This window comes from Bos javanicus, chromosome X (assembly GCF_032452875.1).
Source record: "Bos javanicus breed banteng chromosome X, ARS-OSU_banteng_1.0, whole genome shotgun sequence".
Lineage (NCBI taxonomy): Eukaryota > Metazoa > Chordata > Mammalia > Artiodactyla > Bovidae > Bos > Bos javanicus.
Window position 1 is genome coordinate 60806087 of NC_083897.1, and position 262247 is coordinate 61068333.

At 40.7% G+C, this 262247-nt stretch overlaps 1 protein-coding gene and 1 non-coding gene across 15 annotated transcripts; both read right to left on the reverse strand.

Annotated features, from left to right (window-relative positions):
• Positions 1–107284: 107284 nt before the first annotated feature.
• CHRDL1 (chordin like 1) lies at positions 107285–242317 on the reverse strand. 14 transcript variants are annotated; one of them, XM_061409474.1, is made up of 14 exons: positions 241198–242317; positions 240534–240629; positions 239322–239464; positions 236809–236966; positions 201776–201888; positions 199148–199241; positions 156516–156661; positions 155595–155691; positions 132996–133063; positions 125247–125415; positions 121625–121834; positions 115813–115980; positions 113700–113789; positions 107285–109566 (listed from the first exon to the last, which is right to left on the reverse strand). In XM_061409474.1, exons 3-14 carry the CDS (start codon positions 239348–239350, stop codon positions 109436–109438), a joined length of 1473 nt encoding a protein of 490 aa, XP_061265458.1. In that variant the 5' UTR covers positions 239351–239464; positions 240534–240629; positions 241198–242317; the 3' UTR covers positions 107285–109435. The 14 variants fall into 14 exon arrangements, with proteins under 14 accessions (XP_061265458.1, XP_061265459.1, XP_061265457.1 ...); XM_061409475.1 differs by lacking the exons at positions 240534–240629; positions 241198–242317 and adding an exon at positions 240360–240445; XM_061409473.1 differs by lacking the exons at positions 239322–239464; positions 241198–242317 and having other exon boundaries at positions 121640–121834; positions 155595–155688; positions 156516–156658; positions 240534–241191.
• A 4488-nt stretch (positions 242318–246805) lies between these two features.
• Positions 246806–246878, reverse strand: TRNAW-CCA (transfer RNA tryptophan (anticodon CCA)). Its single transcript has one exon. It is a non-coding gene; the product is annotated as a tRNA-Trp (tRNA).
• Between the last annotated feature and the right edge of the window lie 15369 nt (positions 246879–262247).

A 262247-nucleotide genomic window follows, 5' to 3' on the forward strand; every position in this document is an offset into this window, starting at 1 on the left:
TATATAGAGACATATATCAACCAAGAGATCGACATTTGCCTGCTTTTTCTACCTATATGTTACAGGTCACAGCCAATTCTGACCCTAAGCTAATCTGACAAAGTGAAATCACAACTCTTAACATAATTTCCACTAATGAACTAGACTACTCTTTGATAAAAACACAGTTTGGTAATTGGTATCAAAATTGTTAATTTATCAACATTAGTGTTTAAAAAACTGCTTAGCCATTCAAGTTTGTTAGTTTTTTTTTTTTTTTGGGCAGGGAAAAGAGGAAGAAGAAGAAGGAAAGGACGTGTGTTTTGGTTTAGATGCAGACCCTATAGTAAATTGTTGCTATTATCATTGAATACATTTTCATTTAGGTCAATTAAATGTGGAAACAGTACTACTAGTTCAATCTCACCTAGCAGGTAGAACAGATTGAAATTGTTTCTGGTTAATTCAACCAAAATAGTCGACTATTTCTGTGGACATGGTCTTGGTATAAGGAGAGCCATATTTGAATGAAACCTGGTTCATAACATATACAAGCATGACTCTAACTGTGCAAACAAGTTTACAATAGATGGAGTCTCTTTCAACTCAGGCCACATCTACAGACACATGATTGAACTGAGTGTATTTGAAAGAGGCTCAGTGTTTCTAAGTTGTCTTAGCTTATTCCGATGGCCTATAAACCAAGAGAGTAGAATTTCTATTTCTCTGCCATTGTGAGGTCACGGTCCTGGGTTAATGAATTGGAGTCACTGATTTTCCATCATGTCTGATTCATGAGCTCTGTCTAGATTCTGTTTAAAGCCTTTCTTATTCACCAGGGAGACTGTCTTCTGCTCACACAACAAAAGAGAGAAAACTTAATGAGAACTAAGTGGAAAATGAAGAGTTGTTTCTTCTTCAGATTCATTTTGGCTCCAGAGTGAACACACATGCTTGAGGGTGTGTTTTTGTAAACCTTCCTTCCCCATCCTCCTAAGTTACTTAGTTGGCTTACCCCATAGTTGTGACTAAGTTGGAACAGTCCTCCTGGGTGTGCCTTTCTCATTCTGGAGAGAGTTCAGAAGAAGCAGGATCAGATAGTTTTGACTTGGAGCAGACTAAAGTTGGGGTTGTTATTCCATTGTAACCCTCTGTCCTTGGGATAGCAAAACTTTTGTCTCTTAAGTGTCCTCACCTTTGAGTGTCTGTTGAAATGTCAGAAGACATAGTGTGAAACAGAAGTTTTTGTCCCCATGGGGGCTATTGTTGGATTCTACAAAATTTGGCTATGTGTATAGGATCCAGTTGTTATTTGCAGGGCACGGTTGAGAAAAATGTCCCAATAGACTATCTTGAAGCATATGTACATGTTGCTTCACCCGAGTAAATCTATTTTGCATTTTAAGTGTAGTTTGGAGTTGGTTTGCACACTTATTAGTTCTGGAGAGCCCTGGAGGACAAAGTGTAGCATTTGTACACTAAAGGCAATGAGTGTGCAAGAAACCCAACAGTCCAATTCAGACCTCAAGTAGATTGACTGCTAGCTCCTCCTTTACCTGCTATAGCTATGACCTGAGTTTTCAAATCTCCACACAGATCTCATGGCTCTATGCCAGGGTCCTAGACACTCTCAGACTTTTTCTTGCCCAAGTTGTTTCAATAAGAAGAAGTCAGGCTTCTTTTTTCCCAAGCTCCCTTGAGTTTATTTTCCTCCTTCACTTTTCTTTCACCTATATTTTGTCCATTCCAGAACTGGCCACGTGGACAAACAGAGGAGGCAGTTGTGTACTGTGACTTCAGAGACATCACCAGAGAGCACCACACAAGAATCTCCACTGCTTAAACTCAGTGTCTCTTTTAAGATTTTTGTCAGACCTGAAATCCTTTCTTTCCTTGTAGCAGCAGGACCTGAAGTCTCTGTTTATTTCCCTTTCTTCCATAGCTGCCCAACTTGTTTGCCCATAAACCTTGTTGCAGAGTTGATGTCAATCACCCTGGCCTCTCACCTCTGCTGATGCTTCTAATGATAAGCTTATAGGCCATTTGAGGGTCTAGAGCTGTGGTTGGCAAGTATAGTCCTCTGTCCAAATCTGAGCATTCTGTAGATAAAGTTTTATTGGAACACAACCATGTCCATTAGTTTCTGTATTGGCTATGACTGCTTCTGCACTACAATGAGCTCTGTGAAAAGTTGTGAGAAGAGAGTAACAAGAGACTACATGTGGACTACAAGGCCTGAGCTATTTACTATCTGATAATTTACAGAAAAAGTTTGCTGCTTGACAGGTTTGAAGGCTAATCACTACAGGAGAACAAGCACAAATAGCAAACATGGAGCCAAGTTGTAAAATTTGCAAGTTCTTATGTAATAGTTTCCGGTCAACTGTTTCTGACTCCTAAAATGGAAAACCCAAGTCCAGATGGATGGCAGGTGGTTGCTTTCAATTCTGTGGGTGGACCTTACCCTTGGCTCCATGCCTTCTTTTTTTCTTGGATGTAGGAATGGGCAAGTGGACTCAACTCTATAAAGGTCCATGTTCCTGGCATACAGTCTCAAGATGCAATCGAGGCAAAAAATTCAGATGCCTCCTTATAGAAAATAGGCAATTTGTATCTCTGGGACACCTAGACCATGTGATATTTAGGTACACTAGGTTTCTTCCTGCACACTACACTCTCTACCACCAACTCTGTCCAGAACTATATTTACAAGGGCACTCTAAGTTACTTCTTATCTTGGATTAAAATATAAATGTGCTCTGGAAGAGGATGACACAGTTAGCCAATAAACCTTGGTTGGATTCTTTTTATTGCTTCCTATCAGATGGCAGGACTCTGAGTATCAAAAGTTCCCTGCTTTGGAGACTCTGTAGTCTCCTTTTCCCAGAGCTGGGGCTACTTGATTTCCTTTTGTAGACTTAGGCTCCATCTATGCTCAACGACCAAGCCCAGCCTTGGTCAGGAAAGATTAATAGCCTCCTGCTCTGGTACTATGGGAAAGGGCATTAGATTAACCTTGTTTTAGGTGAGACCTGACTCCATGTCCCAGCTCTAACTGCCCTGTAGCCTTATTTACTGATTACTCATTTTGTCTTGTTTAACTATCTAGTACTTCCAGTTCTACTCTGTCTGTGTGTTCTTGGAACAGGAATCCTGTCATAAACCCCTAACCCAGTGGTTGGAGCCCAACATATTTTCTGGATATTGATTTTCAACCTGGATTTCCAAGTGCCCCTCACCTCTGGCGTGTGCATGCATGCTGAGTCACTTCAGTTGTGTTTGACTTTTTGCAATCCCATGGACCATAACCCACTAGGCTCCTCTATCCATGGGATTCTCCAGGCATACTGGAGTGGGTTGCCATGCCCTCCTCCAGGGTATCTTCCCCATCCAGGGATTGAAGCCACATCTCATATCTCCTGCATTGGTGGGCAGGTTCTTTACCACTAGCACCACCTTGGAAGCCCCACCTCTGGATAACCAGTTTTTAATATTCTTTCCAGCTGTGGGGCACCCATGATCTCATTTTAGATCCCCAAGTGCCTGTAACTGGGCCCTTAAACAAGTGATTACCTAGTCCCTGCAGAAGATTCTTTCTCCTGTTTTTAGAGACTAACATTGATTCAATTTAGGGGTTTCCAGGTCCCTAATGGTTACTTCTGGGCCTTCCCAAAATGGATTAAAGCCTTAGCGGTCCAAGAACGCCAGCTTTGGCTGAGGAAAGACATATCATATAGTCTATGAAAGTTCATGGAAAATTTCACTCATCTGACCTTAAAGCTGACTAATCTGATTTTCATGCTAGTTTTTGTTCCCCATTTACATTCCCAGTATCATTTTTGCTTGCTTTTCTTACTTCCTTTTTAATGTGTCTCATTTTAATATTTCTGCACCTTGCCTCTGATGGCTGAGAAAGCTGAGGAAGACTGCAGTGTGAAGGTTTACCCTCTAGAATGGCTTACCCTCTAGGATGACTTCCCCTAGTGTGAGATGTGGGGTTTTGACTTAGTGGTCCAAGGAAGTCAAACTACAGCCCTAATCTCCCCAGCATCTTAACCACGACATCAAGGAGAGGCAGTCAGAATGGGAGACAGAATTCTGGATGGAGAAAGAGAACCCCACTTTGTCTTTTCCTGAAGCAGCACGTAGCACAATTCTTGACAGAATATTTACTCATGAAAATGTTTGTTAAATGAACAGCTGTGTGAATTATTTTAAATGCTGGCTTAACCCACTCATTCTTTTAACATTATCTGTAAGTTGTTAGTAGTGTCTTTTTTTGCCTCAATACTCTTGTCCAACCAAGTAATTGATCTTTATCCCTCTGTTCCTCCAATAAACAGTGATAAAGCACAGCCTGCATAATTGAAGAGCAGTTGGACTTCTCCCTAAAAAAGAAGTGTTTTAAGCAACACCAAACCTGAGAACTTTGAGGTGGGGTGACAGCTTATTATTTATGGCATTCAGTAAATTTTCTTGCTTGAAAAGAACATCCCCTTCCATGAGAGACTTGGATGACAGGCGGGTGAACTGAGATTGTGATAAGCTCAGCACTGTCTTGGGTTTCAACACAGCCTGAGTTCATAAGGCAGAGCAGGCCTGGCCTTGTCTGGTGGATGAGCTATACAGCAGCAGACTGTCCCTCATGCCTATCAGCTATACCTAGTGGGCTGCAGCCCAGAAACGGTAAAGAAAGTGTCCTATTGTCTGTCCAGACCTTGTTTCAGCCAGCTTTAAGATGCAGTAACTCTTTTATCTTCTAACTGTCCTTTGGAGCTGTCATTTTTTTTATAGATGAGGAAACTCAAAGAGGTAAAAGACCACTCCATAAAGCACCCAGCTAAATGCAGAACTAAACTCTAACTTGGCTTTTCTGATTCCCTGGTTCAGGTTTCTTTTGATGTCCCAATGCTGCCATCCTGGTGGTGGTGACATTGCTCATTCTCACTGGGCTAGATGGGCTCTATGACTCTCACCATTGAGATTATATCTATCTGATATTTTAGCCATTCACTGAAAAGTAGAAAATAATAGTTCACGAACCCCAGTCACTTAACTTATTATTCAACCAAAATGACTACATGTACATGTAGAAAAACAGAAGTTGTCACTCTTCCTCCAAGTAGCCACTGCTTCATAAATTTTCCATGTAGGGCAAATCAACTTAGCTAATTGGGTTGGAATATGATATATAAGCCAGGGAAACAATCTGACATGTTTTGCTTCTTTAAATTTGCTTCAGAACAATTCTGAGGACTTTGCTTTCACTAAAAGACTTACTCAAGACTCTTTATTGACCTCCCACTGACACACAGATAATTAACTAATATTTATTGTTTGTTTCATCCAAGATGCTCTTATAGACACTGTGCATATGTAGAAAGATAGCATTTAGTGAGCAACATAGCATATATAGTTCCTGCTTTTAGGATCTTAGACTTCATTTAGGGAGAAAGGGCTAATACTTATGAAACAGGTACATAATAAAATACAAGAGGTACACAGCCAAGTGCTAGCGTGGGTGTTACTGATTATGAAAAGGGAGAGAGGTCCTTAGTCTGGGAACATTCAAGGAAGACTTTTCAGAAGATATGGGATTTGATCTAGGCTTCAAAAACCTATTAAGGTTTTAATAGGCAAAGGAACCAGAGAAAAGTATTTCCAGGTAGAGAAACAGCATAAGAAGTATAGGAGCAAGAAACATAGAGGTTAGGATGACAATGAGATAATCAGTATAAATGGAATAGAGAGCACTCTGGGAGGGATAAAGTGAAAGTTGCTCAGTCATGTCTGACTCTTTGCAACTCTGTGGACTATACAGTCCATGGAATTCTCCAGGCCAGAATACTGGAGTGGGTAGCCTTTCCCTTCTCCAGGGGATCTTCCCAACCCAGGGATCAAACCCAGGTCTTCCACATTGCAGGCAGATTCTTTTTACCAGCTGAGCCACAAGGGAAGCCCATGGGAAAGCTCAGCCCAAACTCCCCTGCTTAGTATTCAAACCCAACACTATCTGTCCTTGTGTAATCAAGTTACAATCCAATGACTTTTCTTCTTTCCAAAGGACAGGCTAGAGGATCATTATCCTGATAAAATCTAATGTCTTGGTGGTGTCACCTTCCTCCACACCCAACTGGGACCAAAACCAATTGCATTTCAAAAATTAAGAGGTAATTCCACCAAAGCCTATTAAATCAGTGTGAGCATCCAAAAAGCAAATGTAGAACACTGCTGCTTAAATGAATGTTTTGTCCTAAAATGAGCACTGTTGTTAGGGATCATAGGGAAGGTCATGGAAACAGTTTTGGAAATGTTGGATGCTGGAATTAATTGCCTTCAGTTTCAAAAAAGCCTATTTATCCTTCTCATTTACAGTTAAGATTTGGTGAAAGAGAAAAGTTGCTCTTAAATAACAGCAGGAAAAGACCTAATTTTTAGAGAATTGAGCTGGCTCTTGATGGAATTGATCTACATCTTGGGCAAGCTGTGTGTGGTGTGAGGTCTGAGACATTCTTTCCCCCGGTGCGCCCCTTACTGCTTCAGATTCCTCGTTAAGCCAACAGTTTGGGAGTTTTCTTCAAACAATGTATTCACAAAGCAGCCCCAACTCAGTTGCCTGGCCTTTCATCTGAAGAAGACCCATCTCACATGTTTTGAATACATTTCCCATAATTACCCCAACAGCTGCATTTTGAGGATCTGCCTGGGGAATAACTGTAAATGGATAAAATACAGTCAGCTCATCTCATCAGTGAATAATGTGCTCTCTGGTTCCACCAAATGAAAATGAACCTTTCAGATCCTTTTTGTCTGGAATGATTTCCAGGGAAGCATGAGTGACTGAGACTGCTGACACTTTGTAGAACAAGCCTTGGTATCTTTGACAGTTGCTCCAAAAGGCTTGTTTTAGGACAGGCTTATATACCATCTAAAGTGCCTGATTCCACAGTCATCCAACTATTGTTCCCTCATCCTCCTGATTACACACATCAGTGTTGTTGGTGTTTGGAAATTCCTAGCAGGCAAGAAACTTGCTCTTCAGACTTCTCTTCAAGAGTTCCCAAGATAAGAACAAAGAATCTTTTCTCACTGTCAAAATGGCCACAGAGTTGGTACAAGATAGATTTGGGGCAATGTGGTTGGTTCTGTCAATCTCCCAATTCCAGATACAACTGCAGTGGGTTAGCTAAATAAGAGATGAGGTTAAAAAGAATAGTAAATGTCCAGATATTTTATTGGCTTATTTGCAAAATTCTATCCATTACCAATGAGGAAAATGGCAACTTTTCTTTTGTTATGTTAATAGAGGCAGATTTGGAGAGTAGTTGAGTTTTAAACAGAAGTAGTGCTTACATCCAATGGCAAAATGGTGTTCATGTATTTAGGGATAGAAATTAAGGTTACTTTTCTTCTAAAATAAGGATTCTCCACCTCTCCCAGAGGAGGAATTGTCATGGCTAGAATCCCTGATTTCTTTCTTGGTGTGTGCCCTGTGGGAGTATTGGAGATGTCCTGATCAGGGTTCTCACCATGTAGAGATTTAAGGAACAAGTCACACATGGGACAGGTCCTTGGAGAGCCCATGTCTGAAACTGAAGAAGTTCCTTCTTGACTGGTTGACACAATCTGGAGAGAATCCTTCTTTGGTTACGTAATCCTCATTACGAATTGGTTATCTATTCAATTGATGCATTCATCACAGCCATTCTCTTCCATTTCTCCAATTTACTGTTGGACATTGTGGTATAGTAAAGGCCCCAATTTGTTCATATCTCCCTGTTCCATGCCCTTGTATAGTCTCCTTCGGCTCTCACTCTGGGGTTGGTTGTGTGACTTGTTTTGGCCATTGGAACAAGTAGCACATGCAATGCAGGCAGAGACTTGAAAGTTGCTCACATATTGAGACTTGCCCTCCTTCACGGCTTACAGGAATCTGTAAAGGACAGCAGAAGTGTACGCTAGCTAGCCTGTTGAATGGGGAGAGATATGGGGCCCAGTCACCCTTATTGCCCCTGTCAATAGTCTACCAAGTGCCAGACATGTGAGTGAAGCTGTTTTAGATCACCTAGCTCTTAGCTGACTCACAACCTGACCACTATTCCACAGCATAAAAGAACCTAGCAGAGATCACCCTAGCTGGCTTAAATCAGAGGAATCATCAGGGTCAGGCACTGGGGTGAGGCAAGTAAAGTGCCTAGAGCACAAATTTTAAGTAGGCACTCACTCTCAGGATGATGCAAGTACAGAGTTGACAATTGCACGCCCCTACGAGTGGGTACCTCCTTAAATGTTGTGCCCGAGGCATTTCCCTTGCTTCCCTCTAGTCCCAGCCCAGTGAACCACCCAGGGGGCCCAGAATACTATCAACCAAAGAAGTAATTTCTGTTTTAAATCATTTTTGGGGTGATTTGTTACACAACAATAGATAATTGCTTTATGTTGGCTATTTCCAACGTTATTTCTCTCTCTTTCTGGGCAGAAACCACCCTGAAGGATTGATCTGCAAGTCCAATCAAGTTACTGAGTTCCTTGAAAGAAGATCTCCTGATCCAGTGGATGAACAGAAAGCTTTCCACATGAGCTATGGATTTCAAGTCATCACTTGTTCTTGGTCAATATACCTTATTCTGCTGCTAAGTGCTTCTAAGTCGCTTTAGTCATGTCCAACTCTGTGTGACCCCATAGACGGCAGTCCACCAGGCTCCGTCATCCCTGGGATCCTCCAGGCAAGAACACTGGAGTGGGTTGCCATTTCCTTCTCCAATGCATGAAAGTGAAAAGTGAAAGTGAAGTCGCTCAGTCGTGTCCGACTCTCAGCGACCCCACGGACTGCAGCCCACCAGGCTCCTCCATCCATGAGATATTCCAGGCAAGCGTACTGAAGTGGGATGCCATTGCCTTCTCCGATGCCTTATTCCAAAGGTCTTTTATTTCATGGCTTATTTACAGTGTTTCAGAAACAATCATTCCAAAGCATGAATGCTTAGTATGATTTTTTTTCCTTTACCTTCACTGTGCTCAGTCATGTCCAACTCTTTGTGACCCCACGGACTGTAGCCCACTAGGCTCCTCTGTCCATGGGATTCTCCAGGCACGAATACTGTAGTGGGTTGCCATTTCCTTCTCCAGGAGATCTTCCCCACTCAGGAATCGAACTGGGGTCTCCTGCGTTTGCAGGTGGATTCTTTACCAGCTGAGTTACCAGGGAAGTCCCTATTCTAGAGGTTGATAGCACACTATTCTTCACAAAGCTGGTGTTCACTGACATTGCTGGCAGAATGTAGCTGTTTCCTTTTTCTTTTTCTTCTACACATGGCTCAATCTAATGAGCCCATGCTCACATCCTTGGTCTCCTCCATAGCACTCAACCTCCTGAACAAACTTGACCCCTTTGTCTGCTTAGATACATGGTAATGACAAGATTTTTTGGCCTAGATGAACATTTGGGTCTTGTCTGCCAACTCCCATGGTTATTTTCTTATGTGAAAATAGGAGAAGCTAGATTAACATAACCCAATACTTCTTTATCCTATGAAAAAAACCCTCTTATTAAAATAACAGCATCAATTATTAACTCTAAATATTCTTTTTAAGAAAAAATATAAAATAATTTTTAAAAACATAAATTCTGACATATGCCTAGTTCCCTTTCTCAAAATAAAGTTCAAATAATCTATCCCAGATAGTACTTACTCTCATGGAGAATCTTCCTCACACACATTAGATGTCAGAAAGTTGACCCACAGTTACCTGTTTGTGTATTTCAAGCAGTTCAAGCAACTTTCATGCTCTAATAACTTTGCTCTGTTTGCAATTCATCAAGAGCTTTGCCTTTTTTTTAAACTGAAGGATAACTACTTAACAGAATTTTATGGTTTTCTGTCATACATAAACAAGAATCAGCCATAGGTACACCCATGTCCCCACCCTCCCATCTCCCTCCCCACCCCACCCTTCTAGATTGTCATAGAGCCCTTGTTTGAGTTCCCTGAGTCATACGGCAAATTCCCATTGGCTATCTAGTTTACATATGGCATTTAAAATTTCTTTGTTACTCTCTCCATACATCTCCCCTTCTCCCTTCTCCCTTCCCCTCATGTCCATAGGTCTGTTCTCTATGTCTGTTTCTCCACTGCTGCCCTGAAAATAAGTTTATCAGTGCCATCTCTTTAGATTCCATATATATGTGTCAGTATATGATATTTCGGAGAAGGCAATGGCACCCCACTCCAGTACTCTTGCCTGGAAAATCCCATGGATGGAGGAGCGTGGTAGGCTGCAGTCCATGGGGTCGCTAAGAGTCCACGACATGACTGAGCGACTTCACTTTGACTTTTCACTTTCATGCATTGGAGAAGGAAATGGCAACCCACTCCAGTGTTTTTGACTGGAGAATCCCAGGGACAGGGGAGCCTGGTGGGCTGCCATCTGTGGGGTCGCACGGAGTCGGACACGACTAAAGTGACTTAGCAGTAGCGTACGATATCTATATTTCTCTTTCTGACTTACTTCACTCTGTATAATAGGCTTTGGATTCAGCCACCTCATTAGAATGGATTCAAATTCAATCAGAATGGATTGCCTTTGTTTTTAACTGTGTTAGGGAAAGTAATGAGTAACCACATCATACTAGTTTCAGGTGCTTCAATGTTTCTCAACTTTTTTTAAAGGTAAGATTGGGTTCTTTTCACATAGGTCTTTCTACCTTTTCTTTTTTAGATGCTTTCTTATACCTTATAATTTAGACTAAAGTCAGGATCCATGACTTGACCTTTATACATGTTGAAGTGATCTCTTTCCAATCAAGCCTTTTCTGGACCTAAAACAGTTATCTTCCCCAGGCAGGACTGGGGGCTCCTCATAAATGCTCCTTGGCACTTTTGGCTCCTGATGTATATTACATTGTCACACTACATTATACTATGGCCATTTACTTACATCCTCCACCAGAATGCAAGTTTTGCAAGAGTGGAAATGATATCTTAGTTTTCTGTATATTCCCAGCACAGTGGCTTACATATAGTAGATGCTTAGTAAATTTGGTAGAATTATTCAGTGAATGAATGACTGAATAGGACTAAAAGCTGAAGCTGGAGAACCCCTGTGATCCTTTAAGGCATATAATGAAGAGCATGAGGGCAAAGGGCTTTTGAATCAGACTGGTTTCATTCTCTAGCTCCAAGTTATACTAGCTGTGTGGGCTTAGGTAAGTTACTTAACACCCCTGGTGACTCAGTTTCTTTGTCACTTGACAGAATGCCTGGCGCATGGTAAATAGGCACTCAAAAATGGTAGCTTCTCCAATGTTATACTCTTCCTCCAAAATAAAAATTAAAGAATATTCTTTTAGCTTTTTTTTAGGGTCATCTAGTAAGAGATTTATGCTATGTAATTGAAGAATAACTCTCTCTCTTAAAAAAATGGAAACCTCTCTCAAAAGTGGTAGTTGTAGAAGTAGTAACCATCACAACCTTTGGGTTTTCCACTTGAGGTAGGCTTTCACTGTGCAGGGCCCAGGATCCTGAGGGTGCGGTGACAACAGAATAGCTCTGATATGTCATGTGAAACTAGTGAAGCAATTCCCACAAAGGTTGAATTAAGTGGTGCATATATCCAGGGTTAGGTAGGTATTGCACTTAGCAGAATTGGTGGAGCCACCAAACAAGACTGCCCTTTTGTGTTATTATTATTATTATGTTTTTAATCAACAAACCAGAACATTTTATGCTAACAAGTGAGGATCACTTTGAAGTGGTTGAGTGCTGTCCTTCCAAATATTTTGGACTTCTTTTTGGGGTAATGCCTTTAGAACTGCTCTATGAGGGTTTTTCATATTTTAGTTGTAATCACACACCCTGTGCAATGACCATACACTCTGTCGTCTGACATCGGGCGTCAGCACTGGCCTCTGGCTCTTATCCCACAACATAGTTTCCCAAGAGCCCAGCTTCCACTGTGACAGACCTTCTAATCAGTGGGGAGAAAGGATTCTTTCTCTTGGATTTTCACAGAATGGATTTCACTCCATTCATAGGAGTGGGAAAGTCATCTGTTGTTTCCTACTAGACCTTGGAGTATTGGGATAAAGTAATTGAAAAATCACAAATGCCCTAAGTATTTTCACTTTAAATTTTGCTAACTAAAAAAGGTGATATTTCCTCCGTATTAAATACAAATGCTAATATTTTCTTCTTAAAAAAATGTAATATATTCCACTGTAACAAAAAGTGAAGCAGTGTATGAGGGGGAAAAATATGTTTCCTCTCTTCTTTCTCCAGTTCTATCTTCCTAGTGAAATATGTATTATCGGTTTAATGTGTGTATTTCCATACTTTTCTGTATGTAAGGCACACATAAATACATAGGCTTCTCCCCTTTTTTGGTTTGCAAAAATAAAACCACACTATATATTAATCATTATTCTTTTTAAAAAAATTTTAATTGAAGGATAATTGCTTTACAGAATTTTGTGGTTTTCTGTCATACATCAACAAGAATCAGCCATAGGTACACTCATGTCCCCTCCCTCCCAGACCACCATCCCATTTCCATCCCCATCTCAACCTTCAGCCTGTCACAGAACCCCTGTTTGAGTTCCCTGAGTCATACAGCAAATTCCCATTGGCTATCTGTTTTACACATGGTGTTGTAAATTTCTATGTTACTCCCTCCATAAATCTCCCCTTCTCCCTCTTCTCCTTCCCCAATGTCCATAGGTCTTTTCTCTATGTATGTTTCTCCATTAATGCCCTGAAAATAAATTTATCAGTGCCATCTCTTCAGATTCCACATGTGTGTCAGTATACAATATTTATATTTCTCTGTCTGACTTCCTTCACTCTGTATAATGGGCTCTAGTTTCATCCACCTCATTAGAACAGATTCAAATGCATTCCTTTTTATGGCTGAGTAGTATTCCATTGTGGAGAAGGCAATGGCACCCCACTCCAGTACTCTTGCCTGGAAAATCACATGGACAGAGGAGCCTGGTAGGCTGCAGTCCATGGGGTCGCTAAGAGTCGGGAACGACTGAGCGACTTCACTTTCCCTTTCCACTTTCATGCATTGGAGAAGGAAATGGCAACCCACTCCATTGTTCTTGCCTGGAGAATCCCAGGGACAGCGGAGCCTGGTGGGCTGCCGTCTATGGGGTCGCACAGAGTCGGACACGACTGAAGCGACTTAGCAGTAGCAGCAGCAGCAGCAGTATTTCATTGTATATATGTACCACTGCTTCTTCTTTTTTTTTAATTAATGAATTAATTTAAATTAGAGACTAATTTATAATATTGTAGTGGTTTTTGCCATACATTGACATGAATCAGCCACAGGCATACATGTGTCCCCCCTTCTACCTCCCTCCCCATCCCATCCCTCTGGGTCATCCCAGTGCACTGGCCCTGAACATCCTGCATTGAACCTGGACTGGTGATCTATTTCACATATGGTAATATACATGTTTCAATGCTATTCTCTCAAATCATCCCACCCTCGCCTTCTCCCACAGAGTCCAAAAATCTGTTCTTTACATCTGTGTCTCTTTTGCTGTCTTGCATATAGGGTCATCATTACCATCTTTCTAAATTCCATATATATGCGTTAGTATACTGCATTGGTGTTTTTCTTTCTGACTTACTTCACTCTGTATAATAGGCTCCAGTTTAATCCACCTCATTATAACTGATTCAAACACATTTTTTAATAGCTGAGTAATAGTCTATTGTGTATATGTACCACAGCTTTCTTATCCAGTCATCTGCTGATGGACATCTAGGTTGCTTCCATGTCCTGGCTGTTGTAAACAGTGCTGTGATGAATATTGGGGTACACGTGTCTCTTTCAATTCTGGTTTCCTTGGTGAGTATGCCCAGCAGGTACAACAGCTTCTTTATCCATCCATCTGTCGATGGACATTTAGGTTGCTTCCATGTTCTAGCGATTGTAAATAGTGCTGCAGTGAACATTGGGGTACATGTGTCTTTTTCAGTTTTCATTTCCTCAGGGTATATGCCTAGGAGTGGGATTGCTGGGTCATATGGTGGTTTTATTCCTAGCTTTTTAAGGAGTCTCCATATCGTCTTCCATAGTGGCTGTATCAGTTTACATTCCCACCAGCAATGCAAGAGTATTCCCTTTTCTCCACACCCTCTCCAGCATTTATTGTTTGTAGACTTTTTGATGATGGCCATTCTGACTGGTGTGAGGTGGTATCTCACTGCAGTTTTGATTTGCATTTCTCTGATAATGAGTGATGTTGAACATCTTTTCATGTGCTTGTTAGCCATCTGTATGACCTGAAGAAATGTCTCTTCAGGTCCCTTTCCCACTTTTTGATTGGGTTGTTTGCTTTTCTGTTATTGAGTTGTATAAGCTGCTTGTATATTTTGGAAATTAATTCTTTATCAGTTGTTTCCCTTGCTATTATTTTCTCCCATTCTGAGGGTTGTCTTTTCACTTTGTTTGTAGTTTCCTTTGCTGTGCAAAAGCTTTTAAGTTTAATTAGGTTCCACTTGTTTATTTTTGTTTTTATTTCCATTACTCTAGGAGGTGGGTCATAGAAAATCTTGCCTTGATTTGCACCATCGAGTGTTCTGCCAATGTTCTCCTCTAAGAGTTTAATAGTTTCTGGTCTTACATTTAGGTATTTAATCCATTTTGAGTTTATCTTTGTGTATGGTTTTAAGTAGTGATCTAATTTCATTCTTTTGCATGTAGCTGTCCAGTTTTCCCGCACCATTTATTGAAGAGGCTATCTTTGCCCCATTGTATATTCTTGCCTCCTTTGTTAAAAATAAGGTACCCATAGGTATGTGGGTTTATCTTTGGGTTCTCTATCTTGTTCCATTGGTCTATATTTCCGTTTTTGTGTCAGTACCATACTATCTTGATGACTGGAGCTTTGTAGTATAGTCTGAAGTCAGGAAGGTTGATTCCTTCAGCTCCATTCTTCTTTCTCAAGACTGCTTTGGCTATTCAGGGTCTTTTGTATTTCCATATGAATTGTGAATTTTTTTGTTCTAGTTCTGTGAAAAAAAAAGCCATTGGTAATTTGATAAGGATCACATTGAATCTGTAGATTGCATTTGGTAGTATAGTCATTTTCACAATATTGATTCTTCCCACCCAGGAACATGGAATATCTCTCTCCATCTGTTTATGTTGTCTTTGATGTCTTTCATCAGTGTCTTATAGTTTTCTGTATACAGGTCTTTTGTTTCCTTAGGTAGGATTATTCCTAGATATTTAACTATTTTTGTTGCAATGGTGAATGGCATTGATTCCTTAATTTTTCTTTCTGATTTTTCATTGTTAGTATATAGGAATGCAAGTGATTTCTGTGTATTGACTTTGTATCCTCAGACTTAGCTGAATTTGCTGATTAGCTCTAGTAATTTTCTGATAGTTTCTTTTGGGTTTTCTATTTATAGTATCATGTCATCTGCAGTGAGAGTTTTGCTTCTTCTTTTCTGATCTGGATTTCTTTTATTTCTTTTTCTTCCCTAACTGCTGTAGCTAGGGCTTCCAAAACTATGTTGAATAATAGTGGTGAGAGTGGACACCCTCGTCTTGTTCCTGACCTTAGAGGGAAAGCTTTTAGCTTTTCACCATTGAGAACAATGTTTGCTGTGGGCTTTTCATATATGTCCTTTACTATGTTGAGGTAGTTCCCTTCTATGCCCATTTTTTGAAGTTTTTTTTTTTTATCATAAATGGATGTTGGATTTTGTCAAAGGCTTTTCCTGCATCTATTGAGATGATCATATGGTTTTTATCTTTAAATTTGTTGATATGGTGTATCACATTGATTGATTTGCATATATTGAAGAATCCTTGCATCCCTGGAATAAACCCAACTTGATCATGATACATGAGCTTTTTAATGCTTTGTTGGATTCTCTTTGCCAGAATTTTGTTGAGGATTTTTGCATCTATGTTCATCAGTGATATTGACTTGTAATTTTCTTTTTTCATATTGTCTTTCCCTGGTTTTGGTATCAGGGTGATTGTGGCCTCGTAGAATGAGTTTGGAAGTGTTCTTTCCTCTGCAATTTTTTGGAAGAGCTTCAGAAAAATAAGCATTAGCTCTTCTCTACATGTTTGATAGAATTCCCCTGTGAAGCCATCTGGCCCTGGACTTTTGTTTTTGGGGAGATTTTTTTTTTTTAGGAAAGAAGAATTTGGTGTTTGATTTTATTTATTTTTTTTCCTTTTTTTTTTTTATTCTTCCAATTTTATTTTATTTTTAAACTTTACATAATTGTATTAGTTTTGCCAAATATCAAAATGAATCCGCCACAGGTATACATGTGTTCCCCATCCCGAACCCTCCTCCCTCCTCCCTCCCCATACCATCCCTCTGGGCCGTCCCAGTGCACCAGCCCCAAGCATCCAGCATCATGCATCGAACCTGGACTGGCAACTCGTTTCCTACATGATATTTTACATGTTTCATTGCCATTCTCCCAAATCTTCCCACCCTCTCCCTCTCCCACCCACTATGGAGAACAGTGTGGAGATTCCTTAAAAAACTGGAAATAGAACTGCCTTATGATCCAGCAACCCCACTGCTGGGCATACACACTGAGGAAACCAGAAGGGAAAGAGACACGTGTACCCCAATGTTCATCGCAGCACTGTTTATAATAGCCAAGACATGGAAGCAACCTAGATGTCCATCAGCAGATGAATGGATAAGAAAGCTGTGGTACATATACACAATGGAGTATTACTCAGCCATTAAAAAGAATACATTTGAATCAGTTCTAATGAGGTGGATGAAACTGGAGCCTATTATACAGAGTGAAGTAAGCCAGAAGGAAAAACATAAATACAGTATTCTAACGCATATATATGGAATTTAGAAAGATGGTAACAATAACCCGGTGTACGAGACAGCAAAGAGACACTGATGTATAGAACAGTCTTGGGGAGATTTTTGATCACTGTTTCAATTTCAGTGTTTGTAATTGGGTTGTTAATAATTTCTATTTCTTCCTAGTTATTCTTTTGTAAATTTAATAAGAAAAATTTAAATAGACATATAGTTGATTTGCAATGTTGTGCTAGTTTCAGGTGTACAACAGTGATTCAGTTATATATATAATATATACACATTATCATATATATTAATACATATGATATATATATGTATATAAAATATTGAGTATAGTTCTCTGTGCTATACAATAGGTCGTTGTTTATCTATTTTATATATAATAGTATGTAATATACATTATTCTATAAACTACTTTTATTTATGAACATGTCATGGGGATTCCTCCAGGTCAGTATTATAGATCTAATTGGTTAAAAAATACCCAAAGAATATTCTGTTAAATGGATTTACCTTAATTTAGTTTACCATCCCATTATTGATGGATATTGTGTTGTTTCAATTTTTTTGTGCTATTGGATATATGTATATATAATGCTGCTTTACATTCCATGTGTACTTATGCTTTTAATTCTACAGAATATATTTCCCAAAGTGAGAATGCTGGATCAAAGTGTTTGTGTCTTTAAGACTTTTATAACTACTGCCAGAACACAAAATAGCTGAAATAATTCACATTCTCACCATTCTCACCATTAAAAAGCTTTTGTAGGAAAGTACTCACCAATATCAAATACTAACGATCTTTTAATTCTTCATTTTTGCAATCTGAAGGGTAAAAGGTATTTCCTTGTTATATTAATGTGCATTACCCTGACTATTAGTAAGCTTGAGTATTTTATATTATCAAATGGCTTTACCATTTGCATTCTGAGACACTGCTGTGATTCTGAGTTAGCAGGTAGATTTTCAGCAACGGTTCACTTGTTCATCATCTTTGTTGTTTTTCTATTGCATGGGTTGTCTTTTTCATATTAGATTGTAAGAGCCTTTTAAAATATGAGGGATATCAACTCTTAATCTGTCTTACTGTAGTAAATATTTCCTACTGCTTTGTTTATCCATTGAAAGTTTTCCATTGTTTTTTTGCTAGTGAAATTGCTTTCAAAGGAGCTGTTTAGACATTCCTTTACTGTCAGAAAACTTTCTCTGACCTTTAACCTAAATTCTTTGTGTTGCAATTCACCTCTCTTTTCCTGGGTCCTGGGCCTTAATATTGCTTTCTACTACAACCCTTAAGACTATCGAGCTGTGTCTATTGGAGCTTTTCTATGGACTGAGTGACTAGATTGAATTGACTGACCAGTTAAGTCAAGCATTTCCTTTGACTTACTTTTTTCCCCCTCTCCATTAAAGTGACTGGTTGTTTGACTGAATTGACCTCATTAGTCAATCTTTTGGCACGGTACATCTGTGTGTGTACACATGTGTGTGCATGCACACCCAGTGGCAGAACCACTACCCAGTGGTTTCAAATACTTCTTTCAGTTAAACTGACCCAATTGGGTCCATTTATCTGGCATTGCAATCAGCAGCAGCCCCACAGTGGATATATATCACTCCAGTTGCCCTGTTGGCTAGAAAGAAGACAAGTTTGTTTGATTCAAGTGACAGTTCTGTTCTGATTCTGCCTCTGAGTGTGTAGACCAAAGTGTGAAACAGGCCTGTGTGGTTGGTGATGTCTCATCTTTCTGGTCACCTTCCTGGCACAGTGCTGATATTCTCTACATCTTTCTCTCTCCTCCTGTGGCCAAGTATCTGTCTTATCTTTCAACATGTAAGTTCCTTGCTCAGTGGTTGAAAGTAACCCTTTTTCTGGATGATTCAGGGTGTTGAAAGATGAATCAGTGAGAACAAGGCAAGTTTATTCTTAAGAGGTTGGTGGTCCAGTGGTTAGGAATCCACCTTCCAATGCAGGGGATGCAGATTTGATCCTTTGTTGGGAAATTAGATCCTATATGCCAGGGGAGGGGCAACTAAGTCTGCAGCTACTGAGCTTGTATGCTCTAGAGCCCAAGCTCCACAGCAAGAGAACCCTGTGCGCTGCAACTAGAGAGCTCGTGAACTAGAAGGAAGAGCCTGAACTGCAAGGGCAGCCAAAAAAATAAATAAATAAAGAAGTTGGTGAATGGGGGAACTATTTGGTTGGCCAAAACATTGCTTCTGGTTTTTCCATAACAGCTTTCAGAAAAACCCACATGAGCTTTTTGGCCAACACAATACTTTCCCAAAATTGATTCTATGAGAGGCTGATTCTGTGGGATATAAAGAGGGTTTTGTGGGCAGAAAATTTTTTGTGGCCAAATATTGGATGGAATTGGCTGGCTCAGTTTAAGAACCTTCCTGGTCATGCTCCTACTCTGTGAACTTGGGCAAGTCACCTTATCTCTTTGGGCCTTGGTTTCATCATTGGCAAAATGAAAATAAGCACAGCACAAAGATCATAAAAATGTTCGGTGGGTAGAATAAGCTACTATTTTACATAATAAGCCATGTAAAATCCTTAGCACAGGCCTGGAACAGTATTCAATTAATGCGAACTCTTCTCATTCATAAATACTTTTTGGAAACTCTGAATTATACAGGTTACATCTCAGAGCCTCTAGTATGTTTATGTGCTTAGTGTATCACCACAAGGAGAGTAGTAAAAGAAGAAAGTGTATGTCAGACCATGGAACTCCTCTTTCTACCGTGATGCTCAATGAACTTGTGCTTTGTGAAGGACACTTTGGGAAATACCAAGATAGAGAAGGAAGACAGGGTTTGGAGACAGAGTCCTTGGATTTCAGTTTGATTTGACAATTACTTCTATTGTTTTTGTAACTTTGGGCAAGTCACTTTATCTTTTTGGGCCACAGGTTTTCTACTTATAAAATGAGAAGCATAAAACTCTTCTACATGTCTTACAAGGTACAGGGAGAGAGCTTTGTAAGCTGTATCCCACTATTCTAACTTCGGGGACAAGGAGCAGGATTAATTGCTGTGAATCCAGGTGCAGAAAGAGGTAAAGAGAGTACTCTTTGAGTGACAGTTTCAAGGGAATGACCAATGAGACCTCTGGATGGCAGTGATTAGGATTAAAGCATGCACACACCAGAGCTCCCTGGAGCTTGTAGTACGATGCAGGGTTTTTATGCCCCACCCAGGTCTCTAGGCCATTTTCTTACTGCAGTTAATCTCCAAAATGGGTACTTTCTATCGACAGGAGAATTCTAAAGAAGTCCAGATGGTCCCTGGTTTACATTATTTGCTGTTTTCTGCAATGTGAATTGATAAAATCTCCAGAAATCAAATATAAGCCTAATTCATACTAAGATTTTAGTAACTGGAAACAGTTTTTAGTATTTTCTCTCCAAGTGTCTTTTAAAGGCAACCTTCAAGAAAGGTAATTCTTACCTGGAATAGCAGGTTGATGGGGAAGATCACCCGGGGCAGGAGAGCCTCTCCAGCACTCCTCAAACCAGATCACAGTGATGACTGTCTCCTTCCTCCTCAAAGTGGACCAGACAGAGGCTCAACTTAATTTTTCCTCTATTATTTCCAGATACATGCAACCCAATGGAAAGACTATACAAAGGAAAGTGTGTGACTGACCCTTGACTGTAACATTTTGGTCAGATGTTAGGCTTCACTGTCTTGGAACCACCCACCATTTCCTTCATCGGTAACTTTCAGCATGCTTCTTCCAACTGGTCTAGATGCTTGATGAGTGCAATTAAATGAACACTGCACTGGGAGTTGAGACCTAGAAGTCCTGTCTGTGCTACTGACTCACTCTGTGACGTAAGGCAAATGATGACCCCTCCTTGAAACTGTTTTCTCATCTGTGGCACAAAGCATTTGAACTGGGTGATCTAAAAGTTCCCTTCCTATTCGGTCTATAGCTTTACTTGTTTTTCTACACCCTCAGATCAGAGTCACCCTCATTCCCTCTTCATGTGTGGAAAGTATCCATTTATGGCTAATTTCAGGATGTTGGAGAGCTGTCCAAAAACATATGAAGCATTGTAATATTTGTTTGAAATTAATCAGATACAACAAAACATGCAGGTGGTTGCTCTTTCCCTTCAACTCCTAGCTCTTGGGATCTTGCCTCCTGGAAGGTGTTCACAGGCTGCAGCTGCAGAACACAGCCTGTGGATTATTTGTAAAAGAGTAACTTCTGGCGTGCTGCAGTTCATGGGGTCGCAAAGAGTCGGACACGACTCAGCGACTGAACTGAACTCAACTGAACTTCTGCGAGTGGGGGTGGGGGTGGTGAGGAGAAGACCAATCATTGGGCTATTTTTTGCCCTAGTGGGTAGTGGTGAGGATGTTGAGGGCTGGGGTACAGGATAGGAGTCAGAGAATCCAGACTTACAAGCAGCAAGCACTGAGGTCACAATCCTCAGTTTCTGGCCCCCGGTCTTGTCTGGGAACTGGCTTGGATTGACATCGTGAAGGAGACTGTCTCATGCTAATCCACCCCAAACCTCCATATGTTTCCAAATATACTGATGCCTGAGAACACATAGACACAGACTGGCTTGGCAGTTTTTTCATTTCTCATCAGTGCTTGAATCCCCATGGACCTCCCTCTATCCCATTGCCCTCTACTCTTCAGCCATACTCAAATTGAGTTCTCTCATTGTGGTGTTAGTCACTCAGTCATGTCTGACTCTTCGCTACCTCATGGGCTGTAGCCTGCCAGGATCCTCTGTCTACAGAAGTCTCCAGGAAGAATACTGGAGTGGGTTGCATTTCTTTCTGCAGGGGATCTTCCTGACCCAGGGATCTACTCAGGTCTCCTGCCTTGCAGGCAGACTCTTTACTGTCTGAGCCACCAGGGAAGCCCTCTCATTGTGGGGGCCTTAGCATATGTTGCCCTCAACTTGATTCTTTGTTTTCTGGCAGAATCTCCTTTAAGACTCATCTCAAATGTTACAGTCTAGGAAGTCTTCTGCTATTGCCCTTAACCAAGTTGGTCATTCCCTCCTCTATGTTTGATACATTCCTCCACTAGGTTGCAAGCTCAGTGGACCTCTGATTTTGGTACTGATTTAATGCAAACTTCAATAAGAGATAAACCCCAAGATCTTAATCTCAATGGCACAACAAAGTAGAAGTTATTTCTCACTCCTATAAAGTCCATTTAGTGATGGCAAGTTGGTTGCTAGTGTTATGTATTTTGTCCCATGAAGTCAGTCAAGATGTAGGCTGATGGAGGTGCTAGTATCTTTAACGTGTCACTTCTAATGTCCTCTTGGAAATCCATATCTATTCCATTAATGGGAAAGGATAAAGATTATACACCCAAAGTGGTTTTTATGGGCCAGGTCTGTTACATGCCACACATCACTTCTGTTCACTTTCTATTTGCTGAAACTCAGGAACATAACCACATCTAACTGTAAGGAAGGTTGAGAAATATATTATAGTTATGGAAATGGGAAGAAGAGAGAAACAATTTTGGTAATCACATAGCTGTCTCTAGAGGTCATATTGCTTTATTCACTGCTGAGTCCCTAGGACTGAGCACAGTGACTGGGAGGTGGTTACTATACTGGACTGTGATTAAAAGTCCACCACTGGATTGTCACCTCATGATCTAGTATCTTAGTACTCCAATCAAGTGTGGACACATAATAGAAGCCTATTAAACGTGGGGTGGTCATTATTGGAATTGTATCTAGGGACTTCAAGATGAACATTTGGTGTAACTTACTTCCTAAGGAAAATTTATTCTCTAGGAGATAGCTCCCGATCAGGATTACTCTTCTACCATTGGTCTTCAACCCAGATTTTTCCAATCACCAGATTTATCTGCTCCTCAGACTTCTTGGAACCTAGATGTCAATCCCTGTCTAGCTAGAGAGTTTCTGAAGCCCTGAGCCCCTTTCTATGTGATGGCCTGTCTTATTCCTTCTCTTTCCCCCTGTTTCCAACAAGCATGCACTCCATTTCTGCAATCTTCATTTTTTCTTTGCCAGCTACAAGTGTGTTTAGCTACTTCCTGCCCCCAGTATTTCCATAATTGGAGGGATGGAGGTGAGTAGGATGGAGGAGATGCTGATATCTTAACCAACCCTAGTGTCATGAATACTTCATAATGCTTGTCTCTGCTCTAGCCTTTGTCTAGTCCATCTCAGGCCAGACTGGCTATTGTGGTTTAACCAATAAGCATATTTAGTGACTTGAAGATATGTTTCTGGAGCCATAAAGAAGACATTGACTAATGGTGACTGGGAAATGTGTTCTTGTCTTATAGAATGTCCTATCAGCTAAAGGTTTACTCAGCCACATGTGCTGTTCCTTAGGGACCTCTTTGCTGTACTTCTTAATACTTCTCAATACTTCTCAACAGGTATGTAGAAACACCTGGATATGACAGAGATAAGTATTTGGTCAAGGCAGGCATGAGATTTGGGATTAGAGTCTTCCTAGAGTGAGTCTGGAACAATTTTGTAATATAGTCACAGTAGTGTGTAGCAGCCTCAATTCTCACCCACCCCTTACAGGGACCCAAAGCCCTGTGCCCCTAGGTGCTCTCCCCTGCTACTCTTGGCTACACCTATTCAGGTTATTTCCGTCCCTAGGAAAGGTACAGTGGACATGTATACACTATCATGTGTAAAACTATACATACCCCCCCTCTTTCTCCATAGTCTCCTTGTCATGATCTTGTGATTGGGAAAGAAAGGGATATAAAAGTCTGACTGAGTAGAAGAGGAAGTGGTTATTAGTGCTTGGAAGGCAGCTCTTCGTTGTATGGCAGCTCTGGCCTGACCCAATTATTTTCTAGAAAGGAGTCCCTTCACCTCCACAAAATTTGTATCACAGACAACTGGACATAGGACCCTGATTTATTTATTTTTCTTACTTCTGCTTTAGAGGAATGTGTAAGATTTTGTTTAGCTGACCCAGGCTCTCAGATACACAGGTGAATGCAAATTGAGGAGATAGCTCAAGGGAGCCCAAGAAATCAAATAAAGGAAATATCTCAGGCTTTGGAGGAAAGGCATTGGAGGAAAAAGCCAAGAAATGACCCCCTTATCTTTTACCTTGTGGAGCAAATAGCCTCATACTGCTACAGATTGGTTGGAGGTGGTGGTCATAGGTTTTGAGGGGAACAGAGATAAGTACAAAACTTGACTCTACTGAGCAAGATAGCACAAGGTATAGTCAGTGGAGCCATTTTTGGAGAAATAAGAGCTAGAGAATATGGAACACGTGTCTCTCCCTGAAGTTTCTATTTTTATTTATTTATTTTAATTAGAGGATAATTGCTTTAAAATGTTGTGTTAGTTTCTCCTGTACAACAACATGAATCATCTGTAAGTATACATATATCCCCTCCCTCTTGAGCCTCCCTCCCACCACCACCCCCATCCTAACCCCTCTAGGTCATCACAGAGCACCGAGCAGAGCTCCCTCTGTTATACAGCAGCTTCCCATTAGCTATTTATTTTAAACATGATAGTGTAATGTATGTCTATGCTTGAAATTTCTATTTGAAAGTAAAAACAAAGCAAAACAAAAACAGCACTGAGTTAGGGGAGCTTGTGGAGGAAGAGATATCATGAGGTAGATGCAGGAGGTAAGGATCAAGGGTTTGGGAGGAGAGAAAGAGGAAATCTGAAAAAGTTGGCCCCAGATACTTTTTTCCTTTAAAATAGGAGGGAAATGTTTATTTGGATTAACCTATAAAACAAAGGGAAATCTAATCAACACTAAATTCTACTCCCAGAGTGTTTGTGTCAAAGGTCTCCCTTGTCTGTGGTATAGTAATAAGGAGACCAGAGAATAAAAAAGTCCTGGGACTGTTTATTTTAAAAAGTGAAAAAGGAACTCAACAACAGGAAAAGATATTGAATCATTTGTGGAAAACATTTGGATGAAGTGGCTTTTCCTACTCTGCTGTGAAAGACCCTTCTGAGTCACCAGAGAGTCCATGATTCCAGTGTGTTACTAAAGGAGAATGTTAGGTGGATTTCACACACATGAGTCCTTTTCAGGACAGCTTGATGGGCAGTATCATTTCTGGGACAATAGGCTCTGACAGCCACCCTTAGAATGTTGATTTTAGAACTTAGAATAATAGGGATTGATTATTACACCTTCTGCTACCTCCACCCACCAAATGGTTTCCAAGGCATTTTCAAGAGCTTTGGCCCTGATTCAACAATCAAATTCCAGGAAAGGACTGTTGTTCAAGTACAAGGACAGGAGAGAGAATCCTAATCTTTGTTAAAAGTCTACTTGTTATAGTCAAGTTCCCCTATTTATTTATACAATGATAGAAGTTCCTATGCTAAGGAATTTCTGGTTAGCACTTGAAGGGAGGGTAGGAGACTGAAAAGACATGAGAAATGGTGTGAAGCAGTCCAAGCTTCAATTCTCAAATTTGCCCCATACAGACTGTGACTTTAGGCAAGTCACTTAATCTCTCTGAGCTTGTTCTTTTTCTTTGTACAATCAGGCTGATAATAACAATATACATTTAACGTGGATTTTGAAAGAATTAAACGAGAGACGAATGTAAGTGTCCAGTAGCCATTAGATATAATAATTATAAAATAAATAAATTCAAAAATCAATCTATATAATCTGTCATGCCAACAGAAGAAAATCATATGATCATATCAATGCAAAAAAAGCATTTGACAAAATCCAACATTAATTCTTAGTAAAAGCTCTCAGTAAGGTAGGAATAAAAGAAAGTTGCCTCAAACTGAAAAGGAGCATATATATATATAAAACCATATCTCCCAAACCCCAGCTAACATTATACTTAATAGTGAAAAATTGAATTATTTTCCCCTAAGATTGGGAACAAAGATTTCTATACCCATCACTCTTATTCATTGTTATAATAGAAGTACTAGCTTCTGTAACAAAAAAAGAAAAAGAAATAAAAGGCATACATATTGGAAAGAAGGGGCTTCCCAGGTGGTGCTAGTTGTAAAGAACCTGCCTGCCAGTGCAAGAGATATGACAGATGCAGGTTTGATCCCTGGGTCAGGAAGATCTTTTGGAGGAGGGCATAGCAACCACTCCAGTATTCTTGCCTGGAGAATCCCATGGACAGAGGAGCCTGGTGGCTACAGTCCATAGGGTCACAAAGAATCAGACATGACTGAAGCAACCAAGTATGCACATAGCACGCATGGTATATGTTGGGGTTTCCCAGGTGGCTCAGGAGTAAAGGATCCACCTGATATGCAGGAGACATGGGTTTGATCCCTGGGTCGGGAAGATCCCCTGGAGAAGATCATGGCATCCCACTCCAGTATTCTTGCTTGGAGAATCTCATGTACAGAGGAGCCTGGCAGGCTACAGTCCATAAGGTCATACAGAGTTGGACACACTGAAGCAAATTAGCATACACATTGGAAAGAAATAAAATTGCTTTGATTTACAGATGACAGAAGTAATTTACAAAGAACTCCTTAGAACTAATAAGTGAATTTGGTGAGATTACAGGAAACAAAATAAACACCCACAAATCAGTTGCATTTCTATATATTAATACTAACAAATGAACACAGAGAAAATGAAATTTAAAAGTACAAGCTATTTATAATCATTCTAAAGAAAATGAAATGCTAAGGCATAGATTTACTAAAACACGCACAGGATCTGTATGCTGAAATTATAAGACACTGATGAAAGAAAAAAGAAGACCTAAATAGATGGAGAGACACTCTGTGTTCATGGGTTGCTGCTGCTGCTGCTGCTGCTGCTAAGTCGCTTCAGTCGTGTCCGACTCTGTGCGACCCCAGAGACGGCAGCCCACCAGGCTCCCTCGTCCCTGGGATTCTCCAGGCAAGAACACTGGAGTGGGTTGCCATTTCCTTCTCCAATGCAGGAAAGTGAAAAATCAAAGTGAATTCGCTCAGTAATGTCCAACTCTTAGCAAGCCCATGGACTGCAGCCTACCAGGCTCCTCCATCCATGGGGTTTTCCAGGCAAGAGAACTGGAGCGGGGTGCCATTGCCTTCTCCGGTGTTCATGGGTTAGAAGACAACAAAGTAAATATGCCAACTCTCCTCAAATGTGTGCATAGATTAACACAATTCTTATCAAAATTCCAGCAAGAGTTTTTTTGTAGACACAGACAAATTTATCTTAAAATTTTTATGGAAAGGCAAAGGCCCTGGAATAGTTAAAACAATTTTGAAAAAGACAAAAAAATGGGAGGAATTACTCTAACCAATATTAAGGCCTTCTATTTGGCTATAGTAATCAAAACAGTGTAGTGTTGATACATAGATAGGTGGAATATGGATAAAAGGAACATAAAAGGCAACCTACACAATTATGCTCAATATACTGTTCACAAATGTTCAAAAGCAATTCAATGCAAGAAGGATAATCTCTTCAACAAATGGTGCCAGAGCAACTGGGCATTCAGGCCAGTTCTCAGAGATCCATTTGCATGGGCTCAGTTTCACTAGGACCCTAATTGTGGGAATGAAGGGGTAATTTCATGTCAGTCTGACACAAGCCTAGCCACCCTGTGAGATATAAGAGGACGGCAAAGGGAAGACTATTTCTCCTATGCATTTTATAGACTACATGGCTAAGGATTGCAGGGCTACACAGAACTCTTCACCACATTATTGAGTTAATGTATTCATTGCAGGTATAGTCAACTCTGTTATCCTCAGGTGAAGTTTCCAAATTACAGAAAATAATTAGACACATTAGTAGACAACAAAGCACTTCATGAGTCCTGTTTACTAGTTTCTCCCTCTTTTTAGTCCCTCATTAGGCCTGCAATCTAGCCAAAATTATTATTTATCTCTTTCAAACCAGAGAAAATGTATACTAGAAATTCTATAGGTTGAAGGAAAGAAAGAGGGCTTTTAAAGAGATCCCTGCCCCAGTCAACCCAACCTCTCTCTCCTTGTAACCTCAGATGCTATCAAACTTCTTGGCTGCTCTGCAGGAAAGGAAATATATCTAAGTGTACAACAAATATATTTCCAAAATCACTCTGAAGCTCCTCCTCTTCCTACTCTTCCTCTCCATCTCTGCTGTGTCCACCCTAACCCAAGTCACCAATCTTTATCTTACCTTGACCATTAAAAGCCTCTGAACAGGTAAACTAGTACTTTGCTCAGTGCCTTTTGTTGTTGTTTAGCATTCCGATTGGAACTTTATTATGATTGTCTAGTATTTGTGGTTTTTCAAATTGCAAAGCCCAACAAAGTATAGATAATAAGAGGTTAAGATTGAGGAAATCTTTAAGGAATATTCTGGACAGTTAAGATGCATTACTTATCTGTACACACACAGTTGCCATTAAGATGTTTTGTTGCATTAATAGCTGAAGCTCCCTTTTATATCTTCTGTATACTACTCATTGGCTTAGAAATATCTGTGATTCTTGGATGGGAAAGGTTAACCTATAATTCTTTCAAAAAGTTAGTGTTTCTTATTTCTTTTCTCTTTGTGACAGAGCATCTTTTAAGAATACAAATGCAGAGAGGGATCCAAGATGGCATCATAGGAAGACCCTAAGCTCACCTTTTCACATGGACACATTGAATCTAACCTACATATAGAACAATTCCTCCTGAAGAAGACATGAGGGCTGATTGAACAGCTACTATACATAGAAGGACCATATAGAAATGATTAAGAAAGATGGAGACATGATATACATGGCCAGCTTACCCCTGACTCAGTGACCTGCAATAAGAATAGATATTGCTGAGGGGCCTGAGTGCAGACTTGCCTGTCCTGGGACACAGCAATAAAACCCCCAGAAGTTTAAAGGGTACCGATACTACATGGGAAAGAAGCCCATTTACTAATGCTGGTTGTTGTTCAGTCACTCAATCATGTCTGACCCCATGGACTGCAGCATGTCAGGCTTCCCTGTCCTTCAACCGTCTCCTGGAGCTCACTCAAACTCAGGTCCAATGAGTCAGTAATGCCATCCAACCATCTCATCTTCTGTCTTCCTCTTCTCTTTCTGCCTTCAATCTTTCCTAGCATCAGGGTATTTTCTAATGAATCAGCTCTTCACATCAGGTGGCCAAAGTATTGGAGCTTCAACTTCACCACTAGTCCTTCCAGTGAATATTCAGGGTTGATCTCCTTTAGGACTGACTGGTTTGATCTCCTTGCTATCAAAGGGACTCTCAAGAGTCTTCTCTAATACCACAGTTCAAAAGCATCAATTCTTCTGTTCTCAGCCTTCTTTATGGTTCAACTCTCATATCCATACATGACTAATGGAAGAACAATAGCCTTGACTAGATGGACCTTTGCCGGCAAAGTAATGTCTCTGCTTTTTAATATGCTGTCTAGGTTTGTCAAAGCTTTTCTTCCAAGGAGCAAGCATCTTTTAATTTCACGGCTGCAGTCACCATCTGCAGTGATTTTGGAGCCCAATAAAACAAAGTCTGTCACTGTTTCCATTGTTTTCCCATCTATTTGCCATGAAGTGATGCTAGAGCTTCTGCTAAAAGGACAGGGAACTGTTGGAGTTCTCACCAAGGTTGGAGGCACTCTGCCCCCTCCCCCTGGCCCCTGCTTCTTCCAGTTCCAGCCATTCCACCAAAGTGGCTTAAGGTGCAGTGCTCCCCATGGACTTCCCCGGCATGAATCCACTTCAGCTTCAGCCAGCTTGCCAAAGACACCAAGCCTAAACAGTCTATACAGGAAATAGTTCACAGGATGCCACTCCTCCAAAGAACCAGGAAAGGTAGCAATTACACCTAATTCATAGAAACAAAAACTCAAAGTAAAATAAAATGAGGAGGCAGAGGACTATGCACCAAATGAAAGAACAAAATAAAACCCCAGAGAAAAACTCCTAATGAAATGGATACTTATATTCATTTATATCCAAGTAATTTACCTGATAGAATGCAAAGAAATGGTCACGAAGTTCCACACTGAACCAGGGTGAAGAATGAAAAAACACAGTGAGAACTTCAACAAAGGCTTAGAAAATTTAAGAAAGACCAAATCAGAGCTGAAGAATATAGTAATTGAAGTAAAAAATACACTAGAGGGTGTCAACAGCGGATTAGATGATACAGGAGAATGGATAAATGATCTGAATAGTGGAAAATCACTCAATTAGAAGAGCAAAAAGAAGAAAGAAAGTTTTTAAAATTCAAGAGAGTTTAAGCAGCCTCTGGGACAATATCAAGTATACTAACAGTTGCATTACGGGGGTCCCAGAAGGAGAAAAGAGAGAGAAAGGGGAAAAACTTATTTTAAGAAATAATGGATGAAAAACCTTCCTAACCTGGGGAAGGAAACAGACATTCAAGTCCAGGAAGCAGACTCTCAAGGAAGAAGAACCCAAGAAGATTCACATCAAGACATATTATAATTAAAGTAGCAAAGTTTAAGAGAATCTTAAATGCAACAAAAGAAAAAGAACTGGTCACACACAAGGAAAACTCCATATACAATCAGTTGATTAAGTGGCAAGCCAGAAGGGAGTGGCAAGATATATACAGAGGATTGAAAGGGAAAAATTTATAACCTATAATACGTTTCCCATCTAGGTTATAATTCAGTATTGAAAGAGAGGTAAACATTTTTCCAGGTAAGAAAAAACTAAAGGAGTTTATCACCATTAAACTGGCCTTGCAAGAAACGTCAAAGGGTAGTTAAATGGAAAAGAAAAGGCCACAACTAGAAATAAGAAAATATATGAAAGAAAAATCCCACTGGTAAAGGCAAATGTATAGTAAAGTGGATCATCCACTTAAGAGCTAGTACAAAGCTACTGCTAAAGTAGCATAATCAACCATAGCCACAGTAAGTGGTTAAGAGATACAAAAAATAAAAAGATGTAAAATATGATGTCAGAAAAAGTGCTAGAGCACTGGGACGACCCAGAGGGATGGTATGGGGAGGGAGGAGGGAGGAGGGTTCAGGATGGGGAACACATGTATACCGGTGGCGGATTCATTTTGATATTTGGCAAAACTAATACAATTATGTAAAGTTTAAAAATAAAATAAAATTAAAAAAAAAAAAGTGGATGGGGAGAGTAAGCATACTAATTACCAATCATAGTAACACTTGCATTATAAGGGTCCCAGAAGGAGAAAAGAAAGAGAAAGGGACAAGAAACTTATTTGTGAATTTAGAATGCCTTCAAACTTACGCAATGTGGGAGACCTGGGTTTGATCCCTGGGTTGGGAAGATCCCCTGGAGAAGGGAAAAGCTACCCACTCCAGTATTCTGTCCTGGAGAATTCCATGGACTGTATAGTCCACAGGGTCACAAAGAGTCGGACAGGACTAAGCGACTTTCACTTTCACTTTCAAACTTAAGTTACTTTCAGCTTAAATTTATGAGATATATATAAAGAGAGATCCATATATATGAACCTTATGGTAACTAACAAACCAAAAATCTCTAATGGATATACAAAAAATAAAAAGAAAAGAATCCAAACATAACACTAAAGGAATCCATCAAACCACAAGGGAAAAAGTCAAAAGATGAAAACAGGAACGGAGACTAACTACAAAAACAAGAGAAATGCAAATCAAAACCACTATGAGGCACCATTTCACACCAGTCAGAATGGCTGCGATCCAAAAGTCTACAAGCAATAAATGCTGGAGAGGGTGTGGAGAAAAGGGAACCCTCTTACACTGTTGGTGGGAATGCAAACTAGTACAGCCACTATGGAGAACAGTGTGGAGATTCCTTAAAAAACTGGAAATAGAACTGCCTTATGATCCAGCAATCCCACTGCTGGGCATTCACACTGAGGAAACCAGAAGGGAAAGAGACACGTGTATCCCAATGTTCATCACAGCACTGTTTATAATAGCCAGGACATGGAAGCAACCTAGATGCCCATCAGCAGATGAATGGATAAGAAAGCAGTGGTACATATACACAATGGAGTATTACTCAGCCATTAAAAAGAATACATTTGAATCAGTTCTAATGAGATGGATGAAACTGGAACCTATTATACAGAGTGAAGTAAGCCAGAAAGAAAAACACCAATACAGTATACTAATGCATATATATGGAATTTAGAAAGATGGTAACAATAACCCTGTGTACGAGACAGCAAAAGAGACACTGATGTGTAGATCAGTCTTATGGACTCTGTGGGAGAGGGGGGGGGAGATTTGGGAGAATGGCATTGAAACATGTATAATATCATGTATGAAACGAGTCGCCAGTCCAGGTTCGATGCACGATGCTGGATGCTTGGGGCTGGTGCACTGGGACGACCCAGAGGGAGGGTATGGGGAGGGAGGAGGGAGGAGGGTTCAGGATGGGGAACACAGGTATACCTGTGGCGGATTCATTTCGATATTTGGCAAAACTAATACAATATTGTAAAGTTAAAAAAAAAAAAAACCAGAAAACAATTAACAAAATGTCAATGAGTATACATCAAGCTGGTTTTAGAAAAGGCAGAAGAACCAGAGGTCAAATTGCCAACATCCGCTGGATCATCAAAAAAGCAAGAGAGTTCTAGAAAAGCATCTATTTCTGCTTTATTGAATATGGCAAAGGCTTTTGACTGTGTGGATCACCACAAACTGTGGGAAATTCTTCAAGAGATGGGAATACCAGACCACCTGACCTGCCTCTTGAGAAATCTGTATGCAGGTTGGGAAGCAACAGTGAGACCTGGACATGGAACAACAGATTGGTTCCAAATAGGAAAAGGAGTACTTCAAAGCTGTATATTGTCACCCTGCTTATTTAACTTATACGCAGAGTACATCATGAGAAATACTGGGCTGGATGAAGCACAAGCTGGAATCAAGATTGCCAGGGGAAATATCAATAACCTCAGATATGCAGATGACACCACCTTTATGGCAGAGAGTGAAGAGGAACTAAAGAGCCTCTTGATGAAAGTGAAAGAGGAGAGTGAAAATGTTGGCTTAAAACTCAACATTCAGAAAACGAAGATCATGGCATCTGGTCCCATCACTTTATGGCAAATAGATGGGGAAACAGTGGAAAACAGTGTCAGACTTTATTTTTGGGGGCTCCAAAATCACTGCAGATGGTGACTGGAGACATGAAATTGAAAGATGCTTACTCCTTGGAAGAAAAGCTATGACCAACCCATACAGCATATAAAAAGCAGAGGCATTACCTTGCCAACAAAGGTCCATCTACTCAAGGCTGTGGCTTTTCCCGTAGCCATGTATGGATGTGAGAGTTGGGCTATAAAGAAAGCTGAGCACTGAAGAATTGATGCTTTTGACCTGTAGTGTTGGAGAAGACTCTTGAGAGTCCCTTGGACTGCAAGGAGATCAAACCAGTCAATCCTAAAGGAAATCAACCCTGAATATTTATTGGAAGGACTGATGTTGAAGATGAAACTCCAATACTTTGGCCACCTGATGTGAAGAATTGACTCATTGGAAAAGACCCTGATGCTGGGAAAGATTTGAAGGCAGGAGGAGAAGAGGACGTCAGAGGATGAGATGGTTGGATGGCATCATCAACTCAATGGACATGATTTTGAGTAAACTCCGGGAGTTAGTGATGGACAGGGAAACCTGGCATGCTGCAGTCCATGGGGTCACAAAGAGCTGGACACGACTGAGTGACTGAACTGATGCTGATACACCTGTCAATAATTACTTTAAATGAAAATGGATTAAATGCTCCAATCAAAATACATAGAGTGGGGAATGGATAAATAAACAAGATTCATCTATCTGCTGCCTACAAGAGATTCTCCACAGATCTGAAGACACACAGACTAAAAGTGAAGGGATAGAAAGAGGTACTCCATGCAAAAGAAAAGAGTTGGGGTAGCAATACACATAACAGACAGAATGGATTTTAAAATGAAGACTGTAACAAAAGGCATAAAAGGGCATTACATAATAATAAAGGAGTCAGTTCAATAAGAGGATATAATATTTATAAACATACACCCAATATAAGACCACCTAAATATGTAAAGCAAATATTAATAGACAAAAGGGAGAAATAAACAGCAATGCAATAGTATCAGGGGACTTTAATACTTCACTTACATCAATGGATAGATTATCTAGAGACAAAATTAATAAGGAAATATTGGCTTTGAATGACATATTAGACCAGATGAACTAATGTTATATATAGAACGTTTCATCCCAAAGTAGCAGGATATACATTCTTTACAAGTGCACATAGAACATTTTCTAAAATAGATTACATATAAGACTACAAAACAAGTCCCAAGAAATTTAAGAAGACTGAAATTATATTAAGCATCTTTTCCAACTGAAATGGTATGAAACTTGGAAGAAGAAAATTGGAAAAAGCACAAACATGTGGAGACTAAACAACATGTTACTAAATGTTTAAACAATGGATAATCAAAGAAATCAAAGAGGAAATAAAAAATACTCTGAGGCAAATGAAAACGGAAATACAATGTAGCAAAATCTATGGGATGCAGCAAAAGCAGTTCATAGTGATACAGGTCTACATCAAGAAATAAGAACAATCTAAAATAATCTAAATGTACATTGAAAGGAAATAGAAAAGGAAGAACAAGCAAAGCTCAAAATTAGTACAAGGAGGGAAATAATAAAGATCAGAGTGGAAATAGAGACTAAAAAAGAGATGGATCAATGAAGTTAATAGCTACTTCTTTGAAAAGATAAACAAGTGGACAAACCTTAACCAGACTCATCAAGAAAAAAAAGAGAGAAAGCCCAAATTAGTAAAATTCAGAAATGAAAGAGGTGAAATTACAACCAACACCACAGGAATACAAAAGATTTTAAGAGGATACTGTGAATAATTGTATGCTGACAAATTAGAAAATATAGAATAAATAGATAAATTCCTAGAAACATGCAATCTTCTAAGACTGAATCATGAAGAAATAGAAAATCTGAATACCAATTACTAGTAATAAAACTGAGTCAAACAAACAAACAAAAAAACAACCCAAAAGTCCAGGTCCAGGTGACTTCACAGGTGAAATCTATCAAATATTTAAAGAAGAATTAATATCTATCTTTCTCAAATTATTCCAAAAATAGAAGATGAAGGAACACGTCCAAACTTGTTTTATGAGACCAGCATTACTGTGATCTCAAAATCGGACACCACAAAAACAGAAATTAAAGGTCAATATCATAAATATTAACATAATATTAACATAAATAAAAAAATACAAAAATCCTCAACAAAATATTAACAAACCACATTCAACAATACATTAGAAGGATCATACACCATGATCCCCTTGGATTCATTCCAAGGATGAAGAATGGTTTAACATCTATAAATCAATTGATGTGATACACTACATTAACAAAAGGATAAAAATCATTTGAAGATCTCAGTAGATGCAGGAAAATCATTTGACAATATTCAACATCCATTTATGACAAAAACTCTGAACAAAGTAGGTATAGAGAGAACATGCTGTGCAGTGTTAAGTCACTCAGTCTTGTCCGACTCTTTGCGACCCCATGGACTGTAGCCTGCCAGACACCTCTGTCCATGCGGATTCTCCAGGCAGGAATACTGGAGTGAGTTGCCATGCCCTCCTTCAGGGGCTCTTCCCAACCCAGGGATAAAACCCAAGAGTGGGAATGTACCTTTGTGTAATAAAGACCATGTATGACAAACCCACAGCTAACATCATAATCAATAATGAAAAGCTGAAAGCTTTTCTTGTAGATCAGGAATAAGACAAGGATGTCTAGTCTCACCTCTTTTATTCAACATAGCATTAGTCCTAGCCACAGAAACCAGATAATAAAAAGAAATAAAAGACATCCAAATTCAAAAGGAAGAAGTAAAACTATTTGCAGATAACATCATACTATATATGAAAACCCAAAGACTCCAACAAAAAACTATTAGAAATAATGATTCAGTAAAGTTATAGGATACAAAATTAATATACATAAAGCAATTGCATTTCTATGCACTAATAATAGAGAAATAGAAAGAGAAATGAAAAAAATCCCATTTAAATTTCATCAAAAAGAATGAAATAATTTAAACCAAGGAGGTTGAAAGACATGTAATGTAAAAACTATAAGATATATACTACCCATTATGGCTTTCAAATATCATTTTCCTGTTGAGTTATCCACTATTCAGCAGATTGAGCTAAAAGTCAGTGTAATCTATCCTGGTACATTTAATTCATTAATCCCATAATCAGACAAGGGTACAAGTAGCCATCAGCAGAAGCCTGATTGATTGGCAGGTCAGATTCCACTAATGGGTGTTTTCTAGGAGAAATTTCTCCAAGTCCTTGGAGATGACTCTGGGTAATCAGATTGGTTTTCTCCCTCATTTAAAAGAACACCATCCAATCCCAGGTGCAGATTAAGAGAGTTGGCTCTGGGCAAGCCTGTTGTTGGGATTTCCTCTAGGCTGATTTCTTCTGCCTCCTGGGATGCAAATCATTTCCCTACCCTTAATTGCTTTCTCCAGTTGGTACCCTAAATCCTGGACTTCTCCCTGGCATTCATTATGACTTCCTGGACTAGGTGTGAGACCAAGGGCAATTTATGACCTTTTGCATTATCTTTAAACTGCAATAGACACAGGGAGAAAGTGTTATATAGTATGTAAAAGAGCCTAACATAGTGCCTGGTATATACTAGGTATTAAATAAAATATCAGGGTTGTGCTCCCTGCTTCTGATAATATTAGCCTGCTGTAGGACAACTACTCTGAATACTATATTTATTTGGTATAGTTTAGTGTACTCTCTCACCTGAGGCTTTTTCTCTTTGGCAACCAATGACTTCTGGTAGTTTTTATTCTTTTAACTCCATGGCAGAAATCTTCAATGGTGGATTCTGAAACAGTAGCCAGATAGTTGGCAGTGAATAGTCTCATAACCACTACCTAGATTTTTGTGTTCAGAGAGTACCTATTATGTAATGTATTCAAGGTCTAACATATATTTTTGTGTCTTTTCTGGTAGACTATATATTTTTCAATCACATTTGGTGTCCCTCCCTGTACTACCTCTACTTATAGAAAGATGATGCTTTTTCACCCTTCTAAAATCAGGCTGTAACATATGACTTGCTTTGGCCAGTGAAATATGAATAGAAGTGGCATGTGTCATTTCTAGGCGGAAGCTGAAAGAAGGAGTGCTTGCCTTTCTGCTTTCCCTTTTCCATATCATGTGTTACCTGGCAACATCCCATATGGCTCCTTACCTATTAGCCAGGATCCTAAAGTGAGGACAACTAAGATCTACTTAAGAATAGAGCTCTCCCCACTGCCCTCCCACCAACCTATTTTGGACATACAGTACGAGCAAGAAATACATGTTTATTATAAGTCACTAGAATTTTGAGATTGCTCCTTATTGCAGCATAACCTAGCTTATACTAGCTTGTATAACATTCAAGGATGTCAGAAGAATGAATATAAACAAGTCATTTGCCATTGGTACACGACAAATGTTGCTTGAACTTGGACTGAGGAGCCAACTTCTTGCTACAATTCTAGTATAAATATTGAAAAAGGCCAGGTGTTAGAGGTGGCCCTTTTAAAGACAAAGCCTGTTCTGTGACTTAGCACTTTGACCTCTCTCCCTGCATAATGAAGTAGAACCTCTAGGCAGTCCCAGAGGTCCCAGTTCAATGGCTGTCATGACTTTATAGAAAGCGTATTATAAATCTTCACTTTCTCTCATCATAAACCAGTGTAAGAATGGGCATCTGTGTTGCAAGTGGAATTTTCTGCTTTTAGTGACTTGACACTTTGGCTCTTTTGTTACAAACCCAGTTTTAATTTTCTTAACATAGTCCAGGCACAGCACATAAACCTCTGCACCCTGGGGAGGCCTATATGATAAGTTCCATTAGGACACTAAGCTTTTGGGGTTTTTTTCCTTTGCTTGAATTGATTCCAAGTGTTCCAACAAGTAGCCAGGTGATTTCCTTGTCTGGGCAGCTCAGGGGCAAGGGGGAAAACAAGGTGTTGGAGCAAACAAAGTAATTGGTGAACTTGAAGAAGGTGTATTAGTGACCAGATGGGTGGAAAACAAGGCACTGACTTTCAGTGCCTTTTCAAGCTTTCAAGTTTGGTATTTTTAGAGTCCTTTGTGCCCAGAAAATTGCAAGTGAAAATCAAGTAAATATTCAATAAATATTCAATGAGCATTTGTCTTCTTTACTAAAAATTACTTGATCTCTCAACCTTTAGCATTTCACACAGTTGAACTCTCCTCCTTGAAATATCCTCTTCTTTTGGCTTCTATGACACTTATTATATCTCTCTAGTTCCTCATTGATCTCTTTTGCTGGACCTCTACTTCTGGTAGTCACTAAATGTCAGTATTCACCATGGCTCTGTCTTAGCACCTATTCTTATTCTACACACTGTTCCTGAGAAATTTCACCTATTTCCTTTACTTCAGCAGCCATCTCTATATCACCAACTAAATTCTCTTTCTAGAACATCATATTCATACATTCAAATGCTACTGAACATCTTTATTTGGATGTCCCATGGGTATCTGAAAATCAGCATGTCCAAAGGACCATATGATCTCTTACCGCCTATGCTTCTCCTCTTATATGTTCTTTATATTAATGAAGGTACCATTGTCTACCAAGCTGTGCAAACAAGAAACACAAATGTTATTCAAGATCACTCTCTCTCCCTCATCATATATAGCAAATACTTATATAGTGATGATTTCTGAATCTCTCAATATCTATGTTCCCAGAATTGATGCTTTTGAACTGTGGTGTTGGAGAAGACTCTTGAGAGTCCCTTGGACTGCAAGGAGATCCAACCAGTCCATTCTAAAGGAGATCAGCCCTGGATTTCTTTGGAAGGAATGATGCTGAAGCTGAAACTCCAGTACTTTGGCCACCTCATGCGAAGAGTTGACTCATTGGAAAAGACTCTGATGCTGGGAGGGATTGGGGGCAGGAGGAAGAGGGGACGACAGAGGATGAGATGGCTGGATGGCATCACCGACTCGATGGACATGAGTTTGGGTGAACTCTGGGAGTTGGTGATGGACAGGGAGGCCTGGTGTGCTGTGATTCATGGGGTTGCAAAGAGTCGGACATGACTGAGCGACTGCAACTGAACTGATTGGTTTATAAAATCCAGATGCAGGTTCCATCAGCATCTTAAAGTCAACATTTTCCAAATTCACTACCTAGTATATTTCATTTGCTTTATTTCACCATGTATAAATATCATCCTCACCATGCCATGCCATGTGATTTTATGCCTCTATGAATTTACTTGTGCTGTTCCCTCTGCCTAAAATTCTCTCCTTTTCTCCATCTGAAAATTTCCTATTTATCCTTCAAAGTTCAGCGATAATGCCACCTTCTCTGTGAAGCCTTTCATAGCATCATTTGGAATAAATCTTATATTCATCTATATTACCATAGCATCTATCTATATCTGTCCCAAAATGGTTAGCATGCTATAACACATTTATTTTTCATGTTTTTCTCTTTATTAGACTTTAAGCTTCTTGGTAACAAGGAAAATGTTAAAACCCCATGAACAGTATGAAAAAGCAAAAAGATAGGATACTGAAAGATGAACTCCCCAGGTCAGTAGGTGCCCAATATGCTACTGGAGATCAGTGGAGAAATAACTCCAGAAAGAATGAAGGGATGGAGCCAAAGCAAAACCAATATCCAGTTGTGGATGTGACTGGTGATAGAAGCAAGGTCCAATGCTGTAAAAAGCAATATTGCATAGGAACCTGGAACGTCAGGTCCATGAATCAAGGCAAATTGGAAGAAGTCAAACAGGAGATGGCAAGAGTGAACATTGACATTCTAGGAATCAGCAAACTAAAATGGACTGGAATGGGTGAATTTAACTCAGATGACCATTATATCCACTATGTGGGCAGGAATCCCTTAGAAGATATGGAGTAGCCATCAAGGTCAACAAAAGTCTGAAATGCAGTACTTGAACGCAATCTCAAAAACGACAGAATTATCTCTGTTTGTTTCCAAGGCAAACCATTCAATATCACAGTAATCCAAGTCTATGCCCCAACCAGTAACGCTGAAGAAGCTGAAGTTGAATGGTTCTATGAAGACCTACAAGACCTTTTAGAACTAACACCCCCAAAAGATGTCTTTTTCATTATAGGGGACTGGAATGCAAAAGTAGTAAGTCAAAAAACACCTGGGGTAACAGGCAAATTTGGCCTTGGAATACGGAATGAAGCAGGGCAAAGGCTAATAGAGTTTTGCCAAGAGAACACACTGATCATAGCAAACACCCTCTTCCAACAACACAAGAGAAGACTCTTCACATGGACATCACTAGATGGTCAACACTGAAATCAGATTGATTATATTCTTTGCAGCCAAAGAGGGAGAAGCTCTATACAGTCAGTGAAAACAATCCCAGGAGCTGACTGTGGCTCAGATCATGAACTCCTTATTGCCAAATTCAGACTTAAATTGAAGAAAATAGGGAAAACCACTAGACCATTCAGGTATGACCTAAATCAAATTCCTTATGATTATACAGTGGAAATGAGAAATAGATTTAAGGGACTAGATTTGATAGATAGAGTACCTGATGAACTATGGACTGAGGTTTGTGACATTGTACGGGAGACAGGGATCAAGACCATCCCCATGGAAAAGAAATGCAAAAGAAAAATGGTTGTCTGGGGAGACCTTACAAATAGCTGTGTGAAGAAGAGAAGTGAAAAGCAAAGGATAAAAGGAAAGATATAAGCATCTGAATGCAGAGTTCCAAAGAATAGCAAGGAGAGATAAGAAGCCTTCCTCAGCAATCAATGCAAAGAAATAGAGGAAAACAGCAGAATGGGAAAGACTAGAGATCTCTTCAAGAAAATTAGAGATACCAAGGGAACATTTCATGCAAAGATGTACTCGATAAAGGACAGAAATGGTATGGACCTAACAGAAGCAGAAGATATTAAGAAGAAGTGGCAAGAATATACAGAAGAACTGTACAAAAAAGATCTTCACAACCCAGATAATCATGATGGTGTGATCGCTGACCTAGAGCCAGACATCCTGGAATGTGAAGTCAAGTGGGCCTTAGAAAGCATCACTATGAACAAAGCTAGTGGAGGTGATGGAATTCCAGTTGAGCTATTTCAAATCCTGAAAGATGATGCTGTGAAAGTGCTGCACTCAATATGCCAGCAAATTTGGAAAACTCAGCAGTGGCCACAGGACTGGAAAAGGTCAGTTTTCATTTCAATCCCAAAGAAAGGCAATGCCAAAGAATGCTCAAACTACCACACAATTGCACTCATCTCACATGCTAGTCGACTGAGCGACTTTACTTTCACTTTTCATTTTCATGCATTGGAGAAGGAAATCACAACCCACTCCAGTGTACTTGCCTGGAGAATCCCAGGGACAGGGGAGCCTGGTGGGCTGCCGTCTATGGGGTCGCACAGAGTCAGACATGACTGAAGCGACTTAGCAGCAGCAGCAGTTTGAAAATAAGAGCATAAATGGGAGTTGAGATGTAAAGGAGCAGAACATTTGTGTATGTTTGTATACTATTGAAATCAAGTTGGTATTGAATCAAACTTGATTGTTATAGTGCTATCAGTTGAAATGCTGATAATAGCCGCTGTGTGTGTATTAGTTGCTCAGTCATGTCCGACTCTTTGTGATCCCATGGACTGTTGGCCGCCAAGCTCCTCTGTCCATGGAATTCTCCAGGCAAGAATACTGGAGTGGGTTGCCATTACCCTTCTCCAGGGGATCTTTTCGAACCCAGGTCTCCCTCTTTGTAAGTGGATTCTTTCCATCTGAGCCACCAGGGAAGCCCAATAATAACCACTAAAAATAACTAAAAAATATACAGGAAAAAATTGAGAAGGAAATAAAAAAGACTTCTGGAGAAAAATCAATCACTAAAGAAGGCATTAAGGAAAAATTGAGGGGGGAAAGACATGAAATATAGAAAACAAATAGTAATATAGCAGAACTAAGTCCCTTCATATTAGTAACTACTTTGAATGTGAATAGTGAAAAATTTCTAATTTTAGACAGGTGGATAGAGAGGATTAAAACACATGATCAAACTATATACACTGTTTACCAAGCTCGGTTTGCATCCCAAGAAACAAATAGGTTGAAAGAGAAAAGATGGAAAAAGATATTTTATGCAAATAGTAACCAAAAGGATGTTGTAGTGGTTATACTATTATCAGACAAGATAGATTTAAAAACAAAAAATGTTACAAAAAACAAAAAGATCGTTATATATTGAAAAGAGTGTCAATCCTTCTAGAAGATTTAAACATTATAAACATATGTGTACCTAATGACAAAGTCTCAAAATATGTAAGGCAAAAACTAACAAAATTGGAGGGAGAAATGGACAGTTCCACAATAATAACTGGAGACTTCAGTCTCCAGTAGGTAACTTAAGCAATGGGAAAGAACTACATAGAAGATAAGTAAAGCAATAGGAGATTTAAAGAAAACACCTAGTGTACACCAACCAGACCTAACAAACAATTATAGACCATTCCACTCAACAATAGTAGAATATACATTTTTCAAGTGCACATGTGGTATTCTTCAGCAGATACCATATGTTAAGCTACAAAACAAGTCTTAAATAAGTTCAAAAAGATTGAAATCATACAAAGTACTTACTCTGACCATAGTGGAATGAAATTTGACATTAAGAAAAACAGAAGAAAACCGGGAAAATTTTTCAAATATGTAGAAATTTAACAGCCCACTTTTAAACAGTCAATGAGTCAATGAAGAGATTACAAGGAAAATTAGAAAGTCCTTAAAATGAATGAAAATAAGAATACAACATACAAAACCTAACATGATGCAATGAAAGTCATGCTTAGAGGTAAATTTACATGTGTAAATGCATATATTTAAAAAGAATAAAAATAATAAAGATCTCAAGTCAATAACCTAACTTTATATCTTAAAGAACTAGGAAAAGAGTGACTTAATCTCAAAGGGAGCAGAAGGAAGGAAATGCTAAAAATTAGAAGAGAAGTAAACAAAATAGAGAATAGGAAAACAAAACAGAGAACCAACCAAAAGTTTGCTAGAATGAATAAGAAAAAATAAGAAAACTAATTACTAATATCAGAAATGAAAATGAAATGGGAGACAAAATTACAGGCCTTACAAAAATGTTAAAAATGATTATAAAAGAACATTATGCACAAATATATGTTAGCAAATGAGGTGGACTAGAGGAAATGGACAAATTATTAGAAACACAAAACTTCCAAACTGCATGGAAGAAGAAATAGAAAATATGAGCAGACATAAAACAGGTAGAAGGATTGAATCAATAATTTAAAACCTCCCTAGAAAGAAAAACCTAGAACCACATGGCTTCACTAATGAATTCTGTCAAACTTTTAAAGAAAAATTAACACCAGTCACTCTCAAAACTTTCCAAAAATAGAATAGGGAGTGCCAAATAACCCATTTATGAGGCCAGCATTAGCTTGATATCAAAATCAGATAAAGATATCACAAGAAAAGAAAATTACAGATCAATATCCTTTATGATTATGGGTGCAAAAATCTGCAATGAAGTATTAGCAAACCAAATCTAGCATCCTATTAAGAACACTATTCATTAACATTGAGTGAAATATATCCAAGGAAGGTAAAAGTGGTTCAGCATATGAAAAAAAAATTAATGTAATATACCATATTAATAGAATGAAGGGGGGAAACTGCAAATCATCATTTTCATTGATGCAGAAAAAGCATTTGACAGAATCCAAAACCTGTTCATTGTAGAAACACTAAAAACTTGGGATAAAAAGAAACTTCCTCAACCTGATGAAGGACATTTATGAAAATTGCACATCTAACATCATACTCATGCTTTTGAACTGTGGTGTTGGAGAAGACTCTTGAGAGTTCCTTGGACTGCAAGGAGATCCAACCAATCCATCCTAAAGGAAATCAACCCTGAATGTTCATTGGAAGGACTGATGCTGAAGCTGAAGCTCCAATACTTTGGCCACCTGCTGCAAAGAGCTAACTCATTAGAAAAGACCCTGATGCTGGGAAAGATTGAAGGCAGGAGGAGAAGGGGACGACAGAGGATGAGATGGTTGGATGGCATCACCAACTCAATGGACATGAGTTTGAGCAAGCTTTGGGAAATGATGAAGAACAGGGAAGCCTGGTGTGCTCCAGTCAATGGGGTCGCTAAGAGTCGGACACGACTGAGTGACTGAACAACATCATACTCAATAGGGAAAGAATGAAAGCTTTTTCTTAAAGATCTGTATGTCGCTTTGTCAAATTGGTCAGTGTTCTTTACATATATATTTATTAACTCAATTTTATTGTTTCTTTTTTTTTAATTTTATTTTATTTTTAAACTTTACATAATTGTATTAGCTTTGCCAAATATCAAAATGAATCCATCACAGGTATACATGTGCTCCCCATCCTGAACCCTCCTCCCTCCTCCCTCCCCATACCATCCCTCTGGGTCGTCCCAGTGCACTAGCCCCAAGCATCCAGTATCGTGCATTGAACCTGGACTGGCATCTCATTTCATACATGATATTTTACATTCATATCTTATGTATTCCTAGTAAATTTGTCTACTCATCCATCCATTCCTGAATCAGATGTGTTAAAATATCTCATTATGATTATGGATTTGATTATCCTTCATTTTAACTCTGTCAACTTTTACTTTTTATACATTTGAAGCTATATTTTTACACACGTACAATTTTTAAGTAGATGCCCATTTATTAATCACTCTAATGTGTATCTTTGTCTTTATTAATGCCTTCAACCTTCAATTCCATTTTGCCCATTCTACCTTTTCCACCTTATTTTTCTTTTAAATGATTTCATTCATTTTATCTTAGGTATGGTTTCTATAGACAGTATTCGGTTGAATTTTTATATTTAATATGAGTGTCTCTGTTTTCAAATAGGTGTTTCTAACCCTTTTACATTTATTGTGACTATTGATATATTATTATAATTTTGGTAAGTTATTGTTATTTTTTCCCCTTTTCTTGTCATGTCACATTGTCTAGGGGCATGGGTTTTTTCCAGAGTGCATTTTTTTCCACCTATGACTTGAGTCAGGGACCACATAATTGTTGTCTTCAGGCCATTGATTAGATTTTTTTCAAAGAAAACAGCCTTTTCATTTTGCTGCTTTCTTTCTTCACCAGGTATACCAGTTTTAACTCTGACATACATGGAACTTGCAGCCCTGAGTCTAATTCTATTAAAATTCCAAATCCTAAGAACTATATCTGGTTCACTTATTCTTTGAGCCACAAGTCTTCAAATCCTACTCACCATTTTGGGTATTTTCTTTGTTTTTGGCACCTGGATATTTCTTTTCTTCCTTTCAAGATCAAGTTTACATTTACACTTTAAAATATGGCACTTCTATACATCTGGAATGTATGAGTTTGTGGTGTGTGTGTGTGTGTGTGTGTGTGTGTGTTAGTGGGATTTTGGATTACTTCCTACATTAACCTAGGCTTTGATGTTGTCTAAAAACAAGCCTGTGCTTTTAACCACTAGGCTCTACTGCCTCCCAGTGTTGTTTTTCCCCTTAGGCTGTCAATATTACCCTTGATGCTTCTGTGCATTTTATAAATAAGGAGACAGAATTTGTGACATGCACTTTCTTTATACAATATAAATAGACATATCTGTCACAGTTGAGTTTATCAAGCACAGAAAACAAGTTAGCAAATTAATTATCCGTTGTTTACCTTCCACATGAACCAATTATTCCCTTCATTAGCTAACAGTTTAGCTTTGACTCAGGACCTTAATAAATGAAAACCTTATTAGCCTGTTTTCTTCTGTACACCAGGGAACCAACTTCAGATAGATAGTTCCTTCTTGTGAAAGCAAGGTCTAAAGTTTAATGAAGAAACTAAAAATTGGTTCATGGAACTGAGGTGTATGCTGACTGTTTTTTTCCCATTGCACACATTCTGCTTTGACTAATATATTTAGAAGATTGAAGATCAACACCTGTTCCTCCAGTAGTTCTCTCTTGTACAGTGACATTTGCCTCACCCGGTATAAATACCCAGGGTGATTAAGCTGTCAGATATCATGGGACTTTTTCAGGGGTGAGGACAATGAATCACTCCTGGAATTTCTCACTGATGGCCCCCCAGATGTCTGCCATCCACCTTACCTGTTATTTCATTGCCCACTTCTTAAAATTAAGCCAGGGTCTCCAAATGTTGTGGCATTTGAGGACTCTCTATCGTTATAGGGCTAGATGATCTATTACTAACAGCCCTCCCAATTCTGGCATTTTATGGGCTCAAATTTCATTGCCAACTACCATGATTGAGAACAGATATCACATGACATTAAGTTTGTGCTTTAGAAAGTGTCAATGCTCATGTTTATTGCTAAAACAGGACTTAACACAAAGCTATTTGTAGTAGAGAACTCTCCAGAGTCCCAGGGATTTTCTAACAATGGGGAAAAAGGAAAGGAAACTAACATTTATTGAGTTATCACATAGCATGTTTTATTTTAGTTAAAACTTACTGCCTATGAAGAAGGTTCTATTTCACCCATTTTATAAGAAGTTTGAGAAAATTTAATCAACTTGTTCAACGTTGCATACATAATGATTAGCAGAAGTGAGATTTGAATCCAAGTTCTAGTTTCAAAGTCTTTCCACAACTCATGTTTCCTGTCTATCCATTAATTTAATCATTTATCATATATTTATTGAGTACCTATTATGTGCCAGATAGGCACCGTGAATACAGTAGAGAATAAGACAAGGTTCTTGCTCTCTATCAGAGTTCATTTACAGCATGAAATTATTTTGAATACAGTAGACCACAGGACAGTGACCATCTCCATGGCTACAGAAACATTCAAAACAGATGACTTGATTGCAAAGATCCTGGCGGGCCATGGTGAGATTTGGTTAACACTGGTGAGAAGAGGGACCAATTTTGATCTGATCATCCTCTTACTGGAACCCCTGAAACACCCCATCACATTTGACCAAAACAGATGTCAAGTGGTATGAAGGGAACTTAATCCTTCTTATGTATACAAGCCTCTGAAAAAAAAAATCAACTATATATATATATATAATTCACCCATTTTAAGTATATAATCCAATGGTTTTTAGTATATTTACAGAATTACACAGCTATCACCACAATCTAATTTTAGAACACTTTCATCACCTCAAAAAAGAAATCACATAAACATTACCAATCATCTCCCATTCCTGCTGTTCCTCCCTCTCTGCTCCAGCTTCAGGAAACCACTAATCTACTTTCTGTCTCTATGGATTTTCCTATTTTGGACATTTCACATAAATGGAGTTATGTAATATATGATGCTTTATGACTGGCTTCTTTTACTTAGCATAATGTTTTCAAGGTTTATCCATGTTTTAGCTGTATTAGTATTTCATTCTGTTCTTTGGACAAATAAAATACTATTGTTAGGTTATACTACATTTTATTTATCCATTCATTAGTTGATTGACATTTGGTTGTTTACACCTAGTAAACTGCTCCTGTCAATATTTGTGTACAAATTTTGTTTAGGCATCCATTTTCAGTTCTTTTGAGCATATGTTAGGAGTGGAATTGCTGAGTTCTATGATAATTTTTGGGCTTCCCCAGTGGCTCAGCAGTGAAGAATCTGCCTGTAGTGCAGGAGACCCAGGCTCCATCCCTGGGTCGGGAAGACTCCCTGGGGAAGCGTATGGCTACCTGCTCCACAATTCTTGCCCAGAGAATCCCATGGACAGAAGATACTGGCGGGCACAGTCCATAGGGTCAGAAAGAGTCAGACAAGACTGAAGCAACTGAGCACACACACACACACATGGTAATTTTTAATGCTTAAAATATTGAGGAACTAACAAAAAATTTTTAACAGAGGCTGCATCATTTTACATTCCCATCAACAATGTTCCTGTTTCTCTGAATCCCTGTCAGTGTTTTAAAAACCTCTTTAAAGTAGACCATGTAGCACTTTGATATTCATATGGGAGAGTTGGACTATAAAGAAAGCTAAGCGCCAAAGAATTGATGCTTTTGAACTGTGTGGTGTTGGAGAAGACTCTTGAGAATCCCTTAGACTGCAAGAAGATCAAACCAATCAATCCTAAAGGAAATCAGTCCTGAATATTCATTGGAAGGACTGATGCTGAAGCTGAAACTCCAATACTTTGGCCACATGATGCAAAGAACTGACTCATTGGAAAAGACCCTGAGGCTGGGAAAGATTGAAGGCAGGAAGAGAAGGGGACGACAGAGGATGAGATGGTTGGATGTTATCACCAACTCAATGGACATGAGTTTGAGCAAGCTCCGGGAGTTGGTGATAGACAGGGAGGCCTGGTGTGCTGCAGTCAATGTGGTTGCAAAAAGTCAGACATGACTGAGCAATTGAACTGAACTGATTAATATTAATACTAACAATATTAATAGCCAACCCTTACTTTGTGTCAGGTACTTTCCTAAGCACTTTACATAAATTAACTCATTGAATCCTCATGAGAACCTTATGATATAGGTACTGTCTTTTCAGATGAGGCACAGAGAAGATTCAATGATTCAACATTAAGTTGCCCAAGTTCACAAAACTAAAACGTTTCAGGGCCAATATCTGAATTTAGGAAGTCTGACTTTAAAATCTGTGCTTTTGACAAATAAGTAATACTGTTTCTCTAACAAAAATATTCGCATTCTAAGTATTTTATACACATTTTCTCATCTCACCTCACAAAATGCAATTGTATCACCACCATCTTATACATGAAGTGTCTACATCATAGAGAGGTTACTCAAGGTCACATGGCTTGTATGTGTGAAATGAAGATACAAACCCAGGTCAGGCATGCTTAGCCCTTCTGCTCTTTGGAACAAGGCTAGAGCTCAAAGACTTTCAGTGGCAAGAGTGGAAGGGAAAACAATGCCTATCAGCAGTTCCCACTATTAGGGGTAAAAACTACAAGAAACAGAATCACTTCAATCCTACTGAATTTTCAAGAGACCTGTTTGCAAATATTTGCAACTAAAAAGTGAATGGAAAATTAACTGAGAGGTTCAGGTGAAACTCTGTGACATGGGAACTTTTTGTGGTAAGGAAGAGGAACATTGTTCAAATAAGAATGCATTCCCACTGGATTGTCATGAGCAATTATCACTGGTGACAAAGGCGAAGCACTAGCTATCTTTTAGAATGGTTTTCAATTGCACTTTTCTTTTAAAAAAGTTAACAGTTTCACATTTAGCTTTTTGTCTTTCCAGGCAAGAAATCAGTGGCAGACTCCTTGGATTAAGGTACTTATTTTGATGAATGAAAGGTGGGGGATGTCTTGGTGAGGAAAAATTTGGAAAACAATGGGAAATACCTGTAACTCCAGGTGTGAGCTAGAACTTAAAAGCCTCAGTAATATGGCTTAAAGCTCAACATTCAGAAAACTAAGATCATGGCATCTGGACCCATCACTTCATGACAAATAGATGGGGAAACAGTGGAAACAGTGTCAGACTTTATTTCTTGGGGCTCCAAAATCACTGCAGATGGTGACTGCAGCCATGAAATTAAAAGACGCTTACTCCTTGGAAGGAAAGTTATGACCAACCTAGATAGCATATTCAAAAGCAGAGACATTACTTTGCCAACAAAGATCCGTCTAGTCAAGGCTATAGTTTTTCCTATGGTCATGTATGGATGTGAGAGTTGGACTGTGAAGAAAGCTGAGTGCCTAAGAACTGATGCTTTTGAAGTGTGGTATTGGAGAAGACTCTTGAGAGTCCCTTGGACTGCTAGGAGATCCAACCAGTCCATTCTGAAGGAGATCAGCCCTGGGATTTCTTTGGAAGGAATGATGCTAAAGCTGAAACTCCAGTACTTTGGCCACCTCATGCGAAGAGTTGACTCATTGGAAAAGACTCTGATGCTGGGAGGGATTGGGGGCAAGAGGAGAAGGGGATGACAGAGGATGAGATGGCTGGATGGTATCACTGACTCGATGGAGGTGAGTCTGAGTGAACTCCAGGAGTTGGTGATGGACAGGGAGGTCTGGCATGCTGCAATTCATGGGGTCGCAAAGAGTTGGACACGACTGAGCGACTGAACTGAACTGAGCTGAATGTTGACTGCTTTATCGAATTGACAAAGGCTGTGTGGCCGTGAGGATTATAGCCTACCGTCCTTCTGAGTTCTATTCTGGACCCTGGCAGTTGCCTCACATGTAAGTTTAATCAAATTACTTAACTTCTCTCTCCCTTGCTTTCCCCACCTGTGAAATGGGCATCATAGCCCCTATCACATAGAATTATGAGGAGGATTAAATGGGTTAATACATGTAAAATGCTTAGAACAGTTTCAGGCATACAGTAAGATCTCATTAAGTGTTTTTGTTTAGGTTTTAGTTGCTAAGTCATGTCTGACTCTTTTGCGACCTCATGGACTGTAGCCCACCAGGCTCCTCTGTCCATGAGACTTCCCAGGCAAGAAAAATGGAGTGGGTTGCCATTTCTTTCTCCACATTAAGTGTTTATTGCTTATATAATAGTGATAATAATAATAATTACAATTGTTGTATTTTGTCAGGAAAAGGTAATATAAACCTTAAAATATAAAAACCCTGAGATCTCAGTTTTAGAAGATTATCCTAGATAAATAATTGCATATTCAATTGAAAGTATGTTCACCAGAAACATGTTTATGTAGTGGAAACCTGGAAATCATCTATTAATAATGTAGACCTTCATGCCTTAACAAGGAATAATCTTTACAAGATATTAATAAATGAAAAAAATCAGTCCATAAAATAGTACATTATAATTCCTTATTTTGAAAAATATGTATATACATATGCTTGGAGAAAGGTCTGAATATCAATACATTAAACAGTAGCTATCCTTGGGTGGTTGGCCATTTCTGTGTCCTCCTGGCTATTTATACTTTATTCATTTTTTCCTCAATGAACAGGTATTTCTGTAATTTTAAACAACCATCTTAAAGAGTCGAAATCTGCAGTGTCTGACCTGCCTCACCCAGCCATGGGTTTGGTCAGTTAATAGATGCAGCCCAGGCTGCATAGGAGATACTTTACATTCTCCACAGCCTTCGGGAACAGAATCTCAATTAGAACATCAAGGTCTGGCTTCTGCGGCCCCTTGCTGTGTCAATTCCACCTAGGAGTTGCTGTGGATTTGCATAAATTAAACGCCCGCTGGATTGCTGCCATTGTCTTGAAAAATGGAATGTGACCGGCATGGGGGAGGGAAGGAAAGGGAAATTCGCCTTTGTTTCATGGCACCCTCTTCTTGTTAATGCTCATTCAAGACTGCTTTAACCGCAACTCAGTTGTGGTTTGGTAATTTCCATGTTTTCTTTTTTTTTTTTTAAACGAGGAAAACAATTTGAGCAGCATTTTCTTTCGTGAGAGGTACTCCTTAGGGAAGAGATCTTGTACAGCCAGATCACATGCCATGGGATGTGCATGGGCTTAGAATCATAGAATTTTCAAAAGAGAGGTGCCCTGGGGACTGTCAGTTCAGTGCTGCCCGCAACCAACTTATGTCCATGCTGACCTTATATGAAACAAAAGGCTCATGTTCTTTTTGTATTTTGTATCATGAAAGCAATTTTGCTTTTGAAAATATTTTCTCTTTGTAATTTTTAACAATTCATAAATAATTTTTAAACTTGAACTGCATATGATAAGTGCTTTTTAAGAGATTCTGATTTTGATATTCTACCCGGGGTTGGGGAAAGATGAGTTTGTCCATAATGCCCTCACACATAGCAAGAATCATCGGTTTAAGCCAAGCCTCCCTCCCCATAGCCATCTTGCTCTTTCATTCAGTTATTATTGAGTCACTACCATGTTCCAGGGAATGTGCAAGGTCATGTTATATACCTTCTCGTGAAAAGAGAAGCTCCACAGATTTCATGAATAAGTCTGTCATTCAGTAGTATGAATTAGATTCATTCATCCATCCTTCTCGGAGAAGGCAATGGCACCCCACTCCAGTACTCTTGCCTGGAAAATCCCATGGACAGAGGAGCCTGGAAGGCTGCAGTCCATGGAGTCACTGAGGGTCGGACACGACTGAGCGACTTCACTTTCACTTTTCACTTTCCTGCATTGGAGAAGGAAATGGCAACCCACTCCAGTGTTCTTGCCTGGAGAATCCCAGGGACGGGGAGCCTGGTGGGCTGCCGTCTATGGGGTCGCACAGAGTTGGACACGACTGAAGCGACTTAGCAGCAGCAGCAGCATCCATCCTTCTATCCATCCATTGAACAAGTATTTATTGATCATCTATTACATCCCAGGCAATGGTCTAGATTCTTCAGGTAATGATAGTGAGCTGCAACTTACATTCTAGTGGGGAGAGAGGCAATAAATAAATAATATAAAGTCAGGCAATGGTAAGTGCCATGAAGAAAAGAAAGGATATGGGAGTGCTGTTTTAGATGGGATGGTCAGGGAAGGCTTCTCTGAGGAGGTGACATTTGAGCAGATAGTTGAATGGAAGAGACTAGAGCATGATCAGAGGTATTCCTAGGGTTGAAATCTATTTTAAACAGTTATCTACTGTCTATTTCCAGAATTTGTTGAGACTTGGGGCAGAAAGTTTCCCCTGACTCCAGAATAAGAGATGATCAGGTTCAGGGAAGCAGTGGGAAGCATTCTACAGCCCATATGGGAATCCAAGAGTCCTAGCATTAATCAGGCCATAGTTCGCAGAGAAGGACTCAGAATGCCCATCAGGATCGCCTGTATCAGGAACAAAAATCAGCTGTTGGAATGGTCAGCTCCTCAGGCTCTCAGGCTCTCTGTTTCCATGATGGATAAATCACTGGTCTCCGCTAACCTCCTCTACTCTTCCTCTGTACCCTCACCCCATCCATCCAGTAGGGTAACTGAAAGGTATGGATGAGCTCCTGGTTCCACAGAGCAAAGTTTTAAAACCACTGGGATTGACATGTACACGCTGCTATATTTAAAATAGATAACCAATAAGGACCTCCTATATAGCACAGGGAACTCTGCTCAATACTCTGTAATAACTAAATGGGAAAAGAATTTGAAAAAGAATAGATACATGTATATGTATCACTGAATCACATTGCTGTCCACCTGAAACTAACACATTGTTAATCAACTATATTTCAATATAAAACTTTAAAAATAAGAACTTCGGAGCACCAAAAGAAAAAAAAAAAATGTAAGTGTAGATGCTCTGAAAGCCTACCCCAGGAAGGAACGAAGCTGGTTGTCACAGCATCCAGGCAGCATTTAACTGACAGCATGAGAGGAGCAAACCAGAAAGCCATTTCTGTTCTTGGGGGCAGGATCACAAGCAACGGTGGGGAGAAAGGGAGAGAAAGCAGATACACACAGATGAGCTTCAGGGAAGACAATGTACCAAGCCAATACCAAGGCAGTTAAGCAGTACTAACTCTGAGTGAACAAGGATGCCAGCAGTGGCTGTGACTGTAACCTTCTGTCTTTCCTTTTGATACCACCTCTCTGTTTCCAGTACCTCTGATTCGGCTCCCATCCAGATGCTGAGTTTGTTCTCAATTAACTGCCCACTAATCTCCCTAGAAAGAGTAACTTGGAACATCTCTAAGCACTGGGTTATAAACTAAGTATCCCAGAGCCCCAGGGTTCTGAGATGGTGCTTTGGGGGCTACTGTGGGAAATGAGCAGGAGTTGACTGAGCATGTAGGCTTTGGGGTCCCCAGTCCCCAAACAAATATTTGTATCTGTTATACACACAGGCTGGTATTAAAAGGTCTAAAATTTTTTTTTAAATCCCCCAAACAAAAGCTGTCACCTTAAGGCGTTACTTCTTCTGGGCGGCAAGTAGAGTTTAATAATTAAGAGTTAGGGTCCAGGTTAAGGCAACCTGCATTCGATCTGATTTCAGTCATTCTCAAATTACTGGAAGCTGTTAGTTTCATCATAAGGTTGTCAGGAGGATCAAAGAGAGTGTAAGGAGGGCATTGCACAATACCCCATCATAAGGACATGGTAAATGTTAACAATTCTTAGCTATATTTATTAAGGTGATCTGGGCCAACACTACCAGCATCTCCTGAGAGCATGTTAGGAATGCAGAATCTCAGGCCCCACTGCAGACCTACAGTACCAGAATCTGCAGCTTAACAATATCTGCTGGTGATTCATATGTGCATTACAGCTTGAGAAGCACTGGTTCAAATGACATTCAAGACCAAAAGACTGATCTTTAATGGTGGCATTCTAGGAGCTATTTGGGGGCCATGAGAGGCCCTTCCTGGTGTCCTTCAAATCATACCATGTAGACTGTTACTTTCTCCACAAGCAAAGTTGATTTTTCAAGTGAAGTGTCTGATGGCGCATCTTTTAAGGCAAAGCTCAAGCGTTCTCTTCTCAGCATAACCTTTCCTGACCCACCTATCCCACCATGCACACCCTCAGGGAGCTAAACACTTCTTCCTTTGTCCTCTTCTCAACTCTGATTTCTATGTTATGTTGCCAAAACACATACAGGACAGTTGGAATGTATACCCAGCAACTCAGATGTGCAAAAATGTTCTCTAGAATTGAACTAAACTAACCCCCAGGAACTTCCCATCCTGCTGGGCAGTTGGGGGAGGAAATGCAGACACACAGTTCATGGTGCCAATGGAAAGAGATCTGCCTCTTTGGATAAATGCTGAGTCTTGCATGTTTTAACTTCGTTTCCCCTCCCCTTACATGGGAGGTGTCTAGGAGCTGTCAGGTTGTAGACAATAGAGCCTTGGATCTGTCTGTGCTAATTCTCCGAGTGCTCACTACTTTCTGCTAAGGAGTGGCTGGCCTGGAATAATCCCTCCACTTCTGTGTTGCTGGATGTTGAAGTGCAGTGGGTCCCTTCTGGTCTTTTAAGGACCTCATTGGTTGCACCTGTTGCTGGGAGCCATAGTCCTAGCTTTTTTTTTTTTTTTTTTTCTGGTTGCAAAGCCCGCCCCCCCCCACCCCCGATTTTGTATCCTCGTCAATCTAAACAACAGGTCTCTGGTGGTCCACTGGTCCTCTCTACCCCTTCATTTTAGATTTTCTGCATGCCAGGCCAGTTGTGAAGAAACAGAAGTGCTACATTAGATTCATAAGCTTTGAGATCTCCCTCCCCTATCACCTGGATGTCAGATTGTTCCAGCAACAAGGTGAATGCAGGTTTTCTCCTAGGGGGCTTCATATCTTCCCATTCTGTTCTGGGCGAGGAAGAGCCCTCACTGTTTTGGTAGTGTCTACCAGGCTCCTATGTTATCTGTCCACTTGCTCCTCTCCTTGATGGGAACATTCTTTATATCCTAGACTGAGTTCGTTTTACTCATGGCCCATGGTAAAACCGCATGTTTTGCTTTGAATATATAAAAGGAGCTTCTGGTGTTTGAAAATGCTTTCTTCTCTGATAAAGCCTCATTTCTATGAATTTTAATTTTTTAATTGAATTTTTATTTTATATTGGAGTATAGTTGATTTAGGGCTTCCCTCATAGCTCAGTCAATAAAGAATTGAGACCCGGGTTCAATTCCTAGGTTGGGAAGTTCCCCTGGAGAAGGAAATGGCAGCCCGTTCCAGTATTCTTGCCTGGAGAATCCCATGGACAAAGGAGCCTGGTGGGCTACAGTCCATGGGTTTGCAAGAGTCAGACATGACGTAGCAACTAAATAGTTGATTTACAATATTATGTTAATTTCAGATGTATGGGAAAGTAATTCAGTGATACATATACATATATCCATTATTTTTCAGATTCTTTTCCCATGTAGGTTATTATAGAATATTGAGTAGAGTTCTCTGTACTATACAGTAGGCCCTTATTGATTATCTATTTTGTATATCATAGCATATTTATATGTTAATCTTAAACACCTAATTTGCCTCTCTCCCACCTTTCTCCTTTGATAACCCTAAATTTGTTTTTGAAATCTGTGAGTCTGCTTCTGTTTTGTAAATAAGTTCATTTGTAACGTTTTTTAGATTCCACATAAAAATGGTATCTTATGATATTTGTCTTTCTCTCTCTGACTTCACTTAGTACGATGATCTCTAGGCTCATCCATTTTTCTGCAAATAACATTCTTTCATTTTTCAATGGCTGGTAATATTCCATTTTATATATGTACCACATCATTTTTTAATCCACTACTCTGTCAATGGACATTTAGGCTGTAAAGAGGACTGTTGTCTAACAAGGGTTCTTAATCATTTTCTCACATGGTGGCCTTCTGTAGCAATCTGATGGTGCCTATGTGTTCCCTTCTCAGAATAATATGTTTAAATAGGTTAAATAAATTACACAGGATTACCAAAGAAGCCAATTATATTGAAACGTGGTTATAAAAAATTAGAAAATCATGATAGAGTGATATTTGTGCTTCTTTATCAATGCATTAAACAATAAGATCTAATTACAGGTCTAGAAACCACCACAATTTTGAAGTCATGATGAGGGAAAATATATCTTTGAGATAGCTACAGCAATATTAATTTGACATGAAAATGTGATTTCTGTTGATGACAATGTCATAGATGTGGCTAAAATTACTGTGGTTTGTTGCCTACTGTCAAAATGGAAGTAAATGCTGATTTTTGGTGAGAGATGAATGAAAGTTAAGATGCATTTTGTCTTTTGTGTAGTTTTCTTAACTGTGAATCCCATGTTTTTTTTTTAAATACACATACACATACAACTCATATATAGACTAAAAAAATAAAATAAAAAAATAAAATGTAATCTGACAGCCAAAGCTCAGCAATGACTTCCAGTACTATTGTAGCTGCATACACTCTCCCATGAAGAGTGGAAACCTACAGATTATGTGAACCCCAAGGCATCAGGATTTACAGGGAAAGAAAGATCCATTCACATAATAGTTTAAAAGTGCTTATAGCCATTACATTATTTATTGGCACTGATTTGTTTTCTTATCTGTCTCTTTCATTAGACAGGACACTAGTCCTTGAGGACAGGGACTGTGTCATCTTTGTCTCTTAGGAGCTAGCCTGATACATGGCAGGAGGTCAATAACTATCTAATATATGAATGAACAAATCAACCAGCTTTGCCAGCAAATCAGCAGGACCTAGCAGCGTGTTGAGCCATTCATTATTTACCATTCAGCTCCTCTTCACAATCCAACTGTTGCAAGCTCACCATCAGTCTTTCTCCCTCATCTCAATTCCAATGCACTCCAACCTTCAGCTTTTAGTCCCCCTTCCCTTCAAGACACATACACAAGTGCACACACACACACACACACACACACACACACAACACAGGAGGATGAATCACTTAACCAACATCAACCACCACAAAACACTGGTACTTCCTATTCATTCAATACATGATTATGATGCTGTTACTGTGTGCCAAGCTCAGAATAAGAGCTGAGGATACAGAGGCAAGTAAGCCAGACATGGTCCACACTCCTCCATCTTGGAGTTTACAGTCAATGGCAATGACATTTGAATTGTGTTCTGTACCTCCTTGGCTTCATGGAGTGTCCTCAGAGGATGATACTGGGAGACAAAACTGTCAGAGGTCTAGGTCCCCTTCCCTACTTCATCCAGAGTAGTTACACATTTTGTCTATTTTATATAACGAGTTTCATTTTTTGAAAGAGTTTCATAGCTAAGAAATGTTTGAAAACCACTGCCCTAGTGGAAGACCTTGGCACTAGCAGAGATTTGAGGCTCAACCTCTGAAAAGCTACCTTATTGAAATGATAAAAGAAGAGCTTGTGGTTTACAGAATTTAACCCAAACAAAGAAAAGCTCCTCTCATCCTAAAAGTCTTCAGGGAAGGAGATTCTAGAAGACAACGTCCCTGTCCCCTTGGATACGTAGGCATCGGAACCTATCTGCCTTTGACAAGGGTAGAGGAAGGGGCTGAAAGGAGAGCAACTATATGGCCTCTGTCCCTAGTTGTGGGCCCCAGCCACAGGACCTGCAGGCAGGAGATGTGGATTTTGCAGAGAATGGAATTTCCAGAGTGGTCATGCCACAGACGCCAAGCTGATGCCTTCTTCCTGGCACCCCTCTTCACTTCTCTGCCTTTACAAGTGAGATGGCAGAAAGAATCAGGAATGCAACCTCACTAAGGCCAAAATGTAGTTAATTCCATTGATGGCTGGAAGTCAAGACCAAAAATTTTAATGCAGGATAGTGTCCTTTTGAGATTGTGTTCTTTAGATGGGGAGTACAAATTGGCAGAAAAAAAGAAAAGGAGCCTGTGGAGACTGTGTTTGGAAACATGAGGCACGTGGTGGGAAAATTTTTTCTCCAAAACTGCCTTCTCAAAGCCTGCATTACTTCATTTGTTCTTAAGGGGAAATGTGGAAACAAAGAATCTGAATTTGATTGGTTAAGCAACTGCCTTCTTCCATGACCATCTCACCCTAAGCCTTGGAAAAAGTCAGACAGTGATGATGGCCCAGTCTGAATGGTGAGAGATAAATATGGGTAAGGATATAATAGGACTGAGGCACAATGGTTAGCACATAGTAGAAAAACAAGTGTCCGACTCTTTGCGACCCCATGGACCCTATCAGGACCCTATCAGGCTCCTCTGTCCATGGGATTTTCCAGGCAAGAGTGCTGGAGTGGATTGCCATTTCCTTCTCCAGGGGATCTTCCCGACCCAGGAATCAAACCCTGGTCTCCCGCATTGCAGGCAGACGCTTTACCATCTGAGCCACCAGGGAAGCCCAGAAAAAGAAGTAATTGCTTGATCATTCATTCAACTATTTCCTGAGAATCAATTATGTGTCAGGTACTGTGTAAGGTGCTGGAAATAAAAAGTTTGAACGTGTCACATTCAGATGGAGGTTTTAACAACCAGTGTGAGGTTTGCCATATTCCCTTTTCCTTCTGCTACATCAGCTGCAGTGTTCCAGATAGTGGCTGATCTATTAGCCCAGACCCTGGAGTGAAGATAATATGGACTAGAGGTTCAACCAAGCCATGATGTACACATAGTATGAGTGGAAAATAGTCCTTTGTGGTTCACAAGTAGAGATTTTGGAATTATTTGTTACTGCAACATAACCTCACCTATTCTGACTGATATAACAAGGGCTGAGTAAATGTTAATTTTTCTTCTTAAGCAGAATCTCCCTCTCTCATTTACATGAAATCCCAATTCATCATGATAGCGAAGATTATCAACTGGTAATTCAACTGGTTGCTTTATCTCTACCAATAGTTTTCTGCTTATTAATGAAGCCCATTTTTCAATTAAAGTTCTATGTAGGACTTCAATATATAAAACAGATAAAAGCTATAGTTTATTAATATAAATTTGATAACCCAAATGTGCTAAGTCACTTCAGTCATGTCCGACTCTTTGTGACCCTATGGACCATAGTCTGCCAGGCTCCTATGTCCATGAGATTCTCCAGACAAGAATACTGAAGTGCATTGCCATGCCCTCCTCCAGTGGATCTTCCCAACCCAAGCATCGAAACCACGTCTCTTACGTCTCCTGCATTGGCAGGTGGGTTCTTTACCACTAGCACCACCTGGGAAGCCTGATAACCCAAATACATATTCACTTATCATAAAGAAAAAGTAATAAATATGACTATTTTGATAAATACAAACATTTGAAATAGGAAATTATGATGCAGTTGTATCAATTCGTTCATACAAATGAATTTGTTTTGGTTGTACGGTAGTAAGAATAGTCTGACCCTTTAAGATGAATATTTGCAAATGGTAGTTTGTATTCCCTCATTCAAAATCATGCTATGAATTTATACTCTTTGATTAAATTAGATGGTAAATGAAGTCTGTTTTGAGCTCTGCACAAAAATGAATCTACCCAGCAGTTCAAGTTAAGGCACTATGGGTCTCAACATCTTAACATTTAGTATATATAACATTTTTAATGTGTGCATTGTTTTTAGTTAGTTTTTTAGATATAAATTTTAAGCTGTTTATAAATATCTTTAAATGATATTCAGATTGATTTTAGAATTCCTGGGTTATTTATTCAGAATCCTTGGAAGGAATCAAAAATATTTACTTGTTAATCAGTTCAGTTCAGTCACTCAGTCATGTCTGACTCTTTGTGACCCCATGGACTGCAGCACACCAGGCTTCCCTGTCCATCACCAACTCCTGGAGTTTGCTCAAACTTATATCCATTGAGTCAGTGATGCCATCCAACCATCTCATCATCTGTCATCTCCTCTCCTCCTGCCTTCAATCTTTCCCAGCATCAGGGTCTTTTCCAGTGAGTCAGTTCTTTGCATCAGGTAGCCAAAGTATTGGAGCTTTAGCTTCAGCATCAGTCCTTCCAATGGATATTCAGGGCTGATTTCCTTTAGGATTAACTAATTTGATCGCCTTGCAGTCCAAGGGACTCTCAAGAATCTTCTCCAACACCACAGTTCAAAAGCATCAATTTTTTGGTGCTCAGCTTTCTTTATGGTCCAGCTCTCACATCCATACATAACTACTGGAAAAACTATAGCTTTGACTAGACAGACCTTTGTTGGCAAAGTAATGTCTCTGCTTTTTAATGTGCTGTCAAGGTTGGTAATAGCTTTTCTTACCTATTAATACATCAGTATTTTCCAAGGATCACTCATTTATTGGGTTGGACAAAAAGTTCGCTTGGATTTTTCCATACCATTTTACAGAAAAGCCCAAACGATCTTTTTGGCCAACCAATTATACACCACCTTCACTATTTTTGCTATATCCATAAACCACTTGTCCCATTATTTACTTAATATCTTTCATGAAATTGACTCACTTTTTAAAAAGCATGGCCTCATCTGAAGCAATAATATTTCTGAAATAGAGAGTCTGATATAATGTTTTTATTTTTCAAACATATATAAGAAAATATACAAATTTGAAATAAGTGAGTCTGTTTACCCACTTTCATGTTGCATTAGCTATTGACAATAAATACTACACTTACAGAAATATTAACCACAATCTAAAGCAATTTATTTGACTGTGTTCTTTCCATATGATTTTGTGATAATTTTTAAAAATCAGATCAGATCAGTTGCTCAGTCGTGTCCGACTCTTTGCGACCCCATGAATCGCAGCACGCCAGGCCTCCCTGTCCATCACCAACTCCTGGAGTTCACTGAGACTCACGTCCATCGAGTCAGTGATGCCATCCAGCCATCTCATCCTCTGTCGTCCCCTTCTCCTCCTGCCCCCAATCCCTCCCAGCATCAGGGTCTTTTCCAATGAATCAACTCTTCGCATGAGGTGGCCAAAGTACTGGAGTTTCAGCTTTAGCATCATTCCTTCCAAAGAAATCCCAGGGCTGATCTCCTTCAGAATGGACTGGTTGGATCTCCTAGCAGTCCAAGGGACTCTCAAGAGTCTTCTCCAACACCACACTTCAAAAGCATCAATTCTTCGATGCTCAGCCTTCTTCACAGTCCAACTCTCATATTTTTAAAATTAATTTTTTAAAAATTAAATTTAAAATTAATTTTTAAAAAAATTTAAAAATAATTCTGAATTATTCTGATTTACATTTTGATATATTATCACATACAAACAACCTATGTTATATTTCATTTGAAATTTTCCTGAAAAAAGAATTAGAGTGCAGAACCAGTTTTCACCAGAGTGTAAAAAGAACCAGGGAAACAGATTTTGTGTGTGGAATGGAGCATAATAATTGTTAGGGTAACAGAAGGATGCTTACTTATATTTAGGCTACACATCTAAAAGAAACTCACAGACAAAGTATGTAGTAGCAGTAAAGGACTTAATCTAAGAAAGTAAACATGTCTGTAAGAATTTTTACTATAGTTTTTTTTTTTTTTTTTCAGACTAGCCACAATGCATGGATTCCGCATGTAGATAAAAGAGTTGCATTGGTTCCTTGGGTTTTTAAGGACAGTAGCATCAGATACTTTTGAAATAGAGGATGTAATGAATAGAGGCCAAAAGTAGAAAGTATCTCTGTTACAAATTGACTTCACTGATGATATGTAATTATGCTTCAAGACTTTTTTTGCCTGCTTCAAACCATGACCATTAACAGTATTGAAGGGCAGCTCTATAAAGAGGGCAAATGTGAACACACTGAGAAACAGAAAATCTCTGGGAAATGTTCTGAGAGAAAATAAAAACAAACAAAATGGTCCACATTAATGTCCAAACTGGCAAGTTTCTCACTGAGTCCTCCACAGTAGAAACTCATAAACATCAGATGCTCTTGTGTCCAGCTCTGCAACAGAGCAACAGCAGGAAACACCTGGAAAACAACTTGGAAATCCATGGGTTGGTAGCTCTTTGATTACCTTCTTTTGCACTGTAAGACAGCCTGGCTTTGACTCCACCATCTGGAAGTCTCCTGCTGCATGTGATACTTGATGGAATGACACTGCAATCTTTTAGTGTTTTGGTCACTGGGTCTTCTAGGAGGGGACTTTGTTTTTCTACATGTGCCTTTCTTATATAGAGTGGAGTTCCATGAACATTGGCCTAGAAGGTCAGCAAAATAGCAGTATTAAATCTCTCACACATAGCACCAGGAGAATGAAATAATACTGTTTGAAACAGTGTAAAATTGGAATCAGCCTAAGAAATTATTAATTGGTTAATGGATAAATAAAGTGTGGTATATTCTTACAATGAAGCGAAAGTGTTAGTTGCTCAACTGTGTCTGACTCTTTGCAACCCCATGGACTATAGCCCGACAGGCTCCTCTGTCCATGGAATTCTCTAGGGCAGAATACTGGAGAGGGTAGCCATTCCCTTCTTCAGGGGATCTTCCCAACCCAGGGATTGAATCCGGGTCTCCCGCATTGCGGGCAGATTCTTTACCCTCTGAGTCACCAGAGAAACCCAATGGAAGAATATAAATAGAGCAAATGAATGAACTTGCAGTACATGTGTCAACTATGGATTCAACTTGAAAAAAATTATCATATTATATCTTTGATACAAAGGATATCAACATGCAAAGCAATGTTATATATTGTTTAGGAATATGTTCATAAAAATACATTCATATGTAGTGAAAGTACAAAGAACACATCATCTTCAAGATAAAGATTATTTTGGGGAAGAAAGGGAAGAAAATGAGATCCAGAAAGTGTATACAAAGGGCTTTGAATAGATCTATAATATTTTGTTTATTAAGCTAGGTGGTGAGTAAATAGGGTGTTCATTACATTTTCAATGCTTTAAAAAATATATCTAATGTTTTCATAAACAAAAACCATCTTTCATGTATGCTCATTGCAACAGCGTGTCTGAGAGGTCCACCAAGGTCTAAGGACCACTCATGTGAGCTGAACTGTTCTATGCACTTAGAGCTGGAAAACTATGCCAACAAACTTGTGCAGATCCCAGAAAAGACAGGCCATTTGGTGCTGCTTTCTTAAAAGTGGGCTTTGGACTGTAACTTTCTGGGAGGTGGAAGCCATCAAAATGGACTAAGCAGTCACCTGGCAGGGCCCCATGTGGGATAAGACCTGAGATATGCTGGTTGGCTTAGAGAAGACAGAGAGAGGTCTAGAGAAGTGACCAGTAGATTTTTTTTTTTTTAATGAGAGTAAATTCAGGAAAATTTAAAATGTGATGGGCCACCACTGTTTCCCCTTATTTGAAACAAGAAGAACTTTATTGAGTTTGACTTGAATTATTCACTTTGTAGAGTAAAACAATGCCAATGAGAGCACTGGTTCTGCCACAAGAATATTAATATCCAGCCATGTTGAGGAAAAACTACCTACAGATCCCTTTCTAATATTTTACCTTGCGGTTAGATTGTGTGTTACAAGGTTGGGTGGCTGTGTGAGGCCTGTGTTCCTGTGGATAGTTCATCACAAGTCTGGAACAGGGGATGACAAACTGCAGCTCATGGGCCAAATCAGGTCAAAGTCCACTTTTCTGATTTATTTATTTTTTTAATTTATTTTTTTTATTGAAGGATAATTGCTTTATAGAATTTTGTTGTTTTCTGTCAAACCTCAACATGAATCAGCCATAGGTGTACATATATCCCCTCCCTCTTGAACCTCCCTCCCATCTCCCTCCCCATCCCACCCTTCTAGGTTGATACAGAGCCCCTGTTTGACTTTTCTGAGCCACACAGCAAATTCCCATTGGCTATCTATTTTACATATGGTAATGTAAGTTCCATGTTACTCTTTCCATGCATCTCACCCTCTCCTCCCCTCTCCCCATGTCCATATGTCTATTCTCTATGTCTGTTTCTCCATTGCTGCCCTGAAAATAAATTCTTCAGTACCATTTTACTAGATTCCATGTATGTGCATTAGAATATGAGATTTATCTTTCTCTTTCTGACTCACTTCACTCTGTATAATAGTTTCTAGGTTCATACACCTCATCAGAACTGACTCAACTCTATTCCTTTTTATGGCTGAGTAATATTCCATTGTGTATATGTACCACTACTTCTTTATCCATTCATCTGTCAATGGACATCTAGGTTGCTTCCATGTTCTAGCTATTGTAAATAGTGCTGCAGTGAACAATGGGAAACATGTGTCTCTTTTAATTTTGGTTTCCTCAGGGTATAATTTGGCCACCTGATTAGAAGAACTGACTCATTAGAAAAGACCCTGATGCTGGGAAAGATTGAAGGCGGGAGGAGAAGGGGACGCCAGAGGATGAGATGGTTGGATGGCATCACTGACTCAATGGACATGAGTTTGAGTAAGCTCTGGGAGTTGGTGATGGACAGGGAGGCTTGGCGTGCTGCAGTCCACGGGGTCTCAAAGAGTCATACATGACTGAGTGACTGAACTGAACTGAACTGAACTGAACTGAACTGAACAGGGTATATGCCTAGGAGTGGGATTTCTGGGTCATATGGTAGTTTTATTCCTGTTTTTTTTAAGGAATCTCCATACTGTCTTCCATAGTGGTTGTATCAATTTACATTCTCACCAACAGTGCAAGGATGTTCCCTTTTCTCCCCACCCTCTCCAGCATTTATTGTTTGTAGACTTTTTGATGATGGCCATTCTGACTGGTGTGATGTGACATCTCATTGTGGTTTTGATTTGCATTTCTCTAATAATGAGCAATGTTGAGCATCTTTTCATGTGTTTCTTAGCCATCTGTATGTCTTCTTTGGAGAGATGTCTGTTTAGGTCTTTTCCCCACTTTTTGATTGGGTTGTTTGTTTTTCTGGCATTGAGTTGTATAAGCTGCTTGTATATTTTGGAAATGAATCCTTTGTATGTTATTTCATTTGCTATTATTTTCTCCCAGTCTGAGGGTTGTCTTTTCACCTTGCTTATAGTTTCCCTTGCTGTACAAAGCTTTTAAGTTTAATCAGGTCCCACTTGTTTACTTTTGTTTTTATTTCCATTACTCTAGGAGGTCATAGAGGATCTTGCTTTGATTTATGTCATCAAGTATCCTGCCTAATGTTTTCCTTTAAGAGTTTTATAGTTTCTGGTCTTATATTTAGGTCTTTAATCTGTTTTGAGTTCAACTTTGTGTATGGTGTTAGGAAGTGTTCTCATTTCATTCTTTTACATGTAGCTGTCCAGTTTTCCCAGCACCATTTATTGAAGAGGCTATCTTTGCCCCATTGTATATTCTTGCCTCTTTTGTCAAAAATAAGGTACCTATAGATTCATGGGCTTATTTCTGGGCTTTCTATCTTGTACCATGTGTCTATATTTCTATTTTTGTGCCAGTACCATACTGTCTTGATGACTGTAGCTTTGCAGTATAATCTGAAGTCAGGAAGGTTGATTGCTCCAGCTCCATTCTTCTTTCTCAAGACTGCTTTGGCTATTCGGGGCCTTTTGTGTTGCCTTATGAATTGTGAAAATTTTTTTCTAGTTCTGTGAAAAATGCCATTGGTAATTTGAAAGGGATTGCATTAAATCTATAGATTGTGTTTGCTAGTATAGTCATTTTCACAATATTGATTCTTCCTACCCAGGAACATGGAATATCTCTCCATCTGTTTATGTTGTCTTTCATTTCTTTCATTAGTATCTTATAATTTTCTGTGTACAGTTCTTTTGTCTCCTTAGGTAAGTTTATTCCTAGATATTTAATTATTTTTGTTGCAATGGTGAATGGCATTGATTCCTTAATTTCTCTTTCTGATTTTTCATTGTTTGTATATAGAAATGCAAGTGATCTCTGTGTATTGATTTTGTATCCTGAAACTTTGCTAAATTCACTGATTAACTCTAGTACTTTTCTGATACTATCTTTAGGGTTTTCTATGAATAGTATCATATCATCTGCAAACAGTGAGAGCTTTACTTCTTTTCCGATCTGAATTCCTTTATTTCTTTTTTTCTCTGATTGCTGTAGCTAGGACTTCCAAAGCAATGTTGAGTAATAGTGGTGAAAGTGATACACTTGTCTTGTTTCTGATCTTAGGGGGAATGCTTTCATTTTTTCACCATTGAGAATAATGTTTGCTGTAGTCTTATCATATATAGCCTTTACTATGTTGAGTTAGATTCCTTCTATACCAATTTTTTGAAGAGTTTTAATCATAAATGGGTGCTGAATTTTGTCAAAGACTTTTTCTGCATCTATTGAGATGATCATATGGTTTTTATCTTTCAATTTGTTAATATGGTGTATCACATTGATTGACTTGCCTATATTGAAGAATCCTTGCATTCCTGGAATAAACCCAACTTGATAATGTATGAGGTTTCTCATGTGTTGCTGAATTCTGTTTGCTAAAATTTTCTTGAGGATTTTTGCATCTATGTTCATTAGTGATATTGGCCTGTAGTTTTCTTTTTTTGTGTTGCCTTTGTCTGGTTTTGGTACCAGGATGATGGTGGCTTCGTGGAATGAGTTTGGAAGTGTTCCTTCCTCTGCAATTTTTTGAAAGAGTTTTAGAAGGATAGGCATTAGCTCTTTTCTAAATGTTTGATAGAATTCTCCTGTGAAGCCATCTGGTCCTGGGCTTTTGTTTTTTGGGAGATTTTTGAGCACAGCTTTAATTTCAGTGCTTGTAATTGGGTTGTTCATAATTTCTATTTCTTCCTGGTCCAGTCTTGGAAGATTGAACTTTTCTAAGAATCTGTCCATTTCTTCCAGGTTATCCATTTTATTGCCATATAGATGCTCATAATAGTCTCTTATAATCCTTTGTATTTCTGCATTGTCTGCTGTAACCTCTCCTTTTTCATTCCTAATTTTGTTGATTTGATTCTTCTCTCTTTTTTTCTTGATGAGTCTGGCTAAAGGTGTCTCCATTTTGTTTATCTTCTCAAAGAACCAACTTTTAGTTTTATTAATCTTTACTATTGTTTCTTTCATTTCTTTTTCATTTATTTCTGTTCAGATCTTTATGATTTCTTTTTTTTTTTTCTTCCAATTTTATTTTATTTTTAAACTTTACATAATTGTATTAGTTTTGCCAAATATCAAAATGAATCCGCCACAGGTATACATGTGTTCCCCATCCCGAACCCTCCTCCCTCCTCCCTCCCCATACCATCCCTCTGGGCCGTCCCAGTGCACCAGCCCCAAGCATCCAGCATCATGCATTGAACCTGGAATGGCAACTCGTTTCCTACATGATACTTTACATGTTTCATTGCCATTCTCCCACATCTTCCCACCCTCTCCCTCTCCCACAGAGTCCATAAGACTGTTCTATACATCACTGTCTCTTTTGCTGTCTCGTACACCGGGTTATTGTTACCATCTTTCTAAATTCCATATATATGCGTTAGTATACTGTATTTATGTTTTTCCTTCTGGCTTACTTCACTCTGTATAATAGGCTCCAATTTCATCCACCTCATTAGAACTGATTCAAATGTATTCTTTTTAATGGCTGAGTAATACTCCATTGTGTATATGTACCACAGCTTTCTTATCCATTCATCTGCTGATGGACATCTAGGTTGCTTCCACGTCTTGGCTATTATAAACAGTGCTGCGATGAACATTGGGGTACACGTGTCTCTTTCCCTTCTGGTTTCCTCAGTGTGTATGCCCAGCAGTGGGGTTGCTGGATCATAAGGCAGTTCTATTTCCAGTTTTTTAAGGAATCTCCACACTGTTCTCCATAGTGGCTGTACTAGTTTGCATTCCCACCAACAGTGTAAGAGGGTTCCCTTTCCTCCACACCCTCTCCAGCATTTATTATTTGTAGACTTTTGGATCGCAGCCATTCTGACTGGTGTGAAATGGTACCTCATAGTGGTTTTGATTTGCATTTCTCTGATAATGAGTGATGTTGAGCATCTTTTCATGTGTTTGTTAGCCATCTGTATGTCTTTTTTGGAGAAATGTCTATTTAGTTCTTTGGCCCATTTTTTGATTGGGTCGTTTATTTTTCTGGAGTTGAGCTGTAGGAGTTGCTTGTATATTTTTGAGATTAGTTGTTTGTCGGTTGCTTCATTTGCTATTATTTTCTCCCATTCTGAAGGCTGTCTTTTCACCTTGCTAATAGTTTCCTTTGATGTGCAGAAGCTTTTAAGGTTAATTAGGTCCCATTTGTTTATTTTTGCTTTTATTTCCAATATTCTGGGAGGTGGGTCATAGAGGATCCTGCTGTGATGTATGTCGGAGAGTGTTTTGCCTATGTTCTCCTCTAGGAGTTTTATAGTTTCTGGTCTTACGTTTAGATCTTTAATCCATTTTGAGTTTATTTTTGTGTATGGTGTTAGAAAGTGGTCCAGTTTCATTCTTTTACAAGTGGTTGACCAGATTTCCCAGCACCACTTGTTAAAGAGATTGTCTTTAATCCATTGTATATTCTTGCCTCCTTTGTCGAAGATAAGGTGTCCATATGTGCGTGGATTTATCTCTGGACTTTCTATTTTATTCCATTGATCAATATTTCTGTCTTTGTGCCAGTACCATACTGTCTTGATAACTGTGGCTTTGTAGTAGAGCCTGAAGTCAGGTAAGTTGATTCCTCCAGTTCCATTCTTCTTACTCAAGATCGCTTTGGCTATTCGAGGTTTTTTGTATTTCCATACAAATTGTGAAATTATTTGTTCTAGCTCTGTGAAGAATACTGTTGGTAGCTTGATAGGGATTGCGTTGAATCTATAAATTGCTTTGGGTAGTATACTCATTTTCACTATATTGATTCTTCCAATCCATGAACATGGTATATTTCTCCATCTATTAGTGTCCTCTTTGATTTCTTTCACCAGTGTTTTATAGTTTTCTATATATAGGTCTTTAGTTTCTTTAGGTAGATACATTCCTAAGTATTTTATTCTTTCCGTTGCAATGGTGAATGGAATTGTTTCCTTAATTTCTCTTTCTGTTTTCTCATTATTAGTGTATAGGAATGCAAGGGATTTCTGTGTGTTGATTTTATATCCTGCAACTTTACTGTAGTCATTGATTATTTCTAGTAATTTTCTGGTGGACTCTTTAGGGTTTTCTATGTAGAGGATCATGTCATCTGCAAATAGTGAGAGTTTTACTTCTTCTTTTCCAATTTGGATTCCTTTTATTTCTTTTTCTGCTCTGATTGCTGTGGCCAAAACTTCCAAAACTATGTTGAATAGTAATGGTGAAAGTGGGCACCCTTGTCTTGTTCCTGACTTTAGAGGAAATGCTTTCAATTTTTCACCATTGAGGATAATGTTTGCAGTGGGTTTGTCATATATAGCTTTTATTATGTTGAGGTATGTTCCTTCTATTCCTGCTTTCTGGAGAGTTTTTATCATAAATGGATGTTGAATTTTGTCAAAGGCTTTCTCTGCATCTATTGAGATAATCATATGGTTTTTATTTTTCAATTTGTTAATGTGGTGTATTACATTGATTGATTTGCGGATATTGAAGAATCCTTGCATCCCTGGGATAAAGCCCACTTGATCATGGTGTATGATCTTTTTAATGTGTTGTTGGATTCTGATTGCTAGAATTTTGTTAAGGATTTTTGCATCTATGTTCATCAGTGATATTGGCCTGTAGTTTTCTTTTTTTGTGGCATCTTTGTCAGGTTTTGGTATTAGGGTGATGGTGGCCTCATAGAATGAGTTTGGAAGTTTACCTTCCTCTGCAATTTTCTGGAAGAGTCTGAGCAGGATAGGTGTTAGCTCTTCTCTAAATTTTTGGTAGAATTCAGCTGTGAAGCCGTCTGGACCGGGGCTTTTGTTTGCTGGAAGATTTTTGATTACAGTTTCAATTTCCGTGCTTGTGATGGGTCTGTTAAGATTTTCTATTTCTTCCTGGTCCAGTTTTGGAAAGTTGTACTTTTCTAAGAATTTGTCCATTTCTTCCACGTTGTCCATTTTATTGGCATATAATTGTTGATAGTAGTCTCTTATGATCCTTTGTATTTCTGTGTTGTCTGTTGTGATCTCTCCATTTTCGTTTCTAATTTTGTTGATTTGATTTTTCTCCCTTTGTTTCTTGATGAGTCTGGCTAATGGTTTGTCAATTTTATTTATCCTTTCAAAGAACCAGCTTTTGGTTTTGTTGATTTTTGCTATGGTCTCTTTTGTTTCTTTTGCATTTATTTCTGCTCTAATTTTTAAGATTTCTTTCCTTCTACTAACCCTGGGGTTCTTCATTTCTTCCTTTTCTAGTTGCTTTAGGTGTAGAGTTAGGTTATTTATTTGACTTTTTTCTTGTTTCTTGAGGTGTGCCTGTATTGCTATGAACTTTCCCCTTAGGACTGCTTTTACCGTGTCCCACAGGTTTTGGGTTGTTGTGTTTTCATTTTCATTCGTTTCTATGCAAATTTTGATTTCTTTTTTGATTTCTTCTGTGATTTGTTGGTTATTCAGCAGCGTGTTGTTCAGCCTCCATATGTTGGAATTTTTAATAGTTTTTCTCCTGTAATTGAGATCTAATCTTACTGCATTGTGGTCAGAAAAAATGCTTGGAATGATTTCTATTTTTTTGAATTTACCAAGGCTAGCTTTATGGCCCAGGATGTGATCTATCCTGGAGAAGGTTCCATGTGCGCTTGAGAAAAAGGTGAAATTCATTGTTTTGGGATGAAATGACCTATAGATATCAATTAGGTCTAACTGGTCTATTGTATCGTTTAAAGTTTGTGTTTCCTTGTTAATTTTCTGTTTAGTTGATCTATCCATAGGTGTAAGTGGGGTATTAAAGTCTCCCACTATTATTGTGTTATTGTTAATTTCTCCTTTCATACTTGTTAGCATTTGTCTTACGTACTGTGGTGCTCCCGTGTTGGGTGCATATATGTTTATAATTGTTATATCTTCTTCTTGGATTGATCCTTTGATCATTATGTAGTGACCTTCTTTGTCTCTTTTCACCGCCTTTGTTTTAAAGTCTATTTTATCTGATATGAGTATTGCTACTCCTGCTTTCTTTTGGTCCCTATTTGCATGGAAAATCTTTTTCCAGCCCTTCACTTTCAGTCTGTATGTGTCCCCTGTTTTGAGGTGGGTCTCTTGTAGACAACATATGTAGGGGTCTTGTTTTTGTATCCATTCAGCCAGTCTTTGTCTTTTGGTTGGGGCATTCAACCCATTTACATTTAAGGTAATTACTGATAAGTATGTTCCCGTTGCCATTTACTTTATTGTTTTGGGTTCGAGTTTATACACCGTTTTTGTGTTTCCTGTCTAGAGAATATCCTTTAGTATTTGTTGGAGAGCTGGTTTGGTGGTGCTGAATTCTCTCAGCTTTTGCTTGTCTGAAAAGCTTTTGATTTCTCCTTCATACTTGAATGAGATCCTTGCTGGGTACAATAATCTGGGCTGTAGGTTATTTTCTTTCATCATTTTAAGTATGTCTTGCCATTCCCTCCTGGCTTGAAGAGTTTCTATTGAAAGATCAGCTGTTATCCTTATGGGAATTCCCTTGTGTGTTATTTGTTGTTTTTCCCTTGCTGCTTTTAATATTTGTTCTTTGTGTTTGATCTTTGTTAATTTGATTAATATGTGTCTTGGGGTGTTTCTCCTTGGGTTTATCCTGTTTGGGACTCTCTGGGTTTCTTGGACTTGGGTGATTATTTCCTTCCCCATTTTAGGGAAGTTTTCCACTATTATCTCCTCAAGTATTTTCTCATGGTCTTTCTTTTTGTCTTCTTCTTCTGGAACCCCTATGATTCGAATGTTGTAGCGTTTAATATTGTCCTGGAGGTCTCTGAGATTGTCCTCATTTCTTTTAATTCGTTTTTCTTTTATCCTCTCTGATTCATTTATTTCTACCATTCTGTCTTCTAATTCACTAATCCTGTCTTCTGCCTCTGTTATTCTACTATTTGTTGCCTCCAGAGTGTTTTTAATTTCACTTATTGCATTATTCATTATATATTGACTCTTTTTTATTTCTTCTAGGTCCTTGTTAAACCTTTCTTGCATCTTCTCAATCCTTGTCTCCAGGCTATTTATCTGTGATTCCATTTTAGTTTCAAGATTTTGGATCAATTTCACTATCATTATTCGGAATTCTTTATCAGGTAGATTCCCTATCTCTTCCTCTTTTGTTTGGTTTGGTGGGCATTTATCCTGTTCCTTTATCTGCTGAATATTCCTCTGTCTCTTCATCTTGTTTAAATTGCTGAGTTTGGGGTGTCCTTTCTGTATTCTGGCAGTTTGTCGAGTTCTCTTTATTATGGCGTTTCCTCACTGTGTGTGGGTTTGTACAGGTGGCTTGTCAAGGTTTCCTGGTTAGGGAGGCTTGTGTCGGTGTTCTGGTGGGTGGAGCTGTATTTCTTCTCTCTGGAGTGCAATGAAATGTCCAGCAATGAGTTATGAGATGTCTATAGTTTTGGGGTGACTTTGGGCAGCCTGTATCTTGAAGCTCAGGACTGTGTTCCTTTGTTGCTGGAGAATTTGCTTGGTATGTCTTGCCCTGGAACTTATTGGCCCTTGTGTGGTGCTTGGTTTCAGTGTCGGTATGGAGGCATTTGATGAGCTCCTGTCAATGAATATTCCTTGGAGTCAGGAGTTCCCTGGAGTCAGGGTTTGGACTTAAGTCTCCTGCTTCTGATTATCGGTCTTATTTTTACAGTAGTTTCAAAACTTCTCCTTCTATACAGCACCATTGATAAAACATCTACATTAAAGATGATAAGTTTCTCTACAGTGAGGGTCACTCAGAGAGGTTCACAGGGTTACATGGAGAAGAGAAGAGGGAGGAGGGAGTTAGAGGTGACCCAAATAAGATGAGGTGAATCAATAGTGGAGAGAGTGGGCTAGCCAGTAGTCACTTCCTTATGTGCACTCCACAACTGGACCACTCAGAGATGTTCACGGGGTTATACAGAGAAGAGAAGAAGGAGGAAGGTAACAGAGGTGGCCAGAAGGATAAAAGGGGGGAATGAAAAGGAGGGAGACAGATCCAGCCAGTAATCAGTTCCCTAAGTGTTCTCCACCGTCTGGAACACACAGAAATTCACAGAGTTGGGTAGAGTAGAGAGGGGTTAGGGAGGAGACACAGGCGACCTGGTGGAGGAAAAGGAGGGTCCAAAGGGAGAGAGAGCAGTCAAGCCAGTAATCTCACTCCCTAGTGAAAAATGGGTCCTGAAGATTGGGTCCTTAAAGGTACAAAATTGGTAACAAATACATAAAAGCAAAAATTAAAAATCTAGAGTAGAGTTTGGAATTTCAAAAATACGATGTTAAAGAAAAGAAGAAGGAAAAGAAAGAGAGAAAGAACGAACAAACAAAAACAAACAAGGTCGCGAAAATTATAAAGAAAGTACAGGTACAAAATTGATAACTAATACCAGATAGCGAAAATTAAAAATCTAGAGTATAGTTTGGAATTTCAAAAATACGATGTTAAAGAAAAGAAGAAGGAAAAGAAAGAGAGAAAAATGAACAAACAAAAACAAACAAGGTCGCGAAAATTATAAAGAAAGTACAGGTACAAAATTGATAACTAATACCAGAAAGCAAAAATTAAAAATCTAGAGTAGAGTTTGGAATTTCAAAAATACAATGTTAAAGAAAAGAAGAAAAAAACAAAAACCAACAACAACAACAAAAAAAAACAACAAGGTCAAAAAATTATAAAATATATATATATGAAGTTTGCTGAAGAAGAAAAAAATAGGGTCTTTTTTTTTTTTTTTTGCAAAGTAATAGGTTATAAAAGTGAAAATTAAAGGAACAATAGAGGACTTAAAATTTTTTTTTTTAATTAAAAAAAAAAAAGAAAGAATGATCGTAAAAATAATAAAAATATATCTAGGACTTTTTTGTTTCTTTTTTTGTGGGTGTTGTGGGTTCAGTTCATTTTTGGCTAGTTCCTTGGTCAGATTTATATTTCTCAAGATCTATAGGCCCCTTCCTATGTAGTCCGTAGTAACCACAGGGTTTTGATCTATTGCCTGTAGCTTCCAAGGCGTTTCCCTCTGTTATATCTTCTTCTGTTTGCTAGTCTCTTCAGTATCTGGTTTCCGCCCTGACTCAAAGGGCACGGTGGAGGACACTTTTTTTTTTTTTTTTTAGGCTTACTTGTTCAGTCGCGCTGTGGGGAGGGAGGGAGGGTGCAAACAAACAACACTGGCGTGGGCTCGCAGTGCCTCAGCCACCCTGGGTCTGCCCCCGCTCACGGCGCGTGCAGCCCCCCTGTCCACACTGCCCGGACTCCAGGTTGTTCCGCCGGGAACAATCCGAGGCTGGCCCTGGGCTGCATGCACCTCCCAGGTCCAAGCCGCCCAGGTTCAGGCACTCGGGTAGTCCTCAGAGGCGCAGACTCAGCCGGGCCTGCGCCCTGTACTCTTCCCAGGTCCGAGCGCCAATTTGCTCTTCCCAGGCGAGCGCCAATGCTGCGACTTATCGCCTCCCCGCCACTCGGTTATCTGGATGTAAAACCGGCGCACCTTCTCAGGCAGATGTTGACCGTCCAGACCCCCAAGAAGTTTTAGTTAGCAAAGAAGCCTGCTTACAATTTTATAGATAATGTCTCTCTGGGGCTGCGATTGCCCCCTTCCGGCTCTGGCTGCCTGTCACCGGAGGGGGAAGATCTGCAGCCGGCTATCTCTGTTCAGTCCTTTGTTCCGTGCGCGGGCCTGGCGGTCTTAGGTTAGGGCTGGCTTTTCGCGTGGTAGGTATCCCACAGTCTGGTTTGCTAGCCCAAATTATTTCGCTCAGATAGCGCTCAGGGTATTCAGGCCAGATTCTTACTCTCAGCGATGCAGCCCACGCCGCGCCTCCCTGCCCAGCCCCGATTCGCTAATGGCGGATGCAGGCGTCTGCGCTGCTTCTCTGCTGGGGGAGTTACCGTAGGGCTCGCAATCTGCGAGTTTTAAATTGTTTATTTATTTTTTCTCCCTGTTATGTTGCCCTCTGTGCTTCCAAAGCTCGGCACAGATTCGGCAGTGAGAAGGTTTCCTGATGTTTGGAAACTTCTCTCTTTTTAAGATTCCCTTCCCGGGACGGAACTCCGTCCCTCCCTCTTTTGTCTCTTTTTTTTTTTTGTTTTTAATATTTTTTCCTACCTCCTTTTGAAGAGTTGGGTTGCTTTTCTGGGTGCCTGATGTCCTCTGCCGGCATTCAGAAGTTGTTTTGTGGAATTTACTCGACGTTTAAATGCTCTTTTGATGAATTTGTGGGGGAGAAAGTGTTCTCCCCGTCCTACTCCTCCGCCATCTTGGCTCCTCCCCTCCTATGATTTCTTTCCTTCTACTAATTTTGGGTTTTTTTGTTCTTCTTTTTCCAGTTGTTTTATGTGTAAAGTTAGGTTGTCCATTTGATATTTTTCTTTTTTCTTGAGGTAGGATTGTATTTCTATAAACTTCCCTCTTAGAACTGCTTTTGCTGCATCCCATAGCCTTTGAGTTGTCGTGTTTCCATTGCCATTTGTTTCTAGAAATGTTTTTATTTCCCTTTTGATTTCTTTAGTAACTTGTTGGTTATTTAGAAATGTGTTGCTTAATCTCCATATGTTTGTGTTTTTTACAGTTCTTTTCTTGTAATTGATATCTAGTCTCACATCATTGTGGTCAGAGAAGATGCTTGATATGATTTCAATTTTCTTAAATTTACTGAGGTTTGATTTGTGACTCAAGATGTGGTCTATCCTGGAGAATGTTCCATGTGCACTTGAGAAGGTGTATTCTTCTGTATTTTGATGGAATGTCCTGAAGATATCAATGAGATCCATCTCATCTAATGCATTAAGACTTGTGTTTCCTTATTAACTTTCTGTTTTTATGATCTGTCCATTGGTTTGAGTCGGGTGTTAAAGTCTCCTACTATTATTGTGTTACTGTCAATTTCTCCTTACATGTCTGTTAGTGTTTGTCTTATGTATTGTGGTGCTCCTATGTTGGATGCAGTTGTTACATCTTCCTCTTGGATTGATTCCTTGATCATTATGTTGTGTTTTTCCTTATTTCTTGTAATCTTTTTTATTTTAATATCGATTTTGTCTGATATGAGGATTGCTACTCCAGCTTTCTTTTGCTTCCCATTTGCATAAAATATATTTTTCCATCCTCTCACTTTCAGTCTATATGTGTCTTTAGGTCCGAAGTGGGTTTCTTCTAGACAGCATATATATGTTTTTGTATCCATTCAACCAGTCTGTGTCTTTTGATTGGAGCATTTAATCCATTTACATTTAAAGTAATTATTGATATATATGTTCGTACTGCCATTTTAAAAAATGTTTGGAGTTGACTTTGTAGATCTTTTTTCTTCTCTTGTATTTCTTGACTATGTAAGTCCCTTTAACATTTGTTGTAAAGCTGGTTTGGTGGTACTGAATTATCTTAACTTTTGCTTGTCTGAAAAACTTTCTATTTCTCCATCAATTTTGAATGAGGTCCTTGCCAGGTACAGTAATCTTGATTGTAGATTTTTCCCTTTCAGTACTTTAAATTCCCTTATGGCCTGTAGAGTTTCTGCTCAAAGATCAGCTGTTAAGCATATGGAGTTTCCCTTGTATGTTGCTTGTCTCCTCTCCCTTGCTGCTCTTAATATTCTTTCCTTGTGTTTAGTCTTTGTTAGTTTGATTAGTATGTGTCTTGGCGTGTTTCTCCTTGGGTTTATCCTGTATGGGACTCTTTGTGCCTCTTGGACTTAATTGACTATTTCCTTTTCCATGTTGTGAAAATTTTCAATTATAATCTCTTCAAAAAAATTTCTCATGTCCTTTCTTTTTCTCTTCTTCTTCTGGAACCCCTATAATTCAAATGTTGGTGTGTTTGATATTGTCCCAGAGATCTCTGAGACTATCCTCAGTCTTTTCATTCTTTTTACTTTATTCTGCTCTTCAGAAGTTATTTCCACCATTTTATCTTCCAGCTCACTGATACATTCTTCTGCTTCAGATACTCTGCTATTGATTCCTTCTAGAGTATTTTTAATTTCACTAATTGTGTTGTTTGTTTCTGTATGTTTATTGTTTAATTCTTCTAGGCCTTTGTTAATTGATTCTTGCATTTTCTCCATTTTGTTTTCAAGGTTTTTGATCATCTTTACTCTCATTATTCTAAATTCTTTTCCAGGTACTTTGGCTATTTCCTCTTCATTTATTTGAACTCTGTGTTTCTAGTCTGTTCCTTCATTTCTGTAGGAATTCTCTGCCTTTTCATTATTTTTTTAACTTATGTTTGAGGTCTCCTTTTCCCAAGCTTCAGGGTTGAATTCTTTCTTCTTTTTGGTTTCTACCCTATTAAGGTTGGTCCAGTGGTTTGTGTAAGCTTGTATAGGGTGAGATTTGTGCTGAGTTTTTGTTTGTTTGTTTTTCCTCTGAAGGGCAAGGCTGAGTGAGATGGTAATCCTGTCTGCTTTTGACTTGTTTGTATTTTTGTTTTGTTTGTTGTTTAGATGAGGCATCCTGCACAGTTAGGTGATGCTGGGTCTTGTATTCAAGTGGTTTCTTTCGTATGAGTTCTCACTATTTGATACTCCCTAGGGTTAGTTCTCTGGTAGTCTAGGGTCTTGGAGTCAGTACTTTCACTCCAAAGGCTCAGGGCTTGATCTCTGATCAGAAACAAAGATTCCAGAAGTGGTTTGTTATGGCATTAAGTGAGATTAAAACAAATACCCAAAAACAAGAAACCAAAGAAAAACCCCAGACAAGTGGCAGTTACAAAATCAGGCTAATAATAATTAAAATAATGGAATGTACACATATACATATATACCCATGAGCAAAATCAAAACAGTCCAACAAAAATAAAATACAGTTGATCGACCTGGTGAACAAAGGAAATCAAAAATCATATTTACCAGTTAAGAACAAAACTAACAAAAAGACAAACTGGAAAACAGAACTAAAGCAAGGTGCCAAGTGTGGAATAAAGCAGTGAAGACAAAATTAGCAAATATGTTGAGAAGAAAGGAGAGAAAGAAAAGAGAGAAAGAATAGATACGCAAAGATAAGTAGAGGTAGATGAAGAAGATTTTTATACATTAAAGATATACTGCATGGGGAAAAGAACAGTAGAAAAATCAAACAAAGGAATAAATGTAGAAAAATATAATATGTTTAAAAAATTAAAAATTAAAATGATGAAGAGAAAATAAGCAAAACAGAAAAAAGAAAAAAAGAAAAAATAAGGAAAACTGTACAGAACTGTAAAAGCCCAACATAGAGGCAAGGTTTATAACAACAATAAAAAGTGTGACTGAATATAAACATATACATATACACCCATAAACAAAATCAAAACAGTCCAACAAAAATAAGTACAATAGCCTGACCTGGCGAACCATGGAAACCAAAAATTATATCTACCAGAACGAAACTAACTAAAGCACAAAGTGGAAAACAAAACTAAAGCAAGGTGTCAATTGGGGAATAAAGCAATGAAAATAAAACTAACAAATATGTTGAGAGGAAAGGAGAGAAAGAAAAGAAAGAATAAATATGCAAAGTTAAATAGAGGTAGATAAAGAAGATTTATATACATTAAAGACTAACTGCAAGGGGGAAAGAACAGTAGGAAAAGAAAACAAGGGGATAAATGAAGAAAAAATAATAATAAGTTTAAAAAATTAAAATTAAAAAAAGAGAAAAGGAAAAAAAAAAAGAAAACTCCACAGAACTGCAAAAGCCCAACGTAGAGGCAGAGGTTTATAACAACAGTAAAAAATGTGACTGAGAAAAAAGAAAAAGCTCAAAAGCTTAATTGGATTTCTTAGTGCCAATAAAGTCAACAACTAAAACAGAGGGGGAAAAAAGAAAAGAAAACCCCAAAGAATCTACAGACCAAGTCAAAAAATAAGAATAATAAATGTTTTTCTTGAGTCACAGCTGTCAGAGTCTTTTCTCTCACTGGGAGTCAGTCCATCTTACCTTCCTAGGATGCCCTCTAACACTGTGTTATCTCTGGACCTGCTGTGGGGGCAGCTCAGATTCTAATTTGGTCCTACTCCTATGTGTTCTTGCCTCCAATGTCCACAGCTATCAGATCTAGTGCGTCTTCTTTTGTGGGAACTCTCAATGGCCTTTTATATATTCCTTAGATACAGAGTCTGCCTAGTTGATCATGTGGATTTAATCTGAAGCTTGTACAGCTGGTGGGAAGGTTTTGGGTCCTCTTCCTTAGACACACTTCCCCTGGGTTTCAATTGTGGTTTTATTTCCACCTCTGCATGTGGGTCGTCCACCGGGGTTTGCTCCTGAGGCTGCCCTGGAGGACTTGGGTTTGCCTCCACACCTCCAGGTGTGGAGGTGGTGCAGCTACTTGGGTCGCAGGGGTTCTGGCAGCACCAGGTATTCAGGGGAGTTCACGGCTAGGGAAGCAGGAAATATAGTGATCTAGCAGAGTATGGCAACAAGTATTGACCAATATGCCCCAGTATTCTTGCTTGGAGAATCCCCTCCCTGACAGAGAAGCCAGGCAGGCCACAGTCTACAGGGTCACAAAGAGTTGTACACGATGGAAGTGACCCCATACGCATAGACACAAGACTTTTTTTGCCTGTGGCAGCTCTGCCCCAGTGAGAATTGAGTGTAAAGGTGGCGCAGCTGCTTTGCTTGCGGGGACCCTGGTGACACCAAGTGTGCAGGGACACGGGTTGTCTCTGCCACAAGAGTTATGGCCCTATCAGAGTCTTTTTTAGAGCTTGTTGTAGCTGGCAATCAGAAGGCCTCTTTGGCCAGTCTTTCTCCATACCTCTGCCTGTTCAGGCACTTAGAGGGCTCCCTTGCTTGGGGTCCTTCTCTGTTGTTCCGGTGCATCAGGCACATAGAGGGGCCCCCTGGCTGGGGTCCTACTCTGTATATCAGGGCATCAGGCACTTAAAGGGGCACCATGGGTGGGGTCCTACTCTGTAGTTCAGTGCATCAGGCATTTGATGGGCCAGCCTCTACTGTTCAGCTGCTGATGCTGGCATGTGGGGAGAGAGAAGCTATGACGATGGCTCCACACTCTACGTGTGACTCAGCAGTATTGCCTTGCTTCCGTGTCTGCCTGGCTTTCCTCCACTGGCATTTCCCACCATGATCTCCTCCCTTACATCCCCTCAATCCCTCTCTTTGCAGTCAACAGCAGCTCTCATCCTGGAGTTGCTTCACAATCCCTAAACTCCAGCTTCCAGCTGCTGTGCCTTCCAGGGGACCAGTGTTCCTGTCTGGGATATGTATGGCTGTGGCAAGGACTGTCTGATTCTCATTCCATTTAGGCTGCCACAGATCAGTTGTTTCACTCTTAGCCTTAAATGTTTTTCCTCTGACTCAGACAATTGCCCTGTTGTGGGGATCGGACCCCTGCAGGTCCAGTCCTACTAACACTCCGCTTTTCCCTGTAGTTCCTTTGCCCTACTGAGTTTTGCGTGGGTTTATATATTCTTTTCCTCTGGTCAGGTACTCCTGTCTGCTCTCAGCTGGTGTTCTGCATGCACTTCTGTGTCTGAAGGTGTATTCCTGATGTATCCATGGAGAGAAATGTACTCCATGTCCACCTACTCCTCCACCACCTTCGTATGCTCTCCCCTCATTTGACTTTTAAAGGAATGTCTTGGTTCCTGTTAACCGGTCTGATCCAGGGTTAGCAGATCTGACCTTTGTGTTAATAGCCATTTTAACAGGTCTGAGATGATATCTCATTGTCATTATGACTTGCTTTGCGATGATTAGTGATGTTGAGCTCATTTGCATGTACTTGTTGGCCATTGAATATCCTCTTTGGAAAATGTCTATTCAAGTCCTTTGCCCACTTTTAATTGGATTTTTTGGCTTTTTGCTATTGAACTGTATCTGGTCTTTATATATTTCGTGTATTAACACCTTATCATATATGTGATTTGCAATCAAAACCACAATTAAGTATCATCTCACACCAGTCAGAATGGCCATCATCAAAAAGTCTACAAACAATAAATGCTGGAGAGGGTGTGGAGAAAACCTTCTTCCACTGTTAGTGGGAATGCAAACTGGTACAGCCATTATGGAGAACGATGCAGAGATTCCTTAAAAAACTGGAAATAGAACTGCAATATGACCCAACAATCACACTGCTGGGCATATACACCAAGGAAACCAGAATTGAAAGAGGCACATGTACCCCAATGTTCATTGTAGCACTATTTACAATAGCTAGGACATGGAAGCAACCTAGATGTCCATCAGCAGACGAATGGATAAGGAAGTTGTGGTACATACAAACAATGGAATATTACTCAGCTATAAAAAGGAACACATTTGAGTCAGTTCTAATGAGGTGGATGAAACTGGAACCTATTATACAGAGTGAAGTAAGTCAGAAAGAGAAACACCAGTATAGTACAGTAATGCATATATATGGAATTTAGAAAGACAGTAATGATGATCTTATATGCAAAGCAGCAAAAGAGACACAGATGTAAAGAACAGATTTTTGGACTATATAGGAGAAGGCAAGGGTGTGATGATTTGAGAGAATAGCATTGAAACATGTATATTACCATATGTAAAATAGGTGACCAGTGCAAGTTTGATGAAGCAGGGCACTCAAAACCAGTGCTCTGGGACAACCCAGAGGGATGGGATGGGGAGGGAGGTTGGAGGGGGGTTCAGGATAGGGGGACACATGTGCACCTGTGGCTGATTCATGTCGATGTATGGCAAAAACCACCACAATTTTGTAAAGTAATTATCCTCCAATTAAAATAAATAAATTAATTTTAAAAATATGTGATTTATAAATATTTTCTCCCACTCCTTGGGTTGACTTTTCATTTTGTTGATCGTTTCTTTTGCTATGCAGCTTTTTAGTTCGATGTAATTCCACTTGTTTAGTTTTGCTTTTGCTTTAATCATATTAAAAAATATCATTGCCAAGACCAATGTCAAGGAGATTTTCTCCATGTTTTCTAGGAGTTTTATTGTTTCATGTCTTACACTTAAGTCTTTAATATATCTCAAGTTAATTTTTGTGAGTAGTGTAAGAGAAGGATCTAGTTTCAGTCTTTTGCATGTGAGTATCCAATTTTCCCAACACTACTTATTAAGAAGAGATTATCTTTATTCCATTGAGTATTCTTGACTCCCTTGTTAAATATTAGTTGACAGTATATTCATGAATTTATTTCTGGGCTCTTGATTCTGTTGCATCGGTCTAAGTGTAAATATCTTATCTAAAAGCCTGAACTCTGAACACTGTTGGATGATAATCAGAACCTTGAGATGACTGCAATTCCTACTAGCATCTTGATTGCAGCCTCAGGAGAGAACTTTAACCAGAACCACACAGATAAGATTCTCTCTTGGATTTCTAACCCCCAGGAGTTATAAGGTAATAAGTTTGTTGTTTATAGCCATAAAGCTTTGAGGTAATTTGTTATCTAGCAATGAATTACTAATTCAGGAGTTGAACAAGTAAGGCGTTATAGGTAACAATAAGGACAAATTTTCTAGATGTGAGGTTATAGATACTGCCTCTTGTTCAGTAGGAAAGATACAAACTTGGCTGATAGTAGGATGGGGGTATCATCAGCCTTCTGACTCCATTTGACTGTAGGTTGATGTTATAAATGTTCATAGTACCACTAGGAAGTAATATGGTCAAGAGGAGATCACTTCAGGCTCTGGAAGTTTGGAATTAGTGTGTTGGGTTTTGGGGGGCAGCAGCATCACCAACTCAATGGATATGAACTCAAACAAACTCCAGGAGATAGTGAAGAGTAGGGAAGCCTGACGTGCTACAGTCCATGGGGTCACAAAGAGTCAGACATAACTGAGCAACTGAACAACAAAACGTATTTTTTCTAAGTTCTTCTCAGTCTTCTAAACTATTAATATTCCTTCTGGATAGTCCTCAAGACTTTGTAGATTACTTCATCAGATAAGGCAGACATAGCATCATGTCAATAAATATATGATCATTTTATTTCCTTTGGTTTCAGTTAAATAGAATGATTGACTTAACAAAAATTATGAGCCATTAATAAAGCTTTTTTATGAAGTCTCTTCTTATAGCTGTATAAATCTATATCTAATATCAAAATTGCTGATTTTCAGGCCATTTTGAGGTAATTCAAGTCTTTTGGTCACAGAGCAGATGGAAACCAAGTCACAGTACATGTAAATAACTACAAAAGGACACAGGCTGCAACCATAACTATACAGCAGGGGCCAAGATCTCTGACTCCCTGACCAGAGCATTGTTCTTTAGATTTTTATCATTATTATCTTTGCTTCTTCTAAATTCTTTACTCAAGAGTTTATCTTTTATCAAAAGCACATATAATACAAGCTTGTTTAACAATACAAAATTACCTATTAAAATGATTTTTTAAAAATGCTTTCTCTCAAAGCAATCTATGGCTTCAATGCAATCCCAAAAATGGTTTTTTTTTTTTTTTTTTTGCAGAAATAGAGAAATTCATCCTAAAGGTTCATTTGGAGTCTCAAGAGACTCCAGTCAAAATAATATTGAAAAAGATCACAGTTGGATGTCCTATACTTCCTTATTTCAAAGTTTGTTACAAAATAGTGTGGTACTGGTACAAAAAAAGATGTATAAACCAATGGCATATTATAGAGAACCCCAAAATAAACCCTAGTATTTATGATTAAATGATATTTGAAAAAGGTGCTGAGACCATTTAATGGAGAAAGGACAATCTCTTTAACTAGTGGTGCTAGGAAAACTGGATACTCACATGCAAAAGAATGAAGATGGAGTCTTACCACATAAAATATACAAAAATTAACTTAAAAAAGATAAAAGACCTAACATACAAGCTAAAAATATAAAGCTCTTGGAAGAAAACATAAGAGAAGCTTCATGACATTGGATTTGGCAATATTTTCTTAAATATAGCAGCAAAAGCACAGGAAACAAATTAAAAAATGAATTTGACTTCATCAAAATCAAAATTTTTTTTACTACATAGAAAAAGTGAAAGGGCAGCCCACGAAATAGAAAATATTTGCAAATCATATATCTGATAAAGGGCTGAGAATATATAAAGATCTTCTACAACTTAACAATAAAAACAACCCATTTCAAAAATGAGCAAAGAATTACAATGGATATTTCTCTAAAGAAGTTATAAAGATGGCCAATGAACACATGAAAAGTTGCACAATGTCCCTAATTATTAGAGTAATGGAAACTAAATCATGACTTTACACTTCACACTGATTAGAGTGGTTCTTTAAAAAGAAAGAAAAATAGAAAAAAAAAAAAAAACAGGTGTTTTCAAGTATGTGAAGAAATTGGAACCACTGTGCCTTGCTGATAGGGATACAAAATGGTACAGCCATTGTGGAAAATAGTATAGTGGCTCCTCAAAAACTTAAATCTAGAATTACCATATGATTACACTTCTAAGTATATACCTAAAATAATTGAAAGCAAGGACTCGGACAGATATTTGTACGTTAATGTTCTTAGCAGCATTATGCACAATAGCCAAAATGTAGAAACTGCCTAAATGTCCATCAGTAGGTGAATGGCTAAACAAAATGTAGTATATACATACAATGAAGTATTATTCAACCTTAAAAAGGAATGAAAGCCTGATAATGCTACAACATGGATGAACCTTGAACACATTTTGTAAGTGAAATAAACCAAGCACCAGAGAACAAATGTGTGATTTCACTTTTATAGGATTCCTAAAATAGTCAAATTCATAGAGACAGAAAGTAGAATACTGGGTGCCAGGGGCTAGGGGGAGGGATAATGAGGAGTTATTGTTTAATGGATACAGAGTTTCAGTTTAGGATGAAGTCGTTCTGGAGATGGCTATTGGTGATGGTTCCATAGCAATGTGAGTGTACTTAATGCCACTCAACTGTGCATTTAAAATGCTTAAAATGGTAAATTTTATGTTATATATCTTTCTACCACAATAAAAAAAAAACAATTTAAAAATGCTTTCTGTCTACAAAAATGTTTCCCAGCCTGCTACATTTACATTGGCTTCATCCCAATTTCCCACTGCCTAGGATTAAGCAGTCTTCCTCCAAATCCCCCACCCCTGGCCCAAATCAGCTAAATTGCCATGACACCAACACACTGGAAATAATTTCTTTGTTGGGCTAAGTTTCCCAGAGATTGGAATGTCCCTAGTGATGCCACCGTGAATCAGACAGAGCTCTGTAGTTGTTCTGCAGGCCAAATAAATCCTCAGTGTCCCTGGACAAATCTCCCCTTGTCCCTACATACATTTTGTTCCCCATGAAAATATTCATTATTACTATTTATGTGGCATTTTAAAATTTATATTCTCCCTTCTCACATAAACTTACATTTGATAAATCCATCTTGACTTGTTCAAATTCTCATAGCTACTAAGTGGTAGAACTGGGTTCTACCAGTTCTTGAACCCACACCTCTCTCATGAGACTCCTCTCTCTTTGACTGTCTTACAGGCATGTGGCAACATGGTCAAAACCGAGTTCATCAGCTCTTCCTCCAGCCTGCTTCTCCTCTTGTGCTTCCCATCTTAGTGAATGGCACCACCACTCTGTCCAAGTCATCATTGATATCTTCCTTTACCTTACCCCACAGTCAATCTGCCCCAAGTCTGTGAGTTCTATCTCCTAAACAATTTTTAAAAATGTATTTACTCTCCCCCCACCCCACTGTCACCTCCCTAGTTCATTTCACCATCTTTCATCTGGACTCCTGCAATAGCTTCCTAAATGAACTCCTTGCCTTCAGCCTTGCCTCTTTACAATGAGAGTATCCAGAGCAATCTTTCTCAAATCAAGTTTGATTGTGATTCATCTGGACTTTTTGTTATTGCTGGCAGCTAAGCCTTTTAAAAAAGAAATATTTAAATAAACCTATATGTTTGTGTGTGTGTGTATCTTATTAAAATGAAGGTCAAAGGTCTGGATCCCAGAACATTTTATGTCTCTTACCTTCCCTGAGGCACCAAGAATTCTGCTGAGAAGGAGATAACAACAACAAAGCTGCTAATTCTATGGAATAAAGAAGTTCATCAGATGAAGTCATTGTTTACCTAGTCAATGACAACTAGTCATTGTCTAGTTTCATTCCTCATTCCTGCTACTCTTTCCTTATGTATTAGTTAGGATAAGTTAGGTTATGTGGCAGTAACAAACCCCAAATGTTAATGGTATAAAATAACAAAAGTTTCTCTTCTCACTCATGCTACTTATCTGTTGCAAGTCATCAGGGCCTCTGTTGCAAGTCATCAGGGTCTCTGTTCCACTTCATCTTTTATTCTGGGACAAAGGCTGATGAAGACTCCACTACCTCTTCTTTCCTGAAGAGGGAAGATAGATTGGCAATGAAATGCTCAGCCTGGAAATGGCAGGCATCACTTCTGCTCACAATTCATTGGCTATCCCTGGACACAAGGAGGGCTAGGAAGTGCTATCTTACCATGTACTCATGGCAATAGGGTAGGATACAACTGTATTATTTGGCAAAAAGCACCAATATCTATCACACCTTCATACTCTTACTTTAAGTCACAGTGGGATAATTTGTTTTTAGAATGTGCACATGTTGTTCTTTTTGACCTCCTCCCTCAATACTTCTGGGAAGATTCAACTTGATTTGTAGTTTCAGTTGAAGCAATATGCCTCTGGAGAGTCATCTTTCTGTCTTATCTGCTTCTGTTTCTCCCTTCCCAGTCCAGGTCAAGTGCCCTTTTGTTGTGCTCTCCAACTCTCTTTGTTTCCTTCCAGCATAAATTTTATCATATCCTCTGAATGTGATTGCTTATGTAATGTTTCTCTTTTACCCACAAGACTGTATTCCCTGGTGTCAAGGACTGTATCCCCAGTGCCTAGAGTGCTTTCTGGCACATTGTAGGTTCACAATAAAGGTGGAATGAATTAATGTTTAGAGCTTTATCTCCTTGATCCTAAGCTTTTGCCCTTTTGTCACATCAAGCTGCGTGGGTCAGAGGAGGAGATGAAGCCGAAATCTGCTTTCCACTCTTGAGCTGAGAGAATCTGGAACAGGCTTAGAAAGTAAGAGTACGTCATTTGAAATTTGAGCTTCATTGATGAGCTAATCCTGGGACACATACTTTCTTGGGTGTGTTAACTGGGGTTAATGAGGAAAAAATGGCTATTCAGACAATTTTATGTTCACTAAGTGAAGAGTACCATGGAATTTAGACTTCTTCCACAACAGGCTCTGTTAAGGAGTTTCTAATAGCATGATTTGGGGGATAGAGTTGAAGCTCATGTGCTGAACTCTTGTTGTGTGGGTTTTAATGTTTTCTTTGCAAATTAAACATTAGACATCCTGACTGTGCTTGCTCTTAGCTAGGGATATGGGTGTGTAGCTCAGGTCATTTGTTTGACAATCTTTACTAGAACTTGATTGGTCTCTTTAGTAACAAAGAGATCATCTCCAAGGGCAGCACTTAGATAAAATAAAATCCTTGAAGAAGTGCTCAAGCTCATTTGTAATTACAGAAAAACAAGTTTAACTAAGCAGCTCTCAGACTGGCAAAAATTTAAAAGGTGATAATGTGCTGATGAAGATATGGGGATATAAGAATCTTTACATCCTACATAATGTAGATTGGTTTGGCTATTCCGGAGAACAATTTGGCACTACTCTACTTGCTCCATGAATTATTTATTGAGCACCATCCTTGTGTCAAGTACTGTTCCAGGTGCTTGGGATATTAGCAGTGAACAAAACTGACAAAATCTATTAAAATTTTATGATATCATTTATTATAATAAGATAATACATTAATACATACATTTTATTTATTAGATAGTTGCAAGTGCTAAGTAGAGAAGGTAAAGCAGGAAAGAGGGATACGAAATGCTATATGGGGTTGAAATCAAAGAAAAAGTGGCCAATAAAGGCCTCATTGATTTGGGGGATTATATAGCTAACTTAGTCATATTAGATATACATGTATAGTATTACCCAGAAATTCTGCTTCTGAATATATATATCTATATATCTATATCTATCTAGGAATATCCCCACACAAAGCCATAGCAGGATATATATGAAGATATTTGTGGAAGTGTTATTTGTGGTGGTGGAAGTTTAGCAGAATCCTAATGGAAGACTCTTGAGAGTCCCTTGGACTGCAAGGAGATCCAACCAGTCCATTCTGAAGGAGATCAGCCCTGGGATTTCTTTGGAAGGACTGATGCTAAAGCTGAAACTCCAGTACTTTGGCCACCTCATGCGAAGAGTTGACTCACTGGAAAAGACTCTGATGCTGGGAGGGATTGGGGGCAGGAGGAGGAGATGACAGAGGATGAGATGGCTGGATGGCATCACTGACTCGATGGACGTGAGTCTGAGTGAACTCCAGGAGTTGGTGATGGACAGGGAGGCCTGGCGTGCTGCGATTCATGGGGTCGCAAAGAGTCGGACATGACTGAGCGACTGAACTGACTGAACTGAATGGAAGCCTTTGACTGAGAGAGTGGCTAGGTTAGAATATGGTGGGGGCATGCCATGGAGTATTATGCAGCAGTTTAAGTAACAAGATGAATACACATGGCAACGTGCATGCATGCATGCTAAGTCACTTCGGTTGTGTGACCCTATGGATGGGGACCCTCCAGGCTCCTCTGTCCATGGGATTCTCTAGGCAAGAATACTGGAGTGGGTTGCTGGGCATGCCCTCCTCCAAGGACACAAAGATTGATCTAAAACATGATACTGAATGAAAAACAGTAAGAAACAGGATGAGATATGTAACATAGAACCACTTATGTATATTAAGATCCATGCACACAATACACAGTTTGAAAGAACACATTCAAACAAAAAAAGTTACATGTTAAACACCTTAGAATGGCCATGGGGATGAGGAAAAAAAGGAAATGGAAAAGGGAATGGATTATAGGGTTTAAAATAAGATAAAATGGACATAACAACACATTGATTTGGTGTTTAGAAAACCTAGGTTTCTGCAACCTGAGAGTCAAGTGTCTAATTCACTTGCCTCATCTGAGCTTTCATTTCCTCAGCTATATGGGAATACTATTACCAGTCTAAGTTAACTTTCAGGGTTGTCACAAGATTACTTTGTTAATGGACAGGAAGGGACTTAAAGAAGTTTAAAGTGAACAAACACACTTAGCTAACACAAACGATAATCATTGTTGCACAGAACGAGCATTTGCTGTTTGCTTTCCTACCAGGCATTTCTACTTTGTTCCTTCCCACCAATTCTGATTCCTATTTGGGGATACATGTAGTTTTGAGGCAGCTGACTCTATTCTCAGGTGGAACACATGGCTGTTATAAGCAGTGGCTCATTCCATCCCCTGGTCTCAGTGATTGATTTGGGATGGGCATTTGACCCAAGCTATTGAAATCCAATAGAATCTGAAGACTTTGGGAATACTGGGTGTCTTCCTTGTTTGACATGAATGGGGTAGTATGTGGCTCTGGAAGTAGCAGCTTGGGGATGAAACTTCTTAAAATACTGCAAAGCACAAAGTAAAATGGGTGGTTCCTGAGATTGGATTGATACATATCTCTACACCAGATGGAAATGTTCTCCAGAAAGTGCCCTGAAATGGATTGTTCAAGGTTTTCAGCAGTTCCACACTGCAAATGATGTCAGCTGCTCCTACTTTGAATGAGGAAAAAAGATATCCGCTTTCCTACATTTGTTTGCTGATCTGTTGTTGACAAGAGAAAGAATCCTGGAAATAAAATTGTTGCAGGTGCCTGATGATTCCAATCCTTTCACCACATGTGATGAAATGGAGATCTTGGTTTGTAAAGGATGTCCCTCTAGAGGATCGTGGACTTCAGAATTGAACTTCACAAGGGAGCACGAGGAGCCTCAGTCCAGAGTGTCCTCTGCTCAGCACAGCTCTTTAGATTCTCAAGGCTGAGTCTGCAGAGCAAATGCTGTTGAAATGATACAGCAGCCAAAATGCTAACAAAGAGTGTTACATTCATCATTCAAACTGCTTCTTCCCTTCAGTAGCCTTGCCTTCTAGATAGAGGATTTTAACACCCCCTAAGCATTCTTTGTACAGTTGGTTTCTCAGATTTGGGGTAGCCAGGCAGGAAAAGGGAAGAATGAGCCTTCAGAATGGTAGCTCTTGCTTGTCACACATATCATCAGACTTGTCCAGGAGGCCTATCGTGCTTACTGGGCATGATGGAGAATATGGAAGTTTGATACCCGGATCATACCCTTATTCAACAGAGTGCTTAGTTAGCAAGACAGGAAATACAGAGTCACTCACTAATCATCAGAGAAGGCAATGGCACCTCACTCCAGTACTCTTGCCTGGAAAATCCCATGGACGGAGGAGCCTGGTAGGCTGCAGTCCATGGGGTCGCTAAGAGTCCAGGACACGACTGAGCGACTTCACTTTCACTTTTCACTTTCATGCATTGGAGAAGGAAATGGCAACCCACTCCAGTGTTCTTGCCTGGAGAATCCCAGGGATGGTGGAGCCTGATGGGCTGCCGTCTATGGGGTCACACAGAGTCGGACACGACTGAAGTGACTTAGCATAGCACTAATCATGCTCCTTCTAAAAACACAGTTTTTTTTTTTTTTTGCCTAATTTACTCCTAACTTATCCTCAGCTCAAATATCACTTCCTCAGAGATGTTTTCTCTGGTCAAATCCCTATAATACAAACTCTCATGAAAGTGAAAAGTGAAAGTTGCTCAGTTGTGTCCGACTCTTTGTGATTCCATGTACTATACAGTCCATAGAATTCTCCAGGCCAGAATACTAGAGTGGGTAGTCTTTCCCTTCTCCAGGGGATTCTCCCAACCCAGGGATCGAACCCAGGTCTCCCACATTGCAGGTGGATTCTTTACTAGCTGAGCCACAAGGGAAGCCCACTAACTCTCAGAGCTGGATATAAATCTCATTTGTCACACCAATTACACTCACATTTTACAATTACTGGTTTTTACATTTGCTTTTTTTAGATTAAATTCAGTCTCTCTCACTAGACTCTAAGTTCCTTGATGGCAGAGATGGTCTAAGTCTTGGTTGCTTAACAAGCACATATGAAACTTCTACGATATGTCAGGCAATTCTCTCGATAATTTACAAATATTAATTTACTTAATTCTCATATTAACTCCATGAATCATTATTATTGTTATACATACAGAGGAAACTGAGATCCAGAGAGGCAGCAGAGCTTGTCAAAGCTCAGAAAACTAAGAAATGCACAGAGCCAGGATTCAAACCTAGGGAGGCAGGTTCTTCTGGAGTCAGTGTTGTTAACCATTATGCTATAGCTATTTTGGTCATTTCCAGTACTTAGTGCACTGCTTGACTCATATAGCTCGATGAACATTTGTTGGATGAATCAATGGATCTTGTCCGTTGTAGTCCTAAGTCAGACATCCCCCAAAATTGGCCTAATAATCACATGTTGATCTACAACTCATATATATTAAACTTACATTTCACTTATGACAAGATGATATAGCCCTCTTTGTGACTTTTGATGTTCTTTTAAGTTTTAAATTTTTTTTATTCTTTAACTTTTATTAATTTAAAGGCCTGGTTCTCAGGCCTTCAAGATCAGATTGAATTATATCACCAGCTTTCCTGGATCTTCAGTTTGCAGATGCAGACTGTGGGAATTCTTAGTCTCCATAATTTTTTGTTGCAATCTTTTAAAATTAATTTGAGTCTCCATAATTTCATGAGCTAATTTCTCATGAGCCAATTCCATAATTTTATGAGCCAATAATTCCATATGCCTCATAATTTCATGAGCCAATTCCAGGGGATCAGGTATCCAATTCCAGGACTCAGGTATCCAACCTGGGTCTCCTGCATTGCAGGCAAATTCTTTACCATCTGAGACACCAGGGAAGCTCAGTTCTTCCAAATAAATATATATTATTTTATATAATAAAGGCCTATCTATCATCTCTATATCCATTTGGTTCGACTTCTCTAGAGAAGCCTGACGAATACATCAATTATATGCTATCTATATGAAACCCACTTTAAGTATAAAGACACACATAGGTTAAAGAGTTAAAGGATGGGAAATGGTATGCCATGAAAACACTAAATAAAAGAAAGCTGGAATAGCTATATTAATATCAGATAAAGTAGACTTCAGAGCAAGGAAATTACCGGAGATACTGAAAGACATTCCATAATTATAAAGGAGTCAATTCTCCCTAAATATATTAAATTTTAAAATATGAAAAAAAAAATATGTATGCATCTAACAACAGAGCTTCAAATATCTGAGTAAAAATTGATAGAAGTAATGAGAAAAAGATGAACCAACAATTATTGTTGGAGACTGCAATGCTTTTCTGTCAGCAACAGATAGAACAAGTTTATAGACAACCATTAAGGACACAGAAGACCAGAATAATGTTGTCAACAACTTGACCTAATTTCCATTTATAAAACACTTAACCCAACAACAGGGGAATAAACATTATTTTCAAATGCAGAAAGAACATACACCTAAAGAGAGCATATTCTGGGCTACAACACACACCTTAAGACTTTTAAAAGAATAGAAATAATGCAATGATCCTAACAGGACCAATCTAAAATTCAATACAAAGATATCTGGAAAATCTCCAAATATTTGGCTCAGACAGTAAAGCGGCTGCCTGCAATGAGGAAGACCTGGGTTCGATCCCTGGGTTGGGAAGATACCCTGGAGAAGGAAATGGCAACACACTCCAGTACTCTTGCCTGGAAAATTCCATGGACTGAGGAGCCTGGTAGGCTACAGTCCATGGGGTCACAAAGAGTCGGACACGACTGAGCAACTTCACTTCACTTCTACATAACCCATGGGTCAAAAAGATAGTTTCTAGGGAAAATTTTTAAAATATTCTGAATTGAATGAAAGAAAATAAAACACATCATGGCACAGTTGTGGGATGAAATTAGAGCAACACTTAGAAGGAAATCTATAGCAATTAATGCTTATATTAGAAATAGATCGATCTAAAATCAGTAATCTAAATTTCTTTGTGAAACTAGAGAAAGAAGAGCAAATTAAACCAAAACAAGCAGAAGGAAAAAATGAAAACAAGAGCATAAATCAGTGAAATTAAAACTAGAAAAGCAAGAAAAAGTCAGTGAAGCCAAAAGTTGGTTCTTTTAAAAGATCAATAAAATTGACAAAACTTTGTACAGGCTGACCAATACCAAAGAAGATATAAAGTACCAATATCAGTAATGAGAGAGTGGATATCACTACAGAACCCACAGACATGAAACAGAAATAAAAGAATACCACAAAGAACTCTGCCCATAATTCTGTGATATAGAGATAATGGATCCTGAAGGGTTCTATTTGCATTAAATAATTGTCAGACACAACTTGGCGACTGAACAACAACAACATACAGTTAAGAGTGGATAGACCAGGGTGGCCATAGATAATTTATTAGAAAGAATTACACTACAGAGGTGGCAGCTCTAAATCCTTCTGCTATTGATAGATATATCACTCAAGAACTGACATTTTCCTAACTAGCAGGGCATGTGTGCTTGCTAGGTCACTTCAGTCATGTCCGACTCTGTGGTCCTATGGACTGTAGCCACCAGGCTCCTCTGTCCATGGGATTCTCCAGGCAAGAACACTGGAGTGGGTTGCTGTGCCCTCCTCCAGAGTATCTTCCCTCTTAACTAGCAGATTGCATGAAACGAATGTCCTAGTACAATGAATGTTAGAAATGGGCTCTTCTTTGTAGAATGAAAGGTATTCAATATATCTGGATTAGCTATAGTAAATTGAAGACACTCCTTATCTTTGCACAAACAGAATATAAGAATCCACCAGGGCTTTTACCCTATCAAAACCTCTATAGGCTGACACGAATGACTTGATCTCAAATGGGTCCTGTGCTCAGCCATTAATCGAGGAGGATTTCTAACTGCATGATGTCAGCTAGAGGATATGCGCTGTGTCTTTCAAAAGGATGTTCTTAGAGCACTTAAAAGGACAGAGATCTGGGGCTTCATCAAGTTTATGGAACAGGTTTCATGATGTGTTGGTCATAGTGTGCTAATAAATAATGTCTTTATTAGTGTGCTAATAAATAATGTCTTTATGAGGAGGAGATTTATCTAAGCCCTTGTTTTATTATAATCCTTTATGGAGAGCAAAGAGGAGTAATTAGACTTCCCTGCATCAAACTTCTTTGCTGGCCATTATTATTTACCATATAATAGTTGTGCATTACCAAGTGATGTAGGTCACTCTGCATCAGCTAGGTAGTATGCTAACCATTTTGTGTTCATGAACTCATTTATTTCTCAAAGCAATGTTAGGAGACAGAAGCAAATGATATGATAAAACAGTAAGATGAGATTCAGAAAGATGAAATTATTTACCTAAGCAACTCTAGGGACCAGGTTCTCTGATTTTAGTGCTAGTGTTTTAAGCTCTTCATTCCCTTTAACCACCTGATTTTTTTATCATCATCTTTTAAGAATATACAGAATCAGATAAATGATATCAGTAGAAGTCAGCCTTCTATAGAGCTGAGGACAGTTTAAATTCATAGGTTCTGGGTATTAGAGATACAAGGGGCTCAGATATGAGAAGGTTAGTATGGCAACTATATTGACCTCAATTTTCCTGATGACACTTGTGGTTGAGTTTTTTCCAAGATAACACCTTTACTGAAACATAATTCACATACCATAAAATTCACCCTCTTAAAGTATACAATTAAATAGTTTCTAGTATATCCTGAGTTGTGTGGCTCTTGTCTATTAGCTCTGTTTGGGGAATTTAATATTTTGGTGTTTGTGACAATAGTCAAACTTTGACTGGTAGCCTATTGTTGGGCCATCTTTGCTCCCAAAAGACAAACCTTGAGTGTTCCACCGGGTTCCTCAAGCTTTAGTCTTTGCAGAAATCATCCAAATGAGCATTTAGGGTGACTCCCTGAAATATGAGCATTTAAAAATTTTTTCTTTTGTAAGCAATTAACTAGACCTACCCAGACCTCCAACGGAAAATACATCTGTGAGGTAGATGGGAGAAGCACCACCCTACCCTACTGGCACTTGGGATGAAACTTTCAAAGCAATTAAACTTACTGTTTCAATCATTTCTTCTGGTTCATACACTGGTTCTTAATCTGAGGCCACAACTGTTAACTGAACCAGGGAGTTATGAAGGACCTGCAAATCCACCTGTGGATGAGGCATTGTTTTTATTTTGGATGAATATGCCTTACATATATATTTACTACTTCTTTATAAACCATACAGGTTTGCTGTTGTGATTAATCAAGTATGTGCATGCGTGTATGCTCAGCGGCTTCAGTTGTGCCCCACTCTGTGTGATGCTATGGACTGTAGCCTGTGAGGCTCCTCTGTCCATGGCATTCTCCAGGCAAGAATACTGGAGTGAGTTGCCATGCCCTTCTCCAGGGGATCTTCCCAACCCAGGGATTGAAACTGCATCGCCCACATTGCAGGTGAACTCTTTACCACTGAGCCACCGGGGAAGCACAAAAACCTTCTAAACATGTAGCTGAATTCCCAGTAACTTTTCATTATATAGTTTCTCAATCAGCAGATATGAAAGCACAACTTCCATCATGGGATAATCAGAGACTTTTGAGTCACAAAAGAAGTCATGTGAACTCGAAAGAGTTGAGGAATAGCCAAGTTAAATAATGACCCTACTTCATTGGGTACAAAATTTTCATTTAGTAGGGCATCAACTTGTCTGCAGTCATTAATACAGTAGTGTGAATTCATTGGCTTGCTTCAGAGTAGGCAACTGAACATTTCTACCCTGGAAGCAGGGAGGGGATCAAAAATGGCCCCAAGCAATTCTAGTGTGCTAACAAGGTCAGCTTTTCAGGAGCCATGTGTGCTTGAGGAAATTTATTCTTTTTGTATTTATGACAGTAACTTTGATGGATTATTGTTTAGCTGGTATAACTCCAAATGTTCTCCAGCTTCTTCCAGTGTTGGAAGACACACAGATGTAAACAAGAGAATGCTGAGCACCAAGGGTGTATGCTAAAAGGGAGGAGGGAGCCGTGACCAAGACCAAATCTGCCCACTTAGTTTGTTGGAAGGGCAAGGAGAGAATTGTGTCTACCCTGAAACTTTTGCAGGCTACCTGAGACTTCTTTTGAGCTTCTTTCCATTTTCTTTCAGAATCTCCTTCCCCTATACTTGCTTGCAAATCTTTCCCACCCCATCCAACCCAGAGTCCCACTTTCTATCCAAAGCTATTTAATCAGCTCAAATTGTCTTGTGTTTTTCTGGAGGGGTTCCCTCTTCAGCATTGCCAGAATGTCTCAATATTCTTGGAGTGTGTCCTCAGTTTTCCAAAACTTCGGGGCGTCCCATAGCCACAGCTCTGACTTCAAATACCCACTGACCTTTTCCTTTCAAGCAAACATCCTCCTCCTTCCCCATCACATTGCATCAGAGCTTCCTCAAGCCTGTTGTCCTGCTTCAGGCATCCCTCTGCCTGTGCCTTGGGGTTAATATCTGGCCCTTTCCAATCCCATCCCATGTGACTGTGTCTTTGTTTCAGATCCAGGAGAGTAATCACACTCAGGCTGGGTCTCCACTAGCCAAAGCAAAAGAGACATTTGGGGGAAACAGTTGGCCAGTCCCTGCAGGAGGGTTTTTTGGGTTGCCTGACAACCAACTGATTGCCTCAATTCTCCTTTCACATCAATAACCTCGGAGCCATAAGTGGTACTTTCATTGGCATTAGCAAAGCAAGTGTACGATGATGTTAGTTGCTTGAGAGGAGACCATATCCCAAGAGGTACTCCAGAGAATTTATTTTCTTAGAATTGCAGAGTAAAAGGCTCCTGAGAACTGGGTTGAAAACTTTGTGTTTGCCTTACTCCAACCTCTGTCTGACTGCCACCTAGTGGCATGGGAAGGCGGGGTGGGGTTGGGAGTGGGAGTGGTCCATGGGGTGCAGTCAATAAGTGGGTGTGTTGTCTGGAGAATTGGAAAATAAAAATAGAATTGACTAAAAATTAGACTTGTTATCACTGTGCACCAGCAATCCTAAATAATGTCAGGGATAAAATACTTCTCACTTTGTTATGTCACTTTCCCTACTCCAGAACCTAAGCAGTCCCCTCCTCCCCCGTGGAGAGGCATACTTAATGCTGACTTTTCAGGTAATACTTCGGATTTACATCTATTCCTTTCAAAATTTCCCTGTCTTGTGTTCCATCCCTCTAGGGCTCTGCTATTTTCCTTGGTGGAATTTCTTTATAGGGGAGGACTTGCAGTGGCTACCCCACTCACCCTACTGTAAGGAGCACCTACTTGTAACAGGAGTCACCACAAGAATCAATGCTGAAGTCCAATGCTTGTTGAAATTCTTTGAAAGCAGTGAAACCTTGTCTGCAAATGAAAACAGTGTGTAACTCCAACTCCTAAGTCTTCATTAAGCTTGTCCTTTAATGTCATTTCTTCTTTGCTCCTCCATGATGAGGGCAAACCACCATGACCTGCACTCTCATAGCGTGCCTTGGACTGATTCTTTCATCCCACCCATCACACTTGGAATTACGTGTTCAGTGCCTGTATTCTCTGGTAGACCGCAACCTTGGTGTGTACAAATGCCAGGTTTCTCTTGTTCACTGTTGAGAGCTCAGAAACAAGCATACTACCTGGTCTTCTGCAGAGTCTTTGATATGAGGTGACTATCTTGATCGCTGGACTGAAAATGGCCAAAGGCCCTTCTGCAGTGTTTCATCAGGCAGACATTCAGACTGGAAAGGTAGGAATGGCTTGCTTACTTGGTGCTGTCTACTTCCTCCAGCCCCCCAAATATCAGCCTCCACACCCAACACACACAACCCCTTGTTCCTATGGCCTCTATTGCTAAAAAGTTTTCAGCCACCCCGACCCTCTGCCTGTCATTTTGTAATGGAAAAAATTCATTTCGAGGGTAATAAAGGTAAAAATCTTTAAAACTGAAAAGGTATCTGAGGATTGAGCAGTTCTCCTTCACTTCACCGAACCTGCTTCCTTCTGAAGGCCTAGGCAGCTGTGCTGAAGGAACTTCTGCCCTGAAGGAACTCAGGTTCTGCTTTTTGAGTGAGGTCATTAATGGTGGAACCCAAAGTGTCTTTGAGGAGCAAAGTAGGTCTGGTATGGGACAGTGGAATGTGAAGAGGGGATGACAGCACGGGGACCCAGAAAGAGAGAGGAGGCTGGCAAGCACAACCTTCGCCTTCTTTGAGATTTTGCCTGGAGCCTGCTCTTCACCCCTTTCTCACGGGCCCCACCCTGAAAAGTGAAAGGAAACCCCCCACTTGCTCCTCTCTCATACCCCCTGCCCTTGCCCCTAGGACTGAGTTTAAGCAGGTACTAATTAGTGCTCTATATAATTTGGCTCCATTCAAGGTTCAAGAGGCTTGTGTTGACTGGCCTGGAGATATGAGCATCAAACAGAATAATGTTTCTAAAAGAAAATGCATGCTGGAGTCTAATTTTGGGGCCAATATTTCATTCTTAGTTTTGGGACTGCTTGTAATCGGAGCTGACTTGGAACTCCTATTGTCTACGTTAACTTTAAGCAAGAGCTTAGGTCTGTTGTACTCTCCATTTTGTGAAGGCTTCATATATACCATGTGGGAGTCTATTCACAGAGAGTTTTGTTCAGTTCAGTTCAGTCGCTCAGTCATGTCCAACTCTTTGCGACCCCATGAATTGCAGCACGCCAGGCCTCCCTGTCCATCATCAACTCCCAGAGTTCACCCAAACTCACGTCCATCGAGTCGGTGATGCCATCCAGCCATCTCATCCTCTGTCGTCCCCTTCTCCTCCTCCTCCTAATCCCTCCCAGCATCAGAGTTTTTTCCAATGAGTCAACTCTTCACATGAGGTGGCCAAAGTACTGGAGTTTCAGCTTTAGCATCAGTCCTTCCAATGAACACCCAGGACTGATCTCCTTTAGGATGGACTGGTTGGATCTCCTTGCAGTCCAAAGGACTCTTAAGAGTCTTCTCCAACACCACAGTTCAAAAGCATCAATTCTTCAGGGCTCAGCTTTCTTCATAGTCCAACTCTCACATCCATACATGACCACTGGAAAAACCATAGCCTTGACTAGATGGACCTTTGTTGGCAAAGTAATGTCTCTGCTTTTCAATACGCTATCTAGGTTAGTCATAACTTTCCTTCCAAGGAGTAAGTGTCTTTTAATTTCATGGCTGCAGTCACCATCTGCAGTGATTTTGGAGCCCCCAAAAATAAAGTCTGACACTGTTTCCACTGTTTCCCCATCTATTTCCCATGAAGTGATGGGACCAGATGCCATGATCTTAGTTTTCTGCATATTGAGCTTTAAGCCAACTTTTTCACTCTCCTCTTTCACTTCATCAAGAGGCTTTTTAGTTCCTCTTCACTTGCTGCTATAAGGGTGATGTCATATGCATATCTGAGCTGATTGATATTTCTGCTGGCAATCTTGATTCCAGCTTGTGCTTCATCAGCCCAGTGTTTCTCATGATGTACTCTGCATATAAGTTAAATAAGCAGGGTGACAATATACAGCCTTGACGTACTCCTATTCCTATTTGCCTATAGTTTGTCTAAATCTTATATTACTCTATAGATAGTATATATAGAAATATACCACTTATCATCTACAATATTGAAGTCTAAGAATCCTTCACAGCTGTGAGGCTGATACCAAAAATGCAAGGACATCTTGCTTTAAGCACTAAAAAAAAATTATGTGTAAATCTAATATATATCAGTGATTTTAAAAGATACCTTATACCATAATGGAAGAGAATATTAAAACTAATATGTGTGTGTATGTGTGTGTATAACTAGATCACTTTGCTGTACTACAGAAACTGGCACAACATTGTAAATCAACTTAACAAAAATATACATGTTGATAAAATAAATAAAAGAAAAGGTACCTATGGCAAATCATTTTGCAAGGCAAACACTTTTTCATTTGTATTTGTTAACCCAGATTTTATTCATTTTCTTTCAGTTCAGTCCCTCAGACCCATCCAACTCTTTGCGATCCCATGGATTGCAGCACAACAGGGCTCCCTGTCCATCGCTAACTCCCAGAGTCTACTCAAACTAATGTCCGTTGAGTTGGTGATGCCACCCAACTGTCTCATCCCATGTTGCCCCTTCTCCTCTTGCCTTCAACCTTTCCCAGCATCAGGGTCTTTTCTAATGAGTCAGTTCTTTGCATCAAGTGGCCAAAGTATTGGAGTTTCAGCTTCAGCATCAGTCCTTGCAATGAATATTCAGGACTGATCTCCTTTAGGATGGACTGGTTGGATCTTCTTGCTGTCCAAGGGACTCTCAAGAGTCTTTTCCAACACCACAGTTCAAAAGCATCATTTCTTCGGTGCTCAGCTTTCTTTATAGTCCAACTCTCACATCCATACATGTCTCCTGGGAAAACCATAGTTTTGACTAGATGGACCTTTGTTGGCAAAGTAATGTCTCTGCTTTTTAATATGTTGTCTAGGTTCGTCATAGCTTTTCTTCCAAGGAGCAAGAATCTTTTAATTTCATGACTCCAGTCACCATCTGCAGTGATTTTTGAGCCCCCCAAAATAGAGTCTATCACTGTTTCCACTGTTCCCCCATTTATTTGCCATGAAGTGATGGGATGGGATGCCATGATCTTAGTTTTCTGAATGTTGAGTTTTTAGGCCAATTTTTTCACTCTCCTCTTTCACTTTCATCAAGAGGCTCTTTAGTTCTTTGCTTTCTGCCATAAGGGTGGTGTCATCTGCATATCTGAGGTTATTGATATTTCTCCTGGCAATCTTGATTCTAGTTTGTGCTTCATCCAGTCCAGCATTTCTCACGATGTACTCTGCATATAAATTAAATAAGCAGGGTGACAATACACAGCCTTGACGTACTCCTTTCGAGATTTGGAACCAGTCTGTTGTTCCATGTCCAGTTCTAACTGTTGCCTCCTAACCTGTATACATATTTCTCAAGAGGCAGGTCAGCTGGTCTGGTATTCCCATCTCTTTCAGAATTTTCCACAGTTTGTTGTGATTCACACTGTCAAAGGCTTTGGCATAGTCAATAAGCAGAAGTAGATATTTTTCTGAAACTCTCTTGCTTTTTCTATGATCCAGCAGATGTTGGCAATTTGATCTCTGGTTCCTCTGCCTTTTCTAAATACAACTTGAACATCTGGAAGTTCACGGTTCATGTACTGTTGAAGCCTGGCTTGGAGAATTTTGAGCATTACTTTACTAGTGTGTGAGATGAGTGGAATTGTGTGGTAGTTTGAGCATTCTTTGGCATTGCTTTTCTTTGGGATTGGAATGAAAACTGACTTTTTACAGTCCTATGGCCACTGCTGCCTTTTTCAAATTTGCTGGCATATTGAGTGCAGCACTTTATCAGCATCATCTTTCAGGATTTGAAATAGCTCAACTGGAATTCCATCACCTCCACTAGCTTTGTTTGTAGTGATGCTTCCTAAGGCCCACTTGATTTTTGCATTCCAGGATGTCTGGCTCTATGTTGGTGATCACACTATCGTATTTATCTGGGTCATGAACATCTTTTTTTGTATAGTTCTTCTGTGTATTCTTGCCACCTCTTCTTAATATCTTCTGCTTTTGTTAGGTCCACACCATTTCTGCCCTTTATTGTGCCCATCTTTGCATGAAATGTTCCCTTGGTGTCTCTAATTTTCTTGAAGAGATCTCTAGACTTTTCCATTCTATTGTTTTCCTCTATTTTTTTGCACTGATCACTGAGGAAGGCTTTCTTATCTCTCCTTGCTATTCTTTGGAACTCTGCATTCAAATGGGTATATTTTTCCTTTTATCCTTTGCCTTTTGCTTCTCTTCTATTCACAGCTATTTGTAAGGCCTCCTCAGACAACCATTTTACCTTTTTGCATTTCTTTTTCTTGGGGATGGTCTTGATTCCTGTCTCCTGTACAATGTCACAAACCTCTATCCATAGTTCTTCAGGTACTCTAACAGATCTAGTTCCTTAAATCTATTTCTCACTTCCACTGTATAATTGTAAGGGATTTGATTTAGGTCTTACCTGAATGGTCTAGTGGTTTTCCCTACTTTCTTCAATTTAAGTCTGAGTTTGTCAATATGGAGTTCATCGTCTGTGCCACAGTCAGCTCCTGGTCTTGTTTTCACTGACTGTATAGAACTTCTCCATCTTTGGCTGCACAAAATATAATCAATTTGATTTCAGTATTGATCATCTGGTGATGTCCATGTGTAGAGTCTTTTCTTGTGTTGTTGGAAGAGGGTGTTTGCTCTGACCAGGGCATTCTCTTGGCAAAACTCTATTAGCCTTTGTCCTGCTTCCTTCTGTACTCTAAGGCCAAATTTGCCTGTTACTCCAGGTGTTTCTTGACTTCCTACATTTGCATTCCAGTCCCCTATAATGAAAAGGACATCTTTTTTGGGGTATCAGTTCTAGAAGGTGTTGTAGGTCTTCTTAGAACCGTTCAGCTTCTTTGAATTAGTGGTTGGGGGATAGACTTGGATTACTGTTATATTCAATGGTTTGCCTGTAGAATACAGATCACTCTGTCATTTTTGAGATTATACCCAAGTAGTGCATTTTGGACTCTTTTGTTGACTATGATGGCTACTCCATTTCTTCTAAGGGATTCTTGCCCACAGTAGTAGATATAATGGTCATCTGAGTTAAATTCACCCATTCCAGTCCATTTTAGTTCGCTGATTCCTAAAATGTTGATGTTCACTCTTGCCATCTTCTGTTTGACCACTTCCAATTTTCCTTGATTCATGGACCTAACATTCCATGTTCCTATGTAATGTTGTTCTTCACAACATTGGACTTTACTTCCATCATTTTCCCTAGGTACAGAGAAAATGTCCTGAAGGCTGGCCTTGCCCCTGGATATTTAATCTCCAGACTGCTTTCTTTCCCAACTGGAGAAAGTATCTCATCACATTGACTATTCACTTGGCAAATATTTATTGAATGTTTTGAAGTGCTGGGCACTGGGTCCCTACCCTCTTGGAGTTCTCCAGACTCATCAGGGAGACTGCAGCTGGGCAAATGCTTCACATTTTAACACATGAAGGCATGCAAAAGGTGAAGGCACTCATTGTCCTTATCTCTAAAATAAGGTCAGTAATAGTAACTATTACATAAGGCTGTGCTGAGGATTAACTGGGAAAACATGCATGTCAGTTGATGACTACAGTGGCTGGTAAGTGTTTTGGTTGTTATTTCCTGGGGCAACAATTATCTGTGCCTGAAAGAGGTGGACAAGATCAGAGATGAGCAATAGGAGTTTTAAAAAATGAGTAGGTGTTTGTGAAGTAGAAGTATCAGAGGATGAATGTTCCAGGAAAATGGAGCTGTGTGTGAAGACACAGAAGTAGTAAGGACCCAGTAAGTATCTGGAAAATGGATCTGGCATGTTGGAGGATAGAGTGCATAGGGAGAAATGGAAAACGGTGGTAAACTACTCGGGGGCAAGCAAGACTCCAGGGAGGAGGTGACATTTGGACTGGGTCTTGAAGGATGAGTAGGATGCCAGGCAAAGAAGAAGAAAGAATATACTAGTGGTGGGAACACATATACAAAGGCACAAAGTTGTAAATGCATATGAACTATTTGGGAGACTGCATGCTATGGCCAGGGCTCTGCATTCAAGGACTTCTCTCCTCTGCTTAGAGGATTCAGAGATATCAGACCTTGTTTGGCAGATTGGTGGGATGGGCCCCCTGAAGTCAGTTTGCATGATGGATTCATTGGGGAATAAAAGCAGTGCATGTGCACCAAAGGAAAGAGGGATGAAGGGAACAGATTCACATCTGTCTTACATGCTTACACAGGCAGACCTCAGAGACATTGCAGGTTCGGTTCCAGACTACCACAATAAAGCAAATATGCAAATAAAGCAAAGCACATAAATTGTTTTGGTTCCAGAGTACACATAAAAGTTTTGTTTACACTGTAGAGTATTCTCTTAAGTGTACAACAGCATTATGTCTAAAAAAACAATGTGCATACCTTAATTTTAAAAAAAAGGCCTTATTGGTAAAAACGTCTAACGACCATCTGAGCCTTTGGTGAGTTGTAACCATTTTACAATGGGCTTCCCTGGTGGCACACTGGTAAAGAATCCACCTGCCTGTGCAGGTGATACAGGAGATGTGGGTTCCATGCCTGGGTCAGGAAGATACCCTAGAGAAAGAAATGGCAACCCACTCCAGTATTCTTGCTTGGGAAATCCCATGGACAGAAAAGCCTGACAGGCTACAGTGCACAGGGTCGCAAAAGATTCGGACATGACTGAGCGCACACACATGCAATCTTTTTACAATGGTAACATCAAAGATCACTGACCACAGATCACCATCACAAATGTAAGAATAATGAAACGGCTTGAAATATCATGACAATTACCAAAATGTGACTCAAAGACAAGGCATGAACAAATGCTGTTGGAAAAATGGCACTGAGAGACATGCTGGAGGCAGGGTGGCCACAAACCCTTAATTTATAAAGTATGCCATAGCCTTGCAGCCTGATAGAATGAGGGTGCCTGTATTCAGCAGAACCTCTCCATATTGGCAACTGAGCCCTGAGGAAAGCTGAAAGTAGAAACTAGAGGGCTTATTAAAGGCTTGTTTCCTTAAAAACTCCAGGAGACTCGAGCACAAGCAGACTGTGCTTTGGTCTACACAAGACATACTCACCAACTCGGTGTAAACTGTTTTAGCATAAGGTGACAAGGTATAACAGAGCGGGGGGAGGGAGGAGAGTCTTCTCCCCACTTGTGCACAGGATACTGTGGCACTGCAGAACACTGAGGGCTCCAGAACACCACCAATATGGTGGCACCTCCAGGCCAGCAGAAGGCACACCCACCTGTAATGTTACAGCTGGTGGCCATGGTGATTGTCAGGACAGATGTGCTGATGGAGGCAGTAGACAGCCATCTTTTTTTCCAGTAGTGCCCCTCGCAGAGGAGTGCCAAAGCAAGAAAAAACTAAAAGGGTGGGTAATGTGGTGGCAGGCAGGACTTGTCCTTGAACCCATATGAGAGGATCTTAGGAGATTCCTGGGACTCCCTTGGAGGAGGGGAGTAAAAACTATAGGAAGGAAAAGACCCTGCAAGAGGAAGATAAGGGCAAAAGGTAACAAACGTGGGCTATATTTAGGGGATCAAATGGGTAGGACTTGGTGAAATTTGGATGTGGGTGATCAGGGAAATGATAGTGTGCCAGGTGAAACCAAGGTGTCTGGTTTATGTGGTTCCCCCAATGGAGGCGTTTATTGGGATTTACAGCCCATCATTCCAGAAGAAAGTATGTCAGGTATAAAGTGGGACCAAGCTAAGAGAGATGATGGGAACTAGGTGTAGCTAATTCACAGTAAGGGATTGGAAACCAAAGGCCAAAAATTTGTCTGGGTTATGGGCAAGGGCTCTGTGTGGGGTTGTGGCTTCTCATCTCATGCAACCCAAACAGCAAGTTAACCTGACTTTCCCATCACTTTCCATCTTTTCTTCTCTATAGGATCCCTCCCTTCAATATTCAGACATGGCCAAGCATCTCCCATGTTTAAGACAAAAATTTTCCCTTGACCTCATATCCTTCTTCTGCTACTTCTTTTACCTTCTGATGGCTCAGTGAGTAAAAAAAAAAAAAAAAAAATCTGCCTGCAATGCAGAAGACACAGGTTTAATCCCTGTGTCAGGAAGATCCTCTGGAGGAGGGCATGGCAACCCACTCCAGTATTCTTGCCTGGAAAATCCAATGGACTGAGGAGCCTGGCCGGCTACTGCCCATAGGGTTGGAAAGAGTCAGACACGATTGAGTGACTAAACACAGCATACCAAGGGTTGCCTCAAGCTGCTGCTTCCAATTGCTTATCTCCCTACTCACTTCTGGCCTCTACTCCTATCACTTCCCCAGTATTTCACCACCACTGACCTCTGTGTTGCTAACACCAGTGTGTCCTTTACTGTTGCTGCTGTTCAGTCACTAAGTCATGTCCAACTCTTTTGACCCCATGGACTGCAGCACACCAGGCTCCTCTGTCCTCCACTATCTCCTGGAGTTTACTCAAATTCATGTCCATTGATGCTATCTAACCATGTCACACATACCCTTTTTAAGGGGCTTCCCCAATAGATCAGAGGGTAAAGAATCTGCCTGCAATGCAGGAGACACAGGAGATGGGGGTTTGATCCCTGGGTTGGGAAGATCCTCTGGAGAAGGAAATGGCAACCTACTCAAGTGTTCTTGCCTGGAAAATTTCAAGGACAGAAGAACCTGTTAGGCTACAGCCCAAAGACTTGCAAAGAGTCAGACAGGACTGAGCAACTAAACACAGTCTCCTTTTCTGACCTTACATAATTTTACATTGCAGATCTCTTGTATGTTGACTTCTGTGATAGCATTAATTTAGCTGGTATTAAGAGTTTGAGGGAATTTAGTCTGGATGGAGTCTTCCCTGGTGGCTCAGATGGTAAAAGCGTCTGCCTACAATGCGGGAGACCCGGGTTCAATCCCTGTGTTGGGAAGATCCCCTGGAGAAGGAAATGGCAACCCACTCCAGTACTCTTGCCTGGAAAATCCCATGGACAGAGGAGCCTGGTAGGTACAGTCCATGGGGTTGCAAAGAGTCAGACATGACTGAGTGACTTCACTAGTCTGGATGGAAATATGTGACAATACTTTTACTTTGTTCCCTATGCAAATTTGCCACTGAGCAGCAGATCAAAATTAAGGCCCTCTTGAAACCCATGTCAATGGCCTTCTGTCCCCAGGCTCTTAAATGTCTTGGCCTAAATAGAAGCCATATATCAATGGCCCTTTTCAGTGCCATGCCATTTTTGAACATTCATGGCCATGAGTAAATGCTCACTATGTACCAGACACTAGTTTAATCACCTAACATGAACTGACGGAATTAAATTTCACTGCAAGATTGCAGGCAAAGGTCGATGGTACCACTATCATCCCCATTTTATAGCTGGGGTGACTGACACAGCTGCTAAGTGTGGAACTGGGATTAAAAACCCAGGTCATCTGACTGCAAAGTTCTCACTCCTAACCATGAGGCTGTAGTGTGAGAGGGGTGTCAGGCTGAGTGTGCAAAAGCCAGGCCCTTCCATCACCAGTTACCCAGCCCAAGGTCTGTGCTGCCCAGAGTCATTCAGTCACATGACATTCCTGCACAGGATTTTTCCAAATGAACTTTTTATTAATTTAAAAATCCAGAAATACAGTGACTACATAAATAAGTACCCTATTTAGGTACATGTCCTGTGAGAAGAGTGAAAGGGTAATACTGTTATGTTATTCTTACTTGTTTACATGAGTTAACTAGAAAATGGCTACAGCTGCTAAGTGGTACTTATGGGCTTTGCTTGTTCCAAGTGTTTATGGTACAAATAAATACACAAGAAGAACCACATCCATTCCTCTCTACTAAGTACAGGCGGCTCGGCCTCTTCTCTCTCTCTGCAACACTCAACATTGGAGGGTTTCTACATTGGCCTCGCCCAGCACCCCAGCTCCTGCTTCACACGGCGCCTGGCCAAGGTGTGTCCCGGCGCCTGCAGGCAACAGTCTATCTAGGGAAGCTCCCTGGGTGTTCCCTTCAGGTTGAGCTTTCAGAGAACACCTGGGTGGGAAGGTTTTGGGGCTGAGTCATCAGAAGGGGAATCACCACTGACTTAGGATCCAATGACTTGTTTCCATGCTATGGAAATACTGCCACCTCTGGGTGGGAGACAGCAGCTGCTTAATGTTCAACCCCCCCCCACCCCCACCACTAATACTCTGAATGTCCTCCTTCCTTCCCCTCCCCTCCTCGAGAACAATGTGTCTGAGAGGCTGGTCCCCTGAAGGCCTGGCCACCAGGCCTCTGTGTCTCTTTGATGAGAACAGACTCCTTTATGCCAGGTTGCCATAAAGACTGGACCTTTTACATTTTTCCCTATTGGTGTCAAATAACAAAAAAATGTTCATCTTACCTATGGTCACAGAGTAGGAAAAATGGGATTTCTTGGTCCTTAATATTTAAGTATTCACTAGAGTTCATCCAGGCCCCCCTGAGGAGATAAACCTAGAGAGCAGGTTTGAGATTCCTACTGTGGAGAATTTATAGTTTTCCCTCAGAATGGATCACTTGGGCTCTGGTATTAGGCTGCAAAGAGACATTTTTGGAGCAGCCCTCACTGGGATCCATGATTCAGGTTCATGCTTGGTGCATGAGAGGAGAATGGTAGGAGGGCTTAGGATAAGGATTGGTATCAGAATCCCCATTTCCCCCAGTGAGCGATAATTCTCCTAACTGAAGCTTGGGAGGACGGAGTCCCTTTGCCAAGTAAAAACCAACTCCTGTAATTGGAGAAGAGAAACTGCCCTTTTAAGAAGCTTCTAGAATTTCATCATTTAACCAAAATTTTTGGACTAGAGAACTATGACTTCAGGACAGTAAATGAGGATTGAGCTGTTAATTGGTGAGTTTTGTCAACTTGAAAACACATGGCTGACCTTGCTGACTTCTAGCAACTCTTTCCTTAAATAATTATTTTCTTTTATGTAGACTCAGTTTCTAAAAGTTTTACTCAATTCTAACTTCTTTATGGAGGTTTAGGGTGAAAAGAGAAGTGGTGCCATAAGGTAAAAGTTCTTTTCCACCTCAGAGTGAAGGCAGCCATGAAATGGTGTTCTTATTCTTTCCCAGAATCGGTGCCATCAACAACCACATCATAGACCCAGGGCACAGCCTTCTGCTCACAACTGCTTATTTATCCTCCTGGGTGCCAACTGCCTCCAAGTTACTTAGGAGTCAGGCAAGGGAAAGAAGGGGAGAGTCTACACTAGTCGTGCCTCAGAATGAAGGCTGTAGTTCAGTATGTGTGCGCGCATGCACATGTGTATGTGTACCTGTGTGTGTGTGAATATGGGAAGTCATTCTAAATTTTAAAGAGAAGAATTTCATACTAATATTTTCTCTGTACTAAAGAACTCCTACTAAGAAATTCCCTTCTCTTTCTTTCACTGGAATAGCTTTCTAGAGGTTTTGTTTACTCTTTAACCTGTAAAGAAATGTGATTCTCCCAGACACTAGAGCAGTGTTGTGGCGTCCTAGCCCTCTTCCTCCCACAGAGAATTCAAAACTCTTCTAGTCTCTTTGGAGGAGATGTTTAAGGGCTGACATACCACTCCAATAAAGGAGCAAGTTATACTGTGCACGGCGTGAATAATTGACTGCATTTGAGTTTGGGGTTTTAGGACACTGTTGACTTAAGCAAAGTAAGCCTGCAGTCCAGCTGCAGCTTAAGTTTTCTTGCTTTCCTCTATCCAATACTGTTTGTCTTGTCTAACAGTGGCCCTTTTCAGACCTTTCCAGGTACAAAACTTTGACCAAATCTTCAAGCTCCGTTCGGCACACACGACTGGAACACATCTGGCTGATCTGGGCTTCTCCTTCAGTGAAGATCTTCCACTGGCCTAAAAGGCAAACACAAAGTGGCCCAGAGACGTGAGAGGAGGGCAGAGCCAACGAGGAACAGAGTTGACACCCCCATGCCTTCCCTGAATGCTCACGGATCCGCCAGGGGAGCTCGAAGACAGGCCTCACGAACTTTCAGCAAAGCAGACCCTGAAACACTTTCCTGGGGACAGATATGGAACATGGGTCACAGGGTCTTCATTTCAACACACAGCATTTGTCAGAGTCCCAAGAGTAAAACTTAAGTGTTATTCTTGGGATTTTTACAGTCTATTTAGTTAGCATTTAGGACTTGCTTCACCATCAGGTCATTAGCTCTTAGGTGGCAGTAGGTCAAATAAGGCACTTTGGGGACCTGTACCTGGTGCATTCCTGGGGCTTGGCTTACTCTCTGAGGCCTGAATATTAGTTTGGGTTACTTGATTGTTTACTGCTTGTTTCTTTATTCCTGCCACCCTTTGTCAAAAACTCTCCCCTCTCAGTTCCAGTGAAGTGGATGAACCTAGAGCCTGTTATACAAAGTGATGTAAGTCAGAAAGAGAAAAACCAAGAGCATATATTAACATGTATATACATATATATATATATATATATATAATCTAGAAAGATGGTACTGATGAACCCATTTGCAATGAAGGAATGAAGATGCAGACGGAACAGACTTATGGACACAGTGACAGAAGGAGAGAGTGGGACAAATGGAGAAGGTAGCATCGACATACATACACTACGATGTGTAAAATGCATAGCTGGTGAGAAGCTGCTGTATAACACAGGGAGCCCATCCTGGCGCTCGTGATGACCTAGGGGGGTGAGAGCAGGGGAAGGGAGGGAGGCTCAAGAGGGAGGAGACATATGTATAATTATGACTGATTTGCATTGTTATATGGCAGAAACCATCACAACATTGTAAAGCAATTTTCCTCCAAGTAAAAAATACATTAAATTACAATAAAAGCACTCTAGATATATTTAAATGGATACTAAATGCTAAGAATGAGAACATAAAAACTTGAAGGCCCTTCGCAAAGAACTGGTAAAATAGTGCTTGCTTTGTCTACTGATATATTTTAGACTGAGTCAATCTTTTTTTTTTTAATTGACTTGTCATTAAACTTGATTAGTATATACAAAACAAACAAACAAACAACTCTCCCCTCTGCTTTGTCTTATGCCCACATGCTGGCCTCATCCCGCCCTTAGCAAGCCTCCCCTGCTCCTATGGCTCTGCAGAGAGTTCCAGTATCACATCCACCAGGGGACCCCTCTCTGCTCTGGGTGAACACAACTGCATCCCTAACCCCTTCCAGTCCCTGTTTTCTCCCCCCTCCCCCAGAACTGTCCACATTTCCAATGTGTCCCTACCAACTTCTCCATCCTCCCTCCAGTCATGCTAACCGAGCAAGCGGTTTTGAGCGTGTACCGTGTGCTGAGCGCTGGAAACCACTGGATGTCTCTGAACCATCCCTTTTCTAACTTTCCCGGTCCCTCCGGGGCATGATTTTCCTTCCCCTGCTATTATCCTGCTCTGGCAAATAGGCTTCCTAACAAAATGCCCACCTGCATACCCTCGTCAGTCTTCCTTTCATCCCCATAATGTTGCCACTTGGAGAACCTCTTGTCCAAGGTCAGCAAGCTCGTCTTAATCCAGAACTGACATTGAACCTCTTTTCTTTCTCTCACCACAGGAGATCATGTCCCCCCTTCCTTATAGCCTCCCATCTTGCTGCTCCTCTCTCACTTGGATTCTTCACTTCTCCCTAGTCTCTCAGATTTGATGGGAAAGGGGAGATGGGTCATGTAAGAAAGCAGCTTCCATCGAAGCCCTGCAGTGCACCAGAATCTGACAGGCACATTATACACAGGGTCAGGCTTGCACTTCTCTGTCCCCAGGTGACCCTGCAGGATCATCTCATCACTCACTGCCTTCAGCTGCACACAGAGGAACACATCATCTACCTCCATTATACACCCCCAGTGCTAACTGTGATGGGAAGAGTTTGCTTAAATCATCTTCCAAGTGCCCCAGTGCCTAGCACAATGCCTGGCTCACAGTATGAACAAAAATATGTTCTCTGAAATTAATTGATAATTTCAAAAGTCACATTATTGATCATGGGATCCTAGACTCTGCCTCCTTTATTCCCGACTCACAGGAACTTCCAACTCCATTTGCATTCTCCTACCGTCCAGTTAGTTGTCTACTCATCTCCCGCAGAATAAACACTTGACCTTACCAATCCTATGTCCAGCTGCCTACTGGAAAACTCTCCTCAGATGGACTTCAAACATGTTCCAAATAAAACTCATTTTTTTTTTTTTTTTACCAATTTTCATTCTCCAGTTTCCTACTGGTGAATGGTATTACTCTACATTCAATCTATAAAGTTGCTAATATTGGAGTCATTCTAAACTCATTTCTCTCTTTGCTCCTGATCTTGATGGTGTAACTTCCACCCCTCACAGGGACACCTCCTCCTCTGTCTAACTGACTTAATACAGTCTAACAGCTTCCTACAGACAATCACCAGCTCTCTCGCTAGAAACCCACTTTCCACCCTATATAGCAAGTACCACTTTCTGAAATCCAGATATGAATGCATCATTCACTTGCTTAAAAACCCCTACTGGGGTTCTCTGGTCTGGAGATCAAGTACAACTTCTTAGTGTGGCATATATATCAATTTGCCAACAAAGATCCATCTAGTCAAAGCTATGGTTTTTCCAGTAGTCCTGTATGGATGTGAGAGTTGGACCATAAAGAAGGCTGAGCACCAAAGAATTAACGCTTTTGAACTGTGGTGCTGGAAAAGACTCTTGACAGTCCCTTGGACTCTAAGGAGATAAAACCAGTCAATCCTAAAGGAAATCAATCCTGAATATTTATTGAAAGGACTGATGCTGAAGCTGAAGCTCCAGTCCTTTGGCCACCTGCTGTGAAGAGCTGACTCATTGGAAAAGACCCTGATGCTGGGAAAGACTGAGGGCAGGAGAAGGGGGCGACAGAGGATGAGATGGTTGGGTGGCATCACTGACTCAACGGCCATGAATCTAAGCAAGCAAAGACAGGGAAGCCTGGTGTCCTGCAGTCAATGGGTTCATGAAGAGTCGGATGTGACTGAGCAATGGAACAACAACAACTGGCTTCTTTAGAATATGGCTTCTCAAAGTCATACATGCTTAATAAATGCATCTGAGAGCCAAGAAACATCTTTCTAAGGCACCATCTTCATACACTTGATACACTGTGTATAAGTTTGCAGCAAGTACCCATGCTCCTTGCCTGCTATCTCAACTCACTGGCTTCTTCCAGGCCCTCTACTTCCTGCCTCCAGCTTGTCTCACCTTTCTGTGCAACCCATGTGGCCTTTGTGATTCTTCATCACCCACACCCACATTTCTTGTTTGCTCCTGTCTGAATCTTCTCTTAGGATGTACCCTCTCCTTGGACTGATTTCCTGACCTGTTGCCCAGTCACACCCTTCTCTTTCAAAACCCACCTCTTCCCTGAATAAGCACACCTGGCTCTCATCTCATTGTTTTTCACAGTTTCCCCTGAACACTTAGGTATTTAACTCTTCAGAAGTATACTAATTCATAATGAACGCACTTGCATGTTCTGTCTCACCCATTAGAATTCCCAATGGATAGAAATTCTGTGCCTTTTATTCCTTTAGAAGGCCTCTCACCCCTCCCCCCACCTCCCACCCTCCCCGTGCCTAGCAGGATCTAGTTCCAGGCTCCACCTAGCCTAGAAAGCCTAGGGAGAATCGCTAGTAGGCTTGAGTGCTTTTAAAGACACATGACCACCCAGGGCAGTTCCAAGGAGTCAAACAGAACTTTGAGACAACCCAAGAATCGATATGCAGTCATCTTCTCTCTCTCTCTCAGCCCCACCAGTGAGGTCATAGCTTTCCAGATGTGAGGTCTCCACATCTGGATAGGCCAGACCTCGGAACCTCTCAAGACGCTGGGTTTCATAACCCAGAGGAGAGAGAGAGAACAGTCTCTCTAAAGTTGATGTGGAGCATTGCTCCTGTTCAGTGAGAACACAGCCGGTACTTCAGCTGGGGAGACAAGACGTGGAACACTAGATGTGTTTTCCAAGGAGGTGAAGACAGTTGTCACTTACTCAGCGTTGTCCTGGTCACCAGCTTGAAATGATGGAGTTCCTCAAACATCCTCTTGGAGATCTTCTCAATATGGAAGTGCTGGAGGATGCCTGAGGCCAAGCGAAAAATCAGGCAAGTGGTCAGGTGCTATCTGGAATCAGCAATGCTGTTTTCTGCTTGAGCTAAGCATATCATCTCATTACTGGGGCTTAGGAGTCTCGAGCTGGGCTGTGTAATGTGCTTAACCAGGAACTTGGTTGACTCGAGGGTTATCATTGACTGCTTTTGTTTTCTTGGCTCACTGACCTTCCCCCTGGTTCTCCAGAGGATGGAGATAAGGGAGACAGAGCTGCTGACCGTGGGACCCTTTCCTGGGGAAAGCCACGGGGAATCAAGCATGGGTGCTGGTTGGAGTTTCTGTAGCCCAAGGCAGTATTAGATATTCTGCCCTTGACCCCAGTCTGAGTTGGCTATGTCCCTGCCAAGCCACTGGGCGGCCCCCCTGGCTCAGCAGTGAGAACTTGAAGCGGGCTTTGCACATGGGTCATTTGTGTAAATGGAGAAGCCATCCCACTTCCTAAACTCCCCAGAAAGCATATTTTCCTTTGGGAAACAATCATAGCTCCTTTCGCTTTCCCTTATAAAAATGGGCAGAGTGAAAATAACCGGGCTTCCACAGTCTCAACCTTGCCCAAATAGCTTTCATCAGAATAACATGTGAACAATAGAAAACTGCCTTGCAGTTAAGAAGCAATGTTACCAGTCCACTTAAATAATCCTCCAGAGGTCTACAGGGAGCAGTGGACATGGAACCTGGGTTTTCCTCTGTCCAGCATGCACAGATCTTTGATGACCCAGTGTTGTGTACAACAGGCTCTTTAGAGGTGATAGTAACCAGTTGAAAAGCATCCACACCTCTCTGTAGGGCAATGCCAGTAGGGGAGCCAACAGAACAGTGCTTAGTCCTGGTGACTAAGGAGCTAAAGAGTTAAGAGATGGCAAACCAACATTCCTAGGTCAAAAGCAAAAATAAACAGTGCTGAGCCTTATATGTGTGTTCTAGCATATTTTTAAAGGGGTACAGAGAAGCTCCTGTTCTTTTGAGAAAGAAGGGAGACAAAAATGGTCCACAAATACTAGAGCAGTTGTTCCTTAAAAGATGGGTCCAAGTACTGCCTGTAGCAGCAGCATCCGACTATTTGTTAGAAACACAAGTGTTTAGATACTCCCCTTGGCTGACTGCACTCAAATTTCTTGGATGGGGCAAGGTAGCTGTGTCTCACTCTAGCACCCTGCGTGATGCTGAAACTTACTCGAGTTTGAGCACTCTTGAGCCTTAGGTGGGATCCAGTTGCAAAAGGATGTGCATTATTTCCAAATTGAAATGTCACCTCTACACTTGGATTCCTTGAAAACTTGACCAGACTAGATCAGCCTTAGTCTTGTAGCTATGGGATGATTTGAATAGATGTAGGTTCACAATGAACAGAACGTAGCTTTCTTGGGTAGTCAATGGGAGTAATCAGGAAAGGAATGGGACCTCATGCCTGGGATTGCCACTCCAGTGAGACTATAATTTTCTTGAGGCAAGAGGTCTCAGTATGATTCGAGACTCTGCTTGGCACTGAATGAATGCATTTTCATGTTTGTTGAGCTTCATCTTGGAAACAATAGTAGATTACATTTGGGAAGTTTACAATCCCGGCTGTATACCAGAATCACCTGTGGAGCTTTCTGAACAAACCCTTAAGCCCATCCCTACTCCTGGACAATTAGTCAGACTCTCTGTGGGTAGGATCAGGCATTTGGTATATAAAAACCTTCCCAGATGAGTCTGATGTGCAGCCAGGGTTAAGAACCACTCCTCCAGCCTTGGTTGTGTGAGAAAGACAACAAACCCCTATGGTCAATACTTACTTTTTAGCCCAGGACACAGTTAAAGGGCACAATAGCAACTGTGTGAGTCATGTGTTCATTTCTAAGCAAATGGGAAATCTTCTGACTGAAACAGGGGAACAGGTTGAAGAAACCGAAGATGAAAAACGAAGATGACCCTTCCTCTCCTTCCCTGTGTCCCCCTTACAAAAAAAAATAATAAAAATAATAACAAGAGATTAATGTCGTCTGGCTCACCTTTTCGAATGGTCCAAACGTGGACCTCTACCTGAGGTGGTCTCTCTGTCTCCAGTGCTATTTTTCTGGTGGTCTCCCCGTCCTCCATGAACACAGACTCATATACAGGCATTGTTTCTTCTCCACAAAAGTAGCCTTTGCTGTCAAAGCTTTGGCCCGGAAGTTCTTCTGGAATCAGGAAGTGAGTAGAGATTTGTCATGGTTTTCCAAAAGTCAGAGCAAACCTCTGCATTTATGTAGTCTCAGCATTCACGGCGCTGCACAAGCATCAAAAGTGGACAATCTACAAGGACATTCCTACAGGGATAGAAATCCCACCAACATTTCACTGCCCCTGTAACAGTCACTAGATCACAAAAGAGCACATGACCTTTAAGTCCACGTGATGACAGAACACTGGCCCCAAACCCACAATGGATCCACCATCACTTGAAAAGTGGAGCTTCATGAAGAGCAAGAATGTGACCAGATACAAAAGTGCTGGGCACTTAAGGGAACAGAGGATTTTCCATGCTTGGTCAGGATCATGGTTGGCCTTGCTCAGTGTTGCCAACAGAGACCCAAGGAATGGGCTGATGGAAGGCCTCAATTAACTTCCCTAACATCATTTAGGTATACTTGGAAAACATTTATGACACTCATTTATGAGCATATACTTGCCCAAAGGATCTATCCAAATAGGGCTGACATTTCTGAATGCTCTTTGATTTGTTTTCAAGGGGAATGCTAATACCGGATCAACACCGGTGCCAAAACCTAGATGTCAGATTAGTCATATGTGCGCTATGCCAAATGAACGGTTGGAAGACACAAAAAAGTTGGTCAAATCCCTCAACTGTGGATCATTTAAAGTATAAACTAAATTGTTGGATTTCAACTTCCAGGCATAGGGATACCAGCCCCCTCACTCCTCCTGCTCTATGCTCCCCTTTCCTCAGCCCCCTACCAAAAGAAGTTGCCCTTGGTTGGTTATCAGTGAGTTAAGTTCTTACTGGCCTTGCAATGAACACCCTCCTTGGCTCTGTATTTAAAGTGTAACGCTCAAATCAGGAACAACAAAGAAAAGCTGAGGACACCCTGACAGATTTTGAATATGTGCAGAAGCCATCTGTAAGAATATCTGATGAAACCATTGGGTGTTGAGTGCTTTGGACCCGTGACTCTAATTAGGGGGATTCACTCTTACCCAATCAGACGCATCTGGACTAGAGTTTGTATTCAAATTGCTATTGCATGTCTCTTGCTGACTTGATTACCTCTCCCATTCCCACCACCATTTGGGCACTATAAGGACAAAATCCTAGTCTTCTCTGGGTGATTCCAGGTTGTACTACACAATTTGCAGATTATCCTAGAGTCAAGCTTACTTTCCCCTTTTGTCTTTCTTTTCAGTAATTTAATTACTTGGTGGGCTGGTCTTTTTTGGTGAAATGCTAGGTAATTAAGGGATGTGTGCTAGCACTTTCCAAATGAGTGGAGGGGGGAAGAGGTCACGGAGTATACAGGAACCTCTGTATATCAATTACCAGCTTTAGAATGAGAGCCTGGTTCATGTGTTAAATCCTGCTCACCAGCTATAGCTATAACTGCCCTAAGAAATCCATGAAGGGACTGCAAGTACCTACAATATGCTAAAAATTTCTCCCAGTGTCCTGAAAAGTCAGCCTGTCCCACAACCCCTCCCCTCCAAGAGCTTAATTTACTCACTACAAGGGATTGACAAACAAAAAAATCCATTAGTGATTCATCCAGGCTGGCACATGAAAATATTAAGAGTAAATAAACAGACTGTATCTTTTGAACTACCTGCTTGGCAACCTCTTCATTCCACACCCTTCACTTCAAGGTGCTTCCTGATCACTGCGTGTTCACCTACTTTCATTTCTTTCCAGGGAAGCATGACATGCCTGAATTCATTTCTGGCCGTTACCACTTTCCACGAGAATGTTCATGTCCTGAGCTCTCCAGAACTAAGAAACCATTCCTTATGGAAGTGGGGATGACTGACACAGGAGATGTATCAGTATTATCCCAGCCCAAGAAACATGCTTGAAGTTTTAAGCTTTTCCTGCTATAACCCAAAAGGAATGTGTCATTATGGGAATTTTGGGTACTGGGGTGGTATGGCGGAGTTGAGAGTGAGTTGGGGAAACTTCAGGCAGTAGAAGTCCAATACAACTCCGAAGATGGCCACTGATACATAAAGCAAGGCTAGCCTCCACCAGAGCAAAGAGAGAGAGAGGTGAAACTCACATCCTACATTTTGGCCTTGCTTTGTTACTGGAGGGCCCTGCAATTGTTTGTTCTAAGAACATTTTTGACTGAATCATTTGCAAATTTTCTCTCTTTTCTGTTCTCAGCATGAATAACTGAATTTACTCTTCTTTCTTCTGTCAATCTCTTCCCTGCTCACTCCTTTATTCCTTTTCTTCTGTGTTCTGTGTCATTGTCTAAGAGGCTGAGGATGTCATGACCTTGCCTTTTTCACCCCTTCACATCATTCAGGACTCTACTCAACATCATTCTTCATAGAAGCTGACCCTTACCAGTCTTTTGAAAATGCTCCACCCTGCCAGTCCCATTCACCTGATCTTTGTGTTTTTTTTTCTTCCCAGTACTCAGCACCACAGAAAATTACCTTATTGTTTTGTGTTCATTCTTTCGTCTCCTGCCAGGATGTAAGGAGCATTGCTGGCAAGTAGCCTGCATCTGTCTGCTTTATCTCCCTATTCTCAGTGCCTGGAACCATGTCTTGCACACAGTAGGCACTGAATATGTGTTTCCAGATTGCATGCTGCATGACCAAGTGCATGCCCCTCGAGGCTCTGAAGTCACCTCTGTGGCTAGAGACTCTTGGAGGGATACATGACTATCAGAGGAAACTTAAAATTCACAGACACCTGTGTGTGGCCCACTGAGGGCAGGTGGCAGAATGGGACAAGACACTCTCTCCTCCATGTTGCCCAGTAAGTCTGCCATCTCTACATGTCTGAGCAGTGCAGGAAAGTGGGAAAAGCCACGCTTTCAGAGAAACAGGTTTAGTCAATAAGACTCTTTAAGATATTGTCAATTGGGATTCTGAGAGCAGTTTTAAAAAATAAAAGCCTTTATTTCTTTTTCTAGTTATAAAAGTCATACACATTTACTGCTGAAAATTTAGAAAATGCAGATAAACAAAAAGAAGAAAATAAGAATTGCCCCTCATCCAGTCACCCTAAGATGGCCACTGCTACATTCTGCCATATGTCCTTCCAGTTTTTTTTTTTTTTTTCGTCTAAGAATATTATCAATGCTATTCATTAACACAAGTAGTGGGATCATAACTACATATTCTTTTGTAGCTTGTTCTTTGTACTTAATAGATGTATTGTAAGGATATTTCTGTGCCATTAAATCTTGTTCTATGGTAATTTTTAATGGCTCTATAATACACCACAGTGCAGATGTACTGCAATTTATTTAACCATTTTCATACTGGTGGACTTTCAGGTTGTTTCTAATATTTCACTATGGTAAACAGCACTGCAGTAAAAATCCTTGTTTGTATATATCTGTATGTCTCTGATCACTTTCTTTGAATTTCTAGTAGAACTGCTTAGCCAGAGAGTGTAAGGTGGGACACATGTACACCCATGGCTGATTCATGTTGATGTATGGCAAAAACCACCACAATATTGTAAAGTAATTAGCCTCCAATTAAAATAAATAATTTTTTTTTAGAAAAAGATAAGCATAAAGATTTGAATAAATGCCGCTAATCTGAAACGCAACACTTGTTCTGTGTCCTGTGCTCACATCCTTTTGACTCCTTCCCTCTTATTTGAATCACCTACACCCATCCAATCCTAACCATACAAAGAAATGGGATTTGGTTTGAAGGTGTGAGATTCAAATTGGAATATTATATAGCGGGAGGGTTTAACTTACCTGGGTAGTCTAGGTAACTATTAATTTGTGTCTGAAATTATCTTGTTCTATTACTTTTACAATTCTAGGTGTTAGATCCTTGACAGGAGAGAACACTGTATTGGTGGACCTACTTCTAAGTGACACTAAAAGGCTTGGGGTTCCAGTTAGATCGTAAACTTGGAAGTTATAAGGTCATAGTGGCTGGGTGGCCGCCACGTTCCTATCCGCAGAATGTGCTCTCTCCCTGTCCCTACTAAGTATCTCTCATCATCAACCTTAATGCTCCAATCCTCCACTTCATATCAGATAGCTCCTGGCCTTCCTATCCACACATTGCCCCCTGTTCACTTTGGAAGATGAAGGTTGTTACATTAAGAAAGATTTTGTTTGTGCTATAAATCAGTGCTCCTCAAACTTTAATGAGCATTGGAATCACCTGGGCAACCTTGTTAAAGTGCAGTTGGTCTGGGGTGGGACTTGAGAACCTGCCTTTCTAACTAGCTCCCAGGCACTGCTGGTCCAGAAATCATACTTTGATTAGCAAGACCATAAACCAACCGGAGCCTCCAGCAGTGGTTCCCAAAGTTGTCTGCAAATTACAGACAAGAAGGCCTGGGGGTCTTCTAAAATTCCAAACCCCAAGCTACACCTCAAATGACTTAAATCATAATCACTGGGGATGAGACATAGGTATTTTTAGAAGCTCTCTGGGGGATTCCAAGGGGCAGAGAAGTTTGGGAACCATTGGCCTACATGAAGATGCTCAAAATACATATATACATTGACTAAGTTCGTGTTTACCTGCTACTCATGAGGAATTGCCTAAATTGAATAAATGATTTAACTCTTTGCCTACATTTTAAAACATTTGTTCTTTTTTTTTTTTTTTTTTGAATCTATGTTTACAATAATGCTTTGCAGGTAAACATAAGAAATGACAAATTCATGTGCCTGGAAGTGACTAATTCATTCAGTCCTAGAATGTTAGAGCTGGGAAAGCCATAAGAAATCTTTTCTAACTCTCTCACTTTATAGAGAAAGAAACTGAGGCTCAGAGAGGTGAAGTGACTCATTCTAGGTACACAGGAAACCAGTGGCAGAGCCAGGGCCAGAATGCTTGATTACCAATCCAGTACTCTGTCAACCCCAATACTATGGACTGTGTTTTCCTCTAGCTCATGTGTCAAAACCACCATTTAACTAATCGATTGCCTTTATTAAAACAAACAAACAAACAAACACTTCACATCTTCTACTGGCCTGGAAAAAACAATGGGCTGGAAGCGACCTGGGTTCCAACCTTGGTTTTATTATCTATTTCTGTGACTGTGGGCAAGTCACTTCACTTTATACACCTTAATTTTCTTTTCTTTAATAGAGAAATGATAATATCATAGGATTTTAGTACTGGTAGGAAGCTTGGATATCAACTGATCTGGCACATTTCCAAAGTCACACAGCAGCTTAGGACCAGAACCCACTCTCCTTCCACTGTACCTCATCCATTTCTAGTCCTGTCTGCAAAAGAAAATGGAGGTAATTGTGCTTTGACAAGTTAAATGGTGATATTAACGGAGGTGGCTATTGTCCTTCCTAATAATCACAACAACCTAACTTCTCTAGGATTTAGAAAAGCAAGGTTTAAGTTCAGTCCTTATGGCTACATGGGTTCAGAGGTGTGGTAGACACAAGCAAATCCCCAGCCAATTTCTGGTAAGTCAGTGTCTTCCAAGCACCCACCTTATCAGCTCTTCAAAAGGGGAGCGAATGTAGCTCCTTATTAGCAATTAGTAGCACTATTACTGTTACAATTACATGGCAGGTTTCTGATGCTCAAAGAACATTGAGGATGACTATGTGGGGAATCTTGGTCAACCAAAGGCAGGGCTTCCAACCAACGCACCTTTTGCCTTTTTACCTGGACACACCTTGCAGCACTTTCCGTCTATTTTTTGAGGATACTTGCAGGGGTATCGATTGGGGCAGTGGATTTTCTTGCACTCTTGCTTGGTGACATTACAAGTGCACAGCACACACTCCACAATGCCAAATGCCCGGAGGTTTGGGTGCCAGGACTCGCCATGGGAATAGGTCTTTCCATTGGAAACACACACTGGAAGAGAACGCAGGACTGGAAATTAAAGGCTAGGGAGCTGAAATGGGCCCCTGTACTCAGAACCCAAGCCCTGAACCCCTTAAGACATCAAGCATCCTTCATTCTTGTTGTGGCCATAGAGATAGGTTCACAGAGCAGCTTCTGTAACCAAAAAGAGCGTGGGCCTTGTTCCACTGTCAGCAATTATTCCAGATCTTCAACAGGTCTCTGGATGCCCACAAGTGCCTGACACACAGTAGGCCATCAATAAATATCTTCTAAATGGAGGAATGAATGGATGCATGAAAGCAGAGTTCTGTGTGTCCTGGGTGTCTGATAAGGAACCTCCTAGAATGCTGCATTCAGACCTGCAGTTCCATAGAGGACTGGGATGGCCCAAGTGGATGTGCTTCTAGGGATGAAAATCTCCCAGGAAGGTTTGTTGCCCGGGGAGGCTAGAAGCAAACACTACTGCTCTTCTCAAAGTGCCGAGTTTTTCCAGATCCTGAAGCAAATCCCTTCAGGTCAAATGCTATGAGAATCTGATCTAGTAACACAGGTGGGTATGGAGAGTAATAGTGCTAGCTTACTCACTGACATGGGAAAGAAAGTGCTGAGACAAGATTGAGAGGGAAAGGACCCACCCCTCCTGGGTAAATGGTGGAAGGTAGCTTTTTTTGCCTCTAATCTTCTGGTAACATCCCATCTCTTCATAGTGGCTGTAGAGATTTGGCTACAGTGAATCACTGCCTGCCCTCCAGCTACCTTTTGGTGATCTCACATTTATTGAGTGGAAGAGAAGTCACCAGCTCCATGTTATTTTTTTGGGGGGTGGGGCTTGTAAGAACAAGCATTTGGGCTGCAGGCCGTGGGGCCTATGAAGGGAAAGCGTCAGAGGAACAACCTTCAGTGCAAACCAACCAAAACATATCTGACTCCTAAGGTAAGGCACAGAGCTAGGCTCTGATGTAAGACCTGCCCATGCTGCAAACAGAGAGGTCTGAGAATGAGTTCTCTCCTTTTGGAAAGTGCTGAGACATTCTGGAGATTTCCAGCCATGACGGGGACCGGGTGTGTTTCTCATTATTCCCATCACCTCATCATACCCGGGGAGACCTGTAGGCACTGAAATCAACAACATCTCTAGGGTGGGTCCTATCACTTAAGGCGGGGCAAGGGTGGGAGAAGGAGCCCCACTTGGGGCGTTTCTAGGAACTGACTGATTTGGCTGCAAGACAATGGCCTCAGAAGGATGACTCACTGGGCTATTTCTTTCTCTTCAAGTCCACTGGGTCACATTAGGAAATATGGATGATGTTGGCTGCCTTTTCCTATCCTCTGTAAGAGCTGTTCTAGTACTAGGCACTCTAACAGGTCAATCTATGTAAAGATTTCAAAGACCCTAAACCAGAGAGGAACCGAATTACAGAAAGATAAAGTGAGGATGGAATCACAGGACAGGATGGACCAGATGTGTTGTTCTCTCTCCTGTCCATCCCTCTTCTCTCTCCTCTCCAGAGAGTGGCATTCCCTTCTGGACAATGTGATCACATGGGTGCAGACTCTGCTTCAGGAAAACTTAGGCTGGACCCAAGAATGATGGGGTCTTATTGTTTCTCCTCTTGGGGTCTAGCAAGGGACAGAGGAGATGTATCTCAGAGGAGTATGCTGTCAGCAGGAAGGACAGAAGCACGGCAGGCAGGACCCACAGTGATGGAGAGCCAGGTTACCTCTCCCCTAAACATTTGGACTAGGGGAATCATCCAGACCAGGTGAGAGCCTACACACTGAAAGTAATACAGTGAGATCGATTCTCTAAGGTAAAACACAGCCTTCTCCTCACCAACAAATTCTCAAGATGATTTTGAGTCATCCAGCTGGGGTGTTGGGAGTTGGAGGTGGGCACAAGTGACTCTCCAATGAACTATAATAGAAAAAGGTCAGGAGAGAACGGCTGAGTCCAAATTAATGGCGGTAACGAATAAATGTAAACCAGCTGGGGCTTTTGTAGGACATGGAGAAATGAAGGGATGAGCCTCTGCCCTGAAAATGAAGAGGTCTGTGGAAATTATGGGATTTAGGATTTTTCAAAGTCCATTTCCCCTCCTGTTTTTTTAAGACTTTGAAATTCTTTCAGAGCAAATGGAATCTATTCAAGGCAATTTAAGATTGAAAATCAAACTGCATCTTTACCTAAACTCCTCCTTTAGTAAATTCATATCAGAATGCCTTGGAATTTCAAAATAATAAATTTCAAATCAAACCCAGATCAATAGTAAATATTTCCAATTCTGCTAATAGATCACCATTTTTTATTAAGAGTTTTATTTTGAATGTTCTTCTTTTAAGCCTCTTAGTTTCAAAAGCAATTAATTTTTTTTAAAATCTGTAATCTGAAATTTACATCTAACTAGTAACAGATGTGATCAACTAGCTTTGGCCTGACTAGCTTTGTTGAAATTTATAGTAGGGGTTCTTTTAACGGATTGTTTTTCACCCATGTTATTCAATCATTCGGTTTAATAATTTATTACTTTTAACCCATTCAGAGAACTGTCTTTGATTTTTCTTTTAAAGGAAACAAAACATGTTTGTGGTTTCATAATAAGGAACCAGCTGAGCTTGTGCTCTGATGAACTGGTTGACAGGATGCCTAGAAAAGTAAGAAGCAGTCAATTATTTGATTGAATTTCTCTCCCCACCCCACTACTGGTGGGGTAGGGAGGTGCGGTGCAGGGTCTCAGTGGAGAACTATGTGCAGGAGGGAATGGGGCTGTGGATTCGTGTGGGTGCCTGCTATAGTCAGCTGGTCATCTGAGTGGGCTACACAGTGGTACTAACCTAATAAGTCTGCCTGTGGCTCAGCCAGGAGGTTTCTGGATTTCTCAATGGATTACTCATTTCTAAGCATAATCTCCTCCTATGAATTAGAATCCCTGCATGTGGAGCCTGGAATAAGTACCTTCAACAAGAGTCCCAGGAGAAGCTGGGGCAACGAGGGGTAAGAATTGCTATTTCTAAGGTTCGGATGAGAAATTTAGAAGCGTTTAGAGCTGAGTACCTTTGAAGATTGGGTGTTCGGGTGGAAAACCAACCACTTTTCATCTTGTTAAAGCACCAGTGAACTTTCCCAAATGACTTTCAACCCCCAGGGGCATGGGATAAAATGCTGGATGGTGCATTAGATTCACAGCTTTCTCACCTTTTGTCCTTAAGGACAGATATGCCTGAAATATAAACTATGGCCTTTGGACTGACAGTCCCCTGGAGCTGCTTGTCCACGCTGGCATGGTAGACTGGATGGTAAGTGATCCATGTGGGAATGTCTGATATGCACGGGATAAAGGGTCCTTTCCTAGCTCCAGCCCTCCAAAGACTGGGGCCGCTGAGGCCCCGACTGGGTGTGGTACCAAAGGAGCCTGTCCCTTACCTTGTCCATGCTTGTGTTTGTTATTGATGACGATCTGCACGATGGTCCCTGAGGCTTGCTGCGAATCCATGAGTGCTCCCCGGTGACTTCTGGCCCCGGGAAAGCGGGGCAGACCTCCAGCCTGTCGGCTCGGTGGAGGATCATAGTGTGAGCGGTGGTAAGAATGCCTCTGTGAAATGACAAAAGGACAAACTCAGCCCCCTCCGATTCTGCCCATGAGGAGACCAAGACCAATCTAGCTACCTTAGAGGTTGTTTGATGAGTTTTGGTGATGAGCTCTAATCTTAACTCCATGTCCACCCAAACCCAATAGAGACATTGGGATGTGTAGGATGAACAGCACGGGGAGCTGAGATGTCTCTCTCCTTGTAGGAGACTGGACTAGATTCACAGACTAGCCTCAAGGGAGAACATAATCCCCCAGGGTAAAGTATCTTTCCTGTTCCCAAGAATCTCACCTTTGGGTTTAAGAAGTTAGACTGTTGCCTGCAATACAAGGCAGAGTGTGATAGAGGCCAAAGGATAAGGATAAAATGCTGTGTAAATTAAGACCAAGACAGAGAACTTGTAGTCGCGGAGAGTTTGTGACCTGGGCCATGAAGGGTAAGCAGACTTTTTACAGGCAGACTTGGTGAGGAATATTTCAGGCAGAGATTTCCAAGTTGAGAAGGTGTAGCAGAGAACATAGAATCCATAAAAGGGAACAGTTGGAGGATAACGTTCCAAAAGTGGGTTAGAGCCAGATCATGGAGGACTTGAAATGACAGGCTAAGGGGCGAGGACTTTATTTGGTAGGCAATAGAGGTGAGAGTATAGAAGTCTTTCAGGGATTTTCTTTTTAAGTATGGCGGGGGGGGGGGGAAAGCTGTGTTTCAAAACACTGAGTCCTGATAATATGTAGGGTGAACTGGATAGGAGGAAGAGGCAGGAGGCAAGTCTCATCTGGATAAGAGGTACTGACATGCAGGCAGATGCAGGCAATGAGATGAGGTCACACAGCAGGGCACAGATACCCCAGACGTTTTATGGACAGAAGCATTGATTGTGTAGGATGATACTAGAATGTCAGCTCCAGAGGTGAAGACTTTGCTGTATCCACCGCTGTATCTCCAGTGCCTTAAAATAGTCTCCAGCCTCTAGAAGGTGCTCATCAAAGCCTTGTTGAATGGATCAAGGAAAGCTGCAGTCCCTCATGAAAGCTTAGAGTCTTGTAGTACAGATGACTCCATCACTGCTCTTTCAGCAAGGGTTCAAGACACACGATGAGTCCATATTCTGCTATGCATCCCTCATCCAGGAGATGAAGTAGAATAGGGGTAGAGGAGAATGGAATGGACATAGGCTACAACCTTAAGGCTTAAAACCAAATAATAGTGTGTTTTAGGGGTAATTGTCAGGGGTAAGAGAAGGGGGATCCCCTGAAAGAACCAGGCAATTAAAAAGGAAGATCCTTATATTCAATGACAGAAATATCAGGGAACATTGAGATGGTAGTTATGGGGTCCCCTGACCCCACCATCCCATAAAACATTTATTATAGTTATGCTCTATAGATACATATGTAGCAAATTTAGCTTTGGGAATTATTATTACTCTTCTGGTTAGGGGGTGGGAAGGCCTTGGTGGGAGAAGGAGAGAGTGAATAGGAGCTGGAGTAAGAGAAAGAGAACATTAATTTTATATCCAAGAAAAGCCCATGCTGGTACATTGCTATAAAAACTTACACAATAAGAATTTACATCAATTTATTATCATGCACACAGAGTATTCTCAGTGCAAATATTTTTCATTCCCACAATGGCTCATATGTCTTTTTCTGCCACAATCAACTCACATTCCACAAAGGCCATTACAGACTGTTCTGTCCTTTCTAGAGTTTGGTAAAGTTTTGCCAAAGGAATACAGTTGCCAAAGAGAGGACAGTTTGGCTGGTGGGTGTCCTACTGATGCCGAAACGAGGGGGTTCAATGGGGCTAGAATTTGAGAGAGAAGATTGCTGACCCAGGATAAGCTGCAAGTACAAGGAGTTCTTTGATTCATGTGGGCAAACACAAAATGAAAAGCTCGGTACCAGGGACTCAGAGCCTGGACATATGATAAGGGTAGAAAAATGATTCATGACACACACACACAAAAACCTCAGGAGTTTTGATCAGAGGCCAGCCCAGCTCTCTCCAAACCTCATCTCTTTTAAGACTTGTTTTACAGACAGAGAAACTGAGGCCAAGAAGAAGAGGGACTTAATCTGGGGCAAGAGTGAAGGCCGAGTTTTGGGAGATGGCAGAAGAGTGGGAGAGCAGGGCAGGAGAGAGGAAGGCTAACAGGAGGGGGACGTGAGAGAGATCATATCTGGTTAAGCTCAGGAGTCCACAAATATTTGCTTAAAAGCTGCTGCAAAGAAAAATTCTCTCCTATATAGAAGTCTGCTACAGCATTCACAACCACACACACCACTGGTCTCTACCTTGGCTGCACAGAGAATCACCTGGGGGAGCCGTAAAAATACTGATCCCACCCCCAGGGATTCTGATTGAATTGGTCTGGGGTAAGGCCTGGGCAACGAGATTTTTAGACACTCCTCAGGGAACCATAATGTGAAGCCCAGGTTGAGAATCACTGACATAAAGGATCTTCTGTTTTGGCCCCAGGGTAGGGGTGGTGATGTGTGATTTTGATTTAGGAGTAATGGTTCTTTAAGAGTCCTTCCCTTGAACAAAGGAAAGAGGCTTACCAGAGGCCTGTCTGACCTGGGAACTTAACAGGAAGGAGAAAGAGGCATTAACACCTTGGAGTTGTAAGTGAAATTGGAGCTTATCTTTAAAACCAGTCTTGAATAATAGGCTGCTTGAGGAAGCAGGTCAAAACCAGTTAGGTAGAAACAATCACATAGCGAGGCTTTGTTTTCTTCTGCTCAATATTTTGGTATTATTTGATTTACTGACTTGCAGGATTGACAAATATCTTGGGCTTCTGAGCTGGCTGTTACACAGTTCTTTCCGGGTGTTGGAAAATCCCCCGCCATGGTAGAAGCTACCCGGGAATTTCTTCTTGGCTTGTTCCAGTATCTAAGATATATGGGCTTTTTTTGGCAGAGACAGGAAACATGAAAGTGTAGAAATGGCCTTGGAAATGCCTTCATGTTTCTGTGTCTGTGCTACAGTTTTGCAAGTGCACTCACTGTGTGTGCTAAAGAATCCGCCTGCAGGTTCGATTCCTGGGTCGGGAAGATCCCCTGGAGGAGGACACAGCAACCCACTCCAGTATTTTTGCCTAGAGAATCCCATGGACAGAGGAGCCTAGCAGGCTCCAGTCCATGGGGTTGTAAAGAATTGGGCACGACTGAAGCAACGTAGCATGAAAATGCAGGAAATGGCAACCCACTCTTGGGGTATTCTTGCCTGGGAAATTCCATGGACAGAGGAGCCTGGCAGGCTACAGTCCATGGGACCAAAAAGAATCAGACATGACTGAGGATGCGTGCACACGAATCACTGGGGAAACTGGGTAAAGTGTACACACCATCTCTCTGCGTTATCTCTTACAGTCGCAAGTGAGCCTACACAGAAAAAAAGTTTAATGTGAAAAATGTTTCTGAATGTATTCTAATCCACATAGCCACAAGCACATGACATCTTAGTCACGAGTAACCTAGTACTATCCCCGTCTGGGAGACACTCAGGCCAGTTTCCTATCCACAGCACTGTTCTGACAATGTGAATGGGACACGGATTTTTATGTGCTTCACATTGTTTGTATGCCAAATTCTTTCAGTTTTGGTAAGAATTGGTGATGGTAAATCTCTGAGTAATCTATTGGGGGCAAAATCAGAGTTTGGCTGTTGTCCAAAACAAAATTATGCTTGCTTTCATGTTTTGGCTTTCCACACTATGGCTACTTCTTTCTACTCACATACCACACACACACACACACACACACACACACACACACACACACTTCCCCTGATGGAACAAGGACCAGTTTATATAAAGTTAAGAGCTGGAAATCAAACGGAAACCATTTTAAGTTTTTACAAAGGAGTCATCACTGAATTGCAGGTTCTCCTACTTGTGCATTTTGTAAAACTTGGTAAACTGAGGGTTTTCAGCCCACTTGGCAAAATAAACCAATCAGCTCTGTTTCTGTTGACCCAAGGTTGTGATGGTTCCCTGGGAATAGGAACAGTCTACTAAAGAGCACCGTCTACTGAATCAGAAATGTGTTGTTGGGACTTCCCTGACAGTCCAGTGGTTAGGACTCCAAGCTTCCAATGCAAGGGGCATGGGTTCCATGCCCTGTCAGAGAACTAAGATCCTAAAAGCCACATAGTGCAATGCCAAAAAAAAAAAAAAAATCCCACAAAGAAGGAAATGTGTTGTTAGGGTTGCCCTTCTTTCCCTCCCATGGGCCTGCAAAGGGTATTCAGAAGGGATTCTCTTACCTTCTAATAAGTTTGAAGAATTTCTCTCTGATTTGGGAGAAATTTCTATAAATCAACATTAAGGAATGGTCTGCCCTCCATCTTTACAACATACACACATACATTTCACTCCACCTTCCATGCCCATTCATTCAACACATATTTATTGGGTGCCTACTATGTGCCAGGTACATACTTTTCTGTTACTACAGATGCTATTTATTATTTAAATCATATCCCACAGTATCTATCCCTTGTAGAGCAAAGGAAAATATTTATTTATAATAAAGTGGAACCATCTGGACATGCTGGCCTACCAGGCCCAAATATTTGTTTCTAAAGATAGGTCTTGACCTCCTTTGAAAATTTATAACTCTTTCAAGGTCCTGCCTTCTACATTTGACCTTTTTAGCTATGGGAAGTATCGGATTAAGTCCAGTTCTGTGACTAGCAGTTTAAGAAGAACAATAAAATGAGGCTGAAATACAACGATGGAGGCAGGGCTAGCCTGTGATGAAGTCAAGAAGAAATGAAAATTAATGGCATTACTAGCAAAACCACCGAGTGGGCCACAGTGCTTAGTGTTGGGGGCTAAGGCACCCAGCTTAAGGTGACTGAGACCTAAATTTGGCTTAGAATGGCATCTGGTTGGCAGTGACTAACTTAGCCACTCTCAATATCATACCATGATAAAAAAAAAAAAATTGGGGCTGAGAAAAAAGTGAAGTTCACAACACAGAACAGGGAGACTGATATCCTCTCCTATCAGGATCTGGAAGGAATCTCACTTAGTATAAAGCTGGTATATTGCTGGATGGAGAAAATCCTTCCTTGGGGTCTATAGGAACCCGCAAACTGAAAAGCCCACTCTCTCTTGCAGGAGTGCTGTTTTTTCAAGACATCCAGAGTATTCTCCACTCCACCCACAAATCCTTCTCCACTCATTTGGAAACAGGAATGTCTTGAAAAGAATATGACAAAAGAATAAAACAAATGCAAATCCTTTAATCTCACTGCTGAGGGCGTTGGCAAGCTGGGGACATGAAGTCAGAAGTGGCACATGTGATGACCTTTGCCACACTGAGATGTTGTGTTGGTACTCATTATTTTATTAGGTCCTGGATCAACACCTTCTCCACACCCTCACGATTCTTGGGCCTGACCTATAATTCCTTACCTTATATACAATGTCTGTTGAGAACTAATTCCTAAAATTTTCAAAATCATTTAAATTTATTACAAAAGTAATTCATGCTCATTGAAATATATCAAATAATACAGAAGATACAACACAAAGGTGGCGCTAGTGTTAAAGAACCCACCCACCAATGAAGGAGACCTAAGAGGCACTGGTTCCATCCCTGCGTTGGGAAGAGCCCTGGAGGAGGGCATAGCAACCCACTCCAGTATCCTTGCCTCAAGAATCCCAAGGGCAGAAAAGCCTGGTGGGCTATAGTCCATGGGGTCTCAAAGAGTTGGACACAACTGAAATAACTGAGCATAGAGCACGCACGCAGCTTTCTTCCTGCCCACTTGCACCCCTTTGAGAGTATCACTCTTAATACCTTGGTATATAATCTTCTAGATCTTTTAATATGCATTTACATATGTGCACAGACAATTTTTACAGAAGTAAATGACAGTATACATTGTATCCTGTTTGTTTGTTGTTGTTGTATGTTGTATTGTATATTGTTTGTTTACAGACTGTATCTTGGCGCTCCCTCCACTTTACTGCCTTTTGATGTTCAGTACCACATTCTTTTTAACAACTGTATGATGTTCCATAGGCTGGGTTTATTTAACCAAGCCCCTAGAGATAGCCTTTAGGCTGTCTCCTTTTGTCTTGCTTTTATGAAAATAATTCTACATTGACTGCTCTGTTTACTTCTATTGTGGGCTTCCCATGTGGTGCTAGCAGTAAAGAATCCGTCTGCCAATGCAGGAGACACAGGAGATGTGGGTTTGATCCCTGGGTCAGGAAGATCCCCTGGAGGAGGAAATCGCAACCCACTCCAGTATTCTTTCCTGGGAAATCCCATGAACAGAGGAGCCTGGTGGGCTACAGTCCATGGGGCTGCAAAGAGTCAGACACGACTGAAGTGACTGAGCACACATACTTCTATTGTAGAAGGGTATGATGAATAGGTGAGCCCATCCTTTGGGCATAGGTACCTTGGACATGTTCACATAAACCCTTCCCTAAGTCGTAGGCTCCCAGTCATACAGCTGGAAGAGAGGAAGGGTAGCAGCCAGATTCCCTTCCTCTACCTGCAGCATCTTCTCGTTTTCCCTCTTGGTGCTAATCTCAAAATAACTCTTAGGAGTGGTCATCTCTCTCTATGTATAGTCATAGCATCTCTTATTCCTTTTTATTTTGAAATAATTAACAAGAAAGAAACCCTCCAATAAATATATGTTTAAATACAGTGACACTCCAATTCTCTAAAAATCAGCAAGGGAGATGGTCCAGTTCAAATGATCTATCATATTTTGATAATAAGATTCTTATTTTGTACTTTTTGTGCATTTTTTTTGAAATTAAAGATTCTTTAAATTCTACAATGCTTTGCCATTTTCAAAAGTTGCACACTCATGATTTCATACAATCACATATGGACTCTATATATAAAGTCCCAAAATATGATAGATCATTTGAACTGGACCATCTCCCTTGCTGATTTTTAGAGAATTGGAGTGTCACTGTACTTAAACATATATTTATTGGAGGGTTTCTTTCTTGTTAATTATTTCAAAATAAAAAGGAATAAGAGATGCTATGACTATACATAGAGAGAGATGACCACTCCTAAGAGTTATTTTGAGATTAGCACCAAGAGGGAAAACGAGAAGATGCTGCAGGTAGAGGAAGGGAATCTGGCTGCTTCCACTGTATGACTGGGAGCCTACGACTTAGGGAAGGGTTTATGTGAACATGTCCAAGGTACCTATGCCCAAAGGATGGGCTCACCTACCTTGCAATCCCACAGAAGGTCCTCACTGTTGAGCTAGGGGTAGTGATTTGCCTTCCTTACAGAAGACAAATATTTGGCAAGTCATCCTGAAAGGATGACTTCTAATTTAGACGAAGGGTGCCTAAAGGCTGGGCTATGATTTTTTTGTATTCATGTCCTGGCCTCGGTTACCAATTACACAACACACTTAAATGGTTCCAGGTTGGTGATGATGGCATTCAAATTTCTGAGGACAGGGATGAAAAATGGTGTTAGAGATAGGTCCTTTTATGGAATTGCTGGGACAGTAGCCATGGAGGGAGGGCAGTCTGGCCTGATGCTGTGAAGTCTTGAATTATTTGAGCTATTCACACTTACTGCTTCTCTGTTGGCAGGTTGCCTGAAGATATCACCATCAGAATGTTCCCACGACAATTCTCCATCCCCTGTTTATGAAAAAGAAATAATCATATATACATAAAAGGGAAAAATATCACCCTTGTGACCCAGTAACCCTTTGGGTTCTATGATCCCAAAGTTCTTTAGACATTGTAGCCATTGTGGCTTTCTTTGAACAGCAATGCTGAAAGACTTCTGCCTGGGTGTGCCTCATTTTTCAAGACAACTTCAAAGAAAGTTGCCACTTTCTAAAATAGACCATCCAGCAATATTACACAGAATTTGGAAAATGAAAGGGAAAATCATCACTTTCCACTGTAATATAGCCATCATTGTCACTTCTGCTTATTTTATTCCGAAGACAGTTAAGTATTTTACAGGTCATATTCAACTTGTGTTTAAACTACGCTTAAAGAATGAGAGTTCTGTGAATTTGGTCTGTCATGATTTGTTAAATTCACCATTATGTCTCTAAGAAGGTACAACTTGATCTGAAAGTTAACGTAAAACTTGCTGTGGTTGGAGTGTTTACACAACCCATATCTTCTAGTTTTGCCTGAAACACCTTTCTCTGGGTCTCCACGACCCAAGTTTTGAACAGTGAACCCCTATCATTTTAGTTGCTTCTAGACTAATTACTTTTAGGGTAAAGATTCTACTTTCAGCCTTGAGAAAGGCAAATGCACAACAGATATGGATATTCCTCAGCTAATTAAATATAAAAAAAATAAGAGAATAATCTCCAAAAATATTGCCTTGTGTTATCTATGTCCAAGTAAGCAGATGGGAAGAGCTTAGTCTTAGAGATATTTGCATCACTCTAAATGAGTACTATTTGTGTGTGTGTGTGTGTGTGTGAGAGAGAGAGAGAGAGAGAGAGAGAGAGAGAGAGAGAGTGTGTGTGTGTGTACCTGCTTGAAAATAAACCCAATATCTATTCAATCATATATCTCATGGGATAACAAGGAATACAAAAATATATAAACATTAAGAATTTTCTACCCTAATTAATCTCCCAAAATTTTGAAACCTAACTCTAATGAGTAACATGTTACTGGTTCAAGTACTTTTACTGGTTTAGGGCTGGTAAAAGACCTCAAAATTCATTTGATACCAATATTATCACTGAGCAGTGACATAAAACAAAGCATGGCTTTAACCCTCCATGATTCAAAGATCATCTCTTGGAAAAAAATTATGAATGTTGAAGACTTAACTGTGATTTCTAGGTTTATCTTCCTAAAACACTACTTTGACTATATAATGGTATTGTTTTCTGATCAAAAAAATATCCTCAGTAGGTTCCCATGTAGGACTGTCTATAATCAGCCCCCACCTCATCTTTACTGAACATCTACCTCCTATCCAACTATCTTAGCTACTCTACAATGAAATCCCTTTGACCTCCTTACTCTTCAGTGAACCTGTGGCTCCCATTCTTGCTTCCATGGTTCTGCTCATATTATTCTTCTGAAATTACCTTCCCATCTCCCACACCTCAGAACTCCTCTATGACTATGAAAAACATTCAGGTTTTCCTCTTCTACAAAGCTTTCTTCAAGTACTCTTACATATTTCTTATTGCCTAAAGGACTTAGGTCCTTATAGTCAAAACTGTGGTTTTCCTAGTAGTTATGTACAGATGTGAGAGTTGGACAATAAAGACGGCTGAGTGCCAAAGAATTGGTATTTTTGAATTGTGATGCCAGAGAAGCCTCTTGAGAGTCCCGTGGACTGCAAGGAGATCCAAATCAGTCAATCCTAAAGGAGATCAGTCCTGAATATTCATTGGAAGGACTGATGCTGAAGCTGAAGCTCCAGTACTTTGGCTACCTGATGTGAAGTGCCGACTAATTGGAAAAGACCTTGATCCTGGGAAAGATTGAAGGCAAAAGGAGTAGAGGGTGGCACAGAATGAGATGGTTAGATAGCATTACCAACTCAATGGACATGAACTTGAGCAAACTCCAGGAGATAGTGGAGGACAGGGAAGTCTGGCATGCTGTAGTCCATGGGGTCACAAAGAGTCAGACATGACTTAATGACTGCACAATTAAAGGACTTAGCATCCTGTAGCTTTAGAGATGTATAGGACTTCATCTATTTTGAAAATTTGTCCAACAGTTCCATTTAACAGGTGGAGAAACCAAGGCTCAGAGAGGGCAAGGAGCCATTCACTCATATAATCAGTTGACGACAGCTAACACCCCGAATTCCAGATTTCCCTGCTCCCAAATAAGTGTATTCATTCTATAAGGACCTGTCCTTTTTATTATTTGCGTTATTCATGGATGTATCACCATGATCTATAACAGTACCTGATACATAATAGTCACTCAATAAATACTCATCAAATGATGGAATTAGGAAATCTTCTTTGACCACCTATTTAAAATTTCAAATACCCTCTGATACTTCTTACCACCATCTTTGATTTTCCATTCTAAGACTCAAGAGTATCTTGTGGTATATGTATTTTATTTCTTGTCTGCTTTCTCCTACTAAAATTCTCCTATGAGAACAAGGGTTTTTGTCTATCATGTTCCCTGATGTAACCAACCCCAGCACCTAGACCAGGGCTGGGCATGTAGTTAGTACATACTCAATTTCTTGAATGAATGAATACTAAAATACTTTACAATATTTTCTGCTGTTAAATGTTTCCTGAGCCTGCCTCGTTTCCCTAAAGAGAATGCAAATCCCTAAAGAGACCATGTCTCAGACCTCCCTCTGTGTTGCCTACATCACTGGTTCTCAAAGTGTGGTCTCCAGATCAGCAACATCAGCATAAATTGGGAACTTGTGAGAAATGCAATATTTTGGATCCCACCCTGTACCTAGTAAGTCAGAAGTTCTGGGGTGGGGGTCAGTGATCTGGTACACATCAGATGCTCAGTTTATTCACTGAATTGAACTTCAAACATACAGAATTAAGTGCTTAGCCAATAGCAGACTTACCTCTTCCTGGTTATTCCATGTCTGAGTAAAGATAGCAGACAAAGACCACATGCAGACTCTTTGGAAACCATAACTAACCTTGTAAAAGTGAAGATGCTTGCACCTTTGTTTATATAAAAAAATAATGCCTAAGTCACAATGGCCATCATTAAAAAGTCTACAAATATTAAATGTTGGAGAGGATGTGGAGAAAAGGGAACCCTCTTATACAGTTGATGGGAATGTAAATTGGTGTAGCCACTATAAAAACCAGTATGGAGGTTCCTCAAAAAACTAAAAATATAGTCGCCATATGATCTAGCAATCTCACTCCTGGGCATTTACCTGGATAAAGCTATAATTTGAGAAGATACATGAAACCCTATGTTCATAGCAGCACTATTTACAATAGTCAAGACATGGAAACAACCTAAATGTCCATCAACAGATGAATGGATAAAGAAGATGAGGTACACATATACAATGGAATATGAGTCATAAAATAAGAATAAAATCATACCATTTGTGGCAACATGGATGGACCTAGAGATTATCAGACTAAGCAAAATAAGTCAGAAAGAGGAAGACAGATACCATACGGTATCACTGTTATGTGAAATATAAAATGCAACACAAACGAACATATTTATGAAACAGAAATAGATTCACAGACGGGGAACAGACTTGTGGTTGCCAAGGCGGAGGGAGCTAGGGGACGGAAAGATTGGGATTTTGAGATTAGCAGATACAAACAGTATATATAGGGTAGATAAACAACAAAGTTCTACTGTATATCATGGGGTACTATATCCAATATCTTAAGATAAACCATGAAAAGAATGTGAAAAGGAATATATGCTGTGCTGTGCTTAGTTGCTCAGTCATGTCCCACTCTGTGACCCTATGGACTGTAGCCTGCCAGACTCCTCTGTCCACGAGATTCTCCAGGCAAGAATACTGGAATGGGTTCCTCTTCCAGTGGATCTTCCACACCCAGGGATTGAATCCAGGTCTCCTGCATTGCAGGTGGATTCTTTACCATCTGAGCCATGACTATAACTGAATCACTTTGCTGTATAGCAGAAATTAGCGCAACATGGTAAATCAACTGTAAATCACCTTCAATAACATTTTTTAAAAAGAAAAAAGTAACTCCCCAAAGTCAGTTAACATATATTGAATGCTTCTTGGGTAGAGAACTTGATACTAAGTCAGAAGGAGAAGGCAAATCAGGGCTGGACCCTTCCCTCAAGACATTTACAACCTGTTTGGAGGTGACAGGTAACCAATATGGAAATCAGATGAACCTAAACACACAAACAGAGTAACAACTGGAAAGGCAAATGGAATATATATGCTTAGGAGATATCAATTGTGTGGAGTGAACAGTCAGATGTAATCATGGAAACCATCCCCAAAGAATTGTTAAGTCATGTTTTTAGAAGTAGATATTGCAGAGTATAAGGGCTTCCCTGGTGCCTTAGAAGTAAAGAATCCACCTGCAATGCAGGGTTCGATCCCTGGGTCAGGAAGATCCCCTGGAGAAGGAAAGGGCAACTCACTCCAGTATTCTTAGCTGGGAATCCCATGGACAGAGGAGCCTGGCAGGCTACAGTCCATGGGGTCACAAAAGAGTCGGACATGACTGAGCAACTAAACACAACAACTGCAGGTTATAAACAGACAGTCACATGGGCAGAAGGGATTGCCAGCTGGAGGAAATGGCATTTGTAAAGGATTGGAGTTTTGGAAATAGAAAGTCACATAGTGGACACAGCAAGCAAGGTGTGGCTTTAGTCGAAGCTTCAGAAGTGAAACAAGAGAAATGGGGCTGGTGGAGAGAGAAAAAAGGAGGGAGAGAGGGGGATGGGTTGTTGAGATAACTGGGTTGTAAATATTTCTCGTGAAACTTCAAAGAGAGACTAAAGCATTCACATTTGATTGTGTTACCATTTTTTATGTAGAGGTGCCTATGGTAAAAGTAATATTTGTGGAAGCTTATCCTGGCAAGGGGGTGTTGACTGGTTGGGGAGCAATTAGAATCTGGGAGGCCAACCAGGAGGCTGTTGTAGTAATATGTAATAGGCCATGAGAATTGAAAAAACAGCAAAGAAGGGGTGAATCATACTACTGCAGATAACATGTAAATTATAAGACCCCGAGGGAAGATTTGATAATGGAAGAGGAAGGCAAAGGAGAAAGTATAAAATGACATTAGGGTTGCAAGTCAGGAGAGCTGGGGTATGACACTGCTCTTGACAGTGACTGAGTGGGAATGCACTTGGATTTACTTGTTACATTTTGGCTGGCAGTGCTGGGTCAAAGTCATGTCCTGAGCCAAATGAAAATATGGGACCAGAGAGAAGATTTGAAACCAGGAAAGATTTGCCAGCAAAATGGCAAAACAAAATGTAAATGCTATAGTATGTGGTTTCAAGCCGAATTGAAGCAGCCAAAAGAGAACAAATTATAAAGAAAAATGAGAGAGTAGCTCTCCTCATCATGTGCCCTTTTTAAATGTAGATTTAATGATTGGTATTGACATGAAATGTTTATTCAGTATGACCTTCTAAGAAGTTCAAGTTATTATACTTAGACCCTAGAGTCTTAAAAAGGCTTTTAAAGAGGGTCTTTAAATACTTCATAGTCCAGACAGAATCTTAAAGCAATATAGAAGCATACAGTCCCTGTTAAATAAGCAGAGAGGCAAGATGGCAAAGCAATGAGACAAGTCAATTATCATGCAGACTATTAAATATGCTGTAATACAAGTTCAGATAAATGTGGCATAACCACCTAAGCATTTGCAGACAGTTATATGTACCTAAATTTGAATGATTTCACTTCATTTAAAACTACTGGAGCCATTACTTGTGTGTGTGTGTGTGTGTGTGTGTGTGTGTGTGTGTTCATGTCTGTATTCTCAAGTAGGAACTACAAACTACTGGTATTTTTGTTGCCTTTGAGCTTTCAAAATCTTCAAAATGGCATTCTCTATGCTAGAATGCTCTATTGTTGTTGCTGTTTAGTCGCTCAGTCATGTCTGACTCTTTTACAACCCCATGGACTGAAGCCCACCAGGCTTCTCTATCCATGGGATTCTCCAGGTCAAGAATACTGGAGTGGGTTGCCATTCCTTTCTCCAAGTGATCTTCCTAACTGAGGAATCAACCCTTGTCTCCTACTTGGCAGGCGGATTCTTTACCACTGAGCTACTTGGGAAGCCCAGAATGTTCTATAAGTAGCCCCTAAAGGTTTCAACATTTTAATTATTCTATATATGAAACAAAGCTAAATAGTTAAATTTGAATTATCTTCTTAGATGTTCACATCAGTGGTGTTTTAGACTGGGGTGGGGTCTATCTAGAGAGCTGAAAATAGGTTTGTCCATTTACAATCTTAAATATTTCACCTTAGATGTATCTAAGAGACAAGGACATAAAAGAAAAAAGTAGGCACCAAAGCCCCCAAAACCTATTTCGTTGCCTTTTTCCTTAATTCACTGGACAAATTGAGTAAGAGGAAGCTTCTTTTTTCAGCCAAGGCTTTAAAAAAAAAACAACAAAAAAAAAAACAGTGATTCTAATGGAGACAGATGGATCCTAGTTAATTCCGAGAAGCACCGAGATGTAATTTTAACCAATTTTTAAAACCAAAATGAAAAACAACTCTAGTGTACTGTATGTCAAACAATATTCATTTAACCTTAAAAGCCACATGTGTTGTTTATTCAAACCTCAATTATACTCTGAGTGGTACCCTATGGAGATGGAATGGCTTGGCTTTCTGGTAATGAGAGAAATGGAGAACAAGCATTTGAAAAATGGTCAAGAGCTAGGCTAAAATTCAGACTGTTTATAACTCCCATTGCTCCTATTAATCTCTGATTGGTCAGAGCAGGTCACAGAAGTAAACCTTGTCTTCTCAAAAGGACCAAGTATACAATGAGATTATGAGATACCCATGAAGATAAACCTCAGACAGCAAAACTACGCCAGCATGTGGCCACTTCTGAACCACACTCATCACAAATAGGGTGCCCATAGATTCTCATTTATCTGGGACAGCTCAGTTTTATGTCTGTTTTGCTGGCAGGCATAATTGTTAAGATTGCTTCTTTCACTTTCAAAAGTGTCTTGGTTGGGATGATAAATTCCATGGTTACTCTAATCATAAGGCAAATAGAAATTGTAAATGAATTTCCAAGACAAGGGGAAATGATCTCCATGACAAGGAAAACTGATCTCTGTATTTTCCGAAGAACACGTTGAAATCAGCAGAATCAAGGCAATAACTAAGGGTTTTTGAGGAAAAGTGGGAGTAAGTAGAGGAAAAAAACTGATCGTGAAATCTCCAGGTAACTATGTACCAGGTTCCCTGGTGGGCCACTTTATAACCAGTGCTCAACACCCAAACTGGAGATTAAAAAGAGAATGGAAGCAGATGACTTGGTTGGGGGGGGTGGTGGGGAGCTACTACCAAATATCTAATTCTACAAATTTGTTGGTGAGGGAGCAAGCGTGCTCTAGTGTCTCATAAGGTGGACAGTCATTTTTTAAAATCTTATTTTGTATTGGGGTATAGCCCATTAACAAACAATGGTGTGACAGTTTCAGATGCACAGTGAAGGGACTTAGCCATACATATACATATATCCATTCTCCCCCAAACCCCACTCCCATCCAGGCTGAGACATAACATTGAGCAGAGTCCCCTGTACTATACAGTAGGTCCTTGTTGGTTACCCATTTTAAATATAGCAGTGGCCACATGCCCATCCTAAACTCCCTAACCATCCCTTCCCCCCACCCTTCCCCCCTGGGAAGCATAAGCTCATTCTCTAAGTCTGTGAGTCTGTTTCTGTTTTGTAAATGAGTTCATTTGTATCATTTCTTTTTAGATACCACATATGAGGGATGTCATATATCTTTCTTTGACTTATTTCACTCAGTATGACAATCTCTAAATCCATCAATGTTGCATGAAATGGCATTATTTCATTCTTTGTAATGGCTGAGTAATATTCCACTGTATATGTACCACATCTTCTTTATCCATTACTCTTGGACAGTCCTTTTTTTTTATTTTTTAGAAAATACCTTGCTGTCAAATAAAGCACTTAATTGTTTGGGCTGTCAATTTTAAGCTCTTAGCACTTTAAACAAAATACCTGCTCGAGAAATACTAAGACACAGACAAGGAGGGAACTCCTGGCACCAGTGGCAAGCCAAATCAGAAGGGGAGTACAAAAGTATTATCCAGAAAAATCAGAAATGTCTGTTTTTTTAAAAAACTGTATTGTGAGAATGTGCATGTGTTTGCAGGAAAGCATCATAAAAGAGGGAATAATGAAACTTAGACATGGCCCATGACCCACATTCTGCTCTTTCAATGGAGATGTGATTAAACAGATCAATGTTTATGGTTAGAAATGGGGTCTTTACATCCCAGGGGAGTCCCAATGACTCTTCTGGAAGTGTTAGTATATCTAGCCATTGGGAGCAGAGAAATCACAAAGTCTGCTCCTCCCAGTAGCCTCAGACTTAAGAGTCCCTGAAGTTGCTTCACACCCTCAACCTGAGAGGCAGCATAGTAATAATGGCAAAGAAAACAGCCTGGAGTCAGACCACCTGGGTCCAAATCCTGACTCTGCCCCTTCTCACCTGTGTGACTTTGAGCACATGAATGAACCCATCTGTGCTTCAGTTTCCTTCTTTATAAAATGGAGACAATAATACCTACCCATATGGTTGTAAGGATGAAATGAATTAGTATATGCAAAGAGCTTAGGACAGTGCCTAGCACACTGTGTTATATGTGTTAGCTATTATCCACCCTCCCTCTTCTTCCTATCCTTTCCCTCTATTTCTTCTTTCTTCTTCTCAAGAGTAGCCCACACATGGGGAAAACCCAACTTACGGAACCTTCACACGTGTACTTCCCAATGGCTCAGAGGGTAAAGAATCCGCCTGCGATGCAGGAGACACAGGAGACATGGGTTTGATCCTTGGGTCAGGAAGATTCCCTGGAGGAAAGCATGGCTACTCACTCTAGTATTCTTGCCTGGAGAATCCCATGGACAGAGGAGCCTGGCGGGCTACAGTCTATGGGGTTGCAAAGAGTCAGACATGACTGAGTGACTAAGGACACACGCACAAGTGTGCAATGTATTTAACAAAAGAAAGCACCTGTATTTTTTAAAAAATGAAGCCTAACAGAAAATTTATGTCCACACATAGAAAGGGAATAATTTCATTTCTAAAGCCAGGGTCCTGGAGACACCAAAAAATAAAAATGGCTGCAGACAGCCATTTTTCATTCCTTCAGCTTGTTCCTTCTAAACTAATGATTAGATTCTCTCATCATTATGCTAGTACCTTCTCCCTTTTCATTTTTATTTAGAAAAGGAGTCTGCATTTTAATTAAACCTCTTTTTCTCTCTTTGCTTAAAGTAATGTATGAGAGGACAGATAACTGCTCCTATGAGAGGCAGTGCAAATTACATAGTCATAAAGTTGAGTGGTAAAAATTCAAGTACCCAAATAGAGTCCTGTGCTACCACCTTCAAAAATGGAAAATAACGAGCAGGATGGAAGAAGGAAACTTAGTGATCTACCATTGTTTACTGCCTGGTTAACCTGGAAATGAAAAGCAATCAGTTTAGGGTCCTTCTTCTTTCCATGAATACCACTTTGGCTTCCTGGCCCCATCCAAAGAGGACTGGACTACCTGGTGGGAGCAGAAGATGTGGGTCTGACTTTAATGGCCAAAAGCAAGGAAAAAGTGGATGGAGTCATTTGAACAATTAGCTTATACCAACTGGATAATTATATCAAATGTTCACTTTGCCTGGGCCATGGAGACCTGGACTTTATAAATTCTTACAGTTACAGTGTAGTGTTCGAATATGATTCCTCTGCCTAACATCACTCTTCTTTCTGATGTTTCTTTTTCCTCTGTTTATACTGTCAGTTAACAAATCAGATTAACTTCCACAATCGTTGAAGTCTAAGTGCTCACGAAGTCTATTCTAATGAGAGTAATGGGTATACCCAGTAATGTGTTTCTGAGCAGTCATGGTATATCCCTTGAAGCAGTCAGAAGGACAAGGCTGAAAGAAGAGTGGCTTTAACCACCCATGAAGAAATAATTGCTCTGAAATGCTTCACTGGGAATTTCTTATTTTTATTGTAGAACCAGACTCATAATACACATGAAAAACCCTCCAGCCCAGCAATGGGATGGGGCATTATTGACCTTGACAGGATACCCCAGATGGCCAATTAGGAATCATCACTATTAATTTGTTAAACTCAGTATGAAAGTCAATGCTGTCCCATCCACTGTCTGAGGGCTTTCTGTCTAAAAGAAACATTCTAGACATAAAAGACATGCCAAGAAGGAACATGACGACTTCAGAGCACTGGGAGTCCTGGGATTGTCAGCAAGGATGTGAAGATGAATTCTGACCACAGGGGATGGAAAGAGAACAAAAACCACCTGAAAGTTTCCATGGAAGAAGAGAGCTTCCAGTTGGTGTTTAGAAGAGGAGCAGTAGACAAGGATAGAAAATCTCTAAGATAGTCCCATGTTCATGAACATGAATGATTCACTTTTGAAAAGGAATTGCTAGTGGTGGTCAAACTCTTCTACAGCTATGAAAAGATGGAGTGTTTCAATACATTTTGAAGTTTAGGCAAGAACATACAATCACAAAAATTATTGAGTTATTTTTAATTTTTTTAAAGCAGTGTTTTGCATTAGCAATGCTTCCTTCCTACCATTATGACCAGGAGATGGGAGTGTTTCTGCAGAAAATGTGGGCAAAAAGAAAATGAGATCCTGACTGATATGTAAGGATCTATATTTAGAGTTGTTATTTTCTCTCATTTCCTTTGATTTCGAAAACTTTGAAAATTTTGGTAGATTTTTATGATGTTAAAAAATGAAATAGCTCATTTACCACTTCCCTCAAGATCTCTGGGCTCAGCGAAGATGGCATCTGAGGTGTAATTTTGCTGCTTTTTGGAAATAGAAATCAAGAGTCTTAGGTAAAATGGCAGATGTCTTGAACACTGACAAATTGCTTTTAAACAATTGCTTCCAGTTTCAGTTACCATGAAGGAGTTAGTAAAAATATCTCAATTTCATAAAAAGAGATTCAATTTTCACCTGGGCTAACTGGAGATGTATTAGATAAATGAGCTTGGGTTGAGTAAGTTGTAAGATCAGTCATTTCTCCTGCCTCCCTAGGCAGGACTACACTTTAAGTGCTTGCCAAAAGCTTTACATAACTGTGGCTCTCTTTCCTGTTAGCAAATCCATCACAAGTTATATGCTTAGTACTATGCTAGGGGCAAAAGAGGAAGAAGATGGTCCTTTCCTCATAGAACTTCCCAGTTGAGGAGCCAAGACCCATTAAACAGTGAATAATAACGTGAAAATGTCAAAGTGTTAGTCACTCAGTCATGTCCAACTCTTTGTGACTCCATAGACTATAACCCACCAGGCTCCTCTGTCCACGGAATTCTCCAGGCACGAATACTGGAGTGGGTTTCCATTTCCTTCTCCAGGGGATCTTCCTGACCCAGGGATCAAACCTGGGTCTCCTGCTGCTGCTCCTACAACCTGACCAAGCCCTGGAAGTGGTCAAAGAAGGAGACCAATGAGGACTAGAATGATCAGGTAAGGCTATTTAAATGAGATGCATGCAGCACTATTTACTATAGCCAGAACACAGAAGCAACCTAGATGTCTATTGACAGGTGAATGAATAAAGAAGATGTAGTATAGATATACAATGGAATATTACTCAGCCATAAAAAGAAATGAATTTCAGTGAGTTCTAGTGAGATGGATGAACCTAGACCCTGTTATACAGAGTGAAATAAGTTAGAAAGAGAAAAATAAATATCATATATTAATGCATATATACGGAATCTAGAAAAATAGTATTGATGCAGGGAAGGAATGGAGACACAGATGTACAGAACAGACTTGTGGACACAAGTCCCCCACACAAGACGGGGAGGGAAGAGAGTGGGACGAATGGACAAAATAGAATCAACATATATACACTATCATATCATGTGTAAAATGCATAGCTGGTGAGAAGTTGCTGTATAACACAGGGAGCCCATCCTGGTGCTCTGTGATGACCTAGAGGGATGCGGGGGGAGGGGAGGGAAGCTCAAGAGAGAGGAGATATATGTATAATTATGGCCCATTCACATTGTTGTATGGCAGAAACTAACACAACATTGTAAAAATTAAAATAATAATAATAAAAGAGCTGCAACTTCAGCTGTGGTCTTGAAAGATGGGCAGGATCCTAATTGATAAAAGAGGAGTAGGAAACTTCCAAGCTTGTGGGGATTAAGAGTTAAGAGAGGCACATAACAGGAGGTAGGATCAAGATGGCAGCAGAGGAAGATCCTGAACTCACCTCCCATGGGCATACCAAAACTTCACCTACTTACAGAGCAACCACCTCTGAGAGTGACCTGAAGACTAGCAGAAGATATTTTCCACAACTGAAGATATAAACAAGGAACCACGATGAGACAGGTAAGGGGGTGGAGACTGCCATCTAGTCAGGACCCACACTCTGGCAAGGTGAGAGGGATATAAACATGAATGTCCTGCCCGAGGAGCAAGAGGTCCAAGCTCCACATTGGACCCCTCAGCCCAGGAGTTGTGCACCAGGAAGAAGAGCAAAAGAGCTGGTTTTGAAAACCAGTGGGGTTTACATTCAGGAGAGCTGGAGGGCTGAAGGTGTGTTCAAAAACTCATTCACTCTGAGTAGTAGCAGAGAGGCAGGAGGCAACTGGGACTCCACTGGGAACACAGATGCTGGTGGCAGCCATTTCTGTAAACTCACTCTACTGTGCTGACACTGGCACTGGTAGGCACCATTCTGGAATCCTCCCTCTAGCCTATTACCACTGGGGACTGCCCAATCTACCAGTGTACCCATAGCAGTCATGAGCCACCAGGTCCCACAACCAGGCGTGCCTGGGGCCTGCCCTACCCACCAGTGTACCCACAGCATTAAACTCAAAATGTGTTAAATACTTAAATGTAAGACCTGATATCATAAAACTTGTAGAAGAAAACATAGGCAGCATGCTGTTTGACATTAGTCTTAGCAATATTTTTCAGATCAATCTCATTAGGCAAGGGGCTTCCTGGTGGGATATGAGTGAAATAGGCAAAGGGAATGAAGGGGTACAAACTTTCAGTTACAGAATAAGTCACAGAGATATAATGTACCACATAGGGAATATAGTCAATAATATTGTAATAACTTTGCATGGTGATAGATGGTTACTATTTTGGTAATCAATGCATAATGTATATGAATCTTGAACACTTAGAAACAAATATAATATTGCATGTAAAAAAGAAGGGCATATGACAGGGCTGAAGGTGGGGAGGACATGGCATATTATAAAAAGAGAAGTGCCAGTCTAGAGGACAAAGTGTGTGTGTTGGTGTTGAAGAAATGAGGATGGGTAGTGAGTTAAGGAAGAGTCCGACTGTTTGACAGAGGACCTTTAAAGATAAGCTACAGAACTCAGATTAGATAATATGGTAAGAAATGGTAAACATGGAACAACACGATCAAGTAGTTCCTTAATATGTGAAGTCTGAACTTGAGTATATGCAGCAGGTACAATGCAAGAAGGACAGTATAGATACTTCTATAAAATAGGGTAAATAGGGTGGCTGGTTTCATAGTGGGATCAGAAGTCACAGATTCTAGGAGGATAGGACTGCTGCCACTTATACCCAGAACTTTTGAGTCAATTCTCCCAAATCCTGGGGGTACAGAGAGCGAAGAGGAATATGGTGTGAGTTGAGGCCAGAGAGATGGTCTTGAGCCTCGGTCAGTTATTGGCTTTTATAACACCTTTCCTTCATAGCATGTGGCATGATTATGATTTCATATTTACTTGTCTCAATATTTGATACATGTCTATCTTCCTCATTAAATTCTATGATGGCTGGTTCCATGCCTGTTTTGTTCACCATGGTATCTCCAGTACTCACACAGTGCCAGGTACTTAGTGGTTGCAAAACAAATGTTTGTTGAATGAAAGAATGTAGATATTTATACTTGGGCTACTCTAAACCTAGAAATGGGCTTCCCAAGCAGTGCTAGTGGTAAAGAGCCCGCCTGCCAGTGCAGGAGACATGAGACGTGGGTTTGATCCCTGGGTCTGGAAGATTCCCTTGGAGGAGGGCACAGCAATCCACTCTGGTATTCTTGCCTGGAGAATCCCATGGACAGAGAAGCCTGGTGGGCTATAGTCCATAGGGTCACACAGAGTCAGACATGACTGAAGCGACTTAGCATGCACGCACACAAGTGCTACGTATGTACACCATCTACCAAATGCAGGCTTGGCTCTCAAAATGCCGATAGCTTACCCCATATATGTCTCCCTTGCTTAACGTCTAAGAACATAGCCTTCCCCTTTGCTTTGGCAAGATAGGCAGAAGACAGGAAGCAGAAATGATAAATGGTGGAAGAAGCTGGGACTGGGTTTGGGTTTAAGGCCTGCCTGCCCAGAATGTGGCCATAGTACAATCTCTGAAGAGTTATTTTTTTTTTCCTGCTGATAAAGTTTCCCTTAAGGTTCCAGTGGCTGTGTGCACTATGCTTCCAGTCTAGATGAGGTTTGCTGAAGTGCCAGCAATGACACACCCTGCCAACACTCTCCTGACTGTCCTAGCCTCAAAGACAAGTCTAAACAATTGAGACTGGGGTTGAGATTCAATCCATGGCTAAGATTGCTGTCTGACCCAGGAAGAAAGGCACACATTAGTGTTTGGTGACAGTGCAGAGACTATTTCAATGGGGTCTTTTATATTAAGGTTTGTAAGTTCAGTGCTCAAAAGGTTATTTCTTCTGCAGTATTTTGCCTGCAATTAGGGCGGCCAACATAGAAGAGAAATGTGTCTGGGTTCCCTGCTGAATGAGTAATATGCTTACACAAGGTATACCTTTGTAAAAACATCATTTCAACAGAAAAAAAAAATAACTAGGTGCTTCAAAAATTGACTTCAAAGGAGATTCAATCACATTATATACAACTGAAAGATGTAAAGACATTAAAGACAGAGAAAAAAGCATCAATTTTATGAAAGTGTAAGATTTAGTCTTGAGAGGGGAAGATGAAAGAGAATGGTTTATTTAGGCTGGAGAAGAGATGGCAAAGAGAGAACTTCATGAATTGTCAAGTGTGTGAAGGGGCAGTACACGATCAGTAACAACTAGCTTTTATCTGTTGCTTCTGAGGACATAACAAAAAGAAAAGAAAATTAAATCATGACAAGAAAACCATTGAGAAGATAGTTAGTCCCAGGATCTGTTGCCATGAGAAGGACTAGAAATAAACTTCTGTATATGTACATTAAGGAAATAAAAAGGCAAGACTATTGGAGATAGCTAAGGTGCAATTCTACTTAACCCCAGGGTAATAAATATAGTCATAATGCACTCACACGTCACTTATTAAGCAATAACTCTTTGCTGGACTTTCTCTTAGCTTTCTGTCATCTCAGTTAATTTTTACAACCTTTCTGTTGGTTGTAGATATTATAATTAGCATTTACACAGCTGAGAGATTCGAGGTCCTGAATGGTTGTGTCTTGCCCAAGATAAAATTACTAGTTGACTGTAGCTCTGCCAGGTCAAAACTATGTCCTCTGGCTTCAGAGCCTATCTGCATTGCACTCTATTGCCTCTTGGATGCAATAATACATCTTTTTGCACTTTCCTTTATCAATTGTTCTTCAGTTTAGATTTCACATTATTTTCCCCAAACAAAATCACCTTAACCTAACAACTGGATTATAGCAATTAGCTGGTTATATTAGTAACCACGTGTACACCTCTGCTAAAAATGGACTCTCTTGGGTGTGCAGAAAAGGGAACCCTTGTATACTATGGATGGAAATGCAAATTGGTACAGCCACTACGGAAAACAGTAGGGAGGTTCCTTAAAAAATCTAAAAGTACAGCTGCCATATGATCCAGAAATTCCATTCCAAGGCATATATCCAGAAAAGAGAAAAACTCTAATTGGAAAAGATGCATACACCCCAATGTACATAGCAGCACTATTTATAATAGCTAAGACATGGAAGCAACCCAAGTGCCCATTGACAGATGATTGGTTTAAGAATATGTGATATAAATACATATATACACATGTATATATACATATATATACATATACAATAGAATATTACTCAGCCATAAGAAAGAATAAAATATTGCCACTTGCAGCAATGTGGATGGACCTAGAGATTATCATACTAAGTAAAGTAAGTCCAACAAAGACAAATATTTTGTGGTATTACTTATACATGGAACCTAAAAATACAAATGAATCTATATACAAAACAGAAACAGACTCAAAAACATAGAAAACAAACTTATAGTTGCCAAAGGGGAAAGGGGTGGGAAGGGACAAATTAAGAGTATGGGATTAAAAGATACAAACTAGTATACATAGAGTAGATAAGAAACAAGAGTTTACTACATAGCATAGGAAACTATATTCAGTATCTTTAATAACAACCTATGATGGAAAATAATCTGAAAATTACATATATATATAATTAACTGGATTACTTTATTGTACATCTGAAACTAACACAATACTGTAAATAAACTATACTTCAATTTTTAAAAACGGACTCTCTTCTCTTTGGAGTGGACTCAAGCTGGGACAAAGATGGGAAAGGAGATAAGGAACAAAAGAGTCTTTCCTGGCTGAAAGTTCATAGTTGTACTGAGGGACAGTACACACACTGTGAGAAACAGGTATGGAAAGATCCAGTGCCTTATTGAAGCATACATTAAATTAGGCTGCAACTAAATTCATGCTGACCTGTAAAGGCTGGTGCAAAAAGCATAGTAAAAAAGATGAGCCTGTATGGATACTAAGAATAAGGTCATTTCTTTCTAAAAGAAATATTAGTTATAGTGTGCTAAAGTAAGGTAGGGAATAAAAAGCAATATGAGGGATCACCTAATTTCCTACTGACCATGAATGAATGTAAAGCCAGTACCATCACCATAGTCAGTAATTCAGAGGAAGAAAAAACAAAAACAATATCTTATTTTTGTTGTTGTTGTTTAGTTGCTAAGTCATGTCTGACTCTTTGTGACCCCATGGACTGTAGCCCACCAGGCTCCTCTGTCTAGGGGATTTCCCAGGCAAGAATACTGGAGTGGGTTGCCATTTCCTTTTCCAGGGAATCTTCCCAACCCAGGGATTGAACCTGCATCTCCTTCATCAACAGACAAGATTCTTTATCACTGAGTCACCAGGGAAGACCAATATCTTATTTTAGTAGCATCTAATTCCAACCATGATAAACTTTCTGGCAATATTTCCAAGCTAGTGTGTGTTCATTCAAACAATACCTACTCTGTGCCTAGCACAGTGGGGGAAAAAAGATGAGCCCAAAATAGTTACTGCCTTGAGGAACACATATTGGTAGGGATGATAAGACATGGGCACATATAATAAAAGACAAAAGGTGCTAAGGTTATAAATGCCACTGGAAAAGCACAGGTGAGGTCCTGAAAAGTCTTAGAGAGGAGGGAATTTAGTCCTAATTTATAGGATTAAAAAAAAATCATGGAGGAGGTAGCGTTTGAGCCAGCCTCTGAAGGAGAAGCAGGATTTAGGGGTGGAGAAACTGGAATGAAGGTGGGAAGGCAAAGAAGAGAGAAAGACCCTCCCACTAGTATTTATCCAAATCAAAACCACAGTGAAGTATCACCTCACATGGGTCAAAATGGCCATCATCAAAAAGGTCTAATAAATGTTGGAGAGCGTGCCAAGAAAAGGGAATGCCCCTACACTGTTGGTGGGAATGTAAATTGGTACAGCCACTGGAGAGAACAGTACGAAGGTTCCTTAAAAAAACAGAAATAGAGTTATATGATCTAGCAATCCCACTCCTGGGCATATATCCAGAAAAGAGAAAAACTCTATTTCCAAAAGATATATGCACCCCAACGTTCATAGCAGCACTGTTTATAAGAGCCAAGACATGGAAGCAATCCAAATATCCATCAATTGAGGAATGGATAAAGAAGATGTGGGACATATATACAATGGAATATTAGTCATAAAAAAGAATGAAATAATGCTGTTGCCAGCAACATGCATGGACCTAGAGATTATCATCTATGAGTGAAGTAAGTCAGACAGAGAAAGACACATATGATGTCACTTATATGCATAATCTAAAAAAATGATACAAATGGACTATTTACAAAACAGAAACAAACTCAGAGAACAAACTTATGGTTACTGAGGTGGAGGGGGGAGGATGGGGGAATGAATAGATTAGAAGTTTTCGACTGACATGTACACACTGCTATATTTAAAATGGATAACCGAAAGGACTACTGCATAGCACAGGGAACTCTGCTCAACACTCCATAATGACCTGAACGGGAAAATAATTTGAAAAAGAATAGATAGATGTATAACTTAATGTCTTTGCTGTATACCTGAAACTAACACAACACTGTTAATCAACTCTACCCCAATATAAAATAAAAAATTAAACAAAACAAAATAAACAAAAAAGACAAATGTGACCTGAGGACTACCTATGTTAGCATCTGAGGAGGCTGCATTTGAGTTAGGGCTTCAGGAGTAGGCAGGATTTTCACAAGTGAAATCCGAGGGAAAGGATATTCTAGAGACAGGCAATATCCTCTCCTTTCAAGTCTTACTGTACATGTTGTATAGATATAACTAAGGACGCCATTTTGTCACTTTTTCTTCCCAGCCTTATTGTGAAATGGTTGCTTCTCATTCACCCCAAACTGGCTTACCATATGAATGGGATTAGATGCTCTGACCAATCAGAGACTGACATTGGTCACTCTTCTATTGGTTTACTAAGGTTTCAAACTTTTAAGATGCTCAATTTAAGTGCACCAAATTCAGATGTAAAACCACCATTTCAGGCCACCCCCAGTCATCTACATTGTTGTAGGGATGGTTTCTCAAAGCGAAAGTCTATGGACCACCTGCATCAGAATGGATGATGAGGCCAGTTTAAAAGCACATCCCAGGGCCCCTCCCCAAGGCCACCAAAACAGAATCTCTGTGGTTGTGGTCCAGGGAGGTGAAATTCAATCATTTCTCCAGTAATTCTAAGCACACTGAAGTTTGAAAGATATTGAGGGGCTGAGGAGAGAGCAAAGGTACAAAAGTGAGACCACACAAGAACAATATGGGAAGAACCCAAGGTGCAAGAATGCAAGCATGTGGACCTATAAAGGTAACTCAGAAGACCTTCACTGTCAGAGTCAGGGGTGGACACATTCTGCAAGCACCAGGGAGCCATTCCTTTCAGTGGCAGAGTGGGGTGGTTAGGAGCCTAGAGTCCGGAGCCAGACTTCCATGGTTCAGATCTCAGCTCTTTGACTCACTAGCTGCTGCTGCTGCTGCTAAGTCGCTTCAGTCATGTCCGACTCTGTGTGACCCCATAGATGGCAGCTCACCAGGCTTCCCCATCCCTGGGATTCTCCAGGCAAGAACACTGGAGTGGGCTGCCATTTCCTTCTCCAATGCATGAAAGTGGAAAGTGAAAGTGAAGCCGCTCAGTTGTGTCCGACTCTAGCGACCCCATGGACTGCAGCCTACCAGGCTCCTCCGTCCATGGGATTTTCCAGGCAAGAGTACTGGAGTGGGGTGCCATTGCCTTTTCCGGACTCACTAGCTACATAACCTTGAACAAGGATCTTAATCTCTTTCTGCCTCAGTTTCATCATCTGTAAAATGAGGTTAATAATCATAACCTCCCCCACCCCCAACGGGGTTGTCATGAAATTAAATGAGTTCATATCTGTAAAATGCATAGAACTGCGACTGGCATTGAGTAAGTACAATGTGTGTCAGCATAAAGACTTCTGAGTAGGGGTGTAGCACAGTTAAGGCTATCTCTTTGGAAGATTAAGCTGGCAGTAATGTATGGGAAGGTTTACTGATAGCTCAGCTGGTAAAGAATCCTCCTGCAATGCAGGAGACCCCGGTTCAGTTCCTGGGTCGGGAAGACCCACTGGAGAAGGGATAGGCTACCCACTCCAGTATTCTTGGGCTACCCTGGTGGCTCAGCTGGTAAAGAATCCACCTGCAATACAGGAGACCTGGGTTTGATTCCTGGTTTGGGAAGATCCTATGGAGAAGGGAAAGGTTACTCAATCCAGTATTCTGGGCTGGAGAATTCCATGGACTGTATAGTCCATGGGGTTGCAAAGAGTCAGACAGGACTGAGTGACTTTCACTTTCAATGTATGGGAGTCAACCACCCATTTGCTACTAGCAAATCCCATCATATTTTCCCTCTATTTCAGTGGCTCTCAACCTTGGCTGCACATTGGAATCACCTCCTTCATTCCCCTTTCCCCTTACCAAGGTAATTCCAATATGTACCCATAGCCAAGAACCAGTGTTCTAAATATACAGTCATCCCTTGGTATCTTCAGGGCATTGGTTCCAAAGGACCCTTGCAGATACCAAAATGCAAGGATGCTCAAGTCCCTTATATAAAGTGGCATAGTATTTGCATATAGCCTATATACATACTCCCATACACTTTAAATCATCTCTAGATTACTCATAATACCTAAGTATTAGAAGTTGGGAATACAATGTAAATGCCATGTAAATGGTTGGCAGCCCACAGCAAATTCAAGTTTTGCTTTTTGGAACTTTCTGGATTTATTTTTTCTCCAATATGTTCAGACCATGGTTAGTTAAATCTGAGGATTCAGCACTTGCTGTATTTCAAATTTGTTCAGTATTTGTTATTGAATCCTCACTTTATGGAAGACAGTGTCCTAGGTCCTTTTCCTGTATTATCTCATTTAAACTTAACAACAGTTTGGAGGTTGGTGCTAACATAATCCTTAATGTAAAGACTGCTAGAAAGGTGAGTACATACATGGCTCATGATCACCCAGCTTGAAAGTAGCAGGACTGGGATTAGAATCAAGGCAGCCTGGCTCCAGAAGACCTCAGTCTGAACCACTACTCTATACTGTGTGCCCCGCCCTGAATCTTGGCCTCTCATACCAGAGAGACTGACTGCTACATCCATCCTCTTGGTCTCTCTACTTGTCGTCTTTCCTCCCTCCAATCTAGTGTGGACACAATAACCAGTGAGATCTTGGAAGACATCAACTGGATCACATCACATCTCCTGCACAACTTTCTGCTGGCTTCCCAATGCACTTCACAATGGAAATCCAAACTTGTTACCATGGCCTTGAAGGTCCTGCATCATCTGACTCCTGTTCACCTCTTCAGTCTCACCAAATGTCAGTTACGACCACAATCACTATATTCCTACCACACTGGTCCAAAGCTCCTTGAATGCTCTAAGCTCTTCCTTGCCTGGTCCTTTGAACTTTTTTTTTTTCTTTCTGCTTGGTATACTCTTCCCCCAGGACCTTTGCAAGGATTACTCCTTTTCATCTTTCAAGTCTGAGCTTAAATGTCATCTCAGAGAAGCCTTTCCAACAACTCAACTAAATGCCTTCACCTCTTTTTCTATCTCAATCCCTTGTTTATTTACTTTACAGTACATACATCGTTTATATTTAGATATGTTTTTGCTTGTTTGTTTATTGTCTTCTCTGGTAAACTGTGGGTTCCACAAGGGCAAAGAACATACCCTGGCTGCTATGTATGCCACATATGGTTATATAGGTTGTGTCCTGCATAAGGGTGCCTCAGCTAAGGAGGTACATTCACAAGGATTTTCCAGCAAATGGCAAGTCAAGTATCTTAAGTAAGGTAATCCTTTCTGTAATTCACATGAAGATGCCATACAGTCTAGCAGCGCCCTGTGTGACTACTATGTTTACCATTATGTATCCAGCTTCTAGCACAGTGCCAAGCATATAGTAGATGTTCAATGAGCATGTTAACTGGATGGAAGGGAAGAAGACAAAATTAGGAGGGAAAGTGGGAAAAGGGGGGATATAAAGGACTGCTGATAGATTTGGTAATCTGAGAAGAGGTAATAAAGGAGAAATTAAAGGTAATGCTGTTTGATCTTGGAAACCTAAAGAATAAAAAGAGTGCCGTCATCAAAGAAATGAAACTCAAAGAAGAAAAAAACTGGCTTTGAGAAGATGACAATTCCATTTTGAATATAATTTGAGAAGATGATGCCTTCCATTTTGCTGTTATTGAGTTTGTCAGCATTTTACTGTGGGATTTGAAAAATACCCCTACCTTTGCCCAGCATAATCTTCAAAATGTTCACATCAGTGCTTTGGGAGGCCAAGTCTTCCTGTTAAGGCTGTGTATGGAAAAGCCCTATGTTTTACAATACAATAATGGAGGGGCCAAGCTAGATGAATCTCACCCCTCTCCCCCTGCTGTGCTGCAGTGCGGTTTCTTTAGGGCAGTGACCTTTAAAAACAATGCTTTTATTTTTTTTCCTTTTGTGATTGAAAGCACCCTTAAAATTTAAGGCTAGCATAGAAAATTCCCTTTTGCTAAAACACTGGACAGGTATTTCCCTCTTCTAAATCCTGCTACTCAAGATGGTAGCACCTGGGGTCTTGGAATACAGGATACCTACCTCTGCACACCCGGCAGCAGGAATCTGGAACAGAGACTGGGAAAGCACAGGTTAACTTGGGGCAAGTCTTGAGACCACAGTACACATTGCCCTCCTGCTGGGGAGAAACGAAATTAAGGTCAGAAGGAGCTGAAGTTCATGTAAAGGCTTTAGCTCAGTACCTGGGATGAGTAGGGGTTCAAACATAATACATCCTTTCCCCCTGCTCTTCTGCAGTCAGTCCTAGGCACTTCTTAAATTTTATGATGCGTTTATTTTTTTTTTTCCACTTATTATTTCTCCATGCCAGAGACTGAGTCACAGAAGAGATGGTAATCCTCATCAGGCACCCTGGTCTAAGATAGAACAAAGTATCGGGTTCTATCTATTACATTCTCTGGGCCGCACAATTAGATGGTGATGTAATCAGTATACCTTATTCATGAAGTATACAATTCTTTTGACAAGTAATGTCACAGGAATCATTATGATCAAGCATTTTTCGAGATGTTTTTCTTTGCAGGGCAAAGAACTATCTCGTTAACAGAATATGTCAGAGATGGGAACCAAGAGACACCACATTTTCTTGTGAATTGGACTGATACTGCTAGATGGTGCCAGTGGTTTTTCCACCCATAGCATTTCCAAGGCATCAAATAACTGAGTTCTTCAGATGAAAGCACTTGTGGTATAATGATTGTGAAGAGAAGTACAGATCAAGATCATCAGCTCATCTTTGTCCTAAAGTTTTAAGACAAGGATATGGCTGGGTCCAACCTTTTCAACAGAGATTATCAGGGTTGATGAAGATCAGGGAGGCTTACGATTTAGATGTGCTTCATCCTCTTTCAATCAAGTACCCTACAGTGTAGGCTCAAACTAAAGGTACGTGTATGGAAGAGCTCTTATGTGGGTAGAGGACATTGAAATACAGGGTCTTACCGAGCAGCTGCACTGGGTGCACTGGTTGGGCTGCCGGTTCTGAAAGAGCCCTTCAGCCATGAACAGCTCACCGTGTTGGTAAGTGGTCCCGTTGTATTCACATGACTTGCTGGTCATTTTATTGTTCGCTGGGGGTAAGGAGTCTTCTGGGACAGGGTGGAAAAAAACCACACCAAGTATTGGCATCATTGCAAAGAATTTCACAAATTCCCAAACAAACAGCAGGTGGGGCTGTACAACACAGAGGGAGTTAAAAATAGCCCCTGATTCAGGGGCTAATGACTTCGATAATATTAAAGCAGCCAGACAGGAATAACAACTAACATGACCAACCATCCAACCCTTCACTTGTTGGGCATTTATTGAGCACCTACTATGTGGGCTTCCCTGGTGGCTCAGAGGTTAAAGCGTCTGCATCCAATGCAGAAGACCCGGGTTCAATCCTTGGGTTGGGAAGATCCCCTGGAGAAGGAAATGGTAACCCACTCCAGTATTCTTGCCTGGAGAATCCCATGGATGAAGAAGCCTCGTTGGCTACAGTCCATGGGGTTGCAAAAGAGTCGGACACGACTGAGCAACTTCACTATATACCAGGCACTGTGATAGGCACTAGGCAGAGATTAGTGAAGAAAGACAAGGCTCCTGCCATGATAGAGCTACCAGTCTTAGACAAAGAAGGTATTAACTTGTCTCGAGGGAGGGAGTCTTTTCAGATGAGGAACCACCTATTATAACTACCCTAGTAATTTTACCGTCTCCCATGTTTTATTACACGTGGCGTGTGCTTGTTCCAGCCTCTGGAGTCTGCTTGTTTTCAATCCCTCCACTAAGATGGTCCCCTTCCTTCTCCTCTTTTCCATCTACTGAAGTCCTGTCTGATTTTCAAGGACCAGCAAAAGTTACCTATTATTGAACAAGTGCCCAGATTAAACTAATCATCATTGTACAGATTAACAATAGATACAAGCAGAGCTGTGGGATAGTGGGGGAAGAGAAATAAGGAGAGTGGTGTGTTTCCTGACAAGGAAGCTTAGAGAGTTAGACCATTCTGGGACCCTCCTACACTGTTGGTGGGAATGTAAATTGGTACGCCCACTATGGAGAACAGTATGGAGGTTCCTTAAAAACTAAAAATAGAGTTGTCATATGATCCAGCAATCCCACTCCTGGGCATATATCCAGAGAAAACTATAATTCAAAAAGAACATTGTACTCCAATATTCATAGCAGCACTATTTACAATAGCCAAGACATGCAGGTAACATAAATGTCCATCAACATAAATAAGATAAATAAGATGTGGTACTGAGTAAGCCAAAAAGTTCATTTGGGTTAAAGTAAAAATAAAAGACACATTTTTCATTTTTACTAAGAACTTCATTGAACAAAGTATTCACTAACCTAAAGAACTTTTTGGCCAATGCAATATGCAATGGAATACTACTAATCTATAATAAAAGAAAGAAATATAGCCATTTGCAGCAACATAGGTGGGCCTAGAAATTATACTAAGTGAAGTAAGTCAGGAAGAGAAAAGCAAACACTGTATGCTATCACTTATATGTGAAATCTAAAAAAATAATATAAATGAATTTATATTAAAACAGAAACAGACTCACAGAAATAGAAAATGAACTTATAGTTATCAAAGAGAAATGGGAGAGGCAGAAAGGGATAAATTAGGAGTATGGGATTACTAGGTACCAACTAATATACATCAAGGCTGTATACTGTCACCCTACTTATTTAACTTATATGCAGAGTACATCATGAGAAATGCTGGGCTGGAAGAAGCACAAGCTGGAATCAAGATTGCCAGGAGAAATATCAATAACCTCAGATATGCAGATGATACCACCCTTATGGCAGAAAGTGAAGAGGAACTAAAAAGCCTCTTGATGAAAGTGAAAGTGGAGAGTGAAAAAGTTGGCTTAAAGCTCAACATTCAGAAAACTAAGATCATGGCATCTGGTCCCATCACTTCATGGGAAATAGATGGGTAAACAGTGGAAACAGTGTCAGACTTTATTTTTGGGGGCTCCAAAATCACTGCAGATGGTGACTGCAGCCATGAAATTAAAAGACGCTTACTCCTTGGAAGAAAAGTTATGACCAACCTAGATAGCATATTCAAAAGCAGAGACGTTACTTTGCCAACAAAGGTCCGTTTAGTCAAGGCTATGGTTTTTCCAGTGGTCATGTATGGATGTGAGAGTTGGACTATGAAGAAAGCTGAGCGCCGAAGAATTGATGCTTTTGAACTGTGGTGTTGGAGAAGACTCTTGAGAGTCCCTTGGACTGCAAGGAGATCCAACCAGTCCATTCTGAAGGAGATCAGCCCTGGGATTTCTTTGGAAGGAATGATGCTAAAGCTGAAACTCCGGTACTTTGGCTACCTCATGTGAACAGTTGATTCATTGGAAAAGACTCTGATGCTGGGAGGGATTGGGGGCAGGAGGAGAAGGGGATGACAGAGGATGAGATGGCTGGATGGAATCACTGACTCGATGGACGTGAGTCTGAGTGAACTCCAGGAGTTGGTGATGGACAGGGAGGCCTGGCGTGCTGTGATTCATGGGATCGCAAAGAGTCAGACACAACTGAGTGACTGAACTGAACTGAATATACATAAAGTAAATAAGCAACAAGGATTTACTATATAATACAAGGAACTGTGTTCAATGTCTTATAATAACCTATAGTGGAAAATAACCTGAAAAATGTATGTATAACTGAATCAATTTTCTGTATACCTGAAAAAAAACACAATATGGTAAATTATAATTCCATAAAAATGTTTTTTTAAGAGACCATCCTTTCTTTCCCATTACTCAAAACTATAATGAAAATGAGTCCATTTTATGGGGGGGGGTGGTAAATGATACTCAATATTAAAAAAAAATTGTTCTCAGAATGTAGTTAAAAATTATAAGGACTAATAATAATATCCATCATCATCATAAAATAAGAGTTAACATTTATTGAGCCCCAAATAATATGCTAGGCTTTACATCATTGGTTATTACTAAGAACATTCTGATGTAGATATTAAAGTATGCCCATTTTGCTGATGAGGAAACTAAGGCTTAAGAAATTAATTGACTCCCAAGGTCACACAACTTGTTAATGGTAGCACCAGGACCTGACTGATTCAAGAATCTTACCTCCTAGGATGCCAATCACTTCAAACCTGTCACAAGGAAAGGACCATTTAATTTAAAACTCAAACCACAGAACATGAAAGCTGTGTTGTCCCTGTAGAATGTATGGCCTCAAATACCCAGAAAATATCACACTTTCTTTGGCTTCAGTGATTAGATTAACTAACTCAATTCTATACTTTGCTATATAAGTTGATCTAACTTCAATTTCTGAGTAAATCTCTCCTTTGTTGTTAAGTACTTATTAAAGACCCCTTACAGGATACAAAGAAAGTTCCTTCATTTTGTTTTAAAAGAAAAAGTTTTAAATCTGAGCGAGAGTCTAACTCATACCTTTTGGCCTGGGCTGACTCCCTATTCCTGCCCAAAGTACACACATAACCAGACAGCTGCAGCTGGCATACATGAGTGAAACCCAATGGAGAGAGTACAGAAGCAGGCCATTTGCCCCCTGGGCCCTAATAATAGCAAATCTCTGTATTTTGTGGTGAAGGAAAACTAGGGTGACCTATAAAATAATATTCGCCATGACTTACAGAAGCTGGTGAGTATTTGGAATATTGAATGGAAAAAAAAAAAAGTTTGGGATTTTTTTTTGCCTCAAAAGAATGTGGACTGAGTTCTGAACTGTGTCTTCCACCGAGGGATCAATGAGGAGGCAACTGTGTAGGGTGAGGTTTTCCAGCGAGCCTTGACCTTGAGAGTCTTTCTTGTAACCGTCTTCAGAGAAATCCCGCATGGAGTCTATTAATCTACTCAACAGGAGATGGGGAGAAAGCAAAAATGAGGAGGACAAAATAGAATCAAAGACAAAGAAACCAATTGTGGTGATGCTTAATGCTAGTTTTACACAATAAATTTATCTTAACAACTTCTCGTTTATTATGATTTCATTCTTCTAATATCCCTAACAGAATGGGGGAGTGAGAATTATGAAAATGAGGCTACTGATACTTCAAAAGATTTGGTCCATGTCACACTGCTATTAATAGAAGAGTCAACAAGGAAATATAGTTTTCGTGCCTTGATTTGTGCTCTTTTCACACCATGTGTGTTAAAACTGGGGAGCAGAAAGGAAATGAAATCAGTCCCTGGAAGAGATATCTGCACTTTCAGGTTTATTGCCACATTCTCCATAATAGCCAAGATAGGGAGACAGCCTAAGTGGTGTCCATCCTATAGCCCATATCCTTGGATGAAAGGATAATGAAATTGTAGTGCATATATATGTGTCTGTGTGTGCTAAGTCACTTCAGTCATGTCCAACTCTGTACGACCCTATGCATTGTAGCTAACTAGGCTCTTCTGTCCATGGGATTCTCCAGGCAAGAATACTGGAGTACGTTGCCATTTCCTATATACATATATTTATTTCCTATATATATATATATATATCTTGTATATATACACACATATATATATTTCTTATATATATACACACATTTCCTATACATGTATATATATATAGATATACATACACACACAACAGAATATTATTCAGCCTTAAAAAGGAGATCCTGCCATTTGCAACAACATGGTTGAACCTGGAGGACATCCTACTAAGTAAGCCAGTTACAGAAAGAAAAAAATGACATAATCTCACTTATATGTGAAATCTTAGAAATAAATAGAAGTAGAGATTAGAATGGTGGTTACCAGGGGCAGGGAGGTGTGAGAAATGGGGAGATACTGGTCACAGGGTACAAAATTGCAGGTATGTAGGATGAGTAAGTTCAGACATCTAAAGTTCAGCATGTTGGCTATAATTAATAATACTGTATTGTATTTTGCTAAGAAAGTAGATTTCAGATGCTCTCATCAAAAAATAAATGAGATGATGTTCATTAGCTTAACTGTGGTAACCATTTCAACATGTCTATCAGATCAGCATGCTGTAACCTTAAAATACATTTGATTTTTACTAAAGGAATTTTTTAAAATCTAGGGGGTGGCAGGATCACTGAGTCATAACCCAGTCTTGGGCATCCACTTCCCATAACCTTGCACAAGTCACATTACCTCTTTGGGCCTCAGCTTTTCTATCTAAGAATATGGAACTCAGATCTCTCCTGGCATCTCTGAAGGCCAACACAGCATGCAAGGAACTGCAGAGGCAAGAACAACCACCTTGGACTGTACATTCTACCTTTTTAGATTTTCCAAGGTGGTTGGGCTTCTACCCAGCTATCCTTAGAAGGCATCCTGTGTTCCTGGCCAAAAACTGGCAGAAAATTAGTCTGAAGAAAGACTGGCTTCAGGGCCCCTCAGGGGAATGCTCCAACAGAAGTGACCAGGCTCCACGGCTTCTAGCTTCCCATTTCCAGTTAAATTGCACACAGCACTCTGGGGAGGAGTGGAAGGATACTGCCAGGTATACAGACAAGCATTCAGCCATCAGATTACAGTTGTGTTGCAAAAAGAAACTTCCTTCTCCCCTGGTGAGGGATGATCTATGTAAGTAGAACTCTGACTTCTGGGGTGCTCTGAAAACATCCCCTTATACTCAATGTTTCTAACCACCTTTTCTTTCACTGATGCCTAAAATGCCATCATTAGAAGTCCATCCTTTTGGATTAAGTGACTGTCTATTGCCATGTGTGCGTGCTAAGTCACTTCAGTCACATCCAACTCTTTGCAACCCCAAGGACTGTAGCCAGCGAGGCTCCTATTTCCATGGTATTTTCCAGTCAAGAATACTGGATTGGGTTGCCATGACCTCATCCAGGGGATCTTCCTGACCCAGGAATCGAACTCACATCTCTTATGTCTCCTGCACTGGCAGACAGGTTCTTTACCACTAGCGCCACCTGGGAAGCCCTGTCTATTGACAATCAGGTATTATAATCCCAAAACTTCTCTGTGAGGATACACATTGTCAGTAATATCTTAGTGTGAATAACCTGATGACATGTTTTTTCCCCCTTCAGAGTGACTGGTAATTTTTACCAAGAAGTCTGTGGTCCTTTCCCATGTCCTCTGGTACACCATTCTCTCCCCTCCTGGCACTGCCCCTCTTCCTATCCTCTGAAACCCAAAGTCTTCATGCTGGTGGCTCTCTTCTCCACTCTCCCCACCATCAAATTTCTACTTCCTTAGCAGGCCAGTTCTTGGCTAGTCAGAAAGGCCTCTTGTAAGTCAGGAGATAAATCAGCTCTCAGTGTTTATGAAATAAATGCAAACCTCTTCAGAGCTCCCAGCCGTGATCACTAATCTCCTCGACTCTGAGCCCTCCCCCTTTTTGTCATTGCTATTGTTACTCTGGTTCCTATTTTATTTTTGATGGCTGATCCTGAAGACAGTGTTTCTAATCTGGTTCTGTCTCATTCTAGTGATGTAGTTCCAGCACATCCACAGGCCATTTTGGAGGTGGTGGTGGAGCAGGGAATATGGAGATGAAGGTAAAGGGCTTGAAATGTTATGTTCCCTTTAATTCCCTTGAGACACAGGCACACATACACATAAACACACATACACAATGGAATTCTATTCAGCCATAAAAAAGAATGAAATCTTGCCATTTGCAACAATATAAATGGACCTTGAGGACATTATGCTAAATGAAATAAACCAGACAGAGAAAGACAAATACCATATGATCTCATTTATACATGGAATCTAAAAAATAAACCCCAAGCCTGTAGATACAGAGAACAGATTGGTGGTTGCCAAAGGCAGGGGGTTAGGGGAGTGGGTGAAATGGGTAAAGGAGGTTCAGAGGACTTATAAAATAAAAAATTTATGGGGATGGGATGTACATCATGGTGACTATAGTTAATAAGAGTGTATTACTTTGTCAACAAAGGTCTGTCTAGTCAAGGCTATGGTTTTCCAGTGGTCATGTATGGATATGAGAGTTGGACTATAAAGAAAGCTGAGCACCGAAGAATTGATGCTTTTGAACTGTGGCGTTGGAGAAGACTCTTGAGAGTCCCTTGGACTGCAAGGAGATCCAACCAGTCCATCCTAAAGGATATCAGTCCTGGGTATTCATTGGAAGGACTGATGTTGAAGCTGAAACTCCAGTACTTTGGCCACCTGATGTGAAGAACTGACTCATTTGAAAAGACCCTGATGCTGGGAAAGATTGAGGGCAGGAGGAGAAGGGGATGACAGAGGATGAGATGGTTGGATGGCATCACTGACTCAATGGACATGGGTTTGTGTGGACTCCCGGAGTTGGTGATGGACAGGGAGGCCTGGCATGCTGTGGTTCATGAGGTCACAAAGAGTCGGACACGACTGAGCAACTGAACTGAACTGAACTGTATATTTTAAGGTTGCTAAGAGAATAAATCTTAAAAGTCCTCAACATAAGAAAAAAATTTGTATATATAAATTTTTAAATATATAGATGTTAACTAAACTTACTGAGTTGGTCATTTTTGAAATATAAACAGATGTTGAATCATTATTTTGCACACCTGAAACAAATATGTCACACATTAACTGAAAGAAAACTACACTAAATTATCAGATTTGCGAAAATTCAAAAGTTTGATTAATAAACTCTCTCAATAAAGCTGTGGAAAATTTATACAAATACTATGGAGGCTATTTAGCAATATCATTCAGTTTTAAAATATATGTATTTTTCACCAAGCAATCCTACTTTTAAGAATTCACACTACAGATATACTCCATGTGTGAAAAATCTAAGTTATTCATTGTACCATCATTTGTGATGGCAAAAGATTGGAAACAACTTCTGTGTCCATCAGTAGATATCTGGTTAAATACATGATGGCTGATTAATGCAATGAAAAAGTATGCAGCTGTATAAAAAATGAGTAAGCTTTCTATGTACTAATACAAAAAATAGATTATTTAATGAAAAAAACTGCAAAGTGAAAAATGATTCAGATAATACACTGTGTTTTTTGTAACAAGAATATATTTTTGGAAGAGTTTATACTCACATTCATAAAGAAAATCAGGAAGGATACATAGGAAAATACTAAAAGTTATAAGGGGGTGCTACATTTTGAGGGGAAGGGTAAGAATTGGATGGATTGTGGGACAGGAGTGAATTAGACATCTTATTGCATACTTTTACACATACCTCTATGAACATAAGGACCTCCCTGGTAGCTCAGCTGGTAAAGAATCTGCCTGCAATGCAGGAGATCCTGGTTCGAATCCTGGGTTGGGAAGGTCCCCTGGAGAAGGGATAGGCTACCCACTTCAGTAGTTGGCTTGGGCTTCCCTGGTGGCTCAGATGGTAAAGAACCTGCCTGCAATGGGGGAGACTTGGGTTTGATCCCTGGGTTGGGAAGATCCCCTGGAGGAGGGCATGGCAGCCCATTCCAGTATTCCTGGTTGGAAAATCCCCATGGACAGAGGAGCCTGGTAGGCTATAGTCCATGGGGTTACAAAGAGTCAGACACAACTGAGCGACTAAGCACAGCACAACTATGAACATAAATACATATGATCATATATACACATATATATACATATATACACATATATATATACATCATATATACATATATACACATAAGCATTTACATTCTTAAATGATACAAATGTATTTTGCATTGAAAAACTAAATTTGAAGAGTTTATACTTAAAAAAAATTATAATTCAAGGCCAGGGGCTAGACTTGATGACTATTTTGGGTCCCTTCCAATGTAGAGAACAAATGGATGGATATCAGGAGTGTAAGTAAGAAGGGAGGTGGGATGAATTGGGAGATTGGGATTGACATATATATGTCACGATGTACAAAACAGGTAACTGATGAGAACCTGCTGTACAGCACAGGGAACTCTACTCAATGCCCTGTGGCGACCTAAATGGGAAAGAAATTCAAAAAGAGGGGATATATGCATACACAGACTTCTTCCATGGCTCAGTGTGAAAGAATTCGCCTGAAATGCAGGAGACGCAGGAGATGCAGGTTCGATTCCTGGGTCGAGAAAATCCCCTGGAGGAGGGCATGGTATTCCACTTCAGTATTCTTGCTGGAGGATCCAATGGACAGAGGAGACTGGCAGGCTACAGTCTTTTGGGTCGAAAAGAGTCAGACACAACTGAAGCAACTTAGTCCTCACGCACTAATGCATATGCACACATGTGGCTGATTCACTTTGCTGTACAGTACAAACTAGCTGTAAAGCAACTATACTCCAGTAAAATTTTTTTTAAAAAATAAATAAAAGCAAGAGATCATATGGAAAAAATTAAAAATAAGAAGCAACCATAGAAAATCAGTCCTACAGACCTGGTCATAGAAACCCAACTCAATTCCTACTACTGGGACAGACCTTAGCTAGAACTCCATGTTCCCAGTGTGACTACAATGAGATGGCTGTCTCCTACGGACACTATTTATCCCCTTTGGGGAGAGTGGGGGGCTATTACATTGCTTTCTGAAACAGATAGTTTTAAATAAGGGTGCTGATGGGAAATCTCCTGTGCTCCTCCATGGAGCACCACTGTAGTGGAAGGAAGAACAGCCGGGCCCTCATCCTGATTAGGCTAGGTCAGAGCCTACAGCAGGGATGTGACTCATCTTGCACAAGTAATACATCCCAAACAGTGGGTGTCTATAGCTCCCTTCTAAAAAGGAACTTGCTCACCCTCTGGGGCCATGGGCATGCAGGTGAGTTTTTCCTTGGGAGGCTCACTGAAATCAAAGGTATTGCTTCAAACAGGTCCATCAGCTAAAGCCTACCATTTAGATTTCTTCCTTTCAGCGCTCCAAACATTATGACTTCTTTTGCCCTGGGCTGCTCAAAGTGTCGACTTATCTAGACCTGTTTTCCTTAGGCAGAGGACTATGATTTTAAGATCTTTCCCAAAATCTCCTCCTCCATAAAAACTTAACTGTTCTGTGTCCTATCACATTGAGGCCTTGCTGGGGGTGGGAGAAGTTTAGCACTTATTGACTAATTCATACCATAGTGCCCATGGAAGACAACATTGGAAAATAGGAAGTAGGTTCTTTTTTTTTTTTTTGGCCCTGTGGCATACGAGATGTTAGTTGCCCCACCAGGGATAGAACCCATACTCGCTGCAGTGGAAGCAGAGAGTCTTAACTGGACTGCCAGGGAAATCCTGAAAATAGGTTCTTTTTCTAGATAATTAAATTATACCTTGGGCCTTTGCTGCTTTATTTATAATGAGGCTATAGAGGACAGGGCAAGTAGTGTGAAACATTCCAGAATTTAAGGCTCAATGTGGGGGCAATCACTGAAAACACAGCCTCTGAGAGCTGTCCAGTGTCCAAACTGCTCAAATTCCACCTCCACTACTGCTGCTGCTGCTGCGTCGCCTCAGTCGTGTCCAACTCTGTGCGACCCCATAGAGGGCAGCCCGCCAGGCTCCCCGGTCCCTGGGATTCTCCAGGCAAGAACACTGGAGTGGGTTGCCATTTCCTTCTCCAGTGTATGAAAGTGGAAAGTGAAAGTGAAAGTGAAGTCGCTCAGTCGTGTCCGACTCTTAGTGACCCCATGGACTGCAGCCCACCAGGCTCCTCCATCCATGGGATTTTCCAGGCAAGAGTACTGGAGTGGGGTGCCATTGCCTTCTCCACCTCCACTACTAGTTACCACTTAATAGCTGAGCAAATAATTTAACATTCTTGAGCCTCAGTTCACCCATCTATAAAATGGGGCTGATAATACCCATCTCATAGGTTGTTGTAAAGATGAAATGAGGTAAGACACATAATGTGCTCAGCATAGTACCAGGTGCATACAGGTGCTCATTGAATGCTGTTATTGTTATATTACTATTATCTGTAATGATAGGGTTTCTGGAAGGCAGAAAGCAGGTCGGTAATGGAAACAATCTGGGGCTGCCTAGTCCTTACAGTGCCTGTTATAGACTGAATGTTTGTGTCCTTTTCACCAAATCCCTATGTTGGAAACCTAATCCCCAATGTGAGGTGAGGTCTGTGGGAGTTGGGGCCTTCATGAATGGGATTGTGCCCTTATAAGAGACAATGGGAAGATGATCTCTGCTTTCAGCTATGAGAACACAGGATGAAGATGACTATCTCTGAACCACGAAGTGATCTCTCAACAGGTTTGCTGGCACCTTGACTTTCCAGCCCCTTGAACTGTGAGAAATAAATGTTTGTTGTTTAAGCCATTAGTCTTTGATATTTTTATTACAGCAGCCCAAACTAAGATGACTGTCTTTCACTGCCCTGTAGGACTTCTCAAATATTGCCAGATTCTGAGTGGTGGCTAGAGTCACTTCTGTCATCATGTTCACTAAGAATCCTTCTATGCCTCAGCTTCCAACCAACCCGTCTGCCCTCCCCGCCCCTCTCCCTCATTTCAGTGGGAAGCCCACCAGGAGAGACTTCTTTAGCTGAGTACCTGAATTCTGGCCAAAGCCATCTATCAAACTCATAGTCTCTGTGTTGGATTTTCTGAGGGTTTCAGGGAGGTGGGTTTATGGGTCAGAAGTGTCACCAGTGTGTCTGTGATTGAGCGGTCCTGAAGGGAAAAGAAACCGATTCTCCCCCTGCATTCGGGCCATCATTTCCAGTCTCCTCTCCTGCTGCACGCTAAACAAAAGTCACTGTTGATTGGTTTGATTTTCATCTTTGTTTTGGTTCAGTAACTGAGCTGTTCCTTGGAAAAGTAGTTCATATTTTTCAGTTCAGAATGCCTCTCCCCTTTCAACCTTCATCCAATTTTGCTTCTGTCCATTCTCCATGGCCCAGCTCTAGTCTCATCTCTTCAGGGAAGCCTTGTCTAAGTATTACTAATACTTGTGCACTCAAAGGTCTCTTTGGAGGAAAGAAAAAGGACTGGTAGAGCAGACTGCTCCTGCTACAGTAGAGCTTCCAAAGGTGGCAAGTTCACTGTGTCCCTAACCTCTCTTCTTTTCTGCTTTGCCAGAGTGCGCGATATGGCCCAACTTCAAGCACTGGTTAGGGTAGGGCCCTGACTTTCCCAAAGGCTTAGTAAGTTCATGGTAATGAATACTGAAGATTGGAACAACCAATAAAGAGCAAGGTAGTAGTGGTGGGGAGAACAAAGACCACAGTGAGACACCACTTTGTACCTCCAGGATGGTTATAACAAAAAAGATAATAATAAATTGTTGGCAATGGTGTGGAAAAAATGGAAATTTTGTGCTACTGGTGGGAATGCAAAAATGTCATGTGGTACAGCTGCTGTGCCAAAAAGCTGGGCAGTTCCTCCAAAGTTAAACCTAGAGTCACTATATGAACCAGTAATCCCACTTCTAGGTATAAACTGAAGAGAACTGAAAGGAGGGATTCAAACAGATCCCTGTACATGAATGTTTAGAGCAGCATTATTCACAATAGTCAAAAGGTGGAAACCACCCAGCACCCATTAATGGACGAATTGATAAACAAAATGTGGTGTATCATACAATGACATATATTTCAGTTAGAATGGATGAACCTTGAAAACATTATGCTTAGTAAAAGAAGCCAGACACAAAAGGTCACATACTGTATGATTTCATATTTATGAAGTATCCACAATAGGCAAATCCACAGAGACAGAAAGAAGCTCAGTGCATGCCAGGACCAGAGGGGAGGGGAAAATGGACAGCTAACTGCTAGCGGGTATGGGACTTCCTTTTGGGGATGATGAAAATATTCTGGAATTAGAGAGTGGCGGTGGTTGCAATATCTTGTAAATACACTAAAACCAACTTAACTGTACTCTTTAAAAGGATAAATAGTATGTGAATTATACCTCAGATAAAGCTGTTTCCCAAAACCATAAAAGATGAAACTTCCTACAATGCAGACACAAAGGCTGAGTATCAACACCGGGCAAGCCTGGACAAAATGAAGGTGCTGTATATCCTGGTGACAGGGAGGCAGGTCAAGAATAGCAAAGTAAATGAAAAAGCCAAAGGAGAAGCTCAAAGGGGTTGTGGGGGTGGATCCCCAGTTATCATCTTGTCCACGGGGTATCTGCCTTGGGAGATGCAGTAGGTCTGCCAGACAGCTGAGCTAAAGCAGGGGGCCAATGCGGGGAGGGCTTTCCCATTTGGAATCTTCAAGGAGACTCTTTAGCACAACTAGTGGCCTCCCTACTCCGACCCCCAGGCCAATCCTCATGGGGTCCTGGGCCAGGAAATTCCTGAAGCAGATTCAGTAGATCACTCTGCAGCTATACAGACAGACACAACACTCTGTCCCAACCAAGAAGGTGCTGAGTGAGAAGAAACAGTCATCTGCCCGTCCCCCTTTTCATCCAGAACCCATCTGCAGGCTGTTTTTCATCCCACTTCCATTCACGTTTCAGCTGCTGTCAGTCAGTAGCTGACCCTGCCTGAAAATGCTGTCTTGTCAGACAGATGCAGAGAAGGAGGGCCGGAGGAAAGGTTTTGTGCAAGAGGTGAGCCTGTCTCTGGGAGGCAAGCAGGGTGCCGGCAGGCCGGGCACTCCATCTGGGAGAGAAGAAGAGCACATGTATTCTTGGCTGGGTTGGGCCACTGACAGGCTGTGTGATGGAACCACTGTCACTTTGCATCTCTAGGCCTCAGTTTCTAAAGAACTTTCTGCATTCAGGAGTATGTATATGTTGGTTGGGGTTAGTCATTTCACTTGCTTCTACTTCACAGGAACAGAGGAGAAGCAAACCACATTCTACTTTTTGAAAAGGCTTAGGGAGAAAAGAAGCTACATGCAACATGGACAGTTAATTCTGATTATCTCCAGGTTACCAAGGGCAGTCCATCTGAAGGCAAAAAAAGATGAATAACTGAGTCCGCTCCAGCAGTCTGATGTCCAGAGCTTAAACACCCTGTGAGAGTTCTGCCAACCCAGGAGAGACCCCTCAGCTTGTGATTTGCTGCCCTTCAGGTAGGAGTTCTAGCTTCACTGTGTCAGCCACCTGGGTAAGCACTCGGAGCTAAAGCTGGATATGGAGCAGCATTACAGCAAGGCCTAGCCAGGGTGATAAAGCACACCTTGGAGATGCCTCCCCTTGGCTAAAGAACACTCTACCTCAGACCAGCCAGTCCTGACCCCCACTGTGTTCCTTGCCAGCTCTGCCCTGACTCATGCTAGACCCAACCACTGCCACCAACGGTCCTCTGCCTCTTCAAATCCTACCAGCCCTCACCATCTGTCAAACAGACTCTGATTTCTGGCAGCAACTCTACTGGTCTGCCTGTCTGTACCCTACAGTCTAGCACTTGCTAACAGGTGGACTGCTTGCTGAGTGATGACCAAGTGCAAAGGAGGCAGGGTTTCTGTCTTGACCTGTCTATCTCTAGCACTGGAACAAAGGGACAAACATCCAAATAGTGACATGTGTTCGAATGTTGAGGGTATATTACTAATTTTGTTAAGTGGTAAGTGTATACCTCCAGGGGTGAGGTGGTTTTTAAGTCTTAAGAGACTTGGAGATAAATAAATAGGACTATAGAGAATGATTCTGAAGTGAGTTTTGAGCATCTGAGGGTACATGCTGTCTTCAGGAAGAATGGTCTGTAGGTACCATTAGATACTTGAAGCATTCCTTGACCCAAAAGAGCTGACCCCCCCTATTTTTATACAAAGCAAGGAGCCTGTGGGTTTTACCTCAGGGCTAGGCATGCTCATTTTCAGCTTTCTGTTTGCTGAGGGCTGTTACTGGTGAAATTGTCCCATAATCGAATTTTCAGAGGGAACCTCTACGCTCTTTCCTGTCAAAATGTCTTCTTCCACTTTACTGCACACCTTTATCGTCAGCTCCATTATTCAGCCCATGGACCATTCCAATCTCATTACCCTTCTAGGGTTTCCCATGTACATCTCCAAGAGGAAACTGGAAATGGCCTTCTCTCTTCAGAGATGGAAATGAGACCTAGAGCCTTCAAGGGGACACCATTATTTAGTGCCAAAGCCGGGATTCAAACTTAGGTTTCCTAATTTTACACAGAGCCACAAAACCTGAGAGCAAGAGAAGCCTGCTAAGATAGAGTCAAACAACTGAGGAAGAAGATAAAACACAAATCCCTTTGTTTTCTGGGACTAATTATCGAATGTTTATCTGAGCTTGGGTGTGTAGCCCAACACAAAGAACCCCTTCTGCAGTGGATCTGATAGGTTCCTCTTTTTCTTTTGCTATGATATGATGTTTTTTTTAATTTTTAAATTATCCAATGCTGTAATAAGTGGACTTGCAGTTGAGATGAAAATGGTAAATCAACTCTTCTGCATGACACCTAATTGTTAATGACAGGTTTTGTGGTAACATGTGTGTCACTCACTGCCTTCCTCTTCTCCCTAAATAAATTAAGAATGAGTTTTACTGTTACTTGGTTAGTTCTAAACCTTTGGGAACCAGGCTTTTTTTTTTTTTTTGAAGGTCAATGACCCTTTGAAATGGACAAATTAGTCACTACCCTCAAGCAGCATTTACAGAAACAATGTGAGGCATCTGGTTGAGACAGTGGGGAGTGCGGTCAAGCATTCCTTTGTATTGCCTACACCAGCATTTCCCAAGTCTGCTGTGCAGAGCACTACTAGTCCACAAGATGCTCTGTGAAAACAACATTCTGTGCTTCAGATACAGTTGGGAAAAGATCCATAGTTTGCTCACAATATCCTTCTTGGAGTGTTAAAGAAATCCCATAGTAAAGAAACCCGTTTAACTAGAACCCAGCATTTTCTCCAGTTGACTTTCCTGAGCCACCAGACCTCTTTTTTCTCATCTGTTGTTTTTGAGTCACTAAGTCGTGTCTGACTCTTTCTGACCCCATGGGTTGTAGCCCACCAGGCTCCTCTGTCCATGGGATTCCCCAGGCAAGAATACTGGAGCGGGTTGCCATGCCCTCCTCCAGGGGATCTTCCTGACCCAGGGATTAAATCCATGTCTCCTGCATCATCTGTTTAACAGCTATGAACATCCCAGGAACACCCTTTGGGAAGTCCTGTCCTACACAACATCGAGTAGCTAGATATTTTGAGGATGCAGGTGTTTGCCATCTCATGGACACCCTAAAGTACTGAATTGAGACCCGGCTGCCACTTCTAGTCATTCAACCTTCAGCTGAGACCTAGCTGAATGTTTCTCCAACACAGCTACATAGCATCTCCTGAATCTTTTCTTTCTTTCTTTCATGTGCAACCTCTGCAAAGCAAGAGAAAATACCCACTGTGAAATACTCTAGAGCGCTATTAATGAAACATACAGTCTGGCCCTTGCAACTACAGCCCAGTGACATTAGGCACTGGACAAAGAAGTCCAGCCGTGGAGTTTGGATTGTTCCTGTACATGATGAGAAGCCAGTAAAATGATCTGAGCAATGCAGTTATTTGATGGAGATTTACATTTCTGGAAGACTGTGCTGGGGTGACTGGAGGAGAGGCCGTGGGCTTGGAGGGAGGACTTGTCAGGAGGCTAGTGAAAGAGCCTATTGCTATCACATTACAGACTAAAGGAAGAAAAGAGGCATTCAGTACTTGAGGATTAATTGAGAAAACTTATCCCCAAACACGCTTTTTGTTGTGTTTGGAAAAGTGTTAGCAGCAGGCTTCAGAAACTGGTCCCTGGAGGCCACTGGCAGAGGCTGCAGGGGAGGCGGTGGCAGATGAAGCCTCAGGGCTGCTGGAACAGTCCAGCACTGTTGGGAAGACGCAGTCCACCTCCTCCAGAGACCCAAGGAGGCAGCACATCTGCCATGTCACCAAACTACTAGAGGAAAGTAGAAAGTATCCTGTTTCTCCTCCTAGGAAATCCTTTAAGAACTGAAGCCAAAGTTCCTGCCAGGCAAAGAGGAACAAGGTGAGTGTACACAATACAGAGAACAAAGGGACATGTTAGATTTAAAGGACTCCATCACTGATTGCCATGGGGTGGTGACTGTCCCATAAAGTAAAAAAAGAAAAAAAGAAAAATAGAAATAGATTTACTGTCCCCACCCAAAAAAAGAAAATGGAAGCATGAATACTAAAGACATGTCACCGATGCATGCAAATTTCCAGTTTGAAAGTGGGATTCTTCTTCTGGCAGCCAGGCATTCATACGATGGCCCCTCTCCTCATTATAAAGTTATTAGAGGAGAAGGTGGTTGAAGAGGTCAAAGATTAAGTAAGTACACAAGGTTTGTTACCATCTTTGGATTTGCCAAGGCTAGAAAAGCAGTATGAGGCTCAATCACAGCTTTGGACCAGTAATTCTCAAAACAGGACCTCAGTTCTCAAGTGGACCATGATCTCCAGTGGAAGCAGTTTTCAAGCTCCCCTCATCGGCCCATCCTAGATTGGGAATCACTGAGCAGAGTGAGAAATGTCAGTGATGGGAGTGAGGCACAGGCAGACAATCCAGAGGCAGAAAAGAATTGAGAGCCACAGTTACAGTAACTGCAGTAGTAGCATCAATAACACTAGCGACTGATCATTACTGACTCATGTTTATGCTGTATATTCATGTTCGTTAGTTCTTTTCTCCTCCCATAGCCACCTTTCGAGGTAGACATTGTTATTATCTCCCTTTACAGATGAGGAAACTAAGGTTAGGAAGTGATCAAACCAGAACTGGAGACAAGGTCTCAGGCCCAAGACGTGGAGCTCCAGGGCACTGCTCCCAAAATCTAGGTTGCCTTATCTGAATCTACAGCTGGGATAAAATAGCCCCCAACACTAAATCTTTTTTTGTCACTCTAATTGCTTTTCCTAAGTTCTTCTCACTATTGCCTCTGAAAAGGAAACCACTCTCTGTCCATCACACATACAGGCACAGAGAAGATCTAAAAAAAGAAGGTAGTGGATCAAAAGGAAGTACCTGACTACCTCAACTCATGTTGCCCTCAAATGGTTGGGGAGAATGAGAGAAAGGGTGGGGGACAAAGCTATAACACTGGGTTGTACCTTCTTGAGAATGGGAGAGGGAAGGGATGTTTTAAACACTGCAGATTACCTTATTAGTTACTCAGCCAAATAAATCATCTTGGAACAGAACAATTCCCTGTACAGAACTACAAATGGTGTTGGATGGTCTTCTCACAGATCACCAACACTCTACTCAGATGTGTGGGAACCAGCGGCATTAGTGTCACCTGAGAACTAGTTAGAAATGCAGAATTTCAGACCACCTCCCCCATCCAGATCTCCTGAATCAGCATCTGCAAATTCCCAGGGCTTCGTGTGTACATTCAAGTTTGAGAAGCACCACCGCTTTAGGGCTTCTGGTTGTAGAGGTCATTTCTTCAGAACCTTCCATAGCCCTAGAACTGTGTTGGCTTCTCAAAGGTTAATGGGTCTTGAAAAGGCTTTTTACTCCAGTTCTGGCTGTATGTGAACAGTGTTGGTTCCACATTGCCTCAATTTATGTCCCATGGGGGTACAAATGCAAACGATCTTATAACTGTGTTCCCTACCAACCATAATCTTTGTCTCCAACACCCATGTCTACAAGAAATGTTGAAATACATATAACTCAAGACGAGGATCCTGGGAAGTGAAGGTATGTATGCAAATACTTTGGGACAACGGCAGTGGTTCTCAACTGAGGTTGATATTCCTCCCAAGGGACGTTTGGCAATGTTGGGAGACAATTTTCGTTGTCATGAGTTGGGGAGGGTGGTCTTACATGGAGCAGACCCTTCCCTCACCACAGCATTGCCCTTGTTGTGTTTAGCTACTGAGATGTTGGGACTGTCAGAGCAATTAGCTTATTCTAATTATTTCATCTTTACTCCCTCCCCTGAAATCATTCGCTGTAAGTTTCAAGGTAGCCCATAATAATGCATTAATATCCCCTAATACCACTTTCTACCATTCATTCTCCCTCTTCCATCTTGACAACTGCTCTCCATAGCCTGAAGGGCAGGAAATGCCCAGAGTCAATATGCAGAGATCTTCCCCTTGGATTCAAATTCCCATTGTGTGTGTGTGTTAGTTGCTTAGTCATGTCTGACTCTTTGAGACCCCTAGACCCCATAGCCCGCCAGGTTCCTCTGTCTATGGAATTCTCCAGGCAAGAATACAGGAGTGGGTTTCCATTTCCTTCTCCAGGGGATTCTTCCTGACCCAGGGATTGAACCCAGGTCTCCTGCATTGGAGAGAGATTCCTTACCATCTGAGCTATAAGGAAATTCCTATATTCCCTATATTTAGGGAATCCTATAATTCCCATTAAATAAAGTAAAATCAAACCCAGAGGAATGAGAAGCCCAATTGTTCTCAAGCTTGTTGCCCAAGGATAATCAATCCTTGGATCCAATGGCCTGAAGAAATTGGTTGGGAGGTCTGACTTCATGTTCACGGCTGGTCGCCACAACATTTTAAGGAATGATTACTATCCCAGTCCTTTAGTTCCTAAGCTGTCTCCTCACGTGTCAATGCCAATGACGAGCAAGACTGAGGGGAAACCAGACAGGCTTGGGAAAATAGACCTTAGGCCAGATCACCTAAGGGCTAGGCAAGGAAGGACATGAAAAAGAAACCTGGGAAGCAGTTCCTGGAGTGTATGGTAGACATTAGGGCTGGTTATCAATATTCCACCTCTATTCCTGCTAGGAATAGAGCACACGGCAGCACTATACTTCCCAGTCCCCAGAAGTCACAGTGTGGCCATGTGACTTGCTCTAGGCAATGACACACAAACAGAAGTAATCTGTGTCACTTCTGAGCAGAAGTACATAAGAGGCAGGACACAACTTGCTCTGTTCCTGTCCCATGCCACTGGAACTAATCTCCATATGGCAAGGCTCTGTCAGTCAGGGTCCCTGGATGAGAATGATATGTGCTGAGCTGAGACAGACATGCAGTGTGAGTAGGAATAAACCTTTGTTGGTTCAAGCCACTGAGATTTGTAAGTTGTGACTGTATCATAATTTAGCCTATTCTGATTGTTATAGGGTATCCAACATCTGACCAAGAACAGATTTTCATATTCAAATTGGGAAAGATGAAAAATACTCTTGATTTTTTTTTTTTTATCTCTTCCTCCAAGGAATTGAGGATGAAACAGTGGTCCCTTCCTTGTAGTCGCTTCAATAGCTGAAACCAGGTCTCCCTGACTAATTGGACTTAGTCCATCGTGTCTAGAGCAGGGGTCAAATCTGACCTGCAATTTGTCCTGTAAATAAAGTTTTAGTGGACCATGCCCATTCATTTACATAGTCTGTGCCTGCTTTCATACTGCAGAAGAGTTGTTGCAACAGAGACTGTAGGTCTGCAAAGCTAAAATATTTACTATCTGATTCTTTGCAGGAAAAAAAAAATCCTGACCCCTGGTCTGCTGCTGCTGCTAAGTTGCTTCAGTCGTGTCCAACTCTGTGCAACCCCATAGATGGCAGCCTACCAGGCTCTTCTGTCCCTGGGATTCTCCAGGCAAGAATACTGGAGTGGGTTGCCACTTCCTTCTCCAGACCCCTGGTCTAGAAGATGTCAAATGGAAACGGATCCATGGAGGGTCTGGAAAAGAAATCCAACATGCACTGCCACTGGGAGTAAAGAATATATACTCTTGGTAGCTATGTAGCTGAGAGCACACACAGATCAAGAGTTGGTACTGGCAGAATTTTACTGAGTGCTTCAGGCCTTTGTAGAGACAGAGAAGCAAAGGGAGCCCTGATACAAATGACTTCCAATAAGCACATCTTTACAGCTCTGTTGTTTAGCAGCCCCTCTCCCTCAGCATCGAGATGGGGACAGGATCAGAACAAAGGATATACACAGTATATGTCAGGATTAGTAAACCTGACAGTCCTCAGGATGACTCAGTGGAAAGTTGCTTAAGTGCTGGCTCAAAATGATTCACTGCCTGGAGATTCCATGGCAAGTGAGATTCTTAGGCTAAACTTGGCGGTACGGTTTGTCCACCTCCCTGAACCCAGCAGCAGCACAGGGCGAGGAGGCTGGCCCTAAATGAAGGAGCAGGCTCTTGGAGGGGCTGATGAGGGTCTTAGCCTGGTGGATGCAGCCTCCACTGTGGCCACTGGCTGCCCTCTGGGGGTGGGGGTGTATATGGTGTGGCTGGAATGCTAGGAATTCTGGGCTGGCTTAGCAAGCACTCCAACTGGCTTGGTGTTCTTTCTACATGCTCCAAAGACTTTCTCCAGTGTCCTTGGCATCCAATGACTATACTTGGGCTTAAGATTTTAGGGCTGGGCGGGTCCCTTGGATGCCTTCTATCTCAGCACTGGATCACTCCTTCTTTAGGTGGTACCAGCAAACATGCTGGCCATTTCACTGCAGATGGGACACAGGCCATTTGCTCCCTTCCTTGGCCTGGCTCTTGGAAATGTTGCCTGGAGGAGCCAGCTTCTTGGCTGAAGCTCAGCACTGGGTGGCTATGAACAGGTTTTGCCTCAGTTCAGCTAGTGCTGAGTTATTGTTGGTGGCTCTGGGTTGGGGGCAAAGGCCTGGGCTGGGAAACAGGGAGAGAAGAAGCAAGTTGAATGGATACTGTGCTTGGACCTATGAGTTGAATCGTCTTCCTTGTCAGCAGTTGATTTGGAAGTTAGTTTGGATGGGGTACCTTCTCTCCATTCTAATGTGACCAGTGAGCTACAGAGCCCAAGTCTTACTTGTGGAACCTTTCATTCTTAGGTGATTGGGTTTGGCCAGAAGAAAAGTGGAGAACTGGGAGAGTCATGCTTGAAGTTCCTGGTTACCATGAAGTCTACAGAATTCGGAATGCAGATGGGGCCTGGATCACAAGAGCTACAGTATTTCATCAGCCTGCCAGGCAACTTCAAGAAGGTTCTCTAGTCTATACCTGAACACCTGCACAGGCCAGGGCCACATCTGCAGAGCATAGGCCCCTTCTCCCTCAGCTGAGACATCATGAGCACTGGCTAACTCAAATACACTAACTGAGACCAACATATTTTCTTGGAAAATATAACATAAAAGACAGTACATAACAGGAAAGACTTAGAGGATTAATTCATTCCACAAACATTTGTTCAGAGCCTACACTGTGCCTTGGCACATGAGGAGATTAAGATACTCCAGTTGTTGTTATTGTTCAGTCGCTCAGGCATGTCCGACTCTTTGTGACCCCGTGGACTGCAGCATGCCAGACCTACCTGTCCATCACCATCTCCCAAAGTTTGGCCAAGGTCATGTCCATTGCACTGGTGATACCATCCAGCCATCTCATCCTCTGATGCCATCTTCTTCTGCCCTCAATATTCCCTAACATCAGGGACTTTTCCAACGAGTCAGCTGTTCACATCAGATGACCAAAATACTGGAGCTTCAGCTTCAGCATCAGTCCTTCCAATGAGTATTCATGGTTGATTTCCCTCAATACTGAATAGTTTGATCTTCTTGCTATTCAAGGGACTCTCAGGAGCCTTCTCCAGTACAGTTCGAAAGGCATCAATTCTTTGGCCTCCTGTCTTCTTTATGGTCCAACTCTCACAACGATATGTGACCACTGGGAAGACCATAACCTTGACTATATAGACCTTTGTCAGCAGAGTAATGTCTCTGCTTTTCAACACATTGTCTAGGTTTGCCATAGCTTTCCTGCCAACAAATAAACGTCTCCTGATTTCATGGTTGCAGTCACCATCCACAGTGATTTTAGAGCCCAAGAAGAAGAAATCTGTCACTACGTACACCTTTTCCCCTTCTATTTGCCATGAAGTAATGGGGCCAGATGCCATGATCTTAGTTTTATTGATATTTAGTTTTAAGCCTGGTCTTTCACTCTCCTTCTTCACCCTCATCAAGAGGCTCTTTAGTTCCTCTTCACTTTCTGCCATTAGAGTAGTGAGTGGTATCATCTACATATCTGAGGTTGTTGATGTTTCTCCTGCCTATCTTAATTTCAGCTTGTAACTCATCCAGCCCAGCATTTCTCATGATGTACTCAGCATATAGATTAAATAAACAGGGTGACAGCAGACATCCCTGTCATACTCTTTTCTCAATCTTGAACCAATCAGTTGTTCCATACAGAGTTCTAACTGTTGTTTCTTGACCCACATACAGGTTTCTCAGGAGACAGGTAAGATGGTCTGGTATTCCTATTGCTTTAACAGCTTTCTACAGTTTATTATGATCCACACAGTCAAAGGCTTTAGTGTAGTAGATGAAACAGAGGTAGATATTTTTCTGGAATTCCCTAGCTTTCTCTAAAATCTAGTGAATGTTGGCAATTTGATCTCTGGTGCCTCTGCCTTTTCTAAACCCAGCTTGGACATCTGGAAGCTCTTGGTTCATATAATGCTGAAGCCTAACATCCAAGATTTTAAACATGACCTTACTAACATGGGAGATGAGTACAACTGTCCAGTGGTTAACACATTCTTTAGTACTACTCTTCTTGGGAATTGGGATGATGATTGACCTTCTCCAGATACTCCAGATTATTTTCAAATATCAGCAGATTCATCTCAGTTACAAGCAGTGAAGAAAGTGGAAAGGAAGAGGACATTTGTTCTTTTGAAATTTCTCTGCAAGGGAGATGGGGCCGAAACACAGTCCATGAAGCAGGGTTCCAGGCAACCCTAATCATAAGGAGAGCTGTGGCTTCAGGTAAGTTTTACAGTCTTTCTTAGTGTTCCAATTTGTCAAATGTGAGGGGAGGGGGCTGGACATAAAAATTCTTCAAGATATGATTTTCTGTGGTCACAGAATATGATTCCTGCTCTCCAGAGATTTAGGAAGGTACAAACTTAAATTCAGCGCAGCAGAAAAGTAACCCGTAAATGGTCCAGTGTCATGCCATCTACTACAGAAGCCACTAGTTACACGTGTCTACTGATATTTTAACTCACTGACATTAAATAAAATGTAAAAGGCAATTCCTCAGTCTTAGCAGTCACATTTCAAGTGTCCAACAACCAAATGTGCCACTGGCTGCCTTATTGGACAGTGCAAATGTAGAGTATTTCCATCACCGCAACAAGTTCTGTTTAACAGCACTGATATAGACAACATGCCCCAAGGATGTCACAGACAAAACTTCTCCTCTATGCCTCCTAGGCCTAGGCTCCTCACAGCTGTCCAGCTGTGACCAATGCTGACCTTCCCAGACAGCAGGCAACTCTGCTTTGGCCTTCTCAGGGAGCTCAGCCACTCCACACATACTCTTACTGACTGCTCCTTTATCTTTCCCCAGGGCCTTTGTGAAAGTCAGAGCTTCCCGGTCCTTTCATGAAAAATTCCCTTTTAAACAGACCTATGAATAATCTAGATAATCCTGCAATGCATGCATCTTTTAGAGCTCCCTGGGCTCTTTGCCCAAGAGGTATGGTATGCAAAGTCTAACAGAGACCAGGGTGATTGATCAGTGAAAGTCAGTATTGTATGTATGAGTCGGGAGAAGCAAGCACGGCCAGCACAGAGGAGAAAGTCCTTACATGCTCCCTCCACAGCACTATTAATAACACGAAAAAATAATTATCCAATTTAATCCCAAAGACTGATTTCACATCAAAATACAGCAAATAAAGGAAAGCAAAACAAAAGAACAGCGAGACAGGCATATGGGCTCTCCAGGGTTGCTCCAGCTTATGGGATGGGTATGGGTGTGACTGAGTGAGTGTGGTGGAGTGTGTGCATGGGGCTCACGGGGGTGTGAGTGGGGAGTGTAGGGAGGCTTGGAGGCGGGGTGGGTTGAGAGCTAGGCGAACGTGCTCTGACTCAGAGGATTCTCTGCTTGCTTCTCTCAGCGGGGAGAGGAGAATTTCACTTGTGTCAAACAACCTCATGCCCAATTCCTCTGAAAGGGGGCAGGGAGGACAGTGTCATAACACAGAGAGTGTTAATGGTTGCTATTTTAACAATCTAAACTCACTACCCCCAGGGCGCCAGGAGAAACTAAACAGTCTTAACTGCAAAGGGTGCAATTTTAAAAAATCAAATAAATAGCTGAAGGCACACTCACACTGAACTTGTGCCCAACTCGGTGTCAATCAACAAGTTTCCACTGAACCCTGGACAAGCCACCCCTCCTCTTCCCAAAAGAACACAGAAAACAATGGAAGTTCAGTTTCGGGGCAGCTGGATGATTTTATGGATTTTGTGCTTCCCAGTGCCCCCCTCCCCTTTCTCCTTTCTTCTCCAGCAAAGTTTTTCTTCCCTCATCCAGCCCCCGCTCCCAAGATCATTTCTTTCAAATGCATCTCCCTGGCCCTGGCCCTCAGTGCTACACTGCTTCTATTTCGTGTTCCCACACAGGAGGCCAGACCTGCTGACCCGGGCCTCCGGAAAGGCCCGCCCCATCTGTACAACAAGAGCGTCCCACCTGCCATGTGCCCCCAAGTGGAGACCGAAAAAGCAAACCCAAATGGACACCAAATTATGGCTCCACTTGCCAAAATTCACATTTTGATAAGCCACATGCTGAAAAATTCTATTGTTCTAGGCTTAGGATGTGGTCTAGGCACATACTTGAAACTAGCCAAAGATGGTCACTGCTGCTGCTGCTAAGTCGCTTCAGTCATGTCCGACTCTGTGCGACCCCATAGATGGCAGCCCACCAGGCTCCCCATCCCTGGGATTCTCCAGGCAAGAACACTGGAGTGGGTTGCCATTTCCTTCTCCAATGCATAAGTCTTAGTATAAAATTCTCATCTCCATCCTGGCCAGCAGGTACCCACTTCCCCAGACTGGACCCTGGCCCTGGATTCTAAAATAATGACGAAAGCATTAGTTGCTGAGTCATGTCTGACTCTTTGAAACCCCATGGACAGTAACCTGCCAGGCTCCTCTGTCCATTAAGTTCTCCAAGCAAGAATACTGGAGTGGGTAGTCATTTTCTTCTCCAGGGGATCCTGATCCAGGGGCCGAACCTGGGTCTCCTGCATTGCAGGTGGATTCTTTGCCATCTCATCCACCAGGGAAGCCCAAAATAATGACGAGAGCTTGCATTTACAGAGGGCTTACTAGGGGTTGGGTTCTGTGGTAAGCACCTTACCTGTACAAATTCATTTCATTCTCACAGCAGTCCTTGAGGCAGGAACTATTATTATTGCCTCACCTACCTGCTCATAGACAGAGACAATCTCACCTACTCAGACAGGCACCTCAAACACACTCACACTGGCATTGCAATCTATTTGCTTTACAACATTGTGCTGGTTTCTGCCATATATCAACATGAATCAGCCACAGGTATCCATATGTCTCCTCCTTGTTGAACCTCCCTCCCCTCTCCCCTACATCCCACCCCTCTAGGTTGTCACAGAGCACTGTCTCAACACAGGTTGAGCTCCCTGCATCATACAGCAAATTCCCACTGGCTATTTATTTTACATATGGTAATGTGTATGTTCCCATGCCACTCTCAATTAGTTCCATCCTCTTCCTCCCACACTGTGTCCAAGTGCATGTCCACTGAACAAAGCCTCCATGCTGTCTCTTTAGCATTGAGTTCTTCAAAGTCTCCCCCTCAAAGACTCTCCACTGATATCTAGAATGCCATTGGTTGTTAAGTGTTCACCTTATCTGTTGATAAAGAGAGAAGTCCCCTGGAAGGGCTAACTCAGTCTCCTTCCCATCAGGTGATAGTGACAATGGGAGAGCTGAGAGGCTGGGAAAGAGGGGAGGCTGTGAGATCTGAGAGAGAGGAAAGGGGGTGCACAAAGATGTCTAGGGGTGAACACAAGCATCACCTCCCCATGTTTGCAGTGGGCTGGATGTACAGAGTAATGTCAAACTCTCGGGCATATGAGATCCTTTGAGATTAGGCCTTCATCAACCTGACCTTTTCAACCTCTTCTCTCCTGCATGGTCCACATTCACTCCAGTCACACCAGCCCCTCATGGCCCTGGGTGTACCCTCCCCTTTCCCCTTCTCCAACTGGCAAAGTCCCACTCGTCTCTGAGAACCCACCCTGATGTCAGATGTGGACTCCTCTCTGAGGCGCCTAGCTTCTGTAGAGTGTCTCTCTCTCTCCCATCTCTGCCTGCTGGGCCTCTGTCCACACCTCTACCAGGGTACTCATCACATTATGATGTCATGATCTCATTATGCCTGTCCTGCTAGACTGTGAGCTCTCTGAGGCAGAGACTCTGAAACCTCAGGATGATACATGGGACCTGGCTGCAAGCTTGTACTCAGTGAACACTTGTGAAATGAATGAATGAGTACATGAATGAATGAATGAGTGGACGTGTACCATCAACTCTGGTTGGGAGACTCCCTTTCCTGGGTTTCTCTGGGTGAGGCTGTGCAATGTTTCTCAAAAGGGTCACCACTGGCATCTGGAGTAGGACACATCTTCACTGCATTGTGTTTCTTTGTTTTTGTTTAGGCAGTAAGTCATGTCCAACTCTTTTGTGACCCCATGGATTGTAGCCTGCCAGGCTCCCCTGTCCATGGGATTTCCCAGGCAGGAATACTGGAGTGGGTTGCCATTTTCTTCTCCAGGGGATTTTCCTGACCCAGAGATCAAACCTACGTCTCCTGCATTAGCAGGCAGAGTCTTTACCACTGAGCCACCTGGGAAGCCACCAAGGAAGCATTGTGTTCCTACCCAATGTGAAACATTGCGCATTTCTGGTTCCCACCCACTAAGTGCCAAGGACATTCCCCAGTCAGTGCGATGACCAAAACATTTCCCCAACATTTCCAAAGCCCTAGGAGACATGGTGGGGAGGAGGTGGTGGTGATCTTCTCTGGTTGGGAAACAGCACTATAGCCATCATTTCTTCCCCTGATCCCAGTGGTCTGAGAGGCCCCCTGCAGGAGGGTCAGGCTTTTTGCCTGCATGAGGTACTGGATGACAGGTTCCAATCAGAATGTTAGTAAGAATGTCAGGCGTGAAGCAGTCCTGGCCTGCTAACAGGAATCATGGCAGGCTAACTAGCACACAACAATACAAAGAATCCCACTCAACATTTTTATGACTGGGGGCAGTGGGAGGGGTAAGGCCTCGCCTCCAAAAATCCCTATGAAGCTTTCAAGGCAGCCCAGAGATTATGACCTTGTCTCTGAGTGCATTCGCAGCATCACCCCCATGTTTCTGCCAAGAGATCGCTCTCTGCTTTGAAAACATCAGCATCACTGGGCATCGTCCTCACTCAGGGCACCTCTGAAAATCTAATCAGAAAGAAAATAGAAAAGAAAGGCACAGGTGGTGCCATTTATTTTATCCTTCTGCCTGACACGCACTGAACTTGTCACCTGTTTCCTTTAGACCCCTCTTTTCCTTGAGGCTGGAGACATATGGTCTATGCCTGAGCACCCAGCTGCTGTCACTGGGTTCTATGGGGACAAGTACTGAGTTTCAGGCTTTACCCTCATTTTCTCTTGGTGATATAATCTGGGGACTGGGGATTTATGTTCTTTCTCTCCCCTGCTATACACTGCCTTGCATATATATATATATATCTCTCTTTAGACTTTTCAAAGCAATTTCTTTAGACTTTTCAAAGTAATTTCCACATCAACTTGGTCTTCACAGTTAATGCCAACCTTCAGAAAAGGTAGAAATCATCACACTCGTTTTACAAGTTGAGAAAAAAGGCACAAAGATGTTAGCCGGCTCTGTGAAAGTCCCATGGGGAACTGGGGAAACAGCAGGGTTAGATCCCATGTCTTTTCTGGCTCTGTGCCTTCCTCGTCACCACCCTGTCTTAACAGTACAACACACCCTCACCTGGGGGGAGGGAATGCATACCCACAGGACTGGAGCTCTCTCTCCATCTCAGATGTGGTCCTGATTCTGGATGCCAAATGGGCTGGTCAGTAATACAGACCTGAAGCCAGATGGCTTCATTCAGATGCCAACACACTCTGCAGCCTGGAAGTCAAAGCTCCACAAATGCCCCCAAATGCCTTCTTACTAGTTCCAAGGGCATACCTGGAGAACAGAGAGCATATCCTTCTCCAGGCTTTGGTACTGCTCTGAAAGTGAAAGTCGCTTAGTCATGTCTGACTCTTTGTGACTCCATGGTTGCCATTTCCTTCTCCACAGGATATTCCTGACCTAAGGATTGAACCCCCATCTCTTACATCTTCTGCACTGGCAGGCGGATTCTTTACCACTAGTGCCACCTCGGAAGCCCCAAATAATATCAACAAGTAAACAAAAATAATCCAACTCTTTGTGACCCCATGGTCTGCAGCCCGCCACGCTCCTCTGTCCATGGTGGCTCAGCAGCAAAGCAATTTGCCTGCAATGAAGGAGACGTGAGTTCAGTCCGTGGGTAGGGAAGATCCCCCGAAGGAGGGCATGGCAACCCACTCTAGTATTTCTGCCAGGAAAATCCCAGGGACAGAGGAGCCTGGTGGGCTACAGTTAGCAGCATCTCAAAAGAGTAGGACATGACTGAAGCAACTGAGCACCCCATCAAACAAAAATAGTAGTCTCAAAACAGCCGTATGCATATACACAATCTTATGCTTGATTGTAACATTTAACAGAGAGGGCAATGGCACCCCACTCCAGTACTCTTGCCTGGAAAATCACTTAAAGGTCTTCTGGTCACCTTTTGCCTCCAATCATAACTACCCAAAACAAATGAAAATGTAGTGTCATTTAAATATATGCTATGCTGGGAAATACAACTGACACACCTAAAACATAAATGTACAGTTGAACTGATGATTAGAAAGCAAACATCCCTGTAACTACCACACAGGTCAAGAAAGACAGCAATGCCAACACCCCAGAAGGCTCCATCCTTCCCCACTGGACGTAACCACCATCCTGACTTTTGGGACAATTGTTGCCTCAGTTTTCATTATAGTTGTATTACTTTTATGCACCTCCCTCTACAATATAGTTTTGTCTATTTCGACCCTCATGTTAATTGAATTGCATTATGTTTATTTGTGCACATAGGTGCATCTTCCTCTTACTCAGCAGTAGGCTTGAGGTATAATATATTGACTTTCAAAAAACTTCTGCTCCCCTCAACCTAGTCCTCTGTGACAACCTTGAAAGGTGGGAGGGAGGTTCAGGAGGGAGGCAACATGTGTATACCTACGGCTGATTCATGTCGATGTATGGCAAAAAGCAACACAAAATTGTAAAGCAATTATCCTTCAATTAAAAATAAATATTAAAAAGACTTCTGCTCACCTTATTTGCGCCTGGAAGTACTTCCTTGTACCTAACTTTTTTTGCTGAGGCTCACTTTTGCCCACTGTTACCCTTTGGAGATGGAAGGAGAAAGCTGATCAGCATGCTCTAAAATACATTTATCCTTCTGAAGTTTGTTGAAGTCCCTTTGATCTTTCTTTCACCAGGCTCAGTAATTTCACTTTCCCTTCAACATTGCCTCATAGGTTTGATACTCTAGTTAACCCCTTTGTAATCTTTCTAATAAAACCATACCAAATAGCTCCAGACATGATTGCCCTCAAAAAGCAATCTGAGAGGAGGCCAGGTAAAGGGAAACAGGGAAACAGTTGTACCCCTAAGGACTTCTCCAAAAGATAACAAAACCTGCTGGAAATCAGCTCCTACTACATGATGCTCTCTGAAATTCCCTGGGGAACATTAATAAGGAATATGTCTGTCTTTCAAAACCCAGCATTTCACACAGTTATCACTGGGACTTATTGTTGTCATGTCTGTCACTGTCAAAGATGATGTGGTCTCCCTCATCCTATGAAAAATATGCTCAGAAAACCAACATTTGCTAGATTCTTCACCAGCCCCTTCTCACATTTCTTTTCCATTGTCATTTCCATTTAAAAAAGAGACATGGTACAACATGCATGAACTTGGAAGACATTCTGCTAAGTGAAATGAGCTAGGCACAAAAGAAATATACTGCATGATACACAGAAATACACACATACACATGATACACAGAAATATACTGCATGATTCCACTTCTATGAGGTGCCTAGAGGAGTCAAATCACAGAGACAGAGAGTGGAATGGTGGTGGCCAGGAGCTGGGGGAGGGGAAATGGGGAGTGGTTTATAGGAATAGAATTTCAGTTTGGGAAGATGAAAAAATTCCCGATATGGATGGTGGTGAGGGTTACACAATATAAGTGCATTTAATGGCACAGAACTGTACAATTGAAAGTGATTAAAATTGGAAATTTTGTTACAATATATGTATACTTTATTCCATAAAAATTTTCACAAATAAAAAGATTTTTAAAGAGAGGGAAGGAAGAGGGAGCCAGGGAAATAGAGAAACAAAGTGAGGAAGAAAGCAAGCCACATTTCCCTGCTCCTTCTGCTCCCTAACCCTAATCCCTCATTTTTCGCCTATTAAAATAATGAAGGAATACAGCTTATAAAAGGTAGGGTGGTAAGTGTGGTCTTTGATTTGACCTTAGATCCCTGAGGGCATGATCTCATAAATGTGAAGACATCAAAGCTGCATGAATTTGCTAAAGGAGATAAAAACTAAACTTGCACGGACACTTACCTTATCTCTCTGTTTTAAAAATAATCTCTACTCCCAAGTTTGATGTCTTTCCCTTTCTACTCAATTAAAAAAATATCCAAACGACCTTTTTCATCCCCCTCCTGCAGACAACTTTGATTTATCCATTTTTTTTTAAAGATATAGTATATATACTTCATAGCCTCTCTCCAATTCAGGGAGTGCAGCCCTAAAAAAATATAACCCTGTTTCAGCAGCCACATACCTATTGCTGGATCACTTCCCACTCTCTGGGTCTTAGCATGTATGTGGCAAAGACAAGAGACAACACATTAAGATATTTCTAAAATAGACTACATTTATGGCCAAAAAAATGGAGTCCTGTGAGGAGGTGGATTTTGGAACAGGTTTCAATAATTGATACTCTCAGTCCACCAGTTTCTAAAATCACTTTGAGGGAATAGCTGACAGTGTAAAAATCTAGATACAAAAAATCAAGAGGAAAATCACTCTAATAAAGACCGCTATTTATCTTAGTGGCTGCAAATAATCTGGTAAAATTTTGGGTTATAGTCATTTTTGCATCCAAAACCCTGAAGTGAAACCCTTTGGCTCTAGGCGACAGATAGCAAGGATATTCGGTTACTTCTGTACCATATTGGTTTTAAGTTAACACCACCAAAGTGAAAAACTTGAGAGCTGGCAACTCATTCTAGAAATCACTGTGCCTTCTGCTACGAATAAAGAACTTATCCCTGACAATACAGAGAGGCTTGTTCTCCGCAGGACTATACAAAAGGTAAAGCCTGATGGGAAGAACTAACTCATTTGAAAAGACCCTGATGCTGGGAAAGATTGAAGGTGGGAGGAGAAGGGGACGACAGAGGATAAGATGGTTGGATGGCATCACTGACTCAATGGACATGAGTTTGAGTAAACTCCGGGAGTTGGCGATGGACAGGGAGGCCTGGCGTGCTGCAGTCCATGGGGTCGCAAAGAGTCCAACATGACTGAGTGACTGAACTGAACTGAAAGCCTGATTTCCTTGGCTTATTCCTTCATATCTCCCCCACCCTACCCCACCCCCCGCCACACCTGCCCAGCTCTCGCCCCTGTGGTTAGTGGCCTCAGGATCTCCCCCAGCTCACCACCACCACTCACTACCATCAGATTCTGTTTTCTAAATCTTGTGTGCTGGTCAAATGAAAAATGATTAATAAGATTCACAGACTTAGGGAATGAACTTACAGTTGCTAAAGGGAAAAGATAGTTCAGGAGTTTGGGATGGACATGTACACACTGCTATATTTAAAATGGATAACCAACAAGGACCTACTGTATAGCACAGGGATCTCTGCTCAATGTTATGTGGCAACCTGGATAGGAGGGGAGTTTGGGGAAGAATGGATACATGTATATGTATAGCTGAGTCCTTTCACTGTTCATCTGAAACTATTACAATATTGTTAATTGGCTATACCCCAATATAAAAATAAAAAGTTTAAAAAAAATAATTAATAAGAGTTATCACCTCCAAAGAGAGATGAATTTATCAGGAATCAAAGTCTGAAATGAACAGATGAAGCTTTAAGAATAACAGCATTTCAGGTACCAGGTAACTTAGCAGGGAAGGAGGGTGGAAGAGGAGGAGTCTGACACATTGCTGGCTGGACAGGTCATAGGAAATGCAGGTAATCATCTCCTGTTCTGCTTACTCAGAAAGCAGGCCCTAATCTCTGGATCAGCCCTGCAACCAGGAAGAAATCTCCCTAAAGGACATTTTACTAATCCTTTCCTTAAAATACCCTAGATGTGACTCTTATTTCAAACTAAGTTGAAAACAGACTAAGCTGAAAACACTGATTTTATTTCAAACTATGTTGATTGCTTTTCCCTTTGAGAGTTTCATTTGTTTATCAGCAGAAATTCCTGGGCTAATTCCGAGAAATGCCATTCATTTCTCGCCAACAAGTCATGGACAGTGGGTGGGGTAAAGGGGTGAGCTCCCCACGGAGGGTCCTTCTTTCTGGACCTGAGAGCCAGGGGCTCTGAATGTGGACGATGGCAAAAGAGAAAAGTGTTGGGTGGGAACTCTGGGAGAGTAGGGAGGCCAGCCAGAGGAACAGTGAGTACATGTCACTGCAGGGTTGATCCGAGAGGAGTGTCACATAGGCAAAGTATGTTTCTGGTGTGCTTGTGCTCCCCATGACCAGAGAAACAATGTTGCCAAGTTGCCCACGGCCCTTTGCAGATGTGCAGGGGCCTCTACTCCAAGATCTTGCCCAGGACTGCTCTCTGAAGGCTGTGCTCCTGACCTCCTTTATCAAGCTTTCCCCTGGGCCCTATTACCCTATGTCATCCACCATTCAAGTACAACGGAATTACTTGAGGTACTTGTTTAAAATGCAGAATACCCTCAGCAGTCCAAACAAATCAGAAATTTTAGTGTAGGGCAGTCTGCATTTTATCAAATCCCTTTAAGCACGCTAAAGTTTGGGTAACATGAATTTGAGGTCCTGTTCTAAAACAGCTTGCTACTCAAATGAACTTCTCCAAACTAAGATACTATATTTACCAATAAGTGTTAGTTGCTCAGTCGTGTCCAATTCTTTTGTGACCCCATGGACCATAACCCACCAGGCTCCTCTGTCCATGGAATTCTCAATAGCTTGTTGCTACAAATAGCTTCTAGAAATGGAATGGCACAATCCAAAGACTTCCTAAAACATATACTAAAGAACACTAATCTTTCAAAATGCTCTACAAAAAAAAGGTCCCAGGAATTCTGTGGAGGTCCACTGGTTAGGACTCCATAGTTTTACTGTGGAGTTCAATCCCTGGTTGGGGAACTAAGATCCCACAAGCCATGTGGCACACACAGCCAAAAATAAGTTCTATGGCTGAATAAGTTTGGAAAATACTGCATCCCATACTCTCACTTATAGATTCATAATGCATATTAATATATTTAAGGCTCTGAGAAGTCTGGTATTAAAAGAAACCTATCTTTAAAAAAAGAAACCTATTTATCTTTCTCTAATCCAGAAACTCTTGAGTCTATTTGACCATATAAATGTTTTCTCTAGTTAACCCTATCATTATCCCATAAAATTATGTTCCCTGCAGCAAACTTTGGGAAACAGTGTCTTAACCCAGAAGAGTGATTGTAATGGTAGAGGTTTTTAAAAATATAACAAGCACATGGAAGATTTTATTTCAGACAAATGGGGCTTTTCAGTATTCCTCAATAATGCGCCACCTTCTTCACCTCTGCGTGGGGCCAATTTTGATTAACATCCATAGAAAGAAATAGAAGAGCTGTGGTCTACCACGACAGAAAGCCATATCTGTCCTAAATGTCTTGTTCTTATATGGCATATTTTGTGAAGTCGCTCAGTCATGTCCGACTCTTTGTGACCCTATGGACTGTAGCCTACCAGGCTCCTCTGTCCATGGGATTTTCCAGGCCAGAGTACTGGAGTGGGTTGCCATTTCCTTCTCCAGGGGCATTAGGGCTCCTCAAATACAAATAGGAAATCGTATTCTTTTTAAAAAAGCAACTAAAATCCCCAGGGTTTACGAGATACAAAGATCACCTCACCTGGCACAAGGCAAGCTAAGTGCCACTTTCCTGGAGAAGTTTTAACCCTTTATACTCTGCAGTGTTCAGGGAACAAGTGTATGAGGAAAATAATGGAAATAAAGCATGGAAGACAGTGAAAGATGTCTGAGAGGTAACAGGGCAGTCAGTATAGACATGGAGGGCCTACTGATTAACAGCAAATATCTCTGTGGCCACTTCTCAACAATCAGTATAAGAATGCTAACAATGATGATAATAATAACAACAATAAAGTATAACCTCGCTATCCCAGAGACCAACATTCCAGAATCCTCAAGCTTTTGGATAGCTCTGGACTCAGAAAGAGTTTTGTTAAAAATATGCCAATCTTTTGAGAATTCTCTGGCAGTCCAGTGGTTAGGACTTGGTGCTTTCACTGCCAAGGGCCTGAGTTCAATCCCTGGTCAGGGAATGAAGATCCCTCAAAGCCATAAAATACAAATCTTTTGTATGAAAAGAAATGACCCTTGACTGATCATCTTGTATACTATGACTTTCGTAGTTCCCTTACTGAAGGAAAATAATATGCTAATTAGCTGTTACTATGTAAAAGGAGTTGATCTTTTTCAATCAAACCCAGGAGGCAAGTGAATACAGAATTCAGAAAAGAGCAAAAGGAGCAAGAAGAGCACAATGGCGATCAAACATGGATGATGGCAACAGCAGCAATCAGCAGCAAACATGAAGTGGCAGCAGAGATGAATCATAAAAAAATGAGATAGCTTTAAATTTTGGAAGTGATTCCTCAATAAGTTAAACACAGAATTACCCTGTGACTCAGAAATTCCACTTCTAGGTATATACTCAAAATAATAGAAAACATATGCCACACAAAAACTTACACCTGAATGTTCATAGTACTATTAACAATAGCCAGAAGGTAAAAACAACTCAAATGTCCATCAACTGATGAATGCATAAGCAAAATGTGGTATATCCATATAATGAAATATTATTCAATCACTAAAAGGAATAAATTACTGATAAATGCTACAACATGGATAAATCTTAAAACATTATGCTAAGTGAAAGAAGCCAGATGCAAAAGGTCACATATTTTATGGTTTCATTTATATGAAATGTCCAGAATAATAAAATGCATGGAAACAGAAAGCAAATCAGTGGTTGCCAGGGGCTAAGGCAGGAGGGTAATGGGGAGTGACTATTTAATGGGTACAAAGTTTCCTTTCTTGAGGTGGTAAAAAATTTCAGGAACTAGGTTAGTGGTGATGTTGCACAACATTGTGAATGTTCTTAATGCCACGGATTATACACTGCAAAGTCATAAATTTTATGTTATGTGTACTTTACCACAACAACAAAAAAATAGCTACATCTCCCCCTTGAACTTTTGCCCTTAAAAAAAAAAAACAAATGGAGGGAGCTAAAAAGACTTGTCTACTTGATTCCTGAAACACTGGAAGTCACAGACATGGAAACTGACATAGTCCTACAATTAGACTCCTCTTTTTATACAAATGTATAGGAATACACAGTGCAGACAGGGCAGCGATTATAGACCAAAAGAAAAGATTCAGAGTGGCTGAGTGATTTGCAACCCTCACTCTAAACTGTCCAAGGCCAAATGCCACATAGCTACCTCCTATATTACATAGTCTGTTTCTGCTAGGGTATAGACTTGTGTAATTCAAACATGTTCATATGTAAGTGGTAGATAAGAAAATGATATTGATGTAAAATAGAAATTGCATTGGTTCAGACATGATTTTTCTTAGCAAATTCGTATTTTGCACCATCAAGAGACAGTAACTAGATGCCAAGTATACACTAACACAACTGAAATTCTGCAAACCATGAAAGGACACAGTACTCTATCCTATTGCTATTCACCACACATTCTTCCTTGGTTCTGGCTTAGTTTGGCCATATGCTTGGTCTTCCAAATGCTTATCACATGATTCTGATCTTGGGCATTTTTCTCTTGTCTCTATAACTCAATGGCCTCAACTCTTTCTTATACCTCCTTCCTTCAAGCTAAAGTCACCATTTTAAAGGATGAAGTCTCTACTTATTGTAATATTTTTTTTATTAGAAATCTAAGATGCCTTTTAAACCACACTAGTATTTTATTAGTATAGTTGTTTTATTAGTACTCTAGTTACAAAGTTGCACAAGTTCAGAGTTGTCTGCTCCAATTTTGTTTTTTCCTTAAGCCCTGTTATTTTTCAGTGTACAGTTCTGCAGAATGGGAGGATTTTCAGAAAAGCACATATTGCATTATAGCAGAAATGCCTATATTAGCTAGCTAGCTCTCCTGTTGAGAGAGAAATGGCATAGGACTTCCAGCATCTCCTTATGGGAGCACAGGGCATTTGTGGAAAGGGTGCTTCCTTAACCTAACTGGAATGTAAAAGACTGGGGTGAGGAGTGCCTCTCTTGGCAAAATCACACTGTCACTCTCTCTACTAAAACCATATCATAGAACTAAACCTCTTCACATCTAGCCTAAAGGAAACACTAGATTAAGTCTCTGATAACAGATCAAGTCAGATATTTTGGCAAATTTATAACAGCTCTTTAATGACCCAGGAATGTTGGACTATTTCTAATGGAACCAATATTTATCCATTCTGAATAACAAATTCTTAATGGAATGACTAATTAAGAAAACTGTTACATAATTACATGATTTAGGCTCCTAATCACTACAAAAGTCATCTCTTGGTGATAAAATTATACATGAAGAACAGAAGGAAACAAGTCATATTCTTTCTCTCCCCTTTTCCCCTTTACCATTCAACTCCCTCCAAAAAAGAAGATATGAAATTCCATTCCAACAAATCTCTCATTAGGGGTAATAGATTGACTCCTGTTTAGAGACTGGGATGAATTTAATGACCTTTCTGACTCCAGTACAGTCTTGACTTTCTTATTAAGAATGCTCTACCCTTCCTGTACTACCACCCACTTTGGCCCCAGTAGAGCCCTGTAGTTCGTGATCAAGACTTAACCTCTACCATGGAGACCAAGGGAAGTGCTGGAGAAAAAGTTTTCACTTGCTCTTCATGAGAATTGATTTAGATTTCTCTTTGGTAATTCTGGAAAAGCAGTCTGCATACTCTGATTTCCACGGTTCAGCAGGAGCTACATGAGACAAGCTCAAATTCAGGTGAGAACCTTGGGAATTTCAAGGGGTAAGAAGTTTACAAAGTAAGAGCCATGGGATACACAGAAACAGACAGGGGTTGAAGTCTCCTCTGTCTCCTACAGTGGAAGATGGGCTCTAGGCATGGCAGGTAGGACCTTCCCACCAAGTCCATCACTACCAAGTAAACACTCCCTGAAGTTGATATGGCTGTAAGATTGTATATAAAACCTTGGATGTATGGCTCCCTTATTTGATTTCCCTTTTTGATATAGAACTTGCTCATTACCTTGGCTTTAAATATTCTATTTTTCAGTGAAGATGTTTTCATCACAGTGCTTTCCATTGGGTTAAGACACAAAACTAGAGCCCCTTCCTTTGACCAAACATTCCTGTGGCCCTGAAGGCATGAGTTTCCTCATGCCTAATAATAATTGGGGTGGAAGGAATACAGAGAAGTCATCACATCCACTGCCCTGTCTCAAAGCAAAACTATGCCAACTCTATCTCAGATGGATGGATATCTTTTTATTTCCAGAAACAGGCAGTAAAGAGACTAAAATTCTCCTTAGTCATTTATTCTAGGATTTAACAATCACTGTGTCCCAAAGTTCTTTCTTTTATCAAACTCCATTCTTCTCTGCTATAGTTTAAACCTGTTTATTTTTGTTTTATCTTCAACAGAAAGAAAGAATTGCTGATTTGCATTCCAGGTCAATATGGCAGAGAGAACACATGAGAAAATGCTGTGCTATTTTCCAAACAAAGAAAAATAAGAGATGAAATATAAAAGTAAAAATAAATAAATAAAACTTTAAAACTGCAAAATCATCCTTAGAAACAAAAGGAAACTCTATTAAATAAAACACAGGCAAAAGGAAAGTACAGCAATAAATGAGGGCCAACACGATATGCTCCACTGGCAGTTTGGGCCAGATATAGATAGCTATATCCAGGCAGCTGAGCAAGAACTATGGCCTATAAATGGCTTTCTGTGTAAGTCTGAGAACTTATAGTCCCACTCTTCACATGTAAACACGGGCTGACATAGTTTGCCCACCCAAGTTCATTCTCTCGCATGGACTGACTGCCCAAGAAAGGCAGCTGCAGCTGAGGTCCCAGTCCAAGGAGTAGCCCTGCACAAGAAAACAGAGGTAGAAGCAGACTATCCAGACATGATGGAGTCCAAGGTGGGACACCAACATACGACCTGGTTTAATGCTAAGTAAGCTACAAGGCCTGAAAAGGAAGGACTTATGCAAGAGAAAACCCATGGATGATGAGCTTTTAGACAAAAATTTTAGAAAACAAGGGGAACTTTGGAACTAAGGAAAGCTATCAAGAAATCTAACAAAAGTGAGAATTCACACCTGAAAATATGCATATTTAAACAATCAGAAATAGACTTTAAATAAATATTTAAATACCTTAAAGCCATAAATAAGAGAACAAGACCTCAAGAAACAGTAACAGGGGTTTACAAAATGGCAATATGTAGATATTTTTTACATATAATTAAAAAATGGGTGGAAATACAGTTTTTAAAAAATAAAACTAGACCCAACAGACAGCCTAAATAGTAGGCATGAAAAAACTGGAGAAACAATTCATGAATTGGAAGGCCAAGTTGAAGTTATATATCATTACAGGGAGTATACCAATATATCATTAGGGAGAAAAATAAAGGAGACATTAAGAGACACAGAGCTTAAATTAAATGAAATGCAATGACATACACCGAAGACAAGGCTAAGAATGATAAAAAATAGAAGAAAATATGCTTTTCACAAAAATAATGACTTGAAATTGAAGAAAAATGTGAGTCCATTGGCTGGAAAAAGTCATATGCTAAGCAGGCTAAATAAAAATAAATCATACATCAAAACACCTCCTTGTTTGCATCAAAGGAAAAAGAGAAAATCTTAAAAGCTAGAAGACAGATTATGTATAAAAGAATTATAATCAAAGCAGACTTCTTATCCACAAACAAAGGAAGTCATGAAACTATTTATTAATATCTTCAAAGGGCTGAGGGAAAATAAACACGAATCTATAATTTTATACCCAGCCAAATTATCACTTAAGAATGAGGGCAAAATAAAGACAGTTTTGCATATAAGAATTAGGGAACTTTAGGACCACTACCTACAGAAAGAACTGTTAAAGGTTACAGTTAGAAAGAAAAATGAACTCACAAGGAAATGACCTATAAGAACAAGAAGGCAAAGAAAATGAACAGCTGTTTCTATCTTTTAAGTCTTAAAGATGATGATGTTTATTTCTCTCCATTTTCTCATTTCTGGGACTTATGATCTTAATTCTTTTAATACTTTCTTTTTCTCTGAAAAGAACTGCTAACTTGTACTTTCCCTTTTTCTTAGGACTTGCTTCCGTTTATGCAGTTGGGGTAGATGACAGCCATCTTCCACTCTGTGAACTTCCACTCTATGCTCTGTGTCTGGGCCCTGCCCCAATTTCCTTCCTAGGGAAGAATAATTTCTCCACAGCCATTTAGATCAATTCCTATGACATTAGACCACTTTTAGATACTTCTGGGATAAGATTTTATAAGGTTATTTGACAGGCAACCTGGCAGATGAAAAAAAAAAAAAAGAATCCTCCCGTGCTACACCCTTGTAATACAGTTTAAACAGAAGAAGCAAATGTTGTTGTTGTTGTTCAGTTGTAAGTCATGCCTAACTCTTTTTACAACCCCATGGACTGTAGCCCACCAGGTTCCTTGGTCCGTGGGATTTCCCAGGCAAGAATACTGGTGTGGGTTGCCATTTCCTTCTCCAGGGGATCTTCCCGACTCAGGAATCGAACTCAGGTCTCCAGCATTGCAGGCAGATTCTTTACCACAGAGCCAAAAGGGAAGCCCAAGAAGCAAATAAACACATGCAAAAATAGTAAACCTCTCTTAGGGATTTATTTCAAGAATAACTTTAAGATTGATCACATGCCAAGTCAGTCTCTCATATATCAAAGCATATACTACTGTAACCAATACTAAGAATAATAAACCTGTGACACGGCATGATCTTCTGACATCTAGAAAGAATCCCAGATGTTCATCAGAGTGTATTTATCAAGGTGTATGTGTGCTAAGTTGCTTCAGTCATGTCCAGTTTTTTGAGACCCCATGGGCTGTAGCCTGCTAGGTTCCTCTGTCCATGGGATTCTCCAGGCAAGAACACTGGAGTGGGTTTCCATGCCCTCCTCCAGGGGATCTTCCCGACCCAGGGATTGAACCCACATCTCTTGTGGTTCCTGCACTGCAGGTGGATTCTTTACCACTGAGCCACTGTGGAAGCCCATTTATCAAGGTAAGAAAGCATAAGTTATAAAAGTGGTGACAAAAAGGGTTTGGGTCTCCATTGGACAAAAAGGGTCTCCATTCAACAAAATCTCTGTTCCTGTAACATTTCAGTTAACTGAGTTGTCACTGAACCTCATTCCTGGCCTCAGTCCTACCATTTCTGCCCTGACACTTTTAGTTTCTCTCTTGTAAGTTCTGGAAGTTCCTCACTACTTGAAAAAAAACACCATGGATGACGGAGATTAATGGTTCTTCATGTTTTTATGGTTATGTACATCCCTTTAGGAATACCAATAAAGCTATGTATCTTCTCTAAAGGAATTTACACATATACATTGTTACACCAAAAACTGCCAACAATTTTAAAAGATTTACTAACCCCTCAAAGTCCACCCATAGACCCCAACTCTGTCCTTGAGGGAAACAGTCAACTTATAGGACTACAAAGCTTCTACCGCCCAGGTGCTAAGACGATCACTTAGCTTTTCTTAGGATTGCTGGTGGGCCCACAGGCATTTTCTGAATCATTCCATGCTTGCACTCCTCTGGTGTGGGAGCCTGGCATCAGTCAGATATGAACAAAGTATCACTGAGGGAGCCCCTGCCTCAGACAAACACCCTAGCTGCCAACCAGGAAGGTAGATATCCTAATAGCCTTGTGAAAAAGTATCTGCCTGCTGTCCCCTTAGCGCTACTCTGAACAATGTATACATAACTGTACAGTCTGGAGGAGGTGACCATTCAGCCAGCAAGCAGCTTTATACTGACATAAACCTCACTGGTTCAGCTCCTTTGATTTATGAACAGCCCATCATCAATTAGAAGCTATGCTCAAATGCAATTCCAGCTCTAATTGCATAGGACACATGCCTCCATGCTACAACTCTCCTTGTGTCTGCTGCCCATGGCAGGAAGAGGCTGTTGATCACAGAAAAATCTCTGGGCCAAAATTCCTTTCCCTCAATTGATAGGCACCTTCAAATGATTAAAAGCCCAATGAAGACCTGTTACTGTGTACCAAATAACTTATTAGAGCCTAGAATGTGCCCCAATTGGGATATAAACAGTATTTAGGGGCTGGTGCAAGATGCCTGAAAGCGTCCTATTGTTATTCCTGTCTGGAAGTTTCTGCTTCTGGGGAATTAGGGAGAAGGGGTGGGTTGGGTGGAAGAAAGAGGAAGGAAAACCACAGCTGGGAAAGAAAGAGGCGAACTGGTTTACCTGGGCAGCGAGGGCAGCAAAGATGAGGAACGTGCACAGGAGACAGGCAATGAAGGCTTGGACATCTGACTCTGCTGCAAAGCACATTCCCATTCTGAAAGAAAGAGGCAAAAATGACAACAAAATAAATGTCTTTCAGAGGTCACTGGGATCATGCCAATTTGGGAAACAGTCATTCAGGGACTCACTCAGACAGTGAATAACGCATTGCCGAGAAACTGAATGAAATCAGCATTTTCTTTCTTTTTTTCTGATAAATTTATTGGAGTATTTTTCTAAGGATCACTACTACCCTAGTTTACAAAGCCTCTCGCAATTACTGGGAAGCTTCTTCTGACTTGGCTCTGTGATGTTTCTACCATTCCCTAGCTCTGCACGTCTCTTCCCAGAGCCTAGCCAGATTTCATAATCACCTGTCCAATGCCATGGAAGGAAGGGATAATGAGCGATGGGTCCCTTGAGCTGTTACCCACCCCTAGGCAAGGAGAGAGCCCTAGCACATGGATTCTGGAGTCCATATAACTCTGCCTTGATCCAGTAAGCTGAGTGCTTCTTCTGCTCACTTCTTTTGCAAGTCAAAATTTTTCTGAGACCAAGCTAGAGTTTGGAATTGAGCTGATTAGCTAGTACGACTAGAGGAGGGGGCAACTGGGTCCTTGTCTGATTTACACTGACAAGATCCCTAGCTCTGACAGCTTTCAGCCATGGCTAGAACAAAGGAAGACCTTGGAAACCAATTTTGCATTAACATTTTCCATCCATAACTCATTTGAAGCAAGGGTTATATCTGTCAGGCTCTGGTGAGGGAAGAGGGTGATGAAGATGATGGAGGGAGAAGATGCCTAGCACTTGAGCCATTGGCACTGGGATTATATTAACATTTTCACTGCCCTGAAGAGAGCAAAGCCTCAGTCCCCAAGGTTTAGCTGTCCATTTCCAATGCATTGGGTCAAGAATCTGACATAATCACACCATACCAGGCATTTACTCAGTCTCTAGATACTCTGTTTAATAACTGCCCTAGCCATTTAAATTCAAATAACCTTAGCACAACTTTTTTTCTTTTCTTGCGTACTTCCTAGAATACATTTTTGGAGCACTACATTTGGAAACACCACAGAGCCTCCTTATATGGCACACTCCTCAGAGCCAGGTGGTATCATCTTGAAGATCACCAGAGCACATCAGAAACTACTCCACCTGGCTGAGGTCAAACTGATTCCTTCTTAATGCTTTACATTGGTTTCTGTTCTAGAGCTAATACAAATTAATAAAAATAATAACCATAATGATGGTAATGTTACAGCAGTTAGCATTTCTCAAATATTGACTATGACCAAGCATTGTTTTAATGCACTGAGACAGATTAGTAAATTTAACCCTTGTCATAATCCTATGAAATAGGTAATACCACTATACCATTTTAAAGAAGAAGAAGCTGAAGGAATCTAAGAGAGGTTAAATAACTTGCTTAACATAACACAGCTCAGAAGTCGCAGAGCCAGGGTTGGAAACTTGGTCTGTCTTGATTCTAGAGCCCTGCAGTTTCTTAAAACTACCTGATGTTGCCTAAAGGTTAGGTTTCCACATGCTCAAAATTCTGAAAGCCAAATTTTCTGTTCAAATGGCAAAAGAATCAGGCTTGCAAGTTAGGACTCCTGGGCACTAGTGAGGGGTTTCAGTTGTTCCATGAGGACTCAAGTGAGAGGCAGGTCTTGAAAATTCTTTCTACATGTTCAGAATTCTCAATTCTCAAGGCCGAGTATAAGGTCTCTTTTCCCAATTGGCCTAGTGCATTGGTTATCCACCAGGAACCACTTTGCTCTCCAAGTAACCTTGGGCATGTCCTGAGATATTTTTGGTTGCCACAACTGAGGTGGATGCTACTGGCTTCTAGTGGATAGAGGCCAGGGGTGCTGTTAAATATCTCACAATAGACAGGACAGCTCCCCACAACAAGAAATTATCTGTCCCCAAATATCAAGAGTGTAGAGGCTGAGAAACCCTGGCTTAGCGTATGACAGAAGAGGCTTGTTCAGAAAGATGGACCGTAGCTGTGATCCTGGGTCACGGCCATGGGACTACCTGCTTTGTCTACTGCAGAGCTATCCAAATGCCTCTTTGAGTGACTGGACAGGAGCCAAGGCCAAGCCAAGAGGACTCTAATCCTCACTAGGTACAGGCCAAGGTTTCAACACCTCAATCCTATTAGTAATTATAGTCATTCACTGAAACCACATAAAATACACTCTTTCAGTGAACCAGTTTATAATCTGTCCTAATCTCCTAGCTAACGACCAGTCTTGAAAATGATATTAAAAAACAATGTTGTCTTATGATCCAGGCATTATATTGAGCCTTTTCCTGCACTCTACTTTTTCCATGTCCTACATCATTCGGCTAAGAGACCGCTTAAGTATCTACAGCAAATACTCAGTGAGATCCCATGAAAATCAAGCCAAAAAGCAATAGAAGAAAAAGACAGGAGATGTGTATTTTTCCTTGCAATCTGTCTCCTAACTTCTTTTAGGTTTTTAATCACCCATGCTCCCAGGCCATCTAGGCACTTGAGTGCATGTCTGCCTGCTGAAGAGCAAAGCGGAAATCACATGCCATTGGGAACTGTACCTCAGAGCAGATACAGTTGACGCAGTAAACCAACCCATAAGGTTCCAGGTAAGGATGCCATCTCTCACCGACTCTATACTTCTTGTCTTGAAACACACAATATGTCTCTGAATCTGTGAGGAAGGAGATGGAGAATATGCTGGTTAGAAAACATGGCCCAATCACAAAATCGAGAGCAATCACAGGTTCCATCCATTTTAGTGTACATCAAGGAAAGAGGCATAGACGATATTTACAGAACCCCTACAATGGCCTCAGTGTTTTATATGCTTTCCTTATTTGATTTTCGGAGAAGGCAGTGGCACCCCACTCCAGTACTCTTGCCTGGAAAATCCCATGGATGGAGGAGCCTGGTAGGCTGCAGTCCATGGGGTCGCTAAGAGTCAGACATGACTGAGCGACTTCACTTTCACTTTTCACTTTCATGCATTGGAGAAGGAAATGGCAACCCACTCCAGTGTTCTTGCCTGGAGAATCCCAGGGATGGGGGAACCTGGTGGGCTGCCATCTATGGGGTCACACAGAGTCAGACACGACTGAAGTGACTTAGCAGTAGCAGTAGCAGTATTTGACTTTACAATGACCCAGTAAGGTTGGCACTGATGATCAAAATTGAAATGAAAAGACAGATAAGCAAGAAACAGGGAAAAGATATTTCCAACAAATAAAGTATTAATATAAATACAGTATTAATATCTGGAATATTTTCTTTTTTTAATATAAATTTATTTATTTTAATTGGAGGCTAACTACTTTACAATATTGTATTGGTTTTGCCACACATTGACATGAATCCACCACGTGTGTACATGTGTTCCCCATCCTGAAACCCCCTCCCACCTCCCTCCCCATACCATCCCTCTGGGTAATCCCAGTGCACCAGCCCTGATCATCCTGTATCATGCATCAAACCTGGACTGGTGATTCGTTTCATATATGATAATATACATGTTTCAATGCCATTCTCCCAAATCATCCCACCGTCGCCCTCTCCCACAGAGTCCAGAAGACTGTTCTATACATCTGTGTCTCTTTTGCTGTCTTGCATACAGGGTTATTGTTACCATCTTTCTAAATTCCATATATGTGCGTTAGTATACTGTATTGGTGTTTTTCTTTCTGCCTTACTTCACTCTGTATAATAGGCTCCAATTTCATCCACCTCATTAGAACTGATTCAAATGTGTTCTTTTTAATGGCCGAGTAATATTCCACTGTGTATATATACCACTGCTTTCTTATCCATTCATCTGCTGATGGATATCTAGGTCGCTTCCATGTCCTGACTATTGTAAACAGTGCTGTGATGAACATTAGGGTACACATGTCTCTTTCAATTCTGGTTTCCTCAGTGTGTATGCCCAGCAGTGGGATTGCTGGGTCGTATGGCAGTTCTATTTCCAGTTTTTTAAGGAATCTCCACACTGTTCTCCATAGTGGCCTGTACTAGTTTGCATTCCCACCAACAGTGTAAGTGGGTCCCTTTTCTCTGAACCCTCTCCAGCATTTATTGCTTGTAGACTTTTGGGTCACAGCCATTCTGACTGGCGTGAAATGGTACCTCATTGTGGTTTTGATTTGCACTTCTCTGATAATGAGTGATGTTGAGCATCTTTTCATGCGTTTGTTAGCCATCTGTATGTCTTCTTTGGAGAAATGTCTGTTTAGTTCTTTGGCCCATTTTTTGATTGGGTCATTTATTTTTCTGGAATTGAGCTGAAGGAGTTGCTTGTATATTTTTGAGATTAATTCTTTGTCAGTTGCTTCATTTGCTATTACTTTCTCCCATTCTGAAGGCTGTCTTTTTACCTTGCTTATAGTTTCCTTTGTTGTGCAGAAGCTTTTAATTTTAATTAGGTCCCATTTGTTTATTTTTGCTTTTATTTCCAATATTCTGGGAGGTGCGTCATAGAGGATCCTGCTGTGATTTATGTCCGAGAGTGTTTTGCCTATGTTCTCCTATAGGAGTTGTATAGTTTCTGGTCTTACGTTTAGATCTTTAATCCATTTTGAGTTTATTTTTGTGTGTGGTGTTAGAAAGTGTTCTACTTTCATTCTTTTACAAGTGGTTGACCAGTTTTCCCAGCACCACTTGTTAAAGAGATCGTCTTTTCTCCATTGTATATTCTTGCCTCCTTTGTCAAAGATAAGGTGTCCATAGGTGCATGGGTTTATCTCTGGGCTTTCTATTTTGTTCCATTGATCTATATTTCTGTCTTTGTGCCAGTACCATACTGTCTTGAGAGCCTGAAGTCAGGCAGGTTGATTCCTCCAGTTTCATTCTTCTTTCTCAAGATTGCTTTGGCTATTCGAGGTTTTTGTATTTCCATACAAATTGTGAAATTATTTGTTCTAGCTCTGTGAAAAATACCATTGGTAGCTTGAAAGGGATTGCATTGAATCTATAGATTGCTTTGGGTAGTATACTCATTTTCACTATACTGATTCTTCCAATCCATGAACACGGTATATTTTTCCACCTATTAGTGTCCTCTTTGATTTCTTTCACCAGTGTTTTATAGTTTTCTACATATAGGTCTTTTGTTTCTTTAGGTAGATATACTCCTTAGTATTTTATTCTTTTCATTGCAATTGTGAATGGAATTCTTTCCTTAATTTCTCTATTTTCTCATTATTAGTGTATAGGAATGCAAGGGATTTCTGTGTGTTGATTTTTTATCCTGCCACTTTACATTGATTAGCTCTAGTAATTTTCTGATGGAGTCTTTAGGGTTTTCTATGTAGAGGATTATGTCATCTGCAAACAGTGAGAGTTTTACTTCTTCTTTTCCAATTTGGATTCCTTTTATTTCTTTTTCTGCTCTGATTGCTGTGGCCAAAACTTCCAAAACTATTTTGAATAGTAGTGGTGAGAGTGGGCACTCTTGTCTTGTTCCTGACTTTAGGGGAAATGCTTTCAATTTTTCACCATTGAGGATAATGTTTGCTGTGGGTTTGTCATATATAACTTTTATTATGTTGAGGTATGTTCCTTCTATTCCTGCTTTCTGGAGGGTTTTTTTTTTTAAATCATAAATGGATGTTGAATTTTGTCAAAGGCTTTCTCTGCATCTATTGAGATAATCATATGGCTTTTATTTTTCAATTTGTTAATGTGGTGTATTACATTGATTGATTTGTGGATATTGAAGGATCCTTGCATCCCTGGGATAAAGCTCACTTGGTCATGATGTATGATCTTTTTAATGTTTTGCTGGATTCTGATTGTTAGAATTTTGTTAAGGATTTTTGCATCTATGTTGATCAGTGATATTGGCCTGTAGTTTTCTTTTTTTGTGGCATCTTTGTCAGGTTTTGGTATTAGGGTGATGGTGGCCTCATAGAATGAGTTTGGAAATTTACCTTCCTCTGCAATTTTCTGGAAGAGTTTGAGTAGGATAGGTGTTAGCTCTTCTCTCAGTTTTTGGTAGAATTCAGCTGTGAAGCCATCTGGACCTGGGTGTTTGTTTGCTGAAAGATTTCTGATTAATGTTTCAATTTCCTTGCTTGTGATAGGTCTGTTAAGATTTTCTATTTCTTCCTGGTTCAGTTTTGGAAAGTTGTATTTTTCTAAGAATTTGTCCATTTCTTCCAAGTTGTCCATTTTATTGGCATATAATTGCTCATAGTAGTCTAGTATGATCCTTTGTATTTCTGTGTTGTCTGTTGTGATCTCTCCATTTTCATTTCTAATTTTATTGACTTGATTTTTCTCCCTTTGTTTCTTGATGAGTCTGGCTAATGGTTTGTCAATTTTATTTATCCTCTCAAAGAACCAGCTTTTGGCTTTGTTGATTTTTGCTATGGTCTCTTTTGTTTCTTTTGCATATATTTCTGCCCTAATTTTTAAGATTTCTTTCCTTCTACTAGCCCTGGGGTTCTTCATTTCTTCCTTTTCTAGTTGTTTTAGGTGTAGAGTTAGGTTATTTATTTGACTTTTTCCTTGTTTCTTGAGGTATGCTTGTATTGCTATGAACCTTCCCTTTAGCACTGCTTTTACAGTGTCCGACAGGTTTTGGGTTGTTGTGTTTTCATTTTCATTCGTTTCTATGCATATTTTGATTCCTTTTTTGATTTCTTCTGTGATTTGTTGGTTATTCAGCAGCGTGTTGGTCAGCCTCCATATGTTGGAATTTTTAAGTTTTTCTCCTGTAATTGAGATCTAATCTTACTGCACTGTGGTCAGAAAAGATTCTTGGAATGATTTCAATTTTTTTGAATTTACCACAGCTAGATTTATGGCCCAGGATGTGATCTATCCTGGAGAAGGTTCCATGTGCGCTTGAGAAAAAGATGAAATTCATTGTTTTGGGGTGAAATGTCCTATAGATATCAATTAGGTCTAACAGGTCTATTGTATCATTTAAAGTTTGTGTTTCCTTGTTAATTTTCTGTTTAGTATCCATATGTGTGAGTGGGGTATTAAAGTCTCTCACTATTATTGTGTAATTGTTAATTCCCCCTTTCATACTTGTTAGCATTTGCCTTACATATTGCAGTGCTCCTATGTTGGGTGCATACATATTTATAATTGCTATATCTTCTTGGATTGATCCTTTGATCATTATGTAGGGTCCTTCTTTGTCTCTTTTCACGACCTTTGTTTTAAAGTCTATTTTATCTGCTTTGAGTATTGCTACTCCTGCTTTCTTTTGGTCTCTATTTGCATGGAATATTTTTTTCCAGCCCTTCACTTTCAGTCTGTATGTGTCCCTTGTTTCGAGGTGGGTTCTTGTAGACAACATATATAGAGGTCTTGTTTTTGTATCCATTCAGCCAGTCTTTGTCTTTTGGTTGGGGCATTCAACCGATTTACATTTAAGATAATTATTGATAAGTATGATCGTGTTGCCATTTACTTTATTGTTTTGGGTTTGAGTTTATACACCCTTGTGTTTCCTGTCTAGAGAAGATCCTTTAGCATTTGTTGGAGAGCTGGTTTGGTGGTGCTGAATTCTCTCAGCTTTTGCTTGTCTGTAATTTATTTCTCCTTCATATTTGAATGAGATCCTTGCTGGATACAGTAATCTGGGCTGTAGGTTATTTTCTTTCATCACTTTAAGTATGTCTTGCCATTCCCTCCTGGCCTGAAGAGTTTCTATTGAAAGATAAGCTGTTATCCTTATGGGAATCCCCTTGTGTGTTATTTGTTGTTTTTCCCTTGCTGCTTTTAATATTTGTTCTTTGTGTTTGATCTTTGTTAATTTGATTAATATGTGTCTTGGGGTGTTTCGCCTTGGGTTTATCCTGTTTGGGACTCTTGGGTTTCTTGGACTTGGGTGATTATTTCCTTCCCCATTTTAGGGAAGTTTTCAGCTATTATCTCCTCAAGTATTTTCTCATGGTCTTTCTTTTTGTCTTCTTCTGGGACTCCTATGATTTGAATGTTGGGGCATTTAACATTGTCCCAGGGGTCTCTGAGATTGTCCTCATTTCTTTTAATTCGTTTTTCCTTTTTCCTCTCTGTTTCATTTATTTCTACCATTCTATCTTCTACCTCACTTATCCTATCTTCTGCCTGTTATTCTACTGTTGGTTCCCTCCAGAGTGTTTTTGATCTCATTTATTACATTATTCATTATATATTGACTCTTTTTTATTTCTTCTAGGTCCTTGTTATACCTTTCTTGCATTTTCTCAGTCCTGGTCTCCAGGCTGTTTATCTGTGATTCCATTTTGTTTCCAAGATTTTGGATCATTTTCACTATCACTATTTGGAATTTTTTATCGGGTAGATTACTTATCTCTTCCTCTTTGGTTTGGTGGGCATTTATCCTGTTCCTTTACCTGCTGAGTATTTCTCTGTCTTTTCATCTTGTTTATATTGCAGTGTTTCGGGTTTGGGGTGGCCTTTCCATATTATGGCAGTCTGTGGTTCCTCTTTATTGTGGAGGTTCCTCGCTGTGGGTGGGGTTGGACAGGTGGCTTGTCAAGGTTTCCTGGTTAGGGAAGCTTGTTTTGGTGTTCTTGTGGGTGGAGCTGGATTTCTTCTCTCTGGAGTGCAATGAAGTATCCAGTAGTAAGTTATGAGATATCAATGGGTTTGGAGTGACTTTGGGCAGCCTGTATATTGAACCTCAGGGCTATGTTCCTGCGCTGCTGGAGAATTTGCGTGGTATATCTTGCTCTGGAACTTGTTGGCCCTTGGGTGGTGCTTGGTTTCAGTGTAGGTATGGAGGCATTCGATGAGCTCCTATAGATTAATGTTCCCTGGAGTCAGGAGTTCTCTGGTGTTCTCAGGATTTGGACTTAAGCCTCCTGCCTCTGGTTTTCAGTCTTATTCTTACAGTATCCTCAAGACTTCTCCATCTCATTTTGAAGACAATGGGCTGCTTTTCTGGGTGCCTGATGTCTTCTGCTGGCATTCAGAAGTTGTTTTGTGGAAACAGCGTTCAAATGTTCTTTTGATGAATTTGTCATGGAGAAAGTGGTCTCCCCATCCTATTCCTCTGCCATCTTAGGACCACCTCCCTGGAATATTTTTTAATCATTCAAATCAGTAAATAAAGTACCAATCAATCCAATAGAAAAATCATCTAAGGCCATGAGTAGCAATTTAGAGAAGAAATGAGACCAGGCAATAAATCAGAAAAACTGTTCAACTTCATTAGTAATCAGAGATTCAAATTAAAACTACACTGAGATAAATGCCTCAAGTTGCTTACTGCCTCAAAGACCCTCTGTGATTCTTTCCAGCTTCTCACAAGATAAATTCCAATTTACTTTTCAAATCTTTATTTCCAACTTCTTCAGGATGATGAAGTGGGAGTCAGAAAACCTGGGTCTGAATCCTAATTAGCTTTAGTTGTGTAGCATTGAGCAAGTCATCTGACTCAGTCAATCTCAATTTTCAACATCCATGAAATATGGATTACATATTTATAAGCTAATGTGGAAACATTAGATAAAACTCTGTCAATTTTATGTGCTTAGGCACTCAGTTGTGTCCACCTCTTTGTGACCCCATGGACTGTAGGCTGCCAGGCTTCTCTGCCCATGGAATTCTCCAGGCAAGAATACTGGAGTGGGTTGCCATTTCGAAGGAAATTATAAAGTCAATTATAAAGTGCTAAAAAATGTAGAGTAATATTTTATAATAATTGATTATTTTCTCATCAGTGTAGAAAACTGGAAAACACACAAAAACATAGAAAAAAAAACATAAAAGTATATGGGAAAAAAAGAAACATTCCATACACACAATTCAAGCCCAAGAAGAAACCACTTTTAATATGCTGGTAATCCCATGGACAGGCTTCCCTGGTGGTTCAGCATTAAAGAATTTGACTGCCAATGCATGAGACATGGATTCTATCTCTGGGTCGGGAAGATGCCCTTGAGAAGGAAACTGCAACCCATGCCAATATTCTGCCTGGGAAATCCCACGGACAGAGAAGCCTGGCAGGCTACAGTCCATGGGTTGCAAAACAGTCAGACATGACGGAGTGATTAAACTGCAACAAAATTAATAAACAGCCTGTCACTGAAGGGAAATTAGAAAGTATTTTGTACTAAAAGAAAATGAAAGATAGCATATCAAAATTAGTGGGATTCAACTAATGAAGTACTTAAAGAGAAATTTATAAGTACCTATAGTCGAAATTGGTGGCTCAGACGGTAAAGCGTCTGCCTACAGTGCGGGAGACCTGGGTTTGATCCCTGGGTCAGGAAGATCCTCTGGAGAAGGAAATGGCAACCCACTCCAGTACTCTTGCCTGGAAAATCCCATGGACAGAGGAGCGTAGTAGGCTACAGTCCATGGGGTTGCAAAGAGTCAGACACAACTGAGCGACTTCACTTCACACTTCACTTCTTCACAGTAGAAAAGGGGAACAGTCTCAAATCAATGCCTTATGAAACTAGCAAAAGTGGGATAAAATAAACCAAGAGAAAATAGAAGGAATGAATAATAAAAAGCAGAAGTCAGTGAAATTGAACACAAAAATCAATAGAAAAAAATCAGTGAAACCAAAATCTGGCTTTCTATGACAATCAGTAAAATTGATAAACTTCTAGCAAGATTAACAAAAATAGAAGATGCAAATTACTAATATAGGGACAAAAGAGAAGTCTTCATTATAGATTCTACAGATACTAAAGAATAAAAAGGAGACATTATGAATAACTTTACACCAGTTAGCTTAATATCTTAGATGAAATGGATGAATTATTTGAAAGACACAATTACCAAAGCTTACTCAAGGAAAGATGAATAATCTGGAGAGTTCTACATCTTCTAAAGAATGGCAAAAAAAGCAGCATGACCAAAACGATTTTGAAAGAGAAATATGTTGGAAGGTACACGCTATGTGATTTCAAGGCAATGTAAAAATATAGTTTTAAAGTCAGTGTGGTTTTAGAAAAAGGTTAGACAAATATGCCAATGGAATAGAATGAAGAGTCAACAGAGAAGGGACCCACATTTATGGCTCTATTGATTTTCAACAAAGATGCAAAGGCCATTCAATGGAGAAAAAATAGCCTTTCAACAAATGCTGCTGGACTACTTGGACAATCATAAGCAAAACATAAAATAATATGAACTTTATATCTCACTAATTTTGTAGTTGAAAGTGAAATCGCTCAGTCGTGTCCGACTCTTTGTGATCCCGTGGACTGAAGTCTACCAGGCTTCTCTGTCCATGGGATTTTCCTGGCAAGAGTACTGGAGTGGGTTGCCATTTCCTTCCCCAGGGGATCTTCCTGACTCAGGGATCAAACCCAGGTCTCCTGCATCGCAGGCAGATGCTTTACCCTCTGAGCCACCAGGGAAGCCCTTATATCTCATACCATCTACACAAATTAACTCAAGATGTATCATAGACACACTTTAATGTAAACCCCAATACTTTAAAACTTCTAAAAGAAAATACAGGAGACTATAGTTGTGATCTTAGGTTAGGTGAAGAGTTCTTAGATATGACACCAAAAGTACAATTCATAAAAGAAATTTTATAAAATAGGAATTCATCAAAATTAAGAACTTCTGCTTTTGAAAAACGTTAAGAGAATAAAAAGGAAAGCCACCAACTAGAAGAAATTATTTGCAGATCACATTACTGATAAAGGACTTTTATCCAGAATATACAGTTTCCCGGGTGGAGCAGTGGTAAAGAATCCACCTGCCAATGCAGGAGACGTAAGAGACGTGGGTTTGATCTCTGGGTTGGGAAGATCCCCTGGAGGAGGAAATGGCAACCCACTCCAATATTCTTGCCTGGGAAATCGCATCGACAGAGGAGCCTAGTGGGCTACAGTCCCTGGAGTCACAAAGAGTCAGACATGAGTGGGTGACTGAGCACAAGCACATTCAGAAAATATAAAGAAATCTCAAAACTTAAGAATAAGGAAACCAACAACCCAATTCAAAAATGGGATTAAAATTTGAATAGACACTTCACCAAGGAAGATTCACAAATGTCACACACATCATTAGTCATCAGGGAAATGAAAAATTGAGACCATGAGGACATATCATGAAAACTGAAACCATGAGGACTAACTTATTAGAATTGATAAATGCAAAAAATCTGAATATACTAAGTGCTGGTGAGGAAATGAAGCAACTGTAGCTCTCCTTATACAATATGGTTGTAAAACAACTTGGCAGTTTCTTCTAAAGTTAAATATACCCTTAACTATACCACTCAGCAATCTCACACCTAGGTATTTTTCCAACTAAGACAAAACATATATTCAAACCAAAATCTGTACTATATGTTTAAAATGGATTTAGTCAGTCTGAAAAACCTGAGAGCAACATAAACGTCCTTCAACTGATGAATTTTAAAACATGCAAACGAAAGAATATTATTCAGCAATATAAAGAAATGAAAGACTGATACAGACAAACATGGATGACCCTCAAAGGCATTATGCTAGATGAAAAAAGCCAGATTCAAAGTCTACATACTGTATTTGTGTTGGTTGCTCAGTCGTATCTGACTCTTTGCAACCCTGTGAATTGTAGCCCACCAGGCTCCTCTGTCCATGAGGATTCTCCAGGCAAGAATACTGGAGTGGACTGCCATGCCTTCCTCCAGGGGATCTTCCCAATGCAGGGAATGATCCCAGGTCTCCTGAATTGCATGCAGATTCTTTGCCATCTAAGCCATCAGGGAAGCCCTACATACTGCATGATTACAATCAATTATTTTTAATCTGGACAAGGGACAGAAAAAAGATAAGTAGTTGCCAAGGACTAAGGTGGGGGAAGGATTTTACTATAAAGGGATACAGAGTAAATTTTGAGAGTGATGGAGCTTATATCTTGATTATGGTGGTACCATTAGTCAAAACTCACAAAACTGTACTCTCTGGGTTGGGAAGATCCCCTGGAGGAGGATGAAAAAAGGGTGAACTGTTAAATTTTATTTATTTTTTAACTTTTACAATTGAGATAAAATTAACATATAACATTGTACTAGTTTTAGGTGTATTTAAAAGGGTGATTTTGCTGCATGTGAATTATACTATAATAAGACAATTAAAAAGAAACATATATAGGAAAGAAAAATCATACATAATTCTACCACCAGAAGGAACACGTGTACACCCGTGGTGGATGCATGTTGATGTATGGAAAAACCAATACAATATTGTAAAGTAAAAAAAATAATAATAATAAAAAATTTTAAAAAATTTATTTACTTATTTATTCATTTTAATTTTTGGCTGTGCTGGGTCTTCATTTCTGTGCACGGGCTTTCTCCAGTTGCAGTGAGCACCGGCTACTCTCTTCTTTTGGAGCATGGGCTCTAGGTTGTGCTGGCTCAGTAGTTAAGGTATATGGACCTAATTGCCCCGCGGCATGTGGGATCTTCCTGGACCAAGGCTCGAACCCATGTTTCCTGAACTGCAAGGCAGATTCTTAACCACTGGACTACCAGGAAAGCCCATAACACAACCACTTTTGACATTCTGGTAATAGTCCTCTAATCTTTATTTTCCTGTTTTTAAGTTTTAAGTTTATCAAAAAACTAAGTAGAAAGTACACAAAGTGCTCATATTTCCCCTCTTCACATCACCCCCACTTTTTCCTGGCATTAACATCTTGCATTAGTGTCATACATTTGTTAAAATTAATGAACTGGTACTTGATATATTAATTACATAGTTTACATGAGAGTGTACTCTGATAGTTCTATGTGTTATAACAAATGTATAAATGACATATATCCGCCATTACAGTATCATACAGAACAGTTTCACTGCCCTAAATATGCCCATACTCTGCCTATTCATCTTTCCCTGCCTCCATTCCCACAACTCCTAAAAACCACTGACTTTCTACTGTCTCTATAGTTTTGTCTTTTCCAAGATGTCATATAGTTGGAATCATAGGGTACGCAGACTTTTTAGACTGGCTTCTTTCACCTAGCAATATACATTTAAGATTCCTCTAAACTTTTTCAAGGCTTGACAGTTCGTTTATCATTGAATAATATCCCACTGTATGGATGTATAGCTTGTTTATCAACTCATCTATTAAAGGACATTTTGCTGCTGTGCTTAGTCACTCAATCATGTCTGACGTTTTGTGACCCCGTGGATTATAGCCTGCCAGGCTCCTCTGTCTATGGGATTCTCCAGGCAAGAATATTGCAGTGGGTTGCCATGCCCTTCTCCAGGAGACCTTCCCAACCCAGGGATTGAACCCAGGTCTCCCACATTGCAGGCAGATTCTTTATCGTTTGAGCCACTAGGAAAGGACAACTTGGTTGCTTCCAATTTTTGAAAATGAAATGAATTAAAAATTCATTTGCATGATACCTGGGAGTATGATTGCTGGGTTTTAAAGTAAGACTATATCTAGCTCTTTAAGAAACTGCCAAACTGTCTTCCAAAGTGACTATACTATCCTGCATTCCCGTCAGCTATGAATGAAAGTTCCTGCTGCTGCTAAGTCACTTCAGTCGTGTCTGACTCTGTGTGACCCCATAGACAGCAGCCCACCAGGCTCCCCCATCCCTGGGATTCTCAAAGCAAGAACACTGGAGTGGGCTGCCATTTCCCACTCCAGTGTTCTTCATCAGCAATGAATGAAAGTTCCTACTGCTCCACATTCTTATCAGTATTTTGTTGTTGTCTGTATTTTGGGTATTAGCCATTCTAACAGGTGTGTAGTGGTATCTCATTTGTTGTTTTAATTTCCAATTCCCTAATGATATTTAATATTGAGCATCTTTTCATATACTTATTTGCCACCCATGTATCTTCTTTGGTGCACTATCTGTTTAGTTCTTTTGCCCATTTATTAATGGGGTTGTTTATTTTCTTACTGTTGAGCTTTAACAGTTATTTGTATATTTCAATACAAGCCCTCAATCAGACATGCATTTTGCAAATATTTTCCTTCAGTCTGTGGCTTGTCTTTTCACTCTCTTAACAGTATCTTTTGTATAGCAGAATTTATTACTTGTAATGAAGTCCAATTCATCAACTTTTTTTCTTGCATGGAGCGTACTTTTGGTGTATCTGAAAACTCATTACTAAACCCAAGGTCACCTAGATTTTTCTCCTTTGTTATTTTCTGGAAGTTTTATAGTTTTGCATTTTATATTTAGATCTGTAATTCATTTTGTAAGTTTTTTTAATGGTCATTTTTTACATGGAGATGTCTAGTTGTTTCAGCACCATTTGTTGAAAAGATTATCCTTTTTCCAATGAATTGTCCTTGCTCCTTTCGTCAAAGAGCAGTTGACTATATTTGTGTGGGTATATTTCTGGGCATTCTATTATGCTGCACTGATCCATTTGTCTATTCTTTCAACAACATCATATTATGTTAAGTACTATAGCTTTATAGCAAGTCTTGAAGTTGGGTAGCATCAGTTCTCTAACTTTGTTGAGGTTCTTCACTATTGTGTTGGCAATTCTGATTCAGACCTTTCCATATAAACTTTAGAGTTAACTTTGTTAATTTCCACAAGGTAAGTTCAGTTCATTTCAATTCAGTCACTCAGTCCTGTCCCACTCTTTGAGACCCCATGGAAGGCAGCATGTCAGGCCTCCCTGTCCATCACCAACTCCCAGAGTTTACTCAAACTCATGTCCATTGAGTCGGTGATGCCATCCAACCATCTCATCCTCTCTTGTACCTTTCTCTTCCAGCCTTCAATCTTTCCCAGCATCAGGGTCTTTTCTAATGAGTCAGTTCTTTGCATAAGGTGGCCAAAGTATTGGAGTTTCAGCTTCAGCATCAGTCCTTCCAATAAATATTCAGGACTGATTCCTTTAGGATGGATTGGTTGGATCTCCTTGCAGTCCAAGGGACTCTCAAGAGTCTTCTCCAATACCACAGTTTAATAACATCAATTCTTCGGTGCTCAGCTTTCTTTATAGTCCAACTCTCACATCCCTACATGACTACTAGAAAAACCACAGCTTTGACTAGACGGACCTTTGTTGGCAAAATAATGTCTCTGCTTTTTAATATGCTGTATAGGTTCATCATAACTTTTCTCCCAAGGAGCAAGTGTCTTTTAATTTCATGGCTGCAGTCACCATCTTCAGTGATTTTGAAGCCCCCCTCAAATAAAGTCTGTCACTGTTTCCACTGTTTCCCCATCAATTTGCCATGAAGCGATGGGACCAGATACCATGATCTTAGTTTTCTGAATGTTGAGTTTTAAGCCAACTTTTTCACTCTCCTCTTTCACTTTCATCAAGAGGCTTTTTAGTTCACTTTCTGCCATAAGGGTGGTATCATCTGCATATCTGAGGTTATTGATATTCTCCTGGCAATCTTGATTCCAACTTGTACTTCATCCATCCCAGCATTTCTCATGATGTACTCTGAATATAAGTTAAATAAGTAGGGTGACAATATACAGCCTTGATGTACTCCTTTCCTGATTTGGAACCAGTCTGTTGTTCCATGTCCAGTTCTAACTGTTGCTTCTTGACCCACATACAGATTTCTCAGAGTTTGTTGTGATCCACACAGTCAAGGGCTTTGGCATAGTCAATAAAGCAGAAGTAGATGTTTTTCTGGAACTCTCTTGCTTTTTCGATGATCCAACAGATGTTGACAATTTGATCTCTGGTTCCTCTGCCTTTTCTAAATCCAGCTTGAACATCTGGAAGTTCACAGTTCACATATTGCTGAAGCCTGGCTTGAAGAATTTTGAGCATTACTTTGCTAGTGGGTGAGATGAGTGGAATTGTGCGGTAGTTTGAGCATTCTTTGGCATTGCCTTTCTTTGGGTTTGGAATGAAAACTGACCTTTTTCCAGTCCTGTGGCCACTGCTGAGTTTTCCAAATTTGCTGGCATATTGAGTGCAGCACTTTCACAGTATTATCTTTTAGGATTTGAAATAGCTCAACTGGAATTCCATTACCTCCACTAGCTTTGTTCATAATGATGCTTCCTAAGGCCTCTGATCTGATCTGAAGGCCCACTTGACTTCACATTCCTGGATGTCCACAAGTTAAACTGCTGGGATTTTGAATGGTATTGAATCTATAGATCAAGTCATGAACTACTAGTATCTTAACAATATTGAGTCTTTCTGTCCATGAACATGGAATCTCTTTCCAGTAATTTGATATCTTTCCTGAGAGTTTCATAGTTTTCCTCACATAGATTTTATATATATTTTGCTAAATTTATATCTAAGTATTTCATTTTCTGGTGCTAACGTAAATGGTATTGTGTTTTTAATTATAGATTCCAATTGTTCATTAATGGTATATAGGAAAACAATTGACTTTCATATATTAACTTCATATTCTTAAACCTTACTCTAATGGCTCATTAATTTTAGAAGGGTTTTTTTTTTTTTTTTGGTTGATTTTTTGGAATTTTAAAATAATCATGCCATCTGCTAGCAAAGGTAGTTTTATGTCTTCCTTCCAAATATGTATGCACTTTATTTCCATTTCCCGTCTTACTGCATTTGTTAGGACTTCCAATACAACACTGAGTAGGAATGGTGAGAAACAACACCATTGCCTTGTTCTTGATCTTAGGCTAAAACATTTAGCTTCTCTCCGTTAAGTATTGTATTCCTGGTAGATTTTTTTTTTATAGATGTTCTTTATGAAGTTGAAGAAGTCTTCACTCTATTCTCATTCACTGTATATTGTTCACTTTTGTCAAGTGATTTTTCTGCATGTATTGATATAATCGAGTAGTTTTTCTTTTGATGTGATGGATTATATTAATTGATTTTTGGATGATGAAACAGCCTGGAAAAAAATCCCACTTGACTGGATTTTTCCTACATTGCTAGATTCAATTTGCTAATATTTTGTTGAGGATTATTGCATGGGAGATATTAATCTGTAGTTCCTTTCTTACAATGTCTTTGTCTGGTTTTGGTATTAGGGTAATATTGGTCTCATAGAATGAATTAGGGAGTGCTCTCTCCCTCTGCTTTCATCTTCTGAAACTGATTGTAGAGTACTGGTATTATGTCCTTAAATGTTTGGGAGAATTCACCAGTTTATTATCTGGGCATGGTGCTTTCCGTTTTGAAAGAGTATTAATTTCTTTAACAGACGTAAGCCTATTCAGATTGTCTATTTTATGTGAGTTTTAGTTGGTTGTATCCTCCCAGATATTGGTAAGGTTTTCCCTAAGTTATCATATTATTGGCATGGAATTGTGCATATTTTTATGACAGTTCTGGTGGTAGTGATGGCCTTTTTTTCATTTCTGAAATTAGTAATTTGTGCTTTCTTTTTTAGTTAATCTGACTAGAAGTTTATCTATTTTATTGATCTTTTCAAAGAACCAGACTTCGGTTTCATTGATTTTTCTCTTTTGTTTTCCTGGTATAACTTTCATTGATTTCTGCTTTAATTTTTTAATATTTCTTTTCTTCTGCTTACTTTGGGTTTGATTTGCTCTTCTTTTTCTAGTTTCCTAAGGTGGAAGCTGAGATTATTGATATCAGATCTTTTTTTCTAATATATTAATTCTATGCTATAAATTTCCCTCTAAGCAGTGCTTAGAATTTTTATAAATTATATTTTTATTTTCATATAATCCAAAATGTGTTTAAACTTCACTTGAGACTTCTTTGGCCTATGTGCTATTTGGAAGTATACTGTTTAATCTCTAAATATTTTTATATTTTTACAGGTATATTTCTGCTATTGATTTTTTAGTCTAATTCTACTATGTTCTGAGAGCATACTGATATAATTTATATTCTTATAAGTTTTGTTAAGATCTGTTTTATTATCCATGAATGTGGTCCATCTTGGTGAATGTTCCATTGACCTGGAGAAGAATGTGTATTCGGCTGTTGTTGGATGAAATACTCTGCAGATGACAATTAGATCCCGTTGACTGCTGGTGTGGTTCAGTTCAACTATACCATTATTAACTTTCTGCCTGCTGGATCTGTTGATTACTAATAGAGAGGTTTTAAACTCTCTAAAATAGTGGACTTGTCTGTATCTTCTTGCAGTACTATCCATTTTTACATCATGTATTTTGATGCTCTGTTAGGTATACACATAATTTTCCTTGCTCTGAAGTCTGCTTTGTCTAAAACTAATATAGTTCCTCCTACTTTCATCTAATTAGTGTGTTAGCATGTTATATCTTTCTCCATCCCTTTACTTTTAAAAATTTGTTTATTTTTAATTGGAGGATATTTTGTAGCATCCTTTTACTTTTAATCTTTAATCTTATTAAAGATTAAAATAATCTTTAATCTTTAAACTTTTAATCTTATATGTATCTTTACATTTAAAGTGTGTAGGTAACATATAGTTGGGTCTTGTTTTTGTTATAATCCACTTGGATAGTCTGTCTTTTAATTGGTGTATATAGACCATTCACATTTAAAGTGATTATTGATACAGCTGGGTTAATACTGACAATATCTGTAATTATTTTCTATTCATTTTCCTTTTTTTATTTTTTTCTTTTGTGTGTGTATTCCACTCTTCCTCTGCTTTCTATGGCTTTATTTGAGCATTTCCTATTATTCTATTTTCTCTCTTTCTTGGTATATCAATTATACTCATCTTTTTAATTAGTAGTAGTCATAGAGTTCGGAGAAGGCAATGGCACCCCACTCCAGTACTCTTGCCTGGAAAATCCCATGGATGGAGGAGCTTGGGGCTGCAGTCCATGGGGTCACTAAGAGTCGGACATGACTGAGCGACTTCCCTTTCACTTTTCACTTTCATGCACTGGAGAAGGAAATGGCAACCTACTCCAGTGTTCTTGCCTGAAGAATCCCAGGGACGGGGGAGCCTAGTGGGCTTCCATCTATGGGGTCGCACAGAGTCGGACACGACTGAAGTGACTTAGCAGCAGTCATAGAGTTTACAATACATATTTACACAAATCTAAATCCACTTTCAAATAACACTATACTGCTTCACAGGCACTGCAGGCACTTTGTAGCAGAGTACATCCTTTATAAAATCACTGTCATTCATTTCACTTTTCCTTAAACTATAATTATTCAGTACACTGTTGCTATTATTATTTTGAACAAACTTTATTCTGTTAGGTTAAGAATAAGAAAAATAAAAGATTTCACTTTACCTTCATTTATTCCTTCTTTAACACTCTTCCCTTTTTTATATAGATCTGAGTTTCTGACATTATTTTCATCTTTCTTAAAGAATTTATTTTAACATTTCTTGTGAGGCAGGTCAATTGGTGAAAAATTCCTTCAATTTCTGTTTGAAAAATATTCTCATTCACTTTTGAAGCATAGTTTTGCTGGATACAGAATTATAGGTTGATGGATTTTTTCTTTCAAGAATTTAAGTGCTTCATTTCACTCTCTTACTGCTTGCATGGTTTCTGAAGAGAAATCATGTGCAATTCTTATCCTAGTTCCTCTATATGTAATGTGTTTTTCCTCTTTCAAGATGTTCTCTTTGTCTTTGATTTTCTGCAGTTTAAATATTATATGCCTAGGTGTAAGTTTTCTCACATGTATCCTGCTTTGTGTTCTCTGGGCTTCTTGGATTTGTGCTTTGGTGTTTGTCATTGCTTCTGGAAAATTCTCAGCCATTATTTCTTCACTCATTATTTCTTTTTCCTTTCTTTCATCTCCTTCTGTCATTCCTATTACATACGTGTTATACTTTTTGTAATTTTCCCACAGTTCTTCAATATTCTATTGAGTTTGATCACATTTTCAGTTTGGGACATTTCTCTTGGCATACTTTATTTATTTATTTATTTATGGCCGTGCTAGGTCTTTATTGCTGCATGCGTTTTTTTCTAGTTGTGACAAGCAGGGAGCTATTCTTTGCTGCAATACATGGGCTTCTCATTGCTGTGGCTTCTCTCACTGCAGAGCATGGGCCCTAGGGCATGTGGGCTTCAGTATCTGTGGCATATGGGCTCAGTAGCTGCAGTTTCCAGGCTCTAGAACAGAGGCTCAATAGTTGTGACACATGGGCTTAGTTGCTTGCTCTGCAGCATTTTCCCAGATGCTGGAAAAGAAATCTGTGGGATTTTCCCAGATCAGAGATTAAACCTGTGTCTCCTGGATTGGCAGGCAGATTCTTTGCCACTGAGCCACCAGGGAAGCCCCTTGCCATATCTTTAGATGACTTACTCTTTCTTCAATCATGTCCAGTGTGCTGATGAGTTCATCAAAAGCATTCTTCATTTTTGTTACAGTGTTTTTGATTTCTCACATTTCCTTTTGATTCTTATTTTTCATCTCTCTTTACATTGCCCATATATGCTTACATTTTGCCTCCTTTTTTCATTAGAGTTCTCAACACATTAATCTTCTTTATTTTAAATTCCAAGTCTGATAATTTCAAAATATCTGCCATATCTGAGCCTGGTCTGATGCATGATTTGTCTCTTCAGATTGATTTTTCTTTGCCTTTTAGCATGCCCAGTACTTTTTTGTTGGAACTCAGACATGATGTACTTAGTAAAAGTAACTGAGGTAAATGGAGCGTTAGTGTGAGGTCTTATGTTAAGCTCTCTAGGAGTTAGGCTAGTTTTACTGTTTTTTTGTAGCCATGGTGTCAGAGGCTAAAATGTGCCTAGTGTCTTTGTCTATCCTCTCCATTGTTATCGGGTTTCCCTAGATTCTTCTTCTTAAACAGTGTCTAAGGCTTGCAGGTCTTTCAATCTCCTGTTATTATACAGGATCCCAATTGATGCGTAGCAAATTGTAGGGGAAGGAGAAATGTTCTATAATCATATAATTAGCTCTCAGTTTTTAGTGACCCATATCCCTGAGTTGTGACCTTCAAAAGCACTAATTAACTTTGCTCCTGCCTACCAGTGTAGGTGAGACAGGAAAGCTAGTGGAGTTGGGCATATATTCCTTCTTCCAGGGTGGTTCCATTCCACTGTAGCCCACCAGGCTCCTCTGTCCATGGAATTCTCCAGGAAAGAATACTGGAGTTGATTGCCATTTCCTTCTCCAGGGGATCTTCCTGACCCAAGGATCAAACCCACGTCTCTGGCATCGCAGGCAGACGCTTTACTGACTCAGCCACCAGTGAAGACGTTCCAGGGTGGGTTAGGCACTGATAAAACCCAAATTAGTTAGTCTAAGATAAAATCATTTCCCTCGGTTTTTCCAGTAGTCATGTATGGATGTGAGAGTTGGACTATAAAGAAAGCTGAGTGCTGAAGAATTGATGCTTTTGAACTGTGGTGTTGGAGAAGACTCTTGAGAGTCCCTTGGACTGCAAGGAGATCCAATCAATCCATCCTAAAGGAGATCAGTCCTGGGTGTCCACTGGAAGGACTGATGTTGAAGCTGAAACTCCAATCCTTTGGCCACCTGATGTGAAGAGCCACCTGACTCATTTGAAAAGACCCTGATGCTGGGAAAGATTGAGGGCAGGAGGAGAAGGGGACCAGAGAGGATGAGATGGTTGGATGGCATCACCGACTCAATGGACATGAGTTTGAGTAAACTCTGGGAGTTGGTGATGGACAGGGAGGCCTGGTGTGGTGCAGTTCATGGGGTTCGCAAAGAGTCGGACACGACTGAGCAACTAAACTGAAGTGAACTGAAGCCAGGCCTTAGTTAATGAGAATAAAGAACTCTAGGCTCATTTAAAATGGTTACTTTTCCCCCTCCTCTGCCTATAACAATTATAAATTTTTCACCAAACCTGAGAACCTGGTGGGGATCCTAGAGGTAAAAACTCACAAAAAGGAGTTTTTCTCTTTCAAGCTAGAACATGCTCCTTCTCCAGCAATTAGTCGATTACCTGATTACCCATTAAGTGCTCCAACCAGGATCCAGCAGTGGTGATTGTATTCGCCTGTCTTTCCAGTTTTCAAAGTAAAAACCACAAGGCAGTTTGCCCTGTGACCTCAGTTTTCTGTGATTTTAAGAGGACTTGCTGATTTTCATTTCCTTAAGTCTTTGTTCTTGTGACAATAGGAGTGACAACTTCCAAGCTCTTTACATGTCAAGAAACTAGAAGCTCTTTCTAGTCTCTCTTCTGTGCATAAAAGTGTATAAAGTTTTCTATTTATATAATTAACATATAACAATATACATTTTATAAACTACTTCTAAAGTTAACACATTGTGTACATTTTTGTGCCATTAAATATTCCCCCTATACTACATGCCTAGTGACATGATTTTTCATTAACACAGCTGAAACATAATTTCTTAACCAATCCCCTATTTGAGGGTTCAAATTGTATCCTTTTCTTTGTTTTAAAAAAATTCCATGATAAATATCCCTGTATATAGGGGCTTCCCTGGCTGTCCAGTAGTTAAGACTCTGTGCTTCTACTGCAGGAGACAGTAGAAGATCCATGGTCGAGGAACTAAGATCCCATATACCTCTGCTGCTGCTGCTGCTGCTAAGTCACTTTAGTCGTGTCTGACTCTGTGCGACCCCATAGACGGCAGCCCACCAGGCTCCCCTGTCCCTGGGATTCTCCAGGCAAGAACACTGGAGTGGGTTGCCATTTCCTTCTCCAATGCATACAAGTGAAAAGTGAAAGTGAATTCGCTCAGTCGTGTCTGACTCTTAGTGACCCCATGGACTGCAGCCTATCAGGCTCCTCCATCCATGGGATTTTCCAGGCAAGAGTACTGGAGTGGGTTGCCATTGCCTTCTCCGCCACATGCCTCTAGGTGTGGCCAAAAAATAAACAAAAAATAAATATCCTTGCATATATACTAATGTATGTAATACTGGTTATTTTCTAAATATAAATTCTTAGAGGTAGTTTTATTGAGTCAAAGGTAATGAATGCTTTTAAATTCCCAATCTATACTGTCAAGCTGCCTTCCAGAAAAGCTGCACTAATTTACTTCCCAATTGCAGTGTGTGAAAATGTCCAACACTGGATATTTTAATTGCTTAAAACTTCATAAATTTGGTGAGGGAAAATGGAAACAATTCTTTTTTTCTTTATCAGATCAGATCAGATCAGTCGCTCAGTCGTGTCCGACTCTTTGCGACCCCATGAAGCGCAGCACGCCAGGCCTCCCTATCCATCACCAACTCTCGGAGTTCACTCAGACTCACGTCCATCGAGTCAGTGATGCCATCCAGCCATCTCATCCTCTGTCATCCCCTTCTCCTCCTGTCCCCAATCCCTCCCAGCATCAGAGTCTTTTCCAATGAGTCAACTCTTCGCATGAGGTGGCCAAAGTACTGGAGCTTCAGCTTTAGCATCATTCCTCCCAAAGAAATCCCAGGGCTGATCTCCTTCAGAATGGACTGGTTGGATCTCCTTGCAGTCCAAGGGACCTTTTAATTTCTCCTTTTATGATATTACCATTATTACTGTTAATATTATTATATTAAGCTACATTCTGGACTAAATGTAAGTGCTCAAGACCGTTTATTGATTAAAAGAACTCAGAAAAATCAAAGTTACTTTGTAGGCAAAAGTTGTGTATTTTTCACCCAAGTCTCAGGAATACAATTTTATTGGTAAATACACAAATTAGATCTCTGCTCCACAGTGTTATAGAATCAAGTAGGAAATATTTTTAACAATCCCTGCATGTTTAATTGAGGAGAGACAAATCATGAATTTCCCAAAATAAACATAAATGAGGCACCTTTGGCAAACTTCCACATACTGGTGAGAAGAGAATGACTGTTTCTATAAAATAAATTCGATAAATTCATAGTCTTTAAAACACCTAAGTTATTTGCATTTCATATAAACAACTTATCTAGACATTTCAGAAAAATCTGAGTATACACTTAGAAGCAAATCCATGCAGGAGGCTATTTAGGTGGTATTATTAGGCTGGCATAAATTGCCTTACTTGATTGGTTCTTCAATTGTTAATACTTGGATGGAGGTAAGCTGGAAATTACTTTGTTGATTTAAATTCACATTGCAAAGTAAGATGGAACCTGTGTATTACATATTTGATTCTGGATTATTTTGCTAGAAATAATCAGCTCACTCAGAGGCTGACATGAGATCTACCTACTTAAAATATGAAACTGGATGAGCTTTCATTATTAGCAATGTGATCTGCATGGTTGGGTGATTTATTCCTTTCTGGATGATAAAGAGATGGGATGATAAAAGATAAGGACCCACCCCTGAAAGACTAAGTAAGCACCAAAACAAGGCAAGCTATCAAAATGTGGGTTTCATGTGCATTTACATATTTTTAAAACTCATTTCCAAATTGCTAAGATTCTAACTTACAGGCAAGTCAATTTCCAAAGGAACGGTATACACCAATGCCACAAGGAGGGTATTCTTTATCTACAGCTGTTAAACAAGTTGCTATCACCTCTCTAAAATATCTTTAAGATAGATTTCTTTACAGAAACTCTTAAATGGATCCTTTCAATATATCTGAGCTCACCACTATTCATGACAACCACAGATGATCCAAATAACTTGTTTCAGCCAACAGATTCTGTTTGCCCCAAATTCAGCCTCTAGATAGAGTATTGTTAGACAATGTGTGAAATTGGCCGATCTGAATTTGCCTTCTCCAAATTTGGCTCAAGGCTAAGGAGGTAGAAGATAAAGGTAAAAAGAGGCCAAGAAACCAGGTCCTGAAGAACACTGAGTCAGATGAGCATGATGATAACAGCAATAAGAAAAATAACAACAAAATTTGTTGAACATGTCTTATAAGTTAAGGGCTTTACATCCATGAATTCAATAAATTCTTGCCACAACCCTACAAGCTAGATCCCATTATTAGCCCCATTTTAGAGATGAGGCACAGGGAGGTGTGGTAACTTGCCTAAGTTGACATAAGTAGTCAAGGTATGGAGCTGGGATTCAAATCTAAGAAGGCTGGCCTCAGAACCAAGGACTGAAACCACAGTAGCATTTTGCCTGTCCTGCTACATGAGTGTAAAGTGCATGTCACCCACTTTTAGAACTTAAAAAATAAAGGGCTTCCACACATTCTTGCCTAACTTTTTCTCAAACCACCCTTCCCACCCTACCTGGAAACACAGCTTTGCTCACTTTTTAATGAATCAGGTGTTGTCTGTAGTGAAGACAAGTCATACTCAAATGACTATAGGAAATGATACAACTGGAAGACTTCATTTTGCATTTTTTGGTATTTATCTCAAGGATAAATTATAAAGTATGAAATAGTGCCTGTGCTTCCAAGAGCTATGAAATAGAATTGGGAAGAGACGAGTAACCCTGCTGAAAGTTCTTTTTCATTCTCTTTATACCCATCAGCATTTTTCTCACAATACATGGCATTTATCTCACATTACAATACTAGGTCAAGGTCTAAGTTGCTTCAGTCGTGTCCAACTCTGTGCGACCCCGTGGACTATATCCCGCCAGGCTCCACTGTCCATGGGATTCTCCAGGCAAGAATACTGGAGTGGGTTGCCATGCTCTCCTCCAGGGGATCTTCCTGACCCAGGGATTGAACCTACATCTCTTATGTCTCCTGCATTGGCAGGCGGGTTCTTTACCACTAGCGCCATACTAGTGTCTTCCCAACTATGCATCTTGAGGATGAAAACATCTTACTCAAAAACTAACTATGCATCAAAACCTGACCATAAATGCAAACACAGTGGTCTTCATCAAATACTCTGGTCCTACTACCTGAGCAACATGGGATTTGGCTAATTATGCTCCAAAAAGAAATCCACAAATTCCTGGAAGGAGCAAATTCAGGAACTGAAGGCAGAGACAAGGAGCTAAACAATAATATCACTGGTGCTATAAAACAACACTGCTGCAATTACTGACACTGATTTCAACTACATAGCAAAAGTAAACACTATAATTTTTTTTAAAACTATAATCTTCAAGACATGTTTTACCATGGTTGTCCAAGATTGGGTGCTTAACTGAATTACAGCTGATTTCTCCGTGAGTACATGGAACAATGCTCAATTTTCAGAAACTATGATAAAGTCCATTTCAGCACATTATTATAAGTCTGAACTTTAAAAAACTTTCATGAGTTACACAGCAACATTGACCACACCTCTGCTGCTGCTGCTGCTAAGTCACCTCAGTCGTGTCCAACTCTGTGCAACCCCATAGACGGCAGCCTACCAGGCTCCCCTGTCCCTGGGATTCTCCAGGCAAGAACACTGGAGTGGGTTGCCATTTCCTTCTCCAATGCATGAAAGTGAAAAGTGAAAGTGAAGGTACTCAGTCGTGTCTGACTCCGTGCAACCCCATAGATGGCAGCCCACCAGGCTCCCCCATCTATGGGATTTTCCAGGCAAGAGTACTGGAGTGGGGTGCCATTGTCTTCTCCGACCACACCTCAAGTTCCAGTATATTATCTTGGACAAGAAGCACAAGTGAGTTGATTTTATTGAAACAGTGATACCTCACCAACTTGAAGGAGATTCAGGCAAGTAAACTTATCACTTGCCAGTACCTGAGTAATACCATCTGGAGACTTCAAGTGCTCAGTCTCTCGGTCATGTCCAACTCTTTGTGACTCCATGGACTGTAGCCTTCCGAGTTCCTTTGTCCATGGGATTTCCCAGGCAAGAATACTGGAGTGGGTTGCCATATTCCATCTCCAAGGGATCTTCCCAACCCAGGGATTGAACCCTTGTCTCCTATGGCTCCTGCACTGGCAGATTCTTTACCACTGAGCCACCTGGGAAGTCCAGAGACTTCATGACTTACCACTGACTCATGGTATCTGTAGAGTAGAACTTGGTCCCAAGAGAATTTCAATGAACATTTGAGATGGACCTTCAACCTGTATCATCACAGCTATTTTTCAAATGGGTTCATGTGGCCCTAATTGAAAGTGATAATCCCTGATACTTTAAGGGCCCCTGTTAACAGAAATGATGACAAAAAGTAAACAACAAAGATGTGCTTCTATGCCATCAATGTTTTCCCCAACCATTACTGTCTAGCACCGAGCACCAGGTCAAAAGTTCAATAACTTCATCACCAGTCTAAAGGCAAGAAACATTCCCATGAACAGTTTTCGATAAGAGCTATTACTGTAGACACATCATCATGTTAAGTACTACAATAATATTTATTTTATTATAACACATACAGTCAGTGGACAGGGAGAGATGAATCTTTGCTGTTCATTATATAAGAGGACAAATCAAGTAAACAAATTCCTTTTGGAGTATTTTTTTAAAGGCTACTATAATAGTGAAGAAAAAATTAAAAGCATAAGTACTTCTCTTCTGACATTTATCTAACTTGAAGCAGAACGAAGGGCATGATGTAGCAGTCACTACAGAAAAAAAATGTCCTATATCTCTGAAAATTGGGTTTCTAGAACTGAAGTCTCAGTCAGAATTCCTCGGGGCTTTAAGACTTCATTTTCAGGCTACTGAAGCCAGTGAAAACGGAAAGCCAAGAAAAACCCAAGTCCTTCACTTTTGAGTATATAGCTTATTTCTCTTTATCTGGTAGTTAATTATCTTATTCCTACTTGTTGGATCATTTGTCCAAAATTAATTCAACTTAATATATATTGAGTGGCCTATGCACAGCCTGGGCTTCCACTACCTGCCTTTTCTACTAGCTTTTCTACTAGCAGGTGGGCAAACTCAATGAGAAGAAAAGGTCCATATTTCAAAGAGGTTTGAGAGTTGAGCAAGGCGACATCATTGGCTAAGTTGAGAAATGAAGATTTTCCATGAAATTTCAATTCATTGTGCCTTTCTATCTTCCATTAACATGGATAACTGAGATTTGATGGTATTCTCAAGGCCATGGGAGATACTTTTACAGAAAGGCTGCTCAACTGGTGAAATCTGATCTGAATAATTTTTCTGGCTAAAATCATCTCTTACTTGTCATCTGGCATAGGACTTTGGGCAAAAAATCAAAGCTCTTGTCTGAAAAAAACAAATTGTTCCTTCTATCAGCACCTCAGCTGCACAAATCTCTGCTAAAGGAGGTTTACTTACTATTTGGTCAAGAATTTAAGTTGTGCTCTTGAACTCTTCACAACAGAATCAACTTTGTGTGCCCCACAACTGATATCTAACTTATCCAGTTTTCACTTCAGACAACATAGGCTAAGTCTCCACTACAGGTGCACTTTAGAGAATCCATGATGAATCAGTGCTTCATTTAAATTTTTTTTTAATAGGAGGATAATTGCTTTACAATGCTGTGTTGATTTCTGCCATTCACCAGTGTGAATCAGCCATAAATATACATACATCCCCTCCTCTTGACCCTCCCTCCCACCCCTCTAAGTTGTCACAGAGCACTTGGTTGAGCTCCCCATGTTATACAGCAACTTCCACCTAGTTGGCTTATTTTATATATGGTAATGTATATATTTCAACAGTATTTTATCAATGCATTCCACCCTCTCCTTCCCCTGCTGTGTCCACAAGTATGTTCTCTAAGTCTGCATCTCTATTCCTGCCCTGCAAATAGGTTAATCAGTACTATTTTCTAGATTCTATACATATGCATTAATATATGATATTTCTTTTTCTCTTTCTGACTTACTTCACTCTGTGTAACAGGCTCTAGGTTCATCCACCTCACTAGAACTGACTCAAGCTTGCTCCTTTTTATGTCTGAGTAATATTCCATTGTACATATGTACCACAACTTCTTTATCCATTCATCTGTCAATGTACATCTAAGTTGATTCCATGTCCTGGCAATTGTAAATAGTGCTGCAATGAACACTGGGGTACATGTGTCTTTTTGAATTATGGCTCATGCAGCTCAATATCAGAAAAACAAACAACTCAATCAAAAAATGGGCAGAAGACCTAAACACATACTTCTCCAAAGAGGACACCCAGATAGCCAATAAACACATGGAAAAATGCTTAACACTGCTCATTATTAGAGAAATGCAAATCAAAACTACAGTGATGTATCATCTCACTCCAATAAGAATGACCATCATAAAAAAAATCTATAAACAATAAATGCTGCAGAGGATGTGGAGGAAAGGGAGCCCTCCTGTACTGTTAGTGGTAATGTAAACTGGCACAGCCACTATGGAGAACAGTATAGAGATTCTTTTCAAAACACTAGGAATAAACTACCATATGACCCAGTAATCCCACTACTGGGCACATACCCTGCCTGAGTGCTTCATTTTTATAAAATAATATATATGTGTTGTTGTTGTCATTTAGCTGCTAAGTCATGTCCAACTCTTTTGTGACCCCCATAGACTGTAGCCCGCCAGGCTCCTCTATACATGGGATTTCCCAGGCAAGAATACTGGAGTGCTGGAGTTGCCATTTATTTTTCCAGGGGATCTTCCCAACCCAGGGATTGAACCTGGGTCTCTGGCATTGCAGGCAGATTCTTTACCATCTGAGCCACCATGGAAGCCCACACATGTGTGTGTGTGTGTGTGTGTGTGTGTGTGTGTGTAGTTACATAGAAAAAAAGACTCTAAGTCTATATACCAATTAACCATGATTAACATGCAGATGACACCACCCTTATGGCAGAAAGTGAAGAGGAACTAAAAAGCCTCTTGATGAAAGTGAAAGAGGAGAGTGAAAAAGTTGGCTTAAAGCTCAACATTCAGAAAACTAAGATCATGGCATCTGGTCCCATCACTTCATGGGAAATAGATGGGGCAACACTGGAAACAGTGTCAGACTTTATTTTTTGGGCTCCAAAATCACTGCAGATGATGATTGCAGCCATGAAATTAAAAGACGCTTACTCCTTAGAAGGAAAGTTATGACCAACCTAGATAGCATATTCAAAAGCAGAGACGTTACTTTGCCAACAAAGGTCCGTCTAGTCAAGGCTATGGTTTCTCCAGTGGTCATGTATGGATGTGAGAGTTGGACCGTGAAGAAAGCTGAGTGCCGAAGAATTGATGCTTCTGAACTGTGGTGTTGGAGAAGACTCTTGAGAGTCCCTTGGACTGCAAGGAGATCCAACCAGTCCATTCTAAAGGAGATCCAACCAGTCCATTCTAAAGGAGATCAGTCCTGGGCGTTCTTTGGAAGGAATGATGCTGAAGCTGAAACTCCAGTACTTTGGCCACCTCATGCGAAGAGTTGACTCATTGGAAAAGACTCTGATGCTGGGAGGGATTGTGGGCAGGAGGAAAAGGGGATGACAGAGGATGAGATGGCTGGATGGCATCACTGACTTGATGGACATGAGTTTGAGTGAACTCTGGGAGTTGGTGATGGACAGGGAGGTCTGGCGTGCTGTGATTCATGGGGTTGCAAAGAGTCGGACACGACTGAGTGACTGAACTGAACTGAACATAAATGTTGAGATTACCAATGACTTTTGTTTCTCTAATACTTTTATTTTCTTCTGAATGTTGAAAAATGACATCTATTTTTAAATAGAAAAAAATCACATTGATGTAAACTTTGCTTAGGGCATCTGATAATTGACAATGCAGTCTACTAGACATATTAAACAACCATATGTATAACATTTCCATGTTCTAACCTTCGATTAGCTTATATCATTCAAAGTTAAACTATCTGGACTACATTAACTTAGCACTTAAAAAAATTTATATTAGATATAATTTAATGTTTGCCCTATTCCTTTACAGAGGGTTAATAGAGAAATGCCAAATATGATTCTTCTTTCTTCTATGAAACCAAGATTACAATTTGTGTCTTTGTACCACCCAAAATGTACTTTCTGCAAACATCCCATCATTAATACCATTTGACTAAGTGGGAGGTAGATGAAATTGTACTTTTCTCTTGCCAACCAATGGAAAGCTTCTCTTTTTATCTTTTCAGGAAGCATACACCAACTTAGAAACGTGAATACTGTAATGTATCAACCTTTGTGCATGCTCAGTCACTCAATTGTATCTGACTCTCTGAGACCCCATGAACTATAGCCCACCAGGCCCCTCTGTCCATGGAATTTTCCAGGCAAGAATACTGGAGAGGGTTGCCATTTCCTTCTCCAGGGGATCTTCCTGACCCAGGGATGGAACCCGCATCTCTTGCATCTCCTGCACTGACAGGTGGATTCTTTACCACTGAGCCACCTGGGAAGCCCCATGATACCAAATCAGGTGTTAAAAATATCTACCCTTTCTACTTTGGTCAGATGGCCTCTATTTTTTGTTTCAGCTTTTAAAAAGTTATCTTGCAACTATTCTTTTGTATATGCTGTGATGTGCTGGGCTTAGTCACTCAGTGGTGTCCGACTCTTTGTGACCCCATGGACTGTAGCCTGCCAGGTGCCTTTGTCCATGGGGATTATCCAGGCAAGAATACTGGAGTAGGTTCCCATGCCCTCCTCCAGGGGATCTTCCCAACCCAGGGATTGATCCCAGGTCTCTCACACTGCAGGTGGATTCTTTACCATCTGAGTCACCAGGGAAGCCCAAGAATACTGTAGTGGGTAGCCTATCACTTCCCCAGGGGATCTTCCCAACCCAGGAATTGAACCAGGGTCTCCTGCATTGCAGGTGGATTCCTTACCAGCTGATCTACCAGGAAATCCCATTCTTTCATATAGAACCTATAACTACCCTTCTGGGAAGTAGCACGCTATAAATCTTAAATGAGTAAAACGCTTTTTGCAAAGACCTTGTGACAATGATAAAAGTCCAGGTGTGCTCCAAATACTAAAGACAGAGCCTTGGTTTCCCTGATGCCTCAGACAGTAACGAATGTGCCTGCAATTCAGGAGACAGGTTCAATCCCTGGGTCGGGAAGATCCCCTGGAGGAGGAAATGGCAACCCACTCCAGTATTCTTGCCTGGAGAATCCCATGGACAGAAGAGCCTTGCAGACTACAGTCTATGGGGTCCAAAGAGTTGGACGTGACTGAGGGACTAACACTTCCACTTTCATTTTTCTGGTTTCCCTTGCCCTCCCCGCTGCACAACCCCTTATTCTCCCATCCTTTAGTTTGCTGTCCAGAAGGGAAGAATTCCTCTCAGAGAGTAGAGAATCTTTAGTTCAGAGAGAGCATGAATGACTCAACCAACACCACACAGTGAGCAATAGAACTGACCAGAAGCCAGGTCTCCTGACTTAGAGCACAGTTCACTCTCCATTAGACTATGAGGGCATTCCAATCCTTCTGATAAGTCAGGGAAATCTAAGAAGCATGCACATAAAGGCACATATTTTTAGCCTTCCTCACACATTTCCTTTGGCTTAGCTTATTTAGGTTCCAGAATAATTTTAGTCCTAGACTCTATCTTTTAACTCCCAAATAGTATACTGCCTGTCTTTGGAATTCTGATTACAAAGTTCTTTATTCATCTACTCAGATCATCTCACATGTTACGTGGCTGCCATGTGCAAAGCTGTGCATGCCATGCTAAGTCACTTCAGTTGTGTCCGACTCTTTGGGACCCCATGGACTGTAGCCTGTCAGGATCCTCTGTCCATGGGATTCGCCAGGGAAGAATACAGGAGTAGGTTACTATTTCCTTCTCCACATGTGCAAAGCACTGGGCTTCTATTCAAGAGAAGGCACTGGCTTCCTCAAAGAACTGCTAGACACAAACTGGTGTTGTGAACAGAACAGCGGATCTGGAGACCTGGGTTTTCATTCTGGTGCTGCCCTGGATTTGCTGTCTGGCTTTGTACAAAGTCACTTGGCCTCACTCAGTTTCAAGTTTCTCATTTGAAAATTAAGGTGATAATATCATTTGGCCTGTAAGAGAGTTACTCTAATTGCTGTGTGTGCGTATGTTAGTCACTCAGTTGTGTCTGACTCTGCAACCCCATGGACTGTAGCCTGCCAGGCTCCCCTGTCCATGGAATCTCCAAGCAAGAATACTGGAGTGGGTTGACATTCCCTTCTCCAGGGGATCCTTCTGACCCGAGGATCAAACCCGGGTCTCCTGCACTAGAGGCAGATTCTTTACTGTCTGAGCCATCAGGGAAGCTACCATTCATTAAAAACTGTGTGCCAGCCACTGTCACACAGCCCTCTGTGTGCACAATATGATCGAGTCTTTAGATGACCATGTTTACAATCAATACACTATTATTCCCCCTACTGTACTGATAAGAGCACGAAAGCTGGAGAGATTAAGCAACATTCCCAAAGTAAGTAAGGAAGTCGTGGATCTGGGGTTTGGATCAAAGTGGACTCCAGAGTTTCCATAGCCAACACCACTGGTCCCTCCCAACATAAAAAATAATTAAGAATATACCTTGAAAGGCATTAAGCTAATTTTAAAGCATTCTCATTTACTCTACTTCTACCTATCTGAACTTCTAAGATGTGAATACATCTATTCTTCTGCTCATTTCTTTGTCTTGTCAAATAATCACCTTGAATGTCCAAGCAATAACCTGGAGGTGGGGGACTCAAGCCCTTCTGGTTGACTTTCACAATAAAGAGGCTCTGGGTAGGCTCCATAAGACCATGCTTCCTGTGTCTCAAAATTTCACTATCTTCTTCCTTCTCTGCAATCTTTTGGGGACTCATCCTTCCTGGGAAGTTCAGAGGCCCATTTTCAGCCAAATACAAATGTTAGAAGCTTTTCTCCAAAGGAGAAAAATGAGTAAGAATCTAGTCCCTTAGAAGATCCAGCTAACCCATCTTATAAAGAAGGCACAGAAGCCATGAAATACACCAACCATTTCTCTCCCAAGGACTTTTGCCAGCCTTGGCACAGGCTGGTTCATTTGAAATATATAATTAAATATTCTTAACAACTCAATTCTTCCACCTCACTTTGATCAATAGTTCATTACCTAAGTCAGATGTGCCAAAAGAGGCAAACTCTTCAGCTCATTTTGTCCTACATTTGCATGAATATTATGCACTGAATATTATGCTTCTTTGAACTTCAAAAGAACTTCCTGGCCTCTTTTGACTACAACTTTAACAATTGAGAATAATGGAGTTACAGAAAGACATTTTCCCAGCTAAAGATCTCCAACCTCGCTGCTTTTGGACAGGAACAAACTTTTATATAAGCCATAAATGGCTCATTCATCCACTGTGATGGCACTGTCCATATTTCCCGGGTTCCTGAGCGGGTTTTCCCTCCTGTGAGAGCAAGGTAACTCTGGCTAATTAGCTACTAGCAAGTGGCAGCACCCACTTCTACTTTTCCTTGTGCAAACAGCTTTCTGCTATGAAAGCATTTCCTCCAGACCTCCTCAGATTCTACACCAGTTGAGTGAGTGTCTTTGACCATAATAGCATTGCCCCTCATTCCATCCTGATGCCTAAAATGGGAGAGCAAACAGGCTACCGAGCATCTGCCTTGACCAACATGCTTATACTCAAACCAGCCCATGAATGAGAAAAAACCTTGGCTTCCTTGGGTAAAACAGTATCAGGCAGCAAGGAGCGACATGAAACTTTATGATCCTTACACATTTCTTGAAGTTTTTCTGTTATTTTTTTCCCCTCATTTTGCTTCTTCCATTCCTATACCTACTCTTCTCTAGAACTCAACAGCACAATATGGGAATCCTGATTTCCTTTTACTTCAAAGGATTTTTTCCTGTTGTCAAAGTAATATTGCCAATTGTGAAATCTTTGGAATAAACAGAAGTATAAAAATGAACAAAAATAACAGTCATGAAACTACTACCCAGAGATAAAAAATTAGTTCCCTGTTGCACACCATGTGTGTGCATGCATGCTCAGTCATGTCTGACTCTTTGTGTCCCCATCGACTGTAGTCTGCCAGGCTGGCTCCTCCACCCACGGGATTTTCCAGGCAAGAGTACTGGAGTGGGGTGCCATTGCCTTCTCTGTCTAATGTCTTGTAGAGCTGCAATATAAAGCTCTGTGCATGCACTGTGTGTATGTGTGTGTGTGAGTGTGTATGTGTGCCAAGGCAACATACCTAAGGCATAGACTTTTAGAGTTTCTTTTTAGTGGAGATAACTTTGCACATATCTTTGAGACAGTTAGCTTGGGTCAGGCCCCAGAGAATGATGCTGAGGGCTCATTTAGGGAATGATGATGACCTAAGCCTCATTATCTGACTATAAGCTGGAAACACTAGCCCAGAACTGGTCCCTTAGGCCATCTGTTACATAATCATTTTGACACCAACTGAATATCCAAAGGGCTTGGGACAGACTCACAGGCAGTAGGAAATGTTAGAGAGTGATAGTTTGGGGCCTGTCAATCAGTTTTCAATCACATTTTTCCTTTGGTTTGTCAATTAAGCTCTAATTGTCTATTTCTATGGACAATATTACTCAATTCTTTATTAATATGGAAGGCTTCCCAGAGAAGATGGTCTCCTATGAGTTGCAAGCTTCCCCATGCTGCCACAAGGCCATAAGGGAAGTTTCTCCCTAAGAAACAAAGGAGTTTTAAGTCCAGCTGCTTGTGAGCTTAGCTGAGAATAGACTGGACTTTTCTCTTACATCCACTTAAATCAAGGCAAACTTCTGGAAGACGACGGTTCTGAGGTGGATTACATATTCAAGCAGAAGAAGGTTGGTTGAGGACTACAAGAGAAGAGGCTGATTTAAGCTCTCTTGCTCCTACTGTGTCCTGCTCAAATTTCCTTTTTTGTGTCTTGATCATACGAGAGATTACAATAGATCACTCATGTTTAAAAGCCTAATCAAAAGCCCCATTTCTCTCAGGAAGGAGACTCACTTTACTGTGAAAACCATAGTGAAGTAGAAAGACAGGTAACAGTGGAACAGATTCGGCACTGTTCTCCCTAACAGAGAGCCTCATGCCCAATATATTTAACTTAAGCTGATAAAGGAGATATGTGTTGAAATGATGGGCTTCAGATGCTGTTTCAGCTCCTACCAGGCATATTTACACAGTTCCTTCTCATGAATAAGTTCAGTGGAGCAGAGAATGCCCCGTCTTGGACCAGTTCCACTTTGTGCTTCTTTCGATGCAGCCAAAAAGGGGAACTAGAGAGAGGGCTTTTCCTTCAAATGCAGAGCCAGGGTCCACCTTGGAGGTGGCTGCAAATGGCCCAAAGAAGGTGAGGCTCACAGTGGGCAAAGGCAGGCAGACAGCTCCTAACAAGGGCAGAGATGTCAATGGTTACTCATAAGTCTCCCAAATGTGGCCACAAGGAGGGTTAATTACCCCCCTTTCCTGCCACTCAGCTTTCTCCAATGTGTCAGCCCATGACACGGATCGCTGACTTTCTAGAAATATTCCCTGGCTTTGCAGGGACGTTCCGTTCAACAAATGGCATCCAATTTGCTCACGGTCCCTGGAATCTCAATTTCCTCAAAGGATTTTTCATCTCAATCCAGTTCGTGTGAAGGTTTTTTCCTTCTTCGTTTTTCGGCAGAAGGGAATAGGCAGAGCCTGCTTTACTTTTTTTTTTTTCTTTTTCTTTTCTGTGTTATTCTTTTTCATAAAGTGAAAACCTTTGTGGAAGAGTCTGAAATTTGGGAAAAAATCCAGCTCATCTGTCAGATATTTCTAGAATTACGTAAAATGGAATGAGATTTGTACAGTTTAGAACAGGAAACGGAAAATAACTAATGTGTCATGTGTTCTATGAGATGAAAACTATATGATAATCAGAAAAACAGCCCCAAATTCATTGGCCTGATTCAAAGCTCTCCTTCTTTTATCAACTCACACATAAACCAGTAACATTCACTTTCTTAGATTCGTGGCAGGGCCACATTTGGGCTAACTCGCAATCTCTTCAGATTATAAGCACATTCTCAAAGAAATGACAAGAAAGTATCTTGTTTTTTTTAAACTCAAGACACTTACGTTTTACTTGCTCTGTTCTGCTTCCTTCTAGGAAAAGAAAGAACAGCAACAAGGAAAAGATGTATCTCATGCCTCCCATGCAGCCCATCTTCCACTTTTTTCTCATTCCAGCCAGTGCAAAAGGCAACTTGAAACTTTCAGGGCCCCGTGTACTCAAGCTGTTGGGAAGAAAGCAGACAAAAAGACTTAGAAGAGATCTACTGGAACTGATGGAGACCTCTTATCTCAGGCTTCTAACCTACTGGGGGGCGGGAAGGGCTGGGGGAATTTACATGTGTAATAAGCACTGTTTTCCTGCAAAGAAAGAAAAGGCCTCTCCTGCCTTGCAAAGACTGTGGAGGAAAATGTAAGTGGACTAACATACATTCCTATCCAACGCTAAGGCTAAATCCTTACAGGCAAGTCATAGGAAAGAAAAAATAAACTTTGAAATCCTCATTTCTAAGGGAATTAAAGTTGATTTCTCAAGAGATTTTCTTTGGGAGAAAAGGGAAACTGGGGTTTGCAAAACGGCCATTTTGGCAAACAAGATAAAAATAATAGGCAGTGACCCAAACAATTTTTGAAACGAAAGTCAACTGATCTTAGCTTCAAGACTATCATTATTTTTAATCCTTCAGGGATGGGGCAAGCATTGATCAGTGTTTCGCCTGTGTCTCTTATGAGATCTATAAGGATTTTCAGTTTGGCTACTTATGTTGGAAAAGACAGATGTGATTAGCAAATGGATGTGATGTAAGCACCTGAATGGTTCAGACATACTCCTCTCACATGAAGTCCCCTGTGAAATGGAAATTTTAAATGGACCATTTAAGGAATATTGGGCAAACTTAAGTAGGTAATATGTTCACATTGCATCACCACGCAAAAGACCACCCCAAAAGCACCTATCATTCCTAAAAATAGGAGAACTGCATTTCCAGTCTCAGGAGTGGAAAGCTTTTTGAGGCTTAAAACACAGAAGGTTTGCTATAGATTATATCCAGCCACAGGTCATTTCCATCGACTTTAGAGCTGGCAAAACTCTTCCAAAGGGGGATTTGAAAATATTTAAATAATTCAAGAAACACCATATTTCAGTCTGGGATTAACACTGGATGGGAAGTGAGTTCAACAATCTTTTCAGCAGGTCCAACCTAAATATTGAGTATAGAGAGCTGGATGGAATACAAGATGATCATTCTGGAGAACTGAATTGTCTTTGGGCCACGATGTGAATGCCACCACTCTTACTTTAAATATTATGAAGTTGGCCAGATAATTTAAAATCCATGGTTTCAAATTAAGAGTATGTAACCAAAGCAGAACTGGTCATAGAGAATAATTTATGCTATCAGCCAGGATTTGCAGGACCGGTTTGCCGCTCTACCTCCTTCCTGCTCCTTAAACGACAACTAAATTTTCCTGGGACATGTTCATAGCCTTCAAAAGACCTGGGTTCTGATGACCAGATCCCGTCTGGGAGTTTCTGGCCCTTCTTCAATCACTCAGAATGTCCATCTCTGTCCTCTGAGAGTTACCAGGTTCCCTCGAAGCAAATCATTTCCATGAACAGCTTTAACACAGCGACTCACCCCAGTGAGGTTCTTCCCGAGCCTTCTTTAATAAGCTTATCCCCCAAGTCTCCAAAGGAGAAAGATTTTTTTTAAACCACTGAAATTCAATTTATCATAATCACATATGGCTCTCAGGGGGGATTTCTGAAGCCATGGTTTTCGGGTCTCCCCATGCAAGAACCAACTGGATTGTTTTTCTTGTACAATGGTTGGGTGATTTGGTGAACAGTAGCATTGCCTCATAACTCAAGCTGGCAAGAAAACGGCTCTTAGGTTTTGGTTTTTGTTTTTTCTTTTTTTTTTGCTTTTCTTGGGTCTCAACTAATGGTATGAGCAAAGAGAAAAGTTGGTGACTAGAGAGCAATTAATCTCTTTTGGCGTTCCTGTCATCTGTGTGGCCTCCCTGGCTGGGCTGAAGAACATCAGAAAATGAATCTCTTTATAAATAATCACTTTTGCTTTACAAGATCCTGAAGTCCTGCCTTTATGTTCTGTATGGAGCTATAAACCTAGAAGAGTTCCCTCCCCAGGTCTCTGTTAAATTTCTCTTTATCCCTTTAACTTTTTCTTTTGGGGGGAGGAGAACAGTTCAAGACATTTGTTGGGGCTGCAGCAATAAACACGAGTGAGCATTGCTCAGCAAACATGCCGACTCTTACACTTGCAAAGAGCCAAACTGTCCTTAATTTTTCAAATTATACTTTGACCCAGTTAACTGGAGTTATTTCGGCATTAACTCTCTGTTTGCTTCACACAGGCCGTTGTGCCATTGAACTTGCACTGGCTCTTTTACAGGTTACTTAGAAATGTAGCCATTGACATATCTGGGGGAAAGCCAGGCTCCAACAAGAAAACAACAAAGAAAACAAAAATTCTGAGACCAACGCTGCCGAGCTGGGGAGGGTGAGTGGGCTTTACAGGAGTCTAAGAAACACGTAAGATCCTAAAGAAATGTACCCATTAAGGTGCCTTCGTAAAACAAGCATTCACCAAGTTCATTTGCAACAAGGGAGGGGATCAAGGGCTCCTTGCCTGGCTATGACTGCAAGGGATCTGGGCCGCCAAGTGTCAAGGCTCTGTCCGTTCTCAGAAGAGGTCTCCTGGGTAGAATAGAATCAGAGACATTCCCAAAGGAAGGCTAAAGGATGGGCAGGTCAGCCAGCTCTTCATGCCCCACAGTGTTCCTTTAATCCTTCCTAGAGGCTTCACTACCCTTGTAATCTTACACGCACTATTGTCTGTGGGACAGCCCCCAGGGTAACAATTCTCTTTTGGACAAACAGTAAGAGGACACTGGAGTCGCAGGCCAGAGTCCATCAGCTGAAATCCTCTCCCCAATCTACCACCCAACAAGAAAAGCTCCATTCACTGGCGGTGGGCTGGCTCTGAAAAATGGCAGCTTCAAGGCCAGGGTGTCTCTGGTCTGAGTTGAGATGCCTTCGTCGCTATGACGGACAAACAACAACTGGAGTTTGGTTTGCAAAACACCATGCTATCTATCATTTCCTTTTGATTCCCCACAACAACTCCACCTTCAAAATGGGCATCCTGGAGCCCAGAGAACTCAACTGCCCATTCTCATAAAGTTAGTGGCAGGGCCGACAGGAACTAGAAGGCAGGCTTTCCAGGCCCTGAGTTCTGGCAATACTGCGTTGCACCCTGAGCTTAGCGGGTCCAACTCTGACCCCAGTGGTCCGGGCCAGAAAATGAGGCAGATGTCCACAAGGAGGACAGAGGCGCCTCCAGCCCCTTCTGCTCTGTTTCCTTAACTTGAGTACCTCGGAACCACCTACTGGTCCAGGGCACTTCAGCAAGCAAGCAAAAAAGACTCGGGACACAGGCGATCACTAAGGGGACTGCAGAACCTGTTAGATGGCTACCCAAGGGGCCTCCCCGCAGCTCCAGAGCCTGGAACTAAGCAGGCCAAGCGGGAGTGGCGAGTTCGAATCCGGAGGGAGCCGACCCCTCCCCCCCCCGCCCCATCCACCCACCTACCTTGGTGCAGCGCCCTGGGCCCCACCTCCAGCCGGGCCGCGGGCAGCTGGAACAGGGAGCCGGCTGGGGTGGCAGGTTCGGGGAAGTTTGTGGTGCCGTGGGGGAAGACGGCCCACCTGCGCAAAGGCTGGAAAGGAAGAGTGGGAAAGCAGGCGCCAGGCACCTCTCACTGACCTGGCCACCGGCCTCCTCCGTGGTCCACGCGTGCAGGCGTTCCAAGCTCCCCGGGGCGCTCCTCCGAGGTCTGGGATTCGCAGGTTGTGGCGAGAGCTAGAGTGCGTGCGAGGGGGGAGGGGGGACTCGAAAGTGGGTGGGAGGAAAAACATCACCGCCCTCACACCACGAGGGAGCAGCGGTTCGCTCGGCTCCCGGGGGCAGAGCCAAGGCGCGGGTGCGGCGGCCCGGGGCCACCTGCCCGCCCGCCGCCCGCTCCCCAGTTGGCCAGCGAGGCCGGCGGCTCGGCGCGGGCGGGAAGTCCGCGACCACGCAGCAGCTGCAAGCCCGCACCCCCTCGCCTCCCGGACACCGCCGCTTTCTCCCCTATCCCCCGACCCGAAAGTTAAGAAATCTGGAGAAAGTGTGAGGCTCAGCCGGCGACTTTCCCATCACGCAGCGCCAGCCGCCGCCCCCCCCCAACCCCCGCTCCTCTGGCTAAGCGAGCGTTGGGGTCTTAAAGGGACCGCACATCTCCTCCGGCCCCTCCTCCCGCTCCGCGCTGGAGGCGCCTAGGAGCTCCCCGCCGCTTGCTCACGGCCTGATGACCCCGGCTGCCCTCCGACTTCCCTGCTGGAAGCCCTCAGCGCCCTCTCTTCCGGCACCACGGCCGCTCTGCGTGCACCTGGTCTGGTCCCCAGCCGGCGCGCGGGACGCGGGATGAATTGGCCTCGAAAATGATGCCCTATAGCAGGCTGCTGATCATTTCGGGGTGTATCTCAAATCCACATCGCGGCTAGTAAAGTGACAAAACGTTGGTGCCCTTCAAGGCAGGATGGCGATGAGTGTGTGTCTGTGGAGGGACAAGGGACGACTTAGAAATCTGCTTTCGTCCACCAAGAGAGTTCCTAAGACCCAGGGAAAGGGTCTCCAGTGACTGTTAGGTGTCTTGAAGAAAACTTGGGAGTGGCTCACCAAGAACCCATCCGTGAAATCGCAATATCACTGCTGACCCCTTGGTGAACCCGAGATGGACTAGTCCAGATTTGAGTTTATTCCATGAGCAAGAGGTACAAATTATCAGAATTCTCTAAGGGCCCGAAAGCGGTGCCTTGACAGACAGTACCCATTTATATTTTGAGCTCCTAAATTTAAAGGAGAGCTGCAGGATTTTTTCAAGGTGGAACTGCCTTATATTTGATACTCTTAACATCAACATGCCACTTTATGGCTTACAGAGTACTTTCCTATGCATCATCATTACTTTTTAAACTCTCACAACAAACCGAATGATCTGTCCATGGCCTCAAGTGTTGGAGTTGGCGAGGAACTTCTGGACCATTCTAATCAACCTCTTCCTGTCACAGAAGAAACTGATGGAGGAGGGAGCGGGAGACCTGATGTATGGAAGGCCGCGCTAGATAGATTTGACCTTCCAGTTAGGATTTCCTGACTTTCAACCCGCTGCTCTCTGGCTGTTATCGCCAGTCTATAGATGAGGAAACTGATGCTCAGAGCAATTGTGCTTGCCAAAACCATATCATATATCATGAAGAGAGAACAAAGGAGAATGAAAACAAAAATAATTATCCCTGGAAGTTAACTCTTTTTTTTTTCTTTCTTCACAAGTGTTAATATCATCCAACTAGCCCTGAATTGCTGGGGATGTTTATTTCAGTGTTAACAAAGAAAACTTGGCCCTTTCTGAAATGTTGCCTTCAGGGCCCAAAATGTCTAGCTCCATCCTGCCACCTAGGTAGCCACACATTACCACATGCATTCAATTTGTGCTGTACTATATTAGTTTGAGGGAGAAGGCAATGGCACCCCACTCCAGTACTCTTGCCTAGAAAATCCCATGGACGGAGGAGCCTAGAGGGCTGCACTCCATGGGGTCGCTAAGAGTCAGACAGGACTGAGCGACTTCACTTTCACTTTTCACTTTCATGCATTGGAGGAGGAAATGACAACCCACTCCAGTGTTCTTGCCTGGAGAATCCCAGGGACGGGGGAGGCTGGTGGGTTGCCGGCTCTGGGGTCGCACACAGTCGGACACGACTGAAGCGACTTAGCAGCAGTAGCAGCAGCATATTAGTTTGAACTTGCTGATTTGTTGCCTCATAACCATTCTCATGCCACTTAAGGCACTGATGTTTTGTCTCACTATACTGAGTTCCTCAAGGCCAAGGACTGGTTGTTTAATTTCCTTTGTATCTGCATCCCCCAACTCCCATCATCACTCCCAATGTGCTTAGAGAGTATTCAGGAAAATGGGTGTCAGGGAACAGACAGGGACAAGCATAGATCCCAGTATTAAAAATCAGTAGACTCACTGAGATTTAACAACTCATCTATTTGGCTACAACCACTGGCTCCCCTCGCTTGATGTAGTATTCTGATTACTCCATAACAAACCATCCCCAAACCTAGTGGCTTAAAAGCTTCCAATGATTTATTGTGATCAAATGGTTCTTTTCAACTGGGCAGTTTTTGCTCAGGATATCTTGTACACTTGGCAACTGTATAAGGGGGTGCTGGAATGCTCTGAAAGGTTCTTCATTAGTGTAAATGCTGGTGGTCCTTATATTCATTCCAGTCTTGATTTCTGAATTGGGAACTCCAACGTGGGTCCTAACCTAGACTTCGTACCAGGTCTTTTTCAAGCTAAACTGATGATTATCTCTATGCTTTATTTTTCTCTACTTATTAAATGGGGGATCAAGCACAGATCATCTCATAGTCATTCTTAAGAAGTTTTACTTTGAGATAATCATAGATTTATATGCAATTGTAAGAAATAATTCACAGGGATCTCAAATACCTTTCACTCCCAATGATAACATCATGTATATCTATAGTTGTTGTTTAGTCACTGTCCTGTCCTACTCTTTTGTGACCCCATGGACTGTATGTAGCTCTCCAGGTTCCACTGTCAGTGAGATTTCCCAGGCAAGAATACTGGAGTGGGTTGCCATTTCCTCCTCCAGGGGATCTTCCCAAACCAGAAATCGAATCCATGTCTCCTGCATTGGCAGGTGGATTCTTTACCACAGGGCCACCTGGCAGAGCATATCTATAGTACACTAATACAAACAGGAAATTGACATCAGCACCATCTATCCGCCTTATTCCAATTTCAACAATTCTATATGCACCCATCTGCCTGTGTGTACAGCTCTAAGAAAAGTTATCACGTGTAGGTTGATGTGATCACCACCATAGTCAAGATACTAAACAGTGCCAACACCACAAGGGTCTCCACTGTTACTCATCTTCTGTCCCTCTCTTCCTGACAACCACTAAACTGTTCTCCATCTCTGTAATTTTGTCATTTAAGAATATTACATGGAATCATACATAGGTTACCTTTGGAAGTTGGCTTTTTCCACTCAACATAGTTCTCCGGAGATCTATTAAAGTTGTTCCAATATCAAGAGTTTGTTCTTTTTACTGCGGAGTAGTATTCCATGGTATGGAGGTATCACAGCTTGTTTGACCATTCATGTATTGCAGGATATCTGGATTGATTCCAAATTTTGGCAATTACAAATAAAGGGGCGATGAACATTTGTCTACAGATTTTGCATAACCTAAATTTTCATTTCCCCTGAATAAATGCCCAATAGTACAGTTCCTGGATTGTATGGCAAGTGCATGATTAGTTTTGTAAGAACTGCCATATGCTTTTATAGAGTGCCTACACTATTTACATTCCCACCAGAAGTGAATGAGAGATCCAGTTTCTCTACATCCTTGTCAGCATTTGTTGTTGTCATTATTTTTCATTTTAGCCATTGTGATGGGAGTACAGTGATATATATCATTGTGGTTTTAAATTGCATTTCCCTAATGCCTGATGACAGCTGCTATCTTTTCTTGTGTGTATTTAACATCTGTATATCCTTTTCAGTGAAATGTTTCTTCATATATCTTGGCATCTTCTAATTGAATAGTTTCTTACAGTCAATTTTTAAGAGTTCTTTACTTGGGTACTGATCCTTTGTTGCATACATGGTTTGCAAATGTTTTCCCCCAGATTGCATCCTCTTCCCCTAAGCATTTATAGAACAAACATTTTTAATTTTGATGAGGTCCAATTAGTCAGTTTTTCCTCTTATGGATTGTGTTTTGACAATAAGTCTAAGAATGCTTTGTTTCAGTTCAGTTCAGTTCAGTTGCTCAGTCCTGTCCGACTCTTTGTGACCCCATGGACTTCCATCACCAACTCCCGGAGTTTACTCAAACTCATGTCCACTGAGTCAGTGATGCCATCCAACCTATGTCGTCCCCTTCTCCTCGAGCCTTCAGTCTTTCCCAGCATCAGGGTCTTTTCCAATGAGTCAGCTCTTTGCATCAGGTGGCAAAAGTATTGGAGTTTCAGCTTCAGCATCAGTCCCTCCAATGAATATTCAGGACTGATTTCCTTTAGGATAGACTGGTTGGATCTCCTTGCAGTCCACGGGACTCTCAAGAGTCTTCTCCAACACCACAGTTCAAAAGCATCAATTCTTCAGCGCTCAGCTTTCTTCAGAGTCCAACTCTCACATCCATACATGACTACTGGAAAAACCATAGCCTTGATTAGACGGACCTATGTTGGCAAAGTAATGTTTCTGCTTTTTAATGTGCTGTCTAAGTTTGTCATAACTTTTCTTCCAATGAGCAAGTGTCTTTTAATTTCATGTCTGTAGTCACCACCTGCAGTGATTTGGGAGCCAAGAAAATAATCTGTCACTGTTTCCACAGTTTCCCCATCTATTTACCGTGAAGTGATGGGACCAGATGCCATGATCTTAGTTTTCTGAATGTTGAGTTTTAAGCCAACTTTTTCACTCTCCTTTTTCACTTTCATCAAGAGGCTGTTTAGTTCTTCTTCGCTTTCTGCCATAAGGATGGTGTCATCTGCATATCTGAGGTTATTGATATTTCTCCCAGTAATCTTGATTCCAGCTTTGCTTCATCCAACCCAACATTTCTCATGATGTACTCTGCATATAAGTTATGCTTTGTTTAGCCCTAGGTCAATTTTTACCCTATATTTTATAGTGTTATAGTTTTAAGTTTTACATTTAAATCTGTGATTCATTGAGTTAATTTTTATATAAGGCATGAGATTTTGATTGAGGTTCACTTTTTGCCTGTGGATGTCCAGTTGCTCCAGCATCATTTTAAAAATAACTATCTTTTCTCCATTGAACTGCCTTTACACCTTGGTCAAACATCAGTTGGATATTGTATGGGTCCGTTCCTAGTTTGTCTCTTTCCTTATATCAGTTTCTATGTCTATCCCTCTATGAACAGCATCCAGTTTTTATTGTTATATAGTAGGATTAATATCAAGTAGAGTGGTTCCCCCACTTTATTCTTCCTTTTCAAGATTGTTTTAATTATTCTGGGTCCCATACCTTTCTGTATAAATTTTAGAATAAGCTCATCTATGTCTACAAAAAACCTTTCTCAGATTTGGCTAGGAATTGCATTAAACCTACAGATCAATTTAGGAAGAACTGACAGCTTTCATGTGTCTTGTCTTCCAATCCATGAATACAATATGTTTCTCCATTTCTGTAGGTCTTTCTCAATTTCATATATCAATGCTTTTTATATTTCAGCATATAGATCTTGTACACATTTTGTTAGATTCATGCCTACATATTTTATTTTCTTTGGAGCAATTGCAAATGTTATTGTGGTTTTAATTTTGATTTCCAGTGTTCACTGCTAGTATATACAAATGCAATTGATTGTTGTGTGCTAATCTTGTATAAAGTGTGCTGTAGAATACACAGTCACTTTATTTTTTTCCCAGCTTTATTGCAATTTAATTGACCTAGAACATTGTGTAAGTGTACGATGTACAACATGATGATCGGTCACATGTATATATTGTGAAATGATTGCCACAATAATGTTAGTTAACATGTTCATCACCTCACATCACCTCACATAATTACATTTTTGGGGTCTATGGTGAGAACATTTTTTAAGATCTACACTCTTAGCAACTTTTAAGTATATAAGAGGGTTATATTATATATTTAATTATATCCTAACTGTAGTCACCATGCTGTGCCTTAGAGTCTCAGAACTTATTTATTTTATAGCTAGAAGCTTGTACCCTGTGACCATCATCTCCCCATTTCCCTCATCCTGCAGCTCTTGGCAGTCACCATTTTACTGTTTCAAAGTTTGGCTTAAAAAAAAATTTTATTTTGCTGCACTATGTCTCAGTTGTGGCACTGGAGATCTTCATTGCCTCATGTACGATCTTTGTTGTAGCATGTGGGATCTAGTTCCCTGACCAGGGATCGAACCTGGGCCTCCTGCATTGGAAGCCAAGAGTCTTAGCCACTGGACCACCAGGGAAGTCCCAAAGTTTGGCTTTTTTTTCTTTAAAGATACCACAGATAAATGAGATCATACAGTATATGTCTTCTTCTGTCTGATTTATTTCACTTAGCATAATGCCTTCAAGGTCCATCCATGTTGTCAAAAGTAGAAGAAGTGAATGTAAAAATGGAAGCATTATGGAATGAATAATATTGATCAATGTTCTGAGAATATAGATTTTAGCATTTTAAATCTTTCTCATCCTATCTGAACCTGGAAAATCTGGTTATTTGATGATCTTTCAAAAACTAGCAGGGCATATAGAGATTAAGAAGAAGTATATTATGGCATGGGGCTTCCCAGGTGGCACAGTGAAGAATCAGCCTGCTGATGTAGGAGACACAAGAGATGCAGGTTTGATCCCTGGGTTGGGAAGATGCCCTGGAGAAGGAAATGGCAACCCACTCCAGTATTCTTGCCTGGAAAATTTCATAGATAGAGGAGCCTGACAGGCTATAATCCAAGGGATCACAAAGATTTGGACACAGCTGAGTGACTAAGCACAGCACACAGCAAATTATGGCATATGTTTACTTCTTTATACAGAAAATCAGACCAACCTAAAGTTTGTATTAATCAAATACTTGATTCAGTATCTAGAAGTTGACCTTTGAGGACCCTTAAGCTGCACTTAATATGACCCCATTTATCACTTGTATGTATTCATGTTTGTTATGGAATTTTTGTCTTTGTTATATTTTCTTCTTGCTAGTCATTTCTAAATGACTCCACTTTCAATTTCATCAAGAGGCTTTTTAGTTCCTCTTCACTTTCTGCCATAAGGGTGGTGTCATCTGTGTATCTGAGGTTATTGATATTTCTCCCAGCAATCTTGATTCCAGCTTGTGTTTCTTCCAGTCCAGCGTTTTTCATGATGTACTCTAAGTGCTAGAACACAGAATTGGCTGTCAATAGTGTGGTTCACCTAATATTTCCATCTTTCTTTCTTTAAGATTCATGTAGAACTTTACCCTCACCTCCTACTATGAGCACCACCATCTGATTTGCTTTGTTGTTCAGTCACTAAGTTGAGTCCAACTCTTTGCAACCTCATGGACTGTAGCATGCCAAGCTTCCCTGTCCTTCACTATCTCCTGGAATTTGCTCAAACTTATGTCCATTGAGTTGATAATGCTATCTAACCATCTCATCCTCTGCTGCCCCCTTCTCCTTTTGCCGTCAATCTTTCCCAGCATCAGGGTCTTTTCCAATGAGTTGGCTCTATGCATCAGGTGGCCAAAGGACTGGAGCTTCAGCATCAGTCCTTCCAATGAATATTCAGGGTTGATTTCCTTTAGGATTGACTGCTTTGATCTCCTTGCAGTCCAAGGGACTCTCAAGAGTCTTCTCGAGCACAATTCAAAAGCATCAGTTATTCACCACTCAGCCTTCCTTATGGTCCAACTCTCACATCTGTACATGACTACTGGGAAAACCATAGCTTGCTGTGGTCATTGAAATCTTAGGAGAAGTGATGTGTGGGAATAAAGAGTTAGTGCATGATTTGTTCCATTCATATGTTGAAATGAAGCCTGAGTTTCAGAGTGACTAAGATCCCAGCAGAATTATTTTGGAAATCAAAAGTGTGTGATACATGGAACTTTGTGCAGCACAGCTTCTGAGATTTGGAGGTTGCTTCTTTTTGCAGCGTAATCTGCCCAATTCTGACTGATACCACCAGTAAAAACAATTCTGTTTCCTTGTATTTTGTGAAAACCAGAGAAGTAAACAGAGCAGCCTATAGAATCCTGGAAACAGAGTTAATAGAAGTCATTATTTTTTGGTTCTGTGTGTTCTTTTTAGCTAAGCTGTCATTTTCCATTTATGCCTTTCAGTTACTGTATCAAACAACAATTACCCAAGGAATTTTTTGATTTGTGCTTTGTGTTATATCTGAATAGCATTTTATAGAAATGCTTTTCCTTTTAACTGACTTTAAGAGAATTATGGGAGAATTTTACATCATTCTCTTCCCAAAGAAGCACATCTCCAGATTTATCATAAAGCCACTGAAAAAGCAAGATTTGGTTTATAGGAAATTTCAGGAACATATGTATTTTAAACTCATCACACTGTGCAGGATTATAGTAAATATGTAAAAGATGAAAGGGAGTGTATTCTTGACTCAAAATCATAGCATGCCCACAATCACCATGAGTGAGTCAAATGGGTAGAACATAAAATACATTCACTTCTGGTTGAGGATTCTTCACGTAGTTTAATTACATTTTCAAGCAGTCTCATAAAGGTATGCAAACTTTGTTCACTAGGGACATCATAAAAATAAACTGAAGATCAAGTGTGTGCAAGTGTTATACTGTGTATAGAAAAATGCAATCTGGTGGAATAAAAATTGCCTCCCTAGTAGCTTTATTGCTATAAAGCATTTAATCACTTTAAATTGTCTTTGCTTAAATAGCTTACAATAGGATCTCAAGGTACCCACAGTTCTTTAGAACTGCCATGAACTGCTCACAGTATTTGTGTTTATTACAAAGCTAGGGAGCAGAAAGTCAAGTCGCTCAGTCGTGTCCAACTCTTTGCGACCCCATGGACTGTAGCCTACGAGGTTCCTCCATCCATGGGATTTTCCAGGCAAGAATAGAGTGATCCACTATTATTCTTCAGTAGAACTCACAGAAGTGACTGTTTCATTGTCTTTGGTGCTTTGCGTGTTAAGTCACTTCAGTCATGTCCAACTCTTTGTGACCCCGTGGACTGTAGTCCACCAGGATCCTCTGTCCATGGAATTCTCCAGGCAAGAACACTGGAGTGGGTTGCCATCCCCTTTTCCAGAAGATCTTCGCATGGTTTTAGAATCAAGCATTTCTGAGTTTGAGTCCCAACAAGTCATATAACTTTTCTGAGTCTGTTTCCTTTTATGTAAAAAGAAGATGATATTATTGCTGCTATGGAGGTTCAGTGGCCTAATGTATGAGGAGGGCCTGGCACAATGCCTTACATAATGCCCGTTAGTTCTTTCCATCCCCACTTTTCCTCCCCGCCCCCATTCCTTAGGCCAAATGTGAGAGTTATTCCACACTAAGTAAAGTCCTTTATTAGCTACTTAAGATTTAGTTCCCTGTCTGTAGAAGAGAGTGGGGATAAAAGCAGGAAGAATACATCAATAATTAGTCCAACTTTCCACCTTCTTCTTACAGGCAGGGAGTGAGTTGGGGAGTAGAATGCCAACATGCCTTCAAGTGGAATAGTCAAGAGACATGCCAAAATGGAAGTCACTCTGTCTTCACACACAGGTGCATCAGCACTGGGTATCGTCCTGGTGCTGGGAGAACGTCATAAAATATTCGATGCAGATTTGGGCCTAACATCCTTTTCTCTGGCTTCATGGCACATGGACTAGAAAACAAGACACAGGCCAGAGTAGAATCATGAGAAGCCACCTGCATATCCTCACATCCGAATTCCCTGTTCTTCCAGTTCTCAAGGAAAGAAAGTTTGTTTCTCATTAGGAAATGATGCTGACAACTCAGCATCAGTTATAACCCAGGGAATAAGGGCAGGAAACAGAAGATCTAAAGAGCAAAGATGGCAAAATGCTGACCCAAAGGCTGATGAGAGCCTGCACACATATTTTGCTTGGACTGAACAGAGATTTTTTTTTTTTTCAAAATTTGAATTGGTTCCAAACAATCTTTAGTGTTTATTATTAGGATATTTCACATAAAACCTTGATCTCAACTTCCTCTTGAAAAATTAGAATTGCTGGCAACAATGGGCTGATATCTCTGCCTAGTAACATACTCTGGAACAGAGGAGTGGCTGCTACTTTCACATAGCATATGTGCTCATCAACTGCCACAGTCTCTACCCGTCCCATTGTGTCCCTTTTGTTACCTTCAGGCCTGCTTTATTCATTCAGATTACTTTTCTAGTCTCTAGAGCCATTTGGAGTTTTTAAACTTTATTTATTTATTTTTGGCTGCTTTGGGTCTTCATTGTTGCATAGACTTTCTCTAGTTGCTGTGAATGGGGGCTACTCTTCTTTGCAGTCTGCAGGCTTCTCATTGAAGTGGCTTCGGTCTTGTTGTGGAGCACGGGCTCTAGGGCACGTGGGCTTCAGTATTTGTGGCACATGGGCTTAGTTGCTCTGCAGCGTGTGGCCTCTTCCCAGACCAGGAATCAAACCTGTGTCTCCTGCGTTGGCAGGCGGATTCTTAACCAATGGGCCATCAGGGAAGGCCAACAGTCATTCAAACTTGAACCATGGTGTACAGTGATAACTGTTTAACAAGTGACTCTCTAGGGAAAAAAACTGACAATTTCCGATTTCTGTTATATAAATATCCCCAATATGGCCGATTTCAAACTACCAATGTGTTGTCATTTAACACAAAGTGGTTAAGAGATGCACATAATTGCCCCTCCCAAGCTGATGGGAGCTGGCATCAGAATACCACGGGCTCGAACCCACTCAAAAAAGCTTCAGCAAAACAAGTGGGATGACCAGGGTGTGAGCTAGGAATTCTTATTCACAGGCTGAGAGTCAGAAATCAACCAGAAAAAGTCAGGTTCAACACCTGACATGGAACCCATCATTAAGTCAACACTTCTTCCTTGTTCCCTACCTCTTTTTAAAAATCCCACAGGCAAATTATCCAGTTTGGGAGCATGGGTAATATGCAAGGGAGGTGTGGACTGATGAAGGGTTGGCACTAGCTTGATGAGGTCAGATGACAAAATACAGGCCCCCTGACAGTGCCGCTGAGTCGTTCTTTTCAGCTGAATAGTACACTGCTTTTCTCCTTATGAGAAGGAGACTAAGGGAGGGGACCAGGGAGGGCAGTGAGCTACCCATTTAGAAGCCAAGTTGGCAGTGAAAGGGAAATAGGCTGTGAATTACATCCAGAAACCTCTTCTCACACCAGAACTGCAGGGCTGCTGACCTCAAATGCAGAGGGCAAAGACCACAAATAGGGACATCCTCTTCTCACACCCCATGCTTAGAACAGTATTCTAGAAGGTGAAAACTCTACACACCTTCAAGGCAACTTAATCCAAATCTGATTAACCTACACGTGGAGAAACTGAGGCCCAGGGAGGAGGCAGAGAGTGGGTAGGTGGCTCAGCTGGGTCTAGAAGCCTGGTTTTCTGACCACCAGGCTCAGACCTTTTTTTTCTACCAAACACTGTCTCTCAAGGAGTTAAAAAGTGAAAGATTCAGTCCACAAATGGGTGGTGTTGCCAAACCAGCAACATGAATAATATTTTTTGACTGAATCAACTGTCTGTTTAGGCATCATGTAGACACAGTCAAACACTCATCTCCAGTTTTCCCTGTGTTTGGATGGTTTTAAAACCTAGCAGAGAAGCTGCACGTCCAGGGAGTTTTGCCAAGAAAATCTGAAAATCTAAACAGCCACTCTCACATTGGCCCTATAACCAAGTGTCCAAGTCTTTTTTTTTTTCTTTCCTTTTTCATATTAGAGAAAATATGTTCTTGCTACAAGAGAAGAAGCATCAGAACCTGGATGGATCCTTGAACTGAGATCAGGATTCTGGGCTCCAGTCCTGACTTTGCTTTGGATGGGTCATATCCTGACCTTCCTGTGGACCTCAGTTTCCCCATCTGTTCCTTCAAGCTCTTTGATTGTAAAATCATATTCTGGGTGCCCAGTCACTCAGCCTGTTGGCCTCTTCCAACCTGTGTTTCTTGGCCACAGAGCATTCTAGAAGCCAAGTGCCAGATATATGGCTGAACCTCTGAAATTCTGCTTGTTGGGCTTATTCTCCACAGCAGCTAATTTATACAGACAGGCCCCAAATGTCTGTACTCATGACAGACTTCTCCTCTCACTGCCTTTGAATTTTCCTGGTAACCTCTCAGTCATAGAAGCCGCCTGTAATCGAAAAAAAAAATTCTCCAAGAATCATATCTTTAAAAATAAAAAAGCCTAAACCCAAATGAACCTTTTACTAGATTATGGGCTCCAGTGCTTATTCCTCAGGGGAGTCTTATGAAATCAGAGACAAAAACTTGAGAACAATCAGACAAAGAGAAATGTCAAGCAAAGGTTTGGGTTTATTTAATTTTAATGTTTTCAAATCCACCCTGAGTTGGGAGGGAGGGTGGAAAAAACACAGAGAAACCCCCCTCCCAGCTGCAAAGCCCACGTGCTCAGCCATGCTTTTCTGTCATTTAGATTTCAGCTTTCCCCAATATTAGTGGAACTTAAGCCAAACAAGAGTTCCTTTTATTCCTTCTACCCCTCTGCTCCATGCTTGCTAAGTCCTGTGCAAACTTGCCACAGTTCCTAAGCACATGGCTGTGAAATTATCAAGGCTGGACGAATGCCAGTACAAACCAATTTATTGGGGTCCTGAAATTAACTAAAACCTAGAAAGCCTGATTAATTGTGGCACAGCACAGCGAGGAGCATTCAGGGCGGGGGAAAGGGGCAGCAGGCCAGAGCACACGCAGGGCCTCCGTCCTGCCTCTTGATTTACAGGACACATAAAGAAGAGTTCCTTCTGTGCACAGGGTTGTGCTGCTCTTACTACGTATTCATCCCTAACCAAAATGTCACTGTGTCCAGCAGGGAAAATGGTAGTCAGTGTGTCTTAGCTACCTATGGAATCAGCCAATCCCATAATGGTAGTGCTTGGGATTAATTTAATTTAATTTGGGCTTCAGGCCCCCCATTTGGAGCGTCATCTTGGAGAGCCAGTGCTACTGTGGTTTCTCGGGGCACCTTACCACATAAGAGGAGGAATAGAGTGACTCTAGGGTAAATTGTTGGGGTCAAAAAAGATACTGGCGATTTCTCTGGTGGTCCAGTGGCTAAGACTCCCCACTCCCAACGTGGGGAGGGGCTGGTTCGATCCCTGGTCAGGGAACTAGATCCTTCATGCCACAACTAAGAGTTTCCATGGTGCAACTAGAGACCCTGCATGCCACAGCTAGGGATCCCTCCTGTCACAACTAAGACCCAGTGCAGCCAAATAAATATTAAAAACAAGAAGATATTGGTGTCCCCCACAGACCAGTACCTTCTCAGTTCCTGTTCAAAACCATGCCAGACCAATCCACTGCAAAAAACACTCCTCATCTCCTGGGGCGGGCTCAGGGATGAATTAAAAGTTAGGCATTAGCAGATACAAACTACTATATATCAAATAAATAAACAACAATGTCCTACTGTATAGCATAGTGAACTATATTCAATATCTTGTAATAAAGTACAATGGGAAAGAATCTGAATATATATACATATGTAATAAATGTATATGTAACTGAATCAGTTTGCTATACACCAGAAACTAACACAGTATTGTAAATCAGCTATACTATATAAAAATTAAAAATAAAAAGACTCCTTGTCTATGGTGGGAATGTAAATTGATACAGCCACTACAGAGAACAGTATGGAAATTACTTTAAAAACTAAGAATAAACTACCATATGACCCAGCAATCACACTACTGGGTGTATACTCCCAGAAAACCATAATTCAAAAAGCACATGTACTCCAATGTTCACTGCAGCACTATTTACAATAGCCAGAACATGAAAGCAACCTAGATGTCCATCAATAGATCAAAGAAGTTATGGTGCATATATACAATGGAATATTACTCAGCCATAAAAAGAAATGAATTTAAGTCAGTTGTAGTGAGGTGGATGTACCTAGAGCCTGTTATACAGAGTGACTTCAGCAAGAGAAAAACAAATATCATATATTAACACCCACATGTATATATGGAATCTAGAAAAATGGTACTGACGAACCTATCTTCAGGGAAAGAATGGAGATGCAGATGTAGAAAACAGACTTGTGGACACAGCGGGGAAAGGAGAGGGTGGGACGAACTGAGAAAGTAGTATTGCCATACATACATCACCAAATGTAAAATAGCTAGCTAGTGGGAAGCTGCTATGTATTAATAGCACAGGGAGCCCAGCCTGGTGCTCTGTGACAAGCTAGTGTGGGGGTGGGATAGGGGAGTGGGAGGGAGGTTCAAGAAGGAGGGGATGTATATATCTATCTATCTATATCTATATATATCTATATCTATATCTATATCTATATATAGTTATGACTGACTCATGTGGTAGTATGGCAGAAACCAACACAACATTGTAAAGCAATTATCCTCCAGTTAAAAAAAGACTCCTTGTTTAAAAGTATTAAGTACAATGTCTAAAGACTCCCAAAGTGTTTCCCAGTCAACACCCTTGAAGGCAGAGACAGTGGCAGCAAGGAGACTTCTCAAGCTTGGGAATGAGACATGGCTATAAAGTGCTCAGTTGTCAGCAGGTGGGGGGTTTCCACTTCTACTCAGCTGTCTTAGAGCCCTGGCATGGGCATAGTGGTCTAATATGAAAGCTTCCAGAGTGCCAGACCCACTCTCACTGGTTTTCTTTGTCAGCTCCACATCCAGGCTGACTAAGCAGTATAGAAAGTGAAGTTGCTCAGTCGTGTCTGACTCTTTGCGAACTCAGGGACCATAGCCTACCAGGCTCCGCGGTCCATGGGATTTTCCAGGCAAGAATACTGGAGTGGGCTGCCATTGCCTTCTCTAGGGGATCTTCGCAACCCAGGGATCAAACCCAGGTCTCCTGCATTGCAGACAGATGCTATACCGTCTGAGCCACCAGGGAAGCCCAACTAAGCAGTATGCTCCTATGTAATTGTACCATTGTTATAGCACTGAAGTATTTCCTAGACGCTGGGTACAGTGCAGCTATCTCAGGCTTCCCCAAGTGTCCCCTGCAGACTCCACTGCTTCTGCCCCTCCTCTGGGACCCTTGAGCATTCTCTATGATCCACAGCTAAAGGGTAAATGGCTGGCACAGCAGAAGGCCTTTAGTATCCTGTACCCATGGTCCTCCAGCATCTTTTCTGGTTGGTTATTGCCCAAGCTGGACCAGAAGGTAAGTATTTTGGAAATCACTTGGTCCCATCACTTCATGGCAAATAGATGGGGAAACAATGGAAACAGTGACAGACTTCATTTTCTTGGGCTCCAAAATCACTGTGGATGGTGACTGCAACCATGAAATTAAAAGACGCTTGCTCCTTGGAAGAAAAGCTATGACAAACCTAGACAGCATATTAAAAAGCAGAGACATTACTTTGCTGACAAAGGTCCATATAGTCAAAGCTATGGTTTTTCCAGTAGTCATATATGGATGTGAGAGTTGGACCATGAAGAAGGCTGAGCGAGAAGAATTAATGCTTTCGAACTGTGATGTTGGAGAAGACTCTTGAGAGTACCTTGGACTGCAAGAAGATCAAACCAATCAATCTTAAAGGAAATCAGTCCTGAACTTTCACTAGAAGGACTGATGCTGAAGCTGAAGCTCCAATCCCTTTGCCCCCTTGATGCAAAGAATTGACTCACTGGAAAAGACCCTGATGCCAGGAGAGATTGAAGGAAGGAGGAGAAGGGGATGACAGAGGATAAGATGGTTGGATGGCATCACTGACTCAATGGGCATAAATTTGAACAAACTCCGGGAGATGGTAAACGACAAGGAAGCCTGGTGTGCTGCAGTCCATGGGGTTGCAAAGAGTCAGACACGACTTTAGCAAATGAACAACAGCAACTAAGCACATCACAAAATGATACCTTCATTGCTGGTGGTGATGAGGAGAAACATACTGAGAAAAGCCCCTCAGGATCTTCATGAGAAAAACACCAGGAATCTGTTTCATTCCTCAGGGCAGCCCTGAAGCCATGAGCACTGGCATTGCCACCAGCTCCCTGGGTAGAGAGCATGGCATCTAGTACAAGGGCTGGCCGGAAGTGAGTATGCAGGAAGTGTGCATGCTCCTGCTGCTGTTGCTGCTGCTAAGTCGCTTTAGTCGTGTCCGACTCTGTGAGACCCCATAGACAGCAGCCCACCAGGCTCCCCGTCCCTGGGATTCTCCAGGCAAGAATACTGGAGTGGGTTGCCATTTTCTTCTCCAATGCATGAAAGTGAAAAGTGAAAGTGAAGTCGCTCAGTCGTGCCCGACTCTTAGCGACCCCACGGACTGGAGCCTACCAGGCTCCTCTGTCCATGGGATTTTCCAGGCAAGAGTACTGGAGTGGGGTGCCATTGCCTTCTCCTGAGGTGTGCATGGTAGCAGGTAATTTCAGCTGCTGAGGAAGCTGCTCTTGCCACTCTCCTCAGCCATGATTTTCCTTAAGTGTAGGCCAGCTCTGGGGGGACTTAAATATATCCCAGATAGGAATCACCTGGGCTTTTGATTGAGACCATAATGGGGAAAGGATGGGTGGAAGGACATAAAAGACCAAAGTGACCTAATCATGATGCTGTCAAATTATGTATGTGCCTTGGGGTAAAATGTCTTGCGGACCCACATCAGAAGACCAGAACTAGTCCTGGTGCTGTCATTAGCTGTCTACTTCAGACATGTCCCTTCATCTCCCTGGGTCTTGGCTTCTTCACCTATATCATCAAAGGACTGGGTTAAGTGATATCTGGGGTTCCTTCTGGCTTTGAAATTCTACGGATTAATCATCATAATTAATAATTAGAACACTCAGTCGTGTCCAACTCTTTGTGACCCCATGGACTGGAGCCTGCCAAGCTCCTTCATCCATGGACTCCTCCAGGCAAGAATACTGGAGTGGGTTGCCATTCCCTTCTCCAGGGGATCTTCCAAACCCAGGGGTAGAACCCAGGTGTCCCACATTGCAGGCAGATTCTTTACCATCTGAGCCACCAGGGAAGCCTAATCAGAAGCCTACCTTCAATTTATCAGGTACTCACTGTGTGTTGGGTGTGATGCTAAGCATTGGTTGGCCAAATCTTATGGAAAAACCCAAACGAACATTTTGGCCAACCAAATACTTTTCCATGTGTTCTTTTGAATGTATTCAAAATGCATTTTGAATGACTTACATGGATTCATGGGCTTCCCAGGTGGTGCTAGTGGTAAAGAACTCGCCTGCAAGTGCAGGAGACAGGAGACGTGGGTCCAATCCCTAGGCTGGGAAGATCTCCTAGAGGAGGGCACGGCAACCCACACCAGTATTCTTGCCTGGAGAATCTCTATGGACAGTGGAGCCTGGCAGGCTACAGTCCATGCAGTCACAAAGACTTGGACATGACTGAAGCGACTTAGCCTCTGCTGCACAAGGATTCATGTACGTGTATTCTAAATGGCCTCAAAACAACCCTATGCAGTAAGTATTACTGTTGTCATCCGATTTTTTACAAATCTGGATGGTCACATAGGAAGTATAACCAGGACTGAAACTCACGGCTGCTGAATCTAAGACCCATGCTCTAACCTCCTCACTTTCCCTCAGCTGTGGCTCCATGTGTCCAAGACTGCAGGCTATGTGTCTACACACGTCTTGGTTTGCACCAATGCCTCTATTTTTCTTTTCCCCACACTCCCTGATAGTGAATTCTCTGGTTCTCCTATCTCAAGATTCCTCACTCACCACCTCCCCATCTTCCTGGTGTTTCACAGGCAAATAAATAGAATAGGCAGGAAGCCAAAAACCATACATTGGCTCCTAAAAAATATACCCACCTTCTCTCTTTTTTAAAAAAATATAAATTTATTTATTTTAATTTGAGGTCAATTACTTTACAATATTGTATTTGTTTTGCCATACATCAACATGAATCCGCCCACGGGTATACACCTGTTGCCCATCCTGAACCCCCATCCCACCTCCTTCCCCGTACCATCCCTCTGGGTCACCCCAGTGAACCAGCCCCAAGCATCCTGTATCATGCATCGAACCTGGACTGGCGATTCGTTTCATATATGATAATATACATGTTTCAATGCCATTCTCCCAAATCATCCCACCCTCTCCCTCTCCCTCTCCCACAGAGTCCAAAAGACTGTTCTATACATCTGTGTCTCTTTTGCTGTCTCATACAGGGTTATTGTTACCATCTTTCTAAATTCCATATATACGCATTAATATACTGTATTGGTGTTTTTCATTCTGCCTTACTTCACTCTGTATAATCGGCTCCAGTTTCACCCACCTCATTAGAACTGATTCAAATGTACTCTTTTTAATGGCTGAGTAATACTCCATTGTGTATATGTACCACTGCTTTCTTATCCATTTGTCTGCTGATGGACATCTAGGTTGCTTCCATGTCCTGGCTATTATAAACAGTGCTGCGATGAACATTGGGGTACACGTGTCTCTTTCAGTTCTGGTTTCCTCCGTGTGTATGCCCAGCAGTGGGATTGCTGGGTCGTATAGCAGTTCTATTTCCAGTTTTTTAAGGACTCTCCACACTGTTCTCCATAGTGGCTGTACTAGTTTGCATTCCCACCAACAGTGTAAGAGGGTTCCCTTTTCTCCACACCCTCTCCAGCATTTACTGCTTGTAGACTTTTGGATAGCAGCCATTCTGACGGGGGTGAAATGGTACCTCATTACGGTTTTGATTTGCATTTCTCTGATAATGAGTGATGTTGAGCATCTTTTCATGCGTTTGTGAGCCATCTGTATGTCTTCTTTGGAGAAATATCTGTTTAGTTCTTTGGCCCATTTTTTTATTGGGTCGTTTATTTTTCTGGAATTGAGCTGAAGGAGTTGCTTGTGTATTTTTGAGATTAGTCCTTTGTCAGTTGCTTCATTTGCTATTATTTTCTCCCATTCTGAAGGCTGTCTTTTCACCTTGCTTATAGTTTCCTTTGTTGTGCAGAAGCTTTTAATTTTAATTAGGTCCCATTTGTTTATTTTTGCTTTTATTTCCAATATTCTGGGAGGTGGGTCATAGCGGATCCTGCTGTGATTTATGTCTGAGAGTGTTTTGCCTATGTTCTCCTATAGGAGTTGTATAGTTTCTGGTCTTACGTTTAGATCTTTAATCCATTTTGAGTTTATTTTTGTGTATGGTGTTAGAAAGTGTTCTGCTTTCATTCTTTTACAAGTGGGTGACCAGTTTTCCCAGCACCACTTGTTAAAGAGATTGTCTTTTCTCCATTGTATATTCTTGCCTCTTTTGTCAAACATAAGTTGTCCATAGGTGCATGGGTTTATCTCTGGGCTTTCTATTTTGCTCCATTGATCTATATTTCTGTCTTTGTGCCAGTACCATACTGTCTTGATGACTGTGGCTTTGTAGTAGAGCCTGAAGTCGGGCAGGTTGATTCCTCCAGTTCCATTCTTCTTTCTCAAGATTGCTTTGGCTATTCGAGGTCTTTTGTATTTCCATACAATTTGTGAAATTATTTGTTCTAGCTCTGTGAAAAATACCGTTGGTAGCATGCTAGGGATTGCATTGAATCTATAGATTGCTTTGGGTAGTTTACTCATTTTCACTATATTGATTCTTCCGATCCATGAACATGGTATATTTCTCCATCTATTAGTGTCCTCTTTGATTTTTTTCACCAGTGTTTTATAGTTTTCTATATATAGGTCTTTAGTTTCTTTAGGTAGATATGTTCCTAAGTATTTTGTTCTTTTCTTTGCAATGGTGAATTGAATTGTTTCCTTAATTTCTCTTTCTGTTTTCTCACTGTTAGTGTATAGGAATGCAAGGGATTTCTGTGTGTTGATTTTATATCCTGAAACTTTACTATATTCAGTGATTAGTTCTAGTAATTTTCTGGTGGAGTCTTTAGGGTTTTCTATGTAGAGGATCATGTCATCTGCAAACAGTGAGAGTTTTACTTCTTCTTTTCCAATTTGGATTCCTTTTATTTCTTTTTCTGCTCTGATTGCTGTGGCCAAAACTTCCAAAACTATTTTGAAGAGTAGTGGTGAGAGTGGGCACCCTTGTCTTGTTCCTGACTTCAGGGGAAATGCTTTCAATTTTTCACCATTGAGGATAATGTTTGCTGTAGATTTGTCATATATAGCATTTATTATGTTGAGGAATGTTCCTTTTATTCCTGCTTTCTGGAGAGTTTTTTTTTTTTTTTATCATAAATGGATGTTGAATTTTGTCAAAGGCTTTCTCTGCATCTATTGAGATAATCATATGGCTTTTATGTTTCAATTTGTTAATGTGTATTACATTGATTGATTTGCAGATACTGAAGGATCCTTGCATCCCTGGGATAAAGCCCACTTGGTCATGCTGTATGATCTTTTTAATTTGTCACTGGATTCTGATTGTTAGAATTTTGTTAAGGATTTTTGCATTTATGTTGATCAGTGATATTGGCCTGTAGTTTTCTTTTTTTGTGGCATCTTTGTCAGGTTTTGGTATTAGGGTGATGGTGGCCTCATAGAATGAGTTTGGAAATTTACCTTCCTCTGCAATTTCTGGAAGAGTTTGAGTAGGATAGGTGTTAGCTCTTCTCTAAAGTTTTGGTAGAATTTAGCTGTGAAGCCATCTGGACCTGGGTGTTTGTTTGCTGGAAGATTTCTGATTAATGTTTCAATTTCTGTGCTTGTGATGGGTCTGTTAAGATTTTCTATTTCTTCCTGGTTCAGTTTTGGAAAGTTGTACTTTTCTAAGAATTTGTCCATTTCTTCCAAGTTGTCCATTTTATTGGCATATAATTGCTCATAGTAGTCTCTTATGATCCTTTGTATTTCTGTGTTGTCTGTTGTGATCTCTCCATTTTCATTTCTAATTTTATTGATTTGATTTTTCTCCTTTTGTTTCTTGAGGAGTCTGGCCAATGGTTTATCAATTTTATTTATTCTCTCAAAGAACCAGCTTTTGGCTTTGTTGATTTTTGCTATGGTCTCTTTTGTTTCTTTTGCATTTATTTCTGCCTTAATTTTTAAGATTTCTTTCCTTCTACTAGCCCTGAGGTTCTTCATTTCTTCCTTTTCTAGTTGCTTTAGGTGTAGAGTTAGGTTATTTATTTGACTTTTTTCTTTTTCTTGAGGTATGCCTGTATTGCTATGAACCTTCCCCTTAGCACTGCTTTTCCAGTGTCCCACAGGTTTTGGGTTGTTGTGTTTTCATTTTCATTCGTCTATGCATATTTTGATTTCCTTTTTTATTTCTTCTGTGATTTGTTGGTTATTCAGCAGCGTGTTGGTCAGCCTCCATATGTTGGAATTTTTACTAGTTTTTCTCCTGTAATTGAGATCTAATCTTACTGCATTGCGGTCAGAAAAGATGCCTGGAATGATTTCAATTTTTTTGAATTTACCAAGGCTAGATTTATGGCCTAGGATATGATCTATCCTGGAGAAGATTCCTTATGCACTTGAGAAAAAGGTGAAATTCATTGTTTTGGGGTGAAATGTCCTATAGATATCAATTAGGTCTAACGGGTCTATTGTATCATTTAATGTTTGTGTTTCCTTGTTAATTTTCTGTTTAGTTTATCTATCCATATGTGTGAGTGGGGTATTAAAGTCTCCCACTATTATTGTGTTATTGTTAATTTCCTCTTTCATACTTGTTAGCATTTGTCT

Coding starts and splice junctions, on each gene's coding strand:
- CHRDL1 (XM_061409465.1), bottom strand. CDS start 240,685: ATGTTTTTCCTCCCACCCACTTTCGAGTCCCCCCTCCCCCCTCGCACG. Junction 201,889..236,808: donor CAGAACAGAGCAAGTAAAAC/GTAAGTGTCTTG, acceptor CCTTCCTCACAG/ATTCAGAGACATATTGTGTG. Junction 115,981..121,624: donor TCCAGGTAAAAAGGCAAAAG/GTGCGTTGGTTG, acceptor TCCTGATTCCAG/AAGAACTTCCGGGCCAAAGC.